The following is a 288,358-nucleotide window of genomic DNA, read 5'->3' as shown; positions in this document are numbered from 1 at the left end:
TGCAGAGAGCAGAGCAGCGTGACATCAGCTGAGCGCCGCTCGCTCGGCGCTTCCATGGCCCGCCGGAGGTCTCTTCCCGGGTCTAAAGAATACAGAGGGAGGGGGGCCCGAGATCCCCCCTGACAGCTGAGAGGAGAAGAGGAGAGCCGCGTAAGATCAGCTGAGAGGAGCGGGAGGTCAGCGCTATACCGAAGGTATTTGGCACAACAAGATCATATAAACAAACACACACACACAGTCTACACTATATAACACTGTAGTATAACACTAGTATTTCACCAGCACTTTAAACTAGGTCTTACTTTCGGGGTAGGGCTTATATTGCATGTTTTTCTGAAAATCGGGGTAGGTCTTATTTTCGGGGTAGGTCTTATTTTCGGGGAAACACGGTATAAAAAAGAGAAAAAATATATTTATAATGTGTTTTTTTTTTTTTTATATATATATCTATACACAAATGTTTTGCCTTTCATTTCAGTTTTAATCTGAATGGGTTGTTTTTCAAGGTGATCGTTTACAATTACTTTAAAGGCCCAACAAGCTGAAAGTTTCTCTTTAAGAAAAAGTAAAAGAACCCCATATTTATCACTGTATATGCAGCCCCACTACAATATAGTAATAAATAGTGAGGGTTCAATAGAGCTTTAAATATATCAGCAACATAGGAAACATGACTGCAGCTCATAAGAACATGTAAATAAGTCGGGCCCCTGCTATGCATAACCTAATGGGGGAGAATAGGAAGAATAAGGTGAGACAGCTGTTATATATATATATAAGGGCTGTCTTAAAGCGGGGGTTCACCCCCAAAAAAAAAAATTAACATTTCATTCAGCCGAGTTGTTTATTATTTTCACCGCCGCTTCCGGGTATGTAACCTGCGGGACTGGGCGTTCCTAATTGATTGACATCCATCCGACCGGCGCATACAGCGCGTCACGAGTTGCCGAAAGAAGCCGGACTGCAAGTCGGCTCTATACGGCGCCTGCGCACCGACGTTCGGCTTCTTTCGGCAACTCGTGGAGGAACGCCCAGTCCCGCAGATTACATACCCGGAAGCGGCGGTGAAAATACGGTATGTACGGCAATGAAATAAAAAAAAAACAGACGATTGTCATTCTGACAACTCGGCTAAATGTAATGTTAATTTTTTTTGGGGGGTGAACCCCCGCTGTGCACTGCCCAGGGGCCCCAGCTGCATGGGGGGCCCCCTGCACTTTCCCCAAAGCTGGTCTTTGAGCCCACGCTGCCCCAAAATTGTCTCCATTGTAGGGGCTCCAGAGCATTACTTTGCCCAGGGACCCATGATGCTATTAAGACAGTCCTGATACACGCACACATATATACATGATTGCTGTCTGGTAGTTACACCCAAATAAAGAGAATGAAAAGTCTTTGGAAGATTCTGAAATTCTAAATGAATGAAAACTATATTTTACTTGACCTGAAGGTCATTCAGATGCCTGACCTTGTACTCCACCCAATACATCAGTTGCTCCCAAGCATTTTTCACTTGTGTTGCCTTGACAGACCATTTCCATAAATTGCACCCCCTCCAAATCAGTGAGTACCGGAGTAGGGAGTAGGGGGTAGGGCTAACTGCAGTATGTGTAGCAGGCTAAACAACATTTAATTGTCTAAAGGACACTGATTCTGCACTGGTTAGTACTGGAGTGCAGCAATATTGATGAGCCCCATTCCCTCTCTAGTGTGTGTGTCTTCACCTTTTCTGTACCAGTCTCTCCCTCTTAACAGCAGGGTAAGTGGGAAATATTTTAGTAATGTCCATAATGTGAGTGTAAGCATCACTGGCACGTCTTCCCACAGTAATAATGGCCACTAGAGCTCTGCCCCTACCTTATCCAAGCTACACAGCATCATGCATTTCCATGGTGTGGGTGGCCTGGTTACACAGCGCCATTGCTGAGCTAGACGATGGCCTAAAGCGGAGTTTCAATCGTTTTCACGTTTATTAAAAGTCAGCAGCTATAAAAAGTGTAGCTGCTGACTTCTAATAAACAGACACCCACCTGTCCCATGGTCCATTGATGCGGTCTCCTGAAGCCTCGCTTTTCTCTTCTCCTCTCTGTGGCGCCAGCATTGCAAGTGTGGGCACCCAGCTGTGGCAGCTTGCGGCTTCAAAGCTAAGTGCACACTGCGCATGCGCGAGTCGCGCTGTGCCTTCTCAGTGGCCGGGCAATTTTCTGGGACCTGTGACGTGTCCCAGAAGATTTTAGGGAGGGAGGGGGGAGGAGTCGCCTAGGAGAGCTGGGTACCTGTCAAAACTAGGTACCCCCTCCAAAAAAAAACAATGAAATGCCGAATGTGGCTTGTAAGGGGGCAAGGAGTGCTTAAGGCGGAAGTTCCACTTTTGGGTGGAACTCCACTTTAACAATTAAATTATATTTCAGGCCTTTTCCTCTCCATGGCAGTCTGCGGGCATGGGCTTCTTGGAATCTTTTCCGGTGATGCTGGCAGTTGCTAGGGATGCATGGGTGTCAGCACCCGCTGCTTCCTTAGGATCTACTGACATGTATAGGTAAACTGTCATATATAGAAGCAATAGAAATGCTGCTTTTTATGTATAATGTTCAGCTATCACTTCACAGGGGGGCGAACAGGCAGAAGTTTCAATATTCATTCAAATACCTGAACTGCCAAAATGCGGTATGAACGCGGGTTTGGACTGAACCCTTGACTCGTCCCTACCGGGGGCGGGGGGGGGGGGTGTTGTCACCATCATTTCTCCCCTTTTTGCTTGTACATTAGCAACTGTTCAATGCAAAATCCACTTCTCCACAGTAATGCTTTTTTAACAGGTGGAGGTCAGAATGACTGGCCATCATTGGTACAAGGTGGCAGTGGTAGCACTAGACATGCCTTTCGTGCCAGGTACTAAATCAAGCACTGATTGAACCCTAGCTCTAGCAGGAGGTAACTATTCCCTTACACCAAAGGGAACTGCCCAAAATGTGGACTTGGTGGCTAAATTATTTGCTTTAATGCGTGATTATAGAAATTGTAGGAATGATGAATAGATATGCAGCTTTTAGCAACTGCAGGGATCTGCTTCCCTCTTATGACTGTAAATGTATGTAAATCTATTATAAATTAATAAAAAATAGTGCTGTGCTGTAGGGATAGGGAATTAAATAAATCTCATAAATACAGTGCTAGATCAAAATAAGTGAATCTAAACAATAATACAATACACAAATTCAGTGATGCATAATAACAAATCCAAAGTGAAACCAATGTGTGCTAGGTGAATAAGACAAAACTATACACATGGGTGATAGCAATATATATACAGTGAAAACAACGTATGTGTTCATGCAGGAGCAGCGAGGTGGACGCTACTGGAACGCATGTAATAAAGTGCTGGTGCTGGTGCCAAGTGTTCAAACATATAGTGCTTGCCGGGGAAAGGTTCCAATTTCCTTAAAGGTAGTGCAGATGTCCCCTTACCTTACTGCTGTAAGGTAACAGCATAAAACAACTCTATATAGATGAGTACAGCAATGAAATTCAGGCCGTTGGAAGTGGCAGTGATTCTCACACGGGGAGATAAAAGAGAGCACCAATAGTGTAATACTGTAGGAGCAATTTAATAGAATAAAAACAGCTTAATACACTGGGTCATCAGTCCGCCACTCGTTTTTTTATATGCTTACTTTTAAACCACCTTTGTGAGTACCCTTGTTTTTATACTATTAAATTGCTTTTTGGTTTTAATACACTTGCAGTGCCGCAGCAGTACTTTTTTTTTCCCCTTGTTTGTTCACGTCCCCCCTCACTTCCCTCCCTTTTTTTTCCCTTTAGCTTCCCCTTTCCAATTCTTTCGGTAGCGCGGTAATACCCCTCCCTACATGTAAATCTATTATGTATACACTTCCTGCCCATGAACTGTTGGCTTTGAAACCCTGGAAGGAGGAACTATAATGCAAGTTTTCTTATAATATAATATTTTAAATGCAGCTGCTGAGTGTATATCTGTCAGGAACCATAAACCAGACTGAGACAGAAAGTACAGTTAAAATCAGACATTTAATGAAATAACACTGTTCAGGAATGTAGTCAAAAAACAGAAGCTAGGGTTTGGATTTGTCAGGAAATCAGAAGTCAGCGTAGTCAGGAGCACAGGAAGGAACGCACAAGAGATCATAGACCATGCAAGGGAAAGGAGGAAATGAGCTAAGCTTCTTAAATAGCAAATGGGACTCGCTGTAGGCTGGACTAATGAGGCAAGTAAATGGTAACCAGGCGAGTCACTGTGGTAACAAGTGGCTTCTGAGCACTGAAAGAAAATAGCTGCTTGTTAAGTAGCAGGAGCCCAGCCCTGACAATATCGAAATCCTTGTGACAGAGTATATCTGCCCTGTCATTTTAATTAATTCACAGTGCCAAATCACTGCTGTAGGTCTGTGCTACTATATGTGTAGTGGCCACCTTCCAGTATATTGTTAGGTGAATCTGTTTATTGCAATATAGTTTCTATGCAGCTCCTATTATTCTAGTTAACCAGTTCCTTCTGGTCTGGGATTCTATAGCTAGTTTTAGCTTAGGGCTCAATAACCAGCATAAGTTAGACCCAGGTTAGGCTACTGGTGGCAACATAATGATCATAGCCTTAGAAGTCCAGTTGCATGTCAGATTATAAACTACTAAGGAGGGACTAAAGCACATAGGGCCAGATTCACGTAGAATCACGGCGGCGTAACTTATCCTAGATAAGTTACACCGCCGCAATTTTTCATCGCAAGTGCCTGATTCACTAAGCACTTGCGATAAAAACCTACGCCAGCGGCCTCCGGCGCAAGGCGGGCCAATTCAAATGGGCGTGTGCCATTTAAATTAGGTGTGCTCCCGCGCCGGACCTACTGCGCATGCTCCGTTTCCTAACTCCCGCCGTGCTTTGCGCGCCGTGACGTCATTTTTTTGAACGGCGACGCGCGTAGCGTACTTCCGTATTCCCGGACGGCTTACGCAAACGACGTTGATTTTTAAATTTCGGCGCGGGAACGACGGCCATACTTTAGACAGCAATACACTTGCTGACGAAAGTTAAGGCACCCAAAAAAAAGTGTAACTTTGCGACGGGAAACTATACTAGCGGCGACGTAGCGAACGCGAAAAACCATCTTGGATCGGCCGTAACTCCTAATTTGCATACCCGACGCTGGTTTACGACGCGAAATCCCCCCAGCGGCGGCCGCGGTACTGACCTAAGATCCGACAGTGTAAAACAATTACACCTGTCGGATCTTCTGGCTATCTATGCGTAACTGATTCTATGAATCAGTCGCATAGATAGAAACAGAGATACGATGGCGTATCAGGAGAAACGCCGTCGTATCTCATTTGTGAATATGGCCCCTAGTATGTAAGCTGACTTTGAGTTTGAGTGCCACAGCAGAGTTCCTGCCAGTGAGAAGCTCCATTCCAGGCTGGTTGGACAACAGTTGAAGGATCTCCCTATGACCGTAGATCGTGTCCTAAAGTAGAACTATTAGGCAAAACTAATTTTTTTCATTTTGAATAGAGCAAGGGAGGGTAGATTTTTTTCCACCATCTGTGTCCCATTGTGGAGATTTCCCTTCACTTCCTGTCCCATAGCCAAACAGGAATTGAGAGAAAACCCCTGCAAATTACGGACATTTCTTGGAGACCCCAAGGTCCCCATTGAAAGATTTCCTCCTCTATTACATTTCTGGGGACAACCCAAAATTTTGGATTTTTCTTTAACTTTCACTTTCAATGATAATGGTAAACAGAACGGATAGAGCTTTGGCACCCTAATGGGGACACAGACAGCAATACAAACTGACAGGTTCGAATCCCTCTCCATTCCAGCCAAAGCTAAAAAAAATGCACCCTCAGGGACCCCTGAAACTGGACTTTGCTGCAACATTCATCCAGTGGTATCTCTGTTAATAACTTTATATACCTGGGTATGTGTGCACAATTCCACCAGTACCCCTATTGGTCCCTTTGCTGATAATACCTGTTTGATCATTGGACTATGCACTGTTATTAATCTCTTCTTATAAAAGGCTTGCATTATTTTTGCACATTGGTGTGCATCTATATGCTTACAGTTAAAGTACAAGAAAGATTATTTAGTTTTACATGGTTGCAGTAGTTCTTCTGCTTTCAATTACTTTGATTAGATTACTGATTCATTTCCCAGGAAGGGAATCCCCTCAATTCAGAGAGGCCCTATCCTAGGTGGAGGCACTGCCAACTTCTAAACCCACTACTCCACTTAGCGAAGATTCTGCGTTTATTATTTACCTATAGGTTTAGCATAATACCCTGTTTGGGGAGGGCCATTTCTCATAACCATGCCCCCCTCCAAATGAGGGCTACAGAACCAATTAGGTTGCACATTATCAATGAATAATGATATGCTAGCCAATATTTAGCCTGTAAGTATTCATCAATTGAATTGTTTAGCTTCTACTCTGAACGCGTTGAAAATACACCTATCCTATTGATAGTACAATTTATATAATTAGACTGCTACCATAAAGATGTTTATCATCCTAAACCAAGCTTTCTCGTGTACAGTCCTAATTGGTAACAGCACCAGTGTTTGTTTCTTTTCATAAAATTCCTCTGTAACAGGAGTGGTCAGCGCTTAAGAAATGATAAAGTGCATATCTGCAGAGAAAAGAAATATGTTAATAATTATAAGTTTATAACTAGCAAATAAATTATTTGAAGAAGGACAGAGCGGTACTTCGTTAAAATGATAAATTGCTCTGCCTGACAATAATTTATGAGGTGAAGAGATGAGAGAGGAAAAAAACATCATTATATCAAGGGGCCTACTTTCTAGATTGACGTGGTAGATTTGAATATTGCATCCTGCATTCATCAAAAGCTTTTGTAGTGGGTCGGAAGGATGGAAATTAAAAGCGATGTTCTGCAGAAGTTATTTAAAACCCGTAGTATTCGTGGCTTGATATGTGAACCACCCATGTTTTATTTTTCTTATTCCATATATAGTCATTTACAAATGTTATGTGTTGGGATTGACATTAAAGAGGTCCAGTCATTTTTCCTCCCAGACAAGAGATTAGAAGGTCTTTATTTACCATCTTATAGATTTACTAAAGAGTCTACTTACATCTGGGTGAAACTAGAAGCCGTTGAATGTTAGGCATGCATTAGTCAGTTTTTTCCGTGCAACCAGCAGGTTGATTGAAACAAAACGTATAAAATCCACCTCATGGGGGAACAATCCCGCTGTGTCATTGTATTCTGACAGCGGGGAGTTTCCCCCACATCTGAATACACTAATCAGCACTGCAGGCTGTAGCCTGGAGGGGCATGGAGGTGTATTCCTCATCCATAATGATTTATTTAGCTGAGAATAGAGTTCAACCACAACCCACCCGGCCACTGCATATATAAGGTTGAGTGGGTGCTCTCTCCTTCTGAGTGGACTTCAGGAACGTCCTTCAGAAGGAGGGGGATCGCGCACGTGCCCACGCAGCGGCGCGATCCCGATGCGCTTGTGTCACCCAGATACAGCGCATCTCCGATCGTCCGGAGGGCTCTGAGATTGGCCCTTCTGATCACATGACACCCGTGTCCAATCACAGCCATCATGTGATGTATATAGAGAGCCGGTTGGTAGGCGATCGGCTCTCCTCTCCTCACACAGAAGTTGTCGGTGAGGAGAGGAAAGCAGATCAATGCAGCCGGCTGGTGATCAGTGAGTATGAGTTGTTTTTTACAGCTTTTTACACACTGATCACCAGCCTAGTGTCCCCAAACAATGTAAAACACACATGTTCCCATACAATGTCCCCAAAACACATGTCCTCACATAGTAAAAACACCTGTCCCCCACATATGTAACAGTAAAATCACATGTCCCAATGATCATCTGCACACATATGTCCGTGATCACCTGCGCACATCTGTACATGATCATTTGCGCACATATGTCTATGATCACACAAACCAATTATGCGCCGTTCGTAAAAACATCAATCACGTCAGGTCATCATACATTAACATAAAACACGCCCCCTCATCCACATTTGAATTGCGCACGCTTACGCCGGCCCCATTTACGCTACGCCGCCGTAACTTAGAAGGCAAGTGCTTCGTGAATACAGCACTTGCCTCTCTAACTTAAGGCGGCGTAGTGTAAATACTATGCGCTGCGCCGCCGTAACTATGCGCGCCCCTACCTGAATCTAGTCCATTGTTTTTTTTCTGCACTTTTTCGCTTATATTGCAAAAAAATTAAAAACAGAGTTGTGAATAAATACCACCAAAAGAAAGCTCTATTTGTGCAAACACAATGATAAAAATGTAATTTGGATACAGTGTAGAATGGTCGCGCAATTGTCATTGAAAGTGCGAGAGCGCTGAAAGCTGAAAATTCTCCTGGGAAAGAAGGGGGTGAAAGTGCCCAGTATTGAAGTGGTTATTGTAGAAAGGTCTTAGTGAATTTTTCTAGGTCGGGTTCAGGGAACATTCTCAAAAGACACGGTTTGGGTTGTAGTGTTAGAGGAGAACCCATACTATCATGTAAGAATTTTACGACTTGTTTCCAGAAACCTTGTATTGCTGGGCATTTCAAGTTGTCCAGTGCTTCTCTCCACTCCTCATCCTCCAGTTCACCAATATATCTCTCCCACCTTGGTTTAAGGTCGTAGGCTAATTTGGATGAAGAGGGAAGATGTAACATGTAATCAGGGCTGGACTGGGACAAAAATTTGGCCCTAGACTTCATCCAGAGTGGCCCACTTTGACAGGTCTCTCCCATGGCAGCCGGACAACTCCCGCCCCCCCCCCCGGCCAGCCAACCACAATGGCCACCCAAGCCCCCTCTCCTCCTTCACTAGCCATAAGCCGTTATACTTTACTAGAGTAGAACGGCTGGTACTGGTACTCTTATAGGCAGTACCAGTGGGGAAGCTAGACATTATTTCACCCAGGGCAAAAAATCAGTTCGGTGCCCCCCCCTTAATGGGACAAGTTTAGGCAGAAGTGAGAAACTCCCAGGCCATAGCTGTTGATTCAGCTGTCTGTCCCCTCCCCTGTGCGCCTTCTGGTCCCCCCTGTGCTCCTCTGTCGTCCCCCCTGCTCCTCTGGTCCTCCCCTTGCTTCTCTGTTCCCCCCAGGTGCGCACTGCGGGAAGGGAGAGACAGAGGAGCGGAGGGGGGCTGCGGTCCGCTGTCACTGAAGCCGGCCCACTGAGCCATCGGCCCACCGGGAAACTCCCTGTAGTCCCGATGGCCAGTCCATCCCTGCATGTAATAGAACACTGAAATACATTTTTGGGGATGTGAGTTTTTTATTACCTCCATTACAGGGTTGGGGTCATGCCAAGCAATTGTAGAGGGGAATTGAGTTTGAAGGGCATGCCGGACATGTAGATATCTGAATAACATACGGTTTGGCAACGTATAGTCATTTTTCAGTTTATCAAATGGTTTAAGAATTTCATTTGCCAAAAGATGAGATAAATAATATTCACTCTGGCGCTCCTTATGTCTAGGATGGAGTATAGTTCTGGGAGTTTAGTATTATGCCATAGGGAGATGAACTCGTGATACTGGGCAAAGTTTTGCTTGTCAGATACAACATCCCATATACGTCTATACTGAAAAAAGAAGGGAATTTCTTCTCCTTTAATCCCACTTGTTGTAGCAAAAAGGGGGTCTGTTGATGAGTGTGACCATTTGAGGCATAAGAAGGTAAGGAATATTAACATGTCAGTTTTATCAATGTGAAATAGCTGGGATAGCTGAGCTGCTACTGTAAGTAGTACAAATTAAAGTCCGGGAGAGCTGCGCCTCCCAGATCGGTGGGGTTTTTCAGCTTCCGCCAAGGCAATTTGTGTCTGCAAGTACCCCATAAGAATGGTTTAAGTAGAGACTCCATGGTTTTTGTGGCTCCTTTTTAATTCATGATGAAATAACATTTTCATGATTGTAATTTGAAATCAATCATGACTCCTCATATGCTATATCTGAAGTTCACTGAGGTTGATGTTCTTTGGTGGATGATTTTAATCTGGGATGGTAACAGGTTGACAATGAGAATCAGCAAAATGTATCCTTCCACCGTGAATAGGATTTGAGTATTGCTCCACTTTAAAGCAGTATTTAACCCCAAACCAAAAGTGTAATATATTGCATCTTACTGATTAGATGTGATGGCTACATTAGTTGTATGTTTTAGTATTTTTTTCCCCTCTGTTTTCACCTGGCGATCTGGCCAGTAACACACCTCCTGTGTTAGAGTGCCCCCACTCTGGATGATGCAGCACAGGGGCACCTTTGGATAGCAGCATTGTCAACCTGGGGGAGGGGAGTATTAGATGTAGACATGTGCGTTCCCATTCGTAACAAATGGATTTTCGTACGAATTTGTTAGTTTTTGTACATTCGTATCAATTCAAACATCTGAAAAGCTGAAAGAACCAAAATACGAAAATTACGGAATTACGAATAAGCAAAATAACGAACAAGCGAAAATATGAACGTACGATTGGAAATCTTACTAAAATACGAAACACCAAAAAAGCAAAAGAACGAAAATGACATCTATAACGAACAATTTGCATAATTTAAATCCTTTGTCTGTTCGTATTTTCATTTGTGTGTTTTGTAAATCCGTGTCTTTGTCTGTTCGTAAATTTGTGTACTTGTATCGTTCTTTCGAATGGGCACTGGGCAGTGTAGTTAGTGAGTGATTACTTAATATCTTAGCCAATCAGCTTATCTCTTTTGTGATGAGTCACATTGTACAGTGTAAAGCCTCGTACACACGATCAGACTTCAAATAAACTTTTCTGTGGATTTTTGTCTGAAGGGAGTTGGCCGGACTTTTGAAACCGAAAAAGTTTGTCCGATAGAGCGTACACACGGTCGGATTTTTTGGAAAACTCTCAATTTGACGTTTGTTGGCAAAAAGTCTGACCGTGTGTACGGGGCTTAAGAGAAAGTATATCTTAATATGGATTAGCCGCGTGTTGCTATGTATTTACGAAAGTACAAAATTACGAATCCATTAAACAAAAATTATTATCTAACAAAATTATGAATTTCGAATCAACGAAAATAAATTAGACAGAATTACGAATCATTCAGTATAAACGAAAATAAAACTGTTACGAAAATACGAACGGGTCCGAATAGGAAAACTTGCGTCTTACGAAATACGAACCGTCAGTCAAGACCTTAATGGCTACTGCACAGGCACCAGGATTTACATAGCTGTTAAGTGGATATTATCCTATGTGATACCTGAACAAAGGTAGTGGCAGTCTTATGGGGAGATGGTAGAAGAGGACATTGTCAGAGGAAAAAGTTAGAGGAAAATCTAAGACCTATTCCAGAGATAATTAAAACCTGTGTCTGTTTAGTCTGTATGAATTGGATATTAACAAATATATCTGACGATCCTTTTGACTTCCCATTACTTCAAAATATTATGACATCAATGCCACATTTTCATGTTGTAATGTGTCATTAAGTAAGACGATGGAAGCAGGTATGGTTACCGCACCTATTTGTTTAATCCTAGATGTAGATGAGATATACTGTAGATGATAGCACTTTCTATAATCCTTCTGCTGTGTATATGCTTCTTTTTTCCAGGTGCAGGAACTAAATTGAAGATATATGGACACTGGGGTGATAGGGCATGGGAAGGGAGGACAAGAAAATGCAATGTGATAAACATAGGCGTGGGGAAGCATATAACACTATATCATTACCTCCTGCCCAACATTTTCTAATGATGACTCTATGGGGGTTATTTACGAAAGGCAAATCCACTTTGCACTGCAAGTGCACTTGTAAGTGCACTGAAAATGCACTTGGAAGTTTAGTCGCTGTAAATCTAAGGGGGACATGCAAGAAAAATAAAAAACAGCATTTTAGCTTGCACATGATTGGATGATAAAATCAGCAGAGCTGCCTTTCATTTCAGAGCTTCCCCTCAGATCTACAGCGATCTACAGTGACTGCACTTACAAGTGCACTTTCAAGTGCACTTGCAGTGTAGAGTGGATTTCCCTTTAGTAAATCAGGCCCTATATGTTCATTATTTTAACTAAGGATATAAATAGATTGTAAAATAGATGGAAAGCTTCACCAACCTATTCAGAAAGTAGATTTGGTCTCCGTGACTGTACTCTTTGCAGGTTCTCTACCTACTTATCCAACTGCACCTTTAGTGCTACTTACAATTCTACGTTCTCATCTCCTATTCCTTTCTCTGTTGAGGTCCCCCAAAGTTCTGTTCTTAGACCTTTCCTATTTTCAGTCTACACCTCCTCCCTGGGTCAGCTGATAGCCTCCCATGTCTTCCAATACCACCTTTACGCTGATGACACTCAAATCCATTTATCAACCCCTCAACTCACTCCTTCGGTCTCCTCACGTATCACTAATTTACTATCAGATATATCAGTCTAGATGTCGCACCACTTCCTTAAATGTAATCTATCCAAAACCGAACTTATCATTTTTCCTCCCCCACGTGCCTCTTCCCCTGATCTCTCTGTCAAAATCGATAGCACAACTATCAGCCCATCCCCACATGCCAAGATCCTAGGTGTAGTCCTGGAATCTGAACTCTGCTTTAAGCCCCACTTCCAATCCCTGTTCAAATCTTGCTGCCTCAACCTCCGCAACGTCTCCAAAATATGCCCCTTTCTGACCAATGACACAATAAAGCCCTTAATTCACTCGCCTTGATTACTGCAATTTCCTCTTCATTGACTTACCTCTACATACTCTATCCCCCCTTCAATAAATCATAAAATGCTGCTGCCAGACTCATCCACCTTACCAACCGCTCTGTCTTTGCCACGCCTCTCTGTCAATCCCTCCACTGGCTTCCACTCACACAACAAATTAAATTCAAAATACTAACAACTACCTACAAAGCCATCCACAATTCTGCCCCCAGCTACATCACTGACCTAGGGGCAGATTCACAAAGATCTGCCCCGGCGCAGCGTATCTGAGATACACTACGCCGCCGTACCTTACCTGGCTTTGGTTCGAATCCATAAAGAATTTGCGCCGTAAGTTACGGCGGCGTAGTGTATCTCAAGCGGCGTAACTGCGCGTAATTAAAATCGGCGAGTAGGGGGCGTGTTTCATTTAAATGAAGCGCGTCCCCGCGCCGAACGAACTGTGCATGCCCCGTTCCTACATTTCCCGCCATGCATTGCGCTAAATGACGTCGCAAGGACGTCATTTTTTTTGACGTGGACGTAAAATACGTCCATCCCGATTCACGGACGACTTACGCAAACAAATTTTAAATGTTTAAAATTATACGCGGGAACGACGGCCATACTTAACATTGGCTGCGCCACCAAATAGCAGCTTTAACTATACGCCGAAAAAAGCTGACTAGAGACGACGTAAAAAAATGCGACGGCCGCTCGTACGTTTGTGGATCGTCGGAAATAGCTAATTTGCATACTCGACGCGTAAAACGACGGGAACGCCACCCAGCGGACGCCGAAGAATTGCATCTAAGATCCGAAGGCGTACGAAGACGTATCTTCTTCAGATACCGAAAGCCAACTACAAATCCAAAGGAGAAAGGAGATTCGCGGTCCAGGGTCCCAGACTATGGAACGCTTTACCAACCAGCATTCGGTTGGAGGAGAACCACTTAGCATTCAGGAGAAAGATCAAAACGCATCTCTTTTGATACCAAAGGAGACAGGAACAACAAGCGCCCAGAGGCGATTAAGTTCGCATGTGCCGCGCTATATAAGTTTTCATTCATTCATTCATCTAACCCAGATGCTGTCGTATCTTGTTTTGAGGATTCAAAACAAAGATACGACGTGGGAAATTTGAAAGTACGCCGGCGTATCAGTAGATATGCCGGCGTACTCTCTTTGTGGATCTGCCCCCTAGTCTCTAAATACCAACCTAATCGTTCTCTTCGTTCTTCTCAAGACCCCCTGCTCTCTAGCTCTCTCATCACCTCCTCCCATGCTCGTCTCCAGGACTTTTCCAGAGCCACTCTAAGCCTATGGAACTCCTTACCCCAATCTGTCCATCTATCTCCTACTCTATCAGCTTTTAGACGATCCCTGAAAACCCACCTCTTCAAAGAAGCCTATCCTACCCAAACCTAACAACTGTATTTTCATTTTGTCCATCTGATCATCCCCCACAGCTACTACCCTTTGTTCCACTTGACCCTCCCTTCTAGATTGTAAGCTCTAACGAGCAGGGCCCTCCGATCCCTCCTGTATTGAATTGTATTGTAATTGTTCTGTCTTCCCCGATGTTGCTAAATTACGGATAAAAACCTGGACCCCTTACAGGTTTGTATCTGCCTACAACACTCCACTGAAAATGCCCTTCCAAAACTCACTAATGACTTACTAACTGCAAAAGCCAAAAGCCACCACTGCTCTTTCCTTGTTCCCCTGCTACCAATCTATGTTCCCCAGACTGCTAGGTGTAATCCTGAAACCTGACCCCTCCTACCAGTCCCATATCAAATCTCTATCCAAATATTGCCACCTTTAACTCTGTAAAATTTCCAAAATACGTTCTTTCTTAACCAATGACACCACCAAGCTACTAATTCACTTGCTTGCTATCACTCGCCTTGACTACAGCAAATCCATTATCGGTGTTCTATATCTATACAGGCTCAGGCTGTCCCCATTTCAGTCTATAATGAATGCTGCTGCCAGCCTTACTCACCTTACCAACCATTCAGTGTTGCCCAGCAAATAAAATTAAAAATATTAACAACATACAAAGCCATCCACAACTCTGCCTCAAGCTACATCACCAGTCTAGTCTTAAAACATCGCACAAACCGTCCTCTTTGCCCTTCTCAAGACCTCCTACTCTCTGGCTTCATAACCTCATCCCTTGGTCTCCTTCAAGACTTCCCCAGGGCCTCTCCTATCCTCTGGAACTCCCTGCCCCATACTTTATGCCTTTAGGTGATTTTAGAATACTCTCCTCTTTAGAGAAGCCTATTTTGCCTCTACCTTAAAATTGAATGTTTATTTACCCATCAACACCCCCTCTCCCAGCTATTTCCTTTTGTTTCACTTGCCCCTCCCTGTCCGATTGTAAGATCTTACAAGTAGAACCCTCATAACCCTCTTGTCTTGAATTGTTTAGTAACTGTACTGTCTTTATTTTGTAAAGTGCAACATAAACTTTTGGCGCTATAGAAATACTTTATAATAATAATGAATTAATAATACCAACACATGTAAGCATAATAAGCACATATATTCATAAATAGATAGATAGAACCATATTGTAGAATAGGCTATACTATTACCTGAAATAAATACAAAATAGGAAAAGCTAAAAAAAAAAAAATACTTTTTCAAAGTTACTAAAAACGATTCCCTGCAAAGGTGGCCATTCTGCAAAATAGTTATTAACATAATACCTTGTCAACAAATGTGATTCTATAAGTATATGGCAATTACAGTTAAAAGATATCTGCGTTTTATAAAATGTTAAATGGTAAGAAACAATGATCGGTTACTCTCATACCAGTTGCTTAAAATGATTGCACTATATATATTATGACTGCTCTTTACAACAAAATCATGCCAATAATACAAATAATTCAACATTATTGTTGAGCCTTATAAAAACGTACCTTTGTGTGGCCAGTCTTGCTGTTCTGACCAGGGCCGAACTGGGAATAAAAACCAGCCCTGGAAAAAATTTCATACCAGCCCCACAGCATTTTTATACCAGCGTAACAGCATAGCGTCATTATTTTCTTGTTCATGAAAGGGAAAACCATACATTTTAAAGCACATTTGAAGAGTGTATTATATATAGATAAGACAGATATGAAAGCACTCACTGTGCCCATGAAATGCAGCCTCGCTGTACCCATCAAATGCAGCCTCGCTGTGCCCATCAAATGCAGCCTCACTGTGCTCATCATTGCAGCCTCACTGTGCCCATCATTGCAGCCTCACTGTGCCCATCAAATGCAGTCTCACTGTGCCCATCAAATGCAGTCTCACTGTGCCCATAATTGCAGCCCCTCCTATGCCCCATGTCCCAGTATGCAGTCCCTGTCTGTGGGAAGGTGTGTTGTTGACGCTTGGTACGGTACCTTCCATGCCAGCAGGATATCCATGATCGCCATCAGCATGCAGGGTCTGTTCTCGTTTTGGATGGGGACAGTGCTCTTTCCACAGAATCTGTTTGTTGTGAGATGGAGTGGTCCCTGGCCACCTGCACCTTCAGACGTCCTCATTTTCTGCCCCCAGTCAGCCTGTCCTCTGATTCTGGGGGAAGTGAGAGCACTGGGTGTGAGCTGGAGAGAAGGGAGAGCGGAGAGCACTGGCGGGGTTGGAGAGCACATGGCTGGGGGCAAAGAGCAGGGGGTTGTGGAGATCACAGAAGTGGGGAGCGGAGAGCACTGGGGGGCTTGAGAGCACTGGGAAGAGCCAAAAAGAACAGGGGTGGAGAGCGCGGGAGGCTGAGGGGGGGCTGGAGAGCACTAACAGGGGATTGTGAGAGCACTGGAGGGGGGCAGAAAGAACAGGGGTGGAGGGCACGGGGTATGGAGAGCATTGGGGGGTACAAAGAGCAGGGGGCAGTGGAGAGCAATGGGGGGAGCTTGAGAGCACAAGTGGGGGCCAGAAAAAACAGGGGTGGAAAGTACGGGGGCTGGAGCGCACTATGGGGGAGCACTGGCGGGGTTGGAGAGCACATGGGTGGGGGCAAAATGCAGGGGGAGCGGAGAGCACTGGCAGGGTTAGAGAGCACATCTGTGAGGGAAAAATGCAGGGGGGAGTGGAGAGTACAGGGGCAGGAAGCCGGTGGAGAGCACTGGGGGGGTGGGGAGAACAGGGGTGGGGAGAACAGGGGTGGAGAGCAGAACAGGGGTGGCGAGCACTGGGGGGGGGACAGGGGTGGAGAGCACTGGGGGGGTGGGGAGAACAGGGATGGAGAGCAGAACAGGGGTGGAGAGCACTGGGGGGGGACAGGGGTGGAGAGCACTGGGGGGAGAACAGGGGTGGAGAGCACTGGAGGGGGGGGAGAACAGGCGTGGAGAGCACTGGGGGGGGCACTGGGATGGTGGCTGGAGATGGATGGGGAGATCAGGGGAGGGGGGCCGAAAGAACAGGGGTAGAGGGAACTGTGGGAGGGGGAGGAGGGCTGGAGAGTGTGGTGGGGGAGGAGAACACTGGGGGGGGAGCTTTAAGGAGCACCTGATAGGAGGAGAGGCAGGGGGCTGCATATACAGGAATTGAGCTGTCTATATTCCTCCATACAGCCGCGAAATGCTTGATTCTCCCCCTCTCCCTCCTGCAAGCATTTAGCGGCTGTATGGAGGAATATAGACAGCTCATTTCCTCTATATGCCGCCTATATGTGATCCTCCTATAAGCACCTCGGGCATGACATCTGCTGTTCCTGTGTATCATTAGCTTGCTGGCTGGGTCTGTGTTCGGCCTCAGCGATAACGCTGTAACACCGTCCCGCCCCCCTAGACCGGCTCATGTGATAGGATGAACACTGATTCTATCTACTATAGCATGAGCCCGTCTAGGGGGGCGGGACCGTGTTACATCGTTATCGCCGAACACAGACCCAGCCAGCCAGCTCCATAATGATACACAATAGAGAGGGGACAGGGAGCACTGCAGCCCAGCCGCAACTCAAACCGGACACAATTTACAGGCACTCAGGCAGCCTACCGGGAATTCTCCCGATCTCCCGGTAGGCCAGTCCGGCCCTGGTTCTGACCCTCAAACAATGGGATTGGGCAGCAGACACACAAACAAGATATCTTGGCTGTTCGATGTTGTACACAGACAGCTGCCAGCAATATTACAGATCTCCTACCAACAAGAGACAGATACCCAATCTGGAAATTTTTGTCTATGGGTTCTCTTATGCCTGCAGTAGCGTTAAAGGGGTTGTAAAGGTAAACAAACATTTCCCTAAATAGCTCCCCCTACCTTAGTGCAGTCCTCCTTCCAGGCCCGGACTGGGACAAAAAATAGGCCCGGGCATTTTTGATTGAGCAGCCCATGACATGCTAACCGGCACCTCCGGCTGAGAACATGCGGGGAGGTGGAGAGCACTGGTGGGTGGTTGAGAGCACTGGGGGGTGGCAGAGAGCATGGAGGGAGTTGGAGAGCACTGGGGGGGGTGGCAGAGAGCATGGGGGTGGTGGAGAACACTGGAGGGGGGTGGCAAAGAGCACTAGGGGGGTGGCAGAGAGCATGGGGGAGGTGGAGAGCACTAGGGGGTGACAGGGAGCACTAGGGGGTGGCAGAGAGCCCTGGGGGGTGGCAGAGAGCACTGGGGGGGGGGTGGCAGAGAGCACTGGTGGGGAGGTTGAAAGAACTGGGGGTGTGGCAGAGAGCCCTGGGGGGTGGCAGAGAGCACTGGGGGGGTGGCGTGGCAGAGAGCACTGGGGGAGGTGGAGATCACTGGGGGGAAGGTTGAGAGCACTGGAGGGGAGGTTGAGAGCACTGGAGGGGGGTGGCAAAGAGCACTGGGGGGTGGCAAAGAGCACTGGGATGTGTCAGAGAGCTCTGGGGGGGTGACAGAGAGCACTGGGGGTGGTGGAAAAGAGCCCTAGGGGGTGGCGGAGAGCCCTGGGGGGAGGTTGAGAGCCCTGGGGGGTGGCAGAGAGCCCTGGGGGGTGGCAGAGAGCAATGGGGGGTGGCGGAGAGCCCTGGGGGGAGGTTGAGAGCCCTGGGGGGTGGAAGAGAGCACTGGGGGTGGCAAAGAGAACTGGAGGGTAGCAGAGAGCACTGGGGGGGGGTGTAGAAGAGAGCACTGGGGGGGAGGGGTAGAAGAGAGCACTGGGGGGGAAGTTGAGAGCACTGGAGGGGAGGTTGAGAGCACTGGAGGATGACAGAGAGCCCTGGGGGGTGGCAGAGAGCACTGCGGGGGGGGTGGCAGAGAGCACTGGGGGGTGGCGGAGAGCACTGGGGTGGTAGCGGAGAGCATGGTGGGAGGTGTAGAGCACTGGGGGGTGGCAGAGAGCACTGGGGGGTGGCAGAGAGCACTGCAGGGGGTAGCAGAGAGCACTGGGGGGTGGCGGAGAGCACTGGGGTGGTAGCAGAGAGCATGGAGGGAGGTGTAGAGCACTGGGGGGTGGCAGAGAACCCTGGGGGGTGGCAGAGAGCACTGTGGGGGTGGCAGAGAGCACTGTGGGGGGTGGCAGAGAGCACTGGGGGGGTGGCAGAGAGCACTGCGGGGGTGGCAGAGAGCACTGGGGGGTGGCAGAGAGCATGGAGGGAGGTGGAGAGCACTGGGGGGGGTGGCAGAGAGCACTGGGGGTAGTGGAGAACCCTGGGGGTGGCAGAGAGCCCTGGGGGGGGTGGCAGAGAGCATGGAGGGAAGTGGAGAGCACTGGGGGTGGCAGAGAGCCCTGGGGGGAGGTTGAGAGCACTGGGAAGAGGTGGAGAACCCTGGGGGGGGGTGGCAGAGAGCCCTGCGGGGGTGGCAGAGAGCACTGGGGGAGGTGGAGAGCCCTGGGGGGGTGGCAGAGAGCCCTGGGGGGAGTGGAGCGCACTGGGGGGTGGTAGAGAGCACTGGGGGGAGGTGGAGAACCCTGGGGGGGGGGGTGGGAGAGAGCCGAGAGGGGGGGTTGTCAGAGAGCACTGGGGGAGTTGGAGAGCCCTGGGGGGGGAGGTTGAGAACCCTGGGGGGGGTGGCAGAGAGCACTGGGGGGGTGGCAGAGAGCACTGCGGAGGGTGGCGGAGAGCCCTGGGGGGAGGTTGAGAGCACTGAGGGGTGGCAGAGAGCACTGAGGGGGGGTAGCAGAGAGCATGGAGGGAGGTGGAGAGAACTGGGGGGGAGGTTGAGAGCCATGGGGGGTGTCAGAAAGCACTGGGGGGTGGCAAAGAGCACTGGGGGGTGTCAGAGAGCACTGGGGGGTGGCAGAGAGCCCTGGGGGTGGCAGAGAGCCCTGGGGGGAGGGTGAGAGCACTGGGGTGGCAGAGAGTCCTGGGGGGAGGTGGAGAGTCCTGGGGGGAGGTGGAGAGCCCTGGGGGGAGGGTGAGAGCACTGGGGTGGCAGAGAGTCCTGGGGGGAGGTGGAGAGTCCTGGGGGGAGGTGGAGAGCCCTGGGGGGAGGGTGAGAGCACTAGGGTGGCAGAGAGTCCTGGGGGGAGGTGGAGAGTCCTGGGGGGAGGTGGAGAGCCCTGGGGGGAGGGTGAGAGCACTGGGGGTGGCAGAGAGTCCTGGGGGAGGTGGAGAGCCCTAGGGGGGGTCTTGGAGAGCCCTGGGGGGGGGGGTGGCAGAGAGTCCTGGGGGGAGGTGGAGAGTCCTGGGGGGAGGTGGAGAGCCCTGGGGGGGGTCTTGGGGAGCCCTGGGGGGGGGGGGTGGCAGAGAGCACTGGGGGGAGGTGGAGATCACGAGGAGTCAAAGTGTCCCTTCTGCTGTATTGGAATGCCTGCTGCTTTTACTGTACCTCTCGCAGCCTCAGGCGTTCCAATACAGCAGAAGGGAGATTGAGAAAAAGATTTTTTATATGCAGCCGCCCCCACTGCTCCTCCTATCCAGGTTACAGGAGCGGGGGGGGGAGGGGGGGCTGCACTCACGTTTTCTTGAATCCGGTCCGGTGTTGTAGCAGCAGCCAGCAGGTGTCGGCTCTGGCTCCTCCCCCTTCGCAGTCACACCCCCCGGCCGTGGAGAGGCCGAAGGCTTCTCATCTAGCTCCTCCCCCTCTGTGTTTACTTCCACCCGAGCGGCCGCGGAGAGGCTAGATGAGCGGCGCGGCTTGTGCCTCGCGGCTTGCAGCCTGGCGGCATCTCGGTGGTCGCGGCCCACCGGGCGTATGCCCGGTTTGCCAGATGGCCAGTCCGGGCCTGCCTCCTTCACTTACCTCATCCTTCGATTTTTCTTTTAAATGTTCTTATTTCTTCTGAGAAATCCTCACTTCCTGTTCTTCTGTCTGTAACTACACACCGTAATGCGAGGCTTTCTCCCTGATGTGGAGAAAGCCTCTTGAGGGGGGAAGGGGGTGAGCAGAGCAGAAGTGTCAGGATGCCCACCAACACACAGCTCCTTTCTATATCTGCAAAGTAGAGAGTGTCCTGACTTGCCTGCTCCCCCCCCCCCCCAAGAGGCTTTCTGCACACCAGGGAGAAAGCCTTGCATTACTGTGTGGAGTTACAGACAGAAGAACAGGAAGTGAGAATTTCTCAGAAGGAATAAGGACATCTAAAAGCAAAATCGAAGGATGAGGTAAGTGAAGGAGGACTGCACTAAGGTAAAGGAAGCTATTTAGGGGGGAAAAAATTACCTTTACAACCCCTTTAAAGTAAAACATTTTTTTTTGGGGGGGGGGGGTGATTAGGGCACCAAACTTATTATATGTAATGATGTGTATCCCTGCAGACAGCGGCTTCTGCTAAAAATTAACCTTGCAGTCTCTCCTTTACAGCAATTGGATGCTGCACTGGATTCACTTTCTGCGAATGGGTAGAGGAGATTCATCTGCCCCTCCTGCATTCACAGAACATGATGCATTGTGGGAAAATTACAGTAGGAGTTCTGTGAATAGAAGAGCGCATAGAAGGGGGCAAGAAGGGTAGCATAAGCAGCTGTTAACCTTCATAGCGCTGGAAGATGGCCACTTAGGGCAATGTCCGGTGGATGTGAAGGAGACACTGCATCAGTGTTGCCAACTGTCAGTATTTTTACTGGCAGCCAGTAAAAAACAGGCAATTTTCTCCTGCCAGTAAATGCCAGTAAAAGTAAAAGGTTGCCAGTAAAAAACATGGCTGTGATGCTCGGCTTGGTCCGGAGCTGAGACCATCTGAGTGCCTACTACAGTGTGATCAGGTGGCTCTGGCAGTGCCTGAGCATGTCGCATGATGTCATGGTGCAATGGAGCCAAGCAGAGTAGCCAGAGCCTCGTGTGCGGGTCTGCGGTATGGGAGCAAGGCAGGCTGGGACTGGGACCGTCAGTGCTGTTTAGACTGGAGTGGACTGGAGGGATCACTTGGCTTAGAGCGAGACTGTCAGTGTGACTTAGGAGGGGATATGTTGTGTCAGTAAGGTCTCATCATCATCTGTGCTACTACACACTGCTGTCAGTGTCACTGTGAGTGTCAATTTTATGTGTGTGTGACGCCCATTCCAAGTCCTGTCCCTAAGCTACTTACTAAATTAAAAATAAAATAAGAAATGTGTTTTGCCTTATTATATACCGTAAATCGCATTGCTAATTGCATATTGTATTTGTTTGTAGCCTAATAACTAATTTGCACTTAAAACTGCAATTTTGTAACTTTTAGAAATGGCAGTAAAAACTTGGCTGTGCCAGTAAATTTGTGGTGTTGTGTCAGTAAATTTCAATCTGGTAGGTTGACAACACTGCACTGCATGGATGTTTTTTAACAGAATCAGCCACCCGGAAGTGATGGGATACACAACCATTACTCATATCTAATGTGCAAATCACCAAATGTATTACTTTTATGAAAAGTCTGTAACTAGAATCATAGAAGGAAAGAATATACTCTCCTGTGTATTTCATAAAAACAAGGAACTCTTATGTTGCTAAAACACCAAATAGTTTATATATTAGCTATTTAAAAAGAATGTATGCTACAGGAGCAGGGCCCTCTGATTCCTCCTGTATTTACCGTATTTATCGGGGTATAGTGCGCTCCCGCGTATAGGGCGCACCCCTAAAGTTGCCCCGAATTCAAGTGGAAAAAAGTTTTTTTGTACTTACAGTTTTGGTGTCTTGCGCGGCGTCCATCGGCGGCCTCGTCGGGTCCGGCGTCCGTCTGGGGCTTCGGGTGTCCTCTTCGTCGGGTCCGGCGTCCTTCTGCGGCATCCTCGCGTCCTCCCCGCTCGTTTTCCTGTTGGCGTTATAAAAATCCTGTATAATAATAATAATAATAATAATAAGACAGAAATTATTTTGGAGGTTCCAATTGACTACACTTTCTGAGAAATTCAGTTGATTGAGTGGCTTAAATTCTTTAAATCACTGACAATGAGCCATCATGTAGTTCCAGGTTCTGAGTTGCTGCATGCGTGTCCAGTTTAGTGACTAAACTGAAGCTTTGGCTGAGGAATCTCCATGTTTTTTTTAGTACAATACAAGTTTGCTTTAAATAGACCCTCTCACCAGACCATTCATTTCAACATAAATCTTCTCATTAGATTTAACATATCGTATGCATTTTATTTACTTGTTATTAAAGCCTGCCTTTTGTAGAAATCCCAAAGCCCTGCCACTACTGTTGGGGGCCACCATTTTGTATTTGATGTTAGCAGCCCCAAAAAAATCAAAGGTATCATTCACTGGGGTATTGAATAAAGATTCACAGAAGTACAGTCAGTAAAATTAACTTCCAGCAGAGGTCCAAATTGCATGTTTCATTCTTAATGACACTTCGGAGCATCAGCAAATGCACATGTTTTTGCGAGCACCATGCGATTCTGCATATAAGACAGTCCGGTGAGATGAATGGGCTTCTTACACGCAGAACTCAAGTTGCAATGGCGTAAACCTAGCCTCATATACTTCACATCACAATCCTTGCTATTGCAACAGTGTTCTCAATCCCCCCTGCACATCACATAACCCCTCCCCTTTTATATCACAGCCCCCTTTACATCACAGTTCCCTCCCCTTCACATCAAAATCATTCCTTTACATTACAATTGTCTCTTCATAGCAGTGTCTTCAAACCCTCTTCACATCACTTTGCCCCTTCATATCAACCCTCCTTCACATTCCTGTCCTCAGCCCTCTCTTCCTTTACATTCCTGTCCTCAGCCCCCTCTTCCTTCACATTCCTGTCCTCGCCCCCCTCCTTCTTTACAGTTCTGTACTCACCTCCCCCTTACATTTCTGTCCTCAGTCCCCTTCCCCTTTATATCACCCCACTCCTCCTTCAGATTCCTGTCCTCGGGCCCCCCTTTACATTATCCCCAGCTTTCCCCACATCCTTCGCAGCAGTGACATAGCCCCTTCCCTATCCTACCTTACGCAGCGAGGATCGCGGGAGGCACAGCAGGTCCAGAGCTGATGTCGGGAGACAGGATAGTGCTGTAAGGATGGCAGGACCTGCACAACTTTTCCTGGTAACCACCTTGTGATTGGTTACTTGGATTGCCCTGCGTCCTAGCAACCAATCACCTGCTGGTTAAGTTATAAATGTAACTCAGCAGTTCCTGCCCTCCATCTGGAGCTGTCATGCCATTGATGTCAGCTCTATGAGGATGACAGCAGTGATGGTGGCTGAGAGGAAGAGCCAGCTCCTAAATAGTGGGACTGCAGTGGCCCAGATGGGACAGTGACTTGGTCCAGATCTGGACCACGGCCCACCATTTAGTGAAGCCTGCTCTATAGCATTCACCTTTCATTCCTCCCTTGGAGGCTACATATGTAAGGACTAGGAGATAAAGGAGAACCAGAGAATCTGAGCCAGCACAGAGTGTAATTAGACACTCTTAGGTATGGAGAGGGCTATCATGTACAAGAAGGAAGGGCCTTTACTACAGAAATGACTAATTCCAGAGTGGTCAAATTCTCAAGTGTATTCAAACGAGATTGTACCTGCATAAGAAATTATTTATGGAAAGGAAAAACACTGCAAGCATGCATTTAAAAATTAATTTTCTATATGTTTTACCTATCTAACGATCAAATTCTGTTGAACAGACCTGTTGGAAAAAAGTTACTCAATCAGTGGTTTCAGCCAATGGCTGTATCTCTGATCTGTGTATTCTGACAGTGGAGAAGTCCTCCAGCTGTCAGAATACAATAGTGCAGTGGGGAAGATTCCTCCATCCACCTTAATTGTGTGGATGGAGGAAATTGGTTCCGTTTTTTTTGTTAAAGCGGAGGTTCACCCTAAAACAATTATATACCATTCCATCCAGCATACTGCCGACATGTACAGTATGCTGTTTTTTTTTGTTTTTTTTCGCTGTACATACCGTTCTATAGTTCTCTTTCTTTTCTCACTCCCGCGGGGTAATAGGCGTTCCTATGAAGAGGCGTAGATGATTGACGTGCGGATAAGGGGCGTCACGCGTTCCGAAAATAGCCGAACTGGGACTCGGCTATATACGGCGCCTGCGCAGTCAGCTCTACACGGCTCCTAGTCTGTGCGCAGGCGCCGTATAGCGCCGTATAGAGCCGAATCCCAATCCGGCTATTTTCGGAAAGCGTGACGCGCCTTATCCGCACGTCAATCATCTACTCCTCTTCATAGGAACGCCTATTCCCCGTGGAAGTGAGAAAAGAAAAAGAACTATAAAACGGTATGTACAGCGGAAAAAAAAAACAGCATACTGTACATGTCGGCAGTATGCTGGATGGAATGGTATATACATGTTTTTAGGGTGAGCCTCCGCTTTAAGCCTACAGGGGGACAGCATTAGGAATATCAACCATCAGGCTGTCGTACTTACATGTTGGCTGCTGTGTAGACTTTCCCAATAACCTAGAGGCAAATGCCACTCGACTAAAACTGCCCTGTAAATAAACAGACAGATATCCTAGTGTACATTAACTTATCTCATATTGATGGATTAAAAAAAAGAATCTGCTTATCTCAATTCTAAATACTGTATATATATATATATATATATATATATATATATATATATATATATATATATTGGCACGCAAATGTCCTATGACACATTAAAATTCACTTTGTCAGAAAATACTTAGTTTGAAAAAATATTATGATGTAAGGAGAAACATCAAAACAAAATGGCAATTTTCTAACTCTGCCCATTCTACTTTGCTGTCAGAATCCCTTTACTACAAATCGAAAATGAAGTCATTTAAAACAAGACTGTGCAGCAAAAATCAAAATACCTTCAAAAGAAATTCTTGGCGAGCATGATTAACCATGCTGTATTTTTAAGACTCAAATAATTGAAAACAGGATTTGAGATCAGTTCATTTAGATTGTGCTGAAATATTTATTATTGCAAGTCGGGAGGATTTGTCTGGTGTTTCTCAATGAGAATGTCTAAACTCAGTATCCAGATGTTTGTTTAAATTGCCCCCACATAGTTCCAATGTCAGTTAACAGAGGTTATCAGGGAGCATCACAGTGTATCTTCCTCAGATAATATTCTGATTACCTCTGAATCTTTGAAGATGTTTTCCATTAAAACCTGATGCCCAAAGTCACAAAATATTAGCCGTCAGCTGACATGAATGTGTTGAAAAAATAAGAGCGAAAATTGTTTGTCGTAAAAGCTAATTCCTCAGTGAAGATGAATTGGCGTTTTCCTTATCTGTTGAAAGTCAATTTAAGAAATCGAAAGTCAATTTAAGTATTCAAGCTAATGAGGTTTAAAGCTAAGCTCTTGTGTAAATGTTTTCCACCAGTTTCACTATCTTTATTACAATTATTATTATTAAGTGCCAATCTCTTCTGTAGCACTATACAAAGTGAGATCTAATGGAAGCTTCAACAATGCAACAATGATACATTAGGAATGTGAGTCCTGCTCCAGGCAGTTTACAATCGAAAAAGGAATGTGTAGTTAGAAGGCCAGTTGCACATGGACATAATAATTTACTGATGTTTATACCCAGGATTTTAATTTCGGAAAGACCTTACGTAAATGTACTTCAAGGTGCATATGCGTATACACGCCTAAAATTCTTGTTCATTGATAGTGTTGCAACATACACATGTAAACATGCGTATAGATCAGTGGTTCTCAACCTGGGAGTCGAATGATGATTTGCCAGGGGTCACCGGATCATGGGCTGTTCTTGAAGCCCGCACCGCTCTCCCTGAAGCCTGCGACCGCCAACTCGTCCTCTTAGCAGCTTCCCATTCAGTTCATGGCATGGCTGGGGGGCAGACACTAGAGGTCAGCTGACTAGTGAGGAATGTGAAGTGGGAGGGGCTGGAAAAGACCCTATCTCCTGATTTCGGCATAGGTGTCACTGCTACAAGACACCACAAAGTCGGAGACACAGTGAGTAACATTACCTGTGATTATAGTTGCCATTAAAAGTCCTCACTACAGTTCTCAGATCAGCAGATGACCTTGATCAAAAGCACCTAATCCACTTATCCCAGGGGTGCCCAACCAGTGGCCTGGGGGCCACATGTGGCCCTCAAAGCCATCTGATGCGGCCCGAGACCTCCTGCTCTGGGATGGAATAGAATAGAATACTGTTATTAAAGGTGTGTTTATTACTAAAATCACAGTGTATATATGAGCATATCTGTTCTGCAGTGGATACTGGGCTTCTTTCAAACTGATCCGCAGGTGCAGAGCAGTTCACCTCTGGGTCACCTGCACTGAGCCATAGACTTCTGTTATTACCTGCGAGTTTGGTGAGCTTTCTGAAAGTGCATCAAACCTGCAGCCTTTTACATGGTCAGACCGACAGTCCGACCAATTGGACACTCCACTCACTGCTAAGGAGTGGCAGACATAAACTGACTTGTGTCCTACGATCCGAAAAAAAAAAAAAAAAGGCTGTGTCCGTGTCCGCTCTGCACATGCAGAGCAGACATGGACATGCCATCCACCCACTCTGGTCATTGTGGCCTGCAACCGGTTACCAAGTCGCTTAAGTGGCCCTCGCTCTTCAAAAGGTTGGGCACCCCCGACTTATCCCATTCCCACCAAGGAGTAAGAGAAGGAACAAAAATAGAGAATACATGGAAGGAAGAGGAAAAGAGGGGGAGGAACAAAGAAAAAGTGAGAAAGAATAAGAGAGAGAAAACAAGAAAGACGGCTAGAGAGAGGGATGGGGGGGGGGGGGAAACAAGAAATTAGGATAGAGAGAGATAAAAGGGAAAGAAAGGAGAACAAAGAGAAAGAGTGGTACATCCTAAAGTGTACAATAAGGGGTTTTAATGTACGAATGGAAGGAATCGCTAATTGTCCGTGGGTTAGGGGCGCAAATTACTTGGGTGCTGGCAATCCACGCTACGAAAATAATTTTACTGTTAGGGGTCCCCACAACTTGGGAAATTTTATGAAGGGGTCACGGCACTAGTGAGGTTGAGAACCACTGGTATAGATGCATAAATGTGCATACACATGTAAATTACTGCACTCAAATCTAAAATGTTCTATCTGGTGCCAGACCTCATTTACTCTCCTGGAATACAGGAGAGTAGACATGTGCACACTGAAATATTTTGTTTCGTAATTTAGTTTTCGTCCGAAAAATAAATTTGTTTTTTTTTATTTCGTTTTTTGTTAAAAAAATGTATTCGTCTGAAAATCCCCAAAAAAATAAAAAATGTTCGACTCTTCATGTCTCTCTATGTCGAATCTTCATGTCTCTCTATGTCGAATCTTTTCTCTCTATGTCGAATCTTTTCTCTTTATGTAGAATAATATTGGACTAATAGAGTTAAGGTTAGGCACATTCGACTGCAACGAAAACGAAAATAAAGCATTTTTTTATGTTGGATCTTTCGGTTTTCGTTTTCTGTGCTTTCGTTATCGTTTGTTAAAACGATAACGAAAATACCTGAAATTCGGACGAAAATGCATTCGGACGAAAACGAATGCACATGTCTACAGGAGAGTCAGGACGCTCTCTACATTGCAGATAGAGAAAGGAGCTGTGTGTTAGTGGGCGTCCTGACTCCAGGGGAGGGGGCGAGCACGACACTCCACACCAGGGAGAAAGCCTTGCATTACTGTGTGGAGTTACAGACAGAAGAACAAGAAGTGAGGATTTCTCAGAAGAAATAATAAAGAAATAAAAGCAAAATCGAAGGATGAGGTAAGTGAAGGAGGACTGCACTGAGGTAAAGGAAGCTATTTAGGATTATTTTGTTTACCTTTACAACCCCTTTAACCACTTAAGACCCGGACCATTATGCAGGTTAAGGACCTTGCCCCTTTTTGCGATTCGGCACTGCTTCGATTTAACTGACAATTGCACGGTTGTGCAACGTTGCTACCGAGCAAAATTGGGGTCCTTTTTTTCCCACAAATAGAGCTTTCTTTTGGTGGTATTTGATCACTTCTGCGGTTTTTATTTTTTGCGCTATAAACAAAAATAGAGTGCCAATTTTGAAAAAAAATCAATATTTTTTACATTTTGCTATAATAAATATCCCCAAAAAATATATAAAAAAAAATGTTTTCCTCAGTTTAGGCCCATACGTATTCTTCTACCTATTTTTGGAGAAAAAAAATTGCAATAAGCGTTTATCGATTGGTTTGCGCAAAATTTATAGCATTTACAAAATAGGGGATAGTTTTATGGCATTTTTATTAATAATTGTTTTTTTACTACTAATGGCGTCGATCAGCAATTTTTTTCGTGACTGCGACATTATGGTGGACACATGCATAATAATATTTAATAATGAGCACCATAAATAAATTTGTTAAAATCAGATAAGATACAATGATAAACTCTCAGGTACAACAAGTCCCAGAGTTCAATCAATGGCTAATGGTGGCAGCCGACCTCAGAGAGAAGCCAACTCCGTGAATACAAGCAAAAATGGACAAACAAAGGAAGCGCCACCTGTGTGTAGTATTAAAATACAAAATTTTACTCATAGGATTAAAAACACTCACAGGACAAAAAGTATTAAGATCTCATCTGGTGCATGGGGAGGGGGGGTGCTGACACGGTGACTGCTGCTGCTGGTAGAAAGGGGTGGATAGCATCTAGAGAAATCAGAAGAGCCGCCGTGGACCACAGGGAGGATGTGATGTCACAGAGGGTAGGGAGTAAGTCGGGATACACACAAATAAAGTTTGTTGTGATGGGCAAGGCTATGACCGGTTCCAGCAACCATCGCCAGCGTCTGTTTTACATGGTGCAGGAATACCTAGGGGCAAGATCAGACTTGGACACCTTTCCCACCGAAAATCCTCTGGCTTACTGGGTCTTGAGGATGGATCACTGGCCAGAGCTTGCACAGTACGCAATTGAGCTACTGGCTTGTCCTGCATCCAGCGTTCTTTCAGAACATACATTCAGTGCTGCTGGAGGCTTTGTAACCGATAACAGGGTGCGCCTCTCCACCGACTTGGTAGATTGACTGACATTCATAAAAATGAATCAGGCTTGGATCACCACCAGCTACCAAGCACCTGATGCAACTCAGTAATTTTTTGAAATGTCAGATCCCTTCAAGACTGCCTATGCTGATGCTGAGTGACTATCCTGTTATGCTGAGTGAATATCCTTTTCCTCCTCAATGATCTTGCTGATAGCTTGTAAGAACATTGTTGGTTCTGGGCACCGCTACCCAGGGCCGCCATCAGGGGGGTACAGGCAGTACACCTGTAAGGGGCCCGGATGGCAACCTCCTTTAAAAAAATAATTTAATTTTTTTTTTTTTTTTAGGGGTCCGGAGGTCCCCAGGGGCCCGGAGGCCCACAGGGCCCCAGATGGCAACGCACCTTTTTTTTATAAAAAAAATATATTTTTTTATATATTTTTATTAAATTTTTTATTAAAGGGCCAACTTTTTTTTTTGTTAGGGGTACGGGGGGCCCGGAGATCCCCACGGATGACAACCCCCCTTTTTTTATAAAAAAAATAAAAATTATATTTTTTTTATTTAATATATATATATATATATATATATATATATATATATATATATATATTTATTATTATTATTATTATTATTATTATTAAAGGGCCCCGGGTGGCAACCCCCCTTTTTAAAAAAAAAAAAAAATTATATTATTTTATTTCTTTTTTTTTTATATATATATATATATTTTTCTATTAAAGGGCTCAGAGGTCCCCAGGGCCCCATGTGGCAAACCCCCTTTTTTTTATTTTTTATAAATGTTTATGTATTTATTTATTTATTTTTATTAAAGGGCCCAGAGGTCCCCAGGGCCCTGGATGGCAATCCCCCTTTTTTTTTTTATAAATGTTTATTTTTATTTATATATTTTTTTATTTATTTTTATTAAAGGGCCCTGAACTTTCTTTTTTTTATTATTATTATTAAAGGGCCCAGAGGTCCCGGATGCCTACGTTGGGAATTGTGACATTATCTTCCAGCTTCTCTGCTTCAGACAATCAGAGGAAGCTTTTCTGCCCCTGTTTAACAGGGGCATGTAATTACAATTTTTGATGCAATACTTTGCAGCGGGCTCATTGCTGCACTCCAACTAGAGTATCTGTGAGGGGTTGCAGTGTTGTGGCACCAGCACCAGTGCCTAAGGGACAATTTTTCTGCCCCTGTTTAACAGGGGCGTGTAATTACAATTTTTGATGCAATGCTTTGCAGCGGGCTCATTGCTGCGCTCCAACTAGAGTATCTGTGAGGGGTTGCAGTGTTGTGGCACCAGCACCTAAGGCCCAATTTTTCTGCCCCTGTTCAATAGGGGCATGTAATTACAATTCTTGATCTAATATTTCACAGCAGGGCGTTCCAGCGGCCACCAAGACTAACTGTGAGGGCTTACAGTATTGTGGCAACACCAACACCTAGGGCCCAAATGTATGCAGAGTATATACAGCAGGCCCCTACTTTCAAACATCCAACTTACAAACGACTCCTACTTGCAAACGGAAGGAGACAACAGGAAGTGAGAGGAAATCTACCCCTAGGAAGGGAAATTCTCTTCTGTAAAAGGTGTCTCCTGTCCACTGATGCTTTATCAAAAAAATCATTTGTCATTGGGACAGAAAGTGAGGTGCAATCTTCTGAACAAATGCACACAGACAGCAAAACAAATGTTACAGGGGTGATAACCCTTCTCTATGTTTTCAGAAAAGCTTATAAACAGATTTTATGGCTCAAGCTACACTTTAAAGAAGTACCAGTTGAAAATTACAAACAGATTCTACTTAACAAAAAACCTACAGTCCCTGTCTTGTTTGCACCGCCTGTATCCTGCTGTTCAAAGTATATTGGGCCAAATGGGCTTGTAATGACCTGGGGGGAGTGGGGCGGGGAAACCCATGCTATTTTTCTCAGTGATTTTCATCCATATTGCAGGGACCAAACATTACATTAAAGCCGCAAGCAGTCTTAAATTACTTTTTTCTTATAGTAATCTCATGTTGTGCAGGGACAGTTCTAAACACGTGCCACTACTATAGACACCCAGCAGGTACGATATTTAAAGGAATTTTTTATTTATTTTTTCACTTTTTTTTCATCATTAAAATTTGCTGCTCCAGAAAAAACGACCATTTTTAAAACTTTTTTTTTCCATTGATACATGTTCCCTGGGGCAAGACCCGGGTTCTCAAACCCGTTTTCCGACAATAACTTGCATAGTAGGCTTTAAAATTAGCACTTTTGAATTTGAACGTTCGAGTCCCATTGACGTCAATGGGGTTCTAAATGTTCGCACGAATGTTCGGTCCGTTCGAAGGTTCTGGTGCGAACGGGGGGATGTTCAGCTCATCCATAGTAGTCAGCATTTAGTAGCACAATGAGACAATAGACAGCAGGTAGTTTGGAGTTTTTGTTAGGTTTAGGTATCAAAGGCTCCTTTTAGCATGGGGCTGTGAGAATAACATTAAGTAATTATTTTAAAAGGAGAGTGACATAGAGCTCTAGAGGCTTATAAAATTCACACACAGACCATATGGTCCAGATGTTTTACCATTAGGCAATAACCTAATTGCCTGAGCTATTTTATTTTTAATGAAACTAGTGTAACTATCTGATAACAGGGTCCTAAAATTCCCTGTAGAGTAAAGCTCAGATTGGGAAATTGAGCAGCAACACCAAGGACCAATTTGGTGTGCTGCTTGCACATGTGCTGATAAGCTGCTCCTTCACTGTCCAATTACAGGGTGGTGGCAGGGTATTCTCTTTGTACGGGTACCTTAAATTATGCTATGAAAAGTATAACACAAAACTGCCACTTTATTAAAATCTCAAACCCACCACCGCTTTTTGTGCTAGGCATCCTCTGTCTATACGTACTCTTACCAATTGTGGCCTGTAAACATCCTGATACTTTGGGTTATGGGGAATAATTTTGCACAGTTAAAGGCATAAGCAGCCAATCTCCAGGCCCCATGGGCGTAGCATAAGGGGTTGCAAGGGTCACAATTGCAACCCCACAACTAGCTCCAGGGGGGTCCTGCAGCCTCCCTGTGATATTATTATCAAATCCTCCACAAAGTCCATCTCCGATCTGCCCTAGGGCCCCACAGCCAAGCTCCAGTACTGGGCTTCCACTTTGCTTTCCACAGTCCACACCTCTCCGTTCTCATTGGCTGGGGAGAAGTTGTGAGACATTTCCTGAATGGAGAGGAGCAGAGGGTGAGAACTCAAAACTCTTAAGCCACTTTGAGTATCTTTCAGTGCGGCGAGTGTATCTGTACACACGGTGGAAGTGGAGGGTGGTAGTGGGGGGGAGCCCAGGTCAACTTTTGCATCGGGGGCCCACAAGCTTCAAGCTACGCCTCTGCCAGGCCCTAAGGTTGTTACATGGACATATGGTGGCAAGGGGCATGCCATAAAATATGTAGCTGTCAGCAGTTTCAAGTGACTTTGCAGGGGGCAACAGTAGACACTGATGCTATAGCTAAAGTAGGCAAGATAAGCATAGGCAATATAAGGTACCTAGCATAGTGTGGGAGTTAGGTTTGGGATTCTATTCAACTACATTTAGATTTACTTTTAGTACCTGTATTTCAGAATTCCAGTGTAGTATTTATTGTGCATGTTCATGCCAACAGCACGCTTGTGTGGTAACTTAAAAATGACAATGTATAGGCCATAGTTTATTATTATACAGGTTTTATATAGCGCCAACAGTTTACGCAGACCTTAACAAAATAAAGGCAGACATTACAGTTACATTACAATTTGGTACAAGAGGAATCAGAGGGCCCTGCTCAATAGTTTATAAGTGGTTTTATAAAAAGTCATAATGTGCAGGTGATCATATTGTGTTTTGAAATTGAAGAACAAGCAACAGGTCTGAGTTCTCTCTTATCTGCATTTGATCCTACATGCAATAGAGGGACACACTGTTATAGTTAAAAGTCTGACAGCATCTTTATTATTTCATGTCAACCAAACCACTGAAAAGGTGTCTCCTGAGACATTTAGACCTTTTCTTTGCCTGTATGGATTTTATGTGCGCTAACTTATTTTGTAAGAAACATCTAGAGAAATTATGTAGAGTTTGGAGTCACTTCGGATGACATATACTCAATATATTTTCCAGAAGATATTCAAAGACTAGGAACACTATTTATGACTTTGAAATGCTTTCCTTCTGCTGTCAGAGAGTAAAAATCTCTCTCAGTGGCTGATCGGTCACAGTAATGGGCTTGCCAAGTTTCTTGCCTGCAGTCTGAAGTGTTGGCTTTGCAAGATTTACCTTGTCAGTTTTACAACTATAGTCTCTAATATAAAAAAAAAACTAAAGACCTTCCACTACCATGGTGGCTCAAGAATACGCCTTCAGGTTCATTGTGCTCAAACTGCCCCATTATTCAGATCCTGCTACCAGGGCATATTTCTGATAGAACAAAGAAGAATTACAACCTTTGTTGGGTTTTGCTATTATTCGGGACTACCTTTGAGTGATTTGCTTCACTTACATTACCACAGACAGTGGTCTCGCCAGACAGGTGTGACACCGGCAGCAGGTAAGCAACATGAACTGTAGAAGCTGCCTTTATATTGCCTGGAAGTTTTCATGCATAGATATATACAGCAGGCCAAGAGAGGTAGGCTTAATTGGGATGACTGGGCAGGTTTGAATGCTAATTGCAATCCAACCATGTTGGGAGCATCTTGAGGTCTCCTTTGTAGGCTCCTGCAGGGAGAGGCTGTGCAACATTTACTGCCACACAATCAGACATACAGCAGTAAGGCAAAGGAGGAATTTATATTAAAGTGGTTGTAAACCCTCACATGTACCCAGTGACGTGACTGGCATTGGGTGGTACGCTGAGATAAAACAAATCCTCCTTTATAAGTTGTATCTATGTGTCTGCAGCTATTTCTTCTGTAGATTGTTCTGAAAACACACAAAAAAAAGATTTCTTATCTTATGCCCCATACACGCGATCGGACTTTCCATCGGAAAAACCTTGGATGGTTTTTCAGACGGAATTCCTCTCAAGCTTGGCTTTCAAACACACGGTCACACAAAAGTCCTCTGAACTTTCGACCGTCAAGAATGCGGTGATGTACACTATGACGAACCGAGAAAATTAAGTTAAATTCTTCTGAGCATGCGTCGATTTGTTTTGCGCGTCGGAATTTTGCGAGTCGGAATTGCTACACGATCGGATTTTCCGATAGGATTTTTTTCTGTTGTGAAAGAACCAGCTCTCAATCTTTACTGGCAGAAATTACTACAGCAAAAGTCCAATGGAGCATACACAGCGTCAGAATTTCTGTTCAAAAGCTTACATCGGACTTTTGCTGTCGGAATTTCCGATCGTGTGTACGGGGCATTCGTTTTATTAGCAGGAGTGGGGATCTGAAGTCTTCACACAGCCAACAGCTTTGAGCCTTGATTGGAGAGAAGGGACACACCCCCTCCACACCCTCATCACCATATTAACGCTTGGTGTCAGGAAAAGCTGCCAGAACTGAGTCATGTTGATAAAAGAGGAACCAGGCAGCAGAGAAAAATGGCACTTGGAGCTCTGGAGAGTGACACGTGCACAGTATAGAAGGATATGCTTAGTTCAGATTTCATGTCTGAGGTTTACTGTATAACCATTTTAGGATTACTCAGAGTCTGGCTAATTTAGAGGAAAATGGCAGAGATCTTAGCATCCTTTCCCATTTATTTGCTTTGCTAAAAAAAAAAAAAAATGTTTTACAGGGCTCAGTATTTCAAGCTTTACACACATCAGTGAATAAGCCAGAGCAGTTATTCAGCGTCCCATTACCAGTTTTGTTAGACAGAGCAAACATGTTTCAGTCTGAACAAGAAAGTCCAAAAGTAAACTGCTTCTATTTTGCTTTCTCTACAAAATTCCCATGTGAGCAATGGAATTTTATTTTAAAAAAATCGATAGCTGTTCACCTGTACAAACTACAGGTTAATTTGTTCTGTGCAAATAGGACAAAATCAAAATGTTCTCAGGCTATATTCTTTGCATTTCAAATGTGTAAATTTAAAAAATACTGCATTGTGGCCACTAAATGGCACAGAGGAGCATACTTATTTCCTATGATAGTTAGCTCCCTCTAGTGGCCATGATGCAATATTTTTTTTTCTCTTGATGGCCATGGTCACTGGGTGATGGGTCAAAGTAATGGGAAATCCAAAAGGTTACAGATGTCACCATAACAGGATAGGGGAAATCATCCAGTGATTGTACCTGTTTCAGTGACTTCTGTCTCACAGGGTATTTCCCATCACTTTGGAGATATTTCCTTTTACTTCCTGTTGTGTCTCCACACAGAGTAAAAAAATAAATAAAAAAAAATAAATGGGAGTTTAAACTATTCCTTATATCCAAAATAAACAAAAACAATATTTTTGCTTTAGAAATATTTATTAGAATGTAAATAATTAGCTGCAAGTCTAATGCAGTAGCCTTTGGGGCAGATCCACAAAGATCTGCCCCGGAGCAGCGTATCTGAGATACGCTACGCCGCCGTAACTTACTTTTTTTGTTTTGAGTCCTGAAAGAATTTGCTTCGTAAGTTACGGCGGCGTAGTGTATCTCTCGCGGTGTAACAGCGCCTAATTCAAATCGGCGAGTAGGGGGGCGTGCTTCATTTAAATGAAGCGCGTCCCCGCGCCAAACGAACTGCGCATGCGCCGTCCCTAAATTTCCCGCCGTGCATTGCGCTAAATGATGTCACAAGGACGTCATTGTTTTGACGAGGACGTAAATTACGTCCATCCCGATTCACGGACGACTTGCGCAAACAACCTTTTTTTTTTTTAATTATACGCGGGAACGACGGCCATACTTAACATTGCTAACCCCACCAAATAGCAGGTTTAACTATACGCCGGAAAAAGCCGACTAGAGACGACGTAAAAGAATGCGACGGCCGCTCGTACATTCGTGGATCGTCGGAAATAGCTAATTTGCATACTCAACGCGGATTACGACGGGAACGCTACCCAACGGACGCCGAAGAATTGCATCTTAGATCCGAAGGCGTACGAAGACGTACGCCTGTCGGATCTAACCCAGATGCCGTCGTATCTTGTTTTGAGGATTCAAAACAAAGATACGACGCAGGAAATTTGAAAGTACGCCGGCGTATCAGTAGATACTCTCTTTGTGGATCTGCCCCTTTATCTTTATGTGTGTACCGTGCATAGAGAAATCATAATTTTTTCTATGCTTTCTCTAGTTTAAAAAAAAAAAAAGGTTGTACTAACCACATTAATACCGGGCACTTTAATCCCCTTCCTGCTCAGGCCAATTTTTAGCGTTCAGTGCTGTCGTGACAATTGAACAGTCGTGCAACACTGTACCCAAACTACATTATTATTATTTTGTTCACACAAATATAGATTTCTTTTGGCAGTACTTAATTACCACTGGATTTATTTATTGCAAAAAAAAAAAGACAAATTTTGATAACCGTGGCATCATTTTAAACTATGAGGCCAGTTCAACCTCTATACATTTCCTTGACTTGGAAATCTCAGCTGTCAATAATCACTTGGAGTTTAAAACATACTTTAAAACTACAGATAAGAATGGATTCATTCATGTCGACAGCTACCACCACCGTAAGTGGTTAGAGTCGGTACCTGGGGGCCAGTTTCTCCGTCTTAGGAGAAACTGTACCAACGATAGGGACTTTTTCTCTCAGTCCAATAATTTGAGACAATGGCTATGGATCTACGGAATTAGATGCAGACATTGCTGCGGTATCTAGAATATACAGAGCTTTCCTTCTCTTAGATAAACCTAAAACTACTAGGGATGAAAAATTCAAATGGTCTTTTTTCACGTCTTATTCCACTCAGCACGTTGAAATTAAGAAGATCCTGAATAGGTACTGGAATAGGTACTGGAAGGTCCTTAGTAGCGACAACATTTTGGGACCTTCTTTGCCTGAACGAGCTGGAGTTATTTTTAGGGGGACACGATCCATCCAGAGCGATATAGCTCCCAACACCATAGATCCCCCTAAAAAGGTTTCTTTTTTTCCAGTGTCCAATGGATACTGTCCATGTCGGAAATGTAATGTGTGTGTCCATAACATTTTGGGTAGACGTAAGACGGACACATTTATGTCTATCATTACAAAGCACATTTACACCATGAAACACTTTACCATCTGTGTCACTAGATTCATAGTATATCTCATAACATGTCCGTGCAATCTACAGTACGTAGGCTGCACCATTAGGAATTTTTCAATCAGGGTTAACGAACATCTTGCCAAGATACGTAAGGGGTGTATCAAACACACTCAGGGGTGGACTGACAACTCATGGGGCCCCCGGGCAATAGAAGATTATGGGGCCCCCAGGCTTACAGATGGCCACCACACCTGGAGGCAGTGCAGAGGCAGGGCAGCTAAAATCTCGGAATTTTCACATCAAAAGCATGTCGGTTTCGGACATATCAGGGACAGATGTAAAAAAAACACAGATTTTTACATACTGTCCCTGGTTTTATTGAGCCTGGCAACCCTGATGGGGCCCCCTAGTGGCATGGGCCCTCGGGCAGTGACCCCACTGGCATCCAGTTTCAGGTTATAGACAGGTTTGTCCCCCACTGGAGGGGTGACTCCTGCCTACGAGGTGTATCCAGACTTGAGACATACTGGATACATGAGCTCAGGTGTTACTCACCCCATGGTATGAATGTTGACTGGGACATCAATTGTTTCATTAACCAGGCATGAGTACCCTAAACTCATCTTATCCGTACTGTCACATTACATGGGTTTTTATTCATTTATTACCATCTTGACATATTAGCTGTTAGATATGCGACTTTACATGCGGTCCAGCAATTTATTTTGGCTGTAATTCGCATGGGAAGACATAGACAGCTATACATTTATTGTTTATATTTGGATTTTTGAGCCTGTTTCTTTAATATTATTTTTATTTTGTTTATTTCTGTTTGTTTTCTCTGGGTGAAACTCGGTATACTGTTTACAGAGTTGTCAATTGGTAATTTGGGCAATTTAACAGGTTTTTCTTATAACTTTATGTATTAATATGGGTGACAGTTTTTAAACCATTCAGTTGACCCATTCTGTATTGATTTTAGACAAGATTGTTTTATTCTATTTTGCATTTTTTGCTAAGGATAGGTCTCACCGCAATTAGGTTCCATTACGCCTCCATCCCTTTTTCATGAGGCGTTGCAGCGCATGCAGTTTTGGTCATGTGATATGTGATCATAAAACTCCTAAAGATCGTTGACATGCGACCATGTAGTGGGGCAGTATGGCCCTGTGTGCTGTCACGTCATATCCTTGTATGGGATCGACGTTCTTGTTTACTTACGCCAGGTTGCGACCACGTGGGTCTCGAGCGGGACCCTATGCGCGGTGACGTCACATCCCTGCATGGTGTTGACGTTCTCGTTCACTCACGCCAGGCCGGGTGTACAGCTAATTAGCTGTTGGTTTACTCATGGTACTTGAATGACACCTAGTTCACTGATAGGTCCGCGCGGCCATGTCTTGATAGGTCCATGCGGTGCCGCCCACTGAACACTTATGTGTCCTATGTAACATAACTAATAAGGGCACGATAATCACCATCGAACGGCTGTGGGGTGGACCCAACCCCCCCCTGGTCTGTGTCAAATGAACATCCCGCTGACTATTGGTTGGCAAGTCAGCGGGATGACTCTATAGGGATTATGGGCACTTTGATAGGCCCTATGCTGCAATGTAATATCTGCAAATGAGGCTTGGAGTGCAAACTATTGAGCACTTCCTGTCATGTGCACCCTACAGAGTTTATTAGTGTCTGCATACAATCTATATTACATCTTGTTCAATGATGTGTTTATATGATATTTTATCATTGTATATATGTTGAGATATGTGAGTTGAAATGCAGAGAGCCACTGCTGAGGATGGTTGTGTCCATTTCGGTCATATAGAGGCTTGAACAGCAGATGGTTCTCAGGCATTTCCTGTTCCGCCCTTTATGGGCGTATCCAGGTTCTTTTGAAATGTATAAATCTAGTGCAATGTGGGGGTACAGGGATATGCCCCATTTGAAGACTCTCTTAGTCAAAACGCGTCGGACCAGCATTACTGCACACCACATTGCCTTTTAATTTCTTCACTGTGATCACTTTTAATTTGTTGTTGTCGTCATTTCCTGTATGACAATTTTATTTAAATAAACCTCTCAAGTTTTTTTTTTTATAGACTTGCACCATTTGGAGCACTTTTTCTTTCTTTTGTTTCTTCTCCTCTATTCATTTGGAGCCTACATGCATCTATATTTAACCCTGCCTGCCAGTGGAAGGAGTGTTTTCTTCACGTTCCAGTGTATCGCACAACCCTTTACCGGATTGTTTTCGAGTCCTTTGGAAAACTTTGCAGACCCTCCTGCATCGATTCAGGTCTGTTGAGACACCAAGCCTTACTGACGCACTGTTATCTAACAGATGAGTCCAACAGTTGTGGTAAGGGTACCCTATTTGTTCATTTCATGAAGGATTTAAGTATCCCAACAGTCAACTTGTTATCTTCATCCTGCGCCAGTTTCTGGGAAGGATCAGTACATGTTTTGGGTCACCATTTTGGACTTTCACATGGTCTATTGAAGCCTCTTGGCTTCCTTAACATGACTATTTTCTTACTTTTGTGCACAGTTTTGTGACTACCATCATTTATATTGTGAAAAAAGAAAAATATAGGTGTCCCTTACGTGTATACACAAAGAGCAAGAAAACCCAAATCTCACCACATCCCTAAAATAAGCCAATTGCTGTACCCCCGAGGGGGTGTGTTTCCTCAGTGGGACTTTAAACGTGGGAGATGGGTTTGAGGAGTCAAACTAATTTAGTCAAACAAGTATATATCGAAAATATCAAATTTTATTAAGTTTGAATAGTGTTGTTCATAGACAACTAATCGAAATAAAGGTAAAAATTCATTAACAGCATTGGGTGTAGAACCCCTAAATGACCCACCATACAAGAGAGGGCACGACCTAGGGTGGACAACTAACACAGATGCCCTACATCATTCATAAGGAGACACATAATCAAAAATATTATATACATGTACAAGCGACAATGAAAGCAAAAGAGGCCCTCTAAATAACTGTCTTATGGGTGTAGACAGGGATGCCAACTCTTCGAGGCTTTTAGGCAAGGTGTAGCCTCTTCATCAGGGCGAAGGCGGTGCAAAAGTGTCGCAGTACCGTCAATTTCAGAGAGATGTTAGTAAATAGGGGAAGGGGATGAAAGGAGCCGACCCCTCCTCTGAATATTATTCTCCCTGTCTCCCTGTGGACAGCAACACAGATTGAGCTGCTAGAACCAGAGTCTTCCTTTGGAGGGATTTTGTTCCCGGCATCTTTAAACAGCCTTTGTGTTCCACACTGTCCCAGGGCAGGGAGAATAATTTTCAGAGGAGGGGTCGGCTCCTTTCATCCCCTTCCCTTTCCCCTATTTACTAACATCTCTTTACCAACAGAACTTTTTTCTGGTTTTTGATTCAATAGACTTCAATGGATCAAAAATATTGTGTATTGAAAAATGCACCTGGAATATGCAAACTGCAACCTGCATAGGTGTGAATCAGGCCTTAAAGCACTTGTGCAAGTTTAAGGAAAACCTGCAAACATGGCCTGTTGGGGGTACTTCAGGACAGGGTTGAGAACCACTGCTCTATGGGATTTAGATCTGAACTCATTGCTGAGAATTACTTCATTGTACAAATCAAGAGATCAGGGAAGGCTTGCATTAACCAGCTGGGGACAATAGGCATACTAAAATGCAAACTACACAGGGAGTGTGTAGTTCGCCTTGCCCTTCTGTCACTGCCGCTTTCCTCCCTTGCACTCAGACCTCACACTTGTCCATAGTCTAACCACTTATCAACCGCCTACTGCATATTTACTGAGGCGGGTTGGCTCTATTGCTTGAAATCACGTACCTGTATGTAATTTTGCGCAATAGCCACTGGGGGTGCAATTGCGCGCTGATTGGACACAGGGGATGCCAATCAGCGGTCCGGCCACCCACAATCGTTCCTGGGAGAGGCAGAACGGCGATCTGACAAGGGAGAAGATGGAGATCTTGTTCTCCTGCTAAGAAGGAACACAGATCTCCATCTTCACCCAGTCAGAGCACCCCACACAGTTAGCAAGCACTTCCTAGGAGCTTTGATCGCCCCCTGATGTTAACCCCACCCCCTTTCCCGTCCCAGCCAGTGTCATTAGTACAGTGACATTGCATATTTTTAGCATTGCATTAGTGTCAATGGTACCCCAAAAAAAGTGTCAGGTGTCCGATTTGTTCACCACAATATGTCGCTGATCGCCGCCATCACTAGTAATAAAAAAATTCCATAAAAATACCCCATCGTTTGTAGACTTTTGCGCAAAAATCAATATATATGTTTATTGGGATTTTTTAACCAAAAATATGTAGCAGAACACATATTGGCCTAAATAATTGATAAAAAAAACATTGTTTATAGTGCAAAAAATAAAAGCCGCAGAGGTGATCAAATACCACCTAAAGAAAGCTCTATTTGTGGGAAAAAAGGGACATCAATTTTATTTAGGTACATTGTCGCATTACCACGCAATCATCAGTTAAAGTAATGCAGTGTCGTATCACAAAAAAATATGGCCTGTCATTAAAGCAGTTGTATAGCCGCTGATTTTTTATTTATTTTTTATATAGAACACTGCAAGGCGAAAGGCATAATGAGCTAGTATGCACCGCATACTAGCTCATTATGAAATACTTACCTTAGAATGAGGTGTCGGTAACTTACCTGGTCCACGTCGAGGTAGCCGACATGTTGCCTCAGCGTGTCTTCCGGGTATCGCGGCTCCAGCGCTGAGTGGCTGGAGCCGCGATGTCGTTACTCCCGCACGTGGGAGATTTTTTTCTGCCAAGGTCCGGTGTCTGCCGGGCCTTCAGCCGAGAATCCCCTTTGCGCATGCGCTGCTGCAGTCAGCGGCTCATTGCAATGGGAATATCTCCTAAACCGTAAAGGTTTAGGAGATATTTTTTTTACCTACAGGCTTACCTGTAGGTAAAAGTTAACAAAATGACTACACAACCGCTTTAAGATTTAAAACATTCTTATACAATTCACATATAAATTTGTTGTGAACACTAAAGTCAAATATTCACAATTTTACATCCAAAAATATTTTTTTATTAAAAATGTACAGGATTTTAAAACTTATGAAAATAACAAAATAAACAAAAAAATCCAGAATACAGAATGCATTCAATTAATTTAAGCTAATAATATTTGTAAATGTGCATACAGTTTAATACCAAAAAAGATAAGTCAGCAAATTTAAATAATTAATAAGCAACTTAAAAGCAGAACGACACTGCATCTGGGTGCCACAAACGCTATTCATTCATTTTTATTATTCAAAGTAAAAATGATCCATCCATGTCTCCATTCTTTATTATGCTGAGAAAACACTTTGAAAAACAACCCCCTAACATTTCTGGCTGTGGCCATCTTGAGTAAGGGCATATGATTCATGTAGCATTTACTTCCTGGAATGCATCAGCCCTTAGCTCAGACATGCAGGTGTTCCGTCAGATTAGGCGACCCATCAAAACTTGTAACGGAAGTGACATTCTATCAGGGCCATCTTGGTACACCCCCACTCAGCCGCAGTAAACCTACAGTCTTAAGTCGCCAAGCAGACATCTTTTTACACCCACCGAAGTCTTACATTTCACTCTTATTTTTACTACTAAACTGAGCTTATATCGTGAAATACAGTATTTAGAAGTCTGTGACAGGGTTTGATGTTGAATTATAAAAGTAGTGGTCTTCTGTCAGATTAGCAAATGTTAGATCAGCAGGCTTGCCGCTGCTTTTAAAAATTCAACACCAAAACAGTGTCACGGAGTTCTAAATACTGTATTTGATATATAAGCTCAGTTTAGATGTAAAAAAGCATGAAATGCAAGATTTCGGTGTGTGTAAAAGGATGTCCGCTTGGCGACTTCGGACTGTGGGCGAGTGCGGGGGTGTACCAAGAGGCCGTGACAGAACGTCACTTCCGTTAAGAAATCTGGCGGAACACAGGCAGGAGGTGTGCTGACAAACCCCTCCCCGCATTCCGAAGACTCGTGGGATGTAAGAAATCATTTGCCGAGGCATGGAAACCAGGAAATAACCAAAGAAAAGGAAAAAAAAAAAAAAGTTTAAAAACATGCAAATATATATGTCTTTCCATATATTTACTAATGCTAGCAGTTTGTTTTTCAAAAAATTTCCAACATGCCCGATCACTCAAATATTTAACGTTAAATTAAGAGTGTAAAGTTTCACGTTAAGTGAACTTGGCCTGGCCTAGAAAATGCCCAAGACAACTGTGCTTTGTGTTGCCTGTAAGTATGAGTCTAACCTGTTTTCAGTTCAAGACTAAGCTCCACATCAAAATTAAGCCCCAGCTTTGTCAGAGGTTAGGCCCACCCCTTTGTCATTCAAATCCCAATCAGCAGAGCCCAGAGGCGATTCAGTTCGCATGCGTTGCGCTATACAAGTCATTCATTCATTCATTCATTCATTCAGAGCATTATCTGGCAATAGAAGTTCTAGAAATGGACTTATGCAGGCAAATACATGGGTCAAATTCCGAACGATTTGTCAATTGCACATTTCATGTGTTTTATAATCCAAGCGTGCCACCATTGATTTTGAAATTCTACCAACCAAGCCTTCAATTTCACCTCATGTTGTTACAGAAAAGAAAGTGTCGCCGAGAATCTTCTTTTCTTTCCAGGTCGCAGCTCATGTGCATTTCTTTCTCAAATTATATTTCTCGCACAATTCTCCCAACATTGATTAGAAATTTGTTTTTCAGAAAATTTCCAAGATGCTCGATCACTCAAATTTGTTGGCCACATGAAAATCATTCGTTGCTGCGGCCCCACTGATGGTCGGAAATCGAATGAGCTGTGATATTTAAACGAAAAGTCGTTCGGAATCCAACATGTATATGACCAGGATTAGACATGGGAGTTTTGTTTAAATGTGGAAAAACAGTTGAGGCCCTAGACACCAGCCTAAGATACAAGGGGCTTCACAAAGACCAAATGATTGATTTGAAAACTAACACAAGCATTTGTAATCCCAGGCACATTTGTCAGATACAGGTCTGTAAGGCTCTCGGATATGTTTGTTAGGATGAGACACATTCTAGTACAAGTGTCTTTCCTGCCCTATTTGATCTTGAGTGAAGGACTCAAATCGGGCAGAGTTAATAAAAGCAAAAAAAACAAAATATGTCTTCCTTAGCTTAGTGAATGTGGTAAAAATTAATTTGGCAAAGAATACCCAATCATGTGCAAGAAAGAAAAAAAAAAAAAAAAAAAACAGTATTTTTGCCTGCACATAATTGGATGATGGAAATGAGCAGAGGTTCTCTACAGCCTATAAGCGAAAGGAAACATTGGTGGGGGACCCAAAAAGAACAGGAACGGGGCTGCTCTGTGCAAAACCATTGCACAGAGCAGGGGGAGTAGAACATGTTTGTTTTTTTAACTTTCCTTTGGAAACACTTTAATGCTACTTTTGACTGTGCTTGCTAATGATCTGTCAGGTAGGTTCCATGCTGCCTCTAGCTTTCCAAGCAGAAGCGCTTTTCTGGCTAGTTCAGTATACCTGTGTGACTCTGTTAGCTTCCTTTTCATTTAAAGCTATAAATCCTCAAACAAGAAATAGAATGTAAGCTTCGGTTTTCTAGGAGAATCAACAATGATGCCAAAATAATCAATTCACACATTTTTGGATGTTTGCCTATAAATCTAGTTTATTTTTAATTTGTTTTTGTTATAGCCAGGAACCATACCTTTAAAAATAAAATTATTGCTTATGCATAGAAATAGGTCTTTGCATGCAAGTTCCTTGGCTAGAATTTCTCCTGTAGAACAGTACCCCCCAGTGGTAAAGAGAAAAACTGCAAAATCAATATGCAACAATACTAAAACCTGGTATGTATATAAGGCTACAACAAGACCTAAGCATTCTGTCCTAAAAGACAAAAAACAAACACACAACAAATTTGGTTTAAATCCTAAGGTGTATCCTGCTTAGAAATTAATGGCAGCACATGTAAAATGCACAGTAATGGAAACAGTTACAGAATGCAATACATAGGTGTAAATGCAGCCTAAGCAGAAAAGATCTCTTAGGACCTTCTTGGACCCCTTTCACACTGGAGGCATTTTTCAGGCGCTTTAGTGCTAAAAATAGCACCTGTAACGGACCTGAAAATGCCTCATCTGCAATCCCAGTGTGAAAGCCCAAGTGCTTTCACACTGGGGCGCTGCACTGGCAGGACGTCAAGAAAAGTCCAGCAAGCAGCTTCTTTGAGTATACACTGTTTTTAAAGCACCCCTGCCCATTGAAATCAATGGACAGCATCTTCGAAAGCGCTTGGACGCGGGAAAGACGGCCATACTTTAACATGGCAAGTCTATCTATACGCCACAGAATAGCAGCTTTAACTATACTGAGAACCGAGCAATCAAACACCAGTCCTTCGTGTGCAGAGAGCTGGAAACTGTCAGTCACTGCTGTCTGCTCTGCCCTCACCCCCCCACCATCACTGAAGCGCTGGACTGTGGAGGGGATGGGATTGGAGTGGAGTGGCTGGCTCAGGCTTTCAGTGGCTCAATGAGAGGCTGAGCCAGGTGCCGATTCAGGGCTATGGGTAGATTCCGACCTCATGGTCGTGATCTTTCCCCAGCCTAGACAGGTTCTGTGATATCAGCCGACAGCAGGCTACAGCTCACTGTTTTCTGAAAACAGGTCACACGAGTGCAGAACAAACTGCACTCCTGTGATACACAGGAGAACGATAGCCAAAGGAGCCCAGGCTGTACTTCTTTTAATAACCTGAATTTTCCCTCTTGCATTGTTAGGATATCACAGCTTCATCTTTTAGGAACAGCCATGTTACCTTTTAGTTACTTGTACTCTCTCCCGCTCAGGGTAAAAGGTAACTTATCTCCTGTCTCCGCTTAACATTGATAGCCAACATACATACCGTATTTTCCGGCGTATAAGACGACTTTCTGGATGCAAAAAAAATGCATCCAAAGTCGGGGGTAGTCTTATACGCCGGGTATGGTCTCCGTGCTGCGAGAGTGTCAATGATTTGAAAGACGCTCCTTCTCCTCAGAGTGTTCTGTGATAGGTGGAACACAAATCTTCCCAGCAGCGCCTCTGTTCTGTGTTCCTCCTATCACAGATGCCTTCTCATCCTCGGACGAGATGAGAAGACATCCGTGATAGGCGGAACACAGAAAAGAGGCGCTGCTGGGAAATGTTATGTTCCGCCTAACACAGGACAGTCTGAGGAGAAGGCGCGTCTTTTAAATCATTGACGCTTGCAGCACGGAGACTGTCACCGCACTGCACCGCCTATTCAGAAAAAAAGTATGTGATGGCACTGTTTGCAGTGATTGCACTGGGGGGCAAGTTCAGGCACAGTGGGGGCAAGCTCAGGCACAGAGAGGGGCAAGTGATGGCACAGAGAGGGGGCAAGTGATGGCACAAAGAGGGGGCAAGTGATGGCACAGTGAGGGGCAAGGGATGGCACACTGAGGGGCAAGTGATGGCACAGTGGGGGCAAGTGATGGCACAGTCGGGCATGTAATGTAATGACACAGTGAGGAATGTAATGTAATAGCACAGTGAGATTTGAAAAAGCCTGTTTCTGTCAGTGGTTCTGGCTACCCCTCAGCTTCCAGAAAGACTAGTAAGAAGGGGTAGTCTTATACAGTGAGTATATCCCAAAACCCACATGTTTCCTGGAAAATTAGGGGGTCGTCTTATACGCCCAGTCGTCTTATACGCCGGAAAATACGGTAGCATTAACAGTTGCTGCCAGGATTACATCCAAGAAAATTAAACAAACGTGGTTAAGCCTAGGTTCACATTGGAGCAATTTGTCATGCGATTTGAGAGATCAAGTCGCAGCCTATTGTCGGAAATGGCACTGTTCTAATCGTCGCAACACGGATTTTGCGGCGCTACTTTTGCAGATTTCAGGTGTCATTTCAACAGACATCTGTGTATGAAGCAACATGGATGTCTATCAAGTAGCACCTGAAATCACGCTGACCTTGCTACTTTGAAATTGCGCTTCTTCAAGTGAAGTAGCGCGATTTCAAAGTAGCATCAATGTGAACCAGGGCTAAAGGTCAGTTTTTCTTCAGCATCCTATGAAGGAGGGATTTTCAGCACTGCGCTGAAGCAGGAAATAACAGTCACTGTGGGACTTCTAGTCCCATGCTTCTTCTAAAAAGGTCAAAACACCAGTAAGTGTTAGGATACAGCTATTTCCGAGTGGCAACTATGGCTAGTGGCTACTTGATTATAAATATATAGTGGAGATTAGGGTTATTACAAATGGCCACTGACTGGTTCTATTTAGTGTGAATGTGAGACAATATTGAAAAGGGTACATCCACACAAAAGAAAAACATTTTTTAAATTTGGTATTCCAGTTACTCTAGTTTTATTGTAGAAATTTATATTTCAGAGACTTTAAAAATTAGGAAAGCATCAGAATGAAAATCATCATTACCAGCCCAAACATCTAGTGCTTTGCCCAACCAAAAGCATTAATGCATACAAAAGATTGTGTTAAAATTTTTAGGCGTTTTTTTTTTTTTTTTTCAAAGGCAACACTGTGTGAATTGCAAATACCCATAGCATATAATCATACGCAAGTACCCTTTAAACTGACCCGTTTACAGTACACCGAAACTAACTGGCTGCCCAGAGTAACTGCTCTTTGTATTGCCCCGCTATGCAGGCACAACAATGTGCACCCCGTCACTGCTTGAATGTGGTTATGTCATAGATAATAAAATGCTTACCGTTACCGACCTCAAGTGCAGTATACGTCAACACTTATCTGCATACACATACATATATGTAAATTGTATATATACTTATTTTTGTATAAAAAGGTCTGTTTTATACAAGTAAACAATTAGTAATATAATTATAATTTTGTAAAACAGGTCATAAACATATATACATAAGACCAGTTAGGGAACTGTTGCGTTGATAGCTGTGCAGGACAACACAGAATCTGCTCTGTAGATGGAAAGCCACAGTCCTGTTATTCTTCTCAGTCAATGCCATCCTCCTCATCTCTCTGATCCCGGTATTTCATGTAGGACTCTCCCTCAGGGTTATAAGGTTCCATCTTAATATTCAGCTTCTCAAATAGTCTTTGAGCTGCAAACTTGGCCTGTTTTTCCTTAAGATATAAAAATATTACAGAAGTCAACACAAACACAATTTGATCACTTTTGAATTTAGTAACCTTGTTGCCATTATATCCCTTTCCCAGAGTCCTAACTTACCACACATCAATCATTAACTGGCAGCCTAAAGTGATGGCAAAGGCTCCTTTTTTTTTAGTTAACCACTTTTACCCCCTAAAAACAAATATATAAAAATTGGATTTCTTCATCAATTTAGGCCAATATGTATTCTGTGACATATTTTTTGTAAAAATAAAAAAAAAATCCCAATAAGTGTATATAGATTGGTTTGTGCAAATGTTATATCTTCAAACCATGGGATATTTGTATGCCCTCTTTATTTAATTTTTGTACTAGCAATTGCGGAAATCAGCAATTTTTTTTTCCACAAGAAGGGCAGCAATCAGCAATTTTTAGCAGGATTGCAACATTGCGGCGGACAAATCGGACACCTAAGGGTCCTTTCACACTAGCGGACCGTTCGTCCGCTCATTACAAGTCCGTTAACGGACTTGTAATGAATCCCTATGGGAACGCGTCCGTTAGCGGATGGAGCATCCGCTAGCGTCCGCGTCAGTTGGGATCCGCTTTTCCGAACGGAAGAAACCCTATTTTTCTTCCGTTCGGCGGAGCGGAACTGATGCAGACGGACAGACGGTCCGTCTGCATCAGGTTCCCCATAGGGGACAGCGGAGCAGAGACAGGGCGGTCCCTGCACTGTGTGCGGGGACCGCCCTATCCGCCGACAGCTGAGCGGGGATCCCAGCTGAGCCGACGGAGACACACGGAGCGGACCCTGAAACGGTCCGCTCCGTGTGAAAGAGCCCTTACACTTTGAGGGAACTAGTGACATTATTACAGTGATCAGTGCTAAAAATATGCACTGTTACTGTACTGACACTGGCAGGGAAGGGGTTAGCATTAGGGATGATCAAAGGGTTAAGCATGTCCCTAGGGGGTGCTTTATAACTGTGTGGGGGATTGTCTGACAGGGTGAAAACAGATCAGTGTTCCTGCTTAGCGGGAACACAAGATCTCTATCTTCTACCCTATCAGAATGGCGATCTGCTTCTTTCCAATCAATTTTTTTTCATCTTCTGCGTAAGAAGTGAGCCTGACACCACTCATGGCTGCGTATTAGGAGAGCCCTACTCCCTTGCAATATGCATTGGGTCTCCTTTAAGACTCACAACACATAACTATACAGTGTCTGCAAGCCCCTATTAATTTTTGAAAATCTTTGTACCTCCAACTCTACCCCTCTATGAGAGAGCTGCCAAAATGGACTACAAAATATTAAAAGTGAGCTGCAATATTACTAGAAACGTCTTCATGATAGTACAGACCATCATGTTAGAGAGAACTGTATGTTTCAGGGTTATTAGGGCTACAATTACGATGGCAAGAAAAGAGTCATGAAATGAAATAGTTATATTAGATCAGTGGTCTCCAAACTGCCGACCTTTGGTTGTCTTGGTTATCTGTCCGTTAGGGGACTATTATTCACACTGAAGAAAAGTATACCGCTCTAAAAACAATCAATCCCCATTGTTTCCGTCCCAACAAACCAAGAGGGTGCTGGCTGTGCTCAATTACCATGAGATGAAAGAAAAATCCTGGATTGCCGCACTCCTCAAAAAACGATGTCTTTATTCAAAACATGAAAAAACAACTAAAAAATACAAATGGAAAAAACAGCCAAAATTCATGCAGTCAACCAAGAAGTGGATTAGGAAATTCACACCGATATGAGGAACTGTTCCTCCCACTGACACCAATGATGGGGCACTATTCCTCCCACTGACACCAATGATGAGGGACCATTTCTTTCACGGACACCACCAAGCACTATTGCTTCTATTAGTACCAATATTGGGGTTTTTCCACCTAATTCCTACTATTTCTCCTTCCACTGAACACAGGTGCTATGTAATTGTTTTACTCCCACTTACCACCAAGCCTGAGGGACTGCCTACTCCTACTCTTCCTATCACTGGTCACAGTCTAGCCCCCCAAAGTCTAAATAACAGCAAACTGGCCCTTCATTTGTAAAGTCTGGAGACCCTGTATTAGATAAACAGAAAGTAAAGACGCCTCTAGTATTAGAGACTGCTTATGTTACATGAGAGTGATAGACTCCTCCCATATTCTACAAGGTGGTCAGAGACTGTTTTCACATTCTATAAGACTAGGAGAGACTCTGTCCATATTACTCACAAATAACTGCAGAACTTCCAAATAAGTCAGTACTAGAATGAGCAATTCATTCTTCCAGTGATCTGGAAGGGATAGCATAAATCATATGACACATAAAAGATGTGTTCATTCCTACCAGCTGATGAGCATGCACTGTGATCACTAGTTAGAAAAACTCAAAGCCTCCAAACCTGAACCGGAACTTGTCCGGAGGGTATGCCTGACTGTCCTGTCAGTTATCTGCTTTTCAGAATTAATAATCTATTAATACTAAGCTTGGTGCAGGGCTCTGTCTACAAACTTATGCTGTCCATACACTCCACGAAAAATCGTCCGAACGAACTTTCGAAAAACGAAAATCGTTCATTGGACATGGAAATGGTTCGTTTTTTTTTACATATACCTAGTGCAGAAAGTTCGGACGGGAAACACATTAACCTTCCGATTTATCGTTTGTTCGGCAGAAAATTTCCAAACCTGTCCTTCGTTTTTTCGGCTCAAAAACGTCCAAACGATTTTCGATTTTGTGCCCATTAACTGGCCGAAAAACGAAAGATCTTTCTTTACGACCGATTTTCGGCCGAATTTCCGTATAGTGTATGGCCAGCATAAGGCTATAATAAATATTGGCTTTAGGCCAAGCAACTGTATCTCTTCCTGCTTAATTTTCTAGTTCCTCCTAAGGAAAAAGTGACCTCAATAAAACAGAGCACTGTAGCCTAAACCCTGTTCAAGATCCACATGGCCTCCTCTTCAGTGGGTGCGAGGAGGAAAATACATCTGAAAGCTGTACAAATACTGAACTTGTCATGCAGTGAACTAAATAACTGTATGCAAGCAATGACACATAGGATTGGTTTGTATTCTGGGATGGAAAATCTGATTAAAAATTTGCGAAACAAAAGAAATCAAAAGAGAATGGAGAAATCCGTGAACTATCGTCAATGTTCAGCTGTGAGAGCTTGAATAAAATATTCTTCCTTATAAAATAACTTTTATACTATCCCCATTACTTTAAAGCAGGACTATACAAAAGACTCATCATTAGGTATTTGCATTGGCTCTGCTTTAACCATTTGCCTACAGGGCACTTTTACCCCCTTCCTGCCCAGGCTTATTTTCAACGCTGTCACACTTCGAATGACAATTGCACCGTCATGCAACACTGTACCCAAATTAAATTTTTATCTTTTTTTCCCACATAGAGTCGTCTTTTGGTGGTATTTAACCACCACTGGGTTTTTAATTTTTTGCTTAAAGTGGTTGTGAACACTTACAGACCACTTTATGCTACAGGTAAGCCTATAATAAGGCTTAGGAGATATGTGCCGTTGCTTCAGTCCGTGTGCCGTTATCAGTGGCTCCCGCGTGCAAGCGCAGGAGTGACGTTATTGTGGCTCCGGCCAATCACAGCGCCACAGCCGCGATACCCGGAAGTAACCCCCGGGAGAGATGTCTCCACCGGAGGAGGGACGAGGACCACGGCGGGGGCTTGGATGTAAGGTAAGTAATTCATAATGAGCTATGCAATGAGCTATGCATACTAGCTCATTATGCCCTTGTCTTGCAGGGTTTTTTTTTTTAATCAAGGGTTTACAACCACTTTAACCACTTGTCGACCAGCTCACGCCGATATATGTAGGCGAAGTGGCATGGGTACAAAAAAAAAAAAAACTATGTGTCCATGGCCCCGCGATCGTGGCACAGAGAGGCAAAACAGGGAGATGCCTAGCAACATGTCAGGGATCTGTCATGTTCTAGTGAGCCCCCCCCCGTACAGTTAGAACACAGCAAGGGAACACAGTTAACCCCTTTATCGCCCCCTTGTGTTTAACCCCCTTCTCTGCCAGTGACATTTACACAGCACTGATTACTGTGACATTTACACAGCAATCATCATTTATACAGCGATCAGTGCTATAAAAATGCACTAAGTGCCAATGATGTCAAAAGTGTCCGATCTCTTCACCGCAGTCACAATTAAAAAAATAATTGCAGATCGTCGCCATTACTAATAAAAATAAAAATGCCATAAATCTATCCCCTATTTTGTAGACGCGATAACTTTTGTTTGGTTACAACCTCGCACGACCACGCAATGGTTAGTTAAAGCGACGCAGTGCCATATCACAAAAAAAGGGCTTGGTCAGGAAGGGGGTAAATCCTTCCCGGGCTGAAGTGGTTATTAAAAGAACAAAGACTGAAAATTTTGTAAAAAAAAAAAAATTATCAGTGTAGCTGTCATTTTCAAAGAAGACGGTTATCGGCCAACTTCTCTGATCCTCGTGCTGTCAGCATGAGAAAAGGAGTGCTGATAATCGGCTTCTGTTGACATCCGTGATGGAACACAGCTGATCATGTGGTAAAGAGCCGCTGATTCGCTCCATACCTCAATCTGTGATCAGCAGTGTCCTCCGGACACTGGTGTGCACCAGTTTACTAAAACTGGTGCACACAGATTCTGGTGCAGCTGTGCATAGTAACCAGTCAGCTTTTATTATCAAAACATAATTGAATAAGCTGAAGTTAGAAGCCGATTTGTTACTGTGCACGGCTGCACCAGATTGTGTGTACACCAGTTGTAGTACAGTGCATCGGGAAAGCTTCACTTTTTCCACATTTTGTTGTTACAGCCTTATTCCAAATTGGATTAAAATAATTTTCCTCAAAATTCTACAAACAATACCCCATAATTACAACATGAAAGAAGTTTGTTTGAAATCTTTTGCACTCTATTAAAAATAAACGAAAAAATCCCACATAAGTATTCACAGACTTTGCTCAATACTTTGATGAGCAGTGCCTAGTTTCCTCCAGACATGATGCGTGCCATTCAGGCCAAATAATTACATTTTTGTTTCATTAGACCAGAGAATGTTGTTCCTCAGGGTCTGGGAGTCCTTCAGGTGCCTTTTGGCAAACTCCAGGTGGGCTGTCATGTGCCTTTTACTGAGTAGTGGCTTCTGTCTGGCCACTCTACCACGCAGACCTTATTGGTGGAGTGCTTCAGAGATGGTTGTTCTTCTGCAAGGTTCGCCTCTCTCCACAGAGAAATGCTGGAGCTCTGTCAGAGTGACTATCGGGTTCTTGGTCACCTCCCTGACTAAGGCCCTTCTTCCCCAATAGATCAAATTTGGCCAGGCGACCCGCTCTAGGAAGATTCCTGTTGGTTTTAAACTTCTTCAATTTATGGATGATGGAGGCCACTGTGCTCATTGGGACCTTCAAGTGCTGCAGAAAAATTTCTGTACCCTTCCCCAGATCTGTGCATAGATACAATCCTGTCTCGAAAGGTCTACAGACAATGCCTTGGACTTCATGGCTTGGTTTGTGCTCCAACATGCCCTGTTAACTGTGGGACCTTATATATAGACAGCTGTGTGCCTTTCCAAATCATGTCCAATCAACTTATATTACCACAGGCGAACTCCAATCAAGTTGTAGAAACATCTCAAGGCTGATCAGTGGAAACAGGATGTACCTAAACTCAATTTTGAGTGTCATAGCAAAGGCTGTGAATACTTATGTACGTGTGATTTTTTTCATTTTTTATTTTTATTTTTTAAATCAGAAAAAATGTTTTATTGTGCCAACAAAATAAAATACAAAATACAGACCATCATAAAGAAAGTCACAAATCATAACAAACGAAAACATGTACATCCTATATGATACAATAGTGGCACCAAAATTATATACAAGACACATATTGTTAATGGCAAAGATTAGACAGTGCTGGGTAGGCAAAAACAGCCTCACCCCCCAACACAACCACACATGAAACCAACGGGCCAAAACTTAAACCCTGCACCCCACAGTCTGCCCATATAGACAAAACCACTTCCCACCATTAATCAAAGTTTTATGCCTAAAGTATAGTTCTTATATAATATACACTTCAAACAAAGCCAGATCTTTCTCCTAGATAGAAAATGCCTCTCAAACCTGCAACAGCCGAGTCAAAACCAGTCTCAGAGGTGCCAGTCCAGGGGTCTCCAACCAGGGCTGCCAAATGGATATAAATTTCCGGGCTGCATTTCTATGCCGATATGTATGGTGCTCCCATATAAGGATAATATTAACTTGTTCAATCCATTGTTTCTTGGTCATAACGTGCGGTGACAGCAAGAAAGCTGATAGCTAGATTCTGGTTAGGTACAAAAGTCTGATCACAGCAATATTAACTGGATGAGGGTAAATTTCTTCATCTACTGCACCCAGTATGCATATTAGGGGGTCTAAAGGGACCCTAACTTGGAACACAGAGGAAATAACCTCAGTAACATTACCCCAGAACCGGTGCAGCTTAGGACAGAGCCACATCAGATGGATAAGCGAACCCTCCTCCCCGCAGTGTTTGGGACATAGAGAAGAATCCCTGTTGCTCGGGGACCGGACCGGCGTCGCAGACTCTTTCACAAATGTACTCGCTTCTAAACTCACCCCCCACACAACCTAGCTTGCGTTGCTTAGAGAGATGGGAGTCAGACCTTAACCGGACTTTCTCAGTGGTACAGAGGCAGCGCATCATCACCTTGGCTATAAAGTCCTCCTCTTGCACCAGACTTCAGGAAACTAATTTTAAACTCTTCTCCAGATGGTACCTCACACCCACCAGGTTGCATAAGTGTTTCCCTTCTACCTCGGACCGCTGTTGGCGGTGTGGAGTGGATGCGGGCTCATTACTACACATTTTCTGGTCCTGCCCAAAGACTGACAAACTTTTGGGCGCAGGTTCGCCGCATCACACAAACGTTTACGGAATATGTGCTCCCGGACGACGCGTCGTTTTTCCTGCTGCACCTTTCAACGATGTCGGTTAAATCCTACAAAAAATCGTTAGTATGTCACCTTGTGAATGCTGCCAAGGCGTGCATCCCCCTTCGCTGGAAGCAGCAGTGCCCACCGACGGTTGGGTGCTGGTTGCGGAAGGTGGAGGAAACAAGACAGATGGAGGATTTGATTCTCACTGCGCAGCATAAACATGAGGCCTTTACTGAGGTCTGGGGTATCTGGAATGTTTTTATTTTCTCAGATGAGGGAGCATCCCTACTTGGGTCCTGATGTCGCTTCGACCAGGAGTGGTGTCGTCCGCTCCCCGCCCTGTCTGTGCCCCCCACTCCATCCTCCCCTCCTTTCTCCCCCCCCCCCCCATTCTCCCTTCTCTTCCTTTTTTCTCTGCTTTACCCGATTTCACTTTAACTTCTATCTAAGATAAAATCAAGCACAGGGAGGTTCTGGCTCATTGATGCTATCCATACTTGTATAGATTGCAACGTGCATGTTGTTATGACTCCTCTCTAAGTGTGACTATGTACAGTGACATATTACGGTAATGGCGGAAATGTATATACAACCCCTCTGTACTTGTTTTTAAGGACATGCATGTCTCTGTTGTAATGTTGGAATTTCTCCATGTGTACTTTCTCAATAAAATTTATATTTGAAAAAAAAAAAAAGAGAAGAATCCCTTCTTCCCCAACGGAACAGTTGAATAGGTGTGCAGTAAGCCCTATGTAACAAAAACAGGTGAGACAACCTATGAGACTGCGAAACTGAAGTAAGAGGTCCAGCTTGTAAACATGTGTCCCATGTTTCACCATTAATGACTCCCAGGTCCTCCGTCCACCCTCTCCTACACGGTAAAGTCACTGAATCCTGTACTGTCGATAAAAGAGTAGAATAGACATGGGATATTAGGCCTTTTTTTGTCCTTACCAAAAAATAGATATCTTTTATCAAGATATGACTAGACAATTGGAGAACAGAAATCTGACCCTGGGCTTGCAGGGCATGCCGGAGCTGCAAGTATCTATAGAATTGATGCCTAGGGAGATTAAATTCCTTCTGTAATTCCTGAAATGATTTAAGTACATTTTGGTGATATATCTGGGCAATATTGTGAATACCAGCCAATCTCCAGGACAGGAAACCGTCCAGCCTAGAGACTTCCGCTAGATTGGGATTGTCCCACAGAGGAGTCTCTGCCAGAAATCCTGAAACACTCAAATTAGACCTCACCATGGACCACAGTTCCCTGAGGAGAACCACAGTAGGCGCCGCCTGTGGCAGGTGCGGAAACCCCACTTCCAGACATGCCAAAACGAAAGTATTCCGAGACCCCATACGTAACAGAGTGTCAATGGAATCACGTTCATTGATACACCCCATTCCACATAAATGCTGTAACTGAGAAGCCAAAAAATAGAATTTGGGGCTAGGGACTGCAGCTCCTCCCTGATCTTTACCATATTGTAATGTAGCAAGCCGAATGCGGGCACTTTATTTCTTCCAAATTAAAGATCTAAACAAGGTATCTATCCGAGTGAACCACCTACGAGGTATCCACTGAGGAGAGTTGTGCATGATATATAAGAGTTGGGGGCCCCACACCATCTTGATTAGATTTATCCTACCTATAACAAAGCGGAAGTTTACACCAGGTGTTACAGGTCATTTGTAATCTTTTGAAAAGAGGCAGGAGATTCTCCTCTAAATACCTCTGTGGGCTGACCGACACCTGAACCCCCAAATATTTAAAAGATAACACCACCTTTAGGGACCTTGCAGCATCCGTCAGCGAAGCAATTGGGCCATCCACAGGCAAAAGGACAGATTTACTCCAATTTATTGAAAAGCCTGACAAGGAGCCGAATTGTTTAATCAACTCCATAGCCGCTGTAAGAGAGGTGTCCACATCCCCCAAGTACAGTAATGCGTCGTCCGCGTAAAGGGAAATCTTTTCCATGCACAGACCTCTATTAAAGCCAGTAACCGATGGGGACGATCTTATCAAGGCCGCCAATGGTTCAAGGGCCAGTGCAAACAGCAGGGGTGATAATGGACACCCCTGCCTTGTGCCTCTAAACAAAGGAAAAGAGTCCGTAAGATCTCCATTCATGCGGATCCTAACAGTGGGGGCAGCGTACAAACGCACCCACCTGATAAAAGTGTCCCCCAGACCAAAACAACCCAGGACCTCCGACAAATAAGGCCATTCGACGCTGTCAAAAGCTTTGGCAGCAGGGAGCTGCGGTGGCTCAACGAGATTGGCACTGCGCTGACAAGCCATTCACCTCTGCAGCTAGAGGTTCGGATCCCGGTCTCGGCTTCATGTGAATTGAGTTTGGTGGTCTCAGCCCGGCTCCCGGTGGGTGTGCTATGCAGGGTAAGCCCACCCCCCTCCCACAAAAACCACCACACCTACACACGCACTCTAAATTGGGTTAACACACGCACTTTGACCACGCGGTCTCTAAAAGAGAGGCGAAGGACTAATGGGGCTGGTTGAGCGGGCTAATCCTCTCACTCCCTTATAGGGAGTCCCTCTGCCCCGTTGGGCTTCAAAGCGGAGCAGGTAGGGCGGGCTGTGTGGGAGGACCTCACACACCCGCCATTGCCACCCGGGGCATGGAGAAAGGTGGCAGATTGCCTCTGGGGGAGGCCTGCCTACTCCCAACTCCTGCAGTCCGGCTCCTCTCTCGAGTACACGCACAAAAATACACTTTTAAAAAAAAGAAAAAAAAAAAAAAAGCTTTGGCAGCGTCCAATGAAAGAATTGCTCTCTGGCCTTCATTATCAGCAGGTATCTGGAGATTAAGAAAAAGGCACTTGATGTTAAGAGCCATTGACCGGGAAGGAATGAACCCTGACTGATCGCCATGAACAAGTTTATGTATAACTTTAGCTAGCTTGGTAGCCAACACCCTTTCCATTAGTTTCACGTCAGTCGTCAATAAAGAGATGGGCCTATAAGAGTCCGGAGAATGGGCCTACTTACCGGGTTTCAATAGCAGCACTATTATGGCTTCATTCATGGACCGAGGCAGGATACCCTTTTCAAACACATCTACAAACACCTCCCTCAAAAGAGGTATCAGTATGTCCGGGTATCGCCTATACACCTCCGCCGGCAAGCCATCCGAACCCGGAGACTTACCAGGAGAGGAAAGCGCCAGCGCCTCCAACATCTCATTAGCCGTGAGTGGCGCATTCAATTGCTCCACATCCGAGGCCGACAGACGCAGGATTTGACATCGGTCCAAAAAGGTGACACCTTAGAGGAATACCTGAATGTGGATAAAATATCCGCATGAGATGACACCAGAGCCCCCGAAGGAGCAGCGATTGCCACTATGTGGGCAGAGCCCCTCTGTGATCTCACCATCATAGCCAGCACATGACCAGTGCCCTTCCCTTCCTCAAAGTATTTTTGTTGGAGAAAAAAAAAACGTATTTTCCGCCTTAGTCAGGATTACATGTTTAGCGATGTTCTGAGCTTCATTCCATGCCCGCTCGGTCCGTTCAGAGGGGGAATCCACAAAGGCTGACTCGGCCCTCTCAACCTCCTGAAGCACGAACTGCTCCTAGGACCTCGTCCCAGTTTTAATTGCGTTAATGGATCTGATAAACTGACCCCTTAGACAAGCCTTAAGTGCGTCCCAAAAAATACTAAACCCCGTAGAATGCTTGTTAACCTTAAAAATAACCAAGTCAGTATGAATGGGGTCAGGAGTGGGGAACAGTAACAACCAAAACGGGTTGAGCCTCCAACAGGTCCGCTTAGAAATTCTAGATGTCGTTACTTCAACACATAAAGGGGAGTGGTCTGAAATAGTTCTTGCCTCATATCGCGTGGAAGATACCAGGGGAAGCATCTCACCATTGCCAAGGTCAATCCTAGAAAGGCCCCTATGTGAAGCCGAATGACATGAAAAACATTTCTCCTGTGGATGGCTAAGCCTCCAAACATCCCTCAGCCCCAGCTCCTGCACAAACTGAGCAAATGTCGTTGGGCTCCCTCTCGGGGTGGCCGCCGACGCCCCAGGAGAAAATTTGTCAAGACTCGCACACAAGAAATTATTAAAATCTCCCACAATAAGAGCAGGAACACCCGTGAGACGTGACAGGAAAGTGGCCAGGGTCTTAAGGTCTTCCACCGAAAAAGGAGGCGGTATGTACACATTTGCTATAATACACTGTAAATTATTCAAACTACAGAACAAAAAAATAAACCGGCCTCCAGGGTCGATGAGAGAGGAGGTAAGGACAAACGGAACATTTGTACTAATAAGTGTGCTAACCCCTATGGCGTAGGACGAGAAGGCAGAGTGAAACTGGGTGCCATAAACCTTAGAAGAGAACGGAGATGCTTGGCCAGGCAACATGTGGGTCTCCTGCAGACATACCACGGAAGAGCAAAAAAACGCTTAAGCATATGCCCCACCGCCAGATGTTTCACTCTGTTTCCCAGGCCCCTCACATTCCAACTAGTTACCACACACCGTGTGGCCATAATGCAGAAAAGTAAACATTTTGTTTAGAGAAATAGTACACAGATCCAAAAATAAAAGACCATGGCAACCTCGCAAACAAGTAATGACTAAGAGAGCACAGTAGAAAGGAGAAAATCCCCTTAATGTTCAGATCCAGGCAGACTGGGCACAACCTGTAAAAGCAAAAGTTAGGCAGACTGCAGGTATACGGTCCAACAGGACCGTATACCTGCAGAATGAAAAAACGGAGGGAAAAAAATAAGGAACCGTAATGTCCACGAGGGACTCATCTCCAGGGGGCTAAATTCACTAGCCGGCATCAAAGAGCCAACAGGCAACAGGCCTCTTTCGGAAATTAACAAAACGTCTTTGGTCAGTGTAGACACATCCTGTGAAAACAGTCTTCCGCCTTGGAAGGAGTTTGGAATGTTCAGTCACTCCGATCCCGCGATCAAGTAGTACCGTTAAAAATAAACTTGGCAAGCAGCAGTCACTCATTCCTCCGCCTACTCCCCAGATCTTCACGCAAGGAGCGCTCCTCTCTAACCAGCCACTGCATGGCCTGGGTAGGTTTATAAAAAAAAAAAATGAACTTCATCCCTGGCCACCACCCATAAACAGGCAGGGTAGAGCATAGCATACTGCAACTCCAGAGAGCGCAACCTTTTCTTAACATCATTAAATTGAGCACGTTGTTTTTGCACTTCTGCCGAGAAATCCATCACCAGAACGTCCCCCAAAGAACGCGCCTTAGACAAAATGACATCTCTGTCCTTATAGTTGAGCAATTTGAATAGAAAAGCTCTGAGGGGGGGGTTACCCGGGGGCAAAGGCCTCAGAGGAACACGATGTGCGCGCTCCACCGCAAACATAGGCGAGAAGGATTCTTTCCCAAACTTCTCTGCCAGCCAGTGCTCTATGAAAGCAACCGGGTTTTTCCCTTCCATCCTCTCCGGAATACCAATAGCTATGACATTATTCCAGCGCATTCTATTTTCGAGCTCATCGATTTTTGCAGCGTGTTTAGCAACCATCAATTGCTCGGTATGAGACTCCCTCTGCATAGGGGCCAGATCATCCTCCAAAGTACTAACGCGCCCCTCAACATCAGATGTGCGATCCCGCAGCTTCTGCATGTCTTGGCACAGAAAAAACATTTCTGCCTTTATCTCTTTAATTTCAACTGCCAAATTAGTTACAGAGGCATTGCATGTTGTAATTGCCGTAAATAGGTCTCTTAAAGCGGGAGTTCACCCATTTATAAAAAAAAAAATTTTCTCCCCTTAGCTTCCTGCTCGTTCGGTCTAGGGGAATCGGCTATTTGTATTAAAATATGAGCAGTACTTACCCGTTTTCGAGCTGCATCTTCTTCCGTCGCTTCCGGGTATGGGTCTTCGGGAGCGGGCGTTCCTTCTTGATTGACAGCCTTCCGAGAGGCTTCCGACGGTCGCATCCATCGCGTCACTCGTAGCCGAAAGAAGCCGAACGTCGGTGCGGCTCTATACTGCGCCTGCGCACCGACGTTCGGCTTCTTTCGGAAAATCGTGACGCGATGGATGCGACCGTCGGAAGCCTCTCGGAAGACTGTCAATCAAGAAGGAACGCCCATTCCCGAAGCCCATACCCGGAAGCGACGGAGAGGATGCATCTCGTAAACGGGTAAGTACTGCACATATTTTAAAATAAATAGCCGATTCCCCTAGTAAAAACGAGCAGGAATCTAAGGGGGAAAAGTGCCCTCTAAGGGTGAACCCCCGCTTTAACCACTTAAGGACCCCTTCACGCCGATATACGTCAGCAGAATGGCACGGCTGGGCACATGAAAGTGCCGCGGTCCGAAGCTCCGTGACCGCGGGACCCGATCGCCGCTGGAGTCCCGCGATCGGTCCCCGGAGCTGAAGAACGGGGAGAGCTGTATGTAAACACAGCTTCCCCGTTCTTCACTGTGGTGGCGTCATCGATCGTGTGATCCCTTTTATTGGGGGACACAATCGATGACGTCACACCTACAACCACACCCCCCCCTACAGTTGTAAACACATATTAGGTCACACATAACCCCTTCAGCGCCCCCTGTGGTTAACTCCCAAACTGCAACTGTCATTTTCACAGTAAACAATGCATTTTAAATGCATTTTTTCCTGTGAAAATGACAATGGTCCCAAAAATTTGTCAAAATTGTCCCCCATAATGTCGCAGTCACAAAATTAATAAAAAATGCAATAAAACTATCCCCTATTTTGTAAACGCTATAAATTTTGCGCAAACCAACTGATAAACGCTTATTGAGATTTTTTTTTACCAAAAATAGGTAGAAGAATACTATATCGGCCTAAACTGAGGAAAAATATATTTTTTTATATATATATATATTTTTGGGGGATATTTATTATAGCAATAAGTCAAAAACATTGCATTTTTTTCAAAATTGTCACTCTATTTTTGTTTATAGCGCAAAAAATAAAACCGCAGAGGTGATCAAATACCACCAAAAGAAAGCTCTATTTGTGGGGAAAAAAGGACGCCAATTTTGTTTGGGAGCCACGTCGCACGACCGCGCAATTGTTTGTTAAAGCGACGCAGTGTCGAATCGCAAAACCTGGCCGGGTCCTTTAGCTGCATTTTGGTCCGGGTCTTAAGTGGTTAATTTGGGCTCAGGCCCGTCTGAGCCCGAGGCCGCATTCGCCTCCCAGCACATGGGACCCTGGGATAGTACTCACTGTGTCCCAAGGTAGCACTGGCGCAAGGGGATCCTCCAGGGGCACAGTGTCTTATGCGTCTGACTGAGAGCCACTGCGATTCTCCCTGCTTTCCCCGGGGACCTCCGGCAGATCACGGGCGCCGATCGGGGAGAACAGTTTCTGCACGGCTGCCCTGTACCTCTCCTTAGCTGACTGAGAGGCCGCACCGCCATCTTGGTTTGCGTGGTCTGGAGCCGTGCGGCCTGCTGTGCTCCGCCTGGACATCTTCCCCGACCCGAACGAGACCAGCGGAGGGTGGACGGAGCAGCCGGGAACACTGATGCACACCGCGGGTCCGGAGACGAGCCACCAGGGACCCAGGAACAGGATGAAAGAACGGATGTTCGGCGGAGCTCACAGAACGTGCGACCGTCTACATCCCCAGCTAAGCCATGCCCCTTCATTTTTTATTTTTATTATATAAATTCACAGAAAACAAAAACCATAAACAGAACAGTTACGATTTATGGTGCCTAGAACAGAGGAAAAAATGTATAAATCCTGTATAATAAATATACAGGGGTATTGCACAGCACATGGCGAGGGAGAAGATCTACAGGAATAATACATAGCATTATAAAAGTAAACTGCGCCAAGTAGGAAACCAGATATCAGGCTGGTAAAAAGCAATGATAATAGATAATATGAATAAAAGCACATTCAGTCTAATACAAAGTTCGCAGCAGCACCACCACCAAAATCTGGTCAAGGTTCCAAAAACCAAATACAAGTCCAAAGGAGAAAGAAGGTTTGCTTTCCAAGGTCCCAGGCTATGGAATGCTTTACCAACCAGCATTCGGTTGGAGCAAAACCACCTGTCTTTCAGAAAGCAGATCAAAACCCTGCTTTTCTGATGACATGAGACACGAACAACCAGCGCCCAGAGGCGATTCAGTTCGCATGTGCCGCGCTATATAAGTTTTTTCATTCATTCATTCATTCATTCATTCATTCATGTGTCAGCAAAACTTCAGTGTGAACACACCACCACCAAACTGAAAGCCGCTTACCAGAACCACCCAAACATTAGGCATGTAGACAGATTCTATTCAATGGGCTCCACATCAGATTAGCATCAGACTGGGGAGGGATCCAGGGAGCAGATCTCAAATTGCACCACATCGATGATTTAACATATCCTCGGTATATAAATAAAAATGGACCATAGCGTGATACCGTACAAAATATTTAATAAAAATGCATAGGACATGTACTTACAAACATCTCATGATTAAAAGCATGTATGTATGCCGGCCGGCAATAGGAGCCCTTCCTCCTTCAGATGGAACGCGGTGACGTCAGTGTGCGCCTTCCCAGACGACGTTTCGTCATTAACAGACGTTCTCAATGGGGATGTTGAGAACGTCTGTTAATGACGAAACGTCGTCTGGGAAGGCGCACACTGACGACACCGCGTTCCATCTGAAGGAGGAAGGGCTCCTATTGCCGGCCGGCATACATACACGCTTTTAATCATGAGATGTTTGTAAGTACATGTCTTATGCATTTTTATTAAAATATGTTGTACGGTATCACGCTATGGTCCGTTTTTATTTATATACCGAGGATATGTTCAATCATCGATGTGGTGCAATTTGAGATCTGCTCCCTGGATCCCTCCCCAGTCTGATGCTAATCTGATGTGGAGCCCATTGAATAGAATCTGTCTACATGCCTAATGTTTGGGTGGTTCTGGTAAGCGGCTTTCAGTTTGGTGGTGGTGTGTTCACACTGAAGTTTTGCTGACACATGGTGGTGCTGCTACGAACTTGTTATTGGACTGAATGTGCTTTTATTCATATTATTTATTTTCATTGCTTTTTACCAGCCTGATATCTGGTTTCCTACTTGGCGCAGTTTACTTTTATATTGGACTTTATATGCTTATCACATTTCTTCTGCTGCCTTGACGCATTTATATATTTAGAGCGTTTTTGACAAGCGCAGTTTTTTCTCCCTATAATACATAGCATGCAAAATAAGAGACCTTGGGGAGCATTCAGAATCTGGTGCAGCTGTGCATGGTAACCAGTCAGCCGCTAACTTCAGCTTGTTCAATTAAGCTTTCAGAATAAAACCTGGAAGCTGATTGGTTTCTATGCAGAACTACCAGATTTTGCATGCTCCAGTTTTAGTAAATCTTAACCCTTGTGGCATATTACACTAGCAACTTTTCTTCTGTTTGATATACATATCTATGTGGTTGCTTTAACATAATGTGCCTGGTGTTCCTATACTTTCCATTGGAAAGAAAATAAACCGTACCTCATAACTCTTGTTCTGATCTATCTGTAGAGTCAGAGATTCGTCGAGAGGTAGTAGCAGGGCTGGTAAGTAATGGAGTGGTGGAAGTCTAGCTGCAGTGATGTCATCCAGATGTTTCCTGTCCTGAGCTCTTCTCTCTTCCGCAGACAGCCTAAGTGCCTTCTCTCCTGGTGACTGATTGGGGGTTGAGGAATTGGAGCCTGACGGCAACCTGAAAATAAATATAATAATTGCTTGGCTGACTAATATACTTAATGGCTTTCTGTGAAAGATGAAAATATCACTAATTAAAATGTATGAGCTTTAATGAAAATATAGATCACACAGCTCAATGTGCTCATTAAAGCTACCTGGCTTTCTGAAACAAAAATCCACTCTGATGAATGAGGCCCACCATGCTTGAAGAACGGAGAAGAGCAGCTATATGGTCACACGTCACAAATTTCTTCTTTAAAGTTCCAAAGCCTTAAAGCTGACCTGTCGGTTACTTTACAAATCTGAAAAAATGTATTCCTAACCACAAAAGGTTGGCCTAAATATAATCTTCATCGTCAAGCATTTCTTTACTCATCACCTTCAGTGATTGTTCTGTAACCTGCACGGAAATGCTGTGAACTATCTCTGCAAACGTCACTTCATTTTTCTGGAGTTTGCCTTCGTAAACCTCAGTCCAACCTATATGGATGTTTTAATGCAAGATGATATTTAAAACCACATCTACTTTTATATTTTTCATGTACAGTGTGATCTCTACACCTGGTCCCCCCACTGCATCCATCTGTCACAGCGTTAGAAGACCACAAAGCTTGTTTACACCAACAGCAATGAACAGCAGTTCTTTATGCAGTCCCAACGCAAGAAAAACCGACGTTAGACCTACCGGTAACGGTATTTCTATGAACCTTCCAGGACGGCACCCGAGAGATGATGGCTCCCCCTGCAGGAAACACAATCACATGACAGTTTAAAAGGCCCCGCCCTTCCCCTTGCTCCTCAGTATGCAATAGAGTAATCCTGAACTGGTTCACAAGGGACGTAGTCCTTATCGGTACTTACCTTTTTTCCCTTTCCCCATAGGGTGGGAAGTAGGTCTGCCGTCCTGGAAGGTTCATAGAAATACCGTTACCGGTAGGTCTAACGTTGGTTTTCTCTTACCACCTTCCAGGACGGCACCCGAGAGGATAATTGAGTAATAAACACAGGCCTACCTTCAGGGTGGGACCACAGCTTGTAGAACCTTTCGACCAAAGGCTAAGTCTTGCTGTGACAACATTTCCACACGATAGTGCTTCAGGAATGTATGACAGCTGGACCAGGTGGCCGCACTGCGGATTTGTTCTCAGGAGGCCCCTGCTTTCTCAGCCCAGGAAGTTGCTATGGCTCTGGTAGAGTGAGCCTTGATCTTTATGGGAGCTGTTGCTCCAGTGCATACATAGGCTTTGGATATTGCTTCTCTAATCCATCTTGAGACTGAGGCTTTTGATGCCTGCAGTCCCTTCCTGGGCCCAGCGTGTAGAACTAGTAGGTGGTTAGATCTTCTAAAACTCTTAGTTCTCTCTAGATAAATGAGAAGACACCTTCTTACGTCTAACAAATGAAATTTCTTTTCTTTTTCGTTCTTTGGTTCAGAACAGAAGGATGGCAATATTATGTCTTGCGTCCTATGAAATAGGGATGCCACCTTAGGCAGGTACAGGGGGTCTGCTCTAAGGGTGATCCTATCTGGCTGCACCCTCAGGAAGGGTTCTTTCATGGATAGCGCCTGCAAATCCCCTACCCTCCTGGCCGAAGTAATGGCTAACAAAAAGGTCAACTTTAAGGTTAGAAACTTAAGGGGAACCTCTTCCAGAGGTTCGAATGGGTGTATAGATAACGCCTCTAACACCCTAGTTAAGTCCCAAGGCGGACAACTATATTTTTGGACTGGAGAAACTCTTTCTCTAGCTAACAAAAAACGTTTTATAAGGTCCTCTTTCGCCAATCTTTTATCAAGATAGACTGAGAGAGCCGTTATTTGTACCCGAAGGGTACTAACTTTTAATCCTAAATCTACCCCATCCTGGAGGAAGTCCAGGATAACCGGGATAGAAGTTGAAGCTACCTGTCTTTCCTTACGCCAGGAACAGAAGGTCTTCCATACTTTTTGGTAAATCTTTTGAGTTACTGGTTTTCTGCTCATGAGGAGAGTATCTATGACCTTCTCTGAGCAGCCTTTGCGTTCTAGAATCTGGCGCTCACTAACCAGGCCGTTAGCTGAAAGAATTCCGGCTTTGGGTGGAGTACTGGGCCCTGCCTGAGGAGATCTGCCCTGTACGGGAGCTTCAGAGGCTCCGCCATCGCCATGGCTCTTAGGTTTGCGAACCAAGTTCTTTTTGGCCACCATGGTGCTATCAGAAGAATCTGGCCTGGAGACCTGCTGAGTTTCTGAAGAACTCGCGGAATGAGCGCCACCGGCGGGAAGGCATAGGCCAGTCCGAAGCGCCAGGTCTGGGATAGCGCATCCAGACCTTCCGACTGTAGTTCCCAGGAAATCGAGAAATACCTTTCTACCTTCCTGTTTAGTCTGTTGGCAAACAGGTCTATTTCCGGTTCTCCGAAATACTGGACCAGGTGTTGAAAAACCTCTGGGTTCAGTTCCCATTCCTCCTCCCTCAACCTGTGACGGCTGAGGAAGTCTGCTTCTGTATTGCTCGTCCCCTTTATGTATATGGCTGAGATAGAGAGTACTCTTTCTTCTGCCCATATCAGGATTTCCTTGGAAAGTTCTAGTAGGGGACTGGACCTGGTCCCTCCCTGGTGACCTAGGTACGCTACTACTGTAGAGTTGTCTGAGCTTACTTGGACTTCTCTGCCTCTGATGTCTTCCTGGAAGGCTATTAGGGCTTCCCCCACTGCTCTGAGTTCTCTGTAGTTGGATGACCTGCGAGCTAGTGAGCTGTCCCATTGCCCCTGAGCTTTTTTCCCCTCCAGGTGGGCGCCCCACCCCCAGGAACTGGCATCCGTGGTAACCTTCACTGGGTTCCACTGAGCCCATGGTCGCCCTTCCCTCAGGTTTTGGGGAGATGTCCACCACTCCAGGGAGGTCAGAACCTGGGGGGTGAGTAGTATTTCCTGATATAAGGACTCTTTCTTTTTGTCCCATGAGGACAGGAAGAAGAAGTGTAATGTCCTTGCATGAAGCTGAGCCCAAACTACCGCTGGGATGCTTGCTGACATCAGGCCTAGGACTCTCAGAACATTCCTTCTGGAGAGTCTGGGGTTTTTGATAAGGTTCCCAACTGCTGAGGCTAGTTTTAAAACTTTTTCTTCTGGTAAGAAAAGTCTCTGCTGCCTGGTGTCTACTACGTATCCCAGGAAGGTCTTGACCTGTTCTGGTTTGAGGGAGGATTTTTCTTTGTTGATTATCCACCCTAGGCTCTCCAGGAGTGCCATTGCTTTGTTGGCATCCAGCGTGACTTGTGCGGCTGATTTTCCTGAAATCAGCAAGTCGTCTAAATAGGGTATAAGGGATATGCCCTGAAGGTGCAGGTATGCCACCGCTTCTGCTAGGATTTTTGTAAAAATCCTTGGGCTGGAGGTTAGCCCGAATGGTAGTGCTCTGAACTGCCAGTGGAAGGTTTCTCCTTCCACTATGACCGCAAACCTCAGATATACCTGGTGATCCACGTGGATTGGCACGTGAAGATAGGCATCTTTGAGATCTAGGGTCACCAAGAAGGCTTCCTTCATGAGGTTCTTTCTTACCGAATAAATACTTTCCATGGTAAACTTTTTGTATTCCAGAAACTTGTTCAGGTTTCTCAAGTTTACTATTAGACGGTATTTTCCGGAGGGTTTTCGCACTACGAAAATATGGGAATAAAATCCCTGGTACTGCTGAGCTTTTGGTACTGGTACTACCACTAGTTGTTTGGCTAACTCCTGTATGCCCTCCAAGAGGGCAGACCTTTTCAGGGTATCCCTGGGAAGGTGAGTAATGGTGATCATGGTGGGGGGTGTAGCCAGAAATTCTAGGCGATAGCCTTTTTGAATTATTTGGCGGATGTAATGACTGTTCGAAATTCTCTCCCATATAGGGAGGAATTGAGACAGTCGACCCCCCACTCTGACTTCGGCGTCACTTGGACGGTTTGTCGCTGGGTTTTGGAGGAGGGAAAAAGGAGGTTGTTCTTCCTGTTCCCTTTGCCAAAGTTCCAACGCCTAAAAGGTTCCTTTTTGGCTTTCTGTCTACCCTGCCCCTGGGGGCCTCGAAAAGTTTTCTTGAAACCTTCTTTTTTGGGTTTTGGGTTTCTGGGAATTTTTTACCTTTTTCTGATGACCTAGCAAGGACATCATCCAGGTCTTTACCAAACAACAGGGAACCTTGGAAGGGGATGCCACAGAGTTTTCCCTTGGATGTAGCATCTCCCTCCCAAGCCTTGATCCAAACTGCCCTCCTAGTAGAGTTAATGAGGGCTGCTGTCTTGGCTGCTGCCCTTGCAGATTCCGTAGCTGCATCTGCCAGGTAAGCAATCGCCTTCCTTCCCACTGTAAGTGACTCAACTACCTCCTCAGCCTCCGAATTCTGGGCGAGGTGGTCGGTGAGTGTCTCTACCCAAACATCTGTATTCCTAGCTACACATGCTGCTGCTAAGGCTGGGCTTAGTGCTGCCGCATTGGCCTCCCAGGCTTTTCTAAGGAGAGATTCTGCTCTACGGTCCATCACATCCTTGATGTTACCCGCATCCTCAAAGGAGAGATCAGATAATTTAGTGACTTGCGACAAAGCCGCATCAAGTCTAGGAAGCTTAAAGAAGACTTCCTCATCTTCCTGGGAGAAGGGGAATCTTCTTTTCCAGGTTTTTTGTTTGATTATTCTCCTTTCAGGGTCTCTCCACTCCTGAAGGACTAACTCCTTGAGGGATTTGTGCAGGGGGAATACTTTAGATTGAGAGTCGCTCAGGCCCCTATAAACTTTATCTTGTGCTGAGGTAGGTTTAGGGGTCTCAGGAATTTCCTCTGTGGCGTAGATTGCCTGGAGGAGACTCTCTAGATCTTCTACAGCAAAGAGGTGTTTTCTTGGACGTGTGTCTTCCTGAGACTGACTAATGGAGTCTCCATCTACCTCTCCTGAGCTGTGCCTAGACCTAGGTAGACTGACTACCTCACTTTCTTCACCGTCTGCTTCCCCCAGAGGGGGAATTTGTGAAGGTGTAAAGAAAACACTTGGGCCCCTAGAAAAGGGGGTCTCCTGAGAGGAAGTGCCTTCCTTAGGGGTAAGTTCCTCCGTTTCGGTCTGTGACGACTGCCCGGCTGCCTCCCGGAAGGCCTTAACTGTTGCTAACATTTCTGTTTGCATGGATGAGAGAAAACTCTTCATCATGGCAGCAGCCTCCTTTCCTGCCAGCATATTAATACATTTATAGCAGAAAGGTCTTGTGTAGGATTTGGGGAGCTTCTCTCTACAATTCCCACACTTTTTAGAGGAACTATGCCCTGTAGCGGAAGGAGACTGAACTGAGGCCTCCTGGGGTCCGCTGGGGGTTTCTGAAAGACATAAAATGTACATTTAAATTGTCTTTTCCCAAGACTGCTGGCTGTACTGGGGAGGGGAGGAAGTGGACGAGAAGGGACCAGATCCTGCTCCGGTCGTTCCCTAAAAGTTTGGGAACTCTCACCGCTTCCCTCCTCCCTTTCCAGGGGGATTGGTACTTACCGCCCCCCGACCTGGATCTGCCAGCGGTCGTGTCGGTCTTTCCGTCCTCTTCCATGAGGAGGGTGACTCGGTCCTGGCTGTCGGTACTCCTGTACTGGTCACCGCAAGCCGACCCGTCCACCGCCCACGCCCACGCCGTCTCCACGTTCCGCTGGGAACTTCCGGGTTACGCCGTCTGGAACCGCCCACTTCCTGTGATGCAGTTCCTGTCTCAGAACGAGGCCTGGAGCGCGGCGTTTTTGCGTCTGGAGACCCAGGAAACGGCGATTCGAATGATGGTGGATTCGATAGCACACAGTGATGGCTCACCTCCCCGCAGCTCAGAGCACTGGTGCTTACATAGGGCGACCTGTGAGTTTGGACCGAAGTCTACAGGTAAGTTCAGCCCTCCCCGGCCTCCCTTAGACCTGTCTCAGAGGGGTACCTTCGACCCTCCCCGGTCTCTAGGTTTCCATTAACAAAACAAACGTGTCGCTGTGTTGGAGAAACACAATCAATACTGAGGAGCAAGGGGAAGGGCGGGGCCTTTTAAACTGTCATGTGATTGTGTTTCCTGCAGGAGGAGCCATCATCTCTCGGGTGCCGTCCTGGAAGGTGGTAGGAGAAAATGCTAATTTCTTTATATCCTAGTTACATTAACACAATAGGAGGTTCAACCTTAACACAGTTTCATTTTAAATTGATACTAAAGTAATTTTTTTCCCCATTTAAAAATAACAAACATGTTATACTTACCTGCTCTGTGTAGTGGTTTTGCACAGAGCAGCCCAGATCCTCCTCTTCTCGGGTCCCTGGCTGAAGCACCTGGCCCCTCCCTCCTGCCCCCACAGCATGCTGCATGTTATGGGGGCACCAAAGCCAAGCCGCTGCTCAGTGAGTAAATTCAGAGATGGCTCTACAGTCTACAGCAGGGGTCTCAAACTCAAATTACCTGAGGGCCACAAGACAAGTTTTCATATGCCATGGGGGGCCGCATGCAAACTTTCAAACTTCAAAAACAACAGTACTGGTGTCAGCGAACACATTATTAACCCCCAGCACTGGTGTCAGCGAGCGCATTATTACCACCAGCACTGGTGTAAGTCAGGGTTTGACAGATTTGCTTGGAATCTAGGAGCCAGCTAAAATAGTTAGGAGCCAGAAAACGCACCCCGTCCCGACGAGCTTGCTCGCAGAAGCGAACACATACGTGAGCAGCGCCCGCATATGTAAACGGTGTTCAAACCACACATGTGAGGTATCGCCGCGATTGGTAGAGAGAGCAATAATTCTAGCTCCTCTGTAACTTAAAACATGCAACCTGTAGATTTTTTTAAACGTCGCCTATGAAGATTTTAAAAGGGTAAAAAAGTTTGTCGGCATTCCACAAGCGGACACAATTTTGAAGCGTGACATGTTGGGTATGAATTTACTCGGCGTAACATTATCTTTCATAATATTAAAAAAAATGGGGATAACTTTACTGTTGTCTTATTTTTTAATTAAAAAAAGTGTAATTTTTTTCCTAAAAAAGTGCGCTTGTAAGACCGCTGCGCAAATACGGCGTAGCAGTAAGTATTGCAACGATCGCTATTTTATTCTCTAGGGTGTTAGGATAAAAAATATATATAATGTTTGGGGGTTTTCTTTAGAGGGAAGAATATGGCAGTGAAAATAGTGTAAAATGACATTAGAATTGCTGTTTAACTTGTAATGCTTAACTTGTAATACCAACGGCCACCACCAGATGGCGCCAGCTCACATCTGGTGGTAATAACTTGTAATACCAACGGCTCACCACCAGATGGCTCCAGCTCAAAAAAAAAAAAAAAAAAAAAATTTTTTTTTTTTTTTTTTTTGCTCCCCTCACTTCCACCCTGCCTGAGGGCCATTTATAACTGGTCCGCGGGCCGCAAATGGCCCGCGGGCCGGTACTTTGAGACCACTGGTCTACAGGGTCTCTTTCTCCTCATTGGCTCACCTCACACAGCAGCTCCTGCTGCTGTCAATCACAGGAGAACGTAAGATGCTTGCCATTGGGGGTACCTAGCAGAGGGGGGGGGGGGGAGCCTAAAAAAGAAGAGGATCAGGGCTGCACTATGCAAAAAAAAAAAAAAAAAAAACATTAAAACAGAAAAGGTAAGGTAAAATTGTGTGTTATTTTTTTAATTCTTTCCTTTAGATTCATTTTAAATCACCCAATGCACTTGCTTTGTACCAATTAGAAAAGTTACAGTGTCAGCATCCCTTTGGATTAGCTTTTTGGGGTATCTCATCAAAACTGAATTTATGCTGCAAATGATGCCTAAAATGTCTTGTATCTTAGTGTAGACTTCTGGGAAAATTACACAAGCAGGAAAATTACATTTCTGATGGTGTATTGTACACCAACTGCGTACAGAAGGCCTTGAGAAGAGTGTGTGGGTATTATATATTAGTAGAGGACTTGTGCTGAAAGCTGGGGGGGGGGGGGGGGAACCCCTCTTATCCCAGTTTTCCCATAAACAGCAACTGTAATAGAGGGCTCCGGACAGTAAGGGCTTGTTTACAATCAAAGTTTGGGGGCGGTAAAACCTCATAGGTGAGCCCTGTTTTTACTCACGCCCAATCACACGCCCTTTAACTGTAGTGGGCAGGGGTGTACACATGTTGCTGCCGTAGCAAGAAATTATACACCCTGTCACGCTTGGCAGGTATAGTGCATGCCAAGCATAAACCCATTCAAGTGAATAGAGCTGCTCTGCAAATTTGTACATCCTCAGCTGCTGCCTCTGCAGCTAAAGGGCGTAAGGACGAACGTATGTGATGTGGGCGCAGCGCAGTTTTGTGTGGCTTGGAGTGTGGACAGGGACAAGGGGGTCCCATGATCTCCTATTACCCAGGGGTCCTATGGGTTGTCAGTATGCCCCTGGTTGCAGGTTTTTTTGCCACTCTTGTGGGTAAAAATAAATACAATATATTTTTTTCCACAAAAGTGGCAAAAAAAAAAAAAACACACACACACAACACTACATATATTTGTTGGAATCTACTATAATATGGAAAGATTTTAGTATGCTGTTCTTGCCACTTTTTTTTTTTTTAGAACTTGCAACTCTTTAGACACATCATATGCATATCCTGCATAATTACAGTATATGTCTCCAATTATATAGCAGCATTTCATATACCTGTTTGTTTGGAACTTTTCCTTTCGATAAACTGGGCTCTTCGCTCTCTTCTCTATAACATCCAGGAAATGTGACTGCGTTGTATAAGGGTTTGAAGGGTTTTTTGGTTGGTTTGATGAATCATCACTTCCCCTCTCAGCACTACCATTGATGCTGATCATCTTCAAGCTATCTGCCAAATCATCAGTTGCACCAGCATCATTTTTAGCAGTCTTTTGATTCCTATCCTCATGTACTGGGAGGCTACCCGCATCTACAATAGTTTTACGGCTCATTTCAGACAAAGCATCCGCTGTAAAAGGGGAAACGGTTGTATCCGCATCAGATCGGTCTTCTTCATGTAATGAATACTTTGATAATGAAGGGCTACTTGTGTCTTTATAAGACGGATTCTCTGTCTTGGATAAATTTTCCACTGGCAGTGAAGAATTTTCTGTATTTTCATTGGTTTTACATTCTGCTTCAGATGGGGTAGCAAATGTACCTGTATTAGGTTTGTTCTTTCTTTCAGATACATTAGCAGGACTGTTTGAGCTGGTATTTTGCAGAGTCTCAGCTGGCAATGCCAATGTCTTTTTATCCATCGGCCAGGATATTTGGGCTTTCCCTTTGATTTCATTCTGCTTTTCTTCAAATTCCAATTTGATTTTTGAAAGCAAGTCCAATGTCTTTTGTGTTCTTTTGTGCTCTTCAATGGCAGCTCTCACTTTTTCTGTGTAATCCAGAATTTTCTTTCCTCGGTCCGGCAACCGGGCAATAAAATTCCTGCAGAAAGGAAGATAAAATAATTTACAACAAAATCTGCTGCAATTAAGGTTTCTAGCAGTTTTCATACCATATTTGTTATAGTTTTCAAAGATCTGTTCAGTTTCCCACTTTTGCAAATCTACTTTTACTAAACAGTTACCTTTTACATTGTTTTCTAAAGCAGACTTTTTGTGTTTTTCTCTAAGTGCCGGTTCACACTACCGCGACTTGGGATCCGACTTGTGTCGCCCCAAGTCGTGCGACATGAGAAATTCAATTGAGGTGAATAGAGCCGTCTTAATGTACACTACTGAAGTCGCTCCAACTTCAGAAAAGGTTCCTGTACTACTTCAAGGTGACTTCTAGGCAACTTGTACCCATAGATTTCAATGGAAGTTGCCTCCAAAGTCGGATCTCTGTCTTAACTGAAGCAACTTTACAGGAAGAAAAAATTGTTTTCTCAGGCAAACCCCTCCCTCCCACAGAGCGACTTGAAGTCGTGGTGTAAGTCGCTCCAAGTCGCGCTGAAGTCGCCTCGCAAAGTTGCGCTGGAAGTCGTGTTGCCCCTGTGTGAATCGGCACTTAGGCTGGGTTCCCACGGCAGTGGCTCAGTCCGGTGCGTCTCCCAGCAGGAGTCCGGTGCATCTCCATTCCCGATTTCCGCAATATTTTGGGCTGCATTCAGGCCTGAAACGGACCAAAAGACACACAGGACATCTGTGCAATTCGCACCGGAGTCGCTGCCGAAATGTGTGAACGTGCTCCATAGAGAGCCGAGCACAATCTCCTGCTGTGCGAATTGGTTACCTGCATCCAATTTGCACTCGTGTGAACCCAGCTTCAGAGATTTTTAACAATAGAAATTGTGTTCTTCAAATAATGCAATCTTAGTTTCATCTGACCACTTTAAATGCACCTTGAAAATTCTGAGGCCATATGGGAAAAAGGTGTTATGGTCAGATGAGACTAAAATGTAATTATTTGGCCTCAACACCAAACGATAGGTCTGGCTGAAAACCAATACAGCTCACCATCCAAAGAACACCATTCCTTCAGTAAAGATTGGAGGTGGTTTCTCTGCAGCAAGGACTAGAGCACTTGTCAGGATAGAAGGAAGATGGATGGGGCAAAATACATTCAAATTCGTGAGAAAAATCTGCTGCCTTCTGCCAGAAAGTTGTCAATGGGAAGTAGGTTTACCTTCCAACGTGACAATGACCCAAAGCACAAAGCAAAATGACCACACAGCAGTTGAAGGAGAAAATGGTGAAAGTCCTTGCATGGCCTAGTCTGAGCCTGCAGTCCACAAGCAGTCACCAAATCTAAAGCGGTTGTAAACCCGCATATACATTTATTTTTTTACACCTGCAAGGCAAAAGCAATAATGAGCTAGTATGCACCGCATATTAGCTTATTCTGAAATACTTACCTCGGAACGAGGTGTAGGGAACTTACCTGGTCCACGCCGAGCCGAGCGTGTCTTCCGGGTATCGCCGCTCCAGCGCTGTGATTGGCTGTAGCGGCGATGACGTCACTCCCGCTCATACGCGCGGGAGATTTCATTCCGGCCGAGGATTTCAGCCGAAGATCCCCCCTGCACATGCGCCGCTGCAATCAGCGGCGCATTGCGAGGGGGAATATCTCCTAAACCGTACAGGTTTAGGAGATATTCTTTATACCTACAGGTAAGCCTTATTATAGGCTTACCTGTAGGCAAAAGTCAAAAATGTGGGTTTACAACCACTTAAACTGAACTTGAGCAGTTCTGCAAATATGTAGTGGGCAAATATTGCAAAGTCTAGATGTGCAAAGTTAGTAGAGACATATCCCAACAGAATAGAGGCTACAATTAAAAGTAAAAGGCGGTTCAACAAAATACTGACATTCGGGGGTGATCCTTTCTCCAACTCAGGGATTCTTTTTTTTAATCACATGTTGGGGTTATATTTCACTCCAAAAACCGGTTCACACTACCACGACCTGGGGGGCGACTTGTGTTCCCCCGAGTCGCGCGACATGTTAGTCAATGAGAGCCGTCTTAATGCACATTACTGAAGTCGCTCCGACTACAGGAAAGGTTCTTGTACTACTTCAAGGCGACTTGTACCCATTGATTTCAATGGAAGTCGCCTCTAAGTCGGATCCCCTGTCTTAACTGAAGCAACTTTACAGGAAGAGAAACTATTTTTCTCAGGCAAACCCCTCCCATCCACAGAGCTGATTACTGTTTGATTGGCCACTGGCAAAGTCGCCTATCCTGGAGGCGACTTGAAGTCGCCTTGTAAGTCGCGCTGAAGTCGCCTCACAAAGTCGCGCCCAGAGTTGTGTTGCCCCTGTGTGAACCGGCGCATCGAGGCCTATGGGTAGGGGTGCAACGGATCAAAAAACTCACGGTTCGGATCGTTCCTCGGATCAGGAGTCACGGATCGGATCATTTTTCGGATCGGGGAAAAAAAAAAAATCTCCCCCACTGTAATATCAACATCCCCCCCCCCCACCAACTATAGTACCCCCTCGGTGCAGACACCCCCCCCTTCTCTTAGTACAGAGACCCCCCCCTCCTCTCAGTACAGTGACCCCCCCTTCTCAGGACAGTGCCCCCCCCTTCTCAGGACAGTGACCCCCCCCCCCTTCTCAGGACAGTGACCCCCCCCCCTTCTCAGGACAGTGACCCCCCCCCCTTCTCAGGACAGTGACCCCCCCCCCCCCTTCTCAGGACAGTGACCCCCCCCAGCTAGTACCGACAGACGAGCGGCATGTGTCCCACGAGTGCGGGCTCCTCCTCTGTGGGTGTAAACAGAGGAGGGCCGCTGCCGGGTGTACCAAGATGGCCGCGGCTCCGGAGCTAGGCCGAAGCCGCGGTCTTTCCTAATGTTACGGCGGCGGCTCCGGAGCTAGGCCAAAGCCGCGGCCTTTCCTAGCGTTATGGTCGCGGCTCCGGAGGTAGGCCGAAGCCGCGGCCATAACATTAGTAAAGGCTGCGGCCTAGTTCCAGAGCCGCCGCCGTAACATTAGGAAAGGCCGCGGCTTCGGCCTAGCTCCGGAGCCGTGGCAATCCACGGATCACAGTGTGTTCCGATCCGAAGGGGGTGACCCGTTCGGATCACGGATCAACTGTGATCCGTTGCACCCCTACCTATGGGTAACTGACTTTGTTTTGTACCATTTTGTACTTTTAAGAATTTTAATAAATAAATAAGTTGTACTAGTAAAATGCAGCTGGATAAAACAAAAACCGTGTCTGTCTGATTTTAAAGGGGGGGCATGATTATTTTCTATACCCGCTATATATATATATATATATATATATATATATACACTGCTCAAAAAAAAATGTACGCTTTTAGAACACATCAATTCACAATGGGGAAAAATCTCATGCTGGATATCTATACTGATATGGACTGGGTAATGTATTAGGAATGAGAGGATGGCACATCATCTGATGGAAATGAAAACGATCAACCTAAAGAGGGCTGAATTCGAAAACACCCCAAAAATCTGCAAATTTTATTGCAGAAACTCAAAATGGTACTCAGTAGTTTGTATGCATGCCTGACAACATCAGGGCATGCTCCTAATGAGGTGACGGATGGTGTCCTGGGTTATTTCCTCCCAGATCTGGACCAGAGCATCACTGAGCTCCTGAACAAACTGAGGTGCAACCTGGCGGTGTCAGATGGACCGAAACATATTGTCCCAGAGGCGTTCTATTGGATTTGGGCCAAGCGAGCGTGGGGGCCATTCAATGGTATTATTTCCTTCATCCTTCCGGCACTGGCTGCATGCTCTCGCCACATGAGGCCGGGCATTGTTGTGCATCAGGAGGAACCTGGGACCCACTGCACCAGCGTGGGGTCTGACAATGGGTCCAAGGATTTAATCCGGATACCTAATGGCAGTCAGGGTGCCATTGTGTAACCTGTAGAGGTCTGTGCGTCGCTCCATGGATATGCCTCCCCAGACCATCACTGACCCACCACCAAACCGGTCATGCTGAACGATGTTACAAGCAGCATAAAGTTCTCGGCTTCTCCAGGCCCTTTCACGTCTGTCACATATGCTCAGGGTGAACCTGCTCTCATCTGTGAAAAGCATGGGGCACCAGTGGCAAACTTGCCAATTCTGGTGTTCAATGGCAAATTATGTATTTAATCACCTCTGCGGTTTTTATTTTTTTGCTAAACTAATAAAAAAAGACAGAAAATTTTGAAAAAAAATGTTTTTTCTTTGTTTTTGTTATAAAATGTTGTAAATAAGTATGTTTTCTCCTTCACTGATGGGTACTGATAAGGTGGCATTGATGGGTACTACCTTTGGGCACTGATATATTTCACTTATAGGCATCACTGATGTCACTGGCAGGCATTTTGCATTGGCACTGATTAGCAGCTGCCTGGGCACCGATTGGCAGCTCCCTGGTGGTCTAGCGTGGCATACCTGGGGGCCATCACTGGTGGTCCAGGGTGGGCATCCAAGGGGGGGGGGGGGGGGGCTGCACTGATAAACAATCAGCGCAGAACCCACCTGTCAGGAGAGCAGCCGATCGGCTCTCCTCTACTCGCGTCTGTCAGACGCAAGTGAGGAAAAGCAGATCAACAGCTATCATGTTTTCAATCGTGATCAGACGTAATTGGACACAGCTGATCACATGGTAAAGAGTCTCTGTCAGAGACTCTTTACCTAGATCGGAGTTGCAGTGTGTCAGACTATTATTATTGTTATTTATTGGATATTTATTATAGCAAAAAGTAAAAAATTTTGTTTGTTTTTTTCAAATTTGTCGCTCTATTTTTGTTTATAGCGCAAAAAATAAAAAACGCAGAGGTGATCAAATACCACCAAAATAAAGCTCTATTTGTGGGGAAAAAAGGACGCCAATTTTGTTTGGGAGCCACGTCGCACAACCGCGCAATTGTCATTGAAAGTTCACCTGGGCAGGAAGGGGGTATATGTGCCCAGTAAGCAAGTGGTTAACTTGAATGGGTGGCTCTTGGTGGGCAGTACCACCAGGTGGTACAATTCCTGCCATGGCATTGCAGCATGTGTATACCCCCAGTCTCAGCGGCAAAAGAGGGAGAGTGTTTATGGGGCGTTTTTTGAGCTGCAGGGTTTTACTGCCCCTCAAGCACAACAGTGTAGCCCCATTCAAGTGAATCGGCGGGCGGTGCTGCCCCCTGAGCACTAGGGGTATAATACCTGTGGCAGAGCACGTTTTCATACGTCTCCTCGCCATGTTGGGGGGGGGATTAAACGGCTCGTATTTCTGGATATGTTACCAGAACAGGAATGTGTGAATGCAGCCTTAGGGATGCAGGGTAGGCAGGTGTAGACTTATTGGGACTCATTTAACCCACTTTACATGGATACATGACTCTGACTACCCCCCTAGTACTCATGGGCTCCTTGACTGACTCCACTCACACATAAGAATAAACGGAGGGTGCAGTGAGCATGCGCAGGACAGAGGTCCAGAGAGGAACACTGAGGGGACACGGTGGTGGTCTCTGTATATATGTGCTTCCCGCGCTTCTCACATCTTACCGGTTACCGAGGATCTTCTCCTGTCTCAGCAGGATCTCCATCAGTTCCTCCACAGTTTTCCCGACAACATCCCCCACCGTCCCGGTCTTCCCGCCACCCCCGGGAGAAGTCATCGTTTTCCCCCCGCCGGGCAATGTACCGCCCGTATCCCTTCACCTACGGCTTGGGCGCCGCCATAACAACGCGTCACATTCAAAACCGGAAAACTTTATTCACAGCGACACACGGGCACCATACACTGCACCCACAAGAATTGCTTCACCGTACACAGAACGAGTCACGGCCCGCTCATGTGAATGACAGAACACTTCCGCTTATGAGGGAAAACCCACCGGCGTATGTAATAAATGCCCATGTTATCACTGCGCATGCGTGACGTGAATGCTGTCATCCTCCAGTGTGGCTCATGTGTCTGTTTTGTTTATATCTGAGGGACTGTGTAAAAATACATTCACTTTCTGGATTCCATTCTCCTCGGTTAGGACAGTGCTGGAGTCTGTTTATTGTGTATACATCCATATAATGGTGGCTGTATACAAATCAATAAATTATTCATTTATTTTCCAATAAATTTCTCTAGGTGTAACCAATCTATGGCTGACCATACAATTAGGTCTCGGTCATACAGGAATACTATAGTGCAGTGATGGTGAACCTTGGTACCCCAGATGTTTTGGAACTACATTTTCCATGATGCTCACGCACTGTGCAGTGTAGGTGAGCATCATGGGGAATGTAGTTCCAAAACATCTTGGGTGCCGATGTTCACCATCACTGATATAGTGTATGGCCGTGCGGGGACCATGTTGGCCTTCACACTGATGTACAGGCATGCCCGGACTGGCCACAGGGCACATGTCTTAAAGCGGTAGTAAAGTCTTCTTTTTCACTTTTACCTACAGGTAAGCCTATAATAAGGCTTACCTGTAAGTAAAAAGAATATCTCCTAAACCTGTACATTTTAGGAGATATTCCCTTTGCATGCGCTCTGAGTGCCCGGCTAAAGGTCCGGCAAACTCTGCCCGACTTTGCCGGATAAAAGTCTCCTGCGCGCAGGAGTGACGACATCGCGGCTCCAGCCACTCAGCGCCAGAGCCGCGATACCTGGAAGACACGCTGAGGGAAAATGTCAGCTCCCTCAGAGTGGACCGAGATCACCCGCCGACGCCTCGTTTTAAGGTAAGTATTTCATAATGAGCTAGTATACGATGTACACTAGCTCATTATGCCTTTTGCCTTACAGGTCTAAAAAATAAAAAAATCTACAGGTTTACAACTACTTTAACCACTTCCCGCCCGGCCTATGGCCGATTTACGTCCGGGAAGTGGTTTTGAAATCCTGACTGGACGTCCATGGACGTCCTGCAGGATTTCATGCCGTGCGCGCCCGTGGGGGCGCGGCAATCGGTGATGCGGGGTGTCAGTCTGACACCCTGCATCTCCGATCTCGGTAAAGAGCCTCCGGCGGAGACTCTTTACCACGTGATCAGCCGTGTCCAATCATGGCTGATCACGATGTAAACAGGAAGAGCGGTTTATGGCTCTTCCTCACTCGCGTCTGACAGACGCGAGTATAGGAGAGCCGATCGGCGGCTCTCCTGACAGGGGGGGTTCGCGCTGATTGTTTATCAGCGCAGCCCCCCCTCGGATCGCCACACTGGACCACCAGGGAAGCCCACCCTGGACCACCAGGGAAGGGCAAAAAAATAAAAAAGCCTTAAAAAAAAAAAGCATTAAAAAAAAAAAAGATGCCCATGGCAACATGGGAAAATCAGTGCTGCCCCACAGTGTCTATCAGTGCCACCCCACAGTGTCCATCAGTGCCACCCACAGTGCCCATCCATGCCCAGTGCCCACCTATCAGTGCCCATCTGTGCCACCCATAAGTATCCATCAGTGCCACCCATAAGTGCTGCCCATCTGTGCCGCCTATGTGTGCCCATCAGTGCCGCCTATGTGTGCCCATCAGTGCCGCCTATGTGTGCCCATCAGTGCCGCCTATGTGTGCCCATCAGTGCCGCCTATGAGTGCCCATCAGTGCCGCATACCAGCGCCACCAATCAGTGCCACCTCAGCTGTGCCCGTCAGTACTACCTCATCGATGTCCATCAGTGCCATCTCATCAGTGCCCGTAATTGAAAGAGAAAACTTACTTATTTACAAAAAAATTAACAGAAAAAAATAAAAACTTAATTTTTTTTCAAAATTTTCAGTCTTTTTTTAGTTGTTGCGCAAAAAAAAAAATCGCAGAGGTGATCAAATACCACCAAAAGAAAGCTCTATTTGTGGGGAAAAAAGGACGCCAATTTTGTTTGGGTACAGTGTAGCATGACCGCGCAATTACCATTCAAAGTGCGACAGTGCTGAAAGCTGAAAATTGGCTTGGGCGGGAAGGTGCGTAAGTGCCTGGTATGGAAGTGGTTAACAAGAGCTGCTAATGTAGCGACAGGACACCGGTACTGGTCCGTGGCCTGATGATATCCAGGAGGAAAACAGTAACCGTGGTCGCAGCTCACCTCCTGCTATGTCGCCCCACCAAAAATGTCATCCTATCAGCAGATCCGGAGGAGCTGGGTATCTGCACAGAAAGCGGGAGTCTCTTCATATTAACAGAGGGTAATCTAGAACCGGCAGCCCCTCCCCCCCGCCCTGCTGATAGGATGATGCTGCAGATTACCCTTCCTGCTCTATTGGGGTGCATCAGTTATCCTTGCTGGTGTTGATCCATCAGCTGCCCTTTGCAGTTGCAGACTCACTTTTCAGCCATTGTAGGATGACCATACCTCCCAACTTTTTCAAACAGGAATGAGGGACACCTATCAGCAAAATAATGCAGGCAAAGGACACAGCCCCTTGTCACGCCCCCTTAAAGGAGAATTGTACAAAAAAAACAAGATTGGTTTAACCCACAAGTGTTTTTTTTTACCACTACTATTCCTTTATATTGGCTCTTGGAATTTACAAATGCAGCAATTTAGAAATCAGATTAAAGGTTTAGTGCTGGAAAACACTTTTTGATATATAAAAAGTGCATTTTTTATCCAACTTTATAGATCAGAGGGACAAATGAGGAGGAAAGCGGGACAGAGGGACATTGCTCCAAATCAGGGACAGACCCTGAAGGTTAGAGACAGTTGGGAGCTCTAGGATGACCTATGGTGACCATGACCCTGCTCTCATTGAGTATGCGCTATATGTTAAATTCTAGTTACCTGAGCTGTAGTTTAGCTCAGAATAATTATACGAAATTGTTGGTTCTGTTTCAGTTCACCTGGGTTGCACAATTTTCCCCTTGACGGTGGGTGTCGCTGTTACCACAAGTCAAGGTTGGAAAGGCAGCAGGCTGGATGCATTGGGTATCTCTTTCCCAGAAGTAGCTCAGGGGGCATTCTGGGGAGGGGTACTTAAGGGACAGATGCCGTTTTGGCGGGGTTCGTCTTCTGATCCTGATCTGAGGGCCCTCCTGGCCTCAGGAATGTGTGAGCTGTTTCGTAGCGTCGGGGCCAGCTGGTCCGAGGCCTGGCAACTGAGAGTAGGCCCAGGAGTTTCTGTAGCAGCAGTACACTCGTGAATCTTCGGGCAGTCTCGGCGCCTCTCGCACTGACGTCCTGAGCGTACAGGATGTCAGCGCGACAGTTGCCGAGCCTGCCGATACCCGCTTTCCCTCGGCGCCTCTCGCACTGACGTCCTGAGCGTACAGGATGTCAGCGCGACAGTTGCCGAGCCTGCCCGAAGATTCACGAGTGTACTGCGCTCGGTATATGCCGGCGCAGTATTCAAACTCGTGGCGGGAAACGAGCGGGGAGGACGCCGCAGAAGGACGCCGGACCCGCCGAAGAGGACACCCGACCCGCCGAAGAGGACACCCGACCCGCCGAAGAGGACACCCGACCCGCCGAAGACACCCGAAGCCGCAGAAGGACGCCGGACCCGACGAGGCCGCCGATGGACCCCGCGCAAGACACCAAAACTGTAAGTACAAAAAAACAAAAAAACTTTTTTTCCACAGGATTGGGGGCCACTTTAGGGGTGCGCGGTATACGCGGGAGCGCGTTATACCGCGATAAATACGGTAGGTAACTTTATTGTCAGCAGAGAGCGGACTTCTGACAGCTCTCTGCTGAAAACAGGTCACAGGAGTGCAAAACCAATTGCACTCCTGTGACCTATAGGAGAAGCCCAGCCAAACAAGCTATGGTTGGACCTATCCTTTAACCACTTAAGACCCGGACCTTTAGGCAGGTAAAGGACCTGGCCAGTTTTTGCGATTCGGCATTGCGTCGCTTTAACTGACAATTGCGCGGACGTGCGACGTGGCTCCCAAACAAAATTGGGGTCCTTTTTTTCCCACAAATAGAGCTTTCTTTTGGTGGTATTTGATCACCTCTGCGGTTTTTATTTTTTTTGCGCTATAAACAAAAATAGAGGTATGGCCAAAGCTTTTTTGACCATACTTCTCTTCTGGGGCACAGACTTGGTTTTGCACACCTGTGAACCAGAAGCAGCCAACAGCAGTCTAAAGTCTGCTGTCAGCTGACTTCACAGAGCCACTCCAGGTTCTGGAAGGTTCCCGGTCATATTGTCGGGATCCACCCAGATGCTTGATTGGCAGCTGACTCAGCCTCTTAGCACACCACTGAGAGAGCCTGAGCCAGCCGCTTCTGTCCTCTCCCCAGCCTATCGCGCTCCAGTGAGCGCTGAAAGGGCAGCGCAGAGAGCAGTGATTGACAGTCACCACTCTCTGCTCAGAGCTGACTGAGAACTGAGCAATCAGTGGTCAAGTGATCGCTCAGTTCTCAGTCTTAAGCCTTGTACATACGTACGGGTTTCCCGTACTTTTTACTGCCGGGAAAGCCGAGAACCTGCTCGGTCAGTCTTTTCCCCTACACGCGGCCGGGTTTCCCAACAGGAAAACTGCCATGAGAGTTTTGGTCGGAAATCCCGGGCTTGTGTATGCTCCCCTGCAGGCTTTTCCCATAGGAAAACTGTCGGGTTAAAAATCGCTGGGAATCCCGGCAGGAAAAAGGGAAACATGTTCTAATTTTTCCCGCCGTGATTCCCGGTGGTTTTCCTGTCGGGTAAACTGCCATGGAGCATACACATGGCCAGTTTTCCTGGCCAAAAGCTGTCATGGCAGTTTTCCCGACAGGAAAATAGGCATGTGTACGAGGCTTTAGAGTCGGCAGGGGACAGCTGCAGCACCACATTGATGCTGAAGCATGAAGGTGAGTACGGATCTTCGTTTTTTTGGATTCCAATACTTCTTTAACCACTTCCCGACCTCCTCATGTACATATACGTCAGCAGAATGTCACGGACAGGCACATGTACGTACCTGTACGTCCTCTGCTAGACGTGGGTGGGGGGTCCGATCGGGACCCCCCCCCCCCCGGTACATGCGGAGGTCGGGTCCGCTCGGGGAGCGATCCGGGACGACGGCGCGGCTATTTGTTTTTAGCCGCTCCGGAGCTGAAGAACGGGGAGAGCCGTGTGTAAACACGGCTTCCCCGTGCTTCACTGTGGCGGCGCATCGATCGAGTGATCACTTTTATAGGGAAGACTCGATCGATGGTGTCAGTCCTACAGTCACACCCCCCTACACTAGTAAACACACACACAGTGATCCCTAAATGTTACAGCGCCCCCTGTGTTTAACTCCCAAACTGCAACTGTCATTTTCACAATAAAGAATGCAATTTAAATGCATTTTTTGCTGTGAAAATTACAATGGTCCCAAAAATGTATCAAAATTGTCCGAAGTGTCCGCCATAATGTCGCCGTCACGAAAAAAATCGCTGATCGCCGCCATTAGTAGTAAAAAAAAAAAAAAAATGCAAAAAAACTATCCCCTATTTTGTAAACGCTATAAATTTTGCGCAAACCAACCGATAAACGATTATTGCGATTTTTTTTACCAAAAATAGGTAGAAGAATACGTATCGGCCTAAACTGAGGAAAAAAAATGTATATATGTTTTTGGGGGATATTTATTACAGCAAAAAGTAAAAAATATTGAATTTTTTTCAAAATTGTCGCTCTATTTTTGTTTATAGCGCAAAAAATAAAAACCGCAGAGGTGATCAAATACCACCAAAAGAAAGCTCCATTTGTGGGCAAAAACGGACGCCAATTTTGTTTGGGAGCCACGTCGCACGACCGCGCAATTGTCTGTTAAAGCGACGCAGTCCCGAACTGTAAAAATCCCTTGGATCTTTAGGTAGCAATATGGTCCGGGGCTTAAGTGGTTAATTTTGGTTTTCATGCATTTCCTATTCCTAATCACAAGGGGGCAGAATTACTCTACCAAATCATATGAACAGACATGAAACAGCAGCTTTGAAGAAGGACATAGTCACACTGTATTCAACAGAGGAAATCCCCAGTTTTCTGTCCTTTCACTTTTTTTGTAGTTTCTCTTTCGCCTATTAAGAAAAAAGACCATATAGCGGTTTCTTAGGTTATCCTCCTCACAGTTAGGTTTGTTCTTTCCATTGGCTGGTCCTTTCCACGTTCAAAAACATATCCCTTACTGGCATACGTTATTTGACAGCCATTTGGCACTCTTGCACTTTGTATTTTGTGTACATTTTCTATGTCTGACATGTGTTTTCTTGTATGATATTTAACCTGTTATGAGATGTTGCTACTGTTTTCTTATGCACTTTGCTTTGTTGGATACTTGCATATGTCCCAACATTTTGAGATGGCAATGAGGTGCAACTACTAGCAAATGTGTGAAGGCATATGACACGCCCCCTGGCTGCCACACCCCGTGAAAGGATAATTAACCAAAAAAAGGTTAATTAAATCCACAGGGTATTTTTTTACCACAACTATTTCTTTATATTGGCTCTTTTTAAAATTAACAAATGCAGCCATTTAGAATTTGGATGAAAGGTTTAGCACTGGGAAATCAGACCAAAATGAGGGGGAAAGAGGGACATTGCTCCAAATCAGGGACAATTGAGAGATAGGTTACTTATATAAATAAAAAAATATTTTTTGAAATTTCTGTTTTTGTCGCAGAATTAAGGCAGAACTTTCCTTGGAATGTGGAAATTGATTTGTTTTGCTACTTAACAGTTTTATAAAATGGTTAAACATTTAATCAGTGGTGGCTGGTGTTTTTCATTGGGGGTGGGGGCGATGGCACCCACATAGATCCCCCCCCCCCCCCCCCAATCTAGATTCCAGGCAGGCAAGGCTCCTACGGACGGTGGGCGGGCATCTCCTCCTCCTCCTCTGCATCACAGCAACTTACGCCGTACGTCTCATCCCTCTTACTCCTAGGATCGCCTGTCCTTTTAGCCAATTGGGTGGCTGGTCTCAAAACCCACTTCCTGATTGGCTGGAAGGAGAATTAGTGTGAGAATAGCTAATATTCATTCGCTATTGTCACACAACTGGGTGGGCACGGAGCGTAGTGCTCTGTGCCCCGAGCCATTCCTTTTTTGAAGCCTATTAGAGCCTCTGGCTCTAATTATGTGCTTCAACCCCCCCCCCCCACACACACACACTGAAATCCATGCATCCAGAACCCTGCATGTAGATTAGGGGGCCAGAAGCACCCAAATGAATGGGCCGTCACTGCATTTAATATGCCTAAAGCTACACAAAAACAATGATGAAAGGTATACCGCTTAACCACTTGAGACCCGCGCTATTGACAAAAGATGTCAACAGCGCGGCTCTCAAGTGCCAAGTGGACGTCTTTAGACGTCCTTTTATGTGCATTACCCGCGCGCGCCTCTGGGGGGCGCGCAGCGGGTAAACACTGTCCCGGCGTATCGCTGAAGAGCCGATGCGTGTACCTGGCGGCCGCGATGTCCGCCGGGTACACGCGATCATCGGGAACACAGCAGGTGACAGCAGGGACGTGGAGCTCTGTGTGTAAACACAGAGCGCCACGTGCTGTCAGAGGAGACCGATCTGTGTCCCTTGTACATAGGGACACAGCATCGGTCACCTCCCCCAGTCACCCCCCTCCCCCCACACAGTTAGAACACACCCAGGATACACATTTAACCCCTTCCTCACCCCCTAGTGTTAACCCCTTCCCTGCCAGTCACATTTATACAGTAATTAGTGCATTTTTATAGCACTGATCGCTGTATAAATGTGAATGGTCCCAAATTTGTGTCAAAAGTGTCCGATACGTCTGCCGCAATATCGCAGTCCCAATAAAAATCGCAGATCGCCACCATTACGAGTAAAAAAAAAAAAAAAATCATAATTCTGTTCCCCATTTTGTAGGCGCTATAACTTTTGCGCAAACCAGTCGCTTATTGCGTTTTTTTTTTTTTTTTTTTTTTACAAAAATATGTCGAAAAATACGTATCGGTCTTAACTGAGAATTTTTTTTTTTTTTTTTTTTTTAAATTGGGAGATTTATTATAGCAACAAGTAAAAAATATATATATTTTTTTTAAATTGTCGCTCTTTTTTTGTTTATAGCGCAAAAAATAAAAACCGCAGAGGTGATCAAATACCACCAAAATAAAGCTCTATTTGTGGGGAAAAAAAGGACGTCAATTTTGTTTGGGAGCCACTTCACACGACCGCGCAAATGTCAGTTAAAGCGACGCAGTGCCGGAAGCTGAAATTTCGCCTGGGCAGGAAGGGGGTTTATGTGCCCAGTAAGCAAGTGGTTAAAGAAGACAACTCCCCTGCCGCTCTGCTGTTTCTGCACATAAGATAGGTGTTGGCCCTGCATGCATCAGAGACATGTAGAACAAGAAAATTAAGAGGGGCAAACACTGCTTACATCCCCTTTATTGATTCCAAATATAGAATCGACAGTCCATACTGCAAATGGTAGTAGAAAAACAGATATACAGTGCCTTGAAAAACTATTCATACCCCTTGAAATTTTCCACATTTTGTCATGTTACAACCAAAAACACAAATGTATTTTATTGGGATTTTATGTGATAGACCAACACAAAGTGGCAAATAATTGTTAAGTGGAAAGGAAATGATAAATGGTTTTCATTTTTTTTTTTTTTTATAAATATGTGAAAAGTGTGGCGTGCATTTGTATTCAGCCGCCTTTACTCTGATAGCCCTAACTAAAATCTAGTGGAACCAATTGCCTTCAGAAGTCACCTAATTAGTAAATAGAGTCTACCTGTGTGTAATTTAATCTCAGTATAAATACAGCTGTTCTGTGAAGCCCTCAGAGGTTTGTTAGAGAACCTTAGTGAACAAACAGTATCATGAAGGCGATTGTGAAAAGAAATTATAACATTCTATAAAGTTCCTATCCTGAAGAACAACCGGGAGTGATCTTCAACTTTTTAATCAGCTACATTTTTAACTCACCAGAATTCCAGTTTGCTAAATTATGGGAACAACAAATCCAGGAAACATCCTAAATCCCCTCATGGTAAGTGCCAAACTCTGAGGAGCTTTAAACTGGAACTCGGGATTCATCTAAAAATTAAAAGAATCATTTTGTGTAATACTGTTGCAAATTAACTGTAAGGCTCCTTCCACACGGGGACGAATACGCTTGCAGCAGTCCACCAGCTCAGCAGGAGGTCTCTCAGTTGATCTCCACTAAGCCGGCGGATGGCAGGTCCCTCTCTGCTCACTGAGCGGGGAGGGGCTTGTCGAGCGCCGCTGTCTCCTATGGAGAAATCGGACGAAAACGGACAGCATGTCTCACCCGATCCGATCTGCCATGGATGGATGGCGACGTATCGCCATCAGTCTGATTTTAGCAGATCAGATGTAAGCGGATATGTCACCGCTGACATCTGATGCTCCATAGACCTGTATGGAGCGGCCGTTCAGGTCCGCCGAAAAAACTGACAGGCGGACCTAAATGGTTCGACCATGTGAAAGGGGCCTAAAGGATTAATACCCATGCATCTATTGCCACTCTATGTGAGACAAAGTGTCCACCGATCACCAGCCTCCACTCACAAGCAATCCGCACTCATGGACGTAAATGCTGCCAGCTGACTGTGCAGCAATAAAGATTATGTGGATGGAAATTGTAGACAACAAGTTAGGATAGCCTTGATTCTACTTTATAAATCATCCAGAGGGCAATATTTATCAAACATCATAGGAAATAAATAAATGAGGAGTAATTCTTGACCATTCCTCCTTACAAAACTGTTTCAGTTCAGCAATATTCTTGGGATCTCTGGTGTGAATCACTTTCTTGAGGTCATGCCACAGCATCTCAATCAGGTTGAGGTCAGGACTCTGACTGGGCCACTCCAGAAGGCGTATTTTCTTCTGTTTAAGCCATTCTGTTGTTGATGTACTTCGATGCTTTGGGTCGTTGTCTTGTTGCAACACTCATCTTCTGTTGAGCTTCAGCTAGTGGACAGATGGCCTTAAGTTCATTTTTCCTTCGATGATAGCAATCCGTCCAGGCCCTGACGCAGCAAAGCAGCCCCAAACCATGATGCCCCCACCACCATACTTCACAGTTGGGATGAGGTTTTGATGTTGGTGTGCTGTGCCTCTTTTTCTTCACACATAGTGTTGTGTTTTTCTTCCAAACAACTCAACTTTGGTTTCATCTGTCCACAGAATATTTTGCCAGTACTGCTGTGGAACATCCAGGTGCTCTTGTCCAAATTGTAAACGTGCAGCAATGTTTTTTTTGGACAGTAGTGGTTACCTCTGTGGTATCCTCCCATGAAATACACTCTTGTTTAGTGTTTTACGTATCTTAGATTCACTAACAGGGATGTTAGCATATGCCAGAGACTTTTGTAAGTCTTTAGCTGACACTCTAGGATTCTTCTTCACCTCATTGAGCAGTCTGCACTGTGCTCTTGCAGTCATCTTTACAGGACGGCCACTCCTAGGGAGAGTAACAGCAGTGCTGAACTTTCTCCATTTATAGACAATTTGTCTTACCGTGGACTGATGAACAGCAAGGCTTTTGGAGATACTTTTATAGCCCTTTCCAGCTTTATGCAGGTCAACAATTCTTAATCGTGGGTCTTCTGAGAGCTCTTTTGTTCGAGGCATCATTCACATCAGGCAATGTTTCTTGTGAAAGCAAACCCAGAACTGATGTGTGTTTTTTATAGGGCAGGGCAGCTGTAACCAACACCTCCAATCTCATCTCATTGATTGGACTCCAGTTGGCTGACACTTCACTCCAATTAGCTCTTGGAGATGTCATTAGTCTAGGGGTTCACATATTTTTTCCACCTGCACTGTGAATGTTTACATGGTGTGTTCAATAAAAACATGGTAACATTTAATTCTTTGTGTGTTATTAGTTTAAGCAGACTGTGATTGTCTATTTTTGTGACTTAGATGAAGATCAGATCACATTTTATGACCAATTTGTGCAGAAATCCATATCATTCCAAAAGGGTTCACATACTTTTTATTGCAACTGTGTGTATATGTATATATATATATATATATATATATATATATATATATATACACACATACACACACACACACACACACACACACACACACACACACATAGGGCCAGATCCACAAAAACTGGTGTATATTTAGGCGGACATAGCGCATCTCATATGCGCTACGCCGCCGTAAATCAGAGTGGCTCGTAGGGTATCCACAAAGAACTTGCTCCCATATGTGGGCCGGCGTAACGTAAATCTGCGTAAGCCCGCCAAAGTAGGCTTGGAGTGGGCGTGTTGTATGTTAATCTAGTATGACCCCACGTAATTGACGCTTTTTATGAACGGCAAATAGTCAATGCTTTCGACGTGAACGTAACTTACGCAAAGCCCTATTCGCGAACGATTTACGCAAACGATGGAAAATTTGACGCTGTCCCGACGTCCATACTTAACATTGTGTACGCCTCATAGAGCCAGGGGTAACGTTACGCTGAAAAAAGCCTTAAGTAAACGACGTTAAAAAATTGCGCTTGGCGGACGTACGTTTGAGAATCGGTGTATCTAGCCAATTTGCATACTCTACGCAGAAATCAACGGAAGGGCCACCTAGCGGCCAGCGTAAATATGCACCTAAGATCCGACGGCGTACTAAGACGTACGCCGGTAGGATCTAGCCCACATTCAGGCGTATCTTGTTTTGTGGATACAAAACAAAGATACGACGGCGCATCGTAGAACTTACGCGGCATATTAATAGATACGCCGACATAACTCTTTGTGGATCTGGCCCATAAACTGTATATATATTGTGACAGGAAGTCAGGTAAATCTGGGGGTGTTGTCACAGACGGGAGATACATTTCTGCCTTGTTTAGAAAATTCACCAATTACTATCAGGTGTCGGCTGCAGAGGTAGCCAGAAAGGTTTAAGGACGTTGGATAGCTTCAGCTGTTCAGAATGAGGCAATTAAGGCCTCTATAAGTTGTCCAGAGGACTACTACTGAATGCTGCATCCTGAGGCTTGTTGAGTTAAGGAGAGCAGTGAGCTGAGGAAGACTTCTGAAGGTGAAGTGGTTGTTGATCTTTTTGCTGTGTGATAAAAAAAAATCAAAAAGACTGTTGTTTTCTGCTGGAAGACCAGCAGTGTCTGCCCAGCAGTAGGCTGTGCCAGACTCCATCGATAGGTTCCTGTGTTGTGAAGGTAGACGGCTCAAGTGGCTAGGGTTTATTTTATGTTTTGTTTTGTTTATGCTGTTTGGACGCTTGCACTTGTTTCCAGCAATATGGAAGAATAAACCATAATCCTTGTTTTTCAACCACCCTTGGCTGCCTCTCTGTATAGTTCAGTGTGTAGTGAACCCACTCAGGAGGTCACACCCCCTGCTACCGAGCTAACCCCTTACTATATATATATATATATATATATATATATATGATATACCAATAAGATAGTTAAAAAAAAATAATGATAAGATAGGCAAGTAAGTGTGTAGAGTTTTGCAGGTAAGTATGTTGGTAAGTATGCAAATTTGAACGATGAATTGTTCAATGGACATAAATGGTTCAGTTTCTAGGGATGGGCCGAACGGACCCCTGTTCGTTTCGGACCCGAACTTTCGAACACTGCAAAAGTTCGGACCCGAATAACGAACCCCATTAAAGTCAATGGGACACGAACGTCAAATATCAAATGTGCCCATTTTATAGGCTTAAATGCAAGTAATTGGGCATACAATGGTTATAGGGGTCCGGGTCCTACCCTGGGGGACATGTATCAATAAAAAAAAATTGGTGAAAAACGTAATTTTTAAATGAGCAGTGATTTTTAAAGTGAAAGCCTAAAAATGAAAAATCCCTTCCAATATAGTGCCTGCAAGCCCCCTTTATTTTGCTCAGCAACAATTGGGGAGACAGTATGTATGATGAGGCCACAATGTAGTGCACTGGGAACAGGATTAGAGATTTGTTGAATACATTCTGGTGTCACTTTGACTTTGGATAGAAGTAACGGGTGCGTTAAAATTGGTCTTTGGGTGTCGTGGTGCCTTCCCTACCGTAAGCCTATAGAGATAATCTTGATGTAAGCTCTAACGAGCAAGGCCCTCTGATCCCTCCTGTATTCATTTGTATTGTGACTGTACTGTCTCCCCTGATGTAAAGCGCTGCGCAAACTGTTGGCGCTATATAAATCCTGTATAATAATAATAATGTAAGCAAGAATTTGCCTTGCTGTAAAAAATTACAATGATATGCACCTGTCAGACAGTGCCAAGGGAAAATTTGTCTCTCCTTGTTGTCCTCCCAGACATTATTTGGAGGGAGGGGGCGGTGCTTATAAGCAAATGTAAAGGAGAAGTTGAAATCTGTAGATGCACTTTAATCAATGTAAAGAGGTGTTCGGTGCCCTTTAATTTGAGTACTCACACTATACAGACACACTCCACAGATGCAATATAATGCGCAAAAACATACAGTGACACGCAGTAACGCACGCAAAACGATATGGTGTAAAACTGGCAGTAATGCATACAGAACTATATGGCATAAAACTGGCAGTAACGCACGCAAAACTATATGGTGTTAAACTGTCAGTAACGCATACAGAAGTAAATGGCGTTAAACTGGCAGTAACACAATCAAATAAACGTGCTCAACCATCACTACACTGACGCTATCTGAACTGTCCCTACTCTAGCTATACGCTAATATCAAGATTACTGACACAGTCTCACTACACTACAGTGAAATTATCTGAGCTGTTCCTACTCTAGCTGCACACTATGCAAAGCTGAATGATGGTCCTCCTCACTACACTCACACTATCCCTAGACTGACACTAAACTAATATTCTACATTGACAATTGAAGCAAAATAGCACAGTATAGCACACTGACTAACTAACAGAGTCCTGTTCTATCTCTCTCAATGCCAAAATCACACTGAAAATGGCTGCCATTGCAAGAATACTTTTATACTGTGGGGCGGGAATGAGCCATGATTGGATAAAGTCACGATGACAGTGTCCAGTCATGACTCGGACCGTGCTCTGTGCCCTTATTGGCTGAAGCTTTCACTGCTTCAGCCAATCAGGGCTTGCAATGCACTGTTCAGCGCCACAGTGCATTGTGGTCGGTTTGGGGGGGCTGAACAAACAGTCGAACATCCCAGAAGTTCGGCTGTTTCCCAAACGACCAAACAGCGAAAGTTCAGCCCAAACTTATGCTTGGGGCAAACCATTCGCCTATCCCTATCCGTTTCTCGTTCGTTTTTTTTGCTTCTGGGTCACATATTCGTAGTACCCACAGTTCAATTTTTAACGGGCGAGAAACACATTAACTTTTCAATTTATTGTCCGTTCAGCAGAAGTTTTCCAAACTTTTCCGTTTTTTGTCTAGTGTGTGGGCACCATTACATTCCTTTAGAACATAGGGCAAGCATGAAAGAACACATGCCTTCATCTTAAAAACACATTTCATAAATACTGTATATCTGCTCAGTGCACATTAAGTAACAAGCATGTTGATGGTAATGCTCGCAGTTCATTCTCCCAGGAGCCGCTGACAGAAGTGTTAAGTAAGCTAGTTATATATGTTGTTAGCACTCATTCAAGTGGATGGCAGCTAATGCTGGGTCACCGTTGTTTTCGCATTGCTGTTTGGGGAATCACATAATCTGGCTTAAGGCTGAAGAACTAAGAGGCAGTTTGCCAGTTTTATGGATGCTGTAAAATGTAATTTTCTATCTTGGGAATACTGTGAGCGCCACGAGTTAGAATACCCCTAAGCGTGCTTCACATGCACAGAAGACAAGCTTCATAGCACAATCAATGGTCCTTTCTAGATGACTACCTCCCATGTGGTGCAACACACTTCACCAATAACTACACCCCAGAGAGAAGCTGCAGGAGGAACAAACACCGCTTTTAACTTTACTTCCCCGCTTGTGTGTATGTATAAAGTGTCGCTCTTATCATTTACATTTTCCATGTAGAACTGTAAAAATATCAAGATTTGTATAAATTCCCATAAAACAGGACCGTGTTTAGAGAAGATCAGGATAACGGGGCACTTTTTACAATTTGGCACTGCGTCACTTTAACTGACAATTGCGTAGTCATGCAATGCTACACCCAAACTAAATTAACGTCCTTTTTCCCCCACAAATAGAGCTTTCTTTTGGTGGCATTTCATCACTTCTGCATCTTTTATTTTTTGTGCTATAAACAAAAAAAGACTGACATTTTGAAAAAAAAATGTAATAAAAATTTAACTTTTTGCTATAATAAATACCCCAAAAAATGTTTTTAAAAAACAAATTTCTTCATCAGTTTAGGCCAATATATATTCTTCTACATAATGTTGGTAAAAAGAATTGCAATAAGCGTATATTGATTGGTTTGCGCAAAACTTATAGCGTCTACAAACTATGGGAAAGATTTATGGCATTTTTATTATTATTTTTATGTTACTAGTAAAGGCTGTGATCTGCGATTTTTAGTGGTACTGTTACATTGCAGCAGACAAATCGGACACCTTTGACACTTTTTGGGACCATTGACATTTATACAGCGATCAGTGCTATAAAATTGCACTGATTACTGTGTAAATGTCACTGGCAGGGAAGGGTTTAACACTAGGGGGCGATCAAGGGGTTAACTGGGGGAGGAGACATATCGCTGTTTATACTTAGTAGGAACACACAATCTGTCTCTTCTCCCCTGACAGAACAGGGATTTGTGCGTTTACACACAAAAATCCCCATTCTGGCTCTCGTGCCAGCGATCGTGCCCGCCAGCTATGTGTATTAAGTTCCCCCACCGAGCAGCACCCTCTGGCGGCTCTTAAAGAGCATCATAAGAACATTTTATGCTAGAAAACACACATGGCTTAAAGTGGAGTTCCACCCATGGTGGAACATCCACTTTAAGTACTCCTCACCCCCTTACATGCCGCATTTGGCATGTAATTTTTTTGGGGGGAGGGTGGAGTGGGTACCTAATTTAGAGAGGAACTTCCTGTCCCACTTCTTTATTCCATCTTCAGGCCGCCTAGGTGACTCCTACTCTCCCCCTAGGCGGCCCCTCCCTCTAGGCAATCTTCTGGAACATGTCACAGGTCCCAGAAGATTGCCTGTCCACTCAGAGAGCGCAGCGAGACTTGCACATTGCACAGTGTGCATGCAGCCGTGAAGCCACAAGCTGTCATGGCTGGGTGCCCACAGTTCCAATGACGGCCCCGCGGAGAGGAGCGAGGCTTCAGGTGCCCGCATCTCTGGACCGTGGGACAGGTGAGTGGCTGTTTATTAAAAGTCAGTAGCTATACTTTTGTAGCTGCTGACTTTTAATAAACTTAAAAAATCCTGGAACTCCGCTTTAAGGTAGAACTGTAGGCTAAATATAGAGGGTGAGTCTCCCTAACTGGGATACAGACAGCAATAAAAACACTATAGGTGCTCTAATCCATCTCTACTCTGTTCAAAACTAAAAAAAATAAGTTTTGTCTTTAGACATACTTTAACATCCAGGTTCCTCAATACTTTTGTCACTCAAAGTGATTGTAAATGATCACCTTGTAAAACAACCCATTCAGTTTTAAAATAGAAATGAAGGGCAAAAGATTTTTTAATATATACATAAAATACATTATAAATACTTTCTTTCCCCCTTTTTTATAAGTGATCACATTCCCTCTGTTCTCAGCTGCATAAGAGCTGGGGGAGGAGGAGCAGCAGCACACCGAGCTACTCAGTAGCTGGCTGTGCAGCGGGGGCATGTCTGGACAAGTCTGATCATTGGAGGAGAGCACACCAAGTGTTCCCAGCATAGCTAGAGAACTGAGCACAGTGTGCTCTCCTGCTTAGTGTGGTCAGTAGTTAAGTAGGAAAGCAGAGGGACTGGCAGGAACACCAGGGATTTCACACAAAGGTAGTAATACAAAGAGAACTGGATACGTTTTCATGCATAAAAAACTACAAAATATATTTTAATTTACATTAAAAAACATACAAACACTTCCACATATATTATATCAAAATAAAAGGTACAAGTTCACCAATGTACATTCTAGATGCCAAGGTAGTGGGTAAGATATTTAGCAGAAGCTGTAATCTCTATGCATTTTGCAGAACAGCATCCACTTCATCAGGAGAAGCAGAAGTTGGCTTATATGTACATCTGTGGAAAGACCAAGTCATATAAAATAAAATACACAAAGAATATCAAATAGGTATCAATTGTTCATAGAGGAAGTCCACTGAGATATACAGGGTTTCCTCACATGATGGTGAAATACAGTGAGAATCAAGACAATGTAATAAAAGCCACAAAAAATACCTTGGCATCTAGAATGTACATTGGTGAAATTGTACCTTTATTTTGATATAATATACTGTATGTGGAAATGTTTGTATGTTTTGCATGTAAATTGAAATACATTTTGTAATTTTTTTATGCATTTATTGTACTTTTTTAACTTTGCACCACTCTGTAAAGTCCCATGGGCAAGGTGTCTACCTTCTTTGTTCTGCTGTATATTGGGAACAAAGTGCTGCCTTGGTCTGAGCATACACGGTCTCTTTCTTTCATACTTGTTCATACAAGTACATGGTACAGCAGGCACATATTAGGAATATGAAGTGCTGGGTAACACACGCTTTAAGTTCTTCCAATACAGAGCTTAGGGGTGAATTTATAAAAAAGCACAGCTATTCATCCCGTGAAATTGCATGTGCGTTCGTTCATTCTGTGTGGTCAGGGGCAAAAATGAATGTTATTAGGCTATTTTCTCTCCAGGACAATGTTATTCATTCCTACAGAATAGAGTGTATAAGAAAAAAAAACTGCATTATGGCCACTAGATGGAGCTGAAGACCAAAGGAATTATGTTATCCGCACATGATACAATGTTACTCCTCAAAGGAAACAGGCTGGTTGATTAACCCCTTATGACAGAAATATGCATAGAAGTGGCAGCAGGGTAGGTGTCAGCAGGGCCGCTGATAAGCCAGTACAACTGGCCCTGTTGTAGGGGGCCCGGATGGCAACCCCCTTTAAAAAAAAAAAATGACAACTCCCCCTTTTTTTATTTATTTTTTTATAAAAAAAATATATATTTTTTTTAATATATTTTTATTTTAATTTTTATTAAAGGGCCATTTTTTTTTTTTTAGAGGTCCGGGGGTCCCCAGGGGTCCGAAGGCCCCCAGGGCCCCGGATGGCAACCCCCCTTTTTTTATTTTTTTTTTATAAAAAAATATATATTTTTTCTAATATATATATTTTTTTATTTTTTATTAAAGGGACAATTTTTTTTTCTTAGGGGTACGGGGGTCCCCAGGGGCCCGGAGATCCCCAGGGCCTGGGATGAAAACACCCCTTTTTTTATAAAAAAATAAATACATTTTTATATATTTTTTTATTTCATATATATATATGTATATATATATATATATATATATGTTATTATTATTATTAAAGGACCCAGAGGTCCCCAGGGCCCCAGATGGCAATCCCCCTTTTTTTTATAAATTCTTTTTTTTTTCATATTTTATTTCATTTTTTTTTCTTTTTATTCCATACACATATATATATATATATATATTAAAGGGCTCATGTGGCAAACCCCCTTTTTTGTTTTTATTAAATGGTCCAGAGGTCCCCAGGGCCCTGAATGGCAACCCCACCCTTTTTTTTTTTAAATGTTTATTTATTTATTTTATATATTTTTATTTTTTTATTTTTATTAATAATTTGTAAAGGGCCCCCCTCCGCTTCTCAATTCGCGGCAGCCCCCTCCTCCCGCTTCTCAATTTCAATTTCAGACGGCAGCCCCTCCCCGCCCCGGGTCTCTGCTCCAGGTGCCTACCAATGCCGCCAATCCCGTAACGTGCTGCAGAGACCGTTTCAAGGCGGGGCCAGGGGTGGAGCTAAAAGAGGGACCAGGGGCGGGACCAGGGGTGGAGCTTAAGGGGGCCCCGTCAGGTAGGCTGTACGGGGCCCCATGATTTCTATCAGCGGCCCTGGGTGTCAGGAGCGTGTTAATACTCCTGTTCCATGGCAGCTGCTGGTCTCATTCCAAAATCCTGGTTTTGGCTGGGCTGCCCTCTCCCTGTCTGACTGTCCACCTGCAGAGCGATTGATGTAGACATAGCCTGTGTATAAGACCTGGGGTCAACTCAGTACCAGTAGGCCTGCTTGCCTTTTGGGGAAAAGGCCTTCTATAGGTGAAGAACACTGAACCAGCTATGGTGCCTGACCACCAATGTTAGGGGTAGGCATGATGACAGTAAGTGGACCTTATTGCTAAGCAGGCTGTGTAGTGCTCATCAAAAGTGCCTTGCAATGCCACACTGGACCCTCCTCTCTGCACCTGGCCACAGCAAGCATTTCAGCAACTTATAGCGATGTTACTGGTAATTAAAATCTCCTTTGTGTCAGAAAGGAGGCAAGCGCCCCCCATCTCGATCCACCCCCTCCTATCCCTCATCTTTTACCTTATTTAAGGTTATACCCCTCCTCCCCCTTCCCAACTCACCCCCTCTTCTCTCCCCCTTTCCTCCTGTCACCCCTACCCTGCATACCCATACCCACCTACACGCAACCATCTGATATAATAAAAGATAGCCAGCTGGACTGACAACCTTGGAACCACCCCCAGTTGCAAATAACATACGCCCTATGGCAATCGCCACCCTGCAAACCCTACCACCTCACCACCTTATCGAAATTTACCTATTCAACCCTCCTGTTTCAAGAAGTCAGCTCAATACATAGGCCCGGATTCACAAAGCACTTACGCCAACGTATCTCAAGATACGCCGACGTAAGTACAAATGTGCGCCGTCGTATCTATGCACCGACCCACATACTAAGAAACTCCTAAAAATAAGCGTCCTACGACTGACATAACTTGCCTACGCCGTCGTATCGTGGACGCATATTTACGCTGGGCGCATTTGCCGCTCCCATTGATTTTCTCTGCACATATGCAAATGAGAGAGATACACCGATTCACGAACGTACTTGCGCCCGGCGCATAATATACGCGGTTTGCGCAAGTCGTACGTCTGGAGTAAAGTTATTCCCCATATAGGAGGCGCAGCCCATGCTAAGGTATGGACCAGGGAACACAGCCGTCGTATTTTACGTCGTTTATGCAGTACGTGAAAAGGGCTAGGCGTAGGTTACGTTCACGTCGTAGGCAGTGATTCAACATATTTTAGGCAGTTGTTTTGACGTGATTCTGCGCATGCGCCGTTCATTTTAAGTACTTCTATGGTGCTTGGCCCATCATTTGCATGGGGTCACGCCTCATTAGCATGGCTCACGCCCACTTCCACCTACGCTGGCTTATGCCGAGGAAACCCAGCGTATCTTTAAGAGCGAGTGGGAGCAAGTGCTTTGTGAATCCAGTGCTTGCCTCTGTGCGCTGCGTCGGCATAGCGTATATTAGATAGGCTACGGCGGCATAAATATGCGCCGATGTATGTGAATCCTGATCATAGTGTATATCACCATGATTTTGACTCCTCTATAGATTCAGGCCACGTCAGCCTCTGTGATACAAAACTCATACTCACCTTATAATATATGCAACTTTCGAGTATATACAATATACCACTGTTTTGTTCTAGACATTTGGTTAAAATGTTTGACCATTGTTTTGGTCATGGGACGCAACTATATCTTAAGACCACTGGGCCCATGTAATTTTTTATTTCTATGTACTAATTCTTGTATTTCTGAATGATCCCAATAAAATATTATGGAAAGTAAAATCTCTTTTGTTTTCAGTAGAACAAACCTTTTGTAAATAAGAATAAAGGGTATGGATTGAGCATGAGGGAGAATTGGGAGCATGGCAAGGTTGACTCTGAAGTTCCGCATTAAAGTTTAACCACTTGCCACCCGCCAATGACATATTGACGTCGGCAAAGTGGATGTAGAATCCTGACTGGACGTCATATGACGTCCTCAGGATTCTGAGCCGATGCTCAGGGGGCGCGCATCGCGGAGATCGTTATTGCAGGGTGTCAGTCTGACACCCCGCAACACCGATCAAGGTAAAGAGTCTCTCACGGAGACTCTTTACCACATGATCAGCCGTGTCCAATGTAAATAGGAAAAGCCGGTAATCGGCTTTTCCTCACTCGCGTCTGTCAGACGCGAGTAGAGGAGAGCCGATCGGCTGCTCCTGTGACAGGGGAGGTTTGTGCTGATCGATCATCAGCACAGCCCCCCTGAGGATGCCCACTGGACCACCAGGGATGCCCACTGGACCACCAGGGATGGCCATATAGACCACCAGGGATAAAAAAATAAATAAAAAAAGGATGCCACCCTAGACCACCAGGGATGAGGAGAACACAAAAAATGGATGCCAATCAGTGCCGCAATGGATGCCAATCAGTGCCCACAATGGGCATCACTGATTGGCAGGCATTGTTTGGCACTGATAGGCATCCATTAGCACAACACATACAATAGTGCCCATCTATGCCCATCCATGCCACCTATCAGTGCCCATCCATACCACCTATCAGTGCCCATCCATGCCGCCTATCCGTGCCCGTGAGTGCATCCTATCCGTGCCCAGCCGTGTCGCCTATCTGTGCCACCTATCCGTGCCCATCCGTGCCGCCTATCCAAGCCCATCCATGCCGCCTATCCGTGCCGCCTATCAGTGCCCATACGTGCCGCCCATAAGTGCCGCATATTAGTGCCCATCAATGCCACCATATCAGTGCCACCTCATCGGTGCCCATCAGTGCCACCTTATCAGTGCCCGTCAGTGCAGTACCATCAGTGCCGGAGAAAACGTACTTATTTACAATGTTGTATAACAGAAACAAAAAAAACTTTTTTTTTCTAAATTTTCGGTCATTTTTTTGCAGAAAATAAATATCCCAGAGGTGATCAAATACCACCAAAAGAAAGCTCTATTTGTGGGTACGAAATAATAAAAATTTTGTTTGGGTACAGTGTAGCATGACCGCGCAATTGTCATTCAAAGTGCAACAGCGCTGAAAGCTAAAAATTGGTCTGGGCGGGAAGGTGTATAAGTGCCCTGTATGGAAGTGGTTAATACATATAAAGTAAGTCAGCATAGCTGGGAGGAAGGCTTCATTCAAAACTACACATCTTGTAGAGCAAGGCTGGTGTTCCAATTTTAATTTAATAATATGATTTTAATATAGAATGAAATCTGTTTCTATACATCTACCAAGTTCTTTTACATACTGTAAGCAACTTGTATTTTATGTTCGTTTTTTCTTAGAAACTTACAAAATCATTTTGTTATATGTATGTAGCACTAACCCCCAAAGGAGCTGCTGAATATTTCGGGCGGCATGTTACCTCTATATACTCGCTATACAGGGTAATAAAAGAGAGTCTGAAGAATTCCAATGTCCACAAGATACACTTCTTTTTCTAAGGTTTATTTGCAGAACTCAGTAGAAGAGGTTGGAGGGGTGGAAGGGTATATAGGTAGATAGGTTCAGGTGTATACTCTCAAATAGGAAACACTCCTGCTTCCAGTAAACAGTTCTCATCGCCACTCTAGCCAGAGTGGGTATTGCTCACCCGGATAGGTCCCTCTAACTGGCCTAGCAGCCAGGATGACACATGGAATAAAGTACAGTCTCTGCCACAGACCTTCCTTTATGAGGAGACACTTTTGGTCCAGAATCCCCTGCCACAGGATTCAGCACCCGGATCTCTCCAGATTAACTTTAGTAGAACTTAGATCTGACAGGGGATCATTATCAAGACTCTCATAGCTAGATTCAGGTAGAGTTAAGTTTAAGTGTATTCTCAAACAGAGATACACTTAAACCTATCTAAGATAGGACGGCGCAAGCCGTCGTATCTTAGGGTGCAATATTTAGGCTGGCCGCTAGGTGGCGCTTCCATTGTGGTCGGCGTAGAATATGTAAATCACTAGATACGCCTATTCACGAATGTACGTCCGGCCGACGCAGTACAGATACGCCGTTTCCGTAAGAGATAGGCTGCCTAAAGATAGGCATCCCCCTAGGTGGCGTAGCCAATGTTAAAGTATGGCCGCCGTTCCCGCTTCGAAATTCGAAAAATTTACGTTGTTTGCGTAAGTCGTCCGTGAATAGGGATTTACGTCATTTACGTCCACGTCAAAATCAATAGGACCGTGCGGCGTACAATGCACACTGGGAAATGTAGGCGGACGGCGCATGCACCGTTCCAAAAAAAGTCATATTAACAGCATATTAACATAAAACACGCCCCCTCAGCCTATTTTGAATTAGGCGCGCTTGCGCCCGCCGCATTTACGCTACGCCACCTTAAGTTAGCAGGCAAGTACTTTGAGAATACAGTACTTGCCTCTCTGACTTAAGGCGGCGTAGCGTAAATACGCTACGCCGCCTTAAAGTTGCGGCGCTCTCTGTGAATCTACCTATCAGTGTATAGTGCATTCTTCGATGAATTCTCCAGGCCTTCTCCCAAGATACCAGCCTCTTGCATGGTCCTCTCCAGGATAGGTCCTCCCCTGGTTTCCTTCATCAAGTGGCTTCCTCCCACAGGACAGACAGCACAGGATCACCTTTAAAGGGCAGGCCCCAGTCTGACTACTGAGCCTAGCAGCGAAGCCGCAACCCCGGACCAACGTTGTCCCAGAGCCAGGATTCAGGACACGCACCCCAGGCCAGGCAGGCCACGAGACGTGTGGGACGACAGACCGGCCTCTCCCCAATGGCGTCTGTCCCTTAAGTACCCCTCCCCAGCATACACAGCGGGACGACCACTCCCACTGATTGGCTGCCGAGGGGGACACCCAATACACCCTGACTCTGCTGCTGCCACCCTCGGCCAGGATGGCAATAACACCCCCAGGAGAACAATGGTGGTTACTCCCAGCACAGCCATGGCCGGAACAGAGTCTAAATTGCCCATAATTACACATGTCTGAGTCAAACAACTTAGACCCCCTCTAAATTTACAGCAGTGCCTGTTCAACAGGAGCAGGCCGCTACATGTACATGAACTTACAATTTATCATACAACCACCTGGTTGTTTTTAAGAATATAAACAGACATCCTCTGTAACTACATATATTTAAGGTATAGATTTTCAGAATGGTACGTTTCATTCACCAGAGGCCTTTTGAGGAATTTTAGGCAGCACCGCACACATAAAGCCACATAAAAACACACAATATAAAAGTTATATATATGCAACACTATAAAAGTCATAACTTTTTCTTCTAAAACTTTACATCATAAACATATGAAAGTGTCATGTTATAGAAATTAAAGGATATTCTTTAAATAATAAGCATAATAAGGTTTATTTACAAGAAGTATACAAGGGTTTGCAGTCAAGGCCAGTTAGACATTTTCTTCCTTGTTCTGGCCATGGGTTGTAATGTATGGGAGTAGCAGACTCAGAAGCAAGTCAAATACAGCAATCTTTAACAGAAAAAAAATGGCTTATATTTAAGATATGTTCGAGATGCATCTGAAATGCATTTAACTTGGAATATAAACAATGCATAACAAAAGCAACCATAAAAGTGAGCACTGCTCCATACAATCAAGTGCAACATTCATACTACACATTTCAAATCTTTCAAAAATGTTGGACACATTTGTGAAAAGCAAATTAAAGTAACTCATGTGTGCCAACAATTAAAGCGTATTTAAATGCAAACAGTGTGACAACCACAGCTCCTTCCATAGATACAATGGAGAAATGAGAGTGGCCGTGAAGGGACAGAGAGTGAGTTATTTACAGGATTAACAGTTGAAAATAAAAAAGGAAAAATTCTTAATGCCGCTGGGCAAATAAAAAGGGACAGTCCAATGCCGTATCATGGGGGGAGCACCACCTGCCAGGGGATTGGAGGACCAGGTATGTAAAACTGTTTCGCCTCTCCCCTAAACGAAACAAGCTATTGACCGTTCCAGTGCGGGCACAGCCCCACTGCATGAGATCATTTCTAATTTCCCAGTTTGTTGGGCTTTAAAGGATATCTATAGTCACAGCATACACAATTTTATAGCATCAGCGTTGCAAATCATAGTTATTTTTGACAATCCAATAATCACACCCTTAACAACATAATGGACGACGAAACATGTAGGGTGGAGAGGCAGTGGGTGATGTCATCATACCAGACGCAGCGGCCATTTCGTTGGTTTGAAATTTTCCTATTCTAATGCAGATTTCTGTGTTTTTAAATGCAAGTGCACTATTTTACTTAAAGCAAATGTTCATTTTCAACACATTTACTGTACTGCACTATGAGATACCTCTGCCTTTATTTTTGGCTACTACCCATTGGGAGCTCTGATGGTCATCAGGGTAGGAACAACCACTGAATTTGTTTGCTCAAGGGAGAAGGTGAGAGATGTTCCATTTCTGAAGGACATGTTTGGCTGCGCTTCTTTACTGCAAGGTCAGATTTAATTGGAAAGAGGCTGTCCATGTGGTTTGAGGATGAAGGTTCCTAGGTCACACATCTTTTTAAGCACCATTTAATGCAAGGACTTTATGGACTTACTCGATATATTTTAATTGTTTGCATTTCTTTCTTCACCTTTTGGCAGATTTTTAATATTAGGGCTGCACTGTCTTTTATATAATCCAATATGTTTGATTGCAAAATCTCCTTTTTATGCTGTGAGTGCTGCCTGTCTGTTGGCCTTCTCTTTCTACAACTTTCTGGATTTACTGAATGCTTTGCAGCTTCTTCTCTGCCGTTTACTTTCAATTTCTAAAGGACTACATATCCCATGGTACCTTTCTGCCTGCAAGCCATGATTTCTGTACTGACTCTGCCTCTGGAAACTACTCCTCCTAGCACCTCTGTAGATCAGAAGGAAAGCTAAACTTGAACTGTGACACAGCAATGCCTACTCCCAATGCACAGTGAATACATGTCACAGAATTCAAAGAAATAAATGTGTGGGAGTTTTCACAGAATAAGTTTGCAAACTTCAAGGCCCCTTAGATTTACAGATGTTAGAAATAATTGAAATACGATGTGGAAATAAATATATATGATTTTAGATTTTACCATAGATACACTTTAAGAAAGAAAAATAAATAGGCCACCTTATATAAGCGCTAGTAAGCTGCAATATATACATTTTTGGTTTTTAAGTTTAGATACATGATACAGTTTAGATAGGTGTCAAACATAATGTAAACTTATATAAAAATAATAATAGTTGGACTGGGCAATGATCGGAACGATGATTTACTATGCTTCAGTAATGAATAGACACAGGAGTGATTGGTACCACTCGCTCACTTAGTATATTCAGGAAAGGAAGGGCAAGTAAATTATATATTTACTGGCACCTTCCCCCACTCTCTATCTTGAAACATCCCCCTGTGTGGTCACAGCAGCTGCCCACAGGAGAGGAGGGAAGCTGGCAGCACTGCAGGGAAAGGGGCACAGAAGGGGCCCCGGACAGCAAATGGAAGGGGAGCATGTGCTAGAACCAATCCCCCTGCAGTGCAGCCAGAGGGGGAAAGAAAAGGAAAAGCGGGAAGCACTGCAAGGGGAGGCAGAAGAGGATCATTGTCAGCAATAAGACAGTTCTGCCATACCTCCTGCTCAACAGGTGCCCATACGCCCTTTTGACCTTCTGAGGCCTGAGCCCAGTACACGAGAGCTGGCTCTACTACCTTAGCAGCCTGGCCACACACATCATGATTTAGTCTTTTTTGGGAAAAATGCTCAGAACCAAAGACAATCTTCTCTTCACTCAAACTGAATATCCACTATTCACTGCAAGTCAGATGCCTTGCAGTCTATTAAGGCATCGGTAAGTAGAACCAGTTCATCTCACACCATCTACAATTTATCAGCAATGATGGATGAAACATTTCTAAAATAAGTCGTGGAATGTTGGTCCCCCAAGATCTGTGATTACTATCTTTTACATTACATACAGGGAAAACCATGCATAAGAGTTGTAAGCCATAGGTACTGTGAAACAATCAGCAAAAGTATGGGCACCTCATGGATGCTTTATACTAGGCAGATAACAAAAAAACATCTGCCACATCAGTTACAATTGAATAGTGTGACTTGAGACCATGTGTTGTGCCGACATTCCAATATATACTCAAAATAGAAGAGAACGTGGGTATGTGAAATTTTGACGGCACCACAAATGACTGCAATCAGAATATCTTAAAGCGGAGTTCCACCCAAAAGTTGAACTTCCGCTTAAACCACTCCTCGCCCCCTTACATGCCACATCTGGCATGTAATTTCTTTGGGGGGGGTGGGGGCTTCATTAGGAGTGGGACTTCCTGTCCCACTTCCTCCTTCCGCCCAGGGACCGCTTAGGCGACTCGTCATATCGCCTTAGGCGGCCCCTCCTTGTAGGCGATCGGCTGGGACACGTGACAGGTCCCAGGCGATCTCCTGTCCACTCCTAGAGCGCAGCGCGGCTCATGCATGCGCAGTGAGTGCCCGGCTGTGAAGCTGAAAACTGTCACGGCCGGGTGCCCACAGTCTGAATGGAGGCACCGGCTGAGGGAGGGAGAGGAGCAAGGTGGCCGCGTCGCTGGACAGTGGAGCAGGTAAGTGTCTGTTTATTAAAAGCCAGCAGCTACACTTTTTGTAGCTGCTGACTTTTAATAAACATAAAAAAGGCTGGAACTCCGCTTTAAATGTCCTCATTACTGTTGTCCAATAGATTTCCCCTGTGGAAGAGCAAGACTCAAAACATGTTGGAAACTTGGGCTTATGTTATGTTTACTGATATATGGACAAACAGGTTTTCACATCTACTTATGTCTGGGCTAATGCAGTGATCTGGATGAGAAGTACATTATATTTTTAGCCTAATTTCTATGGGATGTTTTTATGCTGTTAATAATAAAGTTATGTAAATTGTATCCATTCTATTGTGTGTAATATTTGGTGCTGTCAAAATTCTGCACACCCGCTTTCTCTTCTATTTTGCACATCAGAAGTTCGTGATTTCACCAAACAATATACTTGTAACATCATTGATGCATTACTATTTAATTAGTAGACAGCTTTAATGACAATAAATACAAAACTGTTCAAAGTTAACTGAATCTCAGGCAGTGCACATAGAACAGAACAAGTTTTTGCACTTATGAAACTTGTGTTTACAGCAGCCTTTCTCAACCCGGGTCCTGTAGATTCTCCCGAGGATGCTAGGGGCTCCTTGAGTAATTGATGGTGAATTGATCTCCTACTTCTCAACCAGTGATCACCAATGCAAGACGGTACTACACTGGCCACCAATTTTGTGGGGGCACCACAAAATTGTATTGTCTGTTTTCCTTTCCAAATATTATTATTCATTTGATTTCCAGATTATTGTTGTACAGAGCATTGATGGAGGATGTAAAAATGATCTGCCCTCACCGTCAAATGTGCTAAATATGCAGTAAATGTTATTCTTATATTTATAAATGTTACCATTTATTTATAAATCTAATGTGCCACAAACTTTAGGTAAAATTATTTTTAGCAGGGGTTCTCTGAGACAAGAACAGATGAATAGATTGAGAAAAGCTGCTTTAGGACATTTGGCGGTGTATATAAATTTAGTGGGCAAAGCTTATTACAGCTACAGGCTGGTTTGACATTTTGCCTAAACTGAGCTTGGATTCTAAGTAGAAAATTCGAATTCCCTGTTGGGGCTTTTGTAGATGGGAAAATGCAGCTTATGTTCGGGTACATTCAGTTTTCATTTGAGATCAATTTATCAAGTTCCAGAGATCCTTCTAAGCTCCATCAGACATGTTGCTGAAAGAGAATGACCTCCCTCCGACTTTCACTTTCACTCAACCTTCATCTGACCTTCTTTTGACCTGCTTGTGACCTACTTCTAAGCTATATTAAAGATGCTTCATTGACCCTTCTGCATTCCCATTGACATGTGTGGGAAAACGTATTTCTGATGCAAACAAATGAACAAAAAATAATTAGTAGAGATGTTGCAAAAATATATTTTTTTCCATTACTTTAAGTATAATACAGAGCAATGTTTACAATGCTGATTGTAGAAAACACAGATGAAGCACCCATAATACGGTGTGTTTCCAATAGTCCAATGATAGACAGTTTGTTTCCAATAGTCAAGGTCCTTCCTTCCAAGCTGTAAATTACATGATTAACACCATAAGACTAGCACTGACTGTGCAGATTATTGTGTATGGTGGCTTTGCACAAGGCCCTGTTGCCTGGTCATTAGTAGACATGGACCAGTATCTTGCCCAACCAATGATTCTTGTTTACAATTGGTGTTTGTATTCCACACAATCAACATTTTAAATAATGACCTTTCTGTGAAGGATGTCCAATCACCTATAAAAAAACATATTGGTCATTGGAAGCATCCCCAAGTACGTGGCTTCTATATTGAAACCCCCCTATTACCCTACTCACTGGGTAGGAGCAGCACTACGTTCATCTTTGCAGGCCTGCAAGAATGTGTTTTTTGTATGACATCCTCTTTTAAAATTCTTAATGCATTTTAACAGATGTAACTGAAATATTTATGTCTGTTTCTATTCCTACATCTTCAGTGCAAACTTACTTCTTAATGAAGGGAAAGGAAGAGTATTGGTGAGCCTCTATTTGACCAAGTTGGACTCGTGAAACCTTGTTTGGCAGAATAAAATTGCATAAAGTACAATAATACATTTTGTTCATGGTTACAATACAATGAAGTGCATTTTATTTACAATGAATGAATTCCTGAACTGTTGGCAGAGATTTAGGTTATAGACATGCAATGGAGTGCAGCAAAAACAAGGTGTGAATGTCAACAAGGTATAGCTGAAGCTAGGGTTGCCTTTTAACCAGCATGTTGTTATCAGCTTGGTTGGTAAAAATGAGACCAGAGGACAATACTATTAAGATAGTGACATAAAAAAGAAGGCTACACAGCTGGTAGCCCTTGCTAAAGCAGCAGGTACATAATGCTGGGCAGTCTTTAACACCTTTTTGGCTTATTTCTTGTGAGCTTGGCACCAGATACAAAAATGACAGCAATTAGTAAGTACATTGCCAGGCCAAATAATAAGCTTTACATAGCAAAATGGTAAATATAATTTTGTGATGCAACACTATTACTAATCACTGCTAGGTGTGCACAGGGTTGATGCAGGGTTTTCCTTGGCTCTAAATCCTGTCATAGCAGGGAAGAGCCTGTGTTCAATCAAAACCCATGTTCAGACTGAACCCTGGAGGATGCTGTCAGTGCCAGCCCAATCAGCTGAGGCTGGGGCATTCCCCGTCCTGCAGCTGCACTTAAAGAGACAGGAAAGCTCATAACATCATTGACCTAGTATGACCACTTGGCCATACTGTATTAGTTTAATGCCATTAACTTAATCATTTATCGACTACGACCCCATGACCATGTTTACGGAATACCCTGGCTGCAGCTGATTGGGCTGCCACGAACAGCTTCCTGCCAGGTTCGGACCAAACCCAAGCTCTTCCCTATATCACAAGTGGTGGGCAGCTAATATGAAAAAGCTGATTCATCATGAATAATGGCCAGTCAGATACAGAATTTACACCATCATTTTCACCCAGTAGACTCCCACCCCACTGAATGGTACAGAGCTGATGGAAACATTTCCATGTGATAGCGCTGTTCTAGCCTAGCAGTGTAAAGTGGTTTGTGCAACAGAAATATACTGCACTGCATTTAATATTTTGCTATGCAGGTTTAATTATTTCAGCATGGCATGTGATCGAAAACTGCATTTATCCTTTAAATTTAAAGCATCTTCTTCCCTGACATATCTGCACCGGCCATACACTTGTAAGCTCTTTAGTCTTTTAAAATCAACTCTTTGGATCTCTCATCATAGCAGTCTTTGAATGTATAAGTTGAGTAATTAGCAGAAGCAAAGTTGTGTTTCCTCTTCGGATATCTTCAATTTAGGACACCTTGTTCCTCATACTCAGTTGCAAGACCCTCATGTAAGGGGTGCATGCCCTTTGATAAGGTGCTTTTCCATCAACTTCAATGCCATTTTCTCTGCAACCATTAATCCTATTAAAAACAAATAGACTGTCAGACCCCTATTACTAAACATTGATTACCCACAAACCTTGGTGGATCTTCCTCTTACATAGTTCATCGGACTTAGATTTTCTAGGCCATAATTGGTCCGTCTTGTGCATTCCTGTATTTTACAAAGCCATATCAGGTTTCCTTTGCTGAACAAAAATAAAATAAATAGATATAAACAAACCTCTAGGTGCTTGAAGGTCAAAATGGACTTAGACCTTACGTAGCTCTAATTTTATTTTAATGTTTTTACTACTAGAAGTACATGAGTATAAATGTAAGTTTTATCTTAGCTTATTTAAATTAATAAACAACTTATAATGTAAATTGTTAAAATGTTAACTCTTAAAATCACTATAAACAATGATCAATATACAGTGCCTTGAAAAAGTATTCATACCCTTGAAATTTCCCACATATTGTCATGTTACACCAAAAAAAGTAAATGTATTTTATTTGGATTTTTAATGTGATACTTGAGACTGGGACAGAGATTCACATTCCATCAGGACAATGAACCTAAACATACAGACAGAGCTACAATTGAATGGTTTAGATCAAAGTATATTCATGTGTTAGAATGGCCCAGTCAAAGTCCAGACCTGAATCCAAATGAGAATTTGTGGCAAGACTTGAAAATTGCTGTTCACAGACACTCTCCATCCAGTCTGACAGAGCTTGAGCTATTTTGCAAAGAAGAATGAGCAAAAATGTCACTCTCTAGATGTGCAAAGCTGGTAGAGACATCCCCAAAAAGACTTGCAGCTGTAATTGCAGCGAAAGGTGGTTCTACAACGTATTGACTCCGGGGGGCTGAATACAAAGGCACACCACACTTTCACATATTTATTTGTAAAAAAAATTAAAAAACATTTATCATTTTACTTCCACTTCAGAATTGTGTGCCACTTTGTGTTGGTCTATCACATAAAATCCCAATAACATATATTTTATTTATATTTTATATATTCATGTGGGGGAACACCTAAAGTCACTGCAATACCTCTGCTGTAATAGAGCACCAATCACCGTGGATTTAAATACAGAACTTTTTCTCACATATAAGTAATATGAATGTATAGACTTGGATAGAGTCTGAAAATCATCCCGTTGGACATTACTTTATTTATATTTTAGGTACAACCTTGGTTGTGGACTGAGACTTCCTTTTCTGCACCTTTTTTTGCACTTTTACATATATTGTTTTTTGCACTTTTATATTTACTGCTTTTTTCTTTATTAGTTTATGCGCACGGCCATTTTGGATTATATTTATGCATAGTATGTTACATGTACAGAATAATACGGCACTTAAGGAGTTACTGTGTGTATAACACAGATTACATAACCTATATGATCTATTAGTGATTATTTAGTATACACATTTACAGTTTTCATATACTGTTCACATTTTGGGGATGATACTGGCATACGATTAGTCATTCCTGGTCCTAACCAAATTTTTAGCCCACTTTGGCCCTGGAGGTCACTCTCCAGGTATAGGCAGCGCCAATACCCCCATCCCAATTCTTTCATATTTATGTTTTTGGTTGTAACATGACAAAATGTGGAACATTTCCAGGGGTACGAAAACTTTTTCAAGGCACTGTAAAAATACCAAGTCTACATGTAAACATTAGATACTGTATGAACTACTTATTTTTTCATTAACCCCCTGTAAAGTGTATGCACAAATTCAGGACTTGTAGATCCCTCTACTCACTCCACCTACATATATGCATTGTAGCAGAGCCCGGCCTCCAGATCATGCTAGCATCTGTTCATTGTCTGCCACCAGCTGACTACCTCCCCTGAATACTGTATTATGAGGATCACCACCCCTTTAGAAGAACATGCAGCAAAGCACTAAAAGAAGAGCGTTATCGTACTTGGAAGCTGAAAAAAAAGATAAAGTTTAAGTTAACCTGCAAAGGTGCACCCCGGAACAGAAAAGGGTTTATAGCTAAAAATGCAATGAAAAAATGAAGTTACATGCAACTATGAACTCTAGAAGCAGCCATGCTAGCCTTTTTTGTAGAAATTATGAAAAGTCAGAGAAAATGTTCATACACATCCTCTAATATTTAAACCAAGTACAATGAAAAAATAAAAATATAAGCATAGATCACTTTACATAAAATTAGAGGAAAATATAATTATATTCTTCAAAGCAAACCAGTCACAAAATGGTAAATTCAATAAAAAATGCATAAGCGGAGGTAACCTCAACCTAAAACAAATCAGTAGATCTAGGGCATGCGTCTCCACACTTTCTACACAAAGGACTAAGTTACTTTCCTAACTTTGGGGGGCAGGACTGTTGGGAAATGACTACTGGGAGTAGGAAATGCCTTGGCTTGGTGGTTAGTGGAAATAAAAAAAAGACATAATGGCTGTGGTTGGTAGAAGGAGGAATAGTGCTCCATCTCTGGTTGTAGTGGGAGGAATTGTCCCCCATTGTTGGTGTCAGTTGGAGGAATTGTCCCCCAATGTTGGTGTCAGTTGGAGGAATGGTGCCCCATTGTTGGTGTCAGTTGGAGGAATGGTGCCCCATCGTTGGTGTCAGTTGGAGGAATGGTGCCCCATTGTTGGTGTCAGTTGGAGGAATGGTGACCCATTGTTGGTGTAAGTTAGAGGAATGGCGCCCCATTGTTAACCTGGGTATACATGCAAAGTTATTTTTTTTTTTTTGTTCAACCAGCAGATTAAGAGAAAAAAAACTCACAGATCACTGCATCCACACAAGTGATGCGAATGCAAGGTTCTCCGCTGCTGCGCTATTGTATTCTGACAGTAGGGATCTGCGCCCATCAGAATTGAAAGAAGCTTGTTAGACATGCCTCTGTTGAAATTTCGGCTGGTTCCTGCTGAACTGGTTGAATTTCAATATGTGAATACCCAGCTTTAGAATTAGTGGAAGTAATACTGCCCCCATGTCCAAAGTCACATGACAAATCCCACAAATGTGAATGGAGCTAGACTACTGCGTCCATGGGGTAACAATGCTTCTGTGTGATTTCACTGCAGAACAAACAGTGTTGTCATCCTAATAAAGGAATTGGAAAAATAACGGATCTCAGACAGGATCAACAGATAACTAAACTGTTACTGGGCTATGTAGAAAAAGAAAAACTGCTGTTGGAATGCTAGTAAAAGACTGCAGCACACGTGTTGCTTTTTTATTTCCCCCATAATTCTACTCTAAAGGACGTGACTTTTACTTTGTTACTACAGCTCTCTTCACGGAGTTTAAAGCCTGACTCACACCTATGCAGGTTGCAGTGTGCATATTCCAGGTGCATTTTGCGTTTTTCAATAAACATTTTTGATCCATTCAAGCCTATGGAACCAAAAACCAGAAAAAAGTCCCTGGCCCTTTTCATAAAAAAAAAATGCACAGATGTGAACTACATCCATAGGAAACCATGTTAAAAAACAGACTGTAGTGTGTTTCTGCAAAACTAAAAGCGCACCAAAAATGCATAGGTGTGAACCAGACCTTAGTGAATATGCATGATACCTAGTATACTAGAACGCACTGAATAAGTATATGATGAATTACACTGAAGTACCACTAGTGAAGTTTTCTTTTGTCCTCTTACAAGTATACAATTTTTATCCTTTTTTGTACTGACTTTACAATTTTTAGGTAACCTGTACAACTATAGCTTTATTTAAAAAAAAACTGTATGGCTAATAAATATAAATGAGAGTTATTATTTTAAAAAAAACTTTGAATAATATATTATATATATATATATATATATATATATATATATATACACACACACACACACACACACACACACACACACACATACACACACACACTGTATATACATAAGGACAGTGGTTGAGCTTTACCACTCATTCTCACAGGGAATGTACTAAAAGCAAATAGACTGTGCACTTTGCAAGTGCAGTTGCTCCATAACTTAGTAAATGAGTGGAAGCTCTGCTGATCTCCATCATCCATTCATGTACAAACAAAAATTCATATTTTTTTTATATTTCCTTGTATGTGATTGGGTAGTCTGTGCAAAGTGAAGCTTTATCTTGTTTATTAAAGCGGGAGTTCACCCGAATTTTTTTTTTTTAACATTAGATTGGGCCTAATTACGGGAAGCAGAATCGGGTGTTTTGTTTAAAATCAATGCAGTACTTACCGTTTTAGAGATAGATGTTCTCCGCCGCTTCCGGGTATGATCTTCGGGACTGGGCGTTCCTATTTGATTGACAGCCTTCCGACGGTCGCATACAGTGCGTCACGAGTTGCCGAACGTCGGTGCGGCTCTATACGGCGCCTGCACACCGACGTTCGGCTATATTCGGAAACTGGTGACGCGCTGTATGTGACGGTCGGAAGGCTGTCAATCAAATAGGAACGCCCAGTATCGCAGCCCATACCCGGAAGCCACGGAGAACAGCTATCTCTAAAACGGTAAGTACTGCATTGATTTTAAACAAAACACCCGATTCTGCTTCCCGTAAATTAGGCCCAATCTAATGTTAAAAATTGATTTTTTGGGTGAACCTCCACTTTAAGCATAGAGCACAGTCTATTTGCCTTTAGTAAATCAACCCCAGAGTGTCATCTGACTCACTAAGTGGTCAATATCTTATCTCAACAGGCAAGCGGAAGAAACCAAGTAACTGTACTGCATCACTGAGTGCAGCCCCTAGTGGCTGTTCTGTTTATTCAGCGCAATAACAAAAATATGGAAGAACAAGTTTGTAATTATATTTAAAAAAATCTAATAAAAAATGAAGGTAAAAACCTAACAATTAAAAATGTAAAATGTGTGCTTACTGAAAACAAATTATACTCCGCTGTTAAGCCAAATATATACGTTTTTGCATCTGAAAACTATAGACACCTTTTTTATTTATAAAAATAAACTTACTCTGAATTGCTTGTACTTGCTGGTGTGTTCATGGATACACTACATGGGAAGAATAATTAACAATCAGAATCATGTTTTTCTTTTTTTAAATGTGTTATTAATTTTTCAAAATAGCCATACGATAAAAACACAATGGACCACCTAATCCCATACTCTATCCAATGCTAAGCAGTGCCAATAGGAAACAATAGATTGTTCTGTATTTTATGGTCACTGTGGGATTCCTTAATACAACGAAGATGCATTTTGGACTGGTACAGATTTGCATGGTTTTATTTCTGCCAGACATTAAAGTTAGGTAAAAGAAAAAAAGAGTGTAAAAAAAAAAGCCAAGGCCATGGCATGTAAAATATTCAGCTAGCCATCCAGGTATGGATATTTGTACATACAGCTTGGACCAATGTAACTATGTGTATATCGCACCTGGGTGATGCCCCTGGAATCTGGAAACCAATGAATTAAACACAGGTACTCCAGTGATCTCCATTTGCTTTCATGTCCTGCGCCGAGCAACTGCCTGACTGCATTCTGAACACAGGGGGTCAGTTGCTCGGCACAGGCGCCATGCACTTTCTCAATGAATGTAAAGTGTTCAGTGATTGGTGGAGGTGGAAAGACAAGACAGGGATGTCACATTCTGAAGGTAACACTGCTATTATCTTATATATAAAAATGTATAAACTTACTCTGCAGTGATTGGCGCTGTAGGAGTTTTTGGTATGCTCACAGGTACACTAAAGAGGATAAAAGTATTAATGATTGGCTTTAAATGAAACATTTACAAATACAGAACATTGCTGTAATTGGATTTAGTTGTTTAAAAATAGCTCTGATATACCAAATGATGTTGGGTGTGTTTGAAATGCAGTATGAACGCAGTACAAACGCAAATGCACAAAAAAAAAAGAATGTATTTCAAAAGAGCCTAGTTTATGTCATTGCAGTGCTTTTAAAAAAGTAGGGCATGCTGCATTTTGAACAGAAGGCACTGCATGCACACGTAAATGCACTGCAAATGCACGCACATGTATACACACGCAATGCAAAAACTTTTTAAGATTTTTGTTTTTTTTCAAGACACTGCAAACCTATGTATGCATAAAAACGTATTGCGAATGCATGTAATCACACATGAAAAAAACGCACATCGAAAATGTGAGGATTGTGGTGTAACCAAGCTTATTTACATCAGATGCAGGTGAGGCTATTTTTAAACATAGTAAACGAGCATATACAAGAAAAATTAATGTATTTCATCTTTTGCTGCTCGGGGATTTCAATCTCTGGGCCAATTCCTCACAGGATCCCGTGGCCGATGCTTGCATTGACCACCTGGAAGGATTTGGGCTACAGCAACTAGTACGCGGGCCCACGCATGCTTCAGGTCACACACTTGACCTAATTTTCAGACAAGATCTGGAAATAAGTATTTTGGAAAATGAACCATTGCCATGGACAGATCACCATGCAATCAAATTCATAATTTCCAAAACTCCCCCATTTATGATAACACCTAAGCCGGTGACAACACACTGGACTAGATCTCAGAAGAAGCTCCACTCGGAACTCTTCAAGCATACCTTAGGAAATAAAATAAAAACAATACAACCACTCCTAACTGCCTCTGAAACACTAGAGGCCATAAATACAGCCCTACTACAGTCAGCTGACTTAGTAGCACCAAAACGCAAAGCCCACATTCGGAAAAATAAATCCAGCTGGTTCAACAACCAGCTGGCAGTGCTGAAGCAAGAGCGCAGAAGGGCGGAAGCCGCCTGGAAAAGAAGCGCTACAGAGATGAACCTCATCATCTACAAGGAAATAACAAGAAAATACCATAAAGAAATTTTCAAGGCCAAGAAATATTTTTCTAAGGCTATTGACAGCGCCCAAAACTGCCCCCGCGAACTCTTCAAGCTGGTCACTCAGACCATGAATCCAGGGTGCCTTGAAGCCCCCAATTCAGACACCCAGGAATTCTGCAATGAATTGTCGCATTTCTTCATCAATAAAATTGAGAAAATCCGGGAAAGCATCCATCAAAACAATACCCCCTTCAACCCCCCCCTCGATCCCTTACATAGCACCCAAAGAAATGCTCTACAACCAGCAAAGTTCACTCTGAACCCCATCTCCATCGATGTCACAAAAAATGTCATCGGTGCTCTGCGAAACAGCACAGCACCCAATGATACCATCCCTACTAAACTGCTGAAGGAATGTGCCGACATCCTGGCGCCATCCATCACGCAGCTTATAAATAAGTCATTTAAGGAAGGCATAGTGCCCTCCCAGCTGAAAGAGGGCACAATCCAGCCCATCTTGAAGAAACCTACCCTGGACCCCAAGGACCCAACTCATCGCCGTCCCATAACAGCCCTCAACGCTCTCTCCAAGGTAATGGAGAAAGTAGTGGTACAACAGCTGCAACAGCATCTGGATACCTACAATCTACTTGACCCATTTCAATCAGGTTTCCGTCCCGGACACGGGACGGAGACAGCATTGCTCAAAATATGGGACGACGCCCTTGAAGCCGCAGACGAAGGAGAATCTTGTCTCCTGGTTCTGTTAGACCTTAGCGCAGCCTTCGACACGGTAGACCACAAACTGTTACTGACTCGGCTGGCCGAGGTAGCCAGAGTCGCAGAAGATGACTTACCTTGGTTTTCCTCCTTTTTAGAAAACCGTTCACAAACAGTAAAATTGGGACCTTTCACTTCTGAAAAGCGCACGGTGTCATGTGGAGTCCCTCAAGGATCTCCCCTGTCACCGGTGCTTTTCAATATCTATCTTCGCCCTCTTTTTGAAATCATTAGTAACGAAAAACTACTATATCACTCATATGCAGACGATACGCAATTGTATTTTCGCATCTGCAACAAAAATGATCATCATGCCAGTTTAGAGAAATGTCTCTCTTCAATAGAAAACTGGATGACAAAGAGTTATCTCAAACTCAATAGTTCTAAAACAGAACTTCTTCTGTTTCACGCCAGTCGGAAGAATCAACTAGCAACAACCTGGATACCGCCGCCCATTCTGGGCAAATCCATCACCCCTAGCTCCAAAGTCAAAAGTCTCGGTGTCATCTTCGACACCTACATGACAATGGACGCACAAATAGGGTCAGTAGTCAGCGGATCTCACCATCTGCTGCGCCTACTACGCAGACTGATTCCATTTATTCCTAAAGAAGACGTAGCAGTCGTGGTGGGAACAATTGTGAACTCCAGACTGGACTATGCAAATGCCCTGTACCTCGGACTCCCAAAGTACCAAATCTCTCGTCTGCAAGTCGTCCAGAATACGGCTGCCAGACTTGTGACTGGGAAAAAACCATGGGAATCAATCTCACCTTCGCTGAGAACCCTTCACTGGTTGCCAGTAAAGGACAGGATCGCTTTTAAAGCACTCTGTCTGACACCTAAGTGCATCCATGGGAAGGCTCCGCAATATCTATGCGAAAAGATAAAAGGCCACAACGCCAATTGCGTATTGCGATCCACCGACCAAAATCTGGTCCAGATACCCAAAGCCAGATACAAATCCAAGGGAGAAAGAAGGTTTGCGGTACAAGGTCCTAGACTATGGAACGCTTTGCCAACCAGCATTCGGTTGGAGGAAAACCACCTGACCTTCAGAAGACAGGTCAAAACTCTGCTTTTCTGATGCTCTGGAAAGACAGCAACAACTAGTGCCCAGAGGCGATTCAGTTCGCATGTGCCGCGCTATATAAGTTTTCATTCATTCATTCATTCAATGAGCCTAGTTTACACTATTGTGGTGCATATATGTGTGTTTTTACAAAAGTACAGAATTCTGCATTTTTTTAAACAAGTTTTTCTTTAAAAATACCTGTAAACACGATAAAAACACACTGCATTTGTCCATGCAGAAGTGAACACTGAATGTAGGGATTATGGTGTAAACGAGCCCTAAAAGCTTACAGGGCTATGAATTTCAGTTTGACAGCTCTGTTCTTGTCCTCCAGATTTTATGAATTATCCCCTGTATCAAAGAACTAGTTATAACTAAGAGCACTTCAGCAGGGTAGTGGTACCATATTTTATTGTACCTGGGCTGACCAATATATGACAATCTAGAAGTTTGACTAAAGTCTAGTACACGCAGTTGAATGTTGGGCGGCATCAGCCAGTTCAATAGAAACCGGACGACATTCGGTCCGTGTGCTGGGCAGCCAGCCCAACAGAAGCCTGTCGAAGGGACATGACCAAAAAAGGTCTTCTGATTAGGGTGCATTTAACCATTTCTTCGGCCGCTAGCGGGGTTAAAAGTGCCCGCCAGCGACCGAATAGCGCTGCTAAAACGACGATAAATCGTCACTAATGCTAGCGGCGCTTTACCGATACACGGCACGCAGCTCAATGTGAAAGGGCTCTTAGTGTAGTTGCAAGGTTTTCTCTATGCGTAAATGGCCTACACCTATAGCAAGGGCATTACCCAACTTTATTCACAGCTGCACAGTTTGTTTTTATATACAGACACAAACACTTGCATAGGTTATTTTCTGGTAAAGGTGAACTAACTATTTAAGTTTGGACTCACAGTGGTGCAGAACTGCAAAGAAGCATCTAGTGGGCATTTTGTTGTGAAGTTGTGGTTCACCCACGCTTCATGTGTTCTGGAACCATGTACCAAATCGGTGGCCATAGCCCATCCATAGGCCAAACACCACGGTTTGGGTGACTGAACCATCCCTTGACCGGTATCATATGCAATTACCTTCTTGGCTCAATGCACTAAATCAGCTGAATTGTTTAGAAGGCTCAAGGCTCAGAACGGTCTACCAAGTGTCTCCTTTTCCAATTGAATATTCAAATATTCACTGTTTACTTGTTGCCTTTCTCAAGTATCTCCAAACATTTTAAACATTTGATGATACATATCCTGATTGCCGCTAGGAGACTCATCTCTGTACATTGGAGATCCCATAATGCCCCTTCTCAGGTGCAGCTCCTAGACTCCATAGCGAAAAGACAGATTGAACAGCTAACAACCAAAATAAAGGATACTATGGGCCAGATTCACAAAGGGGATACGACGGCGTATCTCCTGATACGCCGTCGTATCTCTGTTTCTATCTATGCGACTGATTCATAGAATCAGTTACGCATAGATATGCATAGATAATTGTTTTACACTGACGGATCTTAGGATGCAGTACCGCGGCCGCCGCTGGGGGGAGTTTGCGTCGTAAACCAGCGTCGGGTATGCAAATTAGGAGTTACGGCGATCCACGATGGATTTTCACATTCGCTACGTCACCGCTAGTCTAGTTTCCCGTCGCAAATTTAGTTGTCGTTTTGGGTGCCCTAACTTTAGTCAGCAATCGTATTGCTGTCCAAAGTATGGCCGTCGTTCCCGCGTCGAAATTTAAAATTTAACGTCGTTTGCGTAAAACACGTCCGGGAATACAGAAGTACGCTACGCGCGTCGCCGTTTGAAAAAATGACATCACGGCGCGCAAAGCACGACGGGAATTGCGAAACTGAGCATGCGCAGTAGGTCCGGCGCGGGAGCGTGCCTAATTTAAATGGCACACGCCCATTTGAATTGGCCCGCATTGGCGTAGTTTTCATCGCAAGTGCTTTGTGAATCAGGCAGACTTGCGGCGGTGTAACGTATATATACGATACGTTACGCCGCCACGATTCTACGTGAATCTGGCCCTTAGAAACTATTAGACATGGGATGTAACATCTTCTTGACATTTTCCTCTCTTTGCTCAGCTGATGAATGTCAATCTTTTTTATATGCATTACCCCTGTAGGACTTCAAATTTGCATTCTGTTCCTTCCCAGAGGGTTTGGACATGATACCCAGACTTAACCATTGTTTTTAAATAATTCTTTCTATTGTTTTTCATGACTTTCTTAGGATGACAAATGAGATCTATCTATCTATCTATCTATCTATCTATCTATCTATCTATCTATCTATCTATCTATCTATATATATATATATATATATGATATATAGTGTATGCGTCTTCGCCTTCGTTTTATTGTCATACTACACTGACATTTTTTATATATATATTATTATATATTCAGTGTGCTACCATATTTGTATCATATCCTTCTAATGTTACTCTCTTTAAAAAAAAAAGAATAAAAATGGAATTAGGAATAAAGCAAAAATGTTAAAATATTCGGTCCAAAGGATCATGGGTTGTGAGATCCAACAAACAGACATAGAAGTTATAAAACCTTTTAAGTATAGTATTATGCACAAAGTCTATTTTACATGTATATGTTGTTTAGTAATATAGTTTTTTCAGGGCGTTTGCAAATGTTCACGCCTCTTCCTGCGTTCTACACAAATGCATCACTGGCAATACTAAATTTAAATAAAACAATGGCTATTTTAAACCTATTTACATAGGCAGATGAGAGGTTTGTAATAACCAACACATATCATTGTGTAGAAAGGAATGCAATCCAAAAGGAAACACGCTTTGGTAGATTTCAAAAGCTGGTAAGTCCAGTTTGTTTCAAAATTTGAGGCTTTATGTCAGCATGATATACACGGGAATAGTCCACATGTTTTTCAGGTTAAGCATGTATGTCAATACGGGCTACCGGCAGTCATGACTACTAGAACAATTATTGTGACTGTCCATGTGACAACAAAACAAGATAAAAACACATCGATGGATGGATTTTTACTGCCAAGCAAGAATTTCCGGTATGCTTCTGGTAAATAAGCACTAGATGGTATGTAGTTCAAGTATTACTTAAAGGGCAATGCCACTTTTGTGGGGAAAAAATAACAAAGTTACCAAAAAATAATATAGTGTATTCAATTGCGACACAAGTCATTATAGGACATGGCACTTTTTTATATATGTTGTATCCACAGTTACCACTCTGTGCCATGATACAACACAATAACTTTATTGACAAGTCATATTGTAATTGAATGCTATTAAAAATATCTTTCCTTTTCAATCTGCAGCCACTGTAATTTTCTGAAAATGCAATGCAATATGGTTACCTGGAGGTGTTCTGTACACAGAATGTGTACAGAACGCCCCCAGAAACATCAATTTCTGCTTGTGTGATTGGCTCATGGAGTTTCCCAGAAGTCTGCACTAAGATACAAATCAGATTTCAGGCATCCCGCAACAAAAATGACATTTTTGGTGAGATACTCCCAATAGGAACACGTCTTAAGGGATGGAGGCCCAACAGCTTCCTCATTAGTACCCTGCAGCTGCTGCATTGATAATTATGAAACCACTCCCATTAGACTCACTTGGCACAGGGGCACAGAGCAACAAACAGTGATTTCTTCAGAATAACAAAAATTTAGGAATCTGCAGCAAATGTTGTTAAAATCCTTGCAATGTACATAGATCACCCTTAGTGGATTATTTTTTCTCAACAAAAGTGCAGTTAAGCTTTAAAGATTTTTTTATGGAATCTGAATTAATCTGCAACCATGCAACAGTAAAGCCTCGTACACACGACCGGTTTTCTCTGCAAAAACCAGCAAGATAACTGCTTCTTGTCGAGATTACCGTTCGTGTGTACAAGGCTTTCAGGTTTCTCTTCAGGAAATCTGGCCAGAATCTTGACGAGAAAAAAAAAAAAAAAGAGTACCTGCTCTCTTTTTTCTCGTCGAGATTCTTGTCGGCCTGTTTCCCGACGAGAAACCTGAGGTTGTGGATACTTGCCTGTCCCCGTGGAAACCCGCGCATGCTCGAAATGACTTTGACGCATGCACAGTAGCTTCCACGGCATAGGTAGGGTGAAGCAAGATGGCTGCGACAGCATCGAATATGACGAGTGCATGCTCGTTGTACGCGATGACGTCACTGCGTTCTTTCCTTTCAAGAGAACCGCGGTTCTTTTGAAATGAAAGTCTGTACACTCGGGCGGCAAGAGTTTCTTGCCAAGAATCTCGTCAGGAAAAACGTCAGGTTTTTCCTCATGAGATTCTCGGTCGTGTGTACGAGGCTTAAGAGCCCCAAGGGGAAAAAAACATGCAATAAACACTTGAAGTGTATCTAAAGCCAAAACATGTATTAGTTCTGGAAAGTGGCGAGTGCTCGGGATCCCTTTTAGGCGTTTATTGCTGTCTTTGTATCGTCCAGGGAAAGTTAGGGTAGTGTTCCTCAGGGAGCTATGAAAGAGTTCAAATAAATGAATGAATGGTCATCTTTGCTGCCAAAGACAAATCCTGACTTTTAGCCCCTGTGACAATGGACCCCAGGACATAGTGGTGGAGATTAACGAAAACTGGTGCACAGTAACCAATCAGCGTCTAACTTAAGCTTATTTAATTAAAGGGGTTGTAAAGGTTTATTTTATTTATTTTTTAAAATAACAAACATGTCATACTTCCCTCCACTGTGCAGCTTGTTTTGCACAGAGTGGCCCAGATCCTCGTCTTCTGAGGGTCCCTCAGCAGCTGTCTCAGCTTCTTCCCCGCAAGAGCTAAACCCCCTTCGGGAAGCGCTTTCCCAAGGGGGTTAGCTTGCAGGCGCACTCCCGTGATACAGTCAACGGCCAGAGCTGCCGACTGTATCACTCGGCCCGCCACGTCGCGTCATTGGATTTGATTGACAGCAGCGGGAGCCAATGGCTGTGCTGCTATCAATCATCCAATGAAGAGCCGAGAAGCCAGCGCATTCACGACGGGGGGCTGGGGGGCGGGAAGCATCAGATGTTTTTTCAACTTAATGCATAGGATGCATTAAGGTGAAAAATAGCGAAGCTTTACAACCCCTTTAAGCTTTGACAATAAAACATAGAAGCAGATTGGTTACTATGCACAGCTGCATTACTGTATTTTCTGTGTGCACCAGTTTTAGTAAATCTCCCCCACTATGTCCTGGGTTCCATTGTCACAGGGGCTACATTTCTTTGTTTTTGGCAGTACAGATTACCATTCATACAGTATCTCACAAAAGTGAGTACATCCCCCACATTTATATTTTTTGTCCTGTGGTCTGATGAGACCAAGATACACTTATTTGGTTCAGATGGTGTCAAGCGTGTGCAACCAGGTGAGAAGTACAAAGACAAGCGAGTCTTGCCTGTAGTCTAGCATGGTGGTGGGAGTGTCATGGTCTGGGGCTGCATGAGTGCTGCCGGCACCAGGGAGCTACAGTTCATTGAGAAAACCATGAATGCCAACATGTACTGTGACATACTGAAGCAGAGCATGATCCCCTCCCTTCGGAGACTGAGCTGCAGGGCAGTATTCCAAGATGATAACGACCCCAAACACATCTCCAAGATGACCACTGCCTTGTTAAAGAAGCTTAGGGTAAAGATGGTTGACTGAACAATCATGTCTCCAGATCTAAGCCCTATTGAGCATCTGTGGGGCATCATCAGAGGAAAGGTGGAATAGCGCAAAGTCCCTAACATCCACCAGCTCTGTGATGTTGTCATGGAGCAGTGGAAGAGGACTCCAGTGGCAATCTGTGAAGCTCTGGTGAACTCCATGCCCAAGAGGGTTAAGGCAGTGCTGGAAAATAATGGTGCCCACACAAAATATTGTCCAAATTGGGCCCAAAATTTCATTTTCACTTAAGGGTGTACTCACTTTTGTTGCCAGCGGTTTAGACATTAATGGCTGTATGTTGAGTTATTTTGAGGGGATAGCAAATTTACACTGTTATACAAGCTGTACACTCACTACTTTACATTGTAGCAAAATGTCATTTCTTCAGTGTTGTCACATGAAAACATATAATAAAATATTTATAAAAATGTGAGGGGTGTACTCACTTTTGTGAGATACTGTACATTCAGTTAAACCCTTTCAGAGCTCTCAAAGGAACACTACCTCACATACTCAGATCACAAGGTTGCTCAGGTTCTGAAATAACGCTACAATTGGATTTGGGATAACACACTGAGCACATGCCCAACAACTTGGGCTTCAACCTTCATTGTTTCCTGCTGTTTTCCACCAGCAGGATCTGCCTTAAAGGGACAGGACAAGCTGAACATAGATGGATCAAAATTCAGTCGGTCCTTGCTGAACCATGTGTGGCTGCTCCTGCTTGAATGAAAGCCGATCTAATGAACATTGTCCAATGAGCTTGTTAGAAAAATGTTCTAAGTCAGCAACTGCTGCTGGTCAGTGTATTCCATGGGTCTTCAAACTATGGCCCTTCAGTTGTCCAGGAACTACAATTCCCATCATGCCTAGTCATGTCTGTGAATGTCAAAGTTTTACAATGCCTCATGGGATGTGTAGTTCCGCAACAGCTGGGGGGCTGTAGTTTGAGGATCCCTGGTGTATTCTGACAGCAGTGAGAATACAATGTCTCAGTGGGAATTTATTTATCCACCTTAATTGTGTGGATGGAAGAATCCGTTCATCTTTTATTTTTGTTCAGCCCACTGGCTGAATGAACAGAAAACAATCCACCCATGGCCAGTCCTAATCCCACTGTGATTGTCCTAGTTACCAAGCAACCTGGGATACCTCTTACCTTGCATAATGGACTCGTCAATAATGGCCACCCCTTTGGTTTTGATCTCTACAATATCGATTTCTTGACCAATTTTCTCTACCACTACCGAAAATAAATTATTGTTTACCTCGGTTGGAGATCACAGGATGTCTCTGCATCTTTGGTCTCCGGTGTTTCCTTTGGCTGATTTGCCATTAAATACTCCATCTTGTCTTGTAATTCATTATTCTAAAAAAGACCGTAAAATTGCATCAGAACAGTTTTAAGCCTGCATTCACGGTTTTATTTTATCAAACATGCCTTGGTGCATATAATATATATTTTTTTCTTTTGTTCGAAACTGCACTAGTGTTGTGTGATTAATACTAAATGTACAGGTTAAAATTAAAAATCTGAAAACTAGACAATGCTTTATAACATGAGTCACTATAAATACATCTTTATCAGCAGTATATACTAAAACAGCCCCAATAAAAGACTTCCGTCGCTACACTTCAAGAAAGGGAGGTGTATAGTTATTCAGTCAAACAAAGGCAGCACTGTACACCAGCTTATACTTGTCACGCATTACAACACTGCTGCTAATTTGAGAGAATAGTCCCAAAACTGTAGTAGTAATGACCAGAAAAACACCATGAAGCCTAACCTTATCCAAAGCAAATAGACCATAATAAAGCCTATTTATGTGACACACTAAGAAGCTACAAATGACTGCTATTGGTCTGCAAGTGAAGTCATCTTCAAATAGGCCAGAGGTTCTTCATTGTGGCCAGTTTACCACTGAGTCATTTATAAACAAAACAGGAAAAACTGATTTTACGTCATACCTCTCCTTCCAAAAGTGCTATCCTTTCCAGCAGCTGTTGAATAAGCAAGTCTTTGTAGTGGACCTTTTTCCTTAGAAGCTCAATCTGCATTAAATAGAAAATCAGTTTTCAGTATCAATTCTGTATTTTACTTTATACATTGCCTTATCAGAGCATATAACCAGCTCCATTGGCCTGTAAAGCCTACTACACTCTATTCGTTTTTGTTTTTTTCATTCAACCCAGCAGGGCTGAACAAAAAAAACGGACAGCTCTGGAGGAGCCGCTGTACTAACAATCCGATATTAATACAGCGATCTCCCCTGCTGTGTTATTGTGTTCTGACAGGGGGATGCTCGCTCTCAGCCATTGGCTAAGAGCACTGATCAGGAGCCAAATCGACATGCCTTTTTTGGTCATGCCCCATCGACAGAAGTCCAACCGGCTGCAGTACACACATTAAACTGGCCAGTGCCGCCCCACATTCTTCCAGAGTGTACTAGACTTAAGTATAAGGCCCCGTACACACGACCGAGTTTCTCGGCAGAATTCAGCCAGAAACTCGATCGGAGCCGTATTCTGCCGAGAAACCCCGGCCGTGTGTACACTTTCGACCGAGGAAAGCGACGAGGATCTCGTCGGGCCAAATAGAGAACATGTTCTCTATTTCCTCGTTAGTCAACGGGGAAACTTGGCTCGCCGAGATCCTCGGCAGCTTCACAAGGAACTCGACAAGCAAAACAATGTGTTTTGCCCATCGAGTTTCTCGGACGTGTGTACGGGGCCTTAGGGTTGAGTCAGGTATTTATACTATTTTATGTAAAACATTTAATATATTGTTGTTGTTTTTTGTTTTTTTTTCATATGTTGGTTGAACTGAATAGTGTCTTTTTTTCAACCAGATTAACTATGTAACTAATGAACTCGTATATTAAATAGGGTCAGCTTTCAATGTGCAAGTTATAGTCTTACTAAACTATAAAATAAAATAAATCCTACATGTTTAAATATAATTACAAATGTACCTTCTGGCTCTGTCATCCTTCCATTTCAACTCTCAAATGCAAGCTTTTTTTCTGCTATTCTCAGACTTCCTGCTCCAGGGTGGTTAAGTATGTTCTCCATGCTCCCCTTGCACCCTAGTGTATGTGAACCTACACAATGTGCCCAGACATAACAGGCACTGCTTGCTCTACAATAGTACCAGTGAGGTGCCTTAGCGGAGGATTGGGAGCATGCACAGCCATGGCAGCTGGTGCTAAATATTTTAGGGGGGTGGAAAACAACCCACCTCCCCGATGGGTTGGACAGGGAGGCGACGATCCACGCCTTACCTTCCAATGACGAGACGGTGCTGGATCCCAGAAGTGGCTGTTGTTGCCCCTCCGCCCGCTGCTCCTCGCTCCAGCTGGTGACAGGTCACCGAATCTGAGGGAACATGGGGCCCTCGCTTCTCCTCCCGGCCATACAGGAAGTGGGTCTTAGGACTCCTTGGCCAATAGGGACTCAGGACCTGCTTTCTGATTGGCCAGGAGGAGAAGCAGGAAAACATTAGCGAATATGAATTTGCTAATGTCACACAACTGGATGGGCTCAGTACCCTGCGCCCCCAGCCCACCTTATTTTAAGCCAATTAGAGCTTCAGGCTTTAATCATTTAATCAAAATACACAACATTAAAATCCACATGTCCTGCGCCCTGCATGGAGATTAGGGGCTGGACGCATGGATTAGGGGTCTGCGCCCCTAATGGAGCATCCGCCACTGGTGCACAACCAAAAAAATAAGCTTGAAAACATCACTTTTTTTGAAAATCAAAAACAAAGCTGTGATATAGGCAGCAGACAGAAATGCCACACTATAGAGGGATATGCCTTGTTTGTATTTAATGTCTGAGGTTCATAACCACTTTAAGGAAGAGCGAATAGCAACTTTCTAGCTGATTTATGAACAAGAGTTTTAGAAACCGTTACTTCCAATCCTTTATAAAGCAACTTTTTAGGTATCCATGATGTTAAAGCAGAACTTTGACTTAAAAAAAAAAAAAAAAAAAAAAAACATGTTTTGCCATCATGGTTAATTGTTTGCCTGAAGAGACTCAAAATGGCTTTTCTGACAAAATATATTTCTTTTACTTTTGTAACACTGCCTGATGCACATTAGGCACTGTAGTGTACAATTACGGGAGATGCAAAATAGTGAGTGCCAGGATGTTGGGATTCTGGCTTATTGGAGCAGGAGTCAGGTGCTGTCTTAGGATGAGGGTTCCCAGAACATGGTGTTGCAGTGCAGGGCAAAGCCAGAGGTACATTTGTCATAATATTGCTAGTATTTGGTGCATGCTTTTTTGGTGATGGTGGTGGGGGGGGGGGGCAGTTCTGTACCACGGTTCCATGCCATGTGGCTTTGTAGACAAAAGAAGAGAAATATCATTTAAATGAGCTCTTCTATTAAAAGATTAGCGAACCTCACCTCTTCAATCATATGCTTTACTTTCTTCTGTTGGCAGTGAACCATGTCATCTAGGTGCTTGATTCTCTCTCGTAAACTTGTTGCAGCCTCTTCTAAATTCTGTGTCCTGGAAGAACAAAGCCAGGAATTTTATTTTACAGTACACCCTACGTCACCCAGCGCGTGCTCCGATCAACCAACCAAAACCTTCTCCAAATCCCCAAATCTCACTACAAATCTAAGGGAGAACGTAGATTCTCAGTCCAAGGACCACGGCTCTGGAATGCTCTACCCACGACCATCCGCTTGGAAGAAAACCATCGGGTTTTTAGGAAAAAACTGAAGACCCATCTCTTCTGAAAGACCTGTACAACTTTGGATGCCAAGCGCCTTGAGGCGATTAAGTTCGCATTTGTTGCGCTATATAAAAGTTTCTCACTCACTTACTCACTTACAACTAAAGATCAGATACAGGGACTCTGCAATTATGATGATATGTATCAAGCTGTGATAACCCACACAGAAACATTTTGCAGGTACAATTTATAATAATGCAAATCTGCTATGCAGCACAGGGGTCCCCAGTTTGAATCCGAAAATCCAAAAATAAGAAAGAAAAATCCAAAAATTTGAAAGAACGAAAATCCCCAAATTCTAAATACTAACTAACTAATAATAACAACTATTAAATTATAGATATTCTAATTTGTCTACGTAAATTAGTTAAAAAACTAATTTGGAACTAAATGAATGGCACATGTCTAGTATGCAGGTAGGTTACCAGGCTCCTGTCTAAATTGCCCTCAGTATGTGTGTACATGCATGTGAGATAGGGACTTCAGACTTTTACGCTTTTTGAGTGCAAGGACTGATGTAAATATACAACATGTATATTGTTGGCACCATCTAAAATAACTGTAGTAAACAACATCAATAATACTTTAGTGATCAAACCATTTTTGGAAACTTTATAAGAAGCAGAAAATGTCCACAGTACTAACACTAGCAAAAAAAAAAAAAAATTGAAAAAGAAAAAAAAATCTAATAAACCTGAAAATAGTAATAAAATGCCCATGGTAAGTGACATAGCAGACACATTTTCCATAAAGTACACTGCACCACTGGAAAAACAAAAAATAAATCAGTAAATATTTGTGCAAACTGCCATTTCTAAAGGTGAATGAGGCTGCTGCAGTCTTTAAAATGTGCTAAACATACACATTGATAAACCATATAAGTGTATAAGGAGACAATGCTGCTAATGAATAACTGTGAATACAAATCAGTAAGCTCAAAATACATAGACACCAACATAGAACATAAAAATTAAGTGTAAACCAAATAAAAGTCCAATATAAAAGTCAAATAAAATAAAACAAATAAAATACCTGGGACTTATTGGTTATATTGACCTTTTCTAGAAAGCTAAATGTAAATTTCCATTAGGTTTTATATTCAAGTCTGGACTTCTCATCTACTGCATCCTATACTTTTAATATTAGCCTCTGACGCAACCCATCACGTAATGGGGAAAAAAACAGGCAGATGAGACAGGCCCAGGATGCAATTTACATTGTAGGGAGCCCCAGAATAAGGGGATCAAATAGACATGCCAGATTTAGGTATAGTCACCGGCAGGTGCCCGCTATGTCATACCACTAGCACTTTATTACCTTTTCCTGACTGCATATTCCCTTTAAGTCGCAAACATCAGCTCTGCCACTATTTTCAAGTATAAGTTGATCACTAATAAATCGTACACACGATCGGTCAATCCAATGAGAACGGTCTGATGGATTCTTCCATCAGTTAAACGATTAAGCTGACTGATGGTCAGTCGTGCCTACACACCATCAGTTAAAAAAACGATCGTGTCAGAACGCGGTGACGTAAAACACAACAACGTGCTGAAAAAAAAGAAGTTCAATGCTTCCAAGTATGTGTCAACTTGATTCTGAGCATGTGTGGATTTTTAACAAGTTTTAAAACAAGTTTCACATTTTTTAACCGATGGATAAATAACCGATGGGACCTACACACGATCGGTTTGGTCTGATGAAAACGGTCCATCAGACCGTTCTCATCGGATTGACCGATCATGTGTCCGCGGCATAAAAGTTATAAGATCAAGTTTTAACATCTGTGGCATGAAATTCATTAGTAAATGAACTGAAGTGCTCCCTGGACCAAGCTAGATCTATGTTTAGACAGTAGAAATAAGTAAAATATGGGAAGGCTAAATGAATTACTTTTTCCATCAATCGCTGATCAACAATCTCTGACACGTATATATATATTTATGTACCTTGCTCTCTCTGATGCGGTTATCTCCATTTTAGCATCAAGCCTCTGTATTCGCTCTTCATGGCTTGTTAATTGCACTTGTAGATGTTCCCTTTCCTGTGAATTTGTACATTTTATCATATTTAAAAAAACTATGTTTCTGTATAATATGATATCACTTAAATTAATGTACAGTATGGAAAGTAAATGCAAATCCAATAAAAAGTATGGATGACTAGGAAAGAATCATTCTGGTACCTGCTGCATTCTGTGGACTAAGCTGTCAAGTTCCGCAATCTTTGCATCGCGTTCTTCTATCTTGGATTCTGCTACTTGGACCTTCTCACTGGCGTCTTCAACAGCCTTTATGTACTGTTTTGCCTGAGCCTTTGAATAAATGTGAACATCTTTTTATTGAATGAGACCTCAGACCTTTTTCCAGACTCAAGAATCGGATATATAGAGATTGAGTGCAAAGAACCTAAAAATGGGGTGAGAGCTGATCTGAGGTCTGATATTATGCATTTAGAGGCACCCCAACTGTATTTCCAGGTGACATAAGCTAGTCATTCACCATACCCACTCTATTTTGCAGATTCTTAATTGATTTTTTTTTTTTGCTATATTATAATGTGTAATAATTATTTATTTATGTTTTAGTAATTCATATATAAATGATTAAAATATATAATGCTTATAATATATTATAAAGTAAATATGTTATTATATTGTTGTAATCATATTTAAAATGAATAATAATTATAACCATATATATATACACACACACACACACACACACACATATATATAGCACCCTGCTCCCAATGAGTGGGTGCTATATATTCAAATTATAGTTATCTGGGCAGTAGTTGGCTCAGAAGGATTGTGTCTAAATTGAGGCTCTGTCTTAGTTCAGCTGGTTGCATGATTTTCCTCCTGACGATGGGTGTCGCTGTCACTGTTGGTCAGGATTGAAAAGATAGCAGGCTGGATGTTTGGGTGCCTTTTTCCCAGAAGCAACCCAAGGGGCGTGGTGAACCTGCTGTGCATTCTGGGAGAGGGTACTTAATGGGCAGACACCATTTTGTGGAGTTCGTCTTCTGATCCTCGCTTGAGGGCCCTCCTGGCCTCAGGAATGTGTTGGCAATTTCCGCCTCGGGGCCACGTTGGCCTGAGGCCTCGCAACTGAGATGTAGACCCAGGAGTTACTGGGGCCTACTGATCCAGGAATAATCCTGTGTCGCTTTTCCTGATGGAAGGGACCGAGCAATTGAGGACTCAATTGGAGGATGTATCCAGATCGAAGTTACCACACAGTGCTGCCGGAGCGCCTGAGAGATCTTGGCACTGAGAGCTGTGTTCTTTACTTCAGAAACTAACCCAGTGAGGGGTTGACCTAGTCTGTGGCAGACACTTGTCGTTTGATCGAGCTTCACACCGGCTGCTAGGACAGTGAGAGTGGGCCTATCTGGTGGTTGCCGAGTCCAGCGTTGAGACGGCTGTCCCTCTGGACCTAGGAGAATATCCGTGATCTGTAAGCAAGATACCCGAGTCCTCCCCATCCCTCTATGCATCTGTTGGAAAGTTTGTTTAATTAAACCCTTGAAAGAGACTTTGTGTTGGTGCAGACATTTCTTCTGGATAACTCTTCAAGGAGAACCCCTGACGAACGCAAGGAACAGTAAGGTAACGGCAGGCCCAAATCTAGACCAGCAGCTCCTTCAGGGGTAGTGCTACATACATATACATACATACATACATACATACATACATACATACACACACACACATATATATATACATACATATACACACACACACAGTACAGACCAAAAGTTTGGACACACCTTCTCATTCAAAGAGTTTTCTTTATTTTCATGACTATGACTCACACTGAAGGCATCAAAACTATGAATTAACACATGTGGAATTATACATAACAAAAAAGTGTAAAACAACTAAAAATATATTTCATATTCTAGGTTCTTCAAAGTAGCCACCTTTTGCTTTGATTACTGCTTGGTCCACTCTTGGCATTCTCTTGATGAGCTTCAAGAGGTAGTCACCTGGTGCAGCACCCCATCACTCTCCTTCTTGGTCAAATAGCCCTTACACAGCCTGGAGGTGTGTTTGGGGTCATTGTCTTGTTGAAAAATAAATGATGGTCCAACTAAACGCAAACCGGATGGAATAGCATGCCGCTGCAAGATGCTGTCGTAGCCATGCTGGTTCAGTATGCCTTCAATTTTGAATAAATCCCCAACAGTGTCACCAGGAAAGCACCATCACACCTCCTCCTCCATGCTTCACGGTGGGAACCAGGCATGTAGAGTTCATCCGTTCACCTTTTCTGCATCGCACAGACACGGGGGTTGGAACCAAAGATCTCAAGTTTGGACTCATCAGACAAAGCACAGATTTCCAATGGTCTAATGTCCATTCCTTGTGTTCTTTAGCCCAAACAAGTCTCTTCTGGTTGTTGCCTTTCTTTAGCAGTGGTTTCCTAGCAGATATTCTACTATGAAGGCCTGATTCACACAGTCTCCTCTTACCAGTTCTAGAGATGTGTCTGCTGCAAAAGGTGGCTACTTTGAAGAACCTAGAATATGAAATTTATTTTCAGTTGTTTCACACTTTTTTGTTCTGTATAATTCCACATGTGTTCATTCATAGTTTTGATGCCTTCAGTGTGAATCTACAATTTTCATAGTCATGAAAATAAAGAAAACTCTTTGAATGAGAAGGTGTGTCCAAACTTTTGGTCTGCACTGTATATATATATATATATATATATATATATATATATATATATATATATATATATTAGGGCTGTTACTGATTAAAATTTTCGTGTTCGATTAATGTTTTTTTTTTAATCGACTAATTTCGATTAATTATAACGCACATACATTTTTCGGATCACCGCCATATATAGTCCCCACTGTAATATCCACAGACGTCTCCCCACTGTAATATCCACAATCACCCCCGCTGTAATATCCACAGACATCTCCCCACTGTAATCCACAGACATCTCCCCACTGTAATATCCACAGACATCTCCCCACTGTAATATCCACAGACATCTTCCCCACTGTAATATCCACAGACATCTCCCCGCTGTCATATCCACAGACATCTCCCCACTGTAATATCCACAGACATCTCCCCACTGTAATATCCACAATCACCCCCACTGTAATATCCACAGACATCTCCCCACTGTAATTCACAGACATCTCCTCACTGTAATATCCACAGACATCTCCCTCACTGTAATATCCACAGACATCTCCTCACTGTAATATGGTCCACATCTCCCCCACTGTATAGGAAGATTAGTGCTTGCTTAGTCTTACCAGAGAAGCCGGCCGAACACGAGCAGTTGAGGCCGGGTGATGACGTCACCTAGAACAAGATGGCCGCCGCCCCGGGAGCTATGCTGAAGCCGAGGCCTTTCCTATGGCCGAGACAGCAGCGGAACTCCACGGATCATGTGTTTTGTGCCGATCCGCATATGGTGACCCGTTCGGATCACGGATCATTTACGATCCGTTGCACCACTAGTAGTGACCAAAAAATTCTGGATCCATCAAAAAAATGTATGATTAATCGAGGAACTAATCTTTAATTTCCACAGCCCTAATAAATTATATATATATATATATATATATATATATATATATATATATATATATATATATAGTCTCTCTCCCTATATTATATATCTCTATATATCTAGATCTTTCCATCTCTCTCTCTCTCTCTCTCTCTCTCTCTCTCTCCAGATCTGTCTTTGTATATTATAATTTTATAAATGTATTATATTTATTCATTAATTGCTTTTCTAGTAAAAATTGTAATAGTTTTGCCTCCTATTCATGCTCCTTGTATATAATTAATTATTAAAAAATAATTGTGTGGTCACTACATCCCAAAAGACACCAATTATGTTGGAGTGCATACTTCCAGAGAATATCAATATGGTGACCATTATAAGGAAAGAATGTTCTGCACCTATTCTTATGTATTTTTCTTCTATAGCAATACAGAGCTAAAATCACCATCTTACAACCCCTCACCACAATTAAAAAAAAAATCTGTGTACCCATTATATACACATATAATAACAGACAGTCCGCAGCTGCAGAGATCAGCAAATGTCTCACTGTCTGCGATTAGCGCTGTGCAGTACAGATTTCCTGGCGGGCTCTGCACGTGCGGGTTGCGAGCACACCTGAGCTCATCCTAAATCAAAAATCTTCTCTCAAAGAAAGATCAGCAAGTGAAAAAAGTCCATCCAAAATAAAAAAATAAAGTGCATTAAGGTGTGATAAAATAGTATTCCACTTCTACCGGCTTTGAAATCATACACCACATGTCCACTACCACAGTGTTTGTGCAGATTGTATTGCCATTCATTCTCATGACTGGCAAATAAACGAAAAAGGGGGAAAAAATAGAATATTATTTTAAGGTATTATGGAGTAATGGGTGATAACAGACTACAATCAGGGCCAGTGTCCGGCTATGTGGCTTGGTGTATCCTGAGAAAATAAGTGAACATGTTTACCAATTTATACTATAAATAATGTAGGGAAAGGGAAGGGGTAGTCATAGGAAATTTCCAGAGAGCAATATCATGTGGCATAGTAGAAATCATGGAACAAAAGGATTGCAGTATTTATCATATTGAATGTTTATATCAATGACGTATTTGTACCTGGTGGGAGAAAATGATCTATCCATGGTTTCCATACAGATTCAAATTTGGGGATTTTGTCCAAATAAATTGCTTCAGTCTTTGTGTGTACCATGGCTTGTGCCACTCTTTTTGTATACAAAGGGAGTTAGTTTTCCATGCTTTCGCTATGGATTGTTTAGTCGCTGTTGTAACAAACAGTAGTAGTCTAAATTGGCGAAGGGTCAAAAGTTGGGGTTTGTAGTTTAATAGTGCTACAGCTGGATCAGGCAGTAAAGTTATGTTAAATATTGTTGAAAGAAATTTGAATACTTTCTTCCAGAATAAGTTGGCTATGGGAGAGTCCCACCAAATGTGTGTATGTGTGCCTGGTGCTGTACATCCTCTAAAGCAGTTGTATGTTGACCCCTTTTCTTTCCCAATAACGCTTATATGTTGATATAAGAAACTTGGTGTGCCAATCACAGATCTCATATGGATAACCACATGTAGAGGAAATAGAAAATATGTGTCCAATGGTGTAAAACCTTAAGGTACTCACTTTTATTTTAAAATAATTGCACTTACATTTACAATAAAACAAGCAAGCCCATATTAAAATCACTGCCAGGCGTCACAGTTCAGCGGTCTCACCATTACTTATGGATCAAAGCAGCCACCATAACTTCCTGACTCAATGACCTAATGTCACATCCGGTAGACGCCCTAAGGGGTGTGGCCATGTGGCAACATCAGGACATTGAGTCAGGAAGATATAGCCGCCGATGCATTTCCCCTACATGTGGTTATCCATATGGGTGCGCTACTGTGGCGTATTATTTGATTATTCCTTGAAATATTTCACCTTGTTTTGCATATGCATATCTGATACCGGAGTGAATTCACACTAGAACAGACAGCTGCCGAAACGATTTACCTCTCCGGCGGATGTCTGTTCCGACTGCAGTAGGGGGCAGTATGGTACGGGATTCCGTGCATCACACAGCTCCCTTTCTTTCTTTTTTTTCTTGTACAAACTTTATTTGAAGTATAAAAAAGTACATTTCATGGATGTTGTTGCTGTACAGCGCCATGCAGTTCTGTATAGTGCTTGGCGATAAAATCAACTGAAAATGCAATTTAGCCATTGCTGTTTAAGAACTTACAATAAGAACTTCTTTATCTGCATTATATTTAAGTTCCTCTTCTTGGAGCTTTTGTTCATACTGACTGTACACTTTTCTTGTCATCTCTCTTAAGACGTTAGCATTGGCTTCATGAGAGGATTCTATCTGTTGAAATAATAAAAAATAAATAAGAAAACTTTAAACTTGTGGGGATAATGACAAACTTTTTGTTTGAGATATTTAAAGTGACATTAAACCCCAAAACAAAAAATGTATATTCCGCAGCTTACTAGTCCTTTAACCACTTAAGCCCCGGACCATTATGCAGGTTAAGGACCTTGCCCTTTTTTGCGATTCCGTACTGCGTCGCTTTAACTGACAATTGCGCGGTCGTGCAACGTGGCTCCCAAACAAAATTGGCGTCCTTTTTTTCCCACAAATAGAGCTTTCTTTTGGGGGTATTTGATCACCTCTGCGTTTATTTTTTTTTTGCGCTATAAACAAAAATAGAGCCACAATTTGGAAAAAAAAACAATATTTTTTACTTTTTGCTATAATAAATATCCCCCAAAAATATATAAATTTATTTTTTTTTCCCTCAGTTTAGGCCAATACATATTCTTCTACTTATTTTTGGTAAAGTGTTTATTGATTGGTTTGCCAAAAAGTTATAGCGTTTTCAAAATAGGGGATAGTTTTATGGCATTTTTATTAATATAGTTTTTTTTACTAGTAATGGTGGCGATCAGCTTTTTTTCATGACTGCGACATTATGGCGGACACATCGGACACTTTTGACACATTTTTGGGACCACTGTTATTTTCACAGCGAAAAGTGCTATAAAATGCACTGATTACTTTGAAAATTACATTGGCAGTGAAGGGGTAAACCACTAGGAGGCGCTAATGGGTTAAGTGTGCCCTAAGGGAGTGATTCTTACTGTAGGGTGGCGTGGCTGTAGGCGTGACGTCACTGATCGTTGTTCCCTATATCAGGGAACAGACGATCAATGTCACTGCCACACAGAAGAACGGGGAAGGTGTGTTTACACACACCTCTCCCCGTTCTTCAGCTGCTGGGACCGATCGCGGGACACCGGTGGTGATCGTGTCCATGGGTCCCGCGGTCACGGCACTTCAGACCGGGTCACGCGACCCACGGCTGTGCTCTTAAAGGCAACGTACAGGTACATGCCTGTGCCCAGCCGTGCCATTCTGCCGACGTATATGTGCAGGAGGCAGTCCTTAAGTGGTTAATGTGGTGGCTGCATTTGTTTTTAGGCCTCTTTTCCATTATTTTCACCTGGTATTTCAGCCAGTAGAGCACTGTCTAAAGGTGTCTCCACTCCACTGGAGAACAACGGAGACACCAGTGGACAGGAGCAATGTAAATCTAGGGAGAGTGTAATGTTAAACTAGCAGATTTAGATGAACTTGGCTAGCAAGTTAAAGCTGAACTCCAACACTTTATAAGCAGGTACAGCTACAGTTTCTTCTTACCCTTTTTTAACCCTTTTGGGATAAAGGTTTTATATAAATGAATGAAAATTGACCATTGTAAGCACCACCCTGTCAGTGTTAAATGGTTTGTCTCAACATCGGACAGTGTGGTCTGTTAAAGAAAGAAAATTACCAGACTTACTGGCCAGATCAACAGGTGGAAAAAATAAATAAAAAAATAGCATTAGTTTATTTTTTTTTCACCTGGTGATTTTGCCAGCTACTACATCTTCGGGCAGCAGGGTTGCCAAGTGGTTCGCAATTTTGCCTATCAGCACTAGGGTTGCCGGTTCAAATCCCAACCACAACACTACCTGCCTGGATTGAACATGTTCTCCCTGTAATGCCACGTACACACGATCGGAATTTCGAAATCGAAATTCTGACCGTGTGTATGCCCCATCACATATGAATTCCATCAGAGTTTGCATGTAAAATGAACGTGTTCTCTTTTCCTCCGATGGAATTCCTTCGGAATTCTGATGTGAGTTTGGTCGGACTAAAGCCTGATCGTGTGTATGGGGCATAAGTGTGTAGTTTTCCTCTCACATTCCAAAGAAATGCTGGTAGGTTAATGCAGGATATAATAGAAGTCTATGGCAAAGTGCAGCTAGCCTGCAGAAAGCCACAGGTGCTCTGCGGTGCGGGTAAACAGCAGCACATACCGTATTTATCGGCGTATAACACGCACAGGCGTATAACACGCACCCCAACTTTCAGAGGTAAGTTTCAGGAAAATACTTTCCACAGCCCCCTGCGTATAACACGCAGGCACTGTTTAGCCTCTATTTTCAGGGTAAAAAAGTGAGTGTTATACGCCAATAAATACAGTAAGTGTAAAAGCAGCCTTAGGCTCTTTTCACACAATTGGTCTGATTAGGTCAGCCAGCACGTTTTTCAGGCAGACCCAAATCGGACCCTCCATTCACCTGCTGCAGATGTAAACGAACCTGTGTCTGTTTACACCCACCTACCTCCAATCCAATCTGCTTAAAAAAAAAATGGAAGGGGATCCGTCCCTTTCCATCTGGGTGGATTGGATCAGAGGGCCCATAGAGAATCGCTCTGCTCATTGTGGCCCATGTCAGGTTACCAAGTCGCTTAAGTGGCCCTTGCTCTTCAAAAGGTTGGGCACCTCTGGTGTAAATCTATAGAAGTGGCTGTAATAAATAATACATCTAGAAATTGTAAGCTGCAATTATTTTGGTTTATGGTTTAATTCCACTGTAAGATTCTTTATAATTTTTGTCTTTTCTAAAAGTCTTATTATGGGGGAGATTTACTAAAACTAGAGAGTGCAAAATCTGGTGCAGCTCTGCCTAGAAACCAATCAGCTTCCAGGTTTTATTGTCAAAGCTTAATTGAACAAGTTGAATTTAGAAGCCGATTGTCCACCATGCACAGCTGTACCAGATTCTTTGTTCACCACGTTTAGTAAATCTCCCCCTATGTGTAGATCATTCCTTCAATGATACAGCATTGTTGACTTAGGGCTCAACTGAGGCAGCCCTGATTCTGAGACGCTAATATTAAACAGTGAGCTAAACTGAGTAGGATAATTTTCAAGGAATAACACCGTGGCGGCTGGTGCTAAACTTTTTGGGGGTGGCAAACAAATCCACCCCAGGTCCGCACTCACTGATCCATGGTCCCCCCGCACTCATCGCTCCATGGCACGGTCTCCGCACTCACCGCTCCATGGCACGGTCCTCGCCATACTCACTCCTCCATGGCACAGTCCCCCACACTTACCCCTCCATGGCACGGTCCCCCAAACTCACCCCTCCACGGCACAGTCCCCCACGGCACGTTAGTTTTAAGGGTTTCTTTGTGGTAAAATGGTCGAGAAAGGGCTGGTCTACATAGTACGACTGTGGTTTACTGTATGCATTTACCTTGATTTTTAATTGCTGATTTTCTGCTTGTGCAGCGTCCAGCAGCTTCTGTTTTTCCTTTAATTTATCTAAGGACACGTCATAGGAATGTTTTAGGCTTTTCACTTCATCTCTAATGCTGCAGTTTTCCAGGGTCATATCCACCACTTGTTTCTGAAACAGACACAAAACCATGCTGAATATTACAGTAAGGATTTGAATTTATGGAACCAGAAGTGTTTCTTTTGGAATTATTCCTACATTCCTTTGTCTGTCTATTGAAGTTCAAATCTATGTTATACTCAATTTTAACATAGTTTATAAAGTGTGAAAGTGGGAGTGGAGTGCATGGAAATATACAATAAATCTTATACGTTGGCACTTAAAGGTCTGCTGTACTTTTATTTTAACTATTTTTAAATTCACCCTCGCCCAGCTAAATTGAGATTTCCTCCATCCACCCCCTCATCTGTTTACATATGTTTTTTGCGGAGCCATGTCCTTGCCCAAGGTTTCCAACAAGTTGGGTGAAAATTTCCTCTGCTGCCTCTGGCCATGTCTATACACTGCATCCCCTATGACTTCAATAGATTCATATACCCAACCTAGAAACCCTCTGTATACAGCCCTAAAGTCAACGGGAACACTAGTGCTGCAGAGATTTATGTCCAACAGGCTGGAAACCCTGGAGGAGTCTGCAAATAAGCAAACAGTTTAGGGGAAATTTAGCTTAGGTGGGAGCGTAGCTTTGGCGATAGTAAAAATTATATTACTCTACTGCAAGCACCCACTGTAATCCTCTTTTCGGCATTATGACTAGTGGATAGAGCACCCACACAACAAAATACTTATTCCCCTCTTGTCATGGAAAATGGGAAGAGTGGCATTTACAAAATAGAGGTTTTCTAATACACATTAACAATGGTCCAAAGCACTTTGGCTACCCAAACATACTTTTATGGGAAGCAAACTAGGATTAAACTGAAACATCTAAAAGATGATTTTAATAATTACTTGAAATCTATGAAAACGATTTTACTTCTACAAAAGATATCTGGAGCTGTGGAAAATAAGTTGGCCTTACAAGAATAGCCACCTATAAGGATTTTTTCACTCCACCATGATGTGCAGCGACTTTCTTTTTTACTTATTTATTTTTATTGAAATTTCTATAACAATGGAATACAAAAATAGACAAGAGGAGAGGGGAAAAAGACAAAAGGAAACCCATTTGCCATCTAATGTATTCCTTGTGCAAAGAGTTTCAGCAATACACATATTTACATACACCAAACAATATCTTTGCAATTCATGTACAAATACTGTATTAGTGTTATTACGTCTATTCATAGCCCCAAACAAGCGGAGATAGTTCATAACGTTAACCATGACAAAAGCACTAACTAATGGGAGAATCCAATATGAAAAAAAAGGAGCACCCACATATATCAAATGCCCTAGCTCAAAAGGCAAACATTTTGATGCAAAATTAAATGGTATAACCACTTTACCACATGCGTGTGAAAGCATAAAACTCTCCTAAACAAGATTTAGGAAATAATGAGTTTCTGCAAGAAGAGAAGAAAAAAACACATACAACATTAGGAGGTAGATGGTCCAACACCATCCTCATACAGACTCTCTAAAACAAACACCGTGACCATATATATTGAAAAGTGGAAAGGAGGACATCTGCCCATGTTGAAAAAGCAATGGTTTCCAAAGCTGAATGTTTGCAAAGAGTGAAGAAAGTCTAAAAGAGTTAAGTGATCCACAGTTCAGCAATGGCTTTGACGTAAACTGTAGTCATAACATATGACACCAATGTTTAAGGCCCCGCTCACACCTGAGCGATTTTCTGCTTGAAGCTTGTAGCTCTAAAACGTTCAACAAGCCAAATTCCATTCAGTCCAATGGACCCTGTTCACATATGAGCACTCTGTCGCCTATAGCAAATTTCATGTCACTCAAAAGAGTACATGAGCTTCTTTTTGTCAGATTACAAAAAGTCGCATTGACTTCAATAGAAATACCTGACTTGAGCGTTTTACAAGCTTTTTCTGCTCAAATAGCAGCTCTTCACCCCTAATTTCCTCTCCCTCTTATCCCCTAGTGCTTTATATTGGCTAAATAAAAGCATGAAGCTCTAAAACGCTTGTAATACTATTGTGAAAATGCTTTAAAAATGCTTGTAAAAAGCTGAAGAATGCTTTAAAAAAAATGCCCCCAAAACGCCAGTAAATCGCTACAACCAGGTGTGAATGGAGCCTAACTGTCATTTTTGCAAATAGAACTGATGATTAGTGCGAATTTTTTCATTTAAAGTGATCTGCTTTTGTGACTCTAATACCTGCATATCCAAGGAGGAAGCATTTAAAGAGCTATTAATGGAATCAAAACGGTCTATGGCAGATGCTTGAGTCTGGGAATGGTGCTCCAACAACTCTTGTTTTGCTGTTGAAACCTGAAATTAAAGAAAATAATCTAGAAGAAAAACTATATACATGCAATGATTTGTACTGCTTTACAAAAACTAGAACAAAGAAAACTTGAGCAACAGGGTAAACTAAAGATTTGACAGCCCCTAAACATGCACATTCAACATGTTGGTGGCTCCTATTATTGGTCTTCTAACAAGTTCCCAACAGGTAAAATGTAGTATTTGTGAGATTAAGTGGTTTTTGCTCACCGATCTATAAAAGGGAATATTTTTATCTCCTTACCATAATACCCAAATTTTATGAACTCTTATAGCACTAAGCCAAAATCCCACTGATTTTTACCTGGTGTTCTTAAAGTTGATGTTTTTATATTATATTTACACATTTTTGCTTTTCTGCTCTTTAAAACATCTTACATAATACAGTGTAAATGTTCTAGTTGACCCTTTTTTTTATATATATAATTTGTATTTGTTTACAAGTGACAATAAATTACAATAAATTAGAATTATAAGAACAGGTTTCAAAATATAAAATCAAAGTATACAAGAAAGCTTCTTGTGTAAATAAAGGTTAGTTAGATATACTATAAGTCATGTCCTATAATAATAGATTGTATAACAAATAAATGTGTCATAATAGAGTATTCACATTAAAAATAAAATAATGTAAAATACACAGAGTAAAAAATGTTAATTACAAATATAGGATCAATAATCAGGTAGACGTATAAATGCTAAATGTTAAAAAAGAAAAGGGGGTAAAAATAGAAGAATATTTTAAGGTATTATGGAGTAATGGGTGATAACAGAGTACAATCAGGGCCAAGGTTCGGCTATGTGGCTTGGTGTATCCTGAGAAAATAAGTGAACATGTTTTCTACACCGATTTATACTATAAATAATGTAGGGAAAGGGAAGGGGTAGTCATAGGAAGGGGGGGGGAGAAAACATTTCCAGAGAGCAATATCATGTGGCATAGTAGAAATCATGGAACAAAAGGATTGCAGTATTTATCATATTAAATGTTTATATCAATGACGTATTTGTACCTGGTGGGAGAAAATTATCTATCCATGGTTTCCATACTGATTCAAATTTGGGGATTTTGTCCAAATAAATTGCTTCAGTCTTTGTGTGTACCATGGCTTGTGCCACTCTTTGTTTGACTGTTTGAATACAAAGGGAGTTCATTTTCCATGCTTTCGCTATGGATTGTTTAGCCGCTGTTGTAACAAACAGTAGTAGTCTAAATTGGCGAAGGGTCAAAAGTTGGGGTTTGTAGTTTAATAGTGCTACAGCTGGATCAGGCAGTAAAGTTATGTTAAATATTGTTGAAAGAATTTTGAATACTTTCTTCCAGAATGAGTTGGTTATGGGACAGTCCCACCAAATGTGTGTATGTGTGCCTGGTGCTGTACATCCTCTAAAGCAGTTGGCAGGGTATGTTGACCCATTTTCTTTCCCAATACACATGAAAAAAACAAATACTTACTTTCATTTCTTGTGTGAGACGTTTCATTTTCTCTTTCATATCATCATATTCTCCAAACATCTTCTCTCTGATTTTTTCCAGGGTTACTCTCACCTGTAACAAAATCGTAATGCTTAGTTGTTGGTAATGCTGGTAATTCCGACAAGAAAAGTTCGATGCTTTTGGTTGGAAATTCTGTGTGTAGGCCCCATCTGACTTTTTCTGTCTGAATTTCCGACAGCAAAAATTTGAGAGCTGGCTCTCAAATTTTTCGACGGGAAAAGTTCTTGTCGCAAATTCTAATCGTCTGTATGCAATTCTAACCCACAAAAAAACACACATGCTCTGAATCAATTTGACGCATGCTCAGAGTCATTGAACCTAATTTTTCTCAGCTTGTTGTAGTGTTGTAAGTCACTGCATTCTTCACAGTCGGAATTTTGTGTTGCCGTGTGTATGCAACACAAGTTTGAGTTTCAGTTGGAAATGAATCCATGGCTTTCTTGTCGAAATTTCCGATCGTGTGTACACGGCATTAAAGATGCTAACAGGTATGAAGACCAGACATTCAGAGATGCTTTCAGTATCCTTTAGTTTGCCCAAATGCAAGGCTGTCCCGATTAAACAAAGCTCCCACAATTTGGTTTTCTGCTAAACTCAACGCTGCACATATTCCTATTGACCTATTGCCAAGTTGGATCACATTACTAAAGAAGTACTGAAGCTTTGCCCAATTAGAACAGTCCAGCAAATCAGAGGACACCAAAAGCTGCAAATTGACAACAGTCCCTAACAATGTGCACTTGCTTTCCTTTAAAGGTTAGTGTTCATGGGCCTTTGAGAATAGTTAGACCCCTTTTACACTGAAAAATAGCGCCTGTAAAGTGCCTGAAAAATGCCTCCCATCTCCCGTAAAGCACTCGGGCTTTCACACTGGGGCAGTACGCTTGCAGAATGTAAAAAAAAAAAATCCTGCAAGCAGCGTCTTTGGGGTGTTTTGGGAGTGGTGTATACACTGTACCTAAACCGCCCCTGCCACTGAAATCAATGGGCAGCACTGCCAAAGCGCCTGCAAAGCGTTTTAGCAACGGCACTTTTCGGTAGGGGTGTCGAATTTAATCGCTGCATCGCGATTCGGGTGTCCTCGATGCGGCACCGATGAATGTGATCTTAATAATCGATGCTTAGCTCCGCCCCCTACCGGGAGAGCGCTCCGTGCAGCCTATACCCAATTTCTTACTGTTTCCTACTGCCGCGCTCATGTGACTTCCCGGCCCGCCTCTCTCCTCTTTGCTCTGAGCTCTCACGTCCCTCCAGCACCGCCCACTGACTGTAGCCATCGAGCTCAGAAGAGAGGCGGGAGAGGCTGAAGCCAGGAGAGATGTGAGACGTGAGAGATGATAGGAGAGAGAGAACGTCCACATCAAACATATCAGGGGGCAGAGCCGAGTGTTTTGAACTATCAATCTGCTGGCTTCGTCCTGTATCCCGGGACAAGCCAAGAACAAAGCTGCATTTCAGCTACCTCCTCTCTCAGCTTTATGGCCATGTTCGGGCAGCATGACATAAAAAGAAGAAAGAAAATATTGCTCGGTGTATTGGTAGAAGCAAGAGCTCCAGGAAACAGGAAGAATCCGAACACCGTACCGAACCGATGTCATTGCTGTTTCTTTCGTTTTATCTATGTACGTTTCTACATCTATTTGATTTAATTTCCTTAACATACTTCACGATCAAGTGTCTTTTTTGATTTTCACTGGGGCTCACATTGAGGAGAGATCCAACAAGGCCACCTACACCCGTGGAGATAGACATTTACTGGGAACTAAAGTGGAAACACCATCTCTGGACCTAACCATACCCATACAGGTCTGCATATACCTGCCTGAAGGTAAGCGCTCTGTGAGCACAGCCCTTAGAAGAAATAAGCAAGAAGATTGTGAAATATTCTGAGGCCCCGTACACACGACCGAGTTTCTCGGCAGAATTCAGACAGAAACTCGGTTCAGAGCTGAATTCTGCCGAGAAACCCGGCCGTGTGTACACTTTCGGCCGAGGAAGCCGACGAGGACCTCGGCGAGGAAATAGAGAACATGTTCTCTATTTCCTCGTTGTTCAATGGCAAAAGTCGGCCCGCCGAGTTCCTCGGCGGCTTCCACACTGAACTCGACGAGGAACTCGATGTGTTTGGCACGTCGAGTTCCTCGGTCGTGTGTACGGGGCCTAACACTTGGATCACACAAGGACTGTTATCACCAAATTTTTTTGACATTTTTTTGTCACTTTGACTATTATTCATTTTCATTTTTTATTTACTTTTTGTTTACTTGTGTTTGCACTTTGGGATTACTAGCATTTACTGCATTCATTGTTACCCACCATACACCTTGTTCCACACATTAGTTTTATTATCTCTAGCATTCCTATTTGTTTTTATGCGCTGATCACCTCTTTAATACATTCACTAGTCAATGGGGCTACACAACTAATATAGACATGATTTACTAAAGGAAAACAGGCTATTCAATTTGCAAGCCAAATATGCAGCCTGTTTTAGCCAGAGCTTAAAGGGGTTGTAAAGGTTCATCTTTTATTTTCTAAATTGGTTCCTTTAACCACTTAAGCCCCGGACCAATATGCTGCTAAATGCCCAAAGGCGTTTTTACAATTCGTCACCGCGTCGCTTTAACAGACAATTGCGCGCTCGTGCGACATGGCTCCCAAACAAAATTGGCATCCTTTTTTCCCCACAAATAGAGCTTTCTTTTGGTGGTATTTGATCACCTCTGCGGTTTTTATTTTTTGCGCTATAAACAAAAATAGAGCGACAATTTTGAAAAAAATTCAATATTTTTTACTTTTTGCTGTAATAAATATCCCCCAAAAACATATATACATTTTTTTTTCCTCAGTTTAGGCCGATACGTATTCTTCTACCTATTTTTGGTAAAAAAATCGCAATAAGCGTTTATCGATTGGTTTGCGCAAAATTTATAGCGTTTACAAAATAGGGAATATTTTTATTGCATTTTTATTATTTTTTTTTTTTTTTACTACTAATGGCGGCGATCATCGATTTTTTTCGTGACTGCGACATTATGGCGGACACTTCGGACAATTTTGATACATTTTTGGGACCATTGTCATTTTCACAGGAAAAAATGCATTTAAATTGCATTCTTTATTGTGAAAATGACAGTTGCAGTTTGGGAGTTAACCACAGGGGGCGCTGAACGTGTTAGGCTTCACCTAGTGTGTGTTTACAACAGTAGGGGGGTGTGGCTGTAGGTGTGACGTCATCCATTGTGTCTCCCCTATAAAGGGGATGACACGATCGATGCGCCGCCACAGTGAAGTACGGGGAAGCCGTGTTTACATACGGCTCTCCCCGTTCTTCAGCTTCGGGGAGCGATCGCGGTGGAGCGGCTATAAACGAATAGCCGCGCCGTCGTCCCAGATCGATCCCCGAGGGAATCCGCCCGCCGCACGACCCCCCACCCGCTAGAAGGCAAGGACGTATATATACGCCCTTCTGCCTGTCCGTGCCATTTTGCGGACGTAAATAGTCGTGCGGCGGGCGTTAAGTGGTTAAGCTAGTGAACCAACAGGTTCACTTACTTTTTCCTTTGATTTCCCTTCTAAATGTTTTTTTTCTTTGTTTGAATTTCTGACTTCCTACTTCCTATTTCTCCTCAGTAAGCTTTCCACCATCATCCGAGCGGTGGAAAGTCATTTAGAACAGCTTACTTAGGAGGAACAGGAAGTGAGAAATTCAGACAAAGAAAAAAAATGTTTAGAAGGGAAATCGAAGGAAAAGGTAAGTGAACCAACAATGCACTAGCTTAAAGTAACCTATTTAGAAAATAAAAAACGAACCTTTACAACCCTTTAATGAATGTGGTTCAATTTCACTTTGCAAAATAAATAAATAAAAAAACAGCATTTTCATCTGCAATTGATTGGATAATGGTAATCAGCAGAGTTTTACTTCATTCTCTAAGTTTTGGGCATAATTGCTCTGCAAAGTGTAAAATGAGAAGTGCATTTGACTTTAGTAAATTTCCTCCAAAGCCTACGAAGTTCCCTGCCTCCATCCTCAGTTTCCTGTCACAGTATAGCAGATTAAATACTTACATATCCTAATTATACCATGGCTCTGGGACCGTAGTGGCACTGGTTACAGGACTATATTCAAAGGGAAGGATCGCTCTTCAGGCAGACATTGAATTGCTGGTTCGGGCTGAACATCGGTAGCCTAAGCCCGTTTAGCGGAGATTAGGTGACCAGTGCCTCAGCATTTAATCACCTTAAGGATAAATATTTAACCATTTATAAATATACTGGTGTGGGGAGGAAAGGATGGAAGCTATTAAACTGCAGGGTTGTTTTACTTAAAGCGGAGGTGCACCCAAAAGTGGAACTTCTGCTTTAAGACTTCTGACCCCCTGACATGCCACATTTGGTATGTCATTTTTTTGGGGGGGAGCGGGTAGCTAGTTTTGACAGGTACCCAGCTCCCTTTTCTGCTCATAGTTACGCAGTGCTGAGCGGAAGTTCTTCCCTCCCTCTCTGCAATATTCTGAGACACGTCACAGGTCCCAGAAGATTGCCCGGCCATTCAGAACGTGCAGAGCGAATTGCACATGCTTACTGCGCAGCCGGCTGTGAAGTCACATGCTGTCACAGCTGGGTGCCCACACTTGCAATGCTGATGCCACGGAGAAGAGAAAGAGAGAAGCAAGGCTTTGAGCGGATGCATCGCTGGACCGTGGGACGGGTGAGGGTCTGTTTATTAAAAGTCAGCAGCTACACTTTTTGTAGCTGTTGACTTTTAATAAAACACAGAAATTGGTGGAAACTTTGCTTTAAGGCGAAAATACAGTTCCCTTTGCAGCCCCACCCTGCAAGGGAATTTCCCCCAGAGCTTAGTAAATGGGGTGAAGCTCTGCTGACTTTCATCATTCCATGGCAACCCAGGATTGTATAGCTGAAACTAGTGACAGCTATGCAGTATAGAAGGCTACTATAATATTTCCCCCAAAAACAAGACTTACCTTGAAAATAAGACCTAGTTAAAGTGGCTGTAAAATCCTGTAATCCGCTCTGTTGAAGGATTATATATTGTGCAAAATACCTTCTTTATAGCACCACTGGGCGCCCATGTGATCTCGGCCCCTCCCTCTGCAGTGCTTAGAGCAGGGAAGAGAGCTCCGGCAGGTCACGTGAGCATCCAACGGCTCTGTAAAGGAGGTTTTTTGCACAATAATGTTACAAAAACACGTACATTTTTTAATACTGAAATAGAGCGAATTACAAGATTCCTTAATGCTAAATGCTTACCGACTCCTGAGCTGACAGGCAGAGAGGGAGGGGGGGAGAGAAGAAAGGGGACGCAGAAACTGGCAAATGAGAGCACAGTGTTCAATCCAATGACAAAATAGGAAGCTACAGCATTTTATATACAATATGTAAATAGCGATTATTGTACAGAAATAAATAAGACATCCACTGAAAAGAAGCCCCAATGTGTCTTTTCCAGCCAAAATGAATATAAGACTTGGTATTATTTTCGGGAAAACACGGTACATGTCATAGCTCATAGATATCCCAATAACATGTGAAATGCAGGATGGCAAATGTATTTGAACATTGTAAGCTTCTAGCGTATAGTACTGACCAAACCTTTGAAAACTTGGCGTAAAGCACAAAATGCTGACAAAAATGTTAACATACATCTTTAATGTAGTTCATTTCTTCCTTCAGCTGATGGGATGACCATTCATAAACAACCACCTCATTCTGTTGATTGTTTTCAGACCTTTGCACGACTCCATAAACTACACCATGAGAAGGCGTTCCTGAAGATGGAGTGTTTCTAGGCACAGTATAAAGGTGCTGAAAAGTAAAAAAATAAATTAAAAAAAATAATCACAGTATACTTTATATATACACATCTCTTTACTATTCTTTGCTTCCTGAACATTTTTCTTAGTTCTTGTATGATATATTTTCCCTAATACTGTGGAATTTATATGCCTTTTATTCCATCTATCGAGAAATACCAATATCTAAATTATTGCAATTTCTTGTTGTTTATGTCTTTTGTCAACACTAGGGGCCAGATTCACATAGCGCAGCGGATCTATAGATTCGCTCTTTCTACTTGAATTAAGATCCACTCCCGCAAGTTTAGGAGGCAAGTGGCTAATTCACAAACCACTTACCTCCAAACTTGCGACGGCGGATCCTAAATCCCCCGGCGGAATTCAAATTCCGCGGCTAGGGGAGTGTACTATTTAAATCAGGCGCGTTCCCGCGCCGATTTAAATGCGCATGCGCCGTCCGGGGAATTTCCCGGCGTGCATTGCTCCCACTGACGTCGCTAGGACGTCAGTGGTTGCGACGCTTACGTAAACGACGTCCATCCGTATTCTAGAACGACTTACGCAAACGACGTTAAAAAATTTAAATTCGACGCAGGAACGTCGGCTATACTTAACATTGGTTGCGCCTGATGAAAGCAGGGGTAAGTATACGACGGGTACGCCGCTACGGAAACGTCGTAAGAAGACTGCGTCGGGTCCGCGTACGTTCGTGAATTTGCGTATCTCGCTGATTTACATATTATTTATCGTAAATCAGCGGGAACGCCCCCGGCGCCATTTATAAAACGAAAAAAAGATCCGACAATGTAACACAGTTACACCTGTCAGATCTAAGCCCTATCTATGCGTATCTGATTCTATGAATCAGGCGCATAGATAGGACCAGTTTACGTCAGAGATACGATGGTGTATCTGTAGATACACCGTCGTATCTCTTTGTGAATCTGGCCCTAGGTGTTGGCCTCATGCACTCCAAAGTGGACGACAATGCATAGATGTATGTATTCAGGTAGAGGTCCCCTTCATGGTTTGCTCCTCTTACCGAAGGAGTATTTATGTGGATGCCACTATACAAGGTGGAAAGGAGCTGGAGCTTTAAGGCTGGAAATGGTGACCTGCAAGAACAGATGGAGTGCTGAGGTTTTTATTTTGCTCTCCCCTTTGGGTAATGAGACGTTGACACGTTGCTGAAATATACCCGAAAGGAATATAGAGAAAGAGGGACAGTGTGGATCCTAGTACTACAATGCTCCTGAATGCCAACTCAACTAGTGGATGCTGATCTGATGAGGGCCAGGATTTGGAAACTTCTGAACCACTTATGTGGACTGTACTGTTTTGCTATTGAATGCAAGTAAAGAATTTTCATTGCAACCAAGAGTACAGTGATAAGTTCAGTCATTACCTGGGAAGTGGAAAGAGAGTTATGAGTTTACTGGTGCAAACCAGGTTGACGCTGGAGTGAGCGATGTATGAAAAGTCCCCTGCTGACAGTGAGAGAAAACCTGCTCATGCAGCATGCATCAGGTGGCCTTGGCCTCGTGTCTCATGGGCCCCAGGTTGAAGCTAGAATTCTGAAGCTTCTATCTGGACCAAGTGTCAAACATAGACCTCCGAGTGTGAGTACTGCAGGTGGGAAGGGTTAAAGGTGAAGTGATCTGGAGGATGGGGAGGGGACCTACATCCATGCATATACAATATGTGCTTTAGGCTGAACCCCTTGTGACACCCTTCAACCCTGCTTGTACAGGACAAGCCCAGCTGTGCGTGATGGCCACGTGGAAATAAGCTGGGTCCCCCTTGAGTTGTATACAGACCTGAAAATGGGTCCAGTAGCATCTAGATACAAGAACCCCAGCAGGGGTTCCTGGTGAATAGCTGTGGGAGACAGCCCCATTAAAAGCATCACCCTGATCACTGATCAGCCCTGGAGAAAGACTGCCTGCATTCAGGGCCAATCATTCACATGTGATCACTGCATGAGAGATTACATAAAAGTGGCCGCAATTAGTTGTGGGAGCCGGCAGTCTCCCATTGCTTTCAATGGGGTTGTCTCTCACAGCTAATCGTGGAAAACCCTGCTGGGATTCTCGCATCTGACTGGAGGCAGGATTGTAGGCACGCGCCGGGAAATCTGAAAATTCTTCCTTGCAGTGGGGCTGTGCCCACACCCCACGTTTTAACTGTTAGTTCAGTCTTGGAGGGAGAATAAGTACTTTTAATTACCCAATTCTCCACTGGTAGATGGTACTCCCCCATGCTTTGGTAGTGGACTGTACCTTTGGCGTCCTGACACCCAATGCAGGACTATGAAGGATTATAAAGACTATGGTCTTGATGACATCAGGACCTTAGACCACCAGAGTATAGGGGAGAAGATGCTGCTGGGATTGTTCTAGCAACATGGAGGAGCAAAGGATTGGGTAAGCAATTCTTCTTTTCTCTGCCCTCCTATATAAAGAAGAATTTTCAAGTTTCCTGGAGTTGGTCTTTATGAAACTTTATATTGCATGCTGTCTTTACTATGATGGGACCCTAGGGTCACTACAGGGTTAGGGGCAGGTTCCCAAGCCTTACAGATTGTATTTTATTTATTTTGTTTCTATCTTCTGTACAGTTCAAAACTTTTCTGACAAATACATTTGATTTATAAAGGAAGGAGGCATAGCTGCAGCCAGAAGTATGCAATTATTCCTCCGGAAGTATAAAGCCGCCTTTACTTTGGTTTGTTTAGTACTTTGTAAAGTAAAAAAAAAAACTCTGCATATAAAGCAGATTGCCTTCTGCCACCATCAGCACATATTAGCAGAAGCTTTTGCTAAAATACTTACAACACACAATTAACAAAGCTTGTACAAAGGGGCTCATCGCTCAGGTGTGTCTAGGACAACATGATATTTACAGACCAGATCATAATCTACTACATCAATATACCACATTTGTCATCTTACAAGGGTTGGTGGTTCTGATGGGGTCCTTTCAGATGTATAGCCATTTCTTTTTTTCCTTCTTTCTGCTGTATTTTTAATATCAACCTTAAAAAAAAAAAAAAAAAAAAGAGAAAACGTATTATATAATGCACTATTACATTTCATTGAAACAGTGCTGACAATGAAGACACATAACTGGTCACTATGAATTACTGTATTTTTAGGCAGTTACAGAAAATAACACATTGCATCCTCTAGTAACCAACAAAACAACCACTAAATGAGTAACGCAGATGGATATTACATATGAGGAACAATGGATACAGAGGGATTGGGGCCTGGCCATGACAGATGGAGGAATAATCAAATACATATACTAGTACATTATGTTCTGTCCACCTTGTCAGCCCAGTTCCTCACAAGACATGGGTGTGTGAAGGTCTAGGTCCTAGACTGAAGGGGGCTTGACGATCCGGCTCATCTTTTGTCTGGCATCCTGCAGAACATTGACAATAATAGACATGCACACCATTCTATTCTTTACAACGTACGGTTTCTAGAACACAAAATACTGTATGCAATATTGCATGACGATTAGAAATACAGCTGACAACATAAATACAGCTCAAGCAAGCCGACATAAGAAATAAAATACAGCTGATGTCAAAATTAGATTGGTATCTGTGTCTAGTCTTTAAAGGAACACTAAAGGTACAATTTTTTTAAAAATAACATACATGTTATACTTACCTCCACTGTGCAGATCGTTTTGCACAGAGTGACCCGGAGCCGTGTCTTCTGGGGTCCCTCGGTGGCTGTCTCGGCTCCTCCTCGCAAAAGCTTTCCACATTCATGTGAGCTCCCTCGCATGGTGGAAAGCTTTTGCGAGCGCGCTCCCGTGATACAGCAGCGGCCATAGCTGCCGACTGTATCACTCGGCGCCGCGTCATCCGCTGTGATTGACAGCAGTGCCAGCCAATGGCTGCGCTACTATCAATCCGCCCAGCCTAGCCAATCAACGGCCAGGCTGGGAACCGAGCAAGATGACAAGCACGCGCCCGGGACTTTCGAACGGTCAGGTAAGTAAAACGGGGGCTCGGGGGGGGCGGTGCTGTCAGATGTTTTTTTACCTTAATGCATAGGATGCATTAAGGTAAAAAAACTTTTACCTTTACAACCCCTTTAAAGATGAATTCCAGGTATGGATACTTTTATAAAATTACATTGGCCCACCTTGGACCAATGTAACAATATATATATATATATATATATATATATATATATATATATATATATATATATATATATATATATATATATATATACATATACATATACATATACATACATACATACATATACACACACGCACACACACACACACACATATACACACACATACCATACCTGTGGGATCCCTGTGAAAGATGGAAATTGCTGTAGTGGGCACCTTGACTTGACCCCAGCAGGTAACCCCCTCGGCATAAGCAGGATTCAGAGTGCCTCTTCTCAGCAAGGTGAAGAGGCATGCGAGTGATGTCACAGTTTCTACCTCATCCAATCAGAGAATGCTTTGCATTCAGTGAGAAAATTAAATACATTCTCTGAATACAAGTGGCCTCCTGTGCTCAAAATGCACCAGGGCAGCCGCTTAGCATGAGGCCTGAAAGCAAATGGAGATCACTGCAGTAGATGTGCCTACTACAATGATTTTCAGCTTCCATGAGGACCCCCACAGGTAGGGTATATGCATAGTTACATTGGTCCAAGTAAGACCAGTATATCCATGCCTGGAATTCATCTTTAACCACTTGCAATATACTACATTGTGTTTAACGGCAAAACCTTCAAAGAGAGGCTCGGGTTTTAGGAAAATAAAAGTGTATACTCACCTAGGTGAATGCAGCATCAATCCAATGTTACAACTGTACCCTGTGCCACTTTTAAGACTAAGAACTGAGCGAACAAACACTGCTGTCTTCATTGCCCCTGAGTTCAGGGCTGTGGAGAGGTGAGAGTGGCTGGCTCAGGCTCTCAGCGGCTCAGTGAGAGGCCGAGCCAGCTGCAAGTCCAGGCATCTGGGTGGATCCTGACTGTAAAGTTGGCGGTCTTTCCTGAGCCTGGACCAGCTGAGTGAAGAGCCCACAGTCAGCTGAAAACAGGTCACAAAAGTGCAGAACAAACTGCATTCCTGTGACCTACAGGAGAACTATAGCCAAAGTAGCTTTGGGCATACTTCTCCTTTAATCCCGTATTGTCAACAAATGCATTTTTTTCTGTCTGCCAATTCTGTCACTCAGTAAAGTATATGCATTTTCACTTCTACTATCTGATTACACAAACATATACATGGCTATTAAAATAGAATTTGCATTGTTTTTGCGCACAAGTGTGTCCAACATATTTTCCTAAATGTAAAAGTCGGTGCACAGAAGCATCAGCATCTGCAAGTACAGACTTGCATTGATATGGCTGCTGTACACCCCACCTGCAGCTCCCCAGGCATGAGAAAATACTTTGCATTGTACACTAGACATATGTTATGCATAAAAACATTAGTGTGCATGTAGCCCTAAAAGGGAGAACAGAATTACTCGTATTATGGCAGGTTAAACAGCTACATATACAGTATGTACTATTTTCCCCCAGAGTGTGACATTTAGTTACCTACAATGAAACACAGATAATAATGACAACTCTAAACTATTCTTTGGATTGTTGGTATTTGTACGATATGTGAACAATTGTAACAGATTACAATGAATAAAAAAAATGTCAAGTTTGGATGTGTTGTGTACGTCCTTCTAGAAGCGTTACACAACAACAAAAGAATCTATTTACGAACCACAATACACTAAAAGATAAAAAGCTTATTCACACTGGATGTGTTGTCAACTATTGTGCTACATTTTCAAGGGAACGCAAAATGCATGGACAAGAGAAAAGCCATTGTTTTCAACAGGACCTACAGTATTTTGCAAAAGTGAGTACACCCCTCAAATTTTTGTTAATATTTTATTATATCTTTACAAAATATATAATAAAATCTTTTGTAACACTGAAGAAATTACATTTTGCTACAATGTAAAGTAGTGAGTGTACAGCTTGTATAACAGTAAATTTGCTGTCCCCTCAAAATAACTTAACACATAGATATTAATGTCTAAACCGCTGGCAACAAAAGTGAGTACACCCCTAAGTGAAAATGTCCAAATTGGGCCAAAAGTGTCAATATTTTGTGTGGCCACCATTATTTTCCAGCACTGCCTTAACCCTCTTGGGCATGGAGTTCACCAGAGCATCACAGGTTGCCACTGGAGTCCTCTTCCACTCCTCAATGACAACATCACGGAGCTGGTGGATGTTGGAGACCTTGCGCTCCTCCATCTTCTGTTTGAGGATTCCCCACAGATGCTCAATAGGGTTTAGGTCTGGAGACATGCATGGCCAGTCCATCACCTTTACCCTCAGCTTCTTTAGCAAGTTTGTGGTCGTCTTGGAGGTGTCTTTGGGGTTGTTATGTTGGAATACTGCCCTGCGGACCAGTCTCTGAAGGGAGGGGGATCATGCTCTGCTTCAGTATGGTCACAGTACATGTTGGCATTCATGGTTTCCTCAATGAACTGTAGCTCCTTAGTGCCGGCAGCACTCATGTAGCCCCAGACAAAGACACTCCCACCACCATGTATGACTGTAGACAAGACACACATGTCTTTGTACTCCTCACCTGGTTGCCGCCACACACGCATGACACCATCTGAACCATATAAGTTTATCTTGGTCTCATCAGACCACACAGGACATGGTTCCAGTAATCCTTGTCCTTAGTCTGCTCGTCTTCAGCAAACAGTTTGCATGCTTTCTTTTGCATCATCTTTAGAAGAAGATTCCTTCTGGGATGACAGCTATGCAGACCAATTTGATACAGTATGTGGCGTATAGGCTGAGCACTGACAGGCTGACCCCCCACCCCTTCAACCTCTGCAGCAAGGCTGGCAGCACTCATATGTCTATTTCCCAAAGACAACCTCTGGATAGGACGCTGAGCACGTGCACTCATCTTCTTTGGTTGACCATGGCGAGGCCTGTTCTAAGTGGAACCTGTCCTTTTAAACCGCTGAATGGTCTTGACCACCATGCTGCAGCTCAGTTTCAGGGTCTTGGCAATGTTCTTATAGCCTAGGCCATCTTTATGTAGAGCAACAATAATTTTTTCAGATCCTAAGAGAGTTCTTTACCATGAGGTGCAATGTTGAACTTACAGTTACCAGTATGAGAGAGAGAGCTATAATACCAAATTTAAACACACCTGCTTACCATTCACACCTGAGACCTTGTAAGTGGGGGAGGGGGGGGGGCTGGGCCGAGTCCCACGCAGCATCAAGACTCAGGAGTGCACATGCACGGGTGCCCCCAGAGAAAGCTGCTTTCCCAGGGGGTTCCCAACAAATAGGAGGGGCCTGGAGCCCCGGTGGGGGACCCCAGAAGAAGAGAATCAGGGCTGCTCTGTGCAAAACCTTTGCACAGAGAAGGCAAGTATAGGCATGCTTGTTATTTTTATAAAAAAAAACTGAAGCTTTATAACCACTTTAACTGTGTGCTTAGCGGTTTGCCTGGAGTTTAGCTATAATATGAGTTGTGTATAGCAATGTTGGAAGACTATTTCTGCTTTTGAATAAATGATCATTTGATTAACAAACAGTCTGTAAATGTCGCTATTTATCCAATGTCTACAGACACCTTAATGTGAAACATACAGGCCACGTATATATAGATGTCATATGGAAACCCCACTGTAATTCTTCTTGCTAGCTGACAATAGTCACTTTAGAAATGCAAATGAATGAAACCTATTTTGTATATTATAATTGTGTGGTAGCATATATGTCACCTGTCCTGACATGATTATCAGTTCGTCATCTTCAGGAAGTCATGTAATGAATGTAATATAAGCACTGAGTGAACCAGATGACCTGCGTTATAAGAAGACACCTTGGAAAATAGGACAATTTACAGCTATGGCTAATTCCAAGACTCATTCTTTCTCATTCCTAGGTTTAGGCTTGTATAGTAGTACCTTATTTACTTGTTCGCCTAAACACCCTAATACTTAAAGCGGCATTAAACTCAAAACCAAAAATGTAATATTTTGTAGCTTACTGATCATTTAATGTGGTGGCTGCATTGGTTTTATTTTTTTTCCGGCTCCCCCCCCCCCCCTTTGTTTTCACTTAGTGATCTGGACAGTAACACACCTCCTATATTAGAGTGCCCCCCCACTCTGGATAAGCGAGCACAGGGGGCACTTTGGACAGCAGCATTGCCAGTGTGGAGGGAGGGGCTTGTTCAATGTATTATTAGCTTTAAAATGATTGTAAGAGCTCTTTCACACGGGCTGGTCCACCTGCCAGTTTTTTAGGCGGACCTGAACGGGCGCTCCTTGCTCCTCTATGGAGCCACGGATGTCAGCGGTGACATGCCTGCTGACATCGGACCCGCTCCGCCAAAGTGTGACGGAGGAAAACCCTATTTTCCATCCGTCTGGCGGATCGGGTGACAACGGACTCTACGGTCCATCTTCATCCGATCCCCCATAGGGGAGAGCGACGCTTTGACAGGTCGGTCCCTGCACAGTGTGCAGAGACAGACCTGTCATCTGCCGGCTTAGTGGGGAACGACGGAGTGATCCTCGCTGAGCCCGAAAACGGTCCGCCCTGTGTGAAAGAGCCCTAAAGGGTTTTTTTTTGTTTGTTTGTTTCTTAAAAAACAAATGTTATTCTTACTTCCTCTGTGCAAGGGTTTTGCACAGAGCGGCCCTGGTCCTCTTTTTCTGGGGTCCCCCGGCGGCGCTCCTGGCTCCTCCTCTTCTCGAGTGCTCCCTCGGAGAGCTGTATTTCCTTCCATTCCTTGTGCGGGCGCACTCCCGAGTCCTGCTGCTGCATCCATTGACACAGACAGCAGGACTTGGCCTAGCTCCCCGGCTCCCATGTCACTGGATTTTATTGACAGCAGCGGGAGTCTATGGCTACTGCTGCTATCAATCTATCCAATGACGACCCGAGACAGCGCCTGTCTTATCCCTGTAACTTATACAACTGCAAGAGAGGTTGTTCTTTTAAAAAACAACAGACCTAATAGCTGGATCATGAAAAAAGAAGAAAAACAATAAGCGACCCGTAAATCAAACAAGTGCAAAAGTGGAAGCTAGTGAAACAAATAGTAAAGCTGCAACTTACTGTGTAACATTAAAACAGTGAAAAAAAACTTGTTTTCTTTCCTAATAGCTGGATCACCAGAGGACAATTGAAGAAAGAAAGCTTGAAAAAAAGAACGAATGCAGCCATCACATATAAACACTGGTAGACTGCAATATAATAAATTCAATACAGTTTTAACCACTTGACCTCCGGAAGATTTTACCCCCTTCATGACCAGGGCACTTTTTGCACTGCACTACTTCAACTGGCAATTGTGTTATGCAGCACTGTATACATTTTTTTTTAAAATTTCCACACAAATAGAGCGTTCTTTTGGTGGTCTTTGATCACCGCTGGGTTCATTTTTTGTGATATAAATGAAAAAAAGATGGAACATTTTGAAACAAAAAAAATAAATATATATTTTTTTGTTTTTAGCAAAAAAATAAAAAATAAACATCCAATAAAAAATGTAAAATTATATTTCTTTGGAAATATAGACCAAAATGTATTCTGCTGCTTGACATTGGTAAAAAAAAAAAAATCTCAATAAAGTGTATATTATTTGGTTTGCATGAATGTTATAGCGTCTAGTATAGATACATATATACACACAAAGATGGTGATTAGCGACTTGTAGTGGGACTTTGATAGTATGGTGGGCAATCTGACACTACACCCACTGCGGAGATATGTGACCGGCTCCATAGAGAGCCGGTCAAAATCTCTTGCTATGGCGAATTGGATGCGGAGATCCTTGGAAAATCCTGCATCCAATACGCAGTGGTGTGTACCCAGCCTTAGACTGTATGTGTCCTGCTCAACCTTCACCCCCACATGTGCACCACAGTTTCTAAGAATTTTAGTGGAAGGGTTATCAATATCAACATGAAAACTTCAGCACCCAAGCCCTAGAGGTGCACTACCCAGATGGACAGATTTTAAAGAAAAAGGAGTGAGATACCAGGAGGCCACACTGTGAGATTTACCAGAGCCCATCCATTCATGGGCGTGATCTGGACATTTCTACCTAACATACCTAGATCATAGTCCATCTCTTAACTTTTTTTCTTATCCTTGAATAGATTGGAGTAGAGTTGTAACTGTTAACCACTTATAGACCGGGCCTTTTCTGGCACTTTTTGTTTACTTGTAACAATAAGTTTTTTGCTAGAAGATTACTTAGAAGTAGAACATCTTAAAGAGGAAGCAAACCCTCTAAAGCATTTCTTAAAAAAAAAAAAAAAACCTGCAAGAGAAAGGCATATTGACCTACCTGAGATCGAAGCCCCCGAAGCAACTCTCGTTCCTCACCTCCACCGCCGCCATTGATACCCGAGTTACTTCCGGGGTATCACGGCTCCGGCACTGTGATTGGCCGGAGCCGCGATGATGCCACTCCCGCGCGTGCACATGGGAGACGTCAGTGGCGGCATGATTGCGCATGCGCCGTAGACATCAGTGCAGTCTTTTCTGCAAATATCTCCTAAACCGTGTAGGTTTAGGAGATATTTGTTGTACCTACAGGTAAGCCTTAATCTAGGCTTACCTGTAGGTTAAAGTGGTCTGTATGGGTTTACAACCACTTTAAAATCACATGGTATTTGCGCAGTACACACGTGTGATTTCCCGCTCGGATTTTTGCCTGATGGGAAGAAAAGAGATCCTGATCTTTTTTTGTCCAGCAGTTTTCCTGTCGGAAAAACTGCAACGGAGCATACACACGGCTGGGATTCTCGACCAAACGTTCTCATAGCAGTTTTCCTGTCGGAAAAAAACGGTCGTGTGTACAAGGCATTACAAATTTTACCCAACAGGAGCTCAATCGTAGGATGATAACCCCACCTAGGATCCTTACTGGCTGATGCATTTTATCCAACAAGGGCTTAATTGTAGGATGATCGCCCCACCTAGGATCCCTACTGGCAGACGTATTAGGGCAATGCTGGTCAAAACAAAACAAGAGTGAGGATCTGAGGTAGTGTGATCTTTCATGTGGAATAATGATGTTTTAACTAAACTTGGTGTGTAACATTTGCTCGTTATTGTTTGGTGGACCGTGATGAGAGATGGGCCTGTATCCAAAGTGGAAAGCTGATAGCCAAGCGTGGACTTTGGGAGTTGGATTGTTTGTTAAATGAATATAGGTTAGCTAGGATGTTGGCACTACGAAGACATTTATTTTTACCATCACACTGGGCATGCAAGAATTGTAAAATATTTATACTGTGTACAGTAACTTTTATCATAGTACGCATTGTACTATTCACAGATTATGCAGTACACATCACCAGCTTAAATCTTTATGGTTATGGTATTGCTCTTCCTTGGTTTACTTTGTAAAGTAATTAAAAATAGTTTACTAGATGGATACTTTATTTCCATACAAGCAGAATTATTAGAGCACACTAATAACGATAACAACAATAACAAAGATGATGATGATGCACTAAAAATTACGTTAATAATTATAGTCTATAAATAAGGTTTCAAGATACACGTGGAATATAGTACTGAGCCATACATACAGAGAACACCGTGCAACCTCCAGGATGACACATATTCCACAATGCCAATGCAAATACTACATAATACTCACAACATAGTCATCAGCATACTATTTATAGACATAATGCCAGACTTTCCTCTTAATTAAAACGAAGCATGAAGTACGAGCCCAGTGCATGCCTTTCTTATACATCTATTATTATACAGTATGCCATGTATCTGTACTAAATTAGACTATCATTCTTATATACATCTCCGTTTATAAATTACTTATGGTACAGCCAATTTTATTGTTACATAAGCAGGTTCATTCAAACTGTTACCCCACCCTTCACTCATTGACCACCATTAACACCATCATTACATACACTATATTGTCAAAAGTATTGGGACGTCTGCCTTTACACACACACACATGAACTTTAATGGCATCCCAATCTTAGTCCATAGGGTTCAATGTTGAGTTGGCCCACCCTTTGGAGCTATAACAGCTTCAACTCTTCTGGGAAGGCTGTCCACGAGGTTTAGGAGTGAGTTTATGGAAATGTTTGACCATTCTTCCAGAAGAGCATTTGTCAGGTCAGGCACTGATGTTAGCCAGTCAAGTTCCTCCACCCCAAACTCGCTCATCCCTGTCTTTATGGACCTTGCTTTGTGCACGGGTCCAAATCATTTGGTGGAGGGGGGATTATAGTGTGGGGTTGTTTTTCAGGGTTGGGCCTGGCCCCTTAGTACCAGTGAAGGGAACTCTTAAGGTGTCAGCATACAAAGACATTTTAGACAATTTCATGCTCTCAACTTTGTGGGAACAGTTTGGGAAAGGCCCTTCCTGTTCCAACATGACTGCGCACTGGTGCACAAAGCAAAATCCATAAAGACATGGGTGGGTGAGTTTGGGGTGATGGAACTTGACTGGCCGGCACAGAGTCCTGACCTCAACCTGATAGAACACCTTTGTGATGAATTAGAGCTGAGACTGCGAGCCAGGCCTTCTCGTACAACATCAGTGCCTGACCTCACAAATGTGCTTCTGGAAGAATGGTCAAACATTCCCATAGACACACTCCTAAACCCTTTGGACAGCCTTCCCAGAAGAGTTGAAGCTGTTATAGCCAACTCAATATTGAACCCTACAGACTAAGACTGGGAAGCCATTAAAGTTCATGTGCGTGTAATGGCGGTGTCCGAATACTTTTGACAATATAGTGTAGCTGACTTTAATAAGAAAGTCCAGGACTTTCTTAGTTGGTCCTATGTAGGTGGCATTTTTTAGTCTGCACTTACAAACTAAGTACAGCAAAAAAATGAGGCTTCAGGTTCCACGCTAGAGAGATTTAACAGACAAAAAATAAAATAAAAAATTGAACAGGTTTTATAGACAATTGACACATGGCTTATGTGCAATGAATGCTTTGCTTATTGTGCAGGGAATGTTGGTATTTCTCTCAAAGTTTTATGTGAAACCAGACACTTTCTTAAAAAGGTAAATCAGACACCTTTTACTATTGTCCTATGTACCTTGAGAAAGTTTCTGGTTGCATGTGCATTGATTGTCCTTTTGAGATTTTCTCATTTATGAAGTGTGACTTGGAATAAAAAGTAATCTGAACAGAGAGACCTCCCCAAGAAAACTTTCTGTAATGTCTTATTCAGGGCTTTTTTTCAGGGGGAACTTGGGGGAACTCAGTTCCACCACCTTTGGCTCAGACCCTTTGGTGCCTTCTCACCACAATCACTTGTAAACACAGAAGTCTGGTCTCTGTGTTTACAAGTGACAGCTCTGCACTCTGTGTGTAACTCCCCTAAACTCTGCACTCTGTATGTTATGCAATCCTGGTATTTAATGTCCCTTTAAGACCCTTCTAATGTTTGTGAGATCTGAACAGGGTTGTGGTTGAGTTCCTGCACCTATTTTCTGAGAAAAAAAGCTCTGGTCTTATTGAATATTAGTAGTTTGTGTTATATTAAAATTAATTGACAATTCTATGCAACAATAAAATAAAGTTTTCAGGTAAACAATTCCAAATCTGGAATCAGGTGTTGCATGCAGAAACCATAGAGAATGACATATGATATGTCAAAATATAAAATGCAAAAAGTTTATTTATGCTAAGAAACTTAATTCTGAAATATTTAAAATGTATGTTGACCATTGTTTCAGATGAGAAGACATTGGGGTTTATTTACTAAAGTAAGGCCCGAAGCAAAAAAATTATAAAAAATTAGGTTGAAGGGCAGGCATGACTAGGCTAGCAGGGTAGTTTGTCAGTTAGAGGGTTAATAGAATATTGTCAGGTGTGGGACAACGTGTGATTGGGTAAAATATAAGGTAGGGAGGGGCAACGTAGGAGGGGAGGTTGGATCGTTAAGTCGGTGGGAGACTTGGAAGAAGAAGAAGAATCTTCTCACTCTCCCGCCCCTGTGGATGTTGGACTTGTAGAGGTATGGTGGTTGTGGTCCTTGGAGGCTTCCAAAATACTCTGTGTAATATCAGAGTAAGGACCCGTCTATGATATGGCTTCCTATGGTTAATCCCAGTTAACCAGTGGTTTAATGGAAATTTGTGGAAATGGAGGTGTCAGCTGTAAATTTGGTAATGTCCTCGAGCCGGTGTTCTGCCGCTGAGCACCCATAAGTGGTTCCGCTGATACAATTTTGTGTTGGTTCGGTAGTGCCTCCAAGAATCAGCAACCTGGGGGTTATTATTGTCAAAAAGTGTGTCGGTCGTATTTTTTTAGTTACAAGTTGGAAGTGCGGTTCAGAGGGCTATAGTGGTCTAAAGAAGTACATTTGGCACTACCTCTGGTATGCCTTAGTCAAGTTGGAGAGTGCAAAATCAGGCTCACATATGCAAAGAAGCCAAATCAGCTCCCAGGATTTATTGCCAAAGCTTATTTGAACAAGCTGAGGTTAGAAGCTTATTGGTTTCAATGCAGAAGCCTGATTTTGCGCTCTCCAGCTTTAGTAAATAAACCCTATTACTTTTAGATGAGAGGTAGACAATCCTCAAATTTGGCAAACAACTAAATCAGCCACACCAAATATAGTGGCTCTCAAAACAAAGTATAAGGTGCCAACTAGATGGTATCTGGTCCCATCCAGAATATCCAAATCCCCCCTCCCCCCAACATCCCTCTCATTATTTTGGAGGCTGTACTACTCTGGGTTCACATGTACAGTACAGACCAAAAGTTTGGACACACCTTCTCATTCAAAGAGTTTTCTTTATTTTCATGACTATGAAAATTGTAGATATGGTGGGAATGTCCTATAGTAAGCTCCTTTTGGTCAGAAATTAAAAAAATTCTTTCTACTATGTTCAATATAACCCTGATCCCTCTTTAGCACTTCTGAACAGAAAACCACAAATCCTAACACACCGCCAATTCAAATTACTTATTTTTATAACCACGGCAGCTAAACAATCTGTAGCAAAAGCGTGGAACTCTCTCTGCATAGAGTCAGTCAAACAAAGTCACACAATCCATGATACATGCTAAATCTGAAGCTATACTTCCAGATAACGTTTATAATTTAGAATCCTTATGGAGACCTTGGATCAAACACTATTCACCCCCTGGTTTGGACTGTTCACTAATTTCTCCCTGAGAGATTATAATATCCACCCCGCTACTATGATTCCTTTCACCTGATTCTCTAACCATTGGTCCCCCTGGACATGTCTTTCTCTCTCTCCCCTCTGTGCCCTATCCCCTCTACTTATTCTTGTTAATTATCTGATATACCAACTGTAATAGAAGATGCTTGGAATGGTTGGGATTTTTGACCTTCGAACCAGATAAAGTCAAGCAAAGAGAAGGAACTTGGCCCTGGTTTAGCCTAATTTATTCCCCCAGCTATTCTACAACATATTAACTTTATGGATAATAGCTTAAATTGTTTTTTTTAAAAAAATATTTATCTTATTATGCTTTTTACTATATATCATTTTAAGACGCAGGCTATAATCCCCCATAACCTCAGCAAGAGAACTAACATGATAAAGGCAGATTAACAGCTAATACCAATCAGTATAGTAGCCTATAAAGAGATAAATATAAATAATGGGCTAGTACTGATAGTATTGCTACATCTAGCTACTAACATTATAAGTCCTTCTTTTATAGCAGTATTAGGATTTTATAGTTTTATAGGATGCATTTTAACTATTTTTAAATATTTATTTTGGATTGCTATTAGAATGTATTCATACAGATATAGTTATATTTATTTATATGCATGCATGCTCTTTATGTTATAAGGATGTATTTTATTTTGCATAAGTAGTGGCGCAATAGCATATATTGCAGTTTCTTTTATTTATTACATATGGAAAAAGTCAGATAACCTAGGTGTCAGGATTCCTATCGGAAAAAGCATTGCTTTAGAGTACATTGACGGGCCATACAAGGTACCTAATAACATTAGCCTGCTGAGATCATACTCGTATTGGTAGTAGCAATGCACATCTGATGAGGAGTCAGACACCAACATTACGTTATGTGACCATAGGGGGCGCAGGGAGTCCATTGCAGTTAGATAATGGATGACCGTGCAGCGTGACCAAACAGCTGTGGACAGTTTATTTACTATGTCGTATCAGCTGTTGCAGCTGACACATGGAGCCCCCTTTCGATACATCGAGAGTATAGCTGACGTCATGCGGAGGGCGGACGAAGCGAAATACTCGGCGCTATAAATATAGTCAACTCACGATACGTGGCCACGCCCTCTGAAGACGTGACATCCAATCACGAAACGTGTCAGGGCGTGGCCACGTGATACGACTGTCCAATCAGGCGAGCGGTTTTCCCGGGACTCACGGCGTCAGGAGGAGGAATCCCCAGGCAGCATCAGAGAGTGAGAGCCAGCAAGCATTTAGATTGTGACACAAGCACCATATTTGAAAGTTTTAAATGTAAGCACAACATTGAAGAGTTCTTCACCTTTTGGTAATAAACAGTTATACACTATGTGGAGTCTCTTTATGTCATTTCATGATTGCATCCATCTGAGCACTACCTGAACCCACCAGACGGCAGCAGAAGGAAGGGGAGAGATCCAGCTGAACCATCATACACTCCAGTCATAGAGCCAGCATTCCATGCCTGTTTTGACATCCATCTGGTGAGTGAGGTTTTAAGGGGGATCCCTACGTGTCAATGCATGCAACAGCACAGCCATAACAGCATTATCTTTGAAAGATTTAGCCTGTTTTTTGGATTTAGGACTGTCAAGAGTTGCTGCAAGTTCTAGAGCTGCAGAGTGAAATTAACTAACATGTTTTAAAGGACTATAGACGCAATTCTATTCTTTTTTAATTCATCTTGCATCTTGTTTTTGTTACGATTAATTTAATTTTAATAAGGACTATTGAGAGGGTTTTAACCCTTAGAGGTTTTGATTTTAATTTTGAAGTGCATTGTAGTGGTGGTTCATACAAGTGTCACTCCAATAGAAACCAATATTGAGCAGGATGTGGTAACACATTTATATTCTAGCACGTTTAGCTTGAATCAAGCGCTGTTAATGTTTATACTTTTAATGTAATAGATCATTGAAAACATAGGCATATTTTAATAAATATTAACTTTATATTTGTTTATAGGTTCATTCAATTCTATTCTCTTCATAGATGTCATAATTATATTATATGTTTTCAATCAACTAATTTCTCAATTACTTGTAGTCAAATAGCTGCCATGAAGCTATGACATTGACACTTCAGGTTACATAATCTTATCCTACAATCCGCTTCCGGTTATCTATTTTAATTTACATTTATAAGAGTTACTTTCCTGAATGATTATGCCTTTTTCTACTATACTATTGTACATGTTCTGTTATTGGAATATCTATTTCTATTATATTATTGTATATGCTCCGTTAATGGAATTTTGTTATTAATTATAAAATTCAATAAAATATTTGAAACAGAGAAGTAGGCAATCCGGGCTTTAATCCCTTGCTATCAAGCAATAGACTTTTCATGTATAGTAAATATTTAATGGTGTCAGGATCTGGACAATATTCATTCTGAGAGTTTTTTTGACACTTTTAATGTCCCATCTATTGTTGTTCTTCAGTAAAAAAAAAATATATGTATATATATGTATATATATGTATATATATATATATATATATATATAATAATTTTCTACCAAAAAAAAAAAAAACAGTTTTTTACCTATATGAGAGAAATGTCAGAATTGGCCCAGTTGGCAAGTGAGACAATTTTCCACATGTAAGTAGGTAGGCTCTTTATGACAAGGATGCCCTCCCATGCCATTTTCCTGCAGTCAAATACATGTCGCATTTGTAGAGACTACAGATATCAAAACACTTTTGATGCAGGATTTTTCCATAGACTGGATATCACAGAACTACACAATAATGTTCATTTTTTGGGGGAGGAGGAAGTGATATAATGTCCTCTATGTAATAATAAAGGGTTTGTTTGTTGTGGCTGAGGGGCCCAGCCAAAGTGCCCTTTACCCCTCACCCTCCTCCCAGAATATCCTCCAATCCCCAACTTGCTCCAACTCCAACCTTCACTTCCTTCCTGGCAATGCATTCTACAATGGGGGCAAAGAAAGGACTCAACTCAACTGATTCTTCAAAATATAGTGGAAATACTGTATATATTTTCTATTTTTAAAACAGAAGTGCATGCAACGTACTTCTTTAGGTTCTTTATGTCTTTCTTGTATTACTCATGAGTAAAATGATGGCAGTGTTACAACATTTATAGATGATGAGTTCACAGTCTACTTATTTAAGTGGTTAAATTACAGTAATTTTACAATAATTGCACAACTTGCCTTACCAGTCTATGAAGTTCTTCAGAGCAATTTCGATACATGTATTATGTCCAGAATATTTAGACTTGTATGTATGCATTTTGTATTTTTTTTTTATTATTTGCTGTTAAGCTTACATTTTCAAACAATACATCAAGGTTTGACAAATAAAGCATTGGTTTCAAGATATGCCATATACAAAACTTATAACATGTACACCCATCTGTATGTTTATTCAATCAACCACCTTATTGGGCAATCACTCCAATGCTGGCCATACACTATACACTACATAGTTTTGGAAGATCTCAGGGCTTTTTTTTCTTGCAGGAACTCCCACCACTCCCCCCCCCCCCGTTCCGAGTCATTCCTTTGTTAATGATAACAAGAAAAGCAGTAAAATAGATCCCCTACAGCAAGCTACAATAGACCCCCCAGCAACAATAGACCCCCACACACACACAATAGACCCCCTGCAACAATAGAACCCGACAACAAAATATGACCCTAGCCACAATAGACTCCCTGTTTCATTTTGATTTTTACTGTATTGCCATAATTGGATTTTATTCTACAATAATTCTGCGGCTGTCCAGAATTTTCTCTTCCTCCTTAACAATTGGCCTCTACCTTAACAGTAGATCCATCCCAGCAACAACTGACCCCCCAGCAAAACCAAAACTCTGAGGCCTCGTACACACGACAGAGTTTCTCGGCAGAATTCACCGAGAAACTCGGTCAAAACCCGGATTCTGCCGAGAAACTCTGTCGTCTGTACAGTTTTGGCTCGATGGAGCCGCCGAGGAACTCGACGAGAAAATAGAGAACATGTTCTCTATTTTCTCGTTGTCCTCGTTCTTCTATGGGAGAAGCCGGCCCGCCGAGCTCCTCGGCGGCTTCATCCCAAAACTCGACGAGGAACTCGACGTGCCAAGCACGTCGAGTTCCTCTGTCGTGTGTACGGGGCCTCACACAAAAATAGATACCCGACAGCCACAACAGATCCCCCAGCAAGCCATCATCAACAGACCCTTTAGCATACCCTAGCACTCCTTGCCATTACATACAGTATCTCACAAAAGTGAGTACACCCCCTCACATTTTTACAAATATTTTATCATATATTTTTATGTGACAGCCTGTACTGTATAACAGTGTAAATTTGCTTTCCCCTCAAAATAACTCAGCCATTAATGTCTAAACCGCTGGCAACAAAAGGGAGTACACTCCTAAGTCAAAATGTCCAAATTGGGCCCAATTAGCCCTTTTCCCTCCCCGGTGTCATGTGGTGTTACAAGGTCTCAGGTGTGAACAGGGAGCAGGTGTGTACATATAATCCCATTCAAAATGGTTGCCAATAAAGAGACTTATATGTATAAAAGGTTCACACATGTATGTCAAATGTGTATTTAGATGTGTTCCTGGAGTTTTGCTATGAAGAATACCTTTCACCATTATGTACATGTCCTTTTCTACATTTGTGAACTGTTGTAAAAATGACCCTTTCCGATCTGGGATTATGTGAGCTTTGCTTACTTACTTACTTACTTACATCTATTTAAACAGGGAGAGAATGTGTCAGGCTGAGGGTCAGGTTTTAAGGCCAAACCTATTTCCTGCCTGTGCTTAGTGTAGATAACAGACAAAGGTGTCGTCAGGATTCCATAAAGAAAAATACATTCTTGAGAGTCTTAACTTCCTACAGTAACCCAGAGTGTCAGTAATCAGCCCTGAGCTCAGACAGGTGAAAGGTCAGACTTCATGAGAGTTTTGCAGTCTGATGCTGAGCAAACATTTTTTGCTTTGGCAAGGCAGAGAATAGCGGTGAATAACAGCACATGAGAAATAATGACAGCCCAAAATGTGGGATTTTCTTTCACTTTCACTATGGAGGCCGGATGCGTCCTGTTGCTTGCCTTTATCCGGTCCCTTCAACATGAACAACGAAGATTCGTCAAAGCAGCGAAAAACATACAAACGTTGAATCTGTCATTGAAGGCTTATGGTGTGTCGAACGTTACATAGTTACATAGTTAGTCAGGTTGAAAAAAGACACAAGTCCATCCAGTTCAACCACAAAAAAAAAGAAACAAACAAAATAAAAAAAACACAGTACAATCACATACACCCAACTCCATACCCACAGTTGATCCAGAGGAAGGCAAAAAAAAACAGCAGAGCATGATCCAATTTTCTACAGCAGGGGAAAAAATTTCTTCCTGATCCCCCCGAGAGGCAATCGGATTTACCCTGGATCAACTTTACCATACAAATCTTAGTACTCAGTTATATTATGTACATTTAGGAAAGAATCCAGACCTTTCTTAAAGCGGATCTCCACTCTAAAGTGGAGTCCCGCTGATCGGAACCCTCCCCCCCTCCGGTGTCACATTTGACACCTTTCAGGGGGGAGGGGGGTGCAGATACCTGTCTACAGACAGGTATCTGCACCCACTTCCGGCCCTACGATACGGGCAAAGGACGGGTTTTTCCTCCGCTTCCCGTCGCCCCCCCGTTGTATGCTGGGAACACTCGGCTCCCAGCACACAGCGGGAGCCAATCGGCGGGCGCAGCGCGACTCGCGCATGCGCCGTAGGGAACCGGGCAGTGAAGCCGGAGCGCTTCACTTCCTGGTTCCCTCACCGTGGATGGAGGGGGGAGCAGCAGGGTGACGAGCGATCGGCTCGTCATCTGCTGCGATCACCGCTGGACTCCAGGACAGGTAAGTGTCCTTATATTAAAAGTCAGCAGCTGCAGTATTTGTAGCTGCTGGCTTTTAATATATGTTTTTTAGTGGCACATCCGCTTTAACCCCCCTGACGGTAAACCCGAGCGTGACTCGGGGTTGGTTTTACATGTTAGGATCGGTAAACCCGAGTCACGCTCGGGCTGGACGGGCTTACCTTTCGCTGGATCCACAGGCTTGGTTTACTCACCTTGTCCCTGGATCCAGCGATGCCACCCGCTGTGTGAGCGAGCGGGACCTCCTCGCTCGATTCACAGTCCCCGTGTGACGCCGATCTCCGTTCCCTGCGACGTTACGACGCACGGGGACGGAGAACGGCGCCAAATTCAAAAAAGTAAACAAACACATTACATACAGTATACTGTAATCTTATAGATTACAGTACTGTATGTAAAAAATACACCCCCCCCTTGTCCCTAGTGGTCTGCCCAGTGTCCTACATTATATAATAAAAATTATATAATAAAAAATGTCATTTCTGCCTAAAAACTGTAGATTGTCCAAAAGTGTCCCTTTATGTCAAAAATGGTTTTAGATCAGCTAGAAAACAGCGATAATAAATTATAATCACTTGCAGAAATGTGCGATAGCGATTTGCGGGGAAATTCGTCATAAAAAAAATAAAATAATGACAGCGACAATTCTGCAACTGCAAATTTCAGTGATTTTGAGTTGATTACATTATTGAATAATTTTTATTATAATTATATTATTATTTGTTATAATTATTTATAATTATTTATTATATTATAATTTATAATTTTGTTTTAAAAAAAAAAAAATCATACCCGGGATGCCTACAAGACTCTTGCTTGGTCAGATTTAAGTGAGTTATTTCTAAAAATTACAGGCCTACAGTATAAAACGCCAATTTCCTTGCAAAATAAATGTACCGCTTTTGGTACGTAATTCCAGACAGAATCATACCGCCAGGGAGGTTAAAGCAATCTACTGAGCTGGCCAGAACCACCTCTGCAGGGAGTCTGTTCCACATTTTCACAGCTCTTACTGTGAAGAAACCTTTCCATATTTTCCTCTAGACGTAAAGAGTGCCCCCTTGTCCTCAGTGTTGACCGTAAAGTGAATAACTCAACACCAAGTTCACTGTATGGACCCCATACAGGGGTATGGTCCCCATACGGGACCCATATGGGCCCCGTACACACGTCCGAGGAACTCGACGGGCAAAACACATTGTTTTGCCCGTCGAGTTCCTTGTGAAGCCGCCGAGGATCTCGGCGAGCAGAAATTTCGCATTGAACAACGAGGAAATAGAGAACATGTTCTGTACTTCCTCGCCGAGGTCCTCGTCGGCTTCCTCGGCCGAAAGTGTACACATGGCCGGGTTTCTCGGCAGAATTCAGCTCCGACCGAGTTTCTGGCTGAATTCTGCCGAGAAACTCGGTCGTGTGTACGGGGCCTAAGAAACAATTGAATGAAAAATAGATTAAAGTGGTTGTAAAGGTACAAGTTTTTTTTACCTTGTAAAACCTTCTGTGTGCAGCATCCCCCCTAATACTTACATGAGCTCCTTATCGATCCAGTGCTGTCCACAAGAGCCTTGGCTCTCAGGACACTCGCACTCCTGATTGACTTTTGGCAGCAGCGGAAGCCATTGGCTCCAGCTGCTGTCAATCACAGCCAGTGAGTCAAACAGGAGACAGAAAAGGTGGAACTGAGCTACAGCTTTGTGTGTGAAGAAAGCTGCTTGCTGTGGGGGCACCCAGCAGAGGGAGGAGCCAGGAGCACCATCAAGCCACCAGAGAAGAGGAGGATCTGGGCTGTTCTGTGCAAAACCAACTGCACAGAGCGGGTAAGTAGAATAGGTTTGTTATTTTAAAAGAAAAAAAAAAGAAAATACTTTGCATTAAAAACTGTCGCTTTAAGCGCACGTGTGTGGATTATTTTTGGAGAATAAAGTTATCATTTAGTGTCACTTTTAGTGACACATGCCAGCCAGTAGGCATTTGAACTGAATGGGCAGCACCCTTTATTCACATTGTTTTTCTTTTTATGTTACTCCTTTAAATCACATTGACTCTCATGCCAATACCTGGCCAAGATCAGGGCGGATTCCCTACTTTTCTGAATTGCTGTATAATAGAGAACTCACTATGTTTGCACAATGATAAGATATGAAAAGGACATGCCAGCCATTGGCAAACACAAATGTATCTTCTCTGAACCCACACTGAAAACCGATATACAGCTATGTGTGAGTTTTTAATATGGGAGATTAGCACCGTGTCAAAACAAAATGCTTTGTTTTGATTTTATTTTAATTTTCCCAGAAGACTATTGTTCTTAGTGGATTTCCTTCTTTCTAGCTCACATAACACGAAAGCACTAATCTTTTAATAGTGGGATGTAAACTGGGTGTTCTCGGGGCCAAAAGTCAGTAGTCCACAGATAGCACCACACAGAGACAAAGGGGCATACGTAATGTATGTGTGAATTGGTGTTTATCTGTTTGCAGAATGTCAATTCTCATACCTCCCAACTGACCCTATATGGGAAGGAATCCAATCCCTCTGTCCCTTGTTACTCCTCAAATGTCCTTTTTTGTGGGTATAGATCTCTATGGGAAAAAAAAGCTGTTCATCCTGCAAAACTGCATGTATGTTCATTCTGTGCAAATGAGGACAAAACTGAATGTTACCAAGATATTTTCTCTCCAGGTCGAGTGTCATTTATTTATACAGAATAGAGTGCATCAAGAAAGTACTTCATTTTGGACTATAGATGGAGCTGGAGAACATAGTAAAGAAGTATTTATTTATATGATTGTCAGCAACATCTACTGACCATAAAGCTTTATTTTCACGATTATATCTACTCTTGAGAAGGAAATGACATTTGACCTGCAATCAAAATAGTCTAAACAACAGTCGATTTTCATTCACACAGAATAAATGAACATGCAGTTTGGGTGGATATTGCTGTATGGATGAATATCGCAAAAGTTTTATTAGTGCACCCCTATGTAACTACCAAAAGTGTTAGCCTGTCCTATAGACCTATTTTAGATTAATGTTTTTTGTTATTGTGGGTAATTATGTATGGGTTTAACCAATTATTCTGGTGCATACATTCTTCACGCTTCATGTCTTTGGGAGCATAACAGGGGGTGTGTTCCTTGCCTACATACCTTGTGCTAAAGATATCTATTTGCCATCTCAGAAAGTCAGGAGTTATGCCAAGTCCTACCCTTGCTACACATGTATGACTCAGGACAGGCACATGCACCATCTGCAGCAAGTTGAAGAAATGGGGCCTTGCAAAAAAGGTTAGGACTTGCATGGCAACATATGATCAACAGATATTAAAGTAGAGTAAGAGTCAAATATTTTTTTCATGTAATGTTCATGCATGTAAATGTAACAATTAAAGTAGAACTATAGGCAACACATTTATTTATTTTTTCATTTTGGATAGAGCAAGGGAGGATTATAACTCCTGTCAGATGGTTTTTTTTTTTCCCATCTCTGTCCCATTGAGGAGATTTCCCTTCACTTCCTGTTCCATAGCCAAACAGGAGTTATAGTGAGAGTAAATCCCTGCAATTTAAGGGAATTTCTTGGGGACCCCCAGCTCACTTGAACTAATGTCTCCATTGTAGGATTTCCCATCTATTACTTTTCTGAGGACAACCCCAAAATTTGGGGTTTTGCCTTTAGTTATACTTTAAGCCTAGTACACACAGGGCGAATGCAGGGTGGCCGGTTCAATAGAAACCATGTCAGCCCATGTGTACTGTAGCCGGTCAGACAGAAGCCAGCCATTTGGTTGGCTTCTGTCGAAGAGGCACGACCGAAAAAGGTCTGCCGATCAGTGCTCTCAGTCAATGGCTGAGAACGCTGACCGGAAGGGTTCTGGCGGGGGGCTGTCCCTCTATCAGAACACAATAGAACAGCAGGGGAAATCGCGGGAATAACATCAGATAGCTAGTACAGCGGCTACTTCTGACACCTCAAACGGCTCCTCAAACACAAGTCACAAACACAGTGCGTTTGCCTGCACTGGTTCACTAGGTACAGTAGTACCATGCAATCCAGTTCCTCTGTGTGTTATAATGTAGTGCATGCACTACTTTCAATGCGGTCCAGTGAAATATCAGCCTAATCAAATTAATGGGCTGAAATTGCATGGCACCCTGATTGCATTCATGGTGTGAACCACTCCTAAGGTGAGGTTCACACTTATGTGTGTGGTTGCGTGTTCAGGGCAGTGTGTAAATCACACCTGTTCCTGCACCTGCAGCCACCTGCACCCAACCCATGCTACTTCATTGCATACGTGTTGGGCTGCCATTCATTCTTAATGGTACCCCCATGTATCTAAAACTGCAGAGCATTTTCGGTTGCGGGAAATTACATGGTGTTTGGCTGTGTTTGGGAAAGGTGCAGAGACCCTTTTCCTGCATGAAATGCAGCCACAGCGACCCATTAAAATAACCTTGCTGCTGTAGCCACAAAAATGCAGCTTGCAGAGCCGCTTAGATATGAAGCTAGCCTAATGCCTAGTACACGTACGGGTTTCCCGGCTGTTCTCTTTTTTTTTCTTCCCCGGCAGTTTTCCTATCGGAAAACTACGATGGAGCATACACACGGCCGGGATGCTCGGCCAAAAGCTCTCATGGCAGTTTTTCCGACAGAAAACCCGTACGTGTGTACGAGGCTTAAGACTTATCTATAGCATATTTGAGATATATCTAAATGTGTCAGATGCCTTATTCCCCACCATTTATTGCCATTCCTACTGCCACCCCTGTGTCGCTACTGTGTCCTGTAGTGAAATTGGGACCGTGTGTCATGCACTCCGGACACCCTGTTGGGTATTTCCACCAAGAAGTTGCTTCCCAAGTCCTGGAACATGAGACCAATGGATCTGGCTATAGTAACCCCAAGAACCAGACAACACCAGTTCTGGAGTACACCAGAAATAGAACTGTTTATTAGAACAAGAATACAGGCTTTTGTACACTTGAGGAGGTTCCCCCCTCCTGATCATATTACCCTTAACAATACAAACTGTAACCAGAAACATAAATTAACATGAGCTAATTAACCACTTAAGACCCGGACCTTTATGCAGATTAAGGACCTTGCACCTTTTTGCAATTCGGCACTGCGTCGCTTTAACTGACAATTGTTCGTGCGACGTGGCTCCCAAACAAAATTGGCGTCCTTTTTTTCCCACAAATAGAGCTTTCTTTTGGTGGTATTTGATCACCTCTGCGGTTTTTATTTTTTGCGCTATAAACAAAAATAAAGCGACAATTTTGAAAAAAAAAACAATATTTTTAACTTTTTGCTATAATAAATATCCCCCAAAAATATATAAAAAAAAAATTTCCTCAGTTTAGGCCGATACGTATTCTACATATTTTTGTTAAAAAAAAATCGCATTAAGCGTTTATCGAATGGTTTGCGCTAAATTTATAGCGTTTACAAAATAGGGAATAGTTTTATTGCATTTTTCTGAATAATTTTTTTTTACTACTAAAGGTGGCGTTCAGTGATTTTTTTCATGACTGCGACATTATGGCGGACACATCGGACAATTTTGACACATTTTTGGGACCATTGCCATTTTCACAGCAAAAAGTGCTATAAAAATGCACTGTTTACTGTGAAAATGACAATTGCAGTTTAGGAGTTAACCACTAGGGGGCACTGTAGGGGTTAAGTGTGACCTCATATGTGTTTCTAACTGTAGGGGGCGGGGCTGGACGTGTGACGTCATTGATCGTCTTTCCCTATATCAGGGAACAGACGATCAATGACACTGCCACAGTGAAGAACAGGTATGTTTACACATATACCTCTCCCCGTTCTTCAGCTCCGGTGACCGATCACAGGACACGGGCAGCGATCGGGTCCCGCGGGCGTGGTCATGGAGCTTAGGACCGGGTGGCGAGTGCGCCGCCGGCGGCGTGCTCGTGACCCCACGGCTGGGCTTAAAGAGACACGTACAGGTACATGATTGTGCCCAGCCGTGCCATTCTGCCGACGTATATCGGCGTGAAGGGGTCCTTAAGTGGTTAACTAGTCATTTAACCAACCTAGGTTTGATCGTTCAGGTCAGCCTTGCCGTCTTCTAGCTCAGACTATCAAAAGTATAAACACAGGACACCTTCACACAATAGCAGGAGCCCCCAGTAGCAGACTATCCGTCTCCCCCAATTGTACAGAGTCAATGTGATCAGTTCTTTCAATTAACATGTATAGTTCAGAATCAAATAAACCAGGAATAGTCTTTGTATATTTCCTGGGAGATATTGTGGATAAATATTACTGTCCTATTTGCTTGGTCACCCTGTGCCCCTAATAGACACAGGGTGACAGATAAGAGGGACATGGGGGGATGAAACAAAAGTTTCCCAGTTCTCTCCAAAAGCCCCTGTCCCAGCTAGGTCTGTCACACGGTGGAAAAGGCCACTAAGCACAGCAGGGGACCCCAGGATCCAACACCCCTGTTCCCCACATTTTGGGTTCGCAGAGTGGCATCACTATCACGGCAGCCATTAATGAGGAGGACCATAGTGTATTCATTTTTATTCCAACATGAAGGAAATGTAGGGCAATATTTGAATCATGTCTGTGTGTCAGGGGTTACAGTCTTCACATTCTGGTCCCTAGCTTACCTCTTCCTATCTACACCAATGACTTAATCACCAACATCTTTCCTATAAATGATTGCTAGCCAGCAACCAGACAAAGGCCGATTTCTTACATGCCATGAATAACTTCAGTTTAATCATTTAACATAATCACTGTGCCTGTGATTGAAAGAAATGTTGGGGGAATGTCACAGAAATAAATCTAGCCACTGTGATGAAAAAGTACCAATCACGTGTTTTGTGGTGTTGATTTACTAAAGGCAATAGACTTAATTTTGCAAGGGACGTTGCACTTTGCATGGGAATTTTCTCCAAAGTTTAGTGAATAAAGTGAAGTTCTGGTGACTTCCATTATACAATCATGTGCAAGAAAAAAAAAATGCATTTTTTTTTCTTGCAGGCGATTGGGTATTCTTTGTAAAGTGGAACCTCACCAGATTCACTAAGCTCTGGAGAAAATTCCCTCATAAAGTAAACAGCCCATTTGCTTTTAGTAACTCAGCCAGTATGTGTCAGGTTTGGTATACTGGATCCTTCTGGCCAGATTCATAGGGCTTGATTTACTAAATAAACATATGCTGTTCACGTTGCATGGGAAGTTGAACTTTGCAGGGGAATAAGAACCAAAGCTTAGGGAGTGAGGTAAAGTTATGTTTTTTTTTCCTTGCACATGATTGGGTATTTTTTGCACTTGACCACATTCACTTTGCTCTCTCGGAATTTGAAACTTTCATTGCACTGTGAAAAGCGTCTTTGTCATTAAAAATCAACCCCAAAGGGTCAGGAAAGCCGATGACAACTTTAGTGTTTCTTAAAATGTATAGCATAGAAGTGGTATAACTGCTTAAAGTGATTCTAAAAGGAAAAATGTTTCTTTTTTTAAAACCAACAAACATGTCACAGTTACCCCACGGCGCTCCTCCTAAATACTTACCCGAGCCTGATCTTGATCCACTCCAGCGATGTGCATGAGAGCAGTGGCTCTCTCTCTCTCCTCATTGGACAGGGAAGCAGCAGCAGGAACCATTGACTCCTGCTGCTGTCATTTACAGCCAGAGAAGAGAGAGCAGGGGGCAGAGCCAAGCCCTGATGTGTGTGGTTTATGGGCACACAAAGCCAGCTCAAGAGTGACCACACATGTGTGTTCCCATAGCAAGCAACTGCTGGGGAGCCACTTGCTATGGGGACACACATGCATGCTCACTCCTGAGCTGGCTTTGTGTGCCCATAAACCACACACATCAGGGCCTGTTCTCTCTTATCTTGCTGTGATTTACAACAGCAGCAGCCAACGGTTCCTGCTGCTGCTTCCCTGTCCAATGAGGAGAGCCGAGAGAGACACTGCTCTCATGCACATTGCTGGAGTGGATCGAGATCAGGCTCAGGTAAGTATTTAGGAGGGCCTGGGGGTGGGCTGCATGCAGAATTATTTTCCTTAATTTAGAGAATGCATTAAGGTATAAAACGTTCTGCCATTACAAACACTTTAATGACAGTGGCTTGAGAGAGGGGAAGTATGATCCTTCATATTCATCAAATCCATCTCCAGACTCTCCACAGTCAGTGAGCTGCACAGGAACAGTACAAGAAGGCTGGGCGCCTAGTTAGGCATTTTATGTAATACGTGCAATTCTAAGATTCATGAATAATAACTTGACAATGTAGTTAACAAGCTATATAGAGTATATTGAACCTGGAGGTACAGCCTAACATACTTTTAGAAGACACCTATTTGTTTTATGATGATGTACAATTTACTGAATGAGAATATGACAGTAAAGTAATTTTACTACTGTATGAATAAATTCCAGACATTTACAGCTGGCATGTACCGCAACAGTATTATTTGTCAAAAATGCTCTGCCTTTTATCATTAAAACATAGTCCCTCTGCATGCAAAGCCATTCAAAAACATTCCTTTTATCTCCATTACTGCACACTAAAGCCTCATACACGTGACCATTTTTTCCCACAGGACAGGGAATCCCGGCCATGTGTATGCTCCATCGCAGTTTTTCCGACGGGAAAACTGCCGGACAAAAAAAGAGATCAGGATCTTTCTTCTCCCATCAGGCCAAAAATCAGAGCGGAAAATCCATTCGTCTGTATGGTTTTCCGACGGACAGAAAACTGTGCATGCTCAGAACTTTTGTCTGAGCGTGTGTATCCAAGGCAGCCTGAGAGGAATCCGGTCGGAAAAAACGCATGTGTGTAATAGGAAACAGGAATAGATTTACTATAAGCAAATAGAGCTAGATTCAGCATCGATTTACATCGGCGTATCTATAGATACGCCACATAAGTAGAAAGATGCGCTGTCATATCTATGCGTGCCATTCTGGTGGCTAGATACGCCTGAATTAAAGCTTCCTCCGACCGACGTAAATGTTAGTACGCCGTTGTACAGAGGCGTATCTAGTAAAAATGGCGCCTATGGCAAGCACTGAAACTGCGCCCCTGTCAAAACATTTGAAACCCGTCTCTTAGATAGAGTCTGAGTCTGAGATGAAAGAGGGAAAGAAAGAAGGATGGAAGGACAGCGGGCCCAGATCCTACACCACAATAGCAATATGTGTATCCCAGAAAGTTTAAAGAGGAAGTAAACCCGGATGGCGACCATATCTCTTGTCATGTGACTGCAGTCAGCTGACACCTGTGATGGAGGGGCCTTCTGTACCCCAGACAATGATTGGCCAGGACATGGTGCAGCACCTGCTATCTCTGTAGTTGGCTGTTACATCCCTCTCAGCATTCTGTGTGGGCGGCACCAGGCGAGCTGGAGCGGTTCATCTTTTTTTAAAGGGGGAGGGAATATCACAACTCAGTCCAGTCCATCCCTGCCTAAGACAAAAACGTTTTTTCAGGAAACTACCCAGGACGGCCATAACCTGGGAATGTCCCAGTAAAATTGTGACTGTTGGCAAGAGCCTTGCTGCCCAGCCACTCACAAGTGCCCCCTTCAGATGGCGCCCATGACACTTGCCATATCTGCCATACCCTAGATTCGCCACTGCCGTTGTATCTAGGGTGCATATTTATGCTGGCCGTTAGGGGTGCTTCCGTAGATTTACGCGTAGAATATGTAAATTACCTAGATACGCCGATTCACGAATGTACTTGCGCCCGCTACGCTGTTTACGCAAGGCTTACGTCCGGCGTAACGTTACCCCTGCTATATGAGGCGCAGCCAATGTTAAGGTATGGACGTCGGAACAGCCGTCTAATTTTACGTCGTTTACGGAAGTGGTGCGTGAATGGGGCTGTGCGTAGGTTACGTTCACGTCGAAAGCATTGAGCTGACGTATCTTAGGGAGTATATACGACGTGACTCTGAGCACGCGCCGTTCGTTCGTGAAAACATTTACATGGGGTCACGGCTAATTTGTATACAACACGCCCACTACCATTCACATTTAAATTTGGCGGGCTTACGCCTGCCTATTTACACTACGCCGGCGCAACGTACGGTGCCAGATCTTGCAGAATACCGTTATAGGCTCCCTGATTTACGCCAGCGTAGCGCATATGAGATGCGCTACGCCGACCAAAATATACGCCTAGCTACAGTACGTGAATCTAGCTCATAGTCTTCTTACTGTGCAAGAGATGTTGCACTTTGCATGTGAATTTTCACCAGAGTTTAGTAAATAAGGTGAAATTTTACTTTGGAAAGAATACCCAATCTTAGGCAGGGCTGGACTGGGACAAAAATTCGGCCCTGGACTTCATCCAGACTGGCCCACTTTAACAGGTCTCTCCCATGGCGGCCGGACTACTCCTGCACCCCCCCCCCCCCCCCCACCACCACCCAAGCCCCCTCTCCCCCTTCACTGGCCACTAGCCATTCTGCTTTATTAGAGTAGAACGGCTGGTACTGGTACTCTTATAGGCAGTACCAGTGGGGAAGCTAGACATTATTTCACCCGGGGCAAAGAATCAGTTTGGTGTCCCCCCCTTATGGGACAAGATTAGGCAGAAGTGAGAAACTCCCAGGCCATAGCTGTTAAGTCAGCTGTCTGTCCCCTCCCCCATGCTCCTCTGTCCCCCCCTGCTCCTCTGGTCCCCCCTGCTTCTCTGTTCCCCTCAGGTGAGCGCTGCACGGAGGGAGAGGAGGGGGCGGCGGTCCACTGTCACTGAAGCCGGCCCACTGAGCCATCGGCCCACCGGGAAACTCCCTGTAGTCCCAATGGCCAGTCCATCCCTGATCTTAGGTAAAGAAAAAATAAACAAAATTGTAGTTTTGCTTCCACGTGCTTAGATGATGGAAGTCAGCAGAACTTCACCTCATTCACCAAGCTCTGAGTAAAATTCCCTTGTAAAGTGAACAGCCCAATTTTTTCTTAAAATAACAAACATGTTATACTTACCTGATCTGTGTAAGGGTTTTGCACAGAGCAGCCCCTATCCTCCTCTTCTCAGGCCCCCCAAGTACTCCTGTCCCCGTCCCCCCACCACTTGCTATGGAGGCACTCGTGTGTGCTCGCTCCAAAATCAGCTTTGTATGACTATGAGGCCTCGTACACACGACCGAGGAACTCGTCGGAAAAGACACATCGTTTTCCTCGACGAGTTCCTTGTTAGGCTTGTTGAGGAACTCGACAAGCTTGCTTTGCGTACACACTGTCAAGACAAAATCTCCTCGTTCTCAAACGCGGTGACGTACAACACATACAATGGCAGGGGAAGTTCGATTCCATTGGCACAACCCTTGGGGCTGCTTTTGCTAATCTCATGTTACTGTGTGTTAAAGCGGGGGTTCACCCGAAAAAACATTTTTAACATTAGATTGAGGCCAATTGTGGGAAGCACAATCGGGTGTTTTTTTTTTAAATCAATGCAGTACCTACCGTTTTAGAGATAGATGTTCTTCCGGGTATGGTCTTCAGGACTGGGCATTCCTATTTGATTGACAGCCTTCCGACCGTCGCATACAGCGTGTCACGAGTTGCCAAAAGAAGCCGAACGTCGGTGCGGCTCTATACGGCGCCTGCGCACTGACGTTCGGCTACTTTCGGCAACTCGTGACGCGCTGTATGCGACGGTCGGAAGGCTGTCAATCAAATAGGAACGCCCAGTCCCGCAGACCATACCCGGAAGCGGCGGAGAACATCTATCTCTAAAACGGTAAGTACTGCATTGATTTAAAAAAAAAACACCCGATTGTGCTTCCCACAATTAGCCTCAATATAATGTTAAAAATGTGTTTTTCGAATGAACCCCAACTTTAAGTAAAAGTTTGGTAAGAGACGATTTGCACTTTTCAGTCTGTTACAGCGTGAAAAATGTGTTATCTTCATTACAAATGCTACTTTTACTCCCGTCTCATACTTTATTCTGAGCATGCAAGGGTTTCTTAGCATACACACGCTCGAGTTTCTCGTCGAAAACCAGCCCAACGAGGAACACGACGAGGAAATTGAGACTCTCTTGTTTCCTCGATGAATAACGTACTGTACACATGACCGTTTTCCTCTGCAAAAAAGCTCTCCCACCAACTTCTGTCGAGTTTCTCGGTCGTGTGTACGAGGCCTGAGACACACAGAGCGTGGACTTGTGCCTTCATTACATCAATACTAACTATTACTAACTAACAGCTTCCTGACGACGCAAGGTGGATTGCGAAATGCGTAGAGGGCGAGGCTTCTGGGTAGCACGTTGGACGTAACACGTCATACGTCACCTCCTGCCGCTGATCTGCACGGCTACGGAGGAGTGGAACGCACGTCGGCAGAAGGGATCCACACATTGGTGAGCGTCTTTCGCTCAGCACTGCTAGAAGGACTTGGTGCCGGTCTGGGGGCACCGAACCTTGTGAGTGAGACCTTATATATTTTATATTTTATAATAAACTAGTTTGGACATACTACGCTATGATTAGTCTATTGTCTTATAATAAATAGTAACAACCAGGAACCTTATGAGAGGATTGTCTGGAGTGCATTGGTGGAGGTGGATTGTGCAGTTGCTGCGAGGAGAGGAGACACTTACCTAAAAACGTATTTTAAATCTAGTTCTGGCGAGTGCCCATTTCAGAAGTTGGTGACGGTGGCACGCGTTGGTGGAATAGTAGTCACTTATTTATTTATACAACAAGGAGCACTACAACGTTGGACTTTCTTAACATTATTGGATTTTCTTTATATTACTGGACTTGTTTTGGATTATTGAACTTTTCTTTATAGACACCTTTTAATTTTAATTTTGTTTTCCATTCTCACGGGTATTTGGTATATGGCATTATTGATACGTTTTTTGTATAACTATATTGCTATATTTTTTCACAAATACTAACTATATAGCTGCCACTGACCACCAAGCCTGAGACATTTCTTACTCCCTTTGATGTCAGGGCATTTTCTACTCCCATTGGTCACAGTCTGCCCAACCCCAAAGTCTGAAGTAATGTTAACTGGTAAATTTGTTTAGAAAGTCTGGAGACCCCTATTAAAGATAATACTGCAAGTAACATCTAGTCAAAGAGTTGTGTCCTCCTGATATCCCAATTATTTCAAGAATTGGCAGATTATGTAGTCGATATCCTTCCATGTTTTCCCTGACTTAAGCCTTGTACACACGCTCGGTTTACTCGGCAAAAACCAGCAAGTAAACTGCTGGCAGAGCTTTGACGAGTACACCGAGCGTGTGTACGAGGCTTTCAGGATTCTCAACAAGAAAACTGCCCAGAATCTAGACGAGAAAAATAGAGAACATGTTCTCCATTTTCTCATCGTGAGATTCTCAGCAGCTTTCCTGCTGAGAAACCCGAGAGTGTGTATACTTACCTGGTCGCCATGGAAACCCGTGCATGCTCGAAATTACTTTGACGCATGCGCGGTAGCTTCCTAGGCATAGGTAGGGTGCAGCAAGATGGCGGCGACGGCATCCAATGTGTCGAGCGCATGCTCGCCGTACGCGATGACGTCACCGCGTTCTTGCCTTCCAAGAGAACTGCGGTTCTTTTGAAAGAAGAATCTGTACACTCGGGCGGAAAGAGATTCTTGCCAAGAATCTTGTCAGGAAAAACAACGTTTTTTTCCTGGCGAGATTCTGGCCTGTGTGTACAAGGCTTTATTTCGATTGGGATATTTTTATATTAACAGCGAGTGGACAAACATTTTTAATTGAAAAAAAATGTCATCCGTATGCTGTAAAGTTGGCACAAACCGGGCATTGCTGTCAAGTATCTAGCACATATAAACAGAAAAATACTCCCAACCCCAGCCTAATTTTTTTCTTAAGTGCTGCAGTCATTTTCCCAGGAAAGCACGATAAATGTGTGCAATAGATTTTATCACTATCAACGTTTTTAAGTCTTGATTACGAAAAATAATGGGAAGAAACAAGTAGCATTTGCACTCTTTATCAGATCTGGATTCCCATTGTGGGAACATAGATATGCTCATGGTCATAGAGTGGTTTGAAAGCAAAAACACAGAAGTGATATTAATCCAGTGCTTGCCACTTCCTCAAACCTGCAGCTGATATTCCGGCCATGGAAAACAGAGAAGCATTATTATTCTTGGAAGTGATCCAAGTCATTTATGTTTTTCCGAACTAGAGAGTAAAAGGCTGAACTGAAAAAAAAAATGGTGAAAAATATCACGTGGTTGGGTGTTTCCCTCCATTGCATTTACTGGTCTCTGCCTTTTTTCAAGTTACCTTACCTTACCTTAATTATGAAGCTGGAAAACAACATTAGGCAGCATTATGAAATGATTAAATTGGTGAATGAACTGAAAAATGCACATCCGGAGGGATGACAAAGAAACCTACTTTTATGTACCAACAGTAAGGCTGGCCATACTCGGCTCTAATCTCGGCTAGTTCAGCAGGAACCAGACGAGATTTGAACTGTTGATGGGCAGGCTGAATGTATCAAGTTGATTGATTAACTTGAGTACAACCAGCCTGCTGGATTCTTTTGTGATTATCTCTAGCAGCTGCTATAGCCACTAGCAATAATAACTGTCTTCTCCTGGCAGGGATGGACCCCTCGCCAAGAGCAAACAATTGCTTGGCAGGAGCGATTCCCTGTCTGTGTTGATGGGGGAATCCTGCGAATTTCTTTCCTGGAAGTTGCAGGAAAAAAAATTTCAGCATGTATGGTCTGCCTGAGAGGTTGAGATCTCCAGGCAGGAAGAAGATGTCAACATATAATGAGGAGGGCCCAGCAGGTTTTGTTTAGCAGAAGCAAGATTAGCGTATGGGGTAAATTTATATTCTAAAGAGGAACTGCAGTCTACTTACATAATCTGTAATAAAAACATCTTTGCCATTCTGAAGCTCCCCTCTAACCTCTTTCCATATAATTTTATATATACTGTGATTCTGTACTTGCCAAATATCCTGCAGAGTTCTCCTTCCACCAAATCTGGCTGCAGCCATTTTAACTGTGGGCAGCTGAAGCTGCTGCCTGTTCACTTCCTGGGTTTACACAGAGGCACACCTCCACCTCTGAAGCTTTTATTGGCCCTTCTTTGACTCATCCCCCCTGCCTTCCTGGCAAACTCTCACAAGAGTGAGAAGGAGAGCTGTGCATGATGTCATGAGTCTAGATTAATGACTAGACAAGAAACAGGAAGGGGGCTGTGTAAGGGATTTACTGGCAGAAAATAAAAAGTTTTACTATCCAAAGTTAAAAACAACAAAGGCAAAAGATTTAATAGATGGAAAGTTTAAAAAAAATTAGGGCTCTACCGGAAAAAAAAGAAAAAGCAAAAGTGGATATAACTTTTTTTTATTAACTAATGCCTGCCATACACGGTTCGAATTTCGAAAGAATTTTGTTTTTGAAAATCGTATCAAAGAATTTTAGTACGAATTTCGCACCGTTACTGGGCTGCAGCAACAGCTGATTTTCGTGCGGCAATCAAATTCGAGGAATCGGACATGTTAGAAATTTTTTGAAAAACAAACGATTTTCTGATCAATGATGGGAGAATCGTGCGAGAAATGTAATAGAAAAAAAATGCGCATGTGCAAGAAAAGAAAAATTCCCGGAGAGAAAAGAAGAAGATTCCCAGACTCGAAAATTCTTTTCTGTAGCAACATGAAGGCTTGGTCGGCCGAATTTTGATTTTCTGATTTTGAAAAAAAAATTGTTTTGAAATGCGACCGTGTATGACTTTACATAGGTCATTAAAATTTCACATGTTAGTAGAGTGAGGCCTGGTACACACGACCGAGAAACTCGACAGAATCCATCAAGAAACTTGGTGGGAGAGCTTTTTTGCCAAGGAAAACAGTCGTGTGTACTTTTTTCATCAAGGAAACTGTCGAGGAACTCGACGAGAAAAAAAAGAGAACAAGTTCTCTTTTTCCTCGACGGGAGTCTCAATTTCCTCGTCGGGCAGGTTTTCGACGAGAAACTCGAGCGTGTGTATGCTAAGAAACCCGCACATGCTCAGAATAAAGTATGAGACGAGAGTAAAAGTAGCATTTGTAATGGAGATAGCACATTTGTCACGCTGAAACAGACTGAAAAGCGCAAATCGTCTCTTACCAAACTTTTACTTAACACGCAGTAACATGAGATTTGCAAAAGCAGCCCCCAGGGTTGTGTCAGTGGAATTAAACTTCCCCTGCCATTGTACGTGTTGCACGTCACCGCGCTTGAGAACAAGGAGATTTTGTCTTGACTGTGTGTACGCAAAGCAAGCTTGTCAAGTTCTCGACTAGCCTAACAAGGAACTCGTCGAGGAAAACGATGTGTCTTTTTCGACGAGTTCCTCGGGCCTGTGTACAAGGCCTAACACTTCCTCTATAGTAACTGTTCTTTTCCATTGCAGGTGAATAATACATTCCAAGCAGAAGCAACGTGCTGAAGTTCTTGACAAAGGAGGGGTGCAGTCTGTTCGACATCCACAGAGGGCTACAGAATGTTTATAGAGATGACACCATTGACAAGAGCAAGGTCACTGATGACTCTTGTCAATGGTATAATCTCTGTAAACTTTGTGTAGCCTTCTGTGGATGTCGGACAGCCTGCACCCCTCCTTCGTCAAGAACTCAATGATGGCACATTACTTCAGGTACAGCCCTCATACAGTATATAAAATCTCTTTATTATTCGCTTGCCGACCACCAGCCCCAGTTATACGGTGGTAGGTTGGCTCGGCTGCGCGAATCATCATAGCTGCACATCAGCTCGTAGACGGAAATCTGTGGGCGTGTGTGCCAATTGGCCAGCGGGGGAGCAAATCGGCGGGCCCAGCGGACTCGATGTGGGCAGGCCACCGGCGATCCTTCCCCGCAGTGATTGAATGGGGATCTGCCATAGTAGACAAGGCAGAGATCAGTTCTGACAGGGGATCACACAGAGATCCCGTCTTTCTGCTAAGCAGGAAGAGGGACCTGTGTGTGGTCCCAAGCAGCCCATCCCCCATACAGTTAGAAACACACTGAGGGAAAACATTTAATCCCTTGATCTCCCCTGATATTAACCCCTCCCTGTCAGTGCCATTAGTACAATGTCAGTGCATATTTTTAGCACTGATAACTGTAATAATATCACTGTTTTTCAAAAAAGTGTCTGTCTATATATATATATATATATATATATATATATATATATATATATATATATATAATATAAATGCCATACATCTATCCCCTACTTTGTCAAATATGCTTTTGCGCAAACCAATCAAATGCTTTTTGTTTTTTGTTTCTTACCAAAAATATGTAGCAGAATACACATTGGCCTAAATTGATGAAGAAATTCGATTTCATTTTTTTTTTTTATTGGGCGAGTTTTATAGCAGAAAATAAATCTATATATTTTTTTTCAAAATTGTCTGTAAAAAAAAAAAAAAAGCTCCATTAGTGGGGGGAAAAAAAGGGATTTTTAATACAGCTTACCTGTAAAATCCTTTTCTTGGAGTACATCACGGGACACAGAGCAGCATATTCATTACTAGTGGGTTATATGGAGTACCTTCAGGTGACACTGGCAATCTCAAACAGGAAGTGCCCCTCCCTATATAACCCCCTCCCATAGGAGGAGTACCTCAGTTTTGTAGCAAGCAGTATGCCTCCCAAAATGGTCCCCATAAGAGGGGTGGGAGCTCTGTGTCCCGTGATGTACTCCAAGAAAAGGATTTTACAGGTAAGCTGTATTAAAAATCCCTTTTTCTTTCTCGTACATCACGGGACACAGAGCAGCATATTCATTACTAGTGGGATGTCCCAAAGCAATGCTTACAATGAGGGGAGGGAGACATCTTCCCAAGACAAAAGGATTTAATTTAGAGATATACTCAAATCATAATAAATCCAACTTAGTTGAGAAAATTTAATTTAAATTTTAAATTTTACTCAAAAGGGAGCACCCGGAATCCGAGGGTCTCAAACTGCAGCCCGCAGCACTGCCTGCCCAAAGGCTGCATCAGTATTCCTTCTTACGTCCAACTGGTAGAACCTTGTAAACGTGTGGACAGAAGACCAGGTTGCCGCCTTGCAAAATTGAGCCATAGAGATCTGGTGGTGTGCTGCCCAGGAGGCGCCCATGGCCCTAGTAGAATGAGCCTTTAATGATAACGGAGGAGGCAACCCCTTCAAGCCGTAGGCCTGAGTGATTAACTGTTTAATCCACCTCGAGATGGTGGATTTTGCAGCTGCCTGCCCCTTCTTGGGCCCATCCGGTAAAATGAACAACACATCTGTTTTCCGGATCTTCTCTGTAGCTTTAAGATAGGCCTTCATGGCCCTGACAATATCCAAGGTATGCAGCAACCCTTCCTTTCTGGAAGTAGGTTTAGGAAAGAAGGATGGTAATACCAAATCCTGGTTTAGATGAAAACTGGATATAACCTTTGGTAGGAAGGAAGGATGAGGGCGGAGAACGACCTTGTCCTTATGTAAAATAAGATATGGTTCCTTACAGGATAAGGCTGCCAGTTCCGATACTCTTCTGGCGGAAACTATGGCGACCAAAAATACTAACTTCCTTGTCAGTAAAACCAAAGGAATTTCAGCCAACGGCTCAAAAGGTTGTTTCTGTAAACTTGACAGAACAAGATTTAAATCCCACGGACAAAGCGGGGATTTAACTGGAGGATTAATACGTAAGACCCCTTGAATGAAGGTCTTAACCAGCGAGTGGGTGGCCAGCGGCCGCTGAAACCATACTGACAAAGCTGAAATCTGTCCTTTGATTGTGCTTAATGCCAGTCCTCTACCCACTCCTAGCTGGAGAAAACGTAATACTCTATCGATGGTAAACTTACGAGAAAGCCATAACTTGGACTCACACCAGCCTACATAGGCCTTCCAGACCCTGTAATAAATCACCCTAGAGACCGGTTTCCTGGCTCTGATTAGGGTAGAGATTACTTTCTGAGACAGACCTCTACCCCTGAGAATCAGGGATTCAGCTTCCAGGCCGTCAAATTTAGATGCCGTAAGGCAGGGTGGAGGATCGGACCTTGCAATAGCAGTACTGGCCGTAGAGAAGAGTCCAAGGGTCTCCCACTACCATCCTTAGGATTAGTGAATACCATGCCCTTCTGGGCCATGCTGGAGCTACCAGGAAGACTGGTATGTGCTCCACCCTGATCCTGCGCAGCAGGCGGGGTAGTAACTGGAGCGGGGAAAATGCATAAAGAAGTTTGAACTGATGCCAAGGGCAAACTAACGCATCGGTTCCGCAGGCCCTGGGATCCCTTGTGCGGGACATGAACCTGTCTAGCTTCTTGTTCAGTCTCGATGCCATGATATCCACGTCCGGCACTCCCCATTTCTGGCAGAGTGTCTGAAAGACCTGTGGATGCAGAGACCACTCCCCCGGCAACAGAGTCTGGCGACTTAAGAAGTCCGCCTGTAGGTTGTCGACTCCGGGAATGAATATAGCCGATATGCAGGCACATGGGCTTCTGCCCACAAGAAAATCAAGCTCACTTCTTTCTGAGCCGCTTGACTCTTGGTTCCCCCTTGGTGATTTATATATATATGCCACCACCGTGGCATTGTCCGATTGTATTTTCACCGGGAACCCTTGTAGTTTGAACGTCCAAGCCCTGAGGGCTAGTCGAGCAGCTCTGAGCTCCAAGATATTGATGGGCAACTGCTTCTCTGCCGCTGCCCAAGAGCCCTGGCGAGTGCAACCATCCAAAATTGCTCCCCAGCCCATCAGGCTGGCGTCTGTGGTTACTATCTTCCAGGTCACAGGACTGAAAGTCTTTCTCTTCAGGAGATTCTGAGGGTTTAACCACCAAGCTAGACTTTGCCGCACTCTTGGTGAGAGTGGCCAAGGAATTTCTAAGGCCTGAGGCCTCTTGCTCCAGGCTGACAGGATGGCTGCCTGCAGGATGCGAGTGTGGCTCTGAGCGTACGGAACCGCCTCGAATGTGGCCACCATCTTGCCTAGTAGCCGCATACATAGGCGAACAGTTGGCCTTCTCTTGCTTAGAACCATTTGTATTAGCTCTTTGATGGCCTTTAATAGGGGTAGAAACACCCTCTGTTCTGTATCCAATCTTATGCCGAGATAATCCAGCTGCCTTGTGGGCAGGAATGCTGACTTGTCTCGATTTAGGACCCAGCCGAACCTCTCGAGGTACTGAACCGTGAGGGCCACTGCTCTTTCCAGGCCAGGAGACGAATGGTCTACGACCAAGAGGTCGTCCAGGTAAGCCAGGACCGTGACCCCCTGGATCCTTAGATTGGCTAGGACCTTCGTGAATACCCGGGGGGGCCGTAGCCAACCCGAAGGGGAGCGCCACAAATTGGAAATGACGCTGAGCCACCGAGAAGCATAGAAATACTTGATGTGGCTGAAAAATTGGCACATGAAGGTAAGCATCCTTTATGTCTATGGACGCCATGAAGTCGTCCTTCTGGAGCACGGCAACAGCTGACCGAATAGTTTCCATCCGGAATGAGCGGACCTTTAGATACGCATTTACTCCCTTTAAGTCCAAAATTGGCCTGACATCGCCGTTGGGCTTTGGGATGATAAACAGGTTGGAGTAGAACCCCAATCCCTGTTCCCGGACTGGTACTTCTACTATCACCTTCTGGCATAGCAGATGATTCAATGCCGCCATCAATGCGGCTCCTTTCACAGGGTCGCCTGGTACTCTTGACTCCTGGTAATGAGGAGGAGGGAATTTTAGAAATTCTAGCTTGTAGCCCGTGGTCACGGAAGACCGTACCCAGCAGTCGGGAATGGTGGCCTCCCAAACCTCTACAAAGAGACGCAGCCTTCCCCCCACCATCGTGGGTGGGGGCGCCCCTTCATAAGGCCGACTTGGGGGCCGGCTTCGCAGGCTTGCGGTACCACTGCTTCTTGCCCCCAGTGGCTTGGCCCTGCGGCTTATTGTTAATGCCTGATCTTGCAGGAGGCCATCGATACTGTTTGGTATTAGAGGGCCCCTGCCCCGGGGAGGGCTGGCGCCTAAATGCGGGCCCTCGGGCCTTCTTCTTGACTGGCAAGAGAGTGCTTTTGCCGCTTGATATAGTCTGAATATATCTATCCAATTCTTCTCCGAAGAGACGTCCTCCATGGAAGGGAACCCTACCAGGAGTTTTTTGCACGGGGGCTCAGCCTCCCAATTCTTCAACCATAAGAGCCTTCTCATATGGATTAGAAATAAGGATAAACGTGACGCCTGCTGGATGGAGTCCTTGATAGCATCCACCGTAAAGCGTATAGCCCTGGGTATATCCAAAATTCCTCTGCCTGCTGGGCAGGGATAAGTTTAAGCATTTGCTTAGTCTTATCTGATAATGCTTGGGCCACTCCAATAGCAGCCACAGCGGGCTGAACTATCGCCCCTGCTGAAGTAAAGGAGGCCTTAAGTAATGTTTCCAAGCGTTTATCAACCGGATCCTTAAACACCTGCAAGTTTTCTACAGGACAAGTTAAAGATGTGTTCACACATGAGATGGCTGCGTCCACAGTAGGGACAGCCCATCTCTTTGAAAACTCCTCCTCTAAGGGTTACCTGTCTGGCTTAGCCCAGTCCTGAAAAATCAGGTCCTTTAACAAAGGATGTACCGGGAATACCAAATTGGCTTGGGGCGCTTTCAGGGAGCCCAATGAGGATACCGCGGAGGCCAGAGGCTGAGGCACAGGTATCTTAAAAGCCAACCGCACCATATCTGTTAGGGACTGAACCCACAGTCCTTCTGCGTGAGAAGCTGAAAAAGGTTCCTCTATTGTAGAATCCTCAGAACCTAAATGGTCAAGGTGATCCTGACCTCCCTCTGTCTGGTCTCCTTGATCCTCCAATTCGTCAGTCGGAGAGGATATCCTCCTCCAGAGACTCAGACCTGGGAGACGGGGATCTAACCCGCTTCTTCCCTGCCAAAGATGCCGTAATTAGAGCGGCCATCCCCCTTTCCAATCCACCCAAGGTGGAGGCTAACATCTCTTCCGTTACATAGGAAGGAGCTGGTTGAGTAGGGCCAGCCATAGCACCTATCAACCCTGATGGCTCATCTAGGACAACAACTTCCGGGCATTCCGGAGTAGTAGGGGCCACTAGATTTTGGATATCCTCAGAGCCCGATGGAGAACCTTTTGGTTTTAGCGTTCTTAGCGCTACCTGCACCCTTAGGAGCCATAATATACAAATTCTGAGGCACTCCGCTAGTATACAACTGACTGTAATAGCTGGAGAAAATACACATATAATCAAATAAATGTGAAACAATAGGATAGGGTAATGTTAGAGGAACTCCAAACCTCCCATAACCTATAAAAAGGGAAAAATCAATACTGAGCCCCAAGGGCTTCAACCAGAAAAAATCTTTTTTTTTTTTTTTTTTTTGTCTGGTATTGACCCCCTAATGCTGGGCTAGGTGAGCACCCTAAGTGTTCAAAGGCGCTGCTTAGTACACAGGCTTGAATGCAAACTTTTAAGCCAGAGGCTCCTTAGTAAGGTGTACTTCCCACAACTGCCACCGGGTGTCACTGTGCCAGAAAGCTCTGTCAAACCTTCCTATGCTGTAGCCAGCATCGCTGCTCCGTGTCCCCTCACAGCCTTTACAGACTGAACAGCCCTCCAGGATTTATCCTCCCTGTGTGCAGGGGGGAGGAGCCGCCCGGCGTCAACCGCCCCCTCCCTGCGGCACGCACACAGATAAGTAAAAGCGCGCGCACGCGCGCGCGTCAAACGCCGCTAGGGGAAGCAGGAAGCCATGTGGAGAGGAGACACCAGGACCCTAGACGCTGGAGCAGCAGACACAGGTAAAAGGGAAGCTTTAAACTGTCTCCCTAATGGTATGGTTCCTTCTCTGTGGAACACCCTGCCCAAAAAAAGGCCCTCCTTGTGACAGAAGCAGCAGCAGCCTACTAGCCCAGCCAGGGGAACCATACCTGGGTGTTTTGAGCCATCCCGTTTGAAAACTTTGTGGTTCTCCTTTGCCCATGCACAGAGGCATAAATAGGCTGCCCAAGAATCCCCTGTAGGAAGCCTACTGACAAACCAAGTTCCGTAGGCCCCCTGCTTACCTTTCCACGCCGCAGGGTATTGCTCTGCAAGAGGCCCAATCTTCACCCTTCACTGTGGGTATGGTCATAGACCTTCAGGGACTGGGGTCTTAAAAGAACACCACAACCTGGACCTATACAGCACCACTGGCAACAGGTATTCTCTAGGTTAGAAACCAGACCTGGAACCCAGGGTCCAGCCCTCCAAGGAGAGGCATTATAGGCAAAACCCCATCCACGAATTGGGGCCCGGGTACCGTCCACTTTGGCTATGAAGCACCTTGGACGGATCCGGTCAGCTGGCCCTGGTCCCAAGGACTACTACAGGCACAGCCTCAACGTGCACCAACACCTAAGACACTGGCGAAAAAACTGAGGTACTCCTCCTATGGGAGGGGGTTATATAGGGAGGGGCACTTCCTGTTTGAGATTGCCAGTGTCCATCACCTGAAGGTACTCCATATAACCCACTAGTAATGAATATGCTGCTCTGTGTCCCGTGATGTACGAGAAAGAAAAAAGGACATTAATTTTATTTTGGTACAACATTGCACGGCCACGCAACTGTCAGCTACAATAACGCAGTGCCGTATCGCAAAAAATGGCCTGGTCATTAAGTGGGCAAATCCTTCTGGGGCTGAAGTGGCTAAAGAAGGGCTGCATGACTTTAGGACTTAGTGAACCTGTCAGTTGCTTACAAAAAATTAAACAAAAAATGTTCTGTGTCCTGTAGTGACATAGGGTGTGACACCGCAGCAGCACAAAGTGAGATACACAAGTATACATCAGTCTCAACAGTGATAAATGCCAAAAGATTCTAATGGAGGCTGAAAGGCTGGAATGGAGTAAAGATAAAAAAACATGGGCCATGCAGTGGCTGATATATTATCTCTTCTCTTGCAGGGAATATTCAGGTACATTTTTTTCAGGTGACTGAGATGGTCACTTCAAACTTGAGTTGACAGTTAAAGTGCAGGTGTCAATGCACTGACTGCCTATAGGGTTCTGAGGAACTGCACCAGTAAAGTTTTATGGCAAAAGCTGTTAATCTGGCAGAGGCAGTAATGCACTGTGGGAACTGTAATCCTGAGGAAAGACTCTACTGTGTAATCAAGAGCTTTTGAACTACATTTCCCAGAGAGGAGATTGCGGGAAGGAGGTGAAAGAGCTGCATTTTCTCAGGCTGTAAGGGACATAGCTTCCTTTTGTCATGGGGGAGACCGGAGAGTGCATATTGCTGTCCATGGTGCACAATCACTGCAGCATACCAGCAGCCACTCCCAAACTCGGGGTGCCGAGTTTGGGAGTGCCGACAGTCATGGTGCAGAGCAGAGACTGGACTAATGGCAGTATGTGACCAGATAGTGAGCTGCACTAACTGGGACTGGTGAGCTGCTGTTGTAGGTATTTACTATCTGCTACTAGAGAGAGTGAGCCCTTTAGGAACTGACAATACAGCCACTTTGTACTTTTATTGCTGCCTGCAGGCTTGACTGGGACTATTCTTATGTGCACCAATAGTACAACTGAATTCCAATATTATGTGAAGAAATCATTCCGGACGGCTGCACTTCCAAAAATCCTTTTATTGAAGCTTCATATGACAGGTGGATGACAGATGGAGCAGGGGACAAAGAGGTACTAGCTAGCACCGGACTAGTGTTTGTGGGGATTAACCAGAGACTCACTCACCTGGAGCAGCTTTTCTTGTTTCATGAGAGATTGTCTGAATTCCAATGTTAGCCGGATGAAGAGTTAGGACTAAAAACAGCTGCTGCACAGAGACCTTTACCTAATGCTTATGCTAAAAAGTACCTCTCAGGGGACATTGTATCATATCCTAGCCATTCTCCTAGAGCTAGTTATAATATTATCATTCATATTGCAATTAATGCTTAGATGCACTGTTTTTTGCTGACTTAGATGATTTATGAATTAATCTCAGTGTAGTGGTACAGAACTCTATTCTAAGTTACCTTGGCCTAGTGATTATACTGTCTAGTGGACTGTGTCTGAACCTACCTTCTATGGCCCCGTTTCACAAAGCACTTACGCCGACATATCTCGAGATACGCCGCGCAAGTGTAACTATGCGCCGTTGTATCTCTGCGCCGTGCCCACAAAACTAGATACGCCTGAAAATAGGCTTCTTACGACCGACGTAACTTGCCTACGCGTCGTATCGTGGGCACATAGTTACGCCAGGCGCATCTGCCGCTCCCATAGATTTTTGATGCACATATGCAAATGAGGGAGATACGCCGATTCACAAACGTAGTTGCGCCCGGCGCATCATATACGCGGTTTGCTTAAGTCGTACGTCCGGCGTAAAGTTATTCCCCATATATGAGGCGCAACTCATGCAAAGGTATGGACCAGGGAACACAGCCGTCGTATTTTACGTTGTTTACGTAGTTCGTAAATATGGCTATTCGTAGGTTACGTTCACGTCGTAGGCAGTGATTCGACGTATCTTAGGCAGTTGTTCCGACGCGATTCTGAGCATGTGCACGGGGATGCGGCCACGGGACTTACGACGGCTTACGCCGAGGGAACCCAGCGCAGTTTGGGAGGCAAGTGCTTCGTGAATTTGGTGCTTACCTCTCTGCGCTACGTCGGCGTAGCATATATTAGATACGCTACGCCGGCATAAATATGCGCCGATGTATGTGAATCCGGGCCAATGTGTTCATTTATGCTTATGTAGCACCCTCCTAGGTAGGTGCTAGAGAGTGTATATCGTTTTTGGCTTTTCTGCTCAACAGAGAAGCAGACACACAAGAGTAGGTGCCATCTGCTTAACAGAGAGCAGTGATTGATTAGGGAGGTCTGCTCAGTGTGCTCTGGAGCAGCTCATACTGTCTTTATGTTTCACACTAGCAAGAAGGCATATTGGACAGTGGGAGGAAACCTTGCAGGTGAGAGCATGGATATTGATACAGCCCTGGCCAATTAGTGGAGGATGCGCCCCAAGGAATGCTTGGTGCCTGTATTTAAGTGTGAGGAGCACATGGGCTTTGGGTTCCAGTCCAGCCAGGGGGAGGAGGCGTCTGCCTCTTCCCAGCATTGGCTGCCATGTGGCCTCAGGGGTCTGTCCTAAGGGCCTGAAGCCCGAAAGCTACAACCCAGGGTTCCTGTGCAAGCTGACTGAGGGAGGTTGTCTATGAATCTGGTCTGATGTCACTGGTATAGAGTGTCGCTTGAAAGTTGGAAGGAGGCTACCAGCTGTCCTTGGACATTTTGTTAGTACAGACCCCTGAAGGGATCCCTGAGACTCTGTGTGTTGCTAAAATCCCCCTATTGGTCTTAGAAGTCAGCATACTGGGTGAGTGAGCTTAAAGGGCATACTTTATAAACCTTGTTATTTTCCAAGGCACTACAAGGTAATGCAAAGTTTTGTGTTTTTTTCTTTAAGTAGCTCAAGTGACCGTATACAGTACACATTTAATGAGACTTGTCCCTTGTGATGGTGACTGCTATCCTAGGTTAAATCTGTTATCCTTCTGCCCCCACACCCCTATAGAAGGTAATTTTAAAACGGCTGCAAGGGTTAATACAGATGATGGACCTGTCATGTGCTTGTTAAGACTGCCAACTATGCCTGCCCTTACTGTGCCCCTCCTTCATTCATAAAAACTGTACTATAGCTTTCATCATTGAAAGGCTCTCTCTGATAGTATAGTTTCTATGAATAGAGGAAGGGGGCAGAAAAGGTGGGCACTGGCACTCTTGACAAGTGTCTGTGAAAGGTCCAGCAGCTGTATTAACCATTGTAGCACCAGTAGATTGTGGCTAAAAGGGTAAAGGGTGGAGGCGGTATTTGGCAAAATATTTTGACTAGGACAGCCAGCACAAAGGTATACTTCTGATTAAATGTAACTACCATCTCTTGTACTGATTTTTTTTAGAAAACACTTTACCTAAAATTAGGCATAAAATGTGTTTTGTTTGGTTTTGATTTTATTCACATGCATTGATTGGGGTCCCATTGATAATGATAGGCAACACACCACATGAGCTTTTTCCATACAGTATACTTGCATATCTTCTTCTAATGAAAACATGCGGGCAATGTAAAACTCTCTATAACTCCATGGACAGTTTACTGACAATATTCAAGTAGCTCGGTGTTATGTAGGTGAGAAGTTTCAAGCAATGGTTGGAATGTTGGGTGAAGTGCAGGCTGGTTGTCTTTAGGAAAAGGTTTTCATGCTGTGATAATGTTACTTAAAAGTGTCTTTGTTCTGTGGGCTAAAGTTCTGTTCATTTCAGCAGGGAATCCTTTGTGGAAGGTGGCTCAGTTGTGTTTTTTGGTGGGCATGCTTTTTCTCAAGTATATGGGAACATTGGCATTTTTGCTTTCCCATTAAAATATTAAATAATGAGTTTGAAGCTCCCTGTAACAGGCCTCTTCTACAGGGAGTGCAGAATTATTAGGCAAATGAGTATTTTGACCACATCATCCTCTTTATGCATGTTGTCTTACTCCAAGCTGTATAGGCTCGAAAGCCTACTACCAACTAAGCATATTAGGTGATGTGCATCTCTGTAATGAGAAGGTGTGTGGTCTAATGACATCAACACCCTATATCAGGTGTGCATGATTATTAGTCAACTTCCTTTCCTTTGGCAAAATGGGTCAAAAGAAGGACTTGACAGGCTCAGAAAAGTCAAAAATAGTGAGATATCTTGCAGAGGGATGCAGCACTCTTAAAATTGCAAAGCTTCTGAAGCGTGATCATCGAACAATCAAGCGTTTCATTCAAAATAGTCAACAGGGTCGCAAGAAGCGTGTGGAAAAACCAAGGCGCAAAATAACTGCCCATGAACTGAGAAAAGTCAAGCGTGCAGCTGCCAAGATGCCACTTGCCACCAGTTTGGCCATATTTCAGAGCTGCAACATCACTGGAGTGCCCAAAAGCACAAGGTGTGCAATACTCAGAGACATGGCCAAGGTAAGAAAGGCTGAAAGACGACCACCACTGAACAAGACACACAAGCTGAAACGTCAAGACTGGGCCAAGAAATATCTCAAGACTGATTTTTCTAAGGTTTTATGGACTGCTGAAATGAGAGTGAGTCTTGATGGGCCAGATGGATGGGCCCGTGGCTGGATTGGTAAAGGGCAGAGAGCTCCAGTCCGACTCAGACGCCAGCAAGGTGGAGGTGGAGTACTGGTTTGGGCTGGTATCATCAAAGATGAGCTTGTGGGGCCTTTTCGGATTGAGGATGGAGTCAAACTCAACTCCCAGTCCTACTGCCAGTTTCTGGAAGACACCTTCTTCAAGCAGTGGTACAGGAAGAAGTCTGCATCCTTCAAGAAAAACATGATTTTCATGCAGGACAATGCTCCATCACACGCGTCCAAGTACTCCACAACGTGGCTGGCAAGAAAGGGTATAAAAGAAGAAAAACTAATGACATGGCCTCCTTGTTCACCTGATCTGAACCCCATTGAGAACCTGTGGTCCATCATCAAATGTGAGATTTACAAGGAGGGAAAACAGTACACCTCTCTGAACAGTGTCTGGGAGGCTGTGGTTGCTGCTGCACGCAATGTTGATGGTGAACAGATCAAAACACTGACAGAATCCATGGATGGCAGGCTTTTGAGTGTCCTTGCAAAGAAAGGTGGCTATATTGGTCACTGATTTGTTTTTGTTTTGTTTTTGAATGTCAGAAATGTATATTTGTGAATGTTGAGATGTTATATTGGTTTCACTGGTAAAAATAAATAATGGAAATGGGTATATATTTGTTTTTTGTTAAGTTGCCTAATAATTATGCACAGTAATAGTCACCTGCACACACAGATATCCCCCTAAAATAGCTAAAACTAAAAACAAACTAAAAACTACTTCCAAAAATATTCAGCTTTGATATTAATGAGTTTTTTGGGTTCATTGAGAACATGGTTGTTGTTCAATAATAAAATTAATCCTCAAAAATACAACTTGCCTAATAATTCTGCACTACCTGTAGTTATCACACTTTTACTTGGAAAATGGTCAAGGCTTATTTCCACCCCTCTTAAATCTTAACAGATAGAACCTTTTCCAACATGACTCAGGGTGTTACATGATCAGATCATGAAGAGCTTATTTTGTATCACAGATTTTGAATGTGTAATGAATACTCCGTCATTTGACTGACTGTGACCTTAGTTGGAGCCAGTGCCAAAGTTTTAATTTGCGTGGAAAGTATGGAAGTATGGAAATTAGAAGGTTGAACGGGCATCAGAGAAGAACGTACGTATGTAATGACAGGGGCACTGTGTATTTTTATCCAACACGATTTTGAGAGGGTCATTTTCACTAACCAATGTGATTATTTAGGCCGATTTTCAGCATTTATGTGATTCACCATAGTTGTAATATATTTAATGAACATGAACATTCTGGCAAAAGGCTGCACCACAGTATACAAACATGCATACATAGTAGGCCCAACTTGGACAAGAGCAAATTAACAGTCTTCTTGATAAGAATCAGTCTATATCACCCCAATACAAGATCAAAACCCAAATCGCTAAAATCTCATTCAAGAAGTAGAGTGTTAATGTCGTATGATGAGTCTTTTTTTTTTTTTTTAAACCTGGTGCTTTATAATAATAATAATAATAATAATAATAATAATAATAATAATATAATGCATTCTGATCCTGTCATGATAGTTCCTGTTCAGCCACTGTCCCAAGGAAAGACACCTTCCTATGACAGGCCACTCACGTACAGGTAGTCCCCAGGTCAAAGCTCTGAACTCCCAAAATGATGCCCAAGTCTGAGGATCAAGGTCTCCGGACAGGGCATGGGAAAGCCATACACTCCACAAAATTGCAGTGGACATACATTAACAGGTCGTATAGCTTTAATTTCTTCCAGAGCCAAACTCGCTCTTCTCACTTCAGTCTATCAGCAATCATCACACTTGCATATTTCTTAGAAAGAAGCAGATTTCTATACTGATTAGTCTTGAAACCATGAACTTTTACTCCAAACTAAAGAAAACTGCTCGGTCCATTCAACGAGTCAACTTCGATAACTGTAACCGTCTTTTCTCCATTTTAAAGAGCTTATTTCTCATACAATACATGGGAAACACTAAAGCCTGAGCTAAAGGTACTGTAAATGTACTTAAATCAGAATCTCAGACCCAAAGCATTTAGGTCCACATGGAATATACCCTCAGCCCACATCTAACTCACATGATAGGATGCAAGAAGGTAAATATCTTGCCCTCAACTCCTCGTAGGGCTCCAAACTGTTAACTAACCAACCCAGTTTTTTTAAGTTTTTTTTTCATTTTAGATACAGTAAGAGGTGGGTTATAAACCCTGTCATGTTTTTTTTTGCTATCTGTATCCCATTGTGGAGGTTTCCCTTTATTTCCTATCCCATAGCCAAAACAGGAAATGAGGCAATCCTTTCAGAGTCACCAGAACTTGTGTTACCATTGGACGATTTCCCTTTCGTTACTGTTCCGGGGACAGCCCAAAAATTGGGATTTTATTTTACTTTCACATTCAATGATAATGGTAAATAGGACAAACAGAGAGGGGTAAATCTTCCTAATGGGGACACAGACAGCAATAAAAACAGGTGTTCTAATTCCTTTTCACTCTAACCAAAACGGGAAAAAAAAAAAACCTTTAGTTATGCTTTAAACTACCGCACGTAAACAAAGAAGAGGGACAGGGAGCAACCACCAAGACGGGACCCTCTGTTAAAGGGCCCTACAATCCCTGGAACCCCCAATACCTGAAGTGCTGTATTATGCCAATTTTGTTTATTTGCTTGGGCTGAACACCTGGCTTTGCTTCCTGAACCTCAGGCCTCGTACACACGACCGAGTTTCTCGGAAAAAAACAGCAAGAACCTTGCTGGGAGATATTTTTTTGCCGAGGAAACCGGTCGTGTGTACTTTTTCGTCGAGGAAACTGTCGAGAACCTCGTTGAGCCAAAAAGAGAGCAAGTTCTCTATTTCCTCGACGGGAGTCTGAATTTGCTCGTCGAGATCCTCGACGGGCTGGTTTTCGACGAGAAACTCGGACGTCTGTATGCTAAGAAACCCGCGCTTGCTCAGATTAAAGTATGAGACGGAGTAAAAGTAGCATTTGTAATGGAGAGAACACATTTTTAAAGCTGTAATAGACTGAAAAGTGCAAATCGTCTCTTACCAAACTTTTATTTAACAGGCAAACACATGAAATTAGCAAAAGCAGCCCCAAGAGTTTAGCCAGTGGAATCGAACTTCCCCTGCCATTGTATGTGTTGTATGTCACCGCGTTTGAGAACGAGGAGATTTTGGCTTGACTGTGTGTACGCAAAGCAAGCTTGTCGAGTTCCTCCACAAGCCTAACAACGATGTGTTTTCGCCCTTCGAGTTTCTCGGTCGCGTGTACGAGGCCTCACAATTGGCCTATTACTGGAGGGGCCAGACCTTGACCAGTAGAGATAGATTGAAATGTGTATATCAGATGATGTATATTCAGGATTAAAGAACTGGTTTATTATTTGCATTTATAGATTTGGAAAGTTCAAACGCTACACTAAAATATATATGGTATATATATATATATATATAAGTAATCCGCCTATAGCGTTCAGATATGCATGTTACCTAAGAAAATGGATGGAGCGTTCTCTCTTCATAGTAATTTATAAAACACAATAGATGCCAACAATAACAAACAATGCAGCAAGGACAGGCAAATATTTCACAGGAAGAAAACTGTAGAAAAGCAAACACCGCAATGCCAAAAATGAAACAAAGGCTTCTGTGTATGCCTTATGTTTTACATAATAAAGACTAGCCCATAACCCACATCCAATCCTACAAAAAGCAGTAAGCAATTCACCTGCAGTCCCTCTACAGATATGTAAATATGAGTGTACGTCCAGCTAATCATTTTTTTTATTGTAGGATTGAATGGAGAAGGATTGGAACCACCGTCTGTTATTTTTTTTTATTTTTTTGCTCTCTTCAACCTGCCTGGCGGTATGATTCTGTCTGGAATTACGTACCAAAAGCGGTACAATTATTTTGCAAGGAAATTTGGCGTTTTATACTGTAGGCCTGTAATTTTTAGGAATAACTCACTTAAATCTGACCAAACAAGAATCTAATAGGCATCCCGGGTATGATTTTTTTTTTTTTTTTAAATTATAAATTATAATATAATAAATAATTATAAATAATTATAACAAATAATAATATAATTATAATACAAATTATTCAATAATGTAATCAACTCAAAATCACTGAAATTTGCTCAGTTGCAGAATTGTCGCTGTCATTATTATTTTTTTTTATGACAAATTTCCCCACAAATCGCTATCGCACAATTCTGCAAGTGATTATAATTTATTATCGCTGTTTTCTAGCTGATCTAAAACCATTTTTGACATAAAGGGACACTTTTGGACAATCTACAGTTTTTAGGCAGAAAGAACAGTTTTTATTATATAAAAGAACATGTAGGGCACTGGGCAGACCACTAGGGACAAGGGGGGTGTGTATTTTTTACATACAGTACTGTAATCTATAAGATTACAGTATACTGTATGTAAAGTGTTTGTTTACTTTTTTGAATTTGGCGCCGTTCTCCGCCCCCGTGCGTCGTAACGTCGCAGGGAACGGAGATCGGCGGCACACGGGGACACTGTGAATCGAGCGAGGAGGTCCCGCTCGCTTACACAGCAGGGTGGCATCGCTGGATCCAGGGACAAGGTGAGTAACTTGCCTGTGGATCCAGCGAGAAGGTAAGCCGCGCCGCTGCACTATCTGCACGTCCACCCCGAGCGTGACTCGGGGATACCGATCCTAACATTGGAAACCTACCCCGAGTCACGCTCGGGTTTACCGCTAAGGGGGTTAAGACAGCACAGTGGGTTGAACAAAAAAGAATGATCAGATTGTAGTTTGTAGATTTACAGTAAAGGCAACACCAAGCACATGAATTAAAGGGACACTAAAAGGCAACAGTTTTTTAAATAAAATAACAAACATGTTATACTTACCTCCACTATGCAACTCGTTTTGCACAGAGTGGCCCCGATCCTCCTCTTCTGGGGTCCCTCAGCGGCTGTCTCGGCTCCTCCCCGCATCAGCCAACCCCCTTCATGGGAAGCTCTCTCCCAAGGGGGTTAGCTTGCAGGCACGCTACTGTGATACAGACGGCGGCTATAGCCGCTGACTGTATCATTCAGCCCCACCCCCCGGCATACCACGTCATTCTTTTTTTTTTTTTTTGTCTGTAAAGCATTGCACCAATGATCAGCAGGGATGCCATTAAAGTTCATGTGATTATAAAGGCATGTGTCCCAATACTTTTGGTAATATAAGGGGTTATTTACGAAGAGCAGATCCACTTTGCACTACAAGTGCAAAGTGCACTTGAAATTGCACTGAGCCTTGGTTCACACTGCTGTGTTTTGACATGTCAAATCAGCGGAATTTGTCGGCACCGATTTCAAAAAGTCGTTTCTGTACTACTTTTTGCGATTTCGGCACGGATGTGCTCTGTAATCGCAGCCGAAATCGGGACTGCCAGCGGGAGTGAAGTCGTGCAAGTTCAGCTTAACTTGCACAACTTCACTCCCGCAGCCCAGTGTGAACCTGGGCTGAAAGTGCACTTGGAAGTGCAGTCGCTGTAAATCTGAGGGGTAGATCTGAAATGAGGGGAAGCTCTGCTGATTTTATTATCCAATCATGAGCAAGCTAAAATGCTGTTTTTTATTTTCCTTGCATGCCCCACTCGGATTTACAGCGACTGCATGTCCAAGTGCACTTTCAGTGCAATTTCAAGTGCACTTTGCTCTTGTAGTTTGCACTTGTAGTGCAAAGTGGATTTGCCTTTAGTAAATAATCCCCAAAGTGTATTTGGCTTTTTTCACTGCTGAACCAACAATGGCATGCAAGTCATCAAACCTCTTTGGGTTGACCAGAAGCTGAATATTTCAATAAAACTGCTGGCGGCATACCTGGGAAATGTGTTATTAACTTGTAAATGTTTTATATGCTGACAGTGTGACACGATGAGAAGTTGTATAATTACAGCAGGGTACATGCAGGCTTTGTTCTTGGTTCGGGACGTTGTTTTTTAGTTAAGCTTCACCTTGCAGTTTAGCTGCTTTAACTATCAGTTAAAAGTGCTTGCATGAGAATTTCATTGTGAAACTTTAGCTTACAGCGCACACAATGTGATGACACTCTTGCAGTTTCTGTACATGAAAACATATCCACACAGCAGCTTGAAATTCTAGTAGAAATCTCTTATGTTTGGAAGCACCTTAGTAGAGCTTATCATTAAAGGAGGCAATCTTTATTTATTTTTTTTAACCACTTAAGCCCCGGACCTTTAGGCAGCTAAATGCCCAGGCCAGGTTTTGCGATTCGGCACTGCGTCGCTTTAACAGACAATTGCGCGGTCGTGCGACGTGGCTCCGAAACAAAATTGGCGTCCTTTTTTCCCCACAAATAGAGCTTTCTTTTGGTGGTATTTGATCACCTCTGCGGTTTTTATTTTTTGCGCTATAAACAAAAATAGAGCGACAATTTTGAAAAAAAAGCAATGCTTTTTACTTTTTGCTGTAATAAATATCCCCCAAAAACATATCTAAAAATTATTTTTTCCTCAGTTTAGGCCGATACGTATTCTTCTACATATTTTTTGGTAAAAAAATAATCGCAATAAGCGTTTATCGATTGGTTTGCGCAAAATTTACAAAATAGGGGATATTTTTATTGCATTTTTATAAAAATTTTTTTTTTACTACTAATGGCGGCGATCAGCGATTTTTTTCGTGACTGCGACATTATGGCGGACACTTCGGACAATTTTGACACATTTTTGGGACCATTGTCATTTTCACAGCAAAAAATGCATTTCAATTGCATTCTTTATTGTGAAAATGACAGTTGCAGTTTGGGAGTTAACCACAGGGGGCGCTGAACGTGTTAGGCTTCACCTAGTGTGTGTTTACAACAGTAGGGGGGTGTGGCTGTAGGTCTGATGTCATCGATTGTGTCTCCCCTATAAAGGGGATGACACGATCGATGCGCCGCCACAGTGAAGCACGGGGAAGCCGTGTTTACATACGGCTCTCCCCGTTCTTCAGCTCCGGGGAGCGATCGCGACCGAGCGGCTATAAACGAATAGCCACGCCGTCGTCCCGGATCGCTCCCCGAGGTAAGCTGCCCGCCGCACGCAGCGGGGGGGGGGTCCCGATCGGACCCGCGGAAAGGCAAGGACGTATATATACGCCCATCTGCCTGTCCGTGCCATTTTGCGGACGTAAATAGTCGTGCGGCTTGCGTTAAGTGGTTAAATAACAAACATGTTATACTTACCTCCACTGTGCAGCTCGTTTTGCACAGTGTCCCCTAACCCTGTCTTCTGGGGTCCCTCGGCGGCTGTCTCGGCTCCTTCTCGCAAAAGCTTTCCACCTTCATGCGCGCTCGCATGGTGGAAAGCTTTTTCGAGCTCGCTTTAATTTATTTATTTAATAAAAAATAAATAAAAAGGGTTGCTATGGAAATGACTAGTGCAGCTAAACGTGGCCGCATGTAACCGCACGTAATCGCAATGTACAAATGCAGCTAATCGCAGTGCCCCGGAGCCTTGATTTTCACAAAAAAATTTACATGCTTTTAACTGCGGCAAAACAGCCGTCCATGTGAAAGGGGCCTAACTCTTTTCGTTAACAGGACATAAAAGCTGAATTCCAATAATTTTTCGTTTTTCAACCAATTGCCGACTGCACTATAGCAAAATCATGACTAGAGCGCGGTCGGCCATTCCTAGGAGGGCGTCATATGCGGCGTGCGAGCTCTGTGATCGCTGCATCCTCCTGACACAGCTGATCATGGATCGGGGTAAAGAGCCAATCACAGCAGCTCTTTACCACATGATCACCTGTGTCCAAACACAGCTGATCACGATGTAAACACACTTACCAGTTATTGGCATTCCTTTCCTCACGCTATCACAGCGTAGGGAGAGGTGAGAGTCAGTAACTGGCTAGTGTAAAAAGGGGACATCTGCACTGATGTGTTCTGGTCATCAGTGCAGCCCCAACATCGCCCATTAGTATTGCCTATCAGTGCCCATCAGTGCCACCTATCAGTGACCATCAGTGCTGCCAATCAGTGCCCATGAGTGCCACCTAACAGTGCCCATCAGTGCCACCTAACAGTGCTGCCTCATCAGTGCCACCTATCAGTGCCCATCAGTGCAGCTTCATCAGTCAAGGTCTTTTTTTGTTTGTTTAGCAAAAAATAAAAATAAACTAGCAGCGATTAAATACATCCAAAAGAAATCTCTAGTTGTGTGAAAAAAATATATAAAAAATGTCATATGGGTACATGACTGTGCAATGGTCATCAAAGTGCAAAAGTACTGAAAGCTGAAAATCAATCTGGGCATGGGCAGGAAGAGGGTAAAGAATCTCTTCAGGAAATAAAATGTTGTTTTCCCTGACGAGATTCTTGGCAAGAATCTCTTGCCGCCTGAGTGTACAGCCTCTCGTTTCAAAAGAACCGCGGTTCTCTTGAAAGGAAAGAACGCAGTGACGTCATCGCGTACGACGAGCATGCGCTCGTCACATTTGATGCCGTCGCCGCCACCTTGCTGCACCCTACCTATGCCTAGGAAGCTACCGCGCATGAGTCAAAGTCATTTCGAGCATGCGCGGGTTTCCACGGCGACAGGTAAGTATACACACTCTCGGGTTTCTCGGTAAGAAAACTGCCGAGCATCTCATGACGAAAAAAATAGAGAACATGTTCTCTATTTTTCTCGTCGAGATTCTGGGCAGATTTCCAGACGAGAAACCTGAAAGCCTCGTACACACACACGGTTTACTCGGCAAGAAATCTCTGCCAGCAATTTTCTTGCTGGTTCTTGCCGAGAAAAACGAGCGCGTGTACGAGGCCTAACAGTGCCCAGAAGTCAAGTGGTTTAACACCACAAATTAAATTAATTACCTTTAATTAAGACTGTCCTAGGTCTGGATGACTGATAGCTACTGCAAAGTGCTATACTTCTAAAGCTCCCAACTTTCCCTCATTTGGAAGATAGTCCCTCTTTTGGGACCAAGGAGTTCCGTCGCTAATACGGCCTCGGTTATCCCTATTTGTGGTCTGATGTGTACATTGCTGTATAAAATATTCTATTTTACGACCAAAAGTGTTATACTACACTAAACTTTATATCCAACCTTTATATTATTGCATGTGTTATTTTAAAAAGTACATTTAGAAAGGAAAATTTGGTAGAAAAAATAAATATAAAATATAATAAAATATAAAAATGAAAGATAGATAGAGGTCAAAAAGCCAATAATTTTTTGCATATTAGATCTTTGTTGTCCATGTAATCAGGACCATGGCAGAGACCTGTCCTTAGACTATAATCTAATGAACCCACAGATATGTGCAAAAGCTATATGCGAGTGTATCTGCTTTATTCTGAGGTTCTGTAGAAAGAGTCGTTGGGCCAGATTCACGTAGAAGTGCGGCGGCGTAACGTATCGTAGACACGTTACACCGCCGCAAGTTTTCATCGCAAGTGCCTGATTCACAAAGCACTTGCAATGAAAACCTACGCCGGCGGCCTCCGGCGTAAGCCCGCGTAATTCAAAGGGGCGTGTGCCATTTAAATTAGGCGCGCTCCCGCGCCGGACCTACTGCGCATGCTCCGTTTCGAAATTCCCGCCGTGCTTTGCGTGAAGCGACGTCATTTTTTCGAACGGCGACGTGCGTATCGTACTTCCGTATTCCCGGACGTCTTACGCAAGAAAAAAAAATTTAGAATTTCGACGCGGGAACGACGGCCATACTTTAACATGGGCTGTGTAAAGTTAGGGCAGCTAAAACGACGACTAACTTTGCGACTGGAAACTAGACTAGCAGCGACGTAGCGAACGCGAAAAACCGTCGTGGATCACCGTAAGTACTAATTTGCATAACTGACGCTCGTTTTTGACGCAAACTCACCCCAGCGGCGGCCGCGGTATTGCATCCTAAGATCCGACAGTGTAAAACAATTACACCTGTCGGATCTTATGGCTATCTATGCGTAACTGATTCTATGAATCAGTCGCATAGTTAGGAAGCCCCTAAAACAGAGATACGACGGCGTATCAGGAGATACGCCGTCGTATCTCTTTTGTGAATCTGGCCCGTTGTTCTTTTCCCCTCTGATGTAAAATATATTAATAAATTATTGCAAAATACTATTATTAATAATAATAGAATAATGACTGGTGCAATATTGGTCGGCACCACAATATAGTAGGTGGCACCACGTGCTGAGGAATGGTTCCGCATGACTGTGGAATGGCTTATTATGGGTTGTTGTATTTATGTGTTATTTCTCACTCTGCACTTGCATCAATATTGTGTCTGAAAACACCAGTGGGTGTGAAATGTTACTAAAACAGTCTAGAAAAATAGATTCAAGGTTCGGGAAAACAGTTCCTGATGAAGACGCCAACTGATACTCCATGACAATTAAATCTATTTTAGCCCAAACAAAAACAAAACACAAATACAAATAAATACAGGAAATAAAACCATTATGCAAACCAAGCAATAGAGAAGTTATTTTTGACGCGTTTGACAGCGCAGTTATGTGAACCCTCCACTTTTATAGACAGGGGACATGTGTGTGTATATATGTGTATGTGTGTGTGTGTATGTGTACCAAAGGACACACACATACACACAGTGCAGCGCTATTACAGTGGTAAATTCAATGCTATACTTAGTGCACTACTATCAAGATTTATATTGATTTATGGGACATTTATTATATATTTTTTATGAATTTGAGTTTTATTGCATGTATAGATAGCACCAAGTATAGCATTGGATTTACCACTGTAGTAGCACTGCACTGTGTGTATCCTTTGGTACATATATATATAATTATTATTATTATTTTGTAGTGATTTTACGTAAAGTGTATAGTGGCTGCAATTTTGCACTTGATTATCAGGGTGGTGCTGATTGTTTTACACATTTGCATTTCAGGGACATGGGTGTTGGAAATGACGTATAAAGGAATCTCATTTTTTATGCAGCAGTATACAAATCTGTGGACCCCTATAGACACCTTTGTCCAGCAATCCTAATGCTCCTCTGTGTTCACCAGAATACAAATAAAATAAAAATAATAGGACAGGGAGGGGATATGAAGATAAGGATGTGAGAGGAACATGGGGAGAGAGCTGTGTTCTTTATAATACACTGGAAATTAAGTAGGCAGGGCTGACACCATGTGCTTAGGAATTCAGAGCTGTGTTGTCATGTCAAAGAGGACAGTAGGAGCACACAGATTTTTCCTTGGCATGTGCTTTAAGTGGCTGCTATGTAAATAGGTCATATTGGGGTTGATTTACAAAAACTGGAGAGTACAAAATCTGGTGCAGCTCTGCAGAGAAAGCTTCCAGGTTTTATTATCAAAGCTTAAAGGGTCACTAAAGGAAAACATTTTTTTTTGCTGAAATGACTGTTTACAGGGTATAGAGACATAATAGTTAACCGATTCCTTTGCAAATGATTAAAAATAGATCAAAACCAATCATATAATGTACCTGCAGTTTAGTTTTGTGTTTGCTGTTGTTTCCTGGTTCTCTGATGTACAGAGCCAGAGAGCCAATAGAGGGCAGTGAAGGTTTTGCAAAACGAAACTGGATTGGTGCTGAGGGGTTATAGACACACCTCCTTGATTAGAGACCACAAAGAGAAATCTCCCAGTACTGTGGTGATCAGGAAACAGACAACCAGGAAGTGTCCAGAACAGAGAGGATTTACAGCAACATCAAAGCAAAAACTAACAATGAGGACATGAAACCAGGACTGCAGTAAGGTAAAGGAAGCTATTTAGCTAAAAAAAAAAAAATTCCTTTAGTGACCCTTTAATTGAACAAGCTGAAGTTAGAAGCCGATTGGCTGCACCAGATTTTGCACTCTCGAGTTTAAGTCGTGTAGGTCATTCTGTGTTAGTGATTGGCCATACGAATTACTGGTTAATTATCCTCTATAGAGAGAGGCAGAATAAAACGGCAAACAATAAATATACTAGATATTAGGAAACTAGGCTTCTGCAGCACACCTTCTACCTCTTTATATAATGGAGCACAAATTTAGGTCTTCCACTTACATGTATTTGATTTTCATTCTTGGTTTCTTTCTGCTCTGATCGTACATTGGCATCAGCGGGCAAAGTGAGTCTCAGTCGACATATGCTCCCCTAGAGAGAAAATAAAATTACTATGTTAGTAGATTATATGTTAAGGAATGAAATAAAAATAGTTTACACCAGCTTGCTGTTAAACTATTGTTAGGAATTTCATTAGTATGAAGAATTTCTTAGTGGTTAAAGCAAATCTAAAGTCTAAACATTTTGTTTGGAATAAACTGTATCCGAGGACTACAAACTGAAAACGCTATTTTATTCATTTTTTATATTCACAGAAAACTCATTCATCCATGTCTCTATGCTTTATTTTGTTTATTTTGTTAGGAAATTTAAGCTTAGCTGAGAAAGCCCCTCCTCCAGATAAAAGATAAAATTGCCCATGTATGACATCATTTTGGACTAGGCCACAAACCAGGAAGCACCTGAAGAAACTTTAAAAAGAAAAGTTTAAAGCAAGTAAAAATAATATAGCCTTCTATTTACCAATTCTAGCAGCAGAAGATTTTTTTTATTATTATTATTATTTTATTATTTTGATTGAGAGAGTTTAGTTCCACTTTAAACCCCCTCTGTATTTTGCTGTAGGGAGGTTTTCCTTCACTTTTTGTCCAAGAGACACTACAGCAATTAATATCCAGAAGAAGAAAAAATCTTCTCAAAGGGCTTACGACGGCGCAACGCCATTTGCACCGTCGTAAGTCCTAATCTGGCCCGGCGTATCTATGCGACTGATTCTTAGAATCAGTTACGCATAGATATCCATTAGGCTCCATTCACATTGTAACGCCGCGTATGCGGCGTATTGTGCCGCGATTAGTTTACTTTTTTTTTTTTTCACAAAGAGTTTACATTGATGTCTATGGCCGAACGCCAATGCCGCCTGAAAAAAAGGGTCCGGGACTTGTTTTCAGGCGGCAGGCGTACGGCGTTTATGAGATGTGAACCATCTCATAGACATCAATGGAAATTCTCTCCTCCAGCGGCACGAGCGTCGCGCTTCAGGCGTTTTGTCGCCTAGGTGTGAATGCAGCCTTTGATCTGACAGGCGTAAGGCTCTTACGCTGTCAGATCTTAGATGCATTTTTTTTCCGCCGCTAGGTGTCGCCGACGTCGTTTTCCCCGTTGTCTATGCAAATTAGCTATTTACGCGAGATTCCCGAACATACGCGCGGTCGACGCAGTGAATTTACGACGTTTCCGTAGCTTTTGCGAAGCGTAAAGTTGTCCCTGCTATATGAGGGGCAACCAATGTTAAGTATGGCCGTCGTTCCCGCGTCGACTTTTAAAAAGTACGTCGTTTGCGTAAGTTGTCCGTGAATAGCGCTGGACGCCATTTACGTTAACGTCGAACCCAATGACGTCCAAATGATCCATGCCCCCTACCTGGATCATTTGAATTAGGCGGGCTTGCGTCTGAGAATTTATGCTACGCCGCCGCAACTTTACAGGCAAGTACTTTTTGAATCAAGCACTTGCCCGGAAAACCGCATAGTTTAACGCCGATTTACGAGAATCTGGCCCTTTGTTTTTACTGGGAAAAGTGTCACCATTGGAATATCCCCCCCACTGTCCAGACAATGGTCACCAAGACTGATGGGGCAAATCTCCCCTTTGGGGACAGAGAAAACAATAAAAAAAATGACAAATCTAACCAACATAAATGCCCAGAATCGTGGAACCTAACAGAAATTAGTGGTGCGGATATTAGTGTTATACTTTTTATTAACTTAATATTTTATCTGGTTAGTATTTTAAAAATAGAAATTATAATTTGGTACGTTATCAAGCAAGCTTTTGGAGGAATGTATAATTGTGGAAACTAAATGATTTGGTAATTATGACTTCAAAACGAACATCTCGGCTGGCTATGTACTCGAAATGACTGTATTTGTTTATGTATGTACATTTGTTTTGTTCCAGCAGAGTGATCTCACCAGAAGTATAAGAGACCATTAAGTGGTCATGAAGTTTCTATTAAACAGTGAAATACGTTGAAGAGTGTGAAGAGGTCCTTTAAGAATCTGCTATGTACTTTGGTGTCAAGGTTCACCGACAAGCTACAAATATTTAGCATGATCCCTAGATGTTCTAACATATACAGGACTTTGATTCCTAGAAACGTTGTACAGGTCAACCTTTGTTAAACAGTAGTCAGTACAACCCCCGTTGACATATTTGAAGACATACTAATCATAATCGCACAAGGACAGACAGGAAATGGTGCCAAGACACGAGTATGAATAGGAGAACACTCTCTGACAGACACTCGGCCTACAATTTATGTCATCTTCATAGCTTGGAGCCGGTGTACCCTCTTCATCTACCTCTTCACCAACATTCCACTCAGCCCTTTCAAATAAACTTGTTTCTTTACACTGCAATTATAATTCCAAACAAACCTCTCAGTGAAAAGCAATTTTATGAGCAGCCATTTTTTAATCAAAGCTGATCTACGCAAAAAGCAAATGTTGTCTAAATACAATGGGCCAGATCCATAAAGATCTGCCTATCTTTAGGAAGGCGTAGCGTATCTCAAATACACTACGCCGCCGTAACTTAGAGCGTAATTTCCGTATCCATAAAGAATTTGCGCCGCAAGTTACGGCGGCGTAGTATAAATGTGTCGGCGTAAAGGCGCGGAATTCAAATTACTAAGATGTGGGCGTGTTTTATGATAATTCATCTTGACCCCACGTAAATGACGTTCTTTTTTAATGGCGCATGCGCTATCCGTGGGGGTATCCCAGTGCGCATGCTCGAAATCACGTCGCAAATAGTCAATGCTTTCGACGTGAACGTAATTTACGCAAAGCCCTATTCGCGAACGTTTTACGCAAACAACGGAAAATTCAACGCTGTCCCGACGTCCATACTTAACATTGCATACGCCTCATAGACCCAGGGGTAACGTTACGCTGAAAAAAGCCTTACGTAAACGACGTAAAAAAATGCGCCGGGCAGATGTACGTTTGAGAATCGGCGTATCTAGCTAATTTGCATACTCTACGCGGAAATCAACGGAAGCGCCACCTAGCAGCCAGCGTAAATATGCACCTAAGATCCGACGGCGTACTAAGATGTACATCAGTCGGATCGAGCCCACATTCAGTCGTAACTTGTTTTGTGGATACAAAACAAAGATACGACGGGGCTTCGTAGAACTTACGCGGCGTATCAATAGATACGCCGGCGTAAGTTCTTTGTGGATCTGGCCCAATAGGTCTATGTATTCACATGCCTATTACACACGATTGGTTTTCCCGACGGTCAAAAGACCGCCGGGAAAACCGAGAAAAGGCTCTGTCCCTTTTCCCCTGTACACACGTCCGGTTTTCCGGAAAACTGCCAGGAGAACTTTGGTCAGGAAAACCGGCCATGTGCATGATCCCTCGCAGTGTTTCCCATAGGAAAACCGCGGGAAAAAAACGCTGTGATTCGCGGCGAGAAAAAAGAGAACATGTTCTCATTTTTTAAACTGCAGTTTTCCTGTTGGGAATACTGCTAAGGAGCATACACACGGCCAGTTTTCCCGGGCCAATGGAAAACACAGCAGTTTTCCCAAGGGGAAAAACGATCGTGTGTACTAGGCATTACTTGAATGTTGATGTGTTTTGTGTATTTATTCTAGGTCTATACGATAATCCACTGTAAAACGTTACCTCTCTGCATGAGCTTTCTGAAATAAGGACCAGTCACTGATGCTCTGTCCTTGTGCAGGGTGTCTTGTCCCCGCCCATCCTGTAGTTTTTAATAGACATCCTGTAGTAGATGTACAGCGCAGAGATAATGTCACCACTACTTTCACAAAGGCTATTGGGCGTTTAAGCAGGGCCATGGATATGGGGGTATCATTGGTCCTCCTGTACAGGGCCCAGGCAGCAGGGTGAATCGGATATGGACAGGGAGGGTGAGCAGAATGGCAGGAGGGCAGTTACTTGAACTGGCCCTCTATATGGCTCTCTCTGCAGCAGCTGAAAGCTGGCTTCTCCTCTCCCTCCCACCAGCTTTCTGCTGCTGCAGCGAGCACCATACAAGGGATTAATTCCTGCACCGATCGCCCTCCCTGTGTACCATACCTTTCCCCATTACCTGCTCCCAGTGCTACTGGTTATCACCCTATCCTTCCGGCCTGCAGCTGCAAGCACACAATAGGGTCCTTTAGGATAAAGAATGGGAGAAGGTTCCAGGAAATATATATTATTTACCAACCCCTTCTTTTCCTAAAATGAACGCAATGAGTAATCAGTACTGATTACTCACTGTGTTCATTCATAACTGCAGCATAGTATATTTTTTTTAGGGGGGGGGGGCTATAAGTTTGTCTGTATGGGGCCCCTTTATTACATGTAAAAAAAAACGTTTGATTCTGTCTTCTCTGATCCTCCCCTTCTTGTACTGTACCCAATCCATCTCCTGAGAGAACAGAGCCTTGGAGTCACTCTGCACATGCTCAGTTTGGTGTGTATAGGTTTTTTTTTCATGGGAGGGTGCATATGATCAGCACATGGCCAATCAGCACTGTCCAGACAGGGGGTCAGGGGTCATGCAGCCTCATAAGACAGCAGAATGAAAAATTCTCCTACAAGCTTTAACCAGTGCTCGGCTGGACACTCATAGTCAAGTCACAAGACTGCTATATACTGCTGATGAAAAAAAAAAAGTATTTAGCAGTTTATATTTACTAAAATAATTGCATTTCCATGTTCCGTGTACTGTGGGAACCAGATTTAGTGGATGCAGGATTCAAATACTAGGTAGAATCTATCTGCATGGAGTTTTCATGTTCTCCATGTGCCTGCATGGCTTTCCTCTGGGTACTCCGTTTTCTTCCCAAACTCCAAAGACATGCTGGTAGGTTCTGCTTCTATAGCTTTTTACAAGTGGGCCATGAATTGGCTGAAACCAGCCAACATTCAAGCCCATGTGTACAACTGTGGTCTCACACCTGGATTCTGCTAAACGGACATACTGAAAAACCAGCAGCCGATTAGCACTGGCAGACAATGGCTGCAAGCGCTTATCAGTGTGTTCTGACTGGGGGGGGGGGTGTCCCCTCTGCACAGTTTACGGATAAACTGCTTTTCTTCTCGATTTAGTGAATGGCGCATGTCTTTATAAATTCCCTTTCATGGAAAAGTTTTATCCCTATTGTGGGTGTATTTGTACATTGAAATCATCATATCCCCTCTCAAGCATCTCTTCATTAGAGATAATAAGTTTAGTGCCCGTAATCTTTCCTCATAACCAAGATCCTCCAGTCCCTTTATTAACTTTGTTGCCCTTCTCTGCACTCTCTCCAGTTCCAGCACATCCTTCCTGAGGACTGGTGCCCAGAACTGGACGGCATACTCCAGATGCGGTCGGACCAGAGTCTTATAGAGTGGGAAAATTATGGTTTTATCTCCAGAGTTAATCCCCTTTTTAATGCATGCCAATATTCTGTTGGCTTTGCTTTCAGCAGCTTGGCATTGCACGCCATTGCTGAGCCTGTCATCTACTAGGACCCCCAGGTCCTTTGCCATCCTAGATTCCCCCAGAGGTTCTCCCCCTAGTGAGTAGACTGCATTCATGTTTTACATGTGGGTTAGCGCCATCTCATGGTCAGAGGCCACATAACTTTACCGGGACCCACATACAAAATAAGGATAACACAACTTTACACTGGTCAGTGACATTTGTCCCAACAACTACTACATAGACACTTTGAGGGAAATAGCGTTGGGCGCTGATTTTCCTCCACCAGCACTTTTAATGGTGTACCCAGTCCAGTCCACATTTAAACAGTGTACCCATTGTGGCCAGTCCAAAAGGCAAAGAGTGGAGCCATCGCAATTACATCCCTAGGACTTCCAGGTCCAGTCCCTAGAAGGGTTCTGTTCCACAGTGGGCCCTAAGATAACGACCCAGCCGCTCGGCAGAGCGCACCAAGTTCAAGCCATCCCCACCTACAGAACCTCTGTCACCTTCCACCACCATCTTCATGCAGGGGGAAGTTACGCCACAGAACACAATTAACCCCCCCAAAAAATACACTTCAACCCTTAGTGGAAAACACCAATGACATTTAGGCACCTGCCTATATGCTCTTTAACATACTGTATATGTATTTTAAGTGTATATTTAGCGGTTTATTTGATGTTCAGCTTTTGGCAACCCGTAGCAAGTAGAAATCTGGAAGGGTCCCCTACAGCAGGGCCGCAGCCTGTTTACTGGTGGGCCGCGAAGCCTCCCGTGCGGCGCTGGCGGGCGAGCAGAGAGATCGCCGCACAAGACCGCGATCCGTGGAGCGCACCGCTGCCTCGGCCTTAGGAAAGGCCGCGGCTTAGGCCTAGCTCTGGAGCGGTCGGCCATCTTGGTACACCCGGCGGCTGCCTAGGTGCGCGCTGATGTCATCACCCCTCCCTCATCTGCTCGTGGATCGTCTAGCCGGCTAATTATTCTGCAAGAGCGCATCAATTACAGTGAGTTTTGGCAATGTTGGACTGGCTATTACAGTGATTAGTGGGGGCAATGTTGGACTGGCTATTACAGTGATTAGTGGGGGCAATGTTGGACTGGCTATTACAGTGATTAGTGGGGGCAATGTTGGACTGGCTATTACAGTGTTGAGTGGGGGCAATAGTGGATGATTGGATGTTACAGTGAGGTGGGGGCAATGGTGGATGTTACCGTGAGGTGGGGGGCAATGGTGGATGTTACAGTGAGGTGGGGGGCAATGGTGGATGTTACAGTGAGGTGGGGGCAATGGTGGATGTTACAGTGAGGTGGGAGCAATGGTGGATGTTACAGTGAGGTGGGGGCAATCTTTTTTTTTTTTGCTGATCCGAAAAATGATCCGATCCGTGACTCTGATCCGAGGATCGATCCGATCCGTGAATTTTTTGATCCGTTGCACCCCTAGAAGCAGGCGAGCAGAGAGATGACATTATCTCCCACTGCTCGCCCGCATTACAACTGTTCCGCCCACACAGCCCGGCCAGCGTACCAAGGTGACAGTGACAGGCACTGTGGCAATCTGCATCTGGTGGCATGTGGCAATCTGCATCTAGTGGCATGTGGCAATCTGGTGACAGGCACTGTGGCAAGCTGCATCTGGTGGCAGATTCTGCATTATGAGTTTAACTATTTAATTTTATATTACAATATAAAAATAATGCGCTTCAATCATCCTGACACCATATTAACCATGGTGTTGTGATGATTGAAATGCTAACACCAGCCATTTCCTGTCAAATTGGCCACGAAAAAACGCATTGTCGGCCCGCATCATCGGGCCTTGGCACAATTTTCATCCACAATACCGGTCCCCGGTGCCAAAAAGGTTGGGGACCACTGCTCTACAGGAACACAATGTATTCAGAAACAATAATCACACACTGCAAAGGAGACATTCACCTGGTGCATGTATTGTGTTTTCTCTTTCAGCGTTTAACAAAAGCTACAACCATAGGAAATGTCAATATGGGGGAAAATTATTAGCCTCTCAAGCCAGCTTAATTTCTAAGAATGTAATCCTCAAGTAAATGTCAATGGGGACTGTAAGAAAATGAAGCCACTGAAATCAGATCGGGCACAACCAAGAATTCAGGAGTGCCAGCTTTATCAGGAAGAAATGTGAAGTCTGCCACAAGAACAATTATGTAAGCAGGACATTCCAGGGTGTGAACTTGGTTCCAGCGCTGCATACCACACATGACAAATACAGATTATGACAGGTATGGTCAAAAATAAAACCGCATACATCAAAATGTGATATAATAAAAAAGGTGGCAACAAGCTAATATAATCCAGGAATAAATTACACCTGAACATTCTGCTTCTCATTGAGATCTTGTATAATTTTAATTGTACGTTATAACACATTTCTCTTTTTTACAACAGCTAAATTGATAGAGGAGCAGTCAATGTGGACGCAGTAGTCAGGCCTCATATGCACACAGATGATTAGGAGCTCCTGTGTGCCGAGATACGAGATCTCTGGCACTGGGGGAGCCTCATATACCACAGACAGCTGCTGACACATGTGAATGGCTGTATAGGGATGTTGTCGGGTAAACGCCATTGGCTTCCACATCAACTTTTATCCATGTATTGGCAGGCCTACGCCAAGTGTGTGGGCAGGGTCAACTGTACCCATGCACGTGGGTATACCTTTAACGACGTTAAAAACCCGCGCATGCTCAGAAGCAAGTTATGAGACGGGATCGCTCGTTCTGGTAAAACTACCATTCGTAATGGAGTAAGCACATTCATCACGCTGTAACAGACAGAAAAGCGCGAATCGTCTTTTACTAAAAGAAAATCAGCTAAAGCAGCCCCAAGGGTGGCGCCATCCGCATGGAACTTCCGCCGTACGTGTTGTATGTCACCGCGCTTTGCTAGAGCTTTTTTTTTTAAAACGATCGTGTGTGGGCAACGTCATTTTAATGATGAAGTTGGAAAAAAAAATTTTTTCTACATGCCGAAAACTTTGTTTTTTTTCCATGCCGAAAAATGATCGTGTGTACGCGGCGTTAGACTTTAGAACCACTTTAATACTTATCAGTATTCTCTATGGAGAGTATTCTCTGAAAAGAAAAATAGCCTAGTAACATTTGAATTTGCCGCCATAAACAGAGAATAAATGTACATGCAAATAGCATATAGACCTACACCCCATAATATTTTCTATTTCTCTCCAAAATGTAATAGTAATTTGTATCAGGAAAGCAAAATGTTGCCATCTTCATTTTCTGCATTGCAAAAGGTTTCTGCTCCTCGGGCAGAGGTGTCCGAATTGCATATGATCATGTATGTTATCTCATTGTAAAGCATCGATGACCCAATAGTGGGTGTAAAGGTGGCTACCATTTTTTTGTAATAGGAGGTCTTGTATGGTTATCACATTATCACTTTTTCCCTCCTATATATTAGTGTGGCTTCCTACCCACCCTCTGACTGCTACAAAGAGATTTCCAGTTCTGGGGAATGAATGGCTTATATTGTATGAGAAGTGACCATAGAAAGGTGCCCTTGGCTTTAGAGTGAAACTTGGTATGGTTCAAGTCTTCGCATGACTGAAGATTTTGTGCTTTTGAATCATTACAGAACATTCCTCCAGATCTCACTTGAAAGTTTCAGAGAACTGATATACGTTGAACAAGTGCAAAAAACAAAACAAAAATCAGAATTACTGAGCCACGGGTGGAACACTGCAGATAGAAGGTACAAAGAACAATTGTCTTTCAAGTGTTGGATAATGGCAATCTGTAACAGAAGGTGCAATGCAGGTCATTTATAAAATAGCCTGCAAGAGACGATCAGACTTTAGCTATTTTTTTGTATAGTGTATCAAGTGAAAAAATATATATCTATGATCAGTTGCCAGAGACTGCTAAAACTATGCAGATAGGCATTGTCTCTCCAAGTCCATGGCTGAGCGCCGATGTATCCCAGCTTAGTGGTTAGCACGTACACTACCTGCATTAGAGTTTGTATGTTCTTCCTATGTTTGTATGGGTTTCCTTTGGGTACTCCAGTTTCCTTCCAAAGTCATGCAGGCAGATGTATATGGGGTTATTACCACTAGGGATGAGCTTCGTATGCGAGTCTAACTCATGTTCGATCGTTCGTCGAAATACGAACAAAACGGGTCGTTCGCGCCAAATAAGAGTTACGTTTCACAGACCATAATTCACTGCGGCATCGCTGGCTGATGATTGGCCAAGCATGCACTATGACCCGCATGCTTGGCCAATCACAGCTTGCAAAAAACGGAGAGCCATAATTAGCCAAAGTCAGGGTAGCTTTGGCCAATTATGACTCAGAGGGTTTAGTACACGCCCCACACTATAAAAGGCCGCCTGCAGGTCGGCCTTGTGTAGTGTGTTGCGGTGGTTAAGAGAGGACAGAGAGAGTGACATTTTTTGCAGGTAGATAGAGCAGGCAGGCAGGCTAGTCAGTTAAAGTTACAGTATGTAGAGGATATATATACATCCCAGGTGTTGTACATATATTTGTACACTGTATAGTTTAGCTAGATCAGTTCTTCCTAATTTACTGGCAGGCAGGTGATTGTGCTAGCTGCAGTATTCTTACGTGGTGTACTGCCTGTGTCCTCTGTAGTGTGCACCTAAAGCTACTTGGTGTGTACTGGCCGTGTGCTATGTAGTTTGCACCTAAAGATTCAGGAGCAGTGATTTTAATGAGGCTTAAATAAAAAATAAAAAAAAAATGGAAAAAATTCATCATTAAAATCACTGCTCCTGAAAAAACTACCATTTTTAAAAAAAATTTCCATTGATGCATGTTCCCTGGGGCAAGACCCCGGTTCTCAAAGACATTTTACGACAATATCTTGCATATTAGGCTTTAAAATGAGCACTTTTGAATTCGAACGTTCGAGTCCCATAGACGTCAATGGGGTTCTAAATGTTCGTGTTAACGTTCAGTCCGTTCAAAGGTTCTGGTGCGAACTGAACGGGGGGGTGTTTGGCTCATCCCTAATTACCACAGACAGCCATCACATACTTCTGTGGGACATTTACACAGGAGGACACTGATGGCACCTGGCAGGTGATGTGTTGCTTTAAAGGGGTTGTAAAGGTAAAAAAATAAAATAAAAAATAAATCCTTATTTCCTCTGAGAAATCCTCACTTCTTGTTCTTCTGTCTGTAACTCCACACAGACATAGTAATGCAAAGCTTTCTCCCTGGTGTGGAGTGTCATGCTCGCCCCCTCCCTTGGACTACAGGAGAGTCAGGTCTCCCACTAACACACGCTCCTTTCTCTATCTTAAATGTAGAGAGCATCCTGACTCTCCAGTAGTCCAAGGGAGGGGACGAGCACAACACTCCACACCAGGGAGAAAGCCTTGCATTACTGTGTGGAGTTACAGACAGAAGAACAGGAAGTGAGGATTTCTCAGAAGAAATAAGGACATTTAAAAGCAAAATCAAAGGATGAGGTAAGTGAAGGAGGACTGCACTAAGGTAAAGGAAGCATTTTAGGAAAAAAAAAATTGTACCTTTACAACCCCTTTAAGATCGCTTTGTGGTGCCCCAGAAAGTGTCTCATCCACCAGAGGGAGAGGATGTTCACTGAAGAGTGTTGAGTATTTTACACTCACCCTTTTACATATGTTTTAATTGATACTCCTGTGCACGACAAGAGATTATGCAGCTACTTTTGTATTATACTGTTGGTCCTATGCTACAATGACGCTCAATCTACCTTATATTGTTTGAATTTCTAGCCCTTCCTCACTGTATACAAAAACCACACAAAAATGTATTTTAATACTGTGGTGCAAGAAAAGTAATTTATTGTTAAAGTGGATGTAAACCCACTCTCATCCTTTCTAAACTACTGCCATAGTGCTGATCTATAAGGATATAGATGCCTCCTGCATGTATCCTTACCTGTCAAATATCTCCCCCTCTGTCTGTTATAAGAACTGAAAAACCTGCAGATTCTGTGGATGTGTCCGTTGTCTGGAGTCGTGATGTCCGTAGAATCCCCGCCCACCCCTTGTCAACATGCATTTTTTCCTGTGTATTCCTTACACTGAATTCTGCTATGATCACTAACATGATCACTAACATCCAGTCAAAATCCAGAAAAGTAACCACATGACTTCAGAAAAGTGGGGGTGGGAATTAAAAAATAATGCCTGTCTCAGGCTAGTGCATGAGATATGTAAATAACCTGTCATTCACAGCAAGGGGGAAGAACGGACAAAAGTTATCTCCCGTTTGTCTGTTTATCTCACTGAAAAAATAAATATAATATAATATATATAAAAATAAATTGGTTTCAGTTTCCATCAGTTCTGTTCATTCTTTACTTGAGGCTTGTTAAGCCTTCCGTAGTGTTTCCATTCCACACCCAGGATTTCACCTCTACTCTAATCAGTACACAAAGAGGAAGTCGTTTCCAGACATACAAGCAGCTTGTTCCAATATACAATATACCTTATAAATAATGTACATTATATATAGAACTGCCATTTTCTTTGTAGAAAGGAGAACGTGATCATGGAAAAAAAAAGACGAACACCATCTCTTACATCATGTTACACCAGTATTTAGAATGTACCTTACCTGTTTTGGCACCATACCGTATTATGGTGCCAAAACAGACATCTTCCCTTTGCAGAACCCCCCCCATGGAACGAGACTCCACCCTCACAGCCACGTCATTCATTCACAGGGATCTCCCACCATGGTGGATGGACTTGTAGTTCTTAACAGAATACAAGTGCACTGATCACAGCAGAATATTGACATTTCCTCCATCTCTCCAACTCAAACCTGTACCTTGGTACTGACTAAAGCTGGTCATGCATGCATGGTTCATTTTTTTCTTTATGTTTAGCCAGCAAGCTGAATGAAAAAAAATAAAAATAAACAGATTCCTCCAGCCATGCAAGCAAGACGGCTGGAGGAATCTTCTACTCTGGGACATTATATTCTGGCAGCGGTGATTCTCAGCTGTCAGAATGCACTGATCAGCAGCTTCAAGCGCTGATCGATAAAAGTTTTCCAGCTTGTCAACCGAACAATCAACTGCTGTTCAATGGGAACGGCTACAAATGGATTGAATTTTGGCCATCTATAGCTAGCTATATAGCTGGAGGAAGAGTCTCCAGGAGCATGGCATTGCACCATTGATCATGCATACAATACTTTGCAGGCTCCTGTGAAAAAATAAATAAATTCCGGCAAAAATATGTGCATTTATAATTTTTTTAAAGGTGGACTTAGCCTTCAACCACTTGAGCTCCGGAAGATTTTACCCCCTTTATGACCAAGCCATTTTTTGCTATTCAGCACTGTGCTTATTTAACTGGTAAATGCTTGGTCATACAACACTGTACCCACACAAAATGTATATACATTTTTTCACACAAATAGAGATTTATTTTGATGGTATTTGATCACCACTGGGTTTTTAATTTTTTTTGCAATACGATAATATATATTTTTTTCTTTTTCTTCAAAATTTTTGGACAAAATTTAGTCTGCTACATGTATTTATTTTTTATATAACTAATGGCAGTGATCAGCAACTTATAATGAGACTGATAGTGTGGCTGATAATATTCCTTTGCTGGTAATGTGTAAATAAAGGAGATCCTAAAGTAGGTTATATGACTTGCCAGCAAGAACACATAGCAAAGGATGAAATGCCACTTGAAATAAGTAATACTTCTACAATTAGGTCCATATATATTCGATAACAGGCACAATTTTAGATTTTCTAAAGGTATTTACCAAAAAATATTTAAGCTAAAGTTATATAATGGATATGGGCTGAACGTGCACTCTCTCAGGTTTAATTTGAGGGTATGAACATTAAGAATAACTATCCTCTGTTTTTTAAGGGACCAAAAGTACAGTAATTGAACAATTGAATCAAAAGCCGTTTCATGGCCAGGTGTGGGCTATTCCTTTGTTTTTCTTTATCAATTAAGCAGGTGAAAGGTCTGGAGTTTGTATTTGCATTTGGAATCTATTGCTGTGAACCTACACTATGCTTTCAAAGGAGCGGTCAATGCAAGTGAAAGAGGCCATTGTAAGGCTTCAAAACATGAGATAGCAGAAACATTAGGAGTGGCCAAATCAATGGTTTGGTACATTCTGAGGAAAGAAGAACACATTGGTGAGCTCAGCAACACAAAAAGGCCTGGATGTCCACGGAAGACAACAGTGGTGAATGACTGCAGGATCCTTTCTGTGGTAAAGAAAAACCCATTCACAACATCCAGACAAGTGACGGACACTCTCCAGGACGTGGGGGGCAGGGCCGCTGATAGAAATCACGGGGCCCCATACAGCCTACCTGACAAGGCCCCCTTCAGCTCCACCCCTGGTCCCTCCTTCAGCCCAACCCTGGCCCCTCCCCAGATGCCATATTGTGCTGCAAACAGTGCCACCCATGCCATGCCACCCGCCAATGCCATATTGTGCTGAAGACAGTGCCACCCATGCCATCAATGGCATAATGCCATTGGGAGCATGAGTAGCACTGTGTGCAGCACATTATGGCATGGATGGCACTGTCTGCAGCACATTATAGAAATTGGCGGCATGGGTGGCACTGTCTCTGCAGGCAGCACATGCGTTATGGGCCATAACGCATGTGCTACCTGCAGACAGTGCCACCCATGCCGCTAATGCCATATTTTGCTGCAGACAGTGCCACCTATGCCACCAATGCTATATTGTGCTGCAGACAATGCCGCCAATGCCATATTGTGCTGCAGACAGTGCCACCCATGCCGTAATGTGCTGCAGACAGTGACATCCATGACAGTAATGCCATAACGCATGTGCTCCCTGCTGACAGTGCCACCCATGCCATATTGTGCTGCAGACACTGCCACCCATGCCGCCAATGGCATAATGCACATGCGTTATGGCATTAGCGTCATGGGTGGCACTGTCTGCAGCACATTACGGCATTGGCAGCATGGCATGGCTGGCACTGTCTCTGCAGGCAGCACATGCGTTATGGGCAGACAGAGCCACCCATGCCGATGCCACCGATGCCAATCATGCCATAATGTATAGTCTATACAGTATAGATGCTACTTGCAGTAGTAGGAGGAGATTTTGAAGCCCCTGCCCCCCATGCACACACCTGTGTAATTTTTAGCTGCCTGGTCCCAGGGAGTCCCTTCTTCCCTGATGGCTACTGCTGCCTGGACTTGAGGGTCAGTTAGATGGGATGCCTCTGTCGATATCCTCTGCTGCCGCTGCTCGCCTGAGTCACCCTGTCGCCTCACTGCTACTTCTCACGCGGAGGGACTCTGAGACAGGAAGGAATCACTCCGCGGCGCCAGGAGGATGGCACTACACAGACGACACGCTGGCTGGGACTTGAGCCAGCAGTAGGAGCGGGCGCGGTAGAGGTATTCTTCCGCTCCCAAAATACATAAAAATAGTCCCTTCCCTGGCGCCACCATACTGCAATTAGCGATCATGAAAAAAAAAACGTAAAATGCAAAACGGGGGTTTGTGGGGGGGATGTAGGCGGGTTGGACTTGCGGCAGATCGACGTTAAGGGACATGAATAGAGGATTTTTTGCCTGCTGGCCGGGCCTGGGACAACAGGGCCAGTTGTATTGGCCTATCACCCACCCTGGGTGGGTGTATCATTGTCAAAGTCTACAATCACTAAAAGACTTCACAAGAGCAAATACAGAGGGTTCACTACAAGGTGCAATCCATTCATAAGCCTGAAGAATAGAAAACCCAGGTTAGACTTTGCCAAAAAAACATCTAAAGAAGCCAGACCGGTTGATGAAACTAAGATTAATCTGTACCAGAATGATGGGAAGAAACAAGTGTGAAGAAGGCTTTGAACAGCTCATGATATTTCAAAGAACACAAGATCATCTGTAAAACATGGTGGAGTCAGTGTGATGGCATTGGCACGCATGGCTTCCAATGGCACTGGGTCATTTGTGTTTATTTTGAAGATTTCATCTCACTTTCCAATTTTGAACTTTGTATCCACTCATCACTTGGTTCATCTTGGACATTTACATATTTGTTTATGACATTTGTATCTTTCTACACATGTGCATTTCATATTGTTGTATATTGATCACGCACGGTTTTTGACTTTATTGCCATACCTTTTTAGTATCAGAGCGCTACACTTTTTTGTCCATATTCTGTTTTTTGCTTCTTGTTTTCAGTAGCTGTGTTTAGCAGCTTGATACATACACATTCAGCAGCGCAATAATTTACACCATACCATTTGCTTTTTTGAAAATTTCTTATTGTTGCAGCAGCTTATCAGTCTAACCAGGTGACTTTCTGGACATGGATGTCTTTGATTACAGAGCATCCCGGACTGTTAATATAGAAGGAGTCTTTTCCACCACTGGGAACGACTCTGAATTAGGAGGCCTTTTCTTAAGGCTTAAAAATGTTATGACATCAGAGTTGCACATTTTATGGGATATAGTTTTCTTAGAACAATATATTGCCGAGAGTATGGTGCCACGCAGCCTACGTTGGAATGTTAACCCCCAACAGGGTGAATTAGATCTCAATTCCTGGTTTAAATATTTTAATGAGGCCGGTACCAACTTTCTAGGCTTTCTAGTCTCAAAGAAAAGGTCCAGACTTTCAGCCTTTGATAAAGAGATCAAAGAGCTCAAAGATAAATTACAGACCCATAAAAATTCCCTTGAATATAGTTCCCTATCAACTAATCTGCAGAGTCACCTTGAAAAGGAGGACCGTGATCAAAGGATAAAAAAACACAAAAAATATTCAAGGGATGTAGGAGACTATAAGAATAGTTGCGTCTTTGGATGGCAAAAAGTCGCTGTACCCACTTCAACAATGGATACCACTCCAGCAGCTGAAGTAGATTTACCATCGCTGCCTGTTCCATCCATGGTCTCAGGTGGTCTAGCGGCCCAATTCGGTTCCAACCGCATACCACCAATGGGCCCCAACATTAATACAGGCTCATTACCTTTACCACTTGGACATTCACAAGCTAGTCTCCATACTCCTGACCCTCATAACAGAGGTAGAGTCACCAGTAGAGGCAAAAGGGGTGGACGAGGTCATTCTCGTGGCAACTTCTCACAAAATGCACCCCGCTCCCATCATCGCTATGATAGTTATGCTTCACCTGACCCTTATAGGGAGCACCACGAACCATACTATCATTATCCTCCCCAACATTATGCACCCTCCATTCCAACCCGTAATAGATTCTCACCTCTGAGAAATCAAAGTGGCTATATTTCAGAACCCTATGGGAGGAATGATTATCCACACACACCACAGCCATATGCCCATTCAAATACACATGGCAATCAGGGTTTTCACGAGGACCGGTCTTCAAAAAAGAAAAAAGGTCCAAATCCAAGAGAGGGTGTAGAGGGGGCCGTCGAATCCAGACGAGGAAAGAGAAGGAGGGTTTAAGAGGCCTTGGTGTATTTAATCTTAGCACTAAGATACTCACAAATGCCGAACAATCAGTACTTGATAAGGGTCTTAAGTTTGCTCCCCCTAAAAAACTCAGCAAATTTGGGACCTTTATTGACATAAATAAATATATACGTAAAATCAATATTCAAAGATATTTGATTTCCAATACACGCAGTCATGAAGAACGGGCAGCAACGTCCGGCACGGTGCATTCCGGATTAGCTAATCCATCTCTTTTTAATCCCACAGTGGCGGTAGCACCAGCTGTTAAGATTTTCAAGGACTGCGTGTTAAGGGATTTATCCAAATTGTCCATCAAATCACCCCATTTACCTTCGGTTTGCAGTTCGGGCCTCCGCTCCCTCTGCGACCGAAAAGACCTGGTTATACGCCCCGCCGACAAAGGTGGGGGTATTGTGATTTTGGACAAATCAGACTATGAATCTGAGATGTACCGCATTTTAAGCGAACCCGGTACCTATAAGGAAATTCCCAATAACCCTACCCATACTTACAAAACTCAGTTACTAAGCCTTGTCAATAAGGGTTACGAGTTAAAGATTTTGAATGACAAAGAAAGAACATTTTTAGTACCCAAAGTTCCACGTATACCTACAATATATTACCTACCTAAAATTCACAAGCATCCCACCGCTCCCCCCGGTCGGCCCATTGTGAGCGGCATCGACTCGGTCACGTCCCGCATAGGCCGGTATATAGATCATTATTTACAACCACTTGTTCAAAAAACTCCATCCTACTTGAAAGATACTGGTGACACCATACGTCTATTAGAAAAAACAACTGTAGAGGGGGACTACCTATTGGCCACGGCAGATGTGGCTTCCCTCTACACCTGCATTCCCCATCATTTGGGCATTGCTGCCGTTAAGCATTTTCTTGATCGTGAACCCACTCTTGCCTCATTTCAATGCGAGTACATCTTAGAGTTGTTGGAGTTCGCAACCAAACGAAATTATTTTTGGTTCAACCAGTGCTACTATCTCCAACAACGAGGAGTAGCCATGGGGGCCAAGTTCGCACCCAGTTTAGCGAACTTGTTCATGGCCAAGTGGGAGGAGGATGTCGTCTTTGCCCAGGACAATTCGTCCTTGGTCCTTTGGGCCAGATATATAGATGACATCCTCCTCCTATGGAATGGCAGCCCAGAATCGTTAGAGTCTTTCTTTAAGATTCTCAACCAGAATGATAGAGGCATCTCACTATCTTTTGAATACAGTTTCACTAAAATTAACTTTTTGGATCTGGAGATTGGACTTGTTGATCGCAAGTTCAGCTTCCAGACCTATTTCAAACCAACTGATAGGAATGGTTTCATTCCCATTGGCAGTTGCCATCATAATTCATGGCTTCAGTCGGTTCCTCGTAGCCAGTTTCTGAGACTACGGAGGAACTGCACTGACACAGAGTCCTATTTACGCCAGGCCACGATGCTTAAACAGAGGTTTGTCGATAAAGGTTACTTAAGTGATGCACTCGATCTGGAGTTACAGAGAGTTCTCTCATTGGACAGATCATCTCTCGTTGTGGCCAAACCAAAACGGGTGCAGGATGATAGTTTTAAATATGCCATGATTACATCCTATTCCACTCAACATAGACAGGTGAAGAACATCATAGACAAACATTGGGACATTCTTAGGAATGACAGTGTCCTTAGACCTGTACTCCCAGAACGAGCCAAACTAGTCTTTAGGGGTGTACCCTCGTTACAGAGTCGGATTGCGCCCAACATCATCAACCCTCCATCAAAGATTTCTTTTTTTCATGATCTTATTGGTTTTTTTCCATGTAGGAAATGTAAGGTGTGCCTACACAATTCATTAAAGGGACGTAAAATTACACACTTTACATTAGGGGTGCAACGGATCGTCATTGATCCGTGATCCGAACCGAAAAAGATTGATCCGAACCGCACACACGTGATCCGAGGATTGTTTTCTAAAAAAAAAAAAAAAAGAAAAAAATTTGCGCATGTTCAGTCCACACACAGCGTGGTCATGGCGAACGGAGGAGCTTGAATGCCCCGCGTCATTTAAATCCCCTGTATGGGAGCATTTTGGCTTCCCTGTCTAATATAATGATGAAGGAAAGAGGTTAGTGGATAAAACCGTGACGGTGTGTAGGCACTGTGGCATAAGAATTCCATATGACAGTGGGAACACATCAAGTATTGTCACTAGGGGTGCAACTGATCCGTACGGATCAGCACCTTCGGGTCGGGACACACGGCGATCCACGGGCCTCCCGGTCCATAGGAAAGGCCGCAGCTTCGGCCTAGCTATCGAAGCGGCGGCCATCGAGGTCCACCCGGCGCGGGGGATGCAGGCTGCTCCTCGGAAGTTTGTGGGCACTTGAGCTCAATATGTCATTGACTCCTAACAGCCCAGCGATGAGCTCCATGCTGCACCTTGAGGAATCCACACGGGGAGCCGCTGCCGCTGCCGCACCGGGCGTCCTGCTGCTTGCCAGAGAAGAGAGAGGAGGCGATCGGGGGGATCTGTATGGACTGAGCACGTAGGGGGGATTTTCACTAGACACTCAGCCCGCCGATCAATGACACTAAAGGGATCTGATGATTAGGATAGTTCAGGTCACAGTAGGGAACTGGTGACACCACTTTCGTACATGGGGCTGCGACTTCCACTTGGCTGCACATATAAGTATTGCGAGATGCAGTTATTTCAACACAAAACAGAGCTTATACGCTTAAATACAGTATTTGTAAATCTGACGGACTGTTTAAATGTGAAAATCAGAGGTGTTCTGTCACATTAGCAATAAACAGTCCGTCGGATTTCCAAACACTGTATTTAAGCACATAAGCTCCGTTTTGTGTTGAGAAGAACTGTGAAATCTAAAACTCTGGTGGGTGTAACAAGATGTCTTTTTTTTTTTTTGCTGATCCGAAAATGATCCGATCCGTGACTCCTGATCCGAGGATCGATCCGATCCGTGAGTTTTTTGATCCGTTGCACCCCTACTTTACATCCACTGTGACCAACAAACAGTATGAGATTAAGCATTTTTGCACTTGTGAAACAAATTATATTGTTTATCTCATTACTTGTACATGTGGTAAGCAATATGTCGGCCGCACGATCCGTACTTATTCGATACGTGTGGGTGAACATATTGCTTTAATCTTAAGTGGAGATACGAACCACACGGTTCCTCGCCACTTTAGACAGTGTCATGACAGAAACCCCTCCGGTACACAATTTACAATTATTGACCGGTATATACCTCCCTGGAGAGGAGGGGCCAAGACAAGAGGCGTTTCTCAATTAGAAACATTTTGGATATATGAACTCCAATCCTATCACCCCTTCGGCTTGAACGTCGAATGGGATATCAATTCATTTATTGATAAGGCATGAACTGTCAGGTTTTAATTTATCAGGAACTTTGTGTACAAACCCCCCCTGATTCCCACCCGGAAGTGCTGCTGTTCAGAGTGACTCCTCCCAGATGGTGAGTTGTATGTGTTTGGGGGCTCACTATAAATTTGTCTGTTGGCCACATGAGAGGGATACCCTTTTGACAACGTGTACTCACACGAAACGCGTCAGGGATGACTCCAATGTTGCCATCATTTTATTGAAGTGCGCTTTATTTTCAACTTACATGTAAGTGCAACTTTTAATTAAATCTAAACTGATTTTATGACGGTATTACACTATGGCGTCCCCTCTTTTCCTTTTTACGCTCACATGTGACCTTCACTAACGGATGACCATCTCCTGCATTTCCTGAGCGAGAGACCTTCCAGTTCTCCCCAGGTTATGGTAACAAGATCATTCGTGGACCCCTTCCTGAAGCAACTCCACACCGTGGTTTCCAGTCTATACCAATCCTGATCGACTCTGGAAATATATATTTCGCAGAGTCCACACGTTCCGGTAAGCCTTCATCCGCACTGGTGACGGGATATTTCTTCATTTGGAAATTTACTTATATTCACTTATTTTTTGAAGATTTCATCTCACTTTCCAATTTTGAACTTTGTATCCACTCATCACTTGGTTCATCTTGGACATTTACATATTTGTTTATGACATTTGTATCTTTCTACACATGTGCATTTCATATTGTTGTATATTGATCACGCACGGTTTTTGACTTTATTGCCATACCTTTTTAGTATCAGAGCGCTACACTTTTTTGTCCATATTCATTTGTGTTTATTGATGATGTAACAGAAGACAGAAGCAGCTGGGTGAATTCTGTAGTGATTAGAGATATACTGTTGGCCCAGATTCAGCCAAATGCAGCAAAGTTGATTGGAAGGCGCTTCACAGTACAGATGGACAATGATGAACACAGCAAAAGCTACCCAGGAGATTTTGAAGGAAGATAAGTGGAATATTCTGCAATGGCCGAGTCAATCACCAGATCTCAACCCAATTGAGCATGCATTTCACTTGCTGAAGGCAAAACTAAAAAGGCAGAAAGACCCACAAACAAAGAACAACAGTAGACAGTTGCAGTTAGAGCCTGGCAAAGCATCAGAAAGGAGGAAACACCATGGGTTCCAGTCCATGGGTTCCAGACTTCAGGCAGTCATTGCCAGTAAAGGATTCTTAAAATTTAAAAAATAAAAATTGTATTTATGATTATAATTGTTTGTCCAATTACATTTGAGCCGCTGAAAATGGGGGGACTGTGTAAAAAAAAGGCCACCGTTCCTAAAATTTGTACTTGACAGTTCAACCCCTTAAATTAAAGCTGAAAGTCTGTACTTCAAATGTTTATTGTTTTGTTTGAATTTTATTCTGGTACCATGCAGGGCCAAAAGTATGAAAATTGGACCCGTGTCCAAATATATATGAACACAACTGTATATACACTTAATTTCATAATTCATCAACCGTAGTCATTTTGCACTATTTTGGTTTCTGAGTTTCGGGTAGGGATGAGCCGAACACCCCCTCCCCGTTCGGTTTGCATCAGAACCTTCGAACGGACCGAACGTTCGCGCGAACATTTAGAACCCCATTGACGTCTATGGGACTCGAATGTTCGAAATTAAAAGTGCTCATTTTAAAGCCTAATATGCAAGTTATTGTCGTAAAACGTCTTTGAGAACCCCGGGTCTTTCCCCAGGGAACATGTATCAATGGAAAAACGTTTTAAAAACGGTCGTTTTTTCAGGAGCAGTGATTTTAATGATGCTCAAATAAAAAATAATAATAAAAAAAAAAAAATTCCTTTAAATATTGTACCTGCTGGGTGTCTATAGTATGCCTGTGAAAACGTCTTTGAGAACCCGGGTCTTGCCCCAAAGGAACATGTATCAATAGAAACAATTTTTTAAAATGGTTGTTTTTTTCAGGACTCCTACAGAGCACACTTGCAGTATACACCAAGTAGGTTTAGGTGCAAACTATAGAGCACAAGTGCAGTAAACACCAAGTAGGTTTAGGTTAAATCTAAAGAGCACACAGGCAATACAATACGTGAGAACACTGCAGCTAGCACAATCAACTGCCTGACAAATTAGGAAGAACTGATCTAGCTAAAATATACAGTGTATAAATATATGTACAACACCTGGGATGTATATATATCCTCTACACGCTGTAAATTTAACTGACTAGCCTGCCTGCTCTATCTAGCTAGAAAAAAAAAGACACTCTCTCTCTCTCTGTGACTGATAGTTAACCAGCGCTGCAACACACTACACAAGGCCGCCTTGCAGACGGCCGTTTATAGTGTGGGGCGTGTACTAAAGCCCTGAGCCATAATTGGCCAAAGCCACCCTGGATTTGGCCAATTACGGCTCTCTGTACTGATAGCGCTGTGATTAGCCAAGCATGCGGGTCATAGTGCATGCTTGGCCAATCATCAGCGCGCAATGCCGCAGTGAATTATGGGCCGTGGCGCGTCACTCGAATTTGGCGCGAACGACCCGTTTTTTTTCCGTATTTTGAACGAACGATCAAACATACGATGTTAGAGTCGAACATACGTTCGACTCGAGCACGAAGCTCATCCCTAGTTTCGGGGGGCCTGTTCTCTGTATTTGTCTGCAGTGTATCTTCAGGTTCAACAACTCACTATGCTGGGTTGGACTGAGACAAAATCAACACCTGCACCATTTTTTAGCACTGGATATGTTATATTGGCCCATAGAACGAATGCCAGCTTTCATGTGAGGCTTTTCACATAGGTGATTTGGTTCCTGACAGGTGTCATTTAAAGTGCATTTTGTTCTGCACTCCTGTTACCCGTTTTCAGACGGATCAATGCTGCAACTCCCGAGGCGAGTATAAGATTAATATTTTTTATATACCCCATACTTCTCTTTTAAAGGCAGTGGGGGAGCGACAGTGGCGTTTCTACTGCATGGCAAGGGTTGATGCTTGTTTTTGTCTAGAGTACCATTAAAAATGAGCTTTACTTAGGTTATCCCTTTCTCCCCCAGGAAGCCAATTTTCACCTCTTCCCGTTTTCGCTCCAGGTTATGGATGGGCACTTGGTGCCCTCACCCCTGGTCCTGCATTGTGTGTGATGAAGTCAGAGTGCCTGTGACTGTTGGAGCACTAAAGAGAAGCAGCTCCATGAGGACCCGGGGATGGATGGTTAAGGAACGTAAAACCTCTTTTAAAAAAAGGTAAGGTACCCTAGGCAAAAGCAAGAATTTATCCTAGTACAGTGAAGGGGAGATGGGGGTTGACACTCCACTGCAAGGATAGTTTGAATTTTATGCGCAGCCAAAACGCCACCCTGGACGCACGCTCTCTGCATCCAGGGTCGATCAAAGGCTCTAGTCCCATCAGATGTGTGGATGACGCACAAACAGCAGCAGCACCAGCCATTGATTGGTACAAAGTACATCTCTGACAGCTGCAGATGTTTGCACACAGTATGTGTAGGCAGCATTTACAACCTCCAGCAAGATTCTATTGATTCTTGCCAGTGGCCACCCTTTGCTGTTGCTGTGCGGCTGTGTGACTATAGCCTTAGAGTAAGTTTAAAACATCTGATCCCCATAACTGCTACCTGTGACAGTGGATCTGACATAACAACAAATCAAATGAAAGCTTCAAAAACACAGGTTAGGAATGGCAGCTTACCAATTTCTATAAATATAGGTTTCTTCTAAAGAAATGGCTACTAAAGAGGCAAAAATCTTAAATATGCTTTGCATTCTTTCAAGTATATTTCTGTGTAACCTACTTCGATGTTTTTCTTGTGTTTAGGAATTTGCTGGCCTAGAGAGCTTAGTCGTAATGACGCATATTATCGTCACTATAAGAACATTTTTATCACTACGGGGATGCATTAAAGCGGTGGTTCACCCTAAAAAGCAAGTTTCTACCATAAAATCCAGCAAACTAGCGTGAGCTACAGTATGCCTTTATTTATTTTTTTGTGCCGTACTCACTGTTTAATCCCGTAGTTAAGTTTCAGACTCCCCGCGGGGAATGGGCGTTCCTATGCAGAGGGGAACATGATTGACTAGGAGCTGACTGCGCAGGCGCCGTGAAGAGCCAAGTCCTATTTCGGCTATTTCCGGGAAGCGTGACGCGCCATAGCCGGCCGTCAATCATGTTCCCCTCTGCATAGGAACACCTACTAGTCTGGAACTTAAAGCGGATGTGCCACGGGAAAAATATATTAAAAGCCAGCAGCTACAAATACTGCAGCTGCTGACTTTTAATATAAGGACACTTACCTGTCCTGGAGTCCAGCGCCGATCGCAGCAGATGACGAGCCGATCGCTCGTCACCCTGCTGCTCCCCCCTCCATCCTCGGTGAGGGAACCAGGAAGTGAAGCGCTCCGGCTTCACTGCCCGGTTCCCTACGGCGCATGCGCGAGTCGCGCTGCGCCCGCCGATTGGCTCCCGCTGTGTGCTGGGAGCCGAGTGTTCCCAGCATACAACGGGGGACGGACGGGAAGGAAGGAAAAAAACCCGTCCTTTGCCCGTATCGTAGGGCCGGAAGTGGGTGCAGATACCTGTCTGTAGACAGGTATCTGCACCCCCCTCCCCCCTGAAAGGTGTCAAATGTGACACCGGAGGGGGGGAGGGTTCCGATCAGCGGGACTCCACTTTAGAGTGGAGATCCGCTTTAACTACGGGATTAAACAGTGAGTACGGCGCAAAAAAATAAAATAAAGGCATACTGTAGCTTGCGCTAGTATGCTGGATGGCATGTTAGAATTTTTTTTTTGTTTTTTAGGGTGAACCCCCGCTTTAAGTAATATAGTGGGGTTGCTCTACTAAAGGCAAATGGACTGTGCACTTTGCAAAGTGCAATTGTTCCAGAGCTTAGTAAATGAGCAGAAGCTTTGCCGACTTCCATCATCCAATCATGTTCAAGCAGAAATTATTATTATTTTTATTTTTTTTCCTGGATTGCATATTCTTTGCAAAGTGAATCTTTACCTCATTCACTAAGCTCTGGAGCAACTGCACTTGCAGAGTTCACAATCTGTTTGCCTTTAGTAAATCAACTCCACTGTATCTTGTAAAATCAGATAGTATGTAATCCCATTTTTGCTTTACTACACAATCCACAGCAACATGTTATAAAACAAAAAAACATTTTTTTACACAGCAATCCAGGACCCAGTAACACTTCTCTGATAACCCCTATCCTGGGTGCTCTAAACGGCATAGCACAATGGTTTACATAACCCCTGGGAACAAGAAATCAGGGCTTGGAAATCATATAGTATAGAGTATACATATCATATCGTCGCATCCCTCGCTGGCACCCCTGGCCCCTCCCAATTCCCCCCCTATAGGTTGCTATGGGGGGCCCCCCGGGCCGAGTCGCAGCTTCTTGTGTGCATTCAGACATAGTCTGGCATCGCCCCCTCTCCCTCCTCATTGGCCAACTGACTTTGATTGGCAGCAGTGGGAGAAAATGGCTCCACTGCTGTGTCCCAGCCAATCAGGAGAGAGAATCCGGACGGCCGAAGGCACTCGTGCACATCGCTGGAGGAAGATCGGGTTCAGGCAAGTACTAGGGGGGGGGGCTGCTGCACACGGAAGGCGTTTTATCTTAATGCATAGAATGTATTAAGATTAAAAAAACTTCTGACTTTACAACCACTTTTAAGTGCATGTAAACCCCAAAACAATTGTTTTTATATATATTGCAGCTTACCAATCCTTACATGTGGTGGCTGCATTAGTTTTCTGTTTTTCATTTTTTTTCCCCCTTTTATTTCACCTTGTGGTCAGGCCAGTAACACACTTGCTGTCTTAGGGTAGCTCCTCTATCTAACTTTTGGACAGCATCATTGTCTGGAGAGGGTAGTATTAGATGGACTAGTAGATTTAGATGGACGTGCACCACCCCCTCTCTCTTGCCACCTGTCCATCACCAATAGATAGATGGTCAAAGGAAGAGCTGCGCTGTTGTAAGCTAAAATGTGACACTAGTGACAATGAAGTGCTAGATAAATATCAATTAAAATTATGAAACACCGACTGAGAAAAAAAAAGTATATCTGTAAATAGGTCTGTGGTCATCCCGTGACCACGTCCCTCTAGTGACGAAACGTTGGGAGGAACAACATTATGATGTCACCGCGTTGTGCGACAGACCCGGAAGATACGGGCTGCTGAATCAAAGAGCCGACCGACTCGATTGTATTTTATATGCCTTATCTCACTTCTTCGATGCAAGTGTGCATTTTTATGTTCCTTATTAAACATTTTAAGGGTTTTACACTATGCCAGTCCCTTCCCTTTTTTTATGTGGTGCATCCTGAATTGCTACGTTGTTTGAGACATCTTCTATGCAATATTAAACTACACTGAGGGATTTATGCTTCCAATAGAGACCCCAGGCTGGGATATCAACCATATGCGCAGATTGATCTCCTATAATTAGAGATCACATCCATCTGGTAAGCGGCAGTGTTATTGTTTTGTGGAGGCACTATCCTGTCAGCACTTTTTCCTGGACTATTGGATTCGTTGAACACTAGGGATATTTAAGTTTATATGGACACTCTGCTTTAGTATTTTTTTATATATTCTAATTTTTTTACCTTTGACGCTATTGTTAATGGTATTCCTAAGGATTTTTTTTGTTTGTTCACACGGACTGCTATTTATTCACTTGATAATTTTCAGGTTTATACCTAATTTAGGAATTAACCCCTTGTTATTGAGATCTTACAGACCTATTTACAGATATCAATAAGATATTTTACTCAGTCTGTGTTTCATAATTTTAATTGATATTTAGCTAGCACTTCATTGTCACTAGTGTCACATTTTAGCTTACAACAGTGCAGCTCTTCCTCTGAACATTATTATTAGTGTTGTATAACATTTTAGTTGCTGCTTTACTATTTATCAAATTAGCGCAGTACACCCCTCTTTTTCACCAATAGATAGATAGATAGATAGATAGATAGATACATGCATTGCACACTGGCAGCAATTTATGGATATGTTGGCAGCAATTGATGGGCACAGTGGCTGCGCTCGATGGGCACAGTGGCTGCGCTCGATGGGCACAGTGGCTGCGCTCGATGGGCACAGTGGCTGCGCTCGATGGGCACAGTGGCTGCGCTCGTGGGGCACAGTGGCTGCGCTCGTGGGGCACAGTGGCTGCGCTCGTGGGGCACAGTGGCTGCGCTCGTGGGGCACAGTGGCTGCAATTTTTTTTGTTGTGCCCCCCCCCAAAACTTTTGAGCACCAACCGCCACTGTGGACTTTACATAAGGAACTAACAAACGAAAGGTGAACTACAGCTAACACTTTTACAAAAGCAATATTTTTTCCTTTTGGGATAAAAATTTCAACTAAATGAATAAAAGCTGACCATTGTAAGCATCGCTGTCAGTAATAAATTGTTTCAGTGCTCTAACTTTCCCTTTTGCTGGACAGCTTGATCTGTTACATTAAGTTACAAAGTAACAACAGGATCAACAGGTAATAAACTATATTGCGGGCATAAAAGCAGAAAAAGACTGCAGTGGTAATGCTACTGACAGACTGTATCATATACAGTACGTCATTTTTAATTTTGCCTTTAGTACCACTTTAAGATATGGCAGAACAAATGATCCCATTGATGAACCATGGCACGTATCAGTTATTTGGCAGGTAGATTTTTTTTATTTATTTTTTGGTCTTCTGTTTATCTCTGTGCATTTTTACATCACGGGCCCCTGATTTACACAAAAGGACTGATGTTCAAGTCAGGTAAACAGAAGCTATCCTAACGCAAGCCATAGATTATACAATTTTCTTTCCTTCCTCTATGTATGGAAAGAAGGAAAAATCACTAGATTCCACCATCAATATAGTCAGTGCTGATGGGGGAATCTCTCCTGTGGCGCTATTGTGTTCTCTCCCCGCCAGCAGAATACAATGATCTGGTAGGACACAATCAAATGTTTGGCTGACATTTTCTAGCCGATTTGTATATCAACTTTGTCGAGTCAGGTGGTGCCAAGGTTACCCGCAGCTTGAATTTTGGTAAATTCTTCAGGAATCGGCCAACTTGTAAAGTGACATTAACAAACATGTTATACTTACCTGCTCTGCGGAATGGTTTTGTACAGAGCAGCCCCGATCCTCCTCTTTTCAGGTCCCCTGCAAACACTCCTCCTCTTCAGCCAGTTCCCCCAATAGCAAGCCGCTTGCTCTGGGGGCACTGGTGTGTGCTCGCTCCCAAGCCCCACTTTATGCGAACATAAAAACACAGAACCACGGCTCGGCCCCTCCCCGCCCCGTTCTCTCCTCATTGGCTAACTGGCTGTGATTGCCATTGGCTCCTGTTGCTGTCTCAGCCAATGAGGAATGAGAGACCCTGGAGAGGCTTAGCTCTCGTGCACATCGCTGCATAGAGAGGGGGCTAAGGTGGGTGTTGGGGAGGGACACTGCACACAGAAGGTTTTTTACCTTGATGCATAAAATGCATCAAGGTAAAAAAGCTTGAGCCTTTACAGCCATTTAAGTGGTGTGTGGCTAGCTCTACAATTCCTTAGCATTCCAGTAGGATCACCCCCACCAGAATAACTCCACTCTGCCTTCTATTGTAACTAGGGTTGTCCCGATACGATACTAGTATCAGTATCAGTACCAAAACCGAGCATTTGTCCGTGTCCCCCTCTATTGTGCTGCTCTCGCCATCCGTGCTCCGCTCCGTTCCCCCCCTCCGTGCTCAGTGTCCCCTTCCATGTCCTCCTCTGCCCCCTCTGTCCTCAATCTCTCAGGATGGAGAGCGGAGGTAAGAGCCGGTAAACCTGTCTCCTTCTTTTCTGAATGAACAGAGTCAGTGATCACTGACTCTAACCATTCATATAACTAAAACATCATAACTGGTATTCACGATGCTTCAGTTTATGTCTCCTGTCCATTCATTTTTAGTGCAGCTGAGGCAACTGAGAAAGGGACTGGGGAATCTGTGTCCTTAGTCCCTTTCTCTGTCTCAAAGGTGAGATGTCAGGGGTGTGTTATGACCCCTGATATCTCACCAAAGCCCCCCAACTGGGCTAAAAAAAAAAAACATCATGATGTCCCCCTCATCCAATCAAGGTATTCTATGAATGGCAGCACTGCCAAGTGAGAGACCCCCTTTGGTCAGTATGTAGACAAGAAGCTATTCGGTACTGCACCAGGAAGATTGTGGTTATCAATGTGTCAGCATTGCAGCGATTGTCAGCTTTCCCAGCAGTCCATCAGGTATAGAATATACCGAAAATACATTGTGCCTAACTAGACCAATGTAATATGCAATAAAGATCATACCTGGAGTTCAGCTCCAAGCTGATACACTATTATAGTACAGTTCACCCCATAGACCTACATTCCAGTTTTTACACACACACAAAATATATATATATATATATATATATATATATATATATATATATATATATATATATATATATATATATATATATATATATATATATATATATATATATATATATATATATATATATATATATATATATATTAATTATACACACACTTTTTTTATTGTTTAGGTTTTATTTCAGTAAATAAATATTATCATTCACATGCCAACTAGGGTGGAACTGCCGTTCCTCTGTCATCTTACCACAACATTGCATTCTCTTTGATCCTTGGTACTGTTTACATGTAGGAAATAACAGACTACTTCCCTTGTACAAGAGTCCATGAGGATAGTACATTGGTAAATATGTTGTCCGTGTGTCTGACAGCATTTAAAAAATGTGAGTTTTACTGAAAAAGCAGGACATTGGGAAGTTGAAATCTAAAAGAATACTGAATTAATGTCTTGAATTCATTTTTCTGTAATGAGTTTGCTTCAAATACGTAGACATGTGCCCTCCTCTAGTCATGACTACTGAGGCGCATAGGCCTAGGCATAAAGCCAATTAACATAAGCACAACCCCTTGCTCCCCCGGTGCAAGGCCACAGCTTTATTTCATTTTCCAACACAGAACATGTAAACACTTTAAACCACTGTCAGTCGCAGTTGTAGCATGCTTTAAAGTGGAGGTTCACCCTAAAACTAAATTTTTAACATTAGATTGAGGCTCGTCTTGTGAAGCAGAATCGGGTGTTTTTTTTTTAAATCGAAGCAGTACTTACCGTTTTAGAGATAGATCTTCTCCGCCGCTTCCGGGTATGGGCTGCGGGACTGGGCGTTCCTATTTGATTCACAGGCTTCCGACAGTCGCATACAGCGCGTCACGATTTTTTTCTTCAGTCGGAAGCCTGTCGGAAGCCCGTCAATCAAATAGGAACGCCCAGTCCCAAAGACCATACCCGGAAACGGCGGAGAAGATCGCTCTCTAAAACGGTAAGTACTGCTTCGATTTTAAAAAAAACACCCGATTCCCCTTCACAAAATGAGCCTCAATCTAATGTTAAAAATTGTTTTTCGGGTGAACTCCCGCTTTAACATTACCAAGTCAAATTCAAAAAAGGGGGGGCCTGTCCGTACCATAAGTGCTGGACAGGCAGCCTAATTCCAATTTCCCATCAAGGGCATAGCACATTACAGCAACTTAAAATGCTGGCAAGGTAAAAAAAAAATGAGACAGACAATCCAAAAAAAAGGGGGGGGGCAGCTCTTCTAGCTACGTGCTCTACAAAAAAGGCCCAGAAATCCCTGGGGGCATTCTTTTATTGAGCTCAGGCCCAATGCCATCACCTGCACTTCCACCAATCCTTTAGCCACTTCTATACCGTATACTCCCAGCTTCTGGCAGTTCCCCCATCAGTCAAGACTCTCTCTCCCTGAAGGGGATCAAGAGGCCTTCATCCTGCTAGCCATTGACATTGGTGATGGGAAAGCCAACATTTTCTTTTTAATTACTTATACAAGAAGAGAGGGTAAATTTTCCAGTGGGGACACCTGTTCTAATGATAGGTTTCTGGTGTCTCTAGAACAAAAAAAAAAAAAAAGGAGGACAATCTACTCAACCAGGAGCACGATGCAAAGGGTTCTCTGACTGGACAAGGTGGAAATGCAGGGCATTGATAAGGTACCCTTCTCCACTTCCAGGAGACTGCGCCGCAGCGCCATCTCTTGGAAGTTCGCCCCCCCCTCCTCCTTCCTCTGCTGCCGGTCCAGTTAGAAAGGCTTCACTGCCAGTCTCCCTTATCAGGAATGGTAACGGCAACACCCAGTAGTCAATCCAAAAATTTGCTGGGGTGCCGACATCACAGGCTCCCTGGACAGGTAAGTGTTTATATATTAAAAGTCAGAAGCTACAGTATTTTTTCCCCAGGCGCTACACCTCTTTAATTGCATTTTTATTGTAACAGCTAAATACATGATTATTCTGGCTTGTGACAGAAATCACATTACCCTAGAATGTTGAAATACATTGCAGACAAGTGAGGTTCTCATCCAGTTACTCACTGAGGCTCTCTCTGTCTAGATGGGAAATCTATCACATAAACAACCACAACTCAGAGCAGATGATCACAGCAGCTGACTTGCACATTATTAGATTAACAATCACAAGTTTCCTTCTGTTCCCCCAGTAGTTCTATTTGCACACAGTTTAGAAAGTCTACAAACTGTAACAAGTTTTACGTCTAAAGCTAATTCGAGGAAATTGATGGAATAAAGATCTGGTTATCTGTGACTGACGTCTTTTTCTGTTACTTACAAGGAAAGACATTACTAAAAGTTACCACATTATAACTGGAAAGAATATTCAGAGGAATTCAATAAAGCATTACTGACAGTTTTTTGATGCTTTGATCCTTTAAAATGGCCGAGCCAGATTCCAAAATCCTGTCGGTTTCAGTAACTTTACCGAAACGTGCCGCAGATTCAGGTAGCTCTTAATAGAGCCACTTTTACGAAATGGCGCTATTAATGCACCCAATTAAAAAATTGTTTCTCTGGCTGTCTCCGTACGCCATGTTAGAGAAGATCTGAATTACCCTTGTCTGTACGCAGTGTAGCACAGTGGCAGATTTGCGGCCGCTACCCTCTCCCTGTCACTGGTTGTTAATGACCTCTCCGTCACTGGTTGCTAAGGACAAAAACATAGAAGGCTACTTAGTACAGTAACCAAGGGTCAGACTTTTAAGGCATGGAAACAATGGAAAAGTATAAATCAAAAAAAAATATATTTATTAGAAAAAGTACATAATAGATATACAGTATTCAAGAGTTAAAAATCATATAAAATTATGTAGTTTGTACAATGAGCCCTTTTATGTCTATGCGTTTCGTGGTTGGGCTTCTTCAGGACAGCAGAGTTTAAAAGGGATGACAAACAAAGAGAAAGAGTCTCACTATCCTAAGGTGGACTGAGCCTCATGTGTGAAATCCGGTAACCGGAAAATTGTCACCGTGCAGAAAATTTCTAGAGAATTGTAGGGAAAGTGTACAAACCATAGATGGTTCTAATAAGAAATGCAAAAATGATACCCAATGGTGTACAGACTACCACAAAAATAGTGTAAAACACTATCCTTTGACTTCCAAATGCCAAACATATTTCGTGATTGAAGTAGACTGAGATTAGAGCGGGGCAGCTCTGCCTTATACATTACAGGCAATAGCAAAGAAAAATCCAAAGTCCGATAGGGAAGCATATGGTACATCAAAGTGCAGGCAGGATATTGTAGTGGCCATCCAGGCGTAAACCGCCACTAGAGAGATAATAAGGATCTCAATATATGTAAGCGAGCCCCTGGGATACAGCGTCCTGCTGAAACGCTGAGAAGGCCACTCCCCTCCATGGCTCAGCACTCCAATGAGCGCTGAGAAGTAGGACAGAAGCGATGCTGACTGTTAGTCAGCATCGTTCTGCTCGGGGAGGAGTGAGAACCGAGCCATTGGCGATGTTCGGTGGCTCGGTTCTCAGTGCAGAGACGCCGGGGGACAGATGCAGCATCGGTCTGATCCTGCATCCACCGAGGTAAGTATAACTAGCAAAAAAATAAATCAAACCCAGACTTCTCTTAAGACTGCTCCAGGGACCTCCCTGGGCAGCATCCAAAAGGTGGAGTTCATACCTGTTCTCAAACATCTGGGCCAAGCACGCCACCACAACATTTTTTAGCAGTCATGATCCACGCATCTCTGCAAAACAGCAGAGAAAGCACCATGACCTCCACTACAGCAGCAAATCTAGGTTAGGAACTCCCTAATCTGCTAACTGGTCAGAGATTGAGCAGCAGCACCGTCACAAGTTCTGCTCTCTACTCCTGTCAGAATGTTCTCATATAAATTGCATTGCAGCAGAGCTTGACCGGCTTCTATTGCCAGCCTTTCCTCTTCCAGCTTCCTGCTGTGCAGGGCCATAGAAGAATCCAGTATTAAAACAAAAATTCAAAAACCTATATCTGCATTTAAGAATACATACACTATAATATATTTAATGAATATACAGTACATAACTGCAATATTTTATGCCTTTTAAATGTCTGGATTTCTTCATTAACTAACTGATTTGGATTGAACTATCATTCCATGCGGAGGTGTTTATGAAGCTAAAATCTTAACATGACTGTCTGACTTTACAAAGTATGTGACCTTGTCCTTGCAACTCTAATGCTACAAAACAAAGGATCACTGTTGTGTTTCCTAATGCCTAGAGAACTGTATTAAACTGGAAGTGTTTTACATTTTGTCCCTTAAAATGTTTTTTTCAGCATTACTGGAGATTCTTTCTATGATTCTGTAATGTTTAGTGGTTGTGTAATGTTTTGCTATCCGTGTCCTGCTGTGGAGATAAAATGATGGGCAATCCCAGAACATTTGACCCCAAGATTTACCCTCATTGCTTGCTCTCTTTACATTTTTGAGGAAAAAAGTCTTAGATGACCTCAGAAGAACAATAGCTTTTGTGAGCTCCTGTTAAGACCAGGAAGCTCAAGGAGCCCCCTGAATTCCTTAGGACACTCAATGCAACCATCTTGATGCCAGCCTGTGCACCTATCTGCAGAGGGGATCGCAGCAGCAATGCTTACTGTACAGAGGAGTGAGGCTTGCCTCCTATCCACTACCTCGCTCCCATCTTTTTCCTGGTTTCAAACAAATCTGCCTTTACCACAAAGCCTGGCAGCACTGGACCCACAGACACCTGGAGATGTTTGCCAGGGCAGCCGCCACCACCTCTCCATCCTTCTGGTGTAATACACAGGTGAGTCCATGCCATGTATATTACAATCCTAACCGTTGACATCTCACAGGATTGAGGCATGGTACCTGTGTATTACACCAGAAGGATGGAGAGGTGATGGGGAATGACATCTCACAGGATTGTAATATACATGGCATGGTACCTGTGTATTACACCAGAAGGATGAAGAGGTGATGGGGAATGACATCTCACAGCGTCTCCTCCTATAGAGATTAGGAACTCTGCAATTTATCATGGCTCGTTTCAGACAGCCATGCAGACTTGCCCTGTTATTTTCCTTTTATGTTTATTTTCTCGGTTTTGTCTTGAAAAGTAGGAAGATGTTCATTGTATGATTATTGTTGCAAGCTTGCACATGGACTGCTCAGACTGATGAATAACATCCATTATTCTATCTATTTTCTGTGGTGTCTGTCCCTTGTCATGCTTTGTGCCCATTTTATCTTATCTTTTTTTAGTTTCTGACATCATCAGTTGGTTTATGTAATTTTAGCAGAATATGCACCAATATATTGTTCATCATTTTTGAAAAACACCCCCCCTCCCCATTCAGTACCTCAGATCATCGCATGCAGCGCCACGGCACATGGACAGAAGGTCCCCTCAGCCCCTCCCCCTCTGTACACACAAACAGAGAGGAGTGGGCTGTGCCTGTGTGACGACTGCCGACCACCGCTAACAGCCCGTGGCTGTGAGAGGAGGGGATGGATGGTGCTGCGGTGTCACCCCGCAACCCCCCCTCCTCTTGTACCGCGGCACTCGGCGCTCCAATTCCACGGCGCTCATCGCTGCAGTCGCGGGGGGAGCTGCCCCCCCCTCCACATGTCAGCAAAAAAAAAAAAAAAATTAATTTTTTTTTTTTTTTTTTAAATCGGGATGGTGTCACCCCTCTAGCGGGTGTCACCCGGGGCGGCCCGCACCCCCCTAGCAACGCCTCTGCTTCCCACCTTTCTCTGCTACTGGAGCTCCTCCTTTTACATTTGGTACTTCATGCCCTCTGGTACTCATCACTCTTGTTTCCTCATCCTTGCAGAAATGCCCTGTACAGCATACTGGTAATACAAAAGTTCTACCACCCTGCTCAGATCCAAACCAGAATTTCCCTTTACTTTCTGTTTAAGTGACAATAGTCACCAGGACAAATAGTTTGGCGGATCTCCCAGCTGGGATACAGAAGCAATAAAAACTTGGCAGAGGATCTGACCCTTCCCCATTCTAGCGTAAACTAAAAAAAAATAAAAAAAATAAAAAACTTTACATACACTTTAAATATTAAGAATTAGGAAGAATTCCAGGTATGGATATTGTTCTAGCTTAGACCAATGTAACTATGAATATATACCATACCTAGCTGAACCCCCTGGAAGCTGGAAACCATGATAGTAGGCACTGCTACTCCAGTGATCTCCACTTGCTTCCAGGTCTCATACTTAGCGGCTTCCCTACTGCATTGGGAACAGGCCATTTAGAGAACGCCTGAGCATCATTACATTGAGTGCAAAGTGTTCTCTGGTTGGACGAGGTGGAGCGATGGTGTCACAATCTTCACCTTGTCCAATCAGAGAACCCTTTGCATTTATTGAGAAAATACAAAAGTGTTAAACAACGTTCAACGGTGCTCAGGCTGAGCAAGCGATTTCCTGTGTTTAGAATGCAACAGGAAAGCAGTGAAGTAGCAGAATCTACTACAGTGATTTCTAGTTTGCAGGGGGGTCTGTCAGATATGGTATATAAATATTTACACTGATCCAAGCTACACCATGCAACTATGTAAAAAAAAAAAAATCTTCTTTAAAAGCGTTTTATTACATCTCAGTCCCAAAATTGTTTCATATGTTCTTTAAATAACCCTGTATAATGTTGCTTTCACACTGGGGCCATTGTGCGTTAGCTGTAAAGCGCTGCCCGTTTTAACGACGATTTACCGCTGTTTGAGCATCGCTTTCCGTCCACTAGAAGTTAAAAGGACCGCGTTGAGGCGCTTCCCAAGTGCTGGCCATTCATTGCAATGGGCAGGGGTGTTTTTGGTGCGCTGTATACAGAGTTTCCAAACCGCCCCAAAGATGCTGCTTGCAGGACTTTTCCCAACGTCCCGCAAACTCACTGCCCCGGTGTGAAAAGTCACACTGAAATAAGTGGGAGCCGGTTTTCAGGTGCTTTGTAGGCGCTATTTCTAACGCTAAAACGCCTGAAAACCGCCTCAGTGTGAAAGTGGTCTAAAAGAAAAGAAGTGTTGGAAAAAATGCACTTGTGAGTGTAACAAGTCATTTATTGCATATTATTTTTTGTCATGGTCTGTGTATATGAGGCTTGTCAGGGGAGTATCATTTGCCTACACATACTTTGCGTTATATTGTGTTCCTCTTTCCCATCTCAGAAAGTTGTAAGGCATTGCTGTGTATAATAGCCTAGCATACTGTATATACAATAACTTAAGTTAATGTTTGCCATGATATTATATCTGAACTTCAAAAAAGGTAAATTCTCTATATTCTAAGTTAAATGCTTAAGTAGGAAAACACAAATCACTTACATTGAATAATACTAAAATAACTGCTTTGTACAAGCTTGTAAGTCAGCATTCATCATGCACTGCCTCGGGCATAACTGGCGTAGTACACAACAAACAACTCACTATGTAAAATACCTATGCTGCCACAATGTTTCCCACTCTTAACACTTCAATTTCATCATCCACATTAAACTGCAACTAATCCAGGATAATATACTATTATTGAAATTAATACAAAAATTAGGTAATGCTGAGCTAACACCCAACTTATACTTCTCAGAGGAAGAGGCTTTTGCCAGACCTGTGCATGCAAAACTACATGAAAACCGGTGATAAAGTCACATTCTCAAATTGACTTTGCCAACATAAATTTGCTAAGGTCGGAAAGCATAGAACTTGCGATTAGCATGTAGTCAGAAATCACAATTATTTTTTTTGTGTGCAAATGTGAAGCAAAAGTGGTCAGTAATGTCTTCGCAAGTAGTCATTTTCCTACTGAAAAAAATGTGCCACTCCTGTAAAGACAATCGCTGAAGATGACAAGTGGTGGGACTCTGATAATCCTGTCAACCACTAGCTGTACCTGGCAGCAGAATCACAGTGGGTCTTTGTTCCAGACATGTTAAACAACTAAACTACATGGGCAATTTTATGTGCAATTAACCTTTATTAAATGGGTTTTAAAAAATACAAAGAACAATTTTTTTTGAAGCATACAAAGAACAAAGAGGCAAAGGCATTGTTGAACAGCAAATCTGGATTGGTTATGGCTACATTGTCAATAATAAAAAGGTACAAAAACAAATATACATGTACTCAGTGGCAGCCTGTCAATAAGGGGTGCTCGGGCACGGCTCCCGCCCCAAAGCTGGAGATAGAAAAAAAAAAAAAAGTGGTCCTTTAAGAGCGTCCGTTCACCAGACACAGGTGTCCATTAGCCCCCATTCACATCTAGGCGTTTTTACGCCTGTAGCGCCTCCTAGCAAGAATAATTACAGTGGATTACTGGCGCAAAAAGACAGTATCTGTGAATAATAAGACACATAAAACAATTTATTTTAAAGTCCATAGGCAATGCAACTAGAGTTTAAAGTCCAAAGTCCTTTGGGCATGCCTTCACAGTCCACCCCAAACTACAGTCTCCCAGTACTCTTATGCCACGTACACACACGACCGTTACTCAAGTCACTGAAAAAAACTTTTTTTTCCTAACGCGATTCCTCTCAAGCCTGCCTTGCATACACACAATCGTAAAAAATAAATGCTTGAGCAAAGCGTGGTGACGTACAACACCTATGACAACGCGTACACAGCACTATAAAGTGGAAGTTCCATTCGAATGGCGTCACCCTTTAGGCTGCTTTTGCCAATTTCCTGTTACCACGTGTTAGTAAAAGTTTGGCGAGAAAGAGGATTCGCGCTTTTCAGTCTTCATGCTTTTCAGTCTGTTACAGCGCGACGAACGTGCCATCTTCATTAGGAACGCTAGTTTTACCAGAACTAGCGCTCCCATCTCATAGTTTGCACATTTTTTCCCCCCTCGGTAAAGCATACACACACGATCATTTTTCATGACGTGAAATAGAACAAAGTGAAAAAAGATGAGGAAAAATAGAGCAGGTTCTAAATTTTTTAAGGACATTTTTCTCATCGAGCCTACACACGGTGGGTTTTCACGACCAATTTAAAAAATTTAATTTTTCTCGTCATGAAAAAAGTGTGTACGCGGCATTAGGCTTTTTGGTACACACCCATGTTGATGTGCCAAAGAGCCACTACTACTTTTATTTAGAGCTTGTTTTGGGGTGTCCCTGTACTTATACACCTCTTAGCCTGCAATCTTTTTACCCCTTTTGTTATTTTGTTCAATATTCTCTGGCATATTTCCTACCCTTCTAGGCCTGTTAGGAGGAAAGCCCTCCTACCCCAAATGTTCTATTCTGTTTTTGATTCATGTAAGTATCTTTCAGACTATTACAGGGGTAAGCAACCTGGGGCCCTTGAGCTGTTGCAGAACTACAAGTCCCATCATGCCTCTGGGAGTAATTGTAACTGCCAGCCTTGCAATGCCTCGTGGGAAATGTAGATCCAGAACATCTGGAGGGCCCTAGGTTGCATACCCCTGGACTATTTTCTGTACCTTTCCCTTTTGTCAAAATAATAAAAAAAAAATTATATATATATATATATATATATATATATATATATATATATATATATATATATATATATATATATATATATATATATATATATATATATATATATATATATATATATATATATATCTCTGTGGGATAAGGCAAAAAAGGGGAAAAACAGGAAGCGCCACCGGAGTGTAGTATTAGTGCAAAATGTTTAATAGCAAATTGCATAACACTCCCAGGCTACAAGTTAGCACGTCCTGTGGCCACCAGGAAGTCAAACGGAACCATTGTGGAACGTACGGAAATGGCATCACTGGAAGTGGAGAGACAGCTGGGCACACTTTTCTGAATAGGCAGGCTACACACTTGGAGCTTCAGCTCCTTTTACTGGCCTACCTGTAGCTCCCCAGCAACAATAGACCACCATGTAAAAATAGATCTCTTCCAGCAACAGTAAATCCCCCAGCAGCCAGCAATAATAGACCCCCAGCACACCCCAGCACCTCCTGCCCTTACATACAGTACATTCAGTACTGAAATTGTGTCAACCCCCACCCCGCGTTCCTGCTGAAAGAAAATCTCTAGAAACCAATCAGCTTTTATTTTTGTTTTTTTGGCAAAGATTTTGCACTCTCCAGTTTTTGTACATAGAACCCTGTATATATGAAACCATTATCATCCAGTAAAGATCTTGACTGATCTATCAAAGTTGATCTTGACTCATCTATCAATTTAGGGTCAGAATGACCTGCTGTGTCACCTTGCCTGGCCATAGTCTAATGTGTAACCAAGTATATCAGAAAAGAGAAGAAGAAAGAGAAAGAACGGACAAGTCCATAAGAGGAATAGAAGAATAAGACATAGCAACTACCCCTTTTACAATCAGCTTCAGGCGTTTTAGCGCTAGAAATAGCACTTGTAAAGCTCCTGAAAACCACCTTCCATTCATTTCAGTGTGACTGGGCAGTGCACTTGCGGGACGTTAGGAAAAGCCCTGCAAGCAGCATCTTTGGGGAAGTTTTGGAGCTCTGTAGCTCCCAAAATGCCCTGCCCATTAAAATGAAGGTCCAGGGCCTGAAAACCGCTTTGGAAGCACCGCAACATGGGTGCTTTTAGCTCCTTCTTAAACAGTGGTGAAGCGCCACTAACACTTGGGCAGCCACAGTGTGAAGGGAGTCCATTCCCAGGGAGATAAAAGGATTTAAGGGTAGGAGTAAAGAAATAACAGGGGGAATCATGGTACTTTATAGGCCTAGCAATTTTAAGTTAATGCTACTAAGTAACTGAAGTACTTTTTCCCAATCGCCTTACCTACAAAACAATCAGTCCGAAGATTTTTTATTACAGGTATCAAAGTCTACTGTACTCTCAGTAATCATCTGCTTTTACAATACATTTAATTTATCCAAATCTGAGTGATGCATAAGCTTTAGATAAGTAAGAAATTGTCTTAAATGCTCTTGTCAGCTTCTGCAATGAGTAATTTCATAATCCATTATGTTTTTATAATGTTCTCATTGACCTCTGAATCCCTGACCCTCTGTTCCTCCAATCGTACCCACTACCAGAGGTTGTATAATTCACTGTCTTACAGAGGTGCTACAATTTCCCACAACAGCATTCTGTATGCTAGTTACTACAAATGTATTTTAGATTTCGAATTAGTTTTGTTCTATCATAATGTTAAGAAGTTGCTTGTAGATTATAGGTGGTGAAATTAGAACTCTTCTATAGTTTCTAATAGAAAAGTTGCCTAGAACTCCATCTACAGTTTATTATCAATTTAGTCTAATGCCCTGTACACACAATCGGTTCATCCGATGAAAATGGTCTGATGGATTTTTTCATCAGATATCCGATGAAGCCGACCTTCATCAGTCTTGCCGACCCACCATCAGTTAAAGAAAACGATCGTGTCAGAACGCGGTGACGTAAAACACAACGACGTGCTGAGAAAAAATGAAGTTCAATGCTTCCGAGCACGCGTCGACTTGATTCTGAGCATGCGTGGATTTTTAACCGATGGATGTGCCCACAGACGATCGTTTTTTTCTATTGGTTTTTTAACCATCAGATAATTTTAAAACAAGTTCCTATTTTTTTCACCGATGGATAAAAAACTGATAGGGCCCACACACGATCGGTTCGTCTGATGAAAACGGTCCGTTTTCATCAGATGAACCGATCGTGTGTACGTGGCATTAGTTTCCAAATTTGGGAAATTCACCTAAATGTAAATTTAGCTGATATCCTAATTCAGGAAGATAGAATAAATTAGCCGTTTGTGCATTTTGACATCATCATTGAGACATTAAGTAGAAGATGGGCTATTGGTAAGGGGTACCACATCCAATGAGTAACATTGTCAAGAATGAGAAGACACTGAAAAATGACTGACTCACTTTTGAGACATAGGATAGCAACCAAATCCTGCTCTCAAAGTGCAGCAGCCCTGGAAGTGACCTTGAGCTTGGGTTCACACTTGGGAGAACACAGACATCGTACCTGCACTGTGGTGCCGATCGCATGCGATGTCTGTGCAATACGAATTCAGCCATATAGTTTTATAGGAAAATAGTGCAGGGACTTATTTTTTTCCCCCACACTGGAATCGGATTACATGGGTGTTCTCACCCATGCGATATGATTCCTGTATGAGATCACAGTTCGCACTGCGATCTGTGAACCGATCCGGGGGTGTTAGTAACATTGTATTGATACCCGCAGTGGTTCGCAGAGGGCAGTGTGAACTGCCTGTTAAGGACTTCTTGCGATGGTATTGAGTTCCTGCTAGGATCAATAAGTTTGTATCTACTTACTCACTAGCCTGCTTTCAGGGCTCCAAAAGATGCACCATCATATTTGGTTGTTCTGTCCTATGGTTAGTCAATTCTGGTCAAAAATGTTCTACATCCTCTAAAATTAGTTTCATAAGCCTTTTATCTCTGGCCCTACTGTAGCTCTCCTTTACAGGCAACCCCAGAACTAACATTGCACAATTTAAGTTACTTCTTCAAGTAACAACTGCTGCAAAAAAACAAAACGTATTCAAGGCCTGGAAGACCACTAGGCTTAGCCTTATTGAGGCCAAAAACAGGAACACCCAAGCCATGATCCAGGGCAAAAATTAAAGCTATCCTGAAAAACAGGGTGCACAAATATACCATGGTATGGGGCCTTTGGTTCACCCATTTTGACCCTCCAGAGCATACCCCCAGGACTCCCTTCCCTCTCCATACCAACGCTTTACTGTTTTGTTGTTGATATGTAAACTCCCGCTTTCTACCATGGCTACTTTTTTTATTTTTCTTGCTATCCTGGGGCACATTCAAGCTGTGGATCTTTTTGGATTTATTTCACATTTTTTTGATGGATTGAGGAATTCATATGTTATAGTTTGGCACAGGGCACTGTACCGGTATTCATTGCACATTATTTGTTGATTGTTTGCACATTAACTAATAATCATAGACACATGTACATACTTTTTGTTTTTTGAGTAACAAGTTCACAGGATCAGTTGTGGTAAAATGTTTATATAAGTTAGCGCAATACACTTCACAAATACACAAATCTAAATCCAACCTTTTGAGGTTGCACTTTTTATTGCAGCAAGACTTAATTAGAATATTGATATTATCTTGGCGCCGGTAACACACATTTTTTTCTACCATGGCTACTGTTTAGTCTAGCACATTTGTAGGGAACCTGCTCATCCTCCACTGTCCTACATTATGGAGCTTTGATGCTGTTGTTGTCAATGTTTCTACTCAATACATTTCATTTCTGAGATACCACTCCAAGACAGATGATACTATCTCTGCTATTCTGACATGCAAATGATTTTTATTGTCTTGTGAAAACAATAAAAATATATTTAACAAGGAAAAAAATAAGATTTAGAGATCTTAAATTTGTATTTTATTTTTATTAATGTCAATTCAAAACAAATTAAAACACTGTGGCTGTTTAAAGCATACATTTTTGTCTCAATTGTATTCATATCCCCATCCAGGATCTTAGGATACAAGTAGTGATTAAAGACAATAATGTTTAAGGGTGAGTTTTGAGCATCCGACATTAAGCTATAATAAACATCCTACAATATACTGAGGAAGGATTGGCTACCGCTACAGGCCTCTCTTTTGAAGTCCAGGGCCAGCTCCAAGTGCCCAGGCCACTCTCTCCAGTGGGCTGGCCCTGAGCTTATATGGGAGGCCTGCCAATGCCAATTGGGGGATTGGTCAGGGCTCCTCACATGAGCTCCCTGTCACTCCATTCCTCAGCCCTGACCCTCTTCCAGAACATTCTCCCTGGAAGCAAGGGGAGACACCCAAGAACTGAATCACAGGTGGTCACATCCACTGCTACACTAACCACTCCCTGCCCCCAGATCAAATAAAGTGGCCGGTGAGTGCACACATATGTAATTATATAGTCAGATTTAAGAACTTCAAATAATATGTATCTTTCAGGTCACAACAGAATAGAATCCCATTTGCCTGGGCTGGAGATTTTGCCTCGTCTCATGATATACTGGCATATTTATACCCTATATGAGATATATCACGATGCAGTGGAACAATTTTTGTACAAAAGTAAAAATCAGGAAAAAATGTCATTATGATCATCCTTATTAATATTTCAAAGCTTCAGTTGCCACTTCTTAAAAATATAGAAATTCAAGTGATGGATGCACAATGTACGTTGTAGATTGAAAATCATGAAGGTATACAAACTGGAAATGATATAATGTTAGGTTCACACTGCTGTGATCCGATTTTGATCCAATTTTCAGTGCCATTTTGTAGTGCAACTTAAACAGAACTTAAATGTAACTTGGATGTTGTTTGCATATTCTATGGAGCCAAAATCTCCCTGGAATGACACCAAAGTAGTACAGGAACCTTTTCCTAATTCACGCTGTGCTGAGTTACATTGATGTGAATGGGCATCATTGAAAAAAAATGTCATTGTCAAAAGTCACATCTGAAATTGCGCTAGTGTGAACAGAGCTTAACACAGTGGAAAAATTGAATATAGATTTCAGGAAAACGGGCAAGTGCTTGGAGATGCAGCAATCTCTCTGCTAGCTGCATTATCAGACAGCTGTGGGCAGAGGTGGAATGCCCTGTCTGAACTCACAACTAGCCTTATGACCCGTACACAGAATCCAAAAATCTGACAAAAATACCGCTTTCGACACGATTGTATGATAATCGGATCGTTAGTACAGAGCTTTCGAAAGTCGATCACGACAGTTCATCCGATATTATTCAATAGTACAAGTACGAAAAAAAATTCTTGTACGATTTCCATCCAAAACACAATACAAATACACTACAACAAATTACATTACTTCCAATTTTTTATTCTGTTGTGTGAGAATTTTTGTAACTGTAGTAAACTCTCCATTTTTGAAATGTGACTAGCATGCAAAAAAAAAAAAACTGACGATCTGTCATGCGATTTTTGGATCGTGTGTACAGGCCATTAGGCTGGCCGTACATTACACAATGTTCTTATTCAATTTTCTATTCGATTTACCGAAACCATATAATACGGTACGAGGTCAAACCTAAGCACTTTCAATTTGTATGCAATCAGGCAGGCCCACGCAACATATAGTTGAAGGTAAATCTGAAGGAAATTGAATAAGAAAATTGTAAAAATTATGGCATGTCCCTAGGGTGGCAGATGTAGAAGACTTTAAAGGAGAAGTCTAGCCTGGGCTCGTTTGACTGGTCTTCTCCTATGGGTCACAGGAGTGTAATTTGTTTTGCACTCAAGTGACCAGTTTTCAGCAAAGAGGGGTCTGAAGTCCGCTCTCTGCTGACGTCACCAGGTTCAGTCCAGGCACCACGTCATCCCGACTTCAGAAGTTGGGATCCGCCAGGTGCCTGGACAGATGGCAGTCTCAGCGAGCCACTGAGAGACTGAGACAGCTGTTTCCCAACCCTTCATAGCTCATCGCTCCAATGAGCGTGGAAGAGCAGATCAGTAGAGCAGCTGATTGACAGTCTACAGATCTCTACTTTGGGAGAACCGAGCCATTGGTAATGTTTGATGGCACAGTGCAGAGACGCCGGGGACCGATGCAGCATCCCACCGATGGTACATCCACCTAGGTAAGTATGATAAGCCAAAACCCCTACTTCTCCTTTAAACAGAAGATAACTTTATGAAAGTTTAGTGGTATACCAGAAATGGAAAGACATCACAGTTCTGGTAAAAACTGGTGCACATATTTTATATTAAACAAGGTTTGCTTCCTGTTCCTTACCCGTCTCAGAATAGGCTTTGAATTATTTGCTTACATTTAGCATAAAGGTCTGCACTAGTAAGGAATCGCATATAGCGATATAATCTAAACAGATGTATTCCTTGTGATGAACTTTCCATTAGGAATACATATACAGACCTGATGTTGCTGTGGAGAACTCCAATACATCATACATTCCATTAATACTTGTTGAACATTTTATGGTGTACTTTCTTGTGTTAGCATCAAGAAGAAGAGAATATGTCTTTACAGAACTTGTGAAACATTTCTGTTGCTTAGAACTGGAATAGTCTTACAGTAAAGAATGTGTATATATCTTCAGCTTACATTTGTAATTCCATAGTGCCCTTTTATTGCAGTGTTCTGTGTCTGAAACCTTATAAAACCCATGGCTGTACACGTTCCATGGCAGTAAACCCCAAAATGAGATTTTATTTGTAAGTGGATGCTTGTTCCTGTATTGGGTTTCTATAGATTCGTTTTCAACCACTGGGAAATGGCCTCAGGGCCACTGGTAAAAATCATGGGGCTCCATATAGCCCTCCGGACAGAGCCCCATCAACTAGGCCTACACCCCACCTACTCCCCGGGGTGAAGCAGAAAAGCAGCACTGACTTTATCCACCTACACCTCGGAAAAAAAAAAGTCCCTCCTCTGCTCCAACCTCCTGGGCCTCTCTGGTAACCTGATGGGGCCTGGGGAAATGTAATTTAAGCCCTGGTAAGCAAGTAGGAGTGGAGGGTGTGGTCTAGTGCAATTCATGTATTCATTTAGGCAGAAACAAGCAATAAAGCTGCCCTGAGCACCCCTGTTTAGCTGATGGGGCCTGGTACCAGTACAACAGAACTGGTTGTACTGCCTTATCAGCAGCCCTGCATGGCCTGCTGATAGACCACTTCTTCCCTCTTGCCAGGCTGTGGCTTCATGGACAGAATGGGCTAGGAAGCAAATGTAGCTGGCACTCCTGTAGTACAGGGTTTGACAAATTTGCTTGGAATCTAGGAGCCAGCTAAAAAAGTTAGGAGCCAGAAAACACGCCTGTCCCGCCAAGCTCGCGCGCAGAAGCGTACGCATACGTGAGTAGCGCCCGCATAAGTAAACGGTATTCAAACCACACATGTGAGGTATCGCCGCGATTGGTAGAGCGAGAGCAATAATTCTAGCCCTAGACCTTTTCTGTAACTCAAAACATGCAACCTGTAGAATTTTTTAAACGTCGCCTATGGAGATTTTAAAGGGTAAAAGTTTGTCGCCATTCCACGAGCAGACGCAATTTTGAAGCGTGACATGTTGGGTATCAATTTACTCAGCGTAACATTATCTTTCACAATATAAAAAAAAAAGGGCTAAGTTTACTGTTGTCATATTTTTCAATAAAAAAAAAAAAAAAAGTCGTATTTTTTCCCAAAAAAAGTGCGCTTGTAAGACCGCTGCGCAAATACGGTGTGACAGAAAGTATTGCAACGACCGCCATTTTATTCTCTAGGGTGTTAGAATAAAAAATATATATATAATGTTTGGGGGGTTCTAATTAGAGGGAAGGAGATGGCACATTAGAACTGCTGTTTTACTTGTAATGCCAATGGCCACCACAAGATGGCGCCAGATTACAGAAGGAAGCTTAGGCCTGCAGAAGGCCACAAAGCTGCCGCCTCAATTACCGGCGGGGGGGGGGGTGATCCTGTGTCTCCGTGAGCCCCCACCTCCCTCGCCGCACGATCGTAGCGGGCCCGCGCTGGCCGGTAATTGAGGCCTTCTGCAGGCCTAAGCTTCCTTCTGTGAAGGCCGCAAAGCCGCGGCCTCAATTACCGGCAGGCATAGGACACACCCCTTGTCACACACCCTTAAAAGGAGGGTTGTACAAAAAAAAAAAGATTGGTTAAACCCACAAGTGCTTGTTTTACCACTACTGTTCCTTTATATTGGCTTTTGGAATTTACAAATGCAGCAATTTAGAAATCAGATGAAAGGGACATTGCTCCAAATCAAGGACAGTCTGTCGAAATCAGGGACAGTTGGGAGCTATGATGTATGTGTGAATGCAGGACCGCAAAAGTGACAAGATAAGAGGATGTTGTATTTGTTTCTTAAATAACATTAAAGGGGTGGTTCACCCAAAAAACTACTTTTTTTTATTAGACTGGCCCCCCACATTACAATACGATTAAGGCTATTATTTTTTTTTTGATGCTGTACATACCTTTGTACAGCATATTCACCCGTTGCTTCGGGGTTGCGAGTCCCGCGGGAGTGGGCGTTCCTAACATGTCTGTGATTGACATTTTCACCAAAAACGAGCTCCCCCCCGTCGCGTAAGCCGCGTCACGATTGGCGAAAGGAGCCGAACGGCGATGCGCAGTATAGCGCCGACTCGCCATTCGGCTCCTTTCGCCAATCGTGACGCGGCTTACGCGATGGGGGGAGCTCGTTTTTGGTCAAAATGTCAATCACAGACATGTTAGGAACGCCCACTCCCGCGGGACTCGCAACCCCGAAGCAACGGGTGAATATGCTGTACAAAGGTATGTACAGCATCAAAAAAATAAATAAATAGCCTTAATCGTATTGTAATGTGGGGGGCCAGTCTAATAAAAAAAAAAAGTAGTTTTTAGGGTGAACCACCCCTTTAATGTACCCACAAAATTCTTTGAAATAAAGTATTATTTATTTTAAATTTAGCCTTGTTTTCCAACTGAAAAATGTGAGACTATACTATTTGATATAGTAGACTGAGCGCAATTATGTGATTGTTTTTTAGGGGAGAGAAAGAGACAGAGAGACTGTACATACATAGGCGTGCACACAGGGTATGCCGGTTGTGCCTGGGCACATCCTAATTCCTATATGTGACACATATTCCCCTTTCTGCCTGGCCAACTCCCCCCCTCACCCCTCCCATGTGCCCCATCCCCCATTTCAGGATGGAGAAAGGGGAAGGGGCCAGTAAATATATGATTTACTGCCACCCCCTCCTTTTATGAATGAACACAATGAGTGATCGGTACTGATCACTTATTGTGTTCATACATAACTGAAGCACAATAAACTGTGTTTACTATGCTTCAGTTTGTGAATAAAAAGGAAGCCGTCCAGCGCGGGGCAAATTCACATTCATTCCCTGTCCAGTGCAACTGAGGCAACAGAGAAAGGGACTGGGGAATCTCTGTCCTCTATCCTATGTCCCTTTCACTGTCTCAAAACAGAGAGTTTGAGCTTTGGGGGTGCACACTCTAATACTATAGGCTGCGCACACCTATGGATAGATAGTGACGGAAAGGGAGATTGAAACCAATCACACTTGTGCGACTTATCACACGACTTGGGACTGCAAAGTTGCATGACAAGTCATACCCCATAATTTCCAATAAGTACCATTTTATATCTGTGCAACTTCAAGTCGCAGCAACTTCAAAGTAGTCCCTGTACTACTTTGGTCTGACTTTGATGGGACTTGTGTAAAAAGGGCCTAAGGGCTCTTTCACACAGGCGGCCCGTTCAGGTCCGCCTGCCAGTTTTTTAGGCGGACCTGAACAGGCGCTCTGTGCTCCCCTATGGAGGAAAAACCTACTTTTCCATCCGTCTGGCGGATCGGATCGGGTGAACACAGACAGACGGTCCGTGTTCATCCGATCCCCCCTATAGGGGAGAGGGGAGAAAAGACAGCGCGGTCCCTGCACAGTGTGCGGGGACCACCCTGTCATCCGCCGGCTCAGCGGGGATCAACGGAGCGATCCCCGCTGAGCAAGCGGAGGTTCATGGGGCGGATCATTACTGATCCGCCCCGTGTGAAAGGGGCCTTAAATAGATTTACATAATTTCTGGAATTTTGTGTATTTAGATTAGAGTAATCTTTATTTTGACTGAATACATACAAAATTTTGCATTCCTATACTTATGTTGTATGAGAATTTACTTTTTTTATTATTGGGGCATGGAAGGTTTTAGAAAATGTTACTGGGCCCTGGTATCACTAATGTTGAGAACCATTGCTATAGCATCTCCTATGGTTTGTAATACCAAAGTCTTCCTGCATTTACATGCAGGAACCAGAGAGTCTCACTCCTTCTGCTTTAGCAGAAACAACTGCTGTAAAACTGTTGCATTCAACAGGGTGAGTGAGACCTCTTGTAAATGCCACATTTCTGCAAGCTGTAAATGAGTCTCTGTATTCCTTATCACTTTATATAGACAGTATCATTATGAAGCCAATGCATCATCATGGCTGGAACTAGCATTCCTAAATACAGAGGTCATGAATGGCAATCATTATTTTGTCACAACAGTTTCCATTTAGGATGATGTACCAACCTGTCATAAGTTATGGTCACATAACAGGTCACGTACAGACAGGGTTGAGCTCGGAGTTCAGTCCAAACACAAGTTTGGACTGAATTTAGTTTATTTCTGAGTTGGTCTGATCACCAGACTTTTAGCCCGTTTTCAGGAGCCGAACATCATACAGTATATTATATAGTAGCAATGTTTTCTCCCACTGATAACAGATTCCTTCTTCTGCTGTCAGTGGTTTTCCTTAGCAGCCAGTGACATCACCTACTGGCATGGAACATTTTTTTTTAAATAAAAAACTACCCCTTTCTCATTCATACGGGGGGCCCATATCTGGGTGCCCCAGATTCTGATAAGCCCCCCCATGTGTAGACCCCCAGAACCACTGGGCTAAGGTTGTGGGGAAGAGGCCCTATGTCCCCATCAACATTGGGTGCTTTTCCAGGGGGTCCCCCCTTGCAACACGCCACCCAACCCCCCAGTGTTGGTTCAAGAAGGGTGGGGGGCGCACACTCTTTTTCTTCTTTCCTGTCCTGCCAGGAAATACAATAGGGTTTTTTAAAGGGGGACCCCACACCGTTTATTCCTCAATTTGTATATGGGGTTCCCATAAAAACCATGCCAGACCCTCAAGTAGAATATGGGGCTGGCATATGGAAGGTAGGGATGAGCCGAACACCCCCCCCCCCCCCCGTTCGGTTCGCACCAGAACCTTCGAACGGGCCGACCATTCGCGTGAACATTTAGAACCCCATTGACGTCTATGGGACTCGAACCTTCGAATTCAAAAGTGCTCATTTTAAAGCCCAATATGCAACATGTTTGAGAACCCGGGTCTTGCCCCAGGGAACATGTATCAATGGAAAAAAAGTTTTAAAAACTGTCGTTTTTTCTGGAGCAGTGATTTTAATGATGCTTAAAGTGAAAAAAAAATATGAAAAATTCCTTTAAATATTGTACCTGCTGGGTGTCTATAGTATGCCTGTGAAGTGGCACGTGTTTAGAACTGTCCCTGCACAAAATGAGATTACTATAAGAAAAAAGTAATTTAAAACTGCTTGCGGCTTTAATGTAATGTCTGGTCCCTGCAATATGGATGAAAATCATTGAGAAAAAAAGCACAGACACAGACAGTACACACACCACGTAGCTTTAGGTGCAAACTGCAGAGGACAATGGCAGTACACACACCACGTAGCTTTAGGCGCACACTGCAGAGGACACGGGCAGTACATACACCACGTAGCTTTAGGTGCACACTGCAGAGGACACGGGCAGTACACACACCACAAAGCTTTAGGTGCACACTGTAGAGGACACAGGCAGTACACCACGTGAGAATACTGGAGCTAGCACAATCACCTGCCTGCCTGTCAGTAAATTAGGAAGAGTGGATCTAGCTAAACTATACAGTGTATAAATATATATACACACACACACACACACACACACACACACACACACAACACCTGGGATGCATATATATCCTCTACACACTGTAACTTTAACTGACTAGCCTGTCTGCTCTATCTACCTACAAAAAATGACACAACTCCCCACACCCCCAAAGCCATAATTGGCCAAAGCCACCCTGGCTTTGGCCAATTATGGGTCTCTGTTTTTTGCAAGCTGTGATTGGCCAAGCATACGGGTTATAGTGCATGCTTGGCCAATCATCAGCCAGCAATGCGATGCCGCAGTGATTTATGGGCCGTGACACGCCACTCGAATTTGGCGCGAACGGCCCAAAACGTTTGTAATTCGACGAACGATCGAACATACGTTGTTCGAGTCGAACATGAGTTCGACTCGAATACGAAGCTCATCCCTAATGGAAGGGCATTTCGAGCCACTTTGTTTACAAACAGAACAAAGCTGCCAGTAGCTGTCATTGCTGTCAATTCAGGACTGCTTTCCACCAAACAGAATTTTTTTAACGTTATTTTTTTGTGCCTTTGATACATGTTCCCCTGGGTTGTCCCCACCCCCATGCCATTTGTTTGACAATTTATTGCCTGGTAAATTGGTTGCAAACCCTAAAATAAAAAATAAATAAAAAACTGTGCAAGTCAAAGGCATAATGAGCTAGTATGCACAGCGGTCCACGTCCCTGCTTACTTTGTGGCGCTGTGATTGGCCAGAACCACGGCACTGTGATTGGCCGGAGCCGCATGCGCACGGGAGCCGCAGGTAACGGCACACGGACTGAAGCAACAGCACATTGGGGCAAACTGAAGCAATGGCACCTGTGTGCATGTGCCGATGACATTGGCACATGCAGGGGACAGGGGATATCTCCTAAACCGTGCAGGTTTAAGAGATCTCCTGGATAGCTACAGGTGAGCCTTAGTATAGGCTTACCTGTAGCATAAAGTGGTTGTAAGGGTTTACAACCACTTTAAAGGGGTTGTAAAGACAAAAATATTTTCCTCTTAAATTAAAGTCTGACAGTAGCTGATAAAGTAAAAAGTAATGTTTTGCATTATAACTAGTTTGATACCTGTTGAAATCGAGCCGTTTTATTCACCTCTGTCACTCCTGAATCATTATTCTCACCGACTTCCTGGTTTGCGGTGCACATTCATTCTTGCTACATCACGGCCTAATGGGAACTACAGTTCCCATTATGCTTAGCCTCCATGCCTGTGAGGGATAAGAGAGCATCTTCACGCAGGGCTGTAGTCATAGGGAGGGGGTGAGCACATTCTGCTTTCCACCATGCAAAACAGCTCAGATGCTGGTGGAAAGCAAGAAGAGGAGAGACAGGAAATGGCATTTTCAAACCTGGATTACTGAATTTTGGAGGTCAAAAGGAAAAACGTGGTAAGTGATATTTAAATGCTCTAGCTTACAGCAATCAATTGATCTAATAAAAAACTAACCTTTAGCCCCCGTTCACACCTAGGCGTATATACGCCTGTAGTGCAACGCCGCTGCAGCCCCGAGACGCCGGAGGGATGATTACACATGCACCTCTATGGAGATGGTTCACATCTCCACACCGAACGCCGAACGCCGTACGCCTGCCGCCTGAAAAAAATTCCCGGACCTTTTTTTCAGGCGGCGTTCGACATAGGAGATGTAACCATCTCCATAGAGGGGGGTAAAGGCTGCATTCACAATCGCGGCGTTTTGTCGCTGCAAATTGCGGTACAAAACGGCGCAATTTGTCGCCACAATTTGCGGGACAAAACGCCGCGATTTTGTACGCCAAGGTGTGAATGCAGCCTTAGTGTTCCTTTAAGTTCAGCAGAAACCTTCGGAATTCTATTGACACCCACAGCAGTTCGCAGAGGGAAGTGTAAACTGCCTGTGAGTGACATGTGATGCGGGAACCCACACAGGAATAGCGCTGCTTCCCACATTGCATATGTGTGAACCCAGCCTGACCCCGTTTTGATGGGGGAATCAAGCTATTTTCTTTCCTTTCACCATTACCACTACCATTACCATCACCAATTACCATTACCGTTTTTTTTCTATATTTGACTCGCTTTACCTTCAGTGGAGTTCTGCATTGAGGCTCGGTTCACACCTTTGCGAATTGAATGCACGTTTCTTCGCATCCAATTCGCATAGCAGGAGAATGTAAATGGCTCCCTAAGGAGCCGGTTCACACATCTTTGCAGCGGGTCCGGTGCGGTGTGCAGGAAAAACGTGTGCTTTTTAGGTGCGTTTCAGATTCGATTACAGCCCAAATTCGGGCTGAAATCGGACCTGAACCGGTGAACCAGCATGCACTGGACCCCTGCTTGGCGACGGTGTGAACCGAGCCTAAAATTTTAGTAATGCTCAACACACCCTGAACTGAAGCCAGTTATGTTCAGCTCATCCCTAATCACCAATATTGAGGAACAAACAGGAAGTCTGCTTTTATGACAACACCATATAACTAATCAATCATTTACAACGTATTTAGCTACCTGGTTCAATATAATCATGCTTAAGGATTTCAAATGCATAAAACCATTCCCCAAATCCTTGTCGGACAATAAAACATTTTATAAATGAAAACACATTTTTTATATATTATATATATATATATATATATATATATATATATATAAACAGAAGATTAAGGGTTAACCTACATCCCTCTTAACCCATTATGGACTAGACGCAACAGGTTTACAGCACATGTTAAAAAGCTATAGAACATACTGCTGTACTTTTCTTTGTTTTGTTACTTTAACTGAAAGGTGACGCATGCAATTTTATTTCTTATCCTTAATAAAAAAAAAAAAAGAAATCAATAATAAATATATATTACCGGTATATATAAAAAAATAAAGACAGCCAACACAGCCTGCTAATCTGATACAAAAGCTTGGTAATTGTCTCAGCTCTAGGAAATGATAGGTGATTTTCTAAACTAAAAATAGAAATAGTGAAAAAAAACTTTGTGGAAGTTGACTTTGTACTTACAGATTTGGGGGCAGCGCCTGGCTCTGATGTTGTTGTGACGGTGGACGCAGTTTTGTATCTCATCATCTTGTCATTCAGCTGAGATCTGTCTGTGGATTACAGAAATGTAGGCTCCTCCAGTCTCCTCTTGTTGAACTCAGTCAGTTGGCTTGCTCCATGTAGTAAGATTACTCATTCGCACACATGTCCCTGAGACAGACTAAGAAGGGGTTTAAGCTCTGATGATCTGACAGTGGAAGTGCTCTTAAATCTCTCCTCCCTTTTCCTGTAGCTGGAGATGTCCTGGTGAAGTAATCCTCCTTTGTCCACAAGTGTCAGAAGAGGTGGATGGTAGCTACCCCTTTACTCTGCTCTCTGGATGACAGATCCCCCTTTACTCTGCTCTCTGGATGGCAGATCCCCCTTTACTCTGCTCTCTGGATGACAGCTCCCTCTTTACTCTGCTCTCTGGATGACAGCTCCCTCTTTACTCTGCTTCCTGGATGACAGATCCCCCTTTACTCTGCTTCCTGGATGACAGATCCCCCTTTACTCTGCTTCCTGGATGACAGATCCCCCTTTACTCTGCTCTCTGGATGACAGATCCCCCTTTACTCTGCTCTCTGGATGGCAGATCCCCTTTTACTCTGCTCTCTGGATGACAGATCCCCCTTTACTCTGCTCTCTGGATGACAGCTCCCTCTTTACTCTGCTCTCTGGATGGCAGATCCCCTTTTACTCTGCTCTCTGGATGACAGATCCCCTTTTACTCTGCTCTCTGGATGACAGATCCCCCTTTACTCTGCTCTCTGGATGGCAGATCCCCCTTTACTCTGCTCTCTGGATGGTAGCTCCCCCTTTACTCTGCTCTCTGGATGGTAGCTCCCCCTTTACTCTGCTCTCTGGATGACAGATCCCCCTTTACTCTGCTCTCTGGATGACAGCTCCCTCTTTACTCTGCTCTCTGGATGGCAGATCCCCTTTTACTCTGCTCTCTGGATGACAGATCCCCTTTTACTCTGCTCTCTGGATGACAGATCCCCCTTTACTCTGCTCTCTGGATGACAGCTCCCCCTTTACTCTGCTCTCTGGGTGACAGCTCCCCCTTTACTCTGCTCTCTGGATGACAGCTCCCCCTTTACTCTGCTCTCTGGATGACAGATCCCCCTTTACTCTGCTCTCTGGATGACAGATCCCCCTTTACTCTGCTCTCTGGATGACAGATGCCCCTTTACTCTGCTCTCTGGATGACAGATCCCCCTTTACTCTGCTCTCTGGGTGACAGATCCCCCTTTACTCTGCTCTCTGGATGACAGATCCCCTCTGATGTCCTCTCTGGATAACACCTCTCTTCTGATCACCTGCACAAACCCAGCACTCAGGTGCAGCTTCTTCTCTGGCTCATCTCACCTGTAGCTTCCTACTAGACTTGTCAGGCAGCATTCATGGCAGATATTTGTGCTTCTTACCTGGAGAGAAGCATGAACGCACGTCAGGCAACTCCCTCCCACCCCGTCACAGCTAGGAGGGTGGTGTCCTTCATTCTACAATTTGACAGCAGAGACCTGGCCCAAGTTAACCTGTCACTCTCCACATGTTGGGAAACAGCCTGGGGGAGTTAGAAAGCAGCTCAGTGGCAAACCAAGAATGCAAGTTTGTGCATGTGGGTTTTTTTAAAGTTTATTTAGCTTGCAAAAAAATGAAAAATTAATAATAAATCGCACAAGAAAGCGAAATAAATACCATACAAATGTAATACATGCAAAAAAACAAATAAAATAAGATGAATAAGTGATAAATAAAAATGTATTGTAAATGGGGGGAAAAAGTTATTAAATAAATAAAATATAATAAGATGCAAAAATAAAGAAATAAAAAAAAATAGCTTATTTAAAAAAAAAAATGTGCATTTAATAAAAAAAAATGTTTGCCTGCCTGCAAAGCATTCCAACCATAATCAGTGGATTGTGGATGCTAAGGATGAGCTCCAGCGTGTTCGCATGGTACACATGCAGAGCCCGCCAGGAAGTCTACACGGCGCTGCACTAATCACAGCCAGGGAGACATTTCCCGATCTCTGCAGCCGAGCATCGGGAAATGTCTCTCTGGCTGTGATTAGCGCAGCACCATGCAGACTTCCTGGCGGGCTCTGCACGTGTACTATGCGAACACGCCAGAGCTCATCTTTAGTGGATACAATACTCTGGCTCCTGAAGACTATTCCTCCATCTGCAGTAAGCACTCATGCAATCTGATTGCAGTGCAGACCAAAAAAGGGTCCTGCGCCCATTTTTGATGCGAATCAGGGTGGCCAACTTTCAGTAAATTTACGAACAGTTTGTAAAATCTGTACTTTTTGCATCTGTCCTTGAATGTCCAATATGGACATGTAGGCTGCATGTCCGTAACTGACATTTATGGACCGATGCAACAATTATGGATTTTACAAACTGTTCGTAAATGTACTGAAAGTTGGCAACCCTGATGCGAATGTGATGCGATTTCAGAATGTACTGAAAATGCATCAAAAACATATCAAAACATATCAAAAATGCACTGGACCTCAGTACAGTGGGAAAAAAACAGGAAAAATAAGAAAAAAAGCATCTGGAATGCATCTGGGAACATATAAGAAATGCATCAAAAACGCACGGGAAGGTGCTAAAAACGCGCATTCAGGAACGTATGCAGAGCAGATCTGGAGTGCGTTTCTGGGGTGTCAATTAATACATACAGTACACTATATGGTCAAATGTATTGGGACACCTGCCTTTACACGCACATTAACTTTAATGGCGTCCCAGTCTTAGTCCGTAGGGTTCACTATTGTGTTGGCCCATCCTCTGCAGCTATAAGAGCTGTATGAACTAATTAGAGTGGAGACTGTGAGCCAACATCAGTGCCTGATCTCACAGATGTGCTTCCTAGACACACTCCTAAACCTTAAGGAGAGCCTTCCCAGAAGAGTTGAAGCTATAAAAGTTGCAAAGGTTGGGCCAACTCAATATCAAACCCTACAGACTAAGACTGGGATACCTTTAAAGTTTGTGTGCATGTAAAGGCAGGCGTCCCAATACTTTTAACAATATTTTGACAATATAGTGTATAACATAATCATAAACAAAACATAAATTCAACAATATTTCCCATCAGTAAAAAAAAAAAGAAGTATTAATATTTAGACATAATTAGGGATGATGGTGCAATGGACCTATCAGATAAAATTCCCTAGATAGCAAATACCCTTTTTATATAGTTTGCAAAATTTTGCACCATATATCCTATTTTGCAAGTACACACCTCCCAACATTTTGTGATGGGAATGAGGGACACCTACTAACAAATGTATGTAGGCATAGGGCACACCCGCTGCCACACCCCTTAAAGGGGAATTAACCCCCCAAAAAAGGTTAATTAACCGCTTAAGGACCGCCGCGTGCCTATTTACGTCGACAGAATGGCCCAGACAGGCATATGGGCGTACAGGTACATCCCCTTTAACCATTTAAGACCCGGACCTTTAGGCCTCTTTCACATGGGGCGGATCAGTAATGATCCGCCCCGTGCACCTCCGCTTGCTCAGCTGAGCCGGTGGATGACAGGGCGATCCCCGCACACTGTGCAGGGACCGCCCTGTCTTTTCTCCTCTCCCCCCTATGGGGGGATGGGATGAACACGGACAATCCAATCCGCCAGACGGATGGAAAAGTAGTTTTTTCCTCCGTCACACTTTGGCGGATCAGAGCGGGCTGACATCCGCGGCTCCATAGAGGAGCGCCCGTACAGGTCTGCAAAAAAAATTGACAGGCGGACCTGTACGGACGCTCAATGTGAAAGAGCTCTTAGGCCCCGTACACATGAGAGGATCCATCCGCTGGAATTGATCCGCGGACCGGCTCCAGCGGATAGATCCCCTGGTGTGTACAATCCAGCGGATCTGTTTCCGCGGATTTTTATCCCCTGGGATGGATTTCAAGCGGATAAAAATTTGAAGACATGCTTTCAAATCTATCCGCTTGAATCCATCCCAACGGATTGATCCGCTGGTCTGTACAGACTCACCGGATCAATCCGTCCGAATGGATCCCCCACATGCGTCGGAATGATTCGACGCATGCGTGGAATTCCTTATATGACCGCGTCGCGCACGTCGCCGCGTCATCATCGATGGGATTTCGGCGCGGATTTCGATCCTATGGTGAGTACACTCCATCGGATCCAAATCCGTGGAAATCCTTGTGAGGATTTATCCGCGGAAACGGTCCGTTGGACCGTATCCGCGGATAAATCCTCTCGTGTGTACTAGGCCTCAGGCAGCTAAAGGACCCGGCCAGGTTTTGCGATTCGGCACTGCGTCGCTTTAACAGACAATTGTGCGGTCGTGCGACGTGGCTCCCAAACAAAATTGGCGTCCTTTTTTTCCCACAAATAGAGCTTTCTTTTGGTGGTATTTGATCACATCTACGTTTTTTTTTTTTTTGCGCTATAAACAAAAATAGAGCGACAATTTTGAAAAAAATTCTATATTTTTTACTTTTAGCTATAATAAATATCCCCCCAAAAATATTTTTGGTAAAAAAAATCGCAATAATATTTTTTTTTACTACTAATGGCGGCGATCAGCGATTTTTTTCATGACTGCGACATTATGGCGGACACTTCGGACAATTTTGACACATTTTTGGGACCATTGTAATTTTCACAGCAAAAAATGCATTGTTTACTGTGAAAATGACAATTGCAGTTTGGGAGTTAACCACAAGGGGGCGCTGAAGGGGTTATGTATGACATAATATGTGTTTCTAACTGTAGGGGGGTGTGGCTGTAGGTGTGATTGTGTATCCCTATAAAAGGGATCACACGATCGATGACGCCGCCACAGTGAAGAACATTCTTCAGCTCCGGGGACCGATCGCGGGACTCCAGCGGCGATCGGGTCCGCCGGTCCCGCGGTCCCGGTCACGGAGCTTCGGACCGGGTCGTGGGAGCGTGCCCATGACCCACGGCTGGGCACTAGCACAGGACGTACCTGTACGTGCATGTGCCCAGCCGTGCCATTCTGCCGACGTAAATGTGCAGGAGGCGGTCCTTAAGCGGTTAAGATGCCCCGCGTGGTTGCGTGCGCCTGCTCGCGACCCTACCGCGAGATCCGTGAGTCTGACCATGGGTCCCGCAGACTCGATCACCGCAGAGATACCTGCGATCGTCTCACGGATCTCCCCACTCTTCCTAGTGACAATGACACTAATCTCCGCTCCGTGTAATCGGAGCGGAGATCAGTGTCATGTCACACACAGCCTATCCCCCCTACAGTAAAAATCACTCACCAGGTCACACTTAACCCCTACAGCGCCACCTAGTGGTTAACCCCTTCACTGCCAGTGGCATTTTTACAGTATCAGTGCATTTTTATAGCACTGCTCGCTGTAAAAATTACAATGGTCCCAAAATGGTGTCAAAAGTGTCCGATGTGTCCGCCATAATGTCGCAGTCACAATAAAAATCGCAGATCGCCCTATTACTAGTAAAAAAAAATATATTAATAAAAATGCCATAAAACTCCCCTATTTTGTAGACGATATAACTTTTGCGCAAACCAATCAAACGCTTATTGCAATTGTTTTACCAAAAACATGTAGAAGAATACGGATCGGCCTAAACTGATGAAAACATTTTTTTTATATATATATTTTTGGGGGATATTTATTATAGTAAAAAGTTAAAAATATTGATTTTTTTCCCAAATTGACGCTTTATTTTTGTTTATAGCGCAAAAAATAAAAACCGCAGGAGGTGATCAAATACCACCAAAAGAAAGCTCTATTTGTGGGAAAAAAAGGACATCAATTTTGTTTGGGAGTCACGTCGCACAACCGTGCAATTGTCAGTTAAAGCGACGCAGTGCCGAATCGCAAAAAGTGGCCTGGTCTTTGACCAGCGAAATGGTCCGGGGCTGAAGTGGTTAAATCCACAAGGACTTTTTTTTGACCACTGCTTTTTCTTTTATATTGGCTTTTAAAATGTACAAATGCAGCAATTTGGAAATTGGATGAAAGGTTTAGCACTGGGAGACACTTTTTGATAGATAAAAAGTGCATTTTATATACAACTATATAGATCAGACCCAAATGAGGGACAAATGAGGAGGAATGAGGGACAGAGGGACATTGCTCCGAATCAGGGACAGTCCCTCTAAATCAGGAACAGTTGGGAGCTTTGCAAGTACTGGGCCAGATTCACAGTTATCTGCGGCGGCGTAACATATCCCCTTAACGTTACACCGCCGCAAGTTTTCAGCGCAAGTGCCTGATTCACCAAGCACTTGCGTGTAAACTTACGGCGGTGTAACGTAAAGCCGTCCGATCTTAGCCAAAAGCCGTCGTATCTTTTTTGTGAATTACAAATAAAGATACGACGTGGCAAATTTGAAAATACGCCGGAGTATCAGTAGATACTCCGGCGTATTTCCTCTGTGAATCTGGCCCACTGTTGCTACCTGGTGGATGGAGCACCCAAATTATTGCAGATTGCTTGTACTTAACATTCCAGCATAACAGAATTTAACACCATTATTAAAGCACTGACTGTATTTTATTGTATAGAGAATATTAACATTCTTTGAATTATTGTTTATAAAAATGATGTGTTTTTATTACATTACGTAGAAGTTGCTTCCAAAAATATTTTAATGCCGTTACATTATAAATTTTATGTTTACAAGTGATTAATGTATATTAATAGGAATGATCAACATGTCATCGTGACAAATTGAGCTTTTGAAGCATCACCACCACTTTAAACATACACGCCCTTATTAAAGGTATTGACATGGGATCCTGAGCGTGCATGCTGCACTAAAGAGCAAACACACACAATACACAGTGACAGCTGATAGTGCTGCCAGATCCTGTTACTGAGCTCTTCCCTTTCATACAAGGAGGAGTTCCTACAGCTGACACATTGGCCAAACCCTTTATATGCCAGGAGCAAGTGCATAGCTGATAGCTGTTACTGAATTCCTGGCACAATTATCCATTGTATTTAAAAAAAAAAAGATGATTCATAATGGAAAATAGAGAACGCTGTCATTCTATTCATTCCACAATTCTCTAATTATGACATTAAGTGACAGGACGTAATGTATTCTATCATATTATTATATGAGCATAAAAACAACCAGAAAAACTGAATAATAATAATTGTGACACTAATGTGGGCATACAACAACCTGTTGTGAAATGATAGGGTTTAGATTTAGAAGAATAGCATTTTATTATCAGTATAGGAATTCCATGAAACATACAGTGTATTGTTTCTGGGTTCATAGTAAAAGAACACACCTATTTAATATGTTAGTAGCTATATATTAAGAAAATGATAATCTTTTAATGTTACCATATTTAAAAATAGATTTACATCTGTTATGTAAATTGGGAAATTGCTTATTAGATTGCAGCACCTCTGTGTAGTAATATGGAGGGCTACCAAAGTATGAATCAGCAGGCCCTGTTTGCTTGCCAGCATTAAATCTGATTGTAAAAACAGATGGATCTGTAGTAGGGTTGTCCCAATACCACTTTTCTGAGACCGATACTTTTTTTCAAGTACTCGCCGATACCGAATACCGATACTTTTTTTAATGTCACGTGACAGTGGTGTTTTTTTTTTTTTTTCACTATTTTTTTTTACAGTGATTTTTATTTTTTACTATTTTTTTTTTTACAGTGATATTTTTTTAGAGGGACGGGGCTTGTGGATTGTCAGTGTGTTTTTTTATTTTTTATTATTATTTACATTTTATTTTTTAAATTATTTATTGCAATTTTTTTTTTTTTTTTTCAATCAGCCCTGTTGGGGGGGCTTTGGTGAGATATCAGGGGTCTTAACAGACCTCTGACATCTCCCCTCTGAGACAGGGAAAGGGACTAGGGACACAGATTCCCCAGTCCCTTTCTCAGCAGCCTCAGCTGCGTTAAAATTGAATGGACAGAAGACAGCCGCTTCTCTTCATTCATAAACTGAAACATTGTAAACACAGTTTACGATGTTTCAGTTATGTGAATGGACAGAGTCAGTAATCACTGACTCTGTCCATTCGGAACAGTAAGGAGCCAGATTTACCGGCCCCTACCTCCGTTCTCCATCCTGACAGTTCCAGGGGGTGGAGGAGGAGTACAGGGGGAGAGAGAAACACAGAGGGGGACACGGGGGAGAAGGAAACACCGAGGGGGACACAGAGGGAGAAGGAAACACCGAGGGGGACACGGAGGGAGAAGGAAACACAGAGGGGGACACAGAGGGAGAGAGACTTCAGCAAAACGGAGGGGGGCTGAAATAGGACACGGGACAGTCAGCGGTGACCGTGTGTTGGGGAGTTACAAGCACTGATCACCGCTGATTTTAAAGCAGCTGAAAGAGAAGCAGAGAAATTACTTTTAAATCTATACCGCGGTGATCGGTGCTTGTAACTTCCCCACACACTGATCACCGCTGACTGTACAAGTATCGGGTGAAGCATCGGGAGCATTTGCCCGAGTACAAGTACTCGGGCAAATGCTTGGTATCGGTCCCGATACCGATACTAGTATCGGTATCGGGACAACCCTAATCTGTAGCTAAACAATCATGTGAACAAAACTTAGTGCATTCGTTTGTACAAGTGGTTTTCAACCGCCAGGCCTTGGCCAGCTCCAATAGTAACCCACATTGCCAGGTTCTCTAAGTCTGGCCATACTTGAGTCAGTTTTCTTGTTTGTAATGCTACCCCCCGTAGTCTCTGGAACCAGTCTGCAACCACAAATGTCCCTGGATAATTGGTTGCCTCCTTCCAATATCCTTGTGATATTTTCACCCTGTGATACCAGACTAGATCCCCAGACGACACTCCCTCAGTCAGCTTTTATCAACTTTAGGCAAAGTAGGCCTCTAAGTAGCCCGCTTGAGGTCTCGACACCCTAAAGGCACATGATAGAATGGTCAATGGGGGCAGCAGCCCCCCTATACTGTGATCTCTTCCTCAGGGAAAAAGACCAGGCTGCTCTCTGTCCTACAGTCCAGTAAAACCTTGGATTGCGAGCATAATTTGTTACGGAAGCATGCTTGTAATCCAAAGCATTTGTATATCAAAGCAATTTTCCACATTAGAAATAATGGAATCTCAAATAATTTGTTACACAACCATTTATTCATAAGTCCTTTAGTCTATAGTCCATATAAAAAGATTATAGCAATGTGATAAGTTGTTTAACCATAAAATGCCCATCCACAAATGGAAGCCTCCCCACAGGGATTAGAAGCAAAATCCAGCAGAGAAGAGAGGCGCTATATGGTTACATTTAATGAAGGTACAACATTTAGCAACTCACATGGTTGATGATTAAAAGAGGCACATTTAAGTATGCAGGGATCCTTTTCTTGTTAAAAAAAAGTATGCAGGAATCTGGGGTAAAGCGATCCACATAGACCACCCTCTTCACCACCGGCTCTCACCGCTGTCAGTCTGCAATCGTGACCGGGAAGACTATCCTGCAGTAGAGCAATCTGAAAGCAAGGCTTGAACCGCTCGTGGAAGGGACGACGTCAATGGTGGTGCAGAGGATGGTCTATGTGGACAGCTTTACACCGGATGCCTGCATACTTAGATGTGCCTGTTCTAATCATCAACCATGCAAGTTTCTAAATGTTGTACCTTCATTAAATATAACCATATTGCTACACTTAGGGGCACCTCTCTTCTATTGTCTACTCAGTTGTGACATGATGCTACTCTTATATCAAGAAATCGCTTGCATATCAAGTCAAAATGTATAAAAACATTTTGCAAAACGCTCTCAAACCAAGGTTTTACTGTATTTATACAGACACCCAGTCACCATCTGGGCACTGATTAGACACTTCTTGCCCACTAACTTTCAGAACATTTCTGGACCAGCCAAGAGGAAGCAGTCAATCCTGCAGTCACTGAAACATAGAACAGGCCAGAACAATCAACATAGCCACACTGAATACAGTGAGCCAAAACTAAATTTGCCTAACAATGAAATGCAGCTCTACTGGATACAGTGAGCCAGAAATAAAATGACCTAATCCTAGCACCTATCTGAGAGGGTGCTACATATTCAACCAGCAGGTTGACCTAAAAAGAAACTGATCTGATTCCCCCATCTGCATCTTTGGATAGGGCAATCTTCCTCACTGTGTCTTTGTATTCCAACAGAGGGGAGGCTTCCCCACCATCAGAATATACAAATCGGTGCTGCATTCTACAGCCTACAGCAGTGATCAAGTGAGAAAATACCGACAGGGCAGTTGGACAGAAGTCAACCAGTAGATGGACTTCCCTCTGACTTTTCTGATTTGTATACTTGTTCTTGGTGATTGGTGCTCAACAATCCTCATATTCCTTTTAGTAGTTTACAGTTTGATCTGACAATTATGCTACCTATAATTACTGTTGATTTTACTTCCATGAAGATCTTTCTACATTAATCATCCTATATGCCTCCTAATGCAGAGCATAGGAAAGACAATTTCAGTAATTCAGATTTTCTCAAACTCGGAAACACAAGAACATTCACCTGGATTAGATGAAATGTTGTGTATGTGTACAGTCACTGCTGACATGATGTAACTATTCAAACACAAAATATTTATTTTATATGATTGAGTTTCAGAACGGCTTGCATTAATTATGGTCAACTGCCAGCTAAACCATATGCATGACAAATTAGGTACAAGACTCAATAGTGACTCGCTCAATTATTAATTGTGTTGTTGACACATGATCGACATTGTCTACAGCATAGGGATCCACAACATGTGTGTCAGTTTCAATTCCAATACTCCCAGAGGTACTACTGAAGTTCATATTTTCGGAATTCTAAGCATTAAGGCCATCCTTGTCGAGTTAAAGCTGAGCTGCTGTTAAAGCCTAAGAGCCGGTTCACACACAAGCGGGGGGCGACTCTGCAAGGCGATCTCAAGGCAGCTTGCAAAATGACTTCTGTATTGAAGTCAATGCAAGTCGCCCCCAAAGTCGTACAGGAACCTTTTTCTAAGTCGGAGTGACTTGCGTCGCTCCTATTAAAACGGGTGCATTGACTACTGCGGACCGCGACTTGTCAGGCGGCTGAGTCGCCTGACAGGCCGCCCATGTGTGAACCAGCTCTTACTGAACTTTTGTTTTTATTACCCTTATACATTCTAGGTGTATTAAAACAAAAAGTAGGCAAAGCTTCCTTTATAAAGCAGCTAAAGCCTGAGCAGAAAAGCCTGGTCTCTGCCAGCATGCTACACAGAAGGACCTATGCTCTGTGTGTAGAAGCAGTGGTCTCTCTGCAAGGCCCTGATATGCATTTGAAATGTATTAGGCTGATTTGCACTAAGAGATGTATTTAAAATAAAAATAAAATCACAGAGCTATTTGTGCTGAGAAACTATATGTGCATTCCTTCTGTGTGAATGCCGGTTAAGTCAAATGTTTCTAGGCTATTCTCTTTCCAGGTTTGATATTCTTCATTCATAAGAATAACGTGAATAGGAAAATAATGCATTATTGCCACTAGCTGAAGTTAACAATCGTAGTAAATAAGTATTTACCGGTACTGATTCACGCTATTCTCGTGAATTAACAAATTTAAGTCTGCAATATAGCAGTTTTACTGCTACAGGGTAACATCTGTGTACCGGATCGTGTATATATACAGTATGTAATTCAAAACTTCCGGATTGCGGACACGCATATGCGCCACTGGTAGCTAGCTTCCATTATGATTACACAAAGCGGAAGCCAATGGGCGGGTGCCGGGTACACAATGTCCTCCGGCACCCACTGATCGTCAGGCAGAGACACTGAACTGTGATCTTCCTATCATGGGCCTTCACAGGAGGGGGCAAGGGGGGTCAAGTGCCCCCCTGGAAGCGGGTGCACTGCACCCAGGCTGAGTAATTTGAGGCAGAGGAGGGGAGCTGAAGCTGTCAGTGCTTCCCAGCTCTTATCACAGGATCTGCACACACAGATCCTCTGAGGCTCTGGGAGCTTCAGGCAGCTATGTGGGGGAGGGGAACTGATGTCATCCTGCAGGAGCCCGGGAGGAACAAGATCTACCATGCTGCTAAAATGAGGTCAATAAACAGGGGGGATTGTGAAGAAACTGACCTTTGGGGTGACATGATTTTACTGGGGGGCAGGCTGCTGCTTCCCCTTCATGTCATATGCAGTGCAGTGACCACCATGTGATGTATTGTGCCCACCATGTGCAGTGACCACCATGTGCAATGACCACCATGTGATATATTGTGCCCACCATTTACAGTGATCATCATATGATTGATTGTGCCCACCATGTGCAGTGACCACCATGTGATGTATTGTACCCGCCATGTGCAGTGACCACCATGTGATGTATTGTGCCCACCATGTGAGGTGACCACCATGTGATGTATTGTGCCTACCATGTGCAGTGACCACCATGTGATGTATTGTGCCCACCATGTGCAGTGATCACCATGTGATGTATTGTGCCCACCATGTGCAGTGCAGTGACCACCATGTAATGTGGAGTGGTGTACCCTCCATGTCATGTGCTGTGTCCATCATGTAATGCAGAGTGGTGTGCCCTCTTTGTAAAGTGCTGTGCCCACTATGTCATCTGCTGTGCTCTGTACAGTGCCCACCATGTAATGTGGAGTAGAGTGCCCTCTGTGTAATGTGCTGTGCCCACCATGTAATGTGGAGTAGAGTGTTCTCTGTGTAATGTGCTGTGCCCACCATGTCATGTGGTGTGGTGTACCCATATGTAATGTGGTGTGCTCAGAGCTTTTTTTCTCAGAAAATAGGTGCAGGAACTCAAGCACGACCCTGTTCAGATTTCAAAAACAGTAGAAGGGTCTTAAAGGGGCATTAAATACCAGGACTGCATTACATACAGTTTAGAGTTCAGGGGGTTACACACAGAGTGTAGAGCTGTGACTTGTACACACAGAAACCGGACTTCTGTGTTTACAAGTGATTGTGGTGAGCAGGCACCAAAGGGTCTGAGCCAGAGGTGGTGGAACTGAGTTCCCCCAAGTTCCCCCTGAAAAAAAGCCCTGGGTGTGCTGTACCCACATGTGATGTGGTGTGCCCATTGTGTAATGTACAGTGCCGACCTTGTAATGTGCTGTGCCCACCATGTAATGCTGAGTGGTGAAAAAAAGGTAAGTGAGTAAGAAAACAAAGAAAATATTGCGCATACCAAGATAAACAAAAATGTGTAACAGCTGCGTCTCAAGATGTCATACAACATCAAACAAATACATAGAAAAAAAGGGAGTCGCGCTAGAAAAATATATAATAAATATCAATTTATTATATATTTTTCTAGCGCGACTCCCTTTTTTTCTAAGTGAGTAAGAAGACTAAGAAAAGAGGATTCTTTTCTATGGGGGACCTGCCTTGGCCTGCTCTAAAGGGAGATCTATATGGGGGACCCTGGCCTGCCCTTTATGTGATAATGAATGACTAAGCCCCTCCCCTTCATTATATTGTCAGAAGGGGGCGGAGCATGGGTGACCCTTAAATGATGCCCCCCCAAAAAAAGTTCTGCGACGCCCATGCTGCCTGTGTAAACAAGGCAGATCACCGTTCTGATAGGAGGGAAGGGATGGCGTTTGTGTCTCTGCAAAGCAGGGAATACATTCCATCTCTTCCCCTAGTAAAAGGACATCCCACACTGTAGTAAAACACTGGCTAGGCATGCAGTTAACCCTTTGATAGCCCTCGATGGTAACCCCTTCCCAGCCAGTGACAGTGCATATTTTTAGCACTGATTACTGTATTAGTGTCACTGGCTCTAAGACTGAGAACCGAGCCATTAAAAACCACTGATGGCTCGGTTCTCTCACCTCCCCAAGCGGAGAGCTGCTGACTGTGAATCAGCAGCTCTCCTGCTCTGTTACTCCACGCTCATTGGAACGCTGAGCTGTGGAGAGGCGGGGAGTGGTCGTTTCAGCGGCTCCCAGAGAGGCTGAGACGGCCATCAGTCCAGGCACCTGGCGGATCCAGACTCCCAGAGTAAGGATGACGCAATGCTTGGAATGTGTGACGTAAGCAGAGAGCGGATTTCAGACCGCTCTCTACAGAAAAAGGGTCACAGGAGTGCAAAACAAATTGCACTCCTTTAGGAGAAGCCCAGCCAAACAAGCTCAGGCTGGACTTCTCCTTTAACAAGATGTGCAAGCACAATAATGCACATGCTCATGAGCTTGTGTTGGTAGGTGCAGTTAGCTTGCCATTATGTAAAGCAAGGGTAAAGTTATAAGTAGGTAATGGCACCCTTTTTAGAGAAGTCCCTCCTCTAGTGATGTCAGTGGTGTATAAAGGCCAGCTGTGGGAGTACTCAGTTGTCTGGGCATGGGAGCAAGATGCCCAGAGCTGCTAAGATGTAGTCTCCTGCAGAGGTGAAATAATGGGCCCTGTGCAGGGGCTGAAGTTCCAGGCTAGGTGGTACAAAACGTGGGAAGAATAACTGTAGTTGCTCCTTTTGATATCTTCTTTGGGTCCTGCAGCAAGGTGTTTAAGGGCTGGGAGGCCTGTACAGAGTCCTCTGATGTGGGTAATGGTGGAAGCCTGGGAATGAGTGTGCCATCTGAGGGTGTGCCTGGTTAGGCTGAGCTATAGAAGGTATTACTACGGTATACTAATGAGGGCACCTTGATCCTACTTGGTGATGAAAGCTAAATGCTGTGGACTTAGTATACTGTACATGGGGGAAGTGGTACCAAGTCTGTGGTGCTCCCAAGGAGAGTAGTGGAGGTAAGATTGCTTAAAAGATATGTGATTGCGTTCTGCGCAAAACTACAGAATGTCTCCTGCTTTCCACGCCAAAGAATTCTGACAGTATGTCAAATATAATGTGATGGAAATCTCTTTAAAATTACAGTTAAAGTGGAGGTTCCATCAAAAAAACTATTTTGCTTTAAACTGTAGCTTACGACTAAAAAAGAAAAAAAAACATTTTTTTTTACTCATCTGGAAATGCCTGTTGCTATGCGGTCCCACGAAATCTGCCTTTGAAACCACCTAGGATTCTGACATCATCTCCCTCTAATGCTCCTGGGAAATGTGTGTCATCATTTCCCAGGATGCAGTGCGCTACCCAATTATCACTCCCCATCCAAGACTTCCAGGAAGTAAGTGCCTGTAGGCTTAACAATGCCCACAAGAAAAATGACAACGGTGTAGATATAGTTTTATAAACGATCTTTTTTGAATATCTATGCGGATCGGCGGCGGATTGTATAATAGTAAGTGACCAGATTTATATTATAAAAACGCAGGATGAAAGGACATACATTTAAAAAATGCTAATTGTGGTTGGAACTCCGCTTTAAGTACAGAAAATGCATTTTATGTGGACATACCTTTGTTCTCAAATATTAAGGCCTCTGGCTGGGGATGTTGAGAGTGGGCCTATGACCAGGAGTGTGACACAACATGGCGGGGGGTTCCATCAACAACAGGAGAGTGGTTGTCCTATCCAAGAAGAAGGACACAATTTGCAGCCAACATCTGCCCAATCGTAAGCCCTTTAACATGTGCACACATGTATGCACGGGCACACACACACATCCTGACACCTGGCATCCTATTTAAACCTGAGGTCTGCTTGGCCTCGTTGCTGGAATTTTCTTCAACTCTGATCCCTCTATCCTGTATTCCTTAAAAGCTGCTGAACTTGTGACTCACCCGGCTGCATCTGACGCTTCTCTTTAGATTTCCTGTGCCTATTATGCTTGCAGCTCATCTGTGTTACCAACCCCAGCATAGACTTTTGACTATGACTCTGCCTCCTGATTTTGTATCTTGCTGCCAGCACATTGTCGATCCTTGCCAGTGTCCAACCTGGATAAAGGAGGAAATTTTTTTTCTCCTTAATGCATAGCCTGTATTTTGGTCACGTGGACTGCGCCATTTAAATCTTCTCATGGCGTTTGATTGAGCTATTATATATAGATTTTTTTACTCAATTTTTGCGCAGCAGTTGATACAGGCAAAACTAACAATTTTTATGCTGCTCTGACCCGGAACCTGATTGTGATCCTGTGTCTATTTGCCTGGCTGCTGCCGAACCCAGCTGGTAACTTGACTCCATACAGTACATTTACCCTGTGGATCACTGGGCTTCCAGCTCAAGATCACTGCTCCAACTTCTTGGAACGTGTCCCTCCACTGTCCAAGCAGTGCTTGTACCCACTACCAGGGGTGACTGGAGAGAAATTGTGCAAGAGGCCACCCTCGTCATCTCGGGATCCACAGTCAGGTACATGACACTAATGCTGCGTACCGACGGTCGTTTTTTGTGATGGAAAAAAACATAATTTTCTCTCATGGAAAAAAACAACGTTTTTCAAACTTCATTTTAAAAAATGACTACACACCATCGTTTTTTCAAAATGCTCTAGCAAAGAGCGGTTACGTTCAGCACTCTATTCCATTGAAGCTCGCTTCATAACTTGCTTCTGAGCATACGCGGGTTTAAAAACGTCGTTTTAGCTACACACTGTGATTTTTTATGACACAAAAACCGACGTTTTGAAAAACGACATAAAAAATTAAAGCATGCTCGAATTTTTTTTTTGTCGTTTTTCAGAAGACATAAAACAACGTTTTCCCCACACACGGTCATTTTAAATGACGTTTATTAAAACTACGTTTTTTCCCATCACAAAAAACGACCGTCTGTACGCGGCATAAGCTGCAACCTGGAAAAAAAAAATGTTCCCCTGAATTCCTCCTCAAAACCAGCAGTGCACTTCTTGTTGTGTGAGGGTGCCTAGGCACTTCTATGCCTACAAACTCCTATGCTGACCATAGACTAACAGATTCCTACATCAACCCTATACAGCATGAATGGATGAATCTCCCGCTGTGGTTATTGTATTTTGACAGCAGGCCCCACTAGCTTTTAAATACCTAAACAGCAGTTGCATCTGGTTTTGGTGGAACATTTTCCACCTGGTTTCTTTGCTGTTTCAGTTGAGAGATGTAGAGCAGAGGTTGCCGACAGGGCTACCCACTACCCACTGAGCAAATTTCAGCTGAAAAGGTTAAAAATTCATACAGTATCTAGCTTTAGACACTGCTGCCTCTGACTTCTGGTCACCGTGTTGATGAGACTGGGCAGCACATTTTGTACTACTACTACTACTACTCCATGGGACGTTTTGCTGTCTGATAGCTGTGATGCTCCTTGTGCACCCTCCCTTTCCCCTCTCCTTTTACCTTGATTGGGAGCGGGATGCCATGGGGGGGGGGGGGTGACCACAGCACATCGGCGCCACGCACCGTGCTCCATGCGTGACGTCATCTTTGGGTGTCAGTTACGGGTGGCGCACGCCATCTGGGCTGGTATATGCATGTATATATGATACTATTATGCATGTTATGTACCATTGCAATGTATTTACATCTATTTATGCCATTACAAATATACAAATACACAATCTAACCTCAACCTGTCAACAGCCTCATTTAAAGTCACAATTTCCCTTTTGTATACTTGAACCAAGGATGGAGGCACATATGCTTATGTGCTTCATTTAAAGTCCCAAAACTCCCCATATTGTATTTACACATGTTCTATTCACACATAGATTGAATGGAACAAGGCATGGCAAGTCAATAAAGGGTTATAGATCAGCTGCCTGTTCATGTCTGTCATACCTTGCGTTCAACATTAACACATCTAACCACAGTAAACAGAAATCTGATTATGTGCTCTTCATATTAATTTGCCTGTGGTAAATTGTAGGTAACTAATACTACCTCTTCCTGTGTCTCATTGGCGCTAGATGTACATTTTATGCCTGTTAGCGGTTTATTTTGCAGCAAGGAGTGGTAGTACTAAAGATAAAACACTGTGTACATTTCCACCCACAACAGAGCCAGCTAAACTTGCTGCTAGTATGAGGATTTCCCATGTATTATAATGACCTTTGTATTGCAATACCTACAACAAGTAGCTGAATAATACACAAAACAACCATAAACTAAAATGGAAGTGCTTTTCATAAGATAACACTGCCATAACGTTGGTGACATTTCAGTTAAAGGACACACGACTCATAAAAAGAATTTAAAAAATCCATGCAACAGAGGAACAACTCATAACATTTTCTTTATGTATGTTAAAGGTTCCAACACAGTACAGGAATTACTTCAAGTGTAGCTATAGAGCAAACTAAACATTTGAAATACTTTTTTACTTCTTGTAATAAGGTGACAATGCAACATGTAAAGCCTTTCGCGGCACAGGGTGACAATGTTATGCAATTTCACTGCAGAACCAACAGCGTTGTCACCCTATTTCAGGTACAGTAGTAACATTTCCGATCTACTAGGAGGAACAATAGGTAAGAATACTATAGAGGAGAATACAAAAACTGCTGTCAATGCTAACAAAAGACTGTAGTTTGTTATTTTGCCAATAGTTGCTCTTCAAAGGAGAAGTAAAGGCAACACTGTTTTTGGATAGTTTGGGGAGGGTTATAACTCCTAACAAAAATGCCCACAAAAGGGAATCCTGGGAATGGTATTTGAATTGGTGCCTATACCCAAAATCAGAGGGGCGATGCTTCCAAGTACTTCTACATACCAAAACACCACAAAGGAAACAGCACCTACCAAGTCTACCAATTCAAAGATAAGTTTATTGGACATTCACATATTAGGAAGAAAATGTGGCATAGGCAAACCATCCCCACCACTTGGGTTGCTCCCCCAAACGCCCCTCAACCCCCATGCACCCCTGGGAATCCCCACTAAAAACTTTGACCCCCCACCACCCCACTAAATACTTTGCTCCCTCCTCAAGTATTTGGGGTTCAGTCTGTAGAGGATCTCTCCAGTTAAGATAAACCTGGGCACAATGTACTTACCGGTATATATTGCAAGGTGACTAAAATGATAAATGGTTTTCAATTTTTTTTACAAATAGATAAGTAAAACGTGTGGTGTGCATTTGTATTCAGCCCCCCTAAATCAATACTTTGTAGAACCCGCTTTCACTGCAATTGGTGATTTTTTGAGGGAAATCAGCCCACAATGGTGGTAATTACCGCTGTTGCGGGGGTGCTCAGTTCCCTGTGTTCGTTCGGGCGGAATTGTGTCGCGGTGATGCAGTATTACTTCAACGCATTGCAGCCAATCAGCAGGCTATCATCAGGAAGTTCAAAGTTTGAGAACATTGAAGCATGGATATAGCATCTTTGAGCACGAGCATTTTATGTCACTTTATAATTGGGACTGTTCTATATTTGTGTATATTTTTTTGGACCGAGCACAGTGGACTGTTCTTTATTATTTCTATTGTAATTTTGCCAATTTTTCTACTGCAGCTGGACTAGTATTGTGCTTATTACAATTTGTATCCATTGGTGCTTGGTTTTTCTATTTGCCTAAAGTGTTTACAAAGCTTTGCTTTTTTTTACTAAAATAACAAACATGTCATACTTACCTGCTTTGTGCAATGGTTTTGCAAAGAACAGCCCCGATCCTCATATTCCTGGGTCCCCCACCCAGGGCCGGCGCTGCCACTAGGCAGATTAGGCGACCGCCTAGAGCGCACTGCCGCTAAGAGCGCCCCGCCACTGGTTATTCCACTGCTCCCTCACTGTCTTATTTCCTTCACAGAGCTTGCACCGTACACCAGTGCCTTGACAAGCAGCGCCGACACCCCCCCCCCCCCAAAGCGCGGCGGCTCCGCTATGACATCAGTGTCACATTGTGTGCCCAGGCTGCTACCCCCCAGGGCGCTCTCCGATGTGTCACTGTGTCCAGCATCTCCTTGTACGCTCTCAACTCTGAGATGTGTTCAGAGTGAGGCAGCAGCCCCTCCCTCTATGCTCTCTGACACTGTCTGTGTGTCACATGTGTCCACAGTTCTTTTCACCGGCCTCGCTCTCCCTCTGTGTCCAGCAGCACAGCCCCCCACCCCCCTTTCCTAGCCGTGTCAGTAGAGTGGACATTCATTGCATCATGGGAAATTATTGTGTGCATGGCCCCTGGCGGTGACTCCCGGGCTTGGGGACAGGTGGAGCCTGGGTGGAAGAGGTTCTGACACAGAGGCAGCAGAGTTGTTGATGAGAGCAAACAGGCAGCAATCACAGGGTCATCGCTCTCATTGTCGGAAGTTTGCTGAGCCAAAGATTGACACCTGCTGACACTGGTGTCATGAGTAAAAACTGTTGTGTACTGTATATGTGATGACAATGACATGTCATTTTAAAATGTTTATATTAAAATATCTGCCAAATGCCCCCCCAGGGATTGAGTACATTGATTGGTGCTGAGATGGCATTTGATTGGCGCTGGTAAGGCGGCATTTGGGCGCTGGTGAGGCGGCATTTGATGGGTGCTGGTGAGATGGCATTTGATGGGCGCTGGGTGAGATGGCATTTGATGGGCGCTGGTAAGGTGGCATTTGAT

At 43.4% G+C, this 288,358-nt stretch overlaps 1 protein-coding gene across 4 annotated transcripts; it reads right to left on the bottom strand.

Moving 5' to 3' along the window:
- Positions 1–48,569: 48,569 nt before the first annotated feature.
- Positions 48,570–269,428, bottom strand: GCOM1 (GCOM1, MYZAP-POLR2M combined locus). Of its 4 annotated transcripts, none has more exons than XM_040342753.1 (17): positions 269,361–269,428; positions 267,913–268,111; positions 213,670–213,759; positions 155,216–155,299; positions 152,113–152,274; positions 146,401–146,493; positions 144,816–144,929; positions 142,487–142,639; positions 139,131–139,256; positions 133,542–133,670; positions 133,306–133,400; positions 131,022–131,127; positions 128,572–128,655; positions 127,872–127,972; positions 117,969–118,016; positions 117,283–117,321; positions 109,180–112,360 (listed from the first exon to the last, which is right to left on the bottom strand). In XM_040342753.1, the coding sequence occupies exons 2-17, from the start codon at positions 267,976–267,978 to the stop codon at positions 112,246–112,248; spliced, it is 1,605 nt and encodes a 534-aa protein (XP_040198687.1). In that variant the 5' UTR covers positions 267,979–268,111; positions 269,361–269,428; the 3' UTR covers positions 109,180–112,245. The 4 variants fall into 4 exon arrangements, with proteins under 4 accessions (XP_040198690.1, XP_040198687.1, XP_040198688.1 ...); XM_040342754.1 differs by lacking the exon at positions 269,361–269,428 and adding an exon at positions 269,302–269,317; XM_040342755.1 differs by lacking the exon at positions 269,361–269,428 and adding an exon at positions 112,440–112,527 and having other exon boundaries at positions 112,267–112,360; positions 267,913–269,352.
- Between the last annotated feature and the right edge of the window lie 18,930 nt (positions 269,429–288,358).

Source organism: Rana temporaria, chromosome 3 (genome assembly GCF_905171775.1).
Source record: "Rana temporaria chromosome 3, aRanTem1.1, whole genome shotgun sequence".
Taxonomy (NCBI): Eukaryota; Metazoa; Chordata; class Amphibia; order Anura; family Ranidae; genus Rana; species Rana temporaria.
The sequence above is the reverse complement of the archived record's forward strand: the minus strand, read 5'-3'. Positions and strand labels throughout refer to the sequence as shown.

Bases quoted from the DNA above. Each gene is read 5' to 3' on its own strand.
- GCOM1 (XM_040342756.1), bottom strand. From the start codon at position 267,978: ATGATGAGATACAAAACTGCGTCCACCGTCACAACAACATCAGAGCCA. The intron at 213,760-267,912 runs GTAAGTACAAAG...TTTTCTCTCTAG, and splicing joins CAGGCGCTGCCCCCAAATCT to GGGAGCATATGTCGACTGAG. The intron at 146,494-152,112 runs GTATGTTAACAT...ATTTTGTTACAG, and splicing joins AAATGAACTACATTAAAGAT to GTGAGAGTAACCCTGGAAAA.